This window comes from Dermacentor albipictus, chromosome 2, assembly GCF_038994185.2.
Source record: "Dermacentor albipictus isolate Rhodes 1998 colony chromosome 2, USDA_Dalb.pri_finalv2, whole genome shotgun sequence".
NCBI classification, from domain to species: domain Eukaryota; kingdom Metazoa; phylum Arthropoda; class Arachnida; order Ixodida; family Ixodidae; genus Dermacentor; species Dermacentor albipictus.
In genome coordinates this window covers 32,942,264-33,182,247 of record NC_091822.1, presented here as the reverse complement: position 1 = coordinate 33,182,247, position 239,984 = coordinate 32,942,264, and the positions used below count along the sequence as shown (strand labels likewise).

Sequence of the window (239,984 nt, the reverse complement as noted above, 5' to 3'; positions counted from 1 at the left end):
AGACATCGAACGCAAGTGACAACGGCGGACAGCGGGCATACCGTCACTGACGTCGTTCTCTCCGTCGCAGCACAACGTGTGTGTAACCTTATTGAGAAACGGAAACACGTCAATCGTGAAACTAATCCAAGCAATCATCAAAGCGATTGCAGCGCCTACATGTCCATTGGTAGGCCTTGCGCCTAGTATACGCAGTTTTGCATTAGTGGTTTCGCAAATTACATCCCAGCTACACCTATGGGAAGACCACGGGATGGAGCAACTTTCACGAAAAAGAAAGCATGCCAAAACGCAGACGCAAACCTCATGCGAAAAAAATAGAACACTGGGGATACCGCAAAAAATCACTCCTACAGCATGCTTACCGCGCGAAGCACGCAAAAGCGCAAATGAAGTGAACGAGTAGGGAAACGAAAGATGCGAAGTTTAATTTGCATGGTGTAACGCTCGGTGTAACTAACTTGTCTTCACTGTTCGACCATCTTCACGGATAGAAAGGGGCGGTTATCTTATTTCTCAAAATCTCGTACTGAATTTTTTGTTCACATCATAGCTATAGACAGCTTCAGTGTAAAAATTTATGGCTCTCCCGTCAGGCAGAGTAAATGTAAGCGTGAAATGGCTACCGGCAAAGCCGAGTGGTTGGAGATGATGCTAGCCACAATATTAAAATGGGCGTAGTGCATGTTCTCAAAGGCACACCCCGTCCCGACGCACAAAAATACTACACTACAGCACACGAACCTGTTTCGAACGAAACCTCATTGTAATTGTCGTCTCGGCCAAAGAGCCATCGGCAGCGCGCCTGACGTTGGCGGCTTGGTGACGCAGCGTGGTGCCATCTCTCGAGCCGCGGAACTGACGTACCGTTGCCCTTTAGCAGGCTACCCTGTCTCCGCGTCAAAAGAAAGAGAAAGAAATAATCCATAGAAAGGTAGAGAGGTTCGCTAGAGGCAGTTCCGGTTGGCGACCTTGCACGGGGGAATGGTTAGAGGGGATAATAGAGAAATAAAGTGGAAGGGGGAGATAGAAAAAAAAAGAGAGATGAGCACAAACTGCGTACACTATGGAACGGTAGAGGGCGGCATTTTTAACGTCTATCATGAAGCCCCAGCGCCTAAATATTACAATCAAGCTTATGGTGCCCGGAACCTGCCTTTTGAACGTCGCAAGACTAAATGAGAAATAAAACTTCAGCCTGCTTGAAAATTTAGCTTGAATGATATTGTGAAAAAACATTAGGAAAGAACCGGCAGCAACAGTTTTTTTGTAACTTCCTCGACAGTGCCTATCAAAAGTAATGCGGTCCTGTACAAAGGTTTAGGGACCAGGCACCACAGTTTCTCTAGTTTTCACTGGTTGCCCAGATGATCTCTTCTTGTTCTCGCAAGTAGCTTGGATGTTCTCTTTCGACTGCCTGGATAACAGCTTCGGGTTTTTGGTCACGGTCACTTGAAGGTCACCCACAACGGGAGCTAAAAGCATTTGATGCTTAAAAAAGCCTGAACTTTGATTTCTTTCCACTGAAGCTCTCCTGACTCGCCAATAAAGGAACGAACTAGGAATTTGAGCTGGTATATATATACAGTATATATACTCTGTGATCTGTCAGCTTTTCTGTCCACTTAATTTCCTTATTAGACAAGCAGCTTACTTTTTCTATGCCACAATTTTTTTCACAGACTACTCATCAACAGCTGTGGCAAAGATGATCTGATGAACGCCTCACTTCTCTTCATCGCTACCTGTGTTGGCGAATGGCTACTCTCTTCCTATGACATGGAAATCCTCTCGCTCTTCGGCTGCCGTGTAAGATCGCTGCTGCAAGGCATGGTTTTTCGGAAGGTAAGCGAAATTCGAGCTTCTGTTATTTAGGGGAAATGAAATTGTCATGACCTTTCGTATCACAACGACGAAGTTCAAAGTGCACACTATGCTATACGTATGACGCTGTAATAAAATAGACGAATATATTACAGTTACCAAAGACATTTCATTGCTTCTTATTTTGTGGTATCGAATGACTTGCGCCAAAATATTATTTCTGGTAACTTACCCGCCACAGCTGCACTTTGATTATGAGCCACAAGAGATTCTTGAGAACAAATTCTGCTGATCTTAATACGCGCGCTCGCACAGCTAATTCTCATCTGGAAGTTATCTGATTAGTTGATTTCTTTCAGTTGCAGACGAGGAAATATGACTGGTGAATACGATAAGTGTTGCCAATCGGCGCACTAATCCTTCATTTATCTCGTTGGGAAATGTCAGCAAACAGGAATGAATCTAGGATATAAGAATAGCTCAGACAAAGATACTGGAGCATGCCAGCGCTTTTCCTGTTACTTGCTATCTGTCTTCGTTATAACATTTTTTTAAAAATATGGTTAGCATTCGTTGCCTACTTTGGCCATATTGAGCTTATCTATCGGTCTGTTTGCCTGTGACGCAAACACAATTTGTCTGCTAGCTTGGACTGTTAGGTATATCGTAATCACTTTTTCTGCACATCAGGGTTTATTTAGACCGCGAGAGTCCCACCACATGGCGTAGTCACCTAAAACCTTTCAAACTTCCCGCGATGACGTAGTGGTGATTTCAGCAAAAAAAAAATAACAATAATTAAAACTAGCCCTGCGCAATGAGCTTCACCAGAAAGCTTGTCCCTTCGGTGTTATCAGTGTTTTTTACTAAAGAGTGGCGACTCGTCGGCTGGAAATTTCTTGTCAGGCTAAGAATGTTTAGTTGCGACGAGGCAGACCCAGTGGGTATTGACTCCGGGCTTTTCGGAAACTCCCCGAGAGGCAGCCACTATTCTCCCCCCCCCCCTTTCTTTAATGCTGCCCAGTGAAAGGGCTGGGATAATCGTCGGAAGCATTTTGCGGCAACTTTAGCTCGAGCCTAACTCTGAACCCGCCTATTGAAATACATGTGAAATGCAGAAACACTTTTCTGAGATAACGATAGGGCCGATTTTGTTGGAATGTGTTGCATTTCAAAGCGGATGCTAAATTATAGTGAATGTCGCAAGCATAATTTCGAATTAGTTTTGGATGTCTCAAAAGAAATTTTCAAAAATTGTTCGCCTTGAAAAGAAGTGTAAGAAGGATGCTGACAAATTCGCAGCTCTGCACCTAGAATATATGTCGCAGTTCCCTAAACTGCATCCATGAAATCATCCAATGCCGACGAAATTGACATGTCGATTTATATTTTACATGAAATTGTTACATTTGTTACATGAAATTGTTTACAGGAGTTTCGCAAATGTTCTACAAACAAATTATTGGTATTTTTGATTCATGTATAATATATACGTACTGGAGAAGAACGAGCAACAGGCACTGTTTCGAGAAAGACGACGACAACGAGTGGCTGGAATCCGTGTGCCCGCGTTGCCGAAGCTCTGTGTCCTCTCGCTGCGGTGCTCTGCTATCTGAGCGTTTTATCAATTGAACTATAACGCATCTTGACATTCGGTGGATGTGCTGGCCCCTTCCCAAACCTGGAACTCCAAATCCGGATGCTCCCTAACCATGTCTGCCATGCCTCAGGACGCCGCGTAGCCCGATCCTCCCCTGGCATCGCCTGTCGTCTGCTCCGGTGCTCTACGCCAACGAGATCCTCCGATCTTCAGCGGCAACGACGACCATGACGTGGAGGACTCGCTCGCGTCACATGACCGCGTGAATGCGCACAACAAAAGGGGTGGTAAAGCTAAATTGACTAACGTCATCTTCTATCTTTTTGGAGTCGCTAATCTCTGGTTCCGGAATCATAAATCCAATCTTTCCACCTGGACAGCATTTACCCAGTGTTTTAAAGAAGTCTTCGGTCGCCCTGCCATGCGCAAGCTTCGCGCCGAACAACGCTTGCGTGGTCGCGCTCAGCAAAAGTGTAAAAACTTCACCAGCTAAATTGTGGACGTAGTTGACCTTTGCCGGCGAATTAATCCCGCCATGCCCGACTCTGAAAAGCTAAAGAATGTCATGAAGGGCATAGAGGATGTCACCTTCCAAATAATCTTTGCGAAAACTCCTGAAGCAATTGACGAGGTAATTACACTTTGCCAGAGCTATGATGAGCTCCGCAAACGACGCCTTACTACGCGCCGAGCTGCCGCGCCCGACGACATGACTGCTGCTTTAACCGACAGTTCCAGTGCTGCTTCCGCCCACTCATCGTTCCTCGACCAACTCAAGCAGTTCGTTCGGGAAGAAGTCATGCACCGACTGTCATTGCCGCTTGCTACCCAGTCGTCCGAGTCCTCTTTGTCCCCGGAACTCCAACGCGTCATACATGAACAAGTCAGCGACGCACTACCTTTCGTTTATCAGCCACCTTCAGCGCTGCTTCCGCTCATGTACGCTGCCGTCGTCGACAGGCCAAGACCACTCCTTGAAGCCACGCACTACACCCCCACAAGTGGCTTCTACGCCTCGCCTTCTCCAGCTGCGAACTACTTGCCCAGAAGCGGCTTCTGCGCGCCTCCGCAGACCCTACGCCCAGCTCAGAAATGTGCACCCCTACCTAGGCCCCCTGTTGATAATCCGTGGCGTACCCAAGACAACCCGCCGATCTGCTTCGCGTGTGGCTTTGCTGGTCACGTGGCACGGTTCTGCTGCAGGCGAGGTTGGTATACTCCCTATACTGCGAGGTTTCAAGGGAATGCTCCCGACTCCCAGTCTCGCTATTCGCCACCAGTTCCGAACTTCGCTCCTTCATCTCCTGTTCCCTGAAGCTTCAACACTCGTCGGTCTCCATCTCCCCGTCGACATTGCCTCTTCCACATCTTCCGCCTCCCTCCAGCTGTGGAGGAAAACTAAAAGGCGCAATTCCGGAGGCAGGAACAACGATCTGTTCGAACTGCTCAAGCTCTCGTTTATCCCGTACGCACGTCATTCAGGGTGTCAACCAACCGGGAAAACCGGGAAAACCGGGAATTCTCAGGGAATTTGAACAGTCTGGAAAAACTCAGGGAAAACTCAGGGAATTTGTGCTTCTGTCAGGGAAAATTAGCTGTAACTTTATTGAAAGGGAACGAAAGTCGTGTTAATGCTCGCTCCAGTAACAGAGGAATCGCAATGAATCGTCATTGACGCCGTGTCATCGGCACGATATGTTGCCAGAGTAGTTAACGACCGATTTTCCAGACGCTTTTTCGGACATGCCCGATAATTTGCACGGCTTTGCGGCACCACCACGTACTCCATATAGTAAATGTATATTGCCCTGACTGCAGGTCTGAAATGGAATTAATCAAAGCCGCCACCGCCGCCATTTTGATTATCTCGCCGCCTCGAACTGGCACTATCGCACGCAGATCCGCAGGCAGCCGTAGCTACCACCACGGCAACGTTAGGCCTAGCTGCTTCTACGTTCGCTGTTAAGCTTCTTGCCGTGCGGTGCCGTGTTTTTCATTGAAAGAATTCGCCGCTGTCAGCAATGGCACCAACACCACGTTTGTAATCTTCGCCATTGGCTTCGAAGCTCTCGGAGCACACACAGCGCGTTTCGTAATGCCAGTCTCCGAAAGTTAGCTTCGCCTCATTACAGTAGTGTTAGGCGGTGAAGCTTAACAAGCGTTGGAAGGGGCAATTCTCACGGGACACAGTATGTATTCCTTAAATATACGTGCGTGCACCCCCATCTCCTGTCACAGCACGAGCACTGATATGCCTAATAAGTGTACTGGCAGGCCTTAAGAACTTTTGCGGACCTGCCTGTGCCAGTTTTAGCCCTTATAGGCAGTTAGAGACATTCATTCATTTTTTTTTTGCACTGCCCGATTTTTCGGATGTTTTTGCGGCCCCTAGGGAGTCCGAAAAATCGGACGTTGACTGTACAACTGACGAAGAGGATGCTTCAAATGATCCATGGGGTGAACGTGTGGCAGAAGGAGGATGAGAACAGGAAGGACCGACGTCCTGAGGAATTAATGGGAAATTAAGCGTGCCGCCACCTCTTTGAAGGAGCTTGAGCTCAAAAAACAAAGCGTTGGCTGATGCCGATATGCAGGTGTCCCTCATTCAAACCAAAATAAGCTATTTAAAGCAGTGAAACCCTGCACTGAGATGTTTTGTACGGGCTGAGAGTATGTCATTGTCAGGACAGTTGAGATTGACTTCCCAGCTGCTGAGAGAGAATCTTAGTTGTGACAAAGTTCAGGCCTCACATTGATGAGCTTGCTATCAGTTGATAGAAATAGCTCATATTAAAAAAATATTTACTTATGTATGCATCTCCTTACATTCGTATTTGTAAATGTTTGACCCAATTTGCAATGGGTTTTATCATTTTTTCACTGTGCATTTTACTAACACCTTCCTTCTGTTTTCTTTTTAAATAAAATAGATATTAATCCTTACTATTCAAACTAGATTAAGTCATTTTTTTTGTTTCAACATGCTTACTAGAGTGACAGTATCGGGCAACATGGTGTCATCCTGTCTTGACATAAAACAAAGTTCTGGCTCATTCAGGGAATTTAGCAAAAGTGCTCAGTGAAAACCTGGAAAACTCAGGGAATTTGGAAATGTCAGCTTGGTAGACACCCTGGTCATTGAAACTTTGGCCGAAGCTGCAACCGTTCACACGCTTCTCTACACAGGTGCCGCAGTGTGAGGGATTGCCGATCAGCTTCGTCGTATGCTCCGAAAAGTCGCGACACTGTTTTCTGTCATTTTGCTACGCACAGCAAGCGCTGAGCCAATACATCCCTTAGGATCATGTACTGTCCGTGTCGCCATACAACACTGTTTCCACCACATTGAGTTTGTTATTCATCCCCGCTGCTCTCATGCCACAATACTAGGATAGCACTTCCTCTCATCTCATCACGCTGTTATTGATTGCATCCGGGCAGAACTTGCGCTGACTCATTTTGCGGCAATCCTTCTGAATATTTGCCTCCACCTTCTTCTCGAGTGTTCGTCGCCACCCGCTGGGAGATAGTGGCGATAGACCATCTCACACCCTACGCTGAAGCTTCGCCTCTGCCCAACGCATCTGCGCGGGATGTTGCCTGGTTGCTTCTGCGTAACATCATACTTCACCATGGAGCTCCCAGAGAGTTGCTAAGCGACAGAGGCCGCAACTTTCTGTCTGATGTTATAGACGCCCAGCTCAAAGAATGCAACGTAATTCATCGTACGACTACTGCATACCACCCGCAAGCTAATGGCATGACTGAGCGCGTTAAGCGCACTATTGGCGATATGTCAGCCATGTACGTCGCATCTGACCAAACCGATGGGGACCGAATTCTACCATTCGGGACGTACGCTTATAATACCGCCACACAGACCTCTACAGGATTTTCCCCGTTCTTTCTTCTTTACGGACGTGAATCTTCCTGCACAATGGACACCATCTTTCCGTATGGCCCTGGTACAACGGAGGCTACTACCCTGTCCGAGGCTGCTGCACATGCGGACGAGTGCCGAAAGCTCGCCCGCACATTTACTTCGGGAGATCAGCAGCGACAGAAGCACCTTCTGGATAGTCCCTCTTCTCCGGCACCCTCTGCCCCTGACTCACTAGTCTGGCTATGGCTTCCCGCTACCAGCCCTGGACTTTCGCCCAAGCTTGTGTCCAAGTACCAGAGTCGCAACCGTGTCGTCAATCAAACGTCTCCTGGGAACTGTTTGGTAGAACCCCTTGAGCGCCCTTCCGATAAGTGCCGCCGAGGGCGCGAAATGATGTACGTTCAGCGGCTCTAGCCCTACTTTGATCCACCTGTGCTATCTGGCCAGTAGGTCGCCGAGATGGCGTCACTTTTCTGGGGAGGCAATTGTACTGGAGAAGACCGAGCAGCAGGCACTGGTATGAGAAAGACGACGACAACGAGTGGTTGGAAACCGTGTGCCCGTGCTGCCGAAGCTCTGTGTATTCTCGCTGAGTTTCTCTGCTATCTGAACATTTTATCAATTGAATTACAACGCCTCTTGACATATAACTTTTCTGCGATTTACAGGTACATTTAGGCGCAATTGACAAAATTGTGATATCCTTCTTGGTTTCTGAGTTAGAGATAGTTTCGTTTTATGAAAATATGCAAATGTTCCGATTTCTTATAAAAAATTGACGACCCAAATCACAAATTCGCAACCAACAGTAACTGTATCTTAATGTTTTCTTTTAAAGAAACAATCCTTATCGAATTGGGGGCTGTTGTTGCCGATAAAAAGTACTTCTCCATTTCCATGCATTTAGATCGGAGGCCTGAGCAAAAACTTTCATGATGTTGCACAGCATCTACGAGAGACGCCGTCCTGGACGGCTTTTCATTTTCTCCTATCAGTTTCTTTAAGGTACCCCCATTATTTCCCTAGCAGTTTTCCTTTCCGCACTGAAGGCTACCGTAGCATATGCAAAATGAGAAAAGATGTGCTTATGTGTTAAGGTGGACGCGTGAAGGAGTTGGTTTTGCACGTTGGGGCAAAATGCCTGACCCAATAATTGTCTGGAGTGTTTCTTGGTCATCGTCGATTAGCATGCTATGGCCGAAGCTGATCACAATATTGTTGCGTAGGAAGACACCGACGAAAAGCTATTTACAAGTATATTTACAATGCTGTGACCGCTGGCATCAGTACGGACTTCGGTAGGCGCAGAAGGATCGAAATGGCCCAGAACGGGAGGCGTTGTGAGAAGATCGATGAGAAGCGAGAATGCAGAGGCCTCGTTATCGCCCCACTGGAAAGAGGCGTCTTTTTTCAAAAGCTCGGTTAGTGGTCGTGCTATGGCCGCGAAATTTTTGACGAAACGGCGGAAGTACGAGCAAAGGCCGATGAAGCTGCGCACATCCTTGACACACTTCGGAACAGGGAAGTGCGTAACAGCATGGATCTTGCCTGGGTCCGGTTGCACTCCGTTCGCGTCAACGAGATGTCCAAGGATGGTAATCTGGCGACGGCCGAATTGGCACTTCGATGTGTTGAGTTGCAGACCGGCTCACCGAAAAACGTCCAGGACTGCTGAGAGGCGCTCGAGGTGCGTAGCGAATGTTGGGGAGAATACTATAACGTCGTCCAAGTAGCACAGGCACGTGGACCATTCGAAACCGTGAAGAAGGGAGTCCATCATGCGTTCAAAAGTGGCAGAAGCGTTACATAGGCTGAACGGCATCACCTTGAATTGATAAAGACCGTCGGGTGTTACAAAGGCAGTTTTCTCGCGGTCGAGATCGTCCACGGCAATCTGCCAATAGCCGGAGCGAAGGTCAATAGAGGAGAAATAGCGCGCACCGTGGAGGCAGTCAAGGGCGTCATCAATCCGAGGTAGGGGATACACGTCCTTTTTGGTAACCCTGTTAAGGTGCCGATAATCCACGCAAAAGCGCCATGAGCCATCCTTCTTTTTTACCAGCACAACCGGTGACGCCCATGGACTACATGACGGTGCAATAATGTTCTTGGCAAGCATTTTGCGAACTTCGGTGTGAATCACTTGACGTTCAGCCGGGGGTGATACTCGATACGGGCGGCGATGAATAGGAGGGGCATCTCCGGTATTAATGCGATGTTTAACAGCTGTTGTTTGGGCCAAAGGACGATCGTTAAAGTAAAAAACATCGTGGTAGGAAATCAGAACGCGGTAGAGCGCACGAGCGTGCTCGGACGGCATGTCGGGTGCAATCATTTCCTGTAAGTTGGCGATGGTACAAGTTGCCGACTGCGATAGTAGAGGAGGATCGGTTGAATTGTCGTCTACTGAAATCGATGCTACAGAGTGATCCTCGAATGAGCAAAGTTGGGCCAGGGACATCCCGCGTGGCAGCACTTGTGTCGTCAAGGCAAAATTGACCACTGGGACGCAGACGCACTTCGCCGTAATAGATAAAATAGTATGAGGTAGTGTGATCCCGTGTGTAAGGAGGACGTCTTGCATAGGAGCCGCGATGTAGTGACCGTCGGGCACTGGTGGGGATGACACGAAGTCAACGTAAGTCAGTGCCGAAGGTGGCAAGCGAACGAAGTCGACGGAACTGAGGCGAGGAAGGTGTTGTTCAGCGGGATCCAGAACAGGCAGGTCGAGGCGGAGAGTACTGGCGGAGCAATCGATGAGAGCAGAATGTGCGGAGAGGAAGTCGAGGCCGAGGATGATGTCGTGGGGACAGTGAGCGATGACTGTGAATAGCACGGTAGTGGAGCGATCGGCGAAGGAGACGCGGGCGGCACACATACCAATCACGGGGGCTGTTCCGCCATCGGCGACACGGACAACAGGCGTCGTGGCGGGCGTGATTATTTTCCTCAGCCGGTTACGAAGATCCGCGCTCATTACCGACAAATGCGCCCCAGTGTCTATGAGAGCTGATACAGGAACACCGTCGACTTGCACGTCAAGAAGGTTCAGATGAGTGGGAAACGTCAGGAGAGGATTTGGCGGCGTAGGGAGCAATGCAGCGTCACCTCGAGGCGCTGCATCATCTAGTTTTCCGGCTGAGAGCGGCGTGCGAAGGGAGTCGGCGAATAGGAACGACGGGGCTGGGGAGAGCGAGATTGTCGTCGTTGGGGCGAAGGCGAACGAGAATAGGGGCGGTTCGGCGCAGGAGAATCGGTGGCGGCATTATCTGAGCGGGCAGCATAGGGGCGAGAAAGGCCACCTGGGGGGCGAGAGTAGGCAGTATATGTAGACTGGTTCAGGGAACTCCAGCGACTGCGGCAGTGCCGAGAAATGTGCCCAATTTGATGGCAGTGAAAACAAATTGGCTTGTCGTCTGCAGTGCGCCATTCAGAGGGGTTGCGGAAACGTGGTGGGTAAGAAGGTGCGGGATGGGGTGGAATCGAAGATGCCGGGTGGGGATCAGGGCGATGGGCCGAACAGATGGTGTGAATACCCATGTTGGAGAACTCCTGGCGGACAACTGCCTGGATCAGGGAAACAGTGACTGCAGGTGCATTGGAGGGGCTGGAGTCGAACGCAGCCGGATAGGCGGCCTCGATCTCACGCCAGACAATCCTGGTAACATCGCCAGTGTTGTTGGGACGAGGAGCGTCGGCACAGGAAGATGTCGCTGGGGTGTTGGGCAGACAGGCAAACTGTTGGTCGATACGTCGGCTTTTAGCGAATTCCAGGCGGCGGCACTCTTTTATAACTGCATCCACCGTCGCGACGTTGTTAAATACGAGCAAGTTGAAGGCGTCATCGGCAATGCCTTTGAGGATGTGGGAGACTTTGTCGGACTCAGTCATGTGTGCGTCAACTTTGCGGCATAGAGCCAAGACGTCCTGAATGTACGTGACGTAGGGCTCCGTTGACGTCTGCACACGACAGGAAAGCGCCTTCTGCGCGGCAAGCTGGTGACCGTATGGGTTGCCGAACAAGTCTCGAAGCTTTTGCTTAAGCGAATCCGAACTGGTCAGCTCATCTTAGTGCGTCCGATACCGAACTCGAGGTGTGCCACCGAGGTAAAAGACGACATTGGCGAGCATGATAGTTGGGTCCCACCGGTTATTGCGGCTGACGTGTTCGTAAAGGCTGATCCAGTCCTCGACGTCTTCCCCATCTTTTGCCGAGAATACGCCAGGATCACGGGGAGCGGAGAGGGTGATGTAGGTCGTCGAAGTGGCTGCAGGTGTCAGAGCCGGTGGAGTCGGGTTGGCATCGCCGGGAGCCATGAAGGTAGGCTCGACGTACCGTCCACTGCGAAGCTCCGTGACGAGGTACAGGGAACGTCCACCTCCACCAAATATGTTACGTAGGAAGACACCGACGAAAAGCTATTTACAAGTATATTTACAAGGAAATACGCCGCAGTTGACCAAGAGGCAACAGCCCACGCTAGCTTCCAATCGTCGTCTTCGTCTTCTTCCTGCTCGGCTCTTCGTCATTGGGAATACTACCCCGTAGCAATATCACATCACATTTACTGGTCACCGGGCGAGGCACGCATTTTGGCATGACATATAGAGTACTTGAATTTAGTTGTTAAAGCACTGCCTTGTCGCAGTTATTCACGTGCGTGAAAGATACCCACTATTTAAAACATTTGTGCAGTAACACCTGCAGGATTTGTCTGCTTCACCACAATGCCTTACCATGTTGCCGTTCTGCCTTGATAATGTAGCCGTAATGCAGACTAGCAGGTATCGAACGCCAAAAAGGCTGTCAAACACCTTTGATAGCGCCCTGTCGATGTCCTACAGAAAAACGTTGCGAAGTACGGGAGCGACGCACGAGCCAATACAAATTCCTTTCTTTTGCACATAAAACTGGCCTAGGAAACACACAGCTGTTGAGCACAAAAAAAAAACTCCAGGAGTTCTATGAAGTTGTCCACAGAGCTCCATTGAGATGATGCGGTCCTGAGCTGCATTGAGATGAACGGACATGTATCCTTTCACAATACCGCAGGAATTTCTGTAGATAACTGCACATGCTTTTAAGTTCAAGAAGTTGATTCGTGCCAAGAAAACCTGTCCAAGCTTTCACAAACCTTTATAAGAAGCCAACTGCACCAACAATATGCCGGTTGCTTTTAACTGCACCAAATAATACTAATAAACCAATCCAAACATTGGTGACATCATTTTGTCATTCGATTGTTCAGATTCTTAGCCTGTATTTACGGAGTAAGTTGAGAAGTTTGCGTAATTAATGAAGCTACGTTAACAAACGTTTCCACAATTGAGCTTAGGGGCCTAAAGCAAATGAGTAGTTTGGAGCCCGTCCTCCAGATTTTCTAGCCGAGCAAATTAGTTTTATTAATGATACTTCTGCTAGAGCTATGCGAAAAATAAATTTTCCATTAAACATTCTTGGAAAGGTTAACAGACATAGAAACAAGACAACCACTCCACTCTGTGAAAAAGGAATGGCAGCGAAAGCTACCATTCCTTCATTTTTTTCATTGTTGCGTCATTGTCGTTTTTGTCATTTTTGACATTGTTGTCATTTTTGCGTTGTGACTCTATCTTCGTTGCTCGTTTCGGAGGGGCCCGGGCTCGCGATTGTCGTTTTCGTTCAGCATCGCGGGAACATTCTTCGTCGGTGGTGGTTTCAGGCTGGTGTCATTTACATTGTCGTTGTTTTTCCCTCCGGTTCTCCTTGTACGCATGTTGTTCTTCAGATGTACGAACCATACATACCCGCGCCATCGGTAACGCAGCTGTTTTTAGCGCTGATACATCGCTTGCTTATACATTGCGGTGACCTTGAGGTGATGCTATTGTTCACGACGGGCGTTCTAATCTGTTCCGCACTTTGACATCTGCGCCGCCGCACTGCACCCGTTTGGGTTTGTTAGAAATTGCCAAGTCTGTTTCTGTTGCCGGACGCCGAAATAAATTTGTATACAGAATTCCAAAATCAAGAAATGGGCTGGCAGATGGAATAGCACAATTTGGTATAAAGTTTGTAAACTGGGATAAGGCGCCTCGGAAAGGCTGGCCAGCGTCACGATAGGAGGACCTATCTTCATCGAAGGCGGCCTCGTCATCCTCGTCATGTTAGTTTTAAAGGGTTGGTAGTGACTACAGTGACGGGGCCCGGCACTTTAACATCTGCACTACGGTGACGGGTCCCGGTACATTAACATCCACACTACGGTGACGGGGCCCGTCGCTTTAACAACAGCACTGAAGCGACGGGGCCGTCACGATGTCGGTATTGGGGGCGAGGACGACTAGTGTTCCTGTATATGCTCCCGCGGGAGCATATACAGGAACACTAAGGATGGATGGAATGGATGGATGTTATGAGCGTCCCCTTTGGAACGGGGAGGTGGCTTGCGCCACCAAGCTCTTGCTACTATGCTGTCTAATATCCTACCTAGGTTAACCAAAGAAAAAAAAAACACTATGAACTACCACGTCCAAATTTTCTCATACCCTATTGCGAACTGTGCTTTTGTACGTCTCCGTCCTTTGTCGTTTCCCTACTTTTCTTCCACCAATCCTCCAATCGCCTCTTACTGATGTCTATTGCGGACCTGTTTGCTTTACCACTGCTCCCGCTGAACCCAAGGGCTTCAAGGAGGCCAGTGGTGCCTAAATCGACCACTGGATAGACGTCTTCACATTCTAATAAAATATGCTCCGTCGTTTCCCTAGCTTTACCGCAGCAAGCACATGCTTCTTCTTCGTTCTTATATCTCGCTTTATAGGTGCGTGTTCTAAGGCATCCCGATCTCGCTTCGAAAAGTAATGAGCTTCCCTTTGAGTTATCATAAATGGTTTCTTTCCTAATTTCGTTTTTTCCCCTTAAGTAGTTACTCATGGCAGGTTTCTTTTCCATTGCCGCCACCCATGAGATTAATTCAGCCTCTCTGACTTTCCGCTTGACCTTCTTTGTTGCTGTGTTGCCCACCCCACAGGCCGCATACTTGCTGGTAAGCTTCCTAGTTCTTTTCCTCCACTGTGAATCAATGTTTTGCCTGTACAGATACCTGAGCACTCTCCCAGCCCATTTACTTTCCTCCATATTCCTCAGCCGTTCTTCATACTCAATTTTACTGCGAGCTTCCCTCACTTCAAAACTAGTCCAGCCCATATACCCTTGCACAGCTTCATTTGTAGTCTTCCCATGAGCGCCCAATGCGAGGCGACCCACTGACCTTTGGTTCCCGTCGAGTCCTGATTGTACCCCTGATTTAAAGCAAACAACCGCATTTCCAAAAGTAAGTCCTGGAACCATTACCCCTTTCCACATACCTCGGAGGACCTCGTACCTATTGTATCCCCATAGCGCTCTGTGCTATGGGGATACATGGTGCTAAGGACGACTTACGGAGTCGCCACCTGTCGGAAGCGCCTCACATGCGTCGGCGCTAAATAAACATACTACGCGGCAGCCCTCCTGAACAATTGTGCAAGTACTCTCGAAATGGCAGTATTTAACCTTTAAAATAATAATGTTGGACAAACAGAAAGCACAGAATGGTTTACAGACGCTATCTGCCTACTACGTACAGTAAGCTGGGACACTGCGCGCGGTCGCCGCGATTGATTCCCCCGAACCGTTTTGCGTGAAACGTAAGCAATCGCCGAGAAAACTATGTGAAGTATGTTCTTATGGTGGGATGGCTGTTTGTGTTACTAAATGTAGCATAACAGTTAATGCAGCGATCGCGCGGGTTCGCGGTGACCGACTTCGCGTCTGCATGCATGTCCTCGCACGATGTTTCGCTTTCGCTCCGAGCACGTTTTCGCACCGTGCCTGAGCTTTATGCCGCAGCATATGAGCATTTGACAGTACGCAAGCAACCATTGTTGCATGGACACTATCGGAGCTGTTCAAAAATAATTTCGTTATAGCAAGGGTCTTCGACGCCTACGGCGACTTGTCATGTTCCGTCGCGATGATTCAGTCTTAGTTTTCTTTTTCTTTTCTTCTAAAGTCTTGGAAGCTTCAATATTATTATTTCTCAAATTTCATCAAACTGCATGTTTATCGGTTTTCTAAGCGAGCAATTACCCGCTGATTCTTTTTCTTAATTCAGTAGAATATTCGAATTGTCTGGCGTTACACATGCAGGAACATGTGCCGTGCCTTTTTTATGTGTTTTTTATCGTTCCCCTTCCATTACAGTGAACTTTCTTTCTTTATTATAATCATTATAGGTGTTACAGTGCATACGCAAAAGATTGTTGGACCCAATAACCGCAAGCTAGTGGTTGGGTCCGGATGCGAGTGTGGACAGTACTGCAATAAAATATCGCGGTCCGTGAAGTGCTCGGCATCTCCATAGACGCCAGCACCACGAAGCTCATGCACCTGGGGGTCCACAACACCTTCCATGAGGTTGAGTCACAGAAGTTAGTCCAGGTTGTCAGGCTCGCTTCCTCGCCTGCGGGGAGGCGGATCCTGGAGGCGCTGGACTTTAACCCGTCAGGGAAAGGCGGTGCGCGCTCGACGCGTGGTCGCGGGAGGCCGTCACGGTCTCGTCGTTCCCGCACAACGTGCACCCGCAACGCAATGTAGGCAGACGCCGGGCCCGGGCGGCCGCACTTCTCGGATCCGTCGCCGACGATCCACGATCGGTCGCGTTCGTCGACGTCTCCCAATACGGTTCGTCCGACCGGTTCGCAGCGGCCGTGGTGGATAACAGGGGCAACCTAACGCCGCGTCCGTGCGGGGCTCGTGTCCAGGTTGCGGAGGTCCATTCTGCACTTTAGAACAGATGCTCTGGCGGTGTCCCTCGTTACGGGACCACGATCATCTCACCACGGAAGAGTGGGAGGAGGCGGTCAGGCACGGCCTGCCCGTCCCAGCGTGGGAGCGGCTCGCGGCAGCCCCTCCCTCATAAGAGAGTTTCGGAGTCGCTCCTTAGGTCCTTAATAAGGTTCACTGCCTGACGTGAAGTGCTCGAAGTTGTTTGCATAGAATGCTGTTTGAAAAAAGTGCGGCCATTGACGTCGCTACGGTGTTGACGTTAAAGTGGAGACGGGCCCCGTCACTGCAGGGCAGATGTTAAAGCGCCGGGCCCCGTCACTGTAGTACAGATGTTAAAGTGCCGGGCCCCGTCACTGTAGTCACTACCTAAAGGGTTAGTGCAGCGACGTCACGTGCTGTTGCTGTCGGTGGGGGTTGGTTATAAAGGGAGAGACTTCAGAGGTAATGAGCGCTGTCGCCTGACGTCTGTGAGCGTCGTTTCGAAGACGAGGGGACAAAAGCGGGAGAGTTGTAAAGCAGGGAGAAAATAAAACAAAGAATAGGAAAAAGAACGGGGGGACACAAAGAGGAAAAAATAACAGGAGAAAGAACAATAAAAAAGACAGAAGGGGGCATGGGAGACCGTTGGGGAAGCGGGAAGTTAGGGAGCATTCACGGGTTTCATTGGCGGCGTGTTTTTGCGGCATTAGAAGAGCCGGTTAGGCGGCCAATTTCTTAAACCAAGCATCGAAAATGCCGGGCGTTTTTACATCCTTCCGAAAATTCATAAAATTTTATCCCCTGAACTATACACCGCTATTATCCCAGGTCACCCGATATTATCAAACAACACCCCGACAGAGAGCATCTCCACATTCCTTAACCAGTACCTTGGTGAACTGCCAAAAGCACTTCCGTCATTTGTACAAGATACGCCGCACCTGCTGACAATTATAGAGGACATTAATACTAACGGCACACTACCACACAACACAATTCTCGCAACACTTGACGTCACGGCCATGTACACCAACATTCCTATCCCTGATGGTTTATCTTCGATAAAACAAACCTTCTCTAAACACAATGCACAACACTCTACTGAAGTCTACTTGTCTCTCCTTGAATTAGTTCTAACACATAACTACTTCAAATTTGAGGAGAGTAACTGCCTACAGATACATGGTACAAGCATGAGTACGCCTTTTGCACCAACCTACGCGAAAATATTTATGGGGATTCTAGAAACAGATTTTCTATCGCACTGCACTGACAAGCCCCGCACATACCTACGAACCATAGACGACATACTAATAATATGGGGGCATGTCCTATACAGTCTAAATAAATATAAACATTTCTAAACACTTTTCATCCAACAATAAGATTCACATCAGAATCCTCAACTGAGTGCATAAACTGTCTGGACACAACAATATACATTGACAATAGGGCGCTAAAGACAACGCTGTATAGGAAACCTTTCGACAAACAACAGTACCTAGAATATAAGAGCCACCATCCCAGACATTGCAAACAAGGCCTCATTAAAGGCCAAGCCATACGACTACGTCGCATTTGCGTTGAAAGACAAGATTACGTAGATAGACTCGATCACCTTAAAGAAACCCTATCAAACAAGAACTACCCAAACAGTAACCTTCAAAAAGCCTATACCGCTGCAACCAAACTTGATCGAGCCGAAGTCCTCAAGCCCTGCCCGAGGATCACAAGAACAACAACGCCCCTTCTTACTACTAAATTCTCAAACGGACTACAAAACGTGAATAACATCCTCATTCAGTACTACCCAATTCTCAACAGCAACCAGAAACTTAATAAGATTTACCTCGACCCGCCCAGAGTAGCCTACAGACGAAACACTAATTTTAAAGATATTGTTGTGCATGTCATACTAACCACAATGAGGATGTTGGGAACTGGTCCCTGTGGCCACCCGAGGTGCTCTACATGCAAACATATGCAATCGACTACTACTGTAAAAAGTACAGCGTCGAATTACGCACGCAAGGTAACTTCGGTTTTCACCTGCACATCAAGCAACGTAGTCTACTGTCTAGAATGTGCCGCTTCTAGCAAACAATACATAGGTGAGACTGGGCAACAAATTCATACAAGACGCAACGGTCACCGCGCGGACACAAAACAGAAGTTACCTAAAGCACTAGCCAGCCACTTTATAAAAAATGGTCATATATTTCACAAAGCAAGGCTCTATATACTAAAAGCAAATTTCCGTTCACTTCGCGAAAGGAAATATGCGGAATCATCCCTCATACACCAGCTTAATTGCCTACACCCGACGCGAATTAATTTGGCACGTGGCAATTTAGTCTTTAAAAGTGGTAACTTAGATCTTAAATTCTCATATCATCAACAAAGACCCAAAGCATTATGCCACCATCTAATCTTAATTCTTAACCTCACCTTTTCCTCCATTTAAAAAAAAAATTCCTGCCTACTACTCAATTTAATATGCTCTGTCGTGTTTTTACGTTTATATCAACTGTAGGGTCCCCTTTTCCCATGTACACTTGCCCCCGGCCGCTTCTGCGTACGTCACCCTCCTATTTGTTATTCCGGCTTCGGTTCCCCCATTCTGCTTCCTTTTTTTGTCTGTTTTTTATGTTTTGGAAACACCATCACCAACACATTCCGAAGTCCCGGCGTCAGTATGTCTTTTTCGGCGCCTCTACCACACAGGGCATCACCATTTCTGTATGGGGCCGTAACGACACCTACTTTGAGCGACTGGGGCTAACGTCCCTTGAAAGACCATGCCCCTGCCTTTCAGTTACCCCACCGCAGACTCCTTGTCGCCATCTTAACTACTTCAAAATTGCTCCAAGCATTGCTGCTATGCTATGCAATTAACTTTTTCAAGTCAGTTTTTTGTTTGTCTTTTGCGTTACTCACGCACTGAGCACCTGACCGACTCTTTTAATGCCACAAAAACATGCTGCCAATGACACCTCTGAATGTTCCCTGGCCTGTCGCTTTCCATACGCCCTCCCATGCCCCCTTCTTTCTTTTTTTTCTGTTATTTCTCCTTTTGTTCTTTTTTTCCCCTCTCGAAGTTACCAAGTTTTTGTTTTTTCGTGTTCTTTCTTTTATTTTCTCCCCGCCTTCCCACTCAGCCGCTCTTGTCCCCTCGTTTTGGGAACGACACTCACAGACGCCAGGCAATAGTGCTCATTACCTCTGAAGTCTCTCCTTTTATCACCAACCGCCACCGACAACCACACGTGACGTCACTGCACTAACCCTTCATAACTGACATGCCGAGGATGACGAGGCCACCTTTGAATATATAGGTCCTCCTATCGAAACGTTGGCCAAGCTTGCTGAGGCACCTTATCTCTGTTTACAAACTTTATACCACAGTATGTACACCGAATGTTAGTAATAAACAGCTTTCGCTGTAAAAGAACATCTGCAAAGTCGCAGAAAAAACAGCGCTTCAACACGGGACACAGAGGAGGAACCACACACACTGCACTGACTTACAACTTGAAGCGCTGCTCTTTCTGTAATAATGAACCAACAAGCCCGTCAGTCAATCATTGCGAACCTGTGAAAAACCTGACCACATGTAGCCTTTTGTGATGCTGTCAATAGCATGGCTCCGAGAATATGTTCCTTGCAGCCTGTCCAGTTTGTATTTTTATTCATGCTGTTTTTTCGAAGGCAAGCAATTTGAAGTTTTAATGTAAGTATAGCAGTGAACCTGTGCCGTCAGATGTTTGCTTCGTTGAAGAAGCGATAAATAACGCACTAATGGTGCAGATTTAGGCGCGCCGCTGGCATCAAGAAAATGCGCTGCCACCGAGGCAAGGAAGACAGCGAAGTTGAACTGCTAGGTAGTTGCTGACGGAGCCTTGCTTATGGCGGTGGTGCCAGCGTGAAGAAATCCGGGGTGGCGATACTGACGGCGCAGGCAGTACATATTTCGTTCATTTATCTTCGAGAAGATTATGATGCTGTAAATGGAGTGTCATTCGTTCCTGTTTCCTAGATTTAAGTATCGGTTTAATTATATTCCATATCCCAGTCGTCGCGGAGAGTAGGTACAAGCAGGAAAATATGCTCGCTCACTTGCTCACACACACAAACACGCACTCAGAGATACGAAACATGTTCACCCGCATACACATATGAACGCGTCCACGCATGGACATGTGCACAAAAATGTGCGCACGCACGCATACGGAAGTGCACGCACCAACGGGCGTACGCTCGCAAGCGCATATACGCACTCATGCGCGCACAGATGGAAATACAAATACAGACGCCCGCACGCCCAAGGAGTGCGTACTATCTCTCCTTCCCGACGACCTCAAAAACATGCGCGTGCAAACAGACTGGATGACACTCGCTGTACAATTACCGTTCAAACTGCAGTTACGGTAAATCGCTTTAGAGTTTAAATATTCAACTTAATGTGCCCTCCACCGTGGGAGTACAAAATGATTTACTCTTGTCGTGTGACATAACCGCCCATGCCTGAGCAAAACACTGCTTTCACGCGCCACCAGTGTTCCGATTAAATGCCAGAAATGCATGTGCTCTTACAAGGGACTACCCCCTCGCCGCCGTCTATTGAAACTTGTCGATACTCAGCCGATATAATGAGAAAACATTTTCTATAGTTTTGCCCATTCAGTTACGCATGTGCACTGCCATGAAGTTCCACAGAATGGTGAACGTGCAATCTCACGAATTCCTGAGTATGTCTGTACTACAAGGCACGATGGTTTTTTTTCTTCTTTTTTTTTTAACCTAACACAAAGACATGCGTATGGTTCTTCTTTTGTTGTCCAAGGAACAAAATCTGATTAAGAAAGTGATGACTATACAAATGAGCCACACATTGCTACCTATTAGCAAGGAAAAACAGAAAATATAATATTTGAACAGCACGACTGAAAAATCAAAACGCAAACCAAATCTTGAGTTTTGTGTTGTTACCATGTAGTGGGACAATGTGGAACAAAGTCCTATGTGACCTAACAAAGATACCATGGAGTACAGTATTGAACCACTGTCAGCCTGACGTGGTACGACAAGTGCGTGCGATGAAGCCAGTCGACCAGGGCTTTCTGCTGTTTCTGCAATCATACGCTTGGGTTTATCAAGACACCGTGCGTATTCGTACCACAGTGTTTCAAAAATCGCTTTTTGGAACAATGTTACGCATTGTGTAGAGTGTCGAGATAAGCATCAATCAAAAGACGAATCTCCAGACTATAAGTTCTGTAGCGGCTATCACAATTGCCACCGTAGTTTTATCACAGTGACCGCTTTCGTCTCGAAAATGAAGTACCAACTTTTGGCCTTTCAATAGGCTTGCATAGATGAACATTGAACCACTCTGTGAACAATATGCTAGCTTTCCACAGCATCATGACTTCATTTGCCTCGCGTGGCTTGTTTTCTAGGACATCTCCGTTTACGTTGTCCGTTTACGACAAATTTCACGTTGGGTAGGCACAAAAATGCTTAAGCATTCTATAACAGAGGTGATACGAGAATGTATGTGTGTGCTTATCGTCACTATTTATCAAAGCTATCACAAAAAATAATGTAACAGTTGGCCGCTAAAACGACTCTACCATTACAGCGAGATTCAGTTAATTTTCATAACTACGTTGGCCTAAGTGATGTTGTAAATGTTGTAAAACTCCCGTCTGTTTCAACTACGTGGACTTCTTTGGGAGGAAAACGTACTGCCCGATGTTTGTCTGCTAGAAAAAAAACTCTATGGGTACAAAGTTTCATTAAGGTAATGAACTAAGTAGTAAGCGCAATCGCAAATTACAAACAAGTATCTTTTGTTTCGCGCAGGCCTTGGGACGGCAAGTAGTTCAGCCGTGTTTGTTATCAGGAACTCGTTTGGCTTTGCGGTCCGAGCACGTTGCCATCATTGATGGCGTGAATTTGTAACCACAACGGCGGCTTCCCTGGCATTCCACCTTCACAAAGTGCATTGGCCTCCAACTTTTACTGTTCCATTCAGCATCCAAAGAAAATTTTACGGTTGAGAGCATAAGAACATAGCCAAGTTCCTGTTTTTCCAAGGGTAAGATGTGAAGCAGATTCATGATGAAATGTTCCAGACATTGAACGACACGAACCCTTCGCACGCTGCCGTAGGACACTAGCTTGAACATTTTAGAACTGATCTTTTCGCACTTTGAAGTGAGATACCAAGCGGAATACATTTCTGTGCCTCCGTTCCAAAAAAATTGAATCCGTCTATAGGAGGACCACCGAATGTCAAATGCATTAGCCAAATGGATTGTTACACGTTTGGGAAGCTCATGTGAGAGTGTTGGTGTTTTATACACGACGACTTGGAAATGAAAATGCTTGCGGAAAAATGCGCCCCAGAACTTTTGCCGACTGAAGAACAGAAGAAATGTGCTCAAGTATTGGTGGCTGCTTTGGAAAGACTTACGATAATTCATTCAGATTTTTCGCAAAAACTGGTAACTGGTGATGAAACGTCGATCTACTATTAGGCTCTCAAGAAAAACGAAAAGTCAAGAAAATATAGACACTGTGGTTCTATCTGATCAACGATGTTCGGTGTGCACAGTTTGGTGCAGAAGAAAATGGCAACACTTTTCATGAACAAGTAAGGAGTTCTGCTGGTGGACTACCTACAACGGGGTTCCATCATTCTGCGGAATAATGTTATGTTTTATTGACGCAATTGAGGCACTACAATAGCGAAAATGTCGGGGAAAGCTATTTGAAAACGTAATCTTGCTGCATGACGATGTCTCCTCACGCACGTAAGATGAAGCAATCGCAAAGCCGAACTTTTTACCTTTCCACTGGTGCTCCATCTATCCTACTCGCAGAAACTTGCAAGTCTGACTTATTTTCCACAATAAAGAAAAACACCTAAAGGAAAAACGATTTGGTGGTATTCTGGAATCTACTAATGCTGCGAGGGGGGGGGGGGGGTTGTTACAGCTGCAGATAGAAAAATGAATTATTTACAAGGGCTGCAAAAGCTAAAAGACGGATGTCACAAGTGCATTGGCGTTGAGAGCGCAATATGGAGCATATTTTTACTGTTTCCGTTCCCTAGCTTGATTTTTTTGAGGATAAATTAAAACGCTTATTCTTGCCACTGTATTACGCAAACCCACAAGGAATTTGTTCGAATGACCACGTTTTACAGAAAATCGGTATATCGCTAGGGTTCCGTGTATTTTTGTTCGCCGTGAACGAAAACTGCCATCATCAATGGCGCATACCCCCATAAGCATTCATACTCGCGTGAACAAGTAAAAAATGCAATTGCTCATAGCCCCGTATGGGAGGCTACAAGCACTCAGCAAATTCAAGGGAACAGTGTTTAAATTCTTTTTAATCACGCAAAACAACATACAAAACAGCATGTCGTAATCAGTCATAATCAATGGCACATAACCGCGTAAGGAAGCAATGACTCACACCTCCGTAAGCAAGCCAAAAATGCAATGACTCAGAGTCCTGCAAGGTTCAGGCTACACACGTTGAGTGAATTAGATGCGATGACAGTACCCCTGTTGTCGTTGTCGGTGATTTCAGTGGGGATGTGTCAGTACCAAAAAGGGAGCGGTTTACGTGTTCTGTGTTGAAACAATATCTCTTGCGATGCTATACGGATCCGGCCCGACTGACCACCCATCGGCGTACATGCATTGATTTTACATTATCAAAGAATGTCATTGCAATTGCGAGTGAAATAATGACAACCAATCAAGATAATAAATGAGTGAGCGTGCATTTAGTCACCATGACCACCTTTGAAGAGAATAAATTAGTTCGTACTTTTGTTCAAAATTATGTGTCGCCTCCGTGTCGTGTGCCAAATAGCTTCGCTGGTCAACGACAATGAAAGAGTGAAATGGCTCATGATCTCTTGTTCTATTTAAAGCACTAACAATAATATTTACCACAGTAACGACAAAGTGCGAATTAGTGTTAACTGTTTGTAGTAAAACAAGAACCCCCAACTCAACGAAATGTTTTGGTAGAATAGCGATAAGTAATCATAATACGTCTCGACGAAGGCCATTTTTCGCACCTAAGCACTACGGCTGACATTTCCTGCGAAGATGTGGTCAAAATTTTGAAGGATCGTTCCTTCGCTTCGAGAAAATCCGGAAATATATATAAAGTCCAAGGTTATTTATCATTCAACTGCTGGGATAGTTACCTTCCCGTTATTTTTACTACGTATGTGTGCAACTATGTATACCGTGTTGTGGCGCGGTCTGGAGAGAGAGAGAGGGAAGGAGGGAGGGTACTGGAGCCTCGCATCAGGGGTCTTCAAGCCAATGGTGATCCAAGCTACCAGAATGGTCATCCCTGCAGTGATACCTTAATTAAGCAAAAAAGTCCAATGCCGAGGGATAGTCGCACATCGCTGTTTGAGACACAACCGCCGCAGAAGTGCCTGATGGTCCAGTTCTGATTTTCAGTGCCTAGTGCGCAATAAAAGGCCTCTATAGCTATCTCCAATAACTTGCGCGCCACATCGTTCCGAATTCCCTGCCCTTATATACTATCTTTTATTCTGCCGTTGTCGTCTGCGCGTACCTTCCATTGGCATTCATTCTGTTAATTTCAAAGGCAACCGGCTGTCATGTCTACTTAAAACATATGGTAAACTTCATAGCCGTTATTACTTTGGTCCTCTGGTGAACTTTATTTGTTATCAAGAGAACTTCAGGATTACCTTTCACGGGAAACATTGCAAGCGTGCTGTTTGTGTAAACCCCTTCAGCTGAAATATAAGTTATTCCGCGCCTTCTCTTGATAGGCAACGCTGGTCTCACCGGGAGCGGCCCAGCCGACAGGGTACGTGGCCTCCCTGGTAGGCGTGGACTGCATGGAATTGTGCAACAGCTGGTACGTGATGCCAACTACCATCTGCGGTGCTGCGACGTGTCCCTTGCTGTTCTGGATGTTGGCGCAGAGAGCTGGTGTGGGCCCCGCCGTCTGCTGCGCTGCCTGGGTAGCGCTAACCCTCGCCATGCCGATGCTTTCGGCGCCGCTGCAAAAGCACTTCTGGGTAAGCGAAAAGTTATCGGAAATTGTCCCATTTCGGCATGCCACGCTGAATTGACATAATGGATTTTAAGCCTGTTTACCATTACGAACACATTTTTAGAGGATAGGATGCCTTAGGCATGTTTGGAACAAATTTTTCCTTATTGTATTTCACCGCAGCACCGGAATGCTTAGCAGCCCGGTGGATTTCTAATATTGTTCTGGAATAGTGTGCGCTAAAATTCTAGATATAGTTTGCAGTGCTTTTTTATAATAGCATAGTTATGAAAATAAACCTTTATGGTACCGCTTATGCCGCGTTTTACGTCGAACTATACGGCAAGTAATTCCTTTGCAATATGCAATAGGCCTATGAGTGTAGCCGGGAATAGACAACTCGTAACAACATTATATGCTCTGTATGGAATGCCTACCCAATAAAATAATTGCAAAATGTTATAAATTCGTATTTATTTCTTACATAAAGCGGGAAAGAGCTCACCACCGTTTCTGCTAGTAATACTCATGACGAAAACGTCGAAAATAAAAAAAGGGGTTTTCAGCCACAAGTAGGTTCGAATTGATTATCTGTGGTACGATCAGGAATGTTACCTAAGCTAAGAGCTTCGACAAAGGTCAAATTCGACAAGTAAAATTGTTCAAAAAAGGTGAGTGTTCCGTAGATATAAAGAAATAACAGGCAGCAAAACTTGTGCTGGCTTAGAAGCAGGCGTGACAAAAACACAGATGGGTGCAAACCTGCAAGTAGACGCTTTTGTCATGGCAGGTTTAACATCAGTCCGAAAAACTCAAAATAAATCCTGTGATTTGAAGATGAAAACTGACAGAAGGAACTAAGTTTCATCACGACATATTTCGTTGATGTAAAAGGACGAATTCAAAGCTTTTTAAGATTTGAGAGAGAGAGAGAAGGTTCTGCATATTGTAAATAAATGCATGACTCGGGTTATGCCGGGTAAGACAGTATTTATTTATTTATTTATTTATTTATTTATTATACCTCAAAGGCCCCAGAGATGGGGTATTACATGAGGGATGGGCTTTAACAAACAGTGATTCTAGAGCAGCCTTGAAGTGATGAGTGTCGGAGTGGTGCGTGATGTCGGCAGACAGACCGTTCCAGTCCCTGGCGGTTTTCACAAAAAATGATCGTAGATGAGAAGTAGTCTGCGTCGGGGGAGGATACACGGCTTTGCTGTGGCTAATGCGGCTGGACTGACGATGAGCTGGTAGTATAGCTGAAATGTGGAGTGGTGAATGATAGAATTTGTGAAAAAGACACAGTCTAGAAATAAGACGTCGCGATTCTAGATTAGTAAGACCGGCACGGGATTTTAGTTCAGACACGCTTGCATGATAAGAATATTCAGAGTAGATAAACCGGGCTGCACGGTTTTGAATTGATTCTAGTGTATTAGATAGGTTATGTTGATGAGGATCCCAGACAGAGCATGCATATTCTAACTTAGGGCGGACATATGTAACATAAGCTAACAATTTTACTGATGGGGGAGCAAGTCTTAGATTCCGGCGCAGAAAACCGAGGGTTCGATTCGCGGCATTGGCTAAGTTAATTGGCTAATTAATTGGCATTGGCTCGAGTATATTAGTACACCGGGCTTCTCAGAAAAAACACTGTAGTCGCCTAATGATATGGTACGGGGTTAAGACCGGCTCGACTGTAGCCAGGTTCAACACTTGCTATCTTTTTCAAAATATAAAGTTAAGAACACTGCAAGTGATTATGTTCACGAACTACAATCCGTTTCTACATGCACAAGTTGTAGCGTCATTTATTTGCTAGATTGTTAGTTCTGCTGCAAATAATACATCCGCGAAACAGCACAGGCAATGAGTGGGAAGTTAAATAGACCGTAACGATACGCATAAAAAGCTCAAAATCACTCCCATGGTACTTTAACCTATTAGGTCACAGTTTCCACAAGCTTAAGCTTCATCGCCCACGATCGCACTTTCATTCTTCTGTCGGCAGAAACTATAGATAATTATATCTCATTTATAAGTACAATACACTGCAACCTTTGAGCATAAATGCTTTAAAGGATGTTCTTGAGTCCATTCGTTCTGAAGTGACATGAATGTAACCAGTATCCCTTACTTTTTAGGCGCTTACACTTCTGGTTACGCCTGATTTAGGAACGTCTTCTGTAAGTGTCCCCCTAGTGGACATGTCTCTTTCGTCTTCTGCTGAAGTGCTGATTGGCTGGGGCCGCCTGTCTCCGCCTGTCACGTATATCCCAGCGCAACCAATGAGAACTTCAGCAGTCGAAAAAGACAAGTCCAGCAGATGGACAGCAGATCGACGCCTAGGAAAACACACCTTCCTTTTTTTCTATCTTTTATTTCCTCGTCCTGATCTTCTTTTCCGGACATGTGCGGTGCCTTTCACTATAAAAACGTCGACATTTTTTCTGTTATATTTCTGCAGGACAAAGAAATCAGAGCACGAGACGAGAGGTTGAAGTATACTAGCGATCTCCTGCAAACCATTCGCGTCGTGAAAATGTATGCCTGGGAAGACGCTCTTCAACAAAATGTGCTTCGTTCGAGAAAAGAGGAACTGAGGTGGCTTCTGATTGCCAACTCGCTGGACGGTATTCTGGACTCTCTGTACAGCTCCTGCAGCTCTGTGGTATGGGCGACAGCGAATCACACACTTCCAATTGTAATAGTTGGTGGATGACATTGAAGGCTTAGAATTTTAGTGTAACCTTGCTCTTCGTCGTTGCTGCTGCGGGCGCGTGCGCTAAGATGGTGTTCTCAAAGTCGCGCGCGTTTTATTTGACTGAGTGGCACTCTGCTTAGTTTCGTTAGCGCTTTGCTTCCTTTAATGAGATCTAGGTGCCATGAGAAGTCGGTGTATATGCGGCAATTTCAGTTAAACGAACCTTTATTGCTTTCTTATTTGTGAACGACAGTCCGCTTGAGACGCTTTCTCGGCTATAGGAACGACAACGCAGCTCCACGCGTCATCGGAGCTGTATCTGCTTTTAATTACCCTCCTTCACAGTAATGGGTAGCATAAAAAGTCACCCTAAATATTATCCACTAGAGAGCATGCTAAATAAAGCCACTGGAAATGCCAACGAGCGTCATGCAAGCCCCTCGCCGACCTGAGCCTTGGCTGCCTTAAGTGGTCTCGAGTACACATTTCGGCTTCATGCCTGAATTATAGCCAATACAACGATTCTCTGAGCGTTCGCCTTCAGACTAAAAACACGTTAAACGCGCCCCTTACCGTGAATTGCGCCAATCGCAATTGCAGCTGTTCGCACGTTTTTTCTCTCTCGAGATGATGAACTTTGGACCTTTCTCCATCAGAGGGACCTAAGCAAGGACGTTCTGGTTTTTCTTGTGCTCCGGTTTGACTTCAATGTGCCCAAATTTTGTTTCTGTCGATTTGCAGCCTGAAAGTTGGGGGTGATGGCTGATGGGCCATTGATTCAAACTGATTAGGGGGGCGCCGCGCGGAGCAATAGACGACTCTGGCAACCCAAGAAGGTGTCGCTGGTTTCTCACGTGCAATATTTTTAGCTACAATCTAAAACAGATGAAGCCAATACACTGCCTGAATTGACTATGTTCTGCGTGTGTATGCAATCCACGATAATCTTGTCTCTCTCTCTCCCTTCACAGGGAGAGAGAGAAAAAGAGGTGGTAATGGACGTGCCCTGTTGCCACGCACATTGACTGCAATTTGATTTTCTCGTTGACACTTGCAGAACACAATGCTTCACGTCTCTCTTCGTGGTAACTACAAAAAAAAAATCGCAGTTCCACCGGGAAGGCGAAACAACAATTGCGAGAGCAAATTAGTAGATAGCTGTACGAAGTAAGCATAGTAGTTTTGTCGGCCATAAAAACTTGTAAACATTCGCTTACAAACTGAATTGACAATACTAGGATGTTTAAGCACGACTCAACGAGGGCGTAGAAAGAAACCAACACGGAGGCAGCGCTGTCTTTGTGTGTCTGCTTTCTACGTCCTTGATCAGTCACGCTCACACGTTCTATCATGGATTCATACCAACTATCCCGTCAGCGTGCTTCAACTAATTTAACGAGCACGGTGTCACGCACCTACAGCTAAACATGAACACACGTCGCTCATGCACAGCAGACACTGTCTGCTAAAACGCTGGAGTTAGGTATCACGGCAGCAGCCGCGAGCCAGTTGACCTCCATGCATGTCGCTTCAACGCGTACGAAACGTCCAAAGCACAGCGCATACGAAGCCACTGGCGCTACGCCTACGCTGCAAACATCGTACATCGCTTTGAAGATGAGGCTCGCGCGGGCGTGCACTTTAGCCACGTCGTAGACTGCTTTCAAGGCGCACGAGCACGGGGAAAGCGTCCCTACGGTGTCCGCCAAAGGCGTCTACAACGGCGTCCGTGGTTCGCGTGGTCAACGCCATAGTAGACGCGGCGGTTGTCTTCCCTCTGTACGGGACGGGACGGTGGGCGAGGAGAACATCGAGGATCCGTAGGAGCCACCGGAGAAGCACGCCCTTCCTCCCCCGACTCACCCTGTGCCTCGCGCGCCACAGGAGCTGACACGCATCCGGGCCGCGTTCCTCACTCGTGCACGCGATTGAACCGAGTTCGCCGGCTTACCCTCACAAGCGTTCACTCGTACGGAACGTCATGGCGACAGCAGAAATGCGCCTGGAGTGTCCATATAATAGCTATCGCAATAAAAATATTCTTGTACTGTTTGAGCGTGAACGCCAAACCAACAATGTCGTTGGATCTTAAACACGCACTATCGCCATGCGGCACAATACACAAGAATTATCAAGGTGCAAACCTTGACTGAGCGGCTCCCCGTGAATATCGCGAACGTGAGTATGAACATACCTGCAGCACAGTATTAACGCGACAGCGTTAAGGAGCTCGTGTTGCAGAAAAGCCGGTGTCATTTCTAAGGCTCACGCACGCCTGAGCCTTAGAAACGAGCTGTTTCTAAGGCTCAGGCGTACGTCGCTTGCTCAGGCGCACATTTCGTTGCCGCGCCGAACGCTGCGTTGCTCGACGCTCACCGCGTCCGATGCGGGGCGCGTAGTCGCTGCGCCGTAGCCCATCGTCTTACACCCCTTGGCGGGTCGACCATATGGGTCGACGGGAACGCTGTCGCGTTCGACTCTTGAAGGCTAAGCTTAAGCGTCCTCCAATTTTTTATGTTTAAACTAATCTGTAAGAATATGATGCTTTATTTAGCATGGCGCACGTGGTGATTCTTACCGCACCGTCACGAACCATCGCAATACTATGGCGTCCATTTCCGTGGAGGGGTATTAACTTTCGGAAGCAGTATGAAGGGTTCAATAATTATGGCGTGTGATTAGCTGGCCATGGTCGCTCAGCGAACGTTTCTTCTGTTCTGCGTACATCTACGCGTCTCTGCTGAGTTTTTCATAGCTAGAGCGGTCTTAATCGCCAGGAAATTTTATTCCGGGTAACCGGCCACGTTTTTACAGCTAAGGAGTTTATGGCTAGCTTATGGCGGATCTCGCCTCCGTGGACATGGTCCAACCAAGTGTACTCCTCTCCACCGCAAACGTCTCTCCCCCAATTGTGTATACTCTCGCCACGAGCACCATCTCTCTCCGGACATTGCGCAATATGGCGGTGCGCGTTCCTCGGCGGCCACCTGTGCCCGAGCCATGATTGGCGTAGCCACGCTTTAATAAAACGGCATTGTCTCTATCCACCAATCGTGTGTAACCAAGTTTTGTTGGCCGTATGCTTGGCCACAGTCGGTGGCTTGCGTGATGCGCAAAGGCGTGAAGTGGCCGCGGGCGCGTTGCGGCAGTGCGTCTCCTCTGAAGTTGTGGACCAAGTGAATGTATGTCGAACGTGTTGCGATCATTACGTTTATAGTGCATGTCTTCAGCAAGATTAGGCCGGCGGACCATGCATCCATCGTCATTTGTTCGAGATTTTAATGTCGAAGCCAGCAGACCCGAAAGGGCGTGGAAACTTACTTTCATGCTGGAGTGCTTTGGCTTCAAGTGTTTCACCGGTGCCATCGCACCCACCACTCGTCACCAACCGCGCATCAGCCTAACCTTCGTTGAGAAGATTAACACAGTCAAAGTTCAACCACTTGCCGTCTACCACAGTGATCACAAGGCGGTGATTACAATGATCACGAAATGAATGACCGCAACCGGGATAGCTGAGTAAATGTCTTTTTAATCGCCCAATCCTGAACTCATAATAGTCAAACTCAACATAACAAATCCCCAATAGAGGAAAACCCCCACAGAGCAAAACCAACCATTGCGCCAGCTTCCATGGACTTCCCTCTTCACAGGGTGAAGGGCTCTGAATTTTGTTTTATTATGCCGATGTCTGACCTCTACTTAGCAGCTGTAAAAGGGTGTGCGTACCGCATGCGTTTTGATGAAGGCTCATGAGCCTTGCGTCAATCGCGTTCATTGTTGCATACGTCAAAGTTTCCGCTGTCTAACCCATTCCAGATGATTGTACTGTGTGCACCGATAAAGTCACAAACACACTAATGTACACAAACACTTGCAATGTACGCACGTACAGTTACTACACATCTGCACACGTCTGATTAGTGTTTGCGTACATATTGTCCTTTTGGCCTGACCGTCTGGCGAATTGTTGGTAATGCTCACATTATTGCACCCAATGTGAAAGGGTTAGTCGAATACGTGCCTCGTCTCTTACGCTTATTTTTTCTTAGCATGTCCATCTCGTTAAACCCTTCCACGGCATACCGATTCTGTAATTATATTACGTCAGTAAGAGTAAGCATATAGTCACATTAAAACAACAAACAAAGCGGAGACAACCACGCTCTGCCGCAGAACGATGCTGCTGTTTCGCCAGTAGACCAGAAAAACGGGATCCAAATTCTCGGCAGAATTGCTGGAAACGTCGCAGAAGCGGCGACAATACACATACATTTGAAATCGTGGCACAATTCATCATAATAGCAGAGATGCAGTTATCACTATTGTTCTACAAATATTGAGCAACGTTGCGCCACCTGCTCGTTTATACAACGTCTTCTTTTTCTTCCTTCGAACATATGATCCTCCGAAAAGTGTCGCTAACGGCCTCTTCGTTGAACACCTGCTGGACCTACATATCCGTAAACAAATAGCCATAGGGCCGAAATGCGGCAGCTAACAAGGAAAATTCGAGGGAAGCTGAAGAGAAAACAACAACGTAATAATTTTGGGCTTAAAGTGACTTTAAAAAGGACGCATGGGTTTGGCGGTATTACTCTCCTGCAAAAAAAGGAAAAACCGCTTTTACGTGATGAAGGGAATCGCAAGTCAGATCCACAACGAAAACAAAAGGCATGTGGCGATGGCGTTTTGAAGTTGCCGCACGAGCTCGTCACGAAATCGGTTCGGTTCGGCCCTGGTTGACTTGTTATCTGTTAAAATGAAATGCACTCTGTTCTAAGGGATATGAGTATTCAACTTTGTGTTCCGAGAACATTTACTGTGCAATAAACGGAAGACTGGCCCTAAAGTTTTTGGCTAGCATTGGAACGTGTACCCTGATATTCTCGAAGAAAAATATTCAATATAATTTTCTGATTCTATATTGATGTCGCGTTTCTCTTTAGTGTCACTTTCTTTGCGGCAAATAGAAGTATGAGCCAACTATATATGTCAAATAGGACTTACACCACTTTAAAAATTTTAATTATGAGGTTTTACGTGCCAGAACTACTTCCTGATTATGAGGCACGCCGTAGTGGGGGACTCCGGAAACTGGGACCACCTGGGGTTCATTAACGTGCACCTAAATCTAAGAACACAAGTGTTTTCGCATATCGCCCACATCGAAATGTGGCCGCCATCGCCGCGATTCGATCCCGCGACCTCGTGCTCAGCAGCCCAACACCATAGCCACTGAGCAACCACGGCGGGTTTACACCAGTTTAGATGAAAAGTAAGGAGTACTGAAGCACAGCATATGAAATGCTGCGCGCAACAGCAAACATCTACGAATACGATTTTTTCGGGAACGACGACGCATCTTGGGCATTGGAGAATGAGATGGAGCGAAGCCGTTATGGGGGCTGCGATTATACTCTGGAGCCTCAGCTCAGACACGTAGATACGAGACCTCTAAGAAATGATTCTGCACTTCAGACGAGTGAAATATACCGTTGGTGTTGACAGCGACGTAAAGTTACCGTCAAGTTCACCCTGGCATTAGTGTGCAGGAAAGTCAGCGAAGGAATGAACGGAAAATAGAAGTAACAAAAATATATAGTTATCTAAATGATTTGCGCGCATGTGCCACTACTGACCTGCTTTTTAGTCGTCGTATGCTGCTGTGTTTTGTAAATTCACGAGAAACACCGCAAAAAGATTGTGAAACGAAGAAGAGTGTCTGCAACACCGAAATTTTAAGTGAGACCAGCATGAGACGACAAAGAACAGGTGAATAGTACCAATGTTCCCTCATGTTAATGATGGTGTACTTGGAGGATATCGATACTTCGTGGCAGACGAGCAGCGGCTGATGCGTGCTGTAGTAGGTGGCGTAATTGAGCTGTGGTAGATTTGGGTACGAAGACAAGGTCGATGATGCTGTCTTCTCTCAGTGCGAACCATTGTCAACCGCAATTAACCGTACTGCAGGTGCGGCTGCTATGAGAACAGTGCTTGAAGCGTGTGGGTAGTTTCGAGTGCCCTGTGTTCTCAACACTCAGTGCACTGGCTACTACAGACCCTATCTTGAACGGCCTCGTCTGAAGTGACGGAGAGGCGGGAGGGCTTCATCGCTGGGTAGACCTAGAAATAAAATGTTAGACCTAGAAAATGTGTTAAAGAGACTTCTACAAAATTTTTGAAAATTGTTTACTAATGCTAAGCATTCTTTGGCTCGACTGTTACTTAGCTTTTGCTCATTTGCTTTTCCTTTTTTATGCATTTCATCCCATTGCCGTCACGTGCCAAAAAGTTTTAGACAATTCTCAATTTCTGAACCATTTATGCTGCTTATGTCCATCCTTCTCATAACGTTTAAACACAGTTCCATTCCATTTAATAGCGGGATTACATTTTTGCTTTATAGCTGGATTCTGTACTTTTTTATTGTGAATCAGACAACCAGCATTTCTTCTGTGGAGGGTGCGAACATGCTTCTCCTTCGCTTTGAGTGTCGCGTAGTTCCTTTACAGCCTTAGCTGCTTGTTCACCGTCTCTGTCATTTTTCTTTCTCTTCTGTGCTGGTTCGAGTAGACAGTATTTCCTTTTTATGTGAGGACGTGGGCGAGATGATGTCACCGATTCCCTACCCCCCACCTCCTTTTTTTAGAGCCTGCGGATTGTCTACTATTGCACTATCATCACATCTACCAATCAGTTATTCTACGATTTTTATACTTCGCAGTCCCTCATCAGGCTTCTTTAGATGCACACGAGTAGTTCTGGGAAGTAAGTATTGCAACTGCATAAGGGGAACGTTTTCCTTATAAATTTTTTTGTCATTTTGAATTCTTTGTTTATCAATTTTAGAGCTACCAATGATCTATAATTGCACTATCATAACGATTATATTTCTTAACTTCGTCAGTTTTGCACTTGTGTTGAAGATAAAGGGTAAGACACTTTTCGCGTTGCGGACAGATATTCTTGGGTACTTGGCGAAAAATGCTCCCGCAATTAATGTGCCATATATTTCGGATATTGCATAATCGCGATCCAATTACCATCCAAGTTGTTACTTCCACAAACTGTCACAGTACTCTCCCTATAATTATTGTTTATGGGCTGCCGTGCTCCGTCCGGCATTATCGCTCCCGCAGGGTGCCTGTGGATCAAAGTACATATTTTCTAAGCCCAATCGTTACACTGTCATGCATAAGGCTGGAGCATACACCATTCTCTATTTAACGACTTCCAATATTGTTTCTGAGTTAGGAAATAAATTTGCAAAGCAATCATAAGCACCTAGAGGGACTCACCTACATATGTACGAACGCACCGCAGCCTTGAGTCATTGCGACCTCCTTTTAAAACTAAAAGTTTGAAACCTGTTTTTATACACTATAAGGCATTCTGTGGCATTCTTAGTGTTTGGCGGGTTTTAAATACCACCCTGATTCGTCAAGCAAACTCAAATGCACAAAAGGATATCTTTTTTTACACTTTCAGATTCTACCAGGCCTAACGTTTAAATATTAAACGGCATCCGTGCAGTATTTATTTTCCAATAGCGCTTCTCGTCTCCAGAAAAACTGATTTTATGCTCTTCGCTTAAATAAATTTGGTGTCTCGCGGGCACAACAATCTGCCTATCATGCTCGTTTAAGCTTCAGAATTGCGGGTTGCGATGTTTGTACCTATTAAAAATTCAAATTCAAATCTTTCGTGATTGCAATTTGCAATTTTCTTACGTTGAGAATTTTGTTCAGTTTAACCCTTCAACAAACGTTCTCGTAACTTCTGAAACCCACCTCCCAAAGGATTTACCCCATTTTGTACAAATTTCAGCTCCCATCTTTATCAGGCAATTGTATGCAGAATGCCTTGTTGCACTAGTTGGTTCATGCTTGAAGTTTGGTTCTTTTGCAATGAAAACTAAGCGGAAAAACGAAGGGGCAGAAAAAGCTCAAACTTGCAACTGAATTTATTATACAGAAACACGCAATTTCATACAAAAAATTGACATGGGGAAACTCGTCAAGTGCACTGCACGTTTGAAGAAACACGTCATCGCCATATGAACTGTGAAGACATGCCATCAAGACCAAAATACCAGCATGTAAAAAGTGGTATTCGGTATTGTACAATGACACCAAGGGGAAACTAGTACAAGCATCCCCATTTTTGTTTATGTGATACGTTTCCAGCTATTCATGACACCCCGGGAATCCCGGCTACAAATTAGCAGGCGCGTGTCGCCAAGCTGTTCACGCAGCCACACGGAACACAATGGCACAGCAACTGCGAACGTGTCCTGCGTTCGTGGAATCAAACCCCTGCCATCTGACACAGCAGCTTGGTGTTTCAAGCTTTAGGCCACACTCGCACACGCACCTATCTCGCCCTGAAGCCAGCCAGCCCTTTAAAAGATTTGGCGCGTGTGTCCCGTGCTCCTGTCTCGTACTCTTTCCTCGGGAGAGCCCGCGCTTTGCAATGCTGTTTTAACTGCGTTTTCTGCCACATCAGCCCACATTCACCATTGCTTTCCTCGTAGCTGTTAACGCACTAAAAATGGTGCCATGCACCAGTTTTATTACTGGCACAAGGTTAAGCTCCAATAACATTGCTTTCGCCGGTGTGGGAATTCCATCGCCGCTTCAACATAGACTGCATGACATAAACTCTGTCACGTACGATTGCATAACATATAGTCGCATTTCACATCTGAATCAGTGTTTGCTTCGCTAACGTTCGTGGAGTGTATATGTAGCCGAACAATTTCCATGTATAAATTCGCGCCAGACGGCTGCAGTAGACATCATGCTGATGCCGCCATGAGATAGATTCAACGTGTAGTCGTGTAGCTGTTGACAAACACGTTCACGTTCTCCTCTCACGCACAACTGCTAAATTTAATTTCATGTTGGTCTGTGTAATGAAATTTTATGTAACTCTAAACAGTCATCAATAGCCAGGTACTTGTAAAATCATCGGAACAACATTCATTTTCAGAGTGCGTGAGGTCTCCAATAATTTTAATATGTTCTTTCTATTGCAGCTGATGATAATACTATTTTCAACAATGTCCATCTTTGAGCCTGAACTTGTTCTTGTTGACCATAGACGCCGTGAAGTCAAGTATTTATTCGGACAGCAACATGAACATAACAGAGAACAACGATTCAGTGGCTTCGCCTTATAAAGGGAGCATGGGTGCAGCCGAGGCATGCGATTGGCTAGCGATACAATAGCACATGTGAACAATGACCGCGTGCATCAGATACGCGGCGCACAGTAACAAGAGAATACGCTTGATAAACGTTGCACAGATACAACACTTCCCCTCCAACAAGATCAGAATCTGTCATACGTCAGACGATCCGGCTTCCGCTTATCACGAGCGCTGCGTCTGGGTAGCACAGGTGAACCGGCATCGTCTTGTTCTGACGTTGATGCACTTTGGGCTCCATGTGAGAGTGGGCCACCATCACTACGATCCAACACTGGCCGGTTTGAGGCGGGTGCAAGGAATCTTTCACTTTCAAGCAGTTCACTTGCATGTGGCAAAGGTACATCCTTTTCTTTCACAACACTACCAAGCTTTACACAAGAATGTCGCAAATGATCCGCGTGCACAAACCGCGTCTGTCCATCCACAACCACAAGGTATGTCATTGCCGATTTCACATCCACAATCTTGCCTGGACGCCATTTCACCTGTTCCCCACGTAGTGAACGCACAAACACTCTATCCCCAACAGAAAATACTCTGGGTGAACTCCTCTTGTTTGCACTACGTACAGTACTCTCACATTTGGCATTTATTGCATCCTGCATATCTGGTTTCAATAACGACAACCTTGTGCGCAACTTCCTCCTCACAAAGAGTTCAGCTGGTGTTTGGCCGGTGAATGTATGCGGCGTTGTTCTATAAGCGAACAGAAAATTATCAATTCTGTGCTGCAGTGACCTGGAACTTTTATTCCTTTGGTCTTCCAGCAATTGCTTCAACAGCGACTGCTTTACTGTTTGAACCGCACGTTCAGCCGAACCGTTGGACTGAGGATGATATGGTGGTGTAAGCGTGTGCTTAACCCCGTTTCACAATAGGAAGTCCTCAAACTCTTTTGCACGAAACTGCGGCCCGTTATCAGTGACTACCTCTTTAGGTAGGCCGTGACTTGCGAACAACGAGCGCACTGTTTCGATCGTGCTTTGCGCGGTCGTTGACGTCATGACTCTTATTTCCAACCATTTGGAATAGGAATCTACAGCTAAAAGGAACATATTTTTTTCTTTTTCAGCAAAGTCTAGATGTATCCTCTCCCAACTGCTTGTGCACCACTTCCAAGATGAAAGCGGCGCTAGTGGCACGAAAGATTTTGTGCTTTGACAAATTTCACACTGCTTTACAGTTTGTTCCAAGCAGTTGTCTATCTTTGGCCACCAAACCATTGACCTTGCAAGAGCTTTCATCTTTGTAATGCCAATGTGTTGCTCATGCAACAAACACAACTTCACTTTGAAGCGAATGTGGTATCACGACTCTGTTGTTCCACACCAAACAGCCGCAATCCACTGAAAGTTCAAATCGCCTCACGAAGAAAGGCTGATAATGAGCGTCCACAGCCCGCGGCCATCCGTGCCATACCATTTCACGAACAGCACTGAGAACTGGATCTTTCACAGTTTCACGCTCGATATCTTTCGCAGTTATAGGGAGTTTATTGACAGGCGAAAAATAAAAGATTTCTTCTGCTTCGTCACCGGCTTCCGGCAGTGGAAGGCGTGATAAACCATCTGCATTGGCTATCTTTGTTCCTGGTCTGTGCAAAATACGAAAACTGTAGTTAGCAAGAAAAATTCCCCAGCGGTGCACACGAGCTGCAGCTACTGCATTTGTGTGGTGCTTTGCTTCAAATATGACTGTGAGCGACTGGTGATCAGTGATTACACTAAACGTACGCCCGTACAGATATTTATGAAATTTCTTCACTCCAACAACAACTGCAAGCGCTTCTTTTTCCACTTGCGCGTAGTTACGCTCAGCAGGCGTCATCGTCCGCGATGCAAACGCGATCGGTCGCTCTACGCCCTCAACCACGTGCGACAGCACTGCGCCTAAGCCGTAAGCAGAAGCGTCACATGTCAGCTGTATTTCTTTCGTTACATCATACAGTTCCAAGACCGTGTCTTCACTGTTTGAATCTTTACAGCGACTGAAACATGCGTCACACTGGCTCGACCATTTCCATGTGCTGCCCTTGCGCAACAGTTGGTGGAGAGGTTCTAGCACATTTGCTAGGTCAGGCAAAAATTTAGCGTAGTAGTTTACTAGGCCCAAAAATGCCTTTAGCTGAGTCACATTACTTGGTTTTGGCTCTTCTCGAATCGCCTTTACTTTTTCCGCTGCTGGGTGTACGCCATGCTTGTCTAGCTCGTGCCCCAAGTAACAAACATTTTCTTGGAAAAATTTGCATTTCCCTGCGTTTACACGAATGCCGTGCTTACTAAGCGCTTCTAGCACTTTCTGGGAACGATGATAGCACTCCGTCAGGTTTTTACCTGCTATTAGCACATCGTCCAGGTAACAGGCTGTCCCAGGTATGTTTTGTAAAACCTGGTCCATCACGGCCTGAAACATTGCGGGTGCGCTTGCCACTCCGTACGGCAATCGCCGGAACCTGAAAAGTCCCATGTGCGTATTCACCGTGAGCAGTTGCTGTGCCTGCTCATCCAGCTCAAGCTGTAGGTAAGCCTTCGACAAATCTAGTAAGGTGAACACGGTCCCGCCAACCAGTGACGCGAATATGTCTTCTGGCAGAGGCAGTGGATAGTGGTCAAGTTCAATATCTCGATTGACCGTGACTCTGTAATCCCCACATATCCTAATTTCTTTTCCTGTTTTCTTTGGCACGATAACTAGCGGTGTAGCCCAATCACTGTGCCTGACTCTGTACACCACACCAGCTTTCTCAAGGTCACGCAATTCATTCTCCACTTGTTCGCGCAAGGCATATGGTACTGGTCTCGCCTTACAAAAAGTTGGATGCACATCGGTTTTCATTCGTATACTACCAGTGAATCCTTTGATAGAACCATAGCCCGGCTCAAACACATCACCGTACAACTGTTTTAATTTCTTTTCAGCTTCCGCAGCTACCATCTGCCTGCCCTCCTGTACGTTATCCACGTCACATTTCAACTGCTGAACAGCATTTTGCAGGTCAACTTTTAGTGTAGTCATCCAATCTCGACCTAAAAGCGTCGGCATGCGGGCTTCATTTTCTTGCTTTGCGACTATCAGAGGCAGATCGTAGCTTCGGTTCTGATAAGACACATTGACCTTTGCTACGCCTTTCACTTTGAGTGCAGTGCCATTATACACTCCTAGACGCACGTCGTCTTTGGAACATGGGTAATTTGGAAAATTTTCATCAAAGTCTCTTTCAGACATTATGGTCACAGCTGCTCCCGTGTCTAGTTCCATCGGAATCTCCTTGCCGTTTACTTTTACTTTAAGCACAATAGGCGGAGAGCTATGAACTTGGTTAGTCGTACTAACAGTCAGCAAGTCTGTTGACGGCAAGGTCTCCTTAACTTTGTGCACGACCTTAGTTTTGCACATTTTCGCTACATGCCCTGACTTCGAGCATTTGAAGCAGGTACTTTTGAGAAAAGGACAACTCACTGGCGCGTGCAGTCCGCCGCATCTATGACAGGCGCGAACAATGCCTTTCCCACGTTGCTTCCTTGGACCGTTTTGGGGGGCACGCTGCTCGCTGCTAGCGGTCTTCGTCGCGTGTCGCCTGCCTTGCGTGGTGGGCTCCCGATGCCAGTAAACGTCGGCAGAACTGGCGGTTGACCCCTCCGGTAGCATTTCTCGGGTGTCTTTCTGGGCCGTTTCCAAGGCGGTGGCAATCTTGCATACTCGCTCCCAGGTGACTTCGTCGTCTGACAAGGCAAGAAGACGGCATCGAATCGAATCCGTCCTGAGTCCAGCAATCAGTCGATCCCGGAGCGCTTCTTCCAAAAAGCTTCCAAACGAGCACGTTGCAGCCAGTCTTTTCAGCTCGACGATGAACTGCTTTAGGCTTTCGTCCGGCTCTTGCTTTCGCTGGTAAAAGCGATACCGTTCGGTAACCACTGACCGTTTTGGAGCATAGTGCTTTCGGAGAGCTTCTGTAGCTTCTTCGTACTTGACTTCCGTTGGTTTCTTCGGCAGCAGCAGGCTACGCAGAGTCACGTAAGCCTTTTCACCCAGGATTGTTAAGAAGACTTGCAACTTCTTACTTGAGTCTATTCCATTGGCGGTTGCATACAGGTCGAACCTTTCCAGGTAGACTTCGATATTGCCAGAGTCTGGGCAGAACTCGGCCAAAGATCCCAGGGTGTTGGTCATCACTGATGTCCTCGCTTGCCGTGGCGTCGTTGCCGTTTCCTCAGGCTTGGTCATTGCTTCTGCCCGAACGATCCCATCTTCGTCGCCATGTTGACCATAGACGCCGTGAAGTCAAGTATTTATTCGGACAGCAACATGAACATAACAGAGAACAACGATTCAGTGGCTTCGCCTTATAAAGGGAGCATGGGTGCAGCCGAGGCATGCGATTGGCTAGCGATACAATAGCACATGTGAACAATGACCGCGTGCATCAGATACGCGGCGCACAGTAACAAGAGAATACGCTTGATAAACGTTGCACAGATACAACAGTTCTCAACCCAGCACTCTCGTTCTCCTGTGTTTCCCTGTTGTACATCACGGATTTGACAACGAATAATGTCGCTGAGTTCTTCAGAGGCATCAGTAGGGTAAGTTTGTGAATTGAAGTCATTTTTTCACAGGAATAAGAGATAGCTTTATGAAATTAACTGTGATAGCCACGGAAGTTGACTGTGCATAGGGAGGGGGCGCAGCGTCAGAAGAAGTATAAAACAATATCAACAGGACTGTTGGACAAACCATCGCTGACTACTAATGAAGCGTTCACTGCGGGGCAGCGGTACTTTAAGTGAAGATAAAACTGAAAGTCAAACCATTTGCAATCAAGCATCAACCCATGAAGTGTGCTACACGTGTGAAAACAAAAAATGTTATCTTCGCATGGACCGGAAAGACAGATTGCGAGCAAGCCTTCTGTAGCGGAGCCCAACATGTTAAAGAATTATTCATTTTTACCATTCCTTTTGGCCGGTGTCTGTCGTGTTATTGCTTCATGTTTCATCCCGACCATATGGGCCTTTGTCGAACCGTCGACTTCATGTATGCATGTTTACCTCACATTTGGCTTCACGGAGTGCATAAATTTCTATGAGCTGAAGGCCCCCCAATCAAATTGAATTGATGTATGCTAACATAATCTTTTCATTCTAGCTCCATGTTATCATGTGTAGCGCAATTCACTCGTTTTTAATATTATAAAGCATAGAATGAATAATCCACTTTATGGATATGACCCTGCTAAAGTTTGTGTTACATGTGCATAGGCAACTGTTTTCTGGGCACAACGCAATTCATACAGGCACTGAGGCGCGGCTGCCCAGTGGGTTTGTTATTTCATTTTGATAGCTTTAATCTTGCCTAAAGATCTCTATGGAACGAATTTATTCCTTAAAAAAACAAGCAGAACTTTAAATTTGTCTATGGAACAAATTTATTTATTAACTAAGAAGCAGAAGTTTAAATTCATCTACGGAAGAAATTTATTTCCTAAGTAACAACCAGAAGTTTAAATTTGCTCTTTCTTGTGTTGAAGTGCTGACAGGCATCAATGAATTGATTACTTTGGTACTGCAACTCAAAATATGTATTCTTGATACATGGACATTATTTTCTTTATACACACAGGTTGATACCTAGTTAAGAAACACACATGTGCACAGATATGCGAGTATCATGATAGCTTACACAAAAAAATAATATTTAGGTGAAAGTCAGACACGAATAAAACGACATTGGCATATTCCTTAGCAATATTTATGACGGATCACTCGCCCATTGGTGCTGAGGCAATGTCTTCCTCAGTTTGGTCTTCGCGAGATGCGAACAACTGTGCTCGTAGATTTTCTTGCGCTCACATTCTTCATGTTCCGACTAATATATAATGCCGCACGTAATTCTCATAAAATCCGGCGATAGCACTAGTCCTAAAATTACTGTCCAATATCACTGACATGTATTTGGAGCAAATCTTTAGAGTACGTTCATTTATCAAGCACTACGGCTCATTTAAAGAAGAATAATTCTCTTCACGCAGCCAGCTTCGCTTGACGCACTAAATAACTTGCCAAAATCACCACTCGAACTAATAACTGACCTCCGAGATCATATTCATAAACGAAGATATACAGGTGGAGTATTGACTGAATAAAAAAAAACATTTTGATCACGTTGCACATCACTGATTAGTTAGGAAATGTGACAGCCTAGAATATGATACTAAGACAAAGCATTGAACTGCTAAATTTTTAAATAATTGGTATCAGCCAGTTGTGAATAGAAGCATGAAGCTGGAAGCATCCATCTATTTTTAATAATACCGCAAGGGTCACTGCTTTGTCACGCTTACAAACTTAACATAGCGCACAACACTGGTTGTTTTTTGCAGATGACTGAGTTATTTACAGGTATGTATTGTTGCGGAGCGATTCATACATGCATGAACGCGAGGTTTGGCAGAGCGATGAAGACGACGATGAGGTCGCTTGCACTTGGGCTGGATGAGATGTCTGCTTTTGCGAATAGCCTTCTTTGTTAATGTTTTGTAAATATTGGTCTACGTCACGCCTTCATCAGACTTAGCTGGAGGTGCGGGGTTCGTCACGCCTCACAAAGTATCTCCGCAGCGGCGGTCGTGTTGGATATCTGTCTGTAATGGTGGAAGACGCGGCGCCTACATAAGCGCCCGCCACTTCAGCGGTCGTGCTATTGCAACCACGTGATCCTGGCACGTTCTGTGGTTCCGGTTAAGCAGACATTGAAGACTGGCTGGTGCTGTTCGAACTCATGAGTGCTAACAGCCAATGGGACCCCACCATGTGGTTGGCAAATATTATTTGCTGCCTGAAATGCACTGCAAAGTTATAGTTCGAGAACCGCGAAGCTGAGGTGGGGAGGTCGCACACTTGCAAAGAAAAACTATGAGACTTGTTTCGGGAGCTCGTTGGCCAGAAGATCGCCGCGAAAAAGTTACTCGCGTCCTGTGCGCAGACGTATACAGAATTTTACGTCTCGTACATTGAAGACATGTTATGGCTATGTCGAAAGGCCGATTCCGGTATTTCCAGAGGACAAGATTGGGCATATCTTTAAAGGGATCGCGGACGACACGTTCAACCTTTTAATGTGTAAAATTTATTTGCAGTCGACAATATTAGAAAGAAGTACCAGCGTTTTGAGCTGGCTAAAGCCGACGCATTGGCCACGCCTTTGCCTGTGTTCGCAACTCGGCAGCAAAGACTTCTTGCAAAGACTACACAGCAGCACAGCCCTCATTTCCACCAGATCAGGTGACACAGACTACACGCCGCGAGCTTGAGTTCGTCAGCACTGCCCCAGCTCACGCCGGTGACTCGAGCTCCATTACGACTCCATTCATCCAAGCCATTATCTGGCAGGATCCCGCCAACATGAGCACTATGTGCACCGTAGCCAGCTCAGCACAAACTTTATAGCATCCACCCTCATACTATTGAAAGCAGCATTTCGCTACGCGATCTCGCGACCTTGCTGCGTGGAGAAGCCCGGACGATTGACAGATATGCTTACTTGTCACAGTATTGGACACGTCGCCCCTTACTGTGCCACCGGCTGGTTCTCGCCGCCACGGACGCTGTCTACTATTTAACGCCGTTCTTACAGCAACCGCTTCTCACTTTCAACGCAGTTGTATTTGCCCAACGCCGATGCTCCCACAGGGATAAATGGTCGCTCCCATCGCCGCGACTTCCCCACCCACTCTCGCCTCCAAGCCGTTGCACGTTGTCTCGCTCACCGCACGCTCGCCACCTGTCGTCCCAATTTAGCCCTGCAGTGTCTATCTGGCAAAACTAAGCAGTGCAGTATCCGGAGCTGACGCTCCAATGACGACTCTCACGACAAATCCTCATCAGACGCTGCCAACTAGACGAAGTTTGATAGACGCTGATGTTGATGACATTAGTATTTCTGCGCTTATCGACACTGGGGCGCACATCATTTCGATGAGTGCAGATTTCCGTGTCCTCCGTGTCGCTCATGGAGGGACCATTCTTGGCGTGGGCTCCACCCACGTCTGCATTGTTGCTCAACTCACTTCAGGGATATTTGCCGTCATTGAAAAGTACCCCCATGTCCTGAACGTCGGCTCAGTTTTTTGTTTCAGTCATTCTACCTAATTGGCTGTGCAACCGTTGCTCTTCAGCTTGAGCTGCCCCATCTTCCCGATATCCCAGCCGACACACCACCTAGCTAATTGTCTCGCAATCACGCTCGCTAACCACCTCAAGCTGCTAGATACGTTGCTTTGGCGTCTTCGCATTATACTTCAGGGAGCATCAGCGCCATGTCTCCGATTATCAACGTTCTGTTAGCAGGCAATGTCGCCCTAGCTCACACCATTGTTTCCATTCCTGACAATAGAGTAGTTGTTCCCCTTCTCAACGTCAGCCTTTTTCCTAAGGCTATTCCGCAAGGCACGTCACTGGCCACCATTTCCGCGCTGGATCCCTGCTAGATTGCCGCTTTGGATGCAGATGATTCGCGGCCTTCTTGCTCCGCCAACTTCACTCCTTTGTCTCTCAACGACATTAGCAAGATGATCGCTTCCGATCTGACTCGGACCCAAGCTCATGGTCCCTGCCACGTTCTGGCGTCCTATCATGACACCTTTGATTTTCACGGTCGCCCTCTAGGCCAAACATTTGTCGTGACTCATCGAATCAACACTAGTGACGCCAACGCTATACGCCGCCATCCATATCACCTATCCCATCATGAACGTCAAGTCATTCGAAACGAGGTTAGCAAAATAATTACAAAAGGCGTGATTCAAGACTCGTTCAGCCCGTGGGCTTCCTCTGTCGTTCTCGTGAAAAAGAAGAATGGCAGCTCGCGTTTCTGCGTTGATTATCAGAGTTTCAACAAAATAACACATAAAGACGTCTAGCCTTTGCCTCCCATCGATGATGCCCTCGATTGCCTTCCTGAAGCTAAATATTTTTCGTCAATCGATCTTGGGCCTGGCTATTGGCAGATTTTAGACGGCCATGTGGAGCACGGAAAAATAACATTTCTTACGGCAGATTGCCTGCACCGATTGAAGGCATTGCCGTTCGGACTGTGTAATGCCCCAACAACTTTCGCACGTATGATGGACTCTCTACTTTCGGGATAAAAGTGGTCTACTTGTCTAGGCTATTTAGACATGTCATTGTGTACCCGCCTACGCTTAACATCCACTTCAGCAGTTTATCAGCCATTCTTGCCGTCTTTCGCCAGGTTAATCTTCAGCTGAACTCTACCGATTGCCGTTAAGGGCACCGCCAAGTAACTGTGCTCGGTCACCTTGTGATTACTGTGGTTATTCAACCAGACCCCGACAAGGTACGAGCAGTACAACGATTTCTCGTGCCGTGCTCAGCCAAAGACTTACGGAGTTTCGTAGGATTATGTGCTTACTTTCGTCGCTCTGTCGGAAACTTCGTGAAATCGGCCACCCTCTCACTTATCTCTGGAAGAAGAACGTTACTTCTGTGTGGCGACCCGAACAAACACCTTCGTTTCCTGTCCTCATCCGTTTCCTGACTACACCAACAATACTCGTCAATTTGGACCCTTCATCGCCAACATAACTTCGCAGCGATGCCACTAGTCATGGAATTGTGGCTGTCCTTGGCCAAAAACAGCACAGCGAGCAACGTGTCATCACCTACGCCATTCACTATTTTCGTCGTCAGAATGAAACTTTTCCATCACTGAACGCGAATGCCTGGTTTTAGTGGGGGCTGTCACCAAATTGAGACCTTACTTGTTTGGCTTAACTTTTTCTCTGATACCGCCCATCATGCCCTCTGCTGGTTCTCCTCGCTCAAGGTTCTGTGTGGACGTCTCGGCCACTGGGCACTATGGTTCCAAAAATGTGTGTTGATTGTGCACTACAAATCTGGATGATTGCGCCAAAGCACGGATTGCTTGTACCGCCAATCCTTCGATGCTTCCGACCTCATTGATTCTGACTCAGACACCTGCGTACTGTGCATCCTTGCTTCCGATGATATTCCCACCAGACAGTGACGGCTCATCATGAACCTTCTAACCACTTCATCTCCAGACCATTCTGCTAGCCTGATTGAGCTACACGAAAGCGTTTTGTATCGTCGTAATCTCAGTTCCAATGGTCCAGAGCTTCTGCTTGTCCTACCTCGCCATCTACACTCCGGCGTTCATCACCAGCTTCATGACCTACCAACCGACGGACACCTAGGTGTATCGCTTACATACTCCCTTAGCGGCCGTCGGTTTTTCTGGCCTGACATGTGCCGTTCTGTGCGCCACTACGTAGCAGCTTTTGAACGCTACCAACGCCGAAAGCACCCTTCAGCGCTGCCTACAGCCCAGCAACAACCGATTCATAACCCCTGCAGAGCCATTCTCCCGCGTCGGCAGCTATCCTTTAGGCCCTTTCACAGCATCCTTCTCAGAAATAAATGGGTTGCGGTCGCGACAGGTTACGCCACACGCTTCGCAATCACCCGTGCATTGCCGACAAACTGTTTCACAGACGTCACTGTCTTTCTCCTTCACAACGTAATTCCACATCATGGCGCCCTTCAGCAGCCCCTCACCAGTAGCGGGAGGTACTTCCTCTCACGAGTGGTAGCTAACCTTCGTGCCTGCTCCACTGAACGTAAGCTCACCAACGCTTATCAAACACATACGAATGAATTGACCAAGCGCCTGAACCGAACGCTAACTGAGATTCTGGTCATGTTTGTTTCTCGTGATCACCGTGACTGGGAGGGCAAGTTACCATTTGTTAACTTCGCGTACTATTCGTCACGGCATGACACCGCTGGATATTCCCCGTTTTATTTTACTGTTTGGTAGACATCTTGCACTGCCATTCGAGACTCTCCTTCGATCGGCTCCTCACTTGCCTACTGACTACGCCGGTGATGTTGTTGGTCAGGACCATGCAGCTCGTCAACTTGCCCGTGACCTACTCTGTGCTTCGCAATGCTCCCAAAAGACCCGTTACGACAGCCGACACAAAAGTGTTCACTTCATGCCTCGCTCTGTGGTCCTGCTGTTGTTACCATGCCACCGCGTTGGCCTATCAGGGGAGCTCCTCCTGCTTTACACCGGGTCATAGAAGGTGCGGTAAATCTCAAAACTCGTTATGACGAAAACTTCTGCGCCGTAGTCCTTACACCAGAAGCAAGTTACTTTGAGGGCATTGTTGCCATTTTGCTTCGACTATTACAAGGGACAACGCAACGCGTTGTTGGAAATTGTTTGCCTCCTCTAGGCGGGATAAAGTCGAGAAAGTGCCGTGCCGTCAAACAAATAAGGCGTGCTCCTGAAGAAAGTGCACGTCTGAGGCGGCAGCAATATGCGACTGACAGCTGCCATTTCTAGAATCTCTGCTGGACGAACGGAGTCTGTAGGCGCCAGTACGGCCAAAAAAGGAACTCTCCAGAGCAAAAAAATGCATTGGATGTGGCCGGCCAGCACGTGGACCAGAGAAATGCGTCCTTAGTACTTCTTACCAAAATACTGTACCCATGTAAAACTCGCGCATGACACTTAAAGATTAACTGCCGATCTAACTTGGCATGGACAAACTACATAACAAAAATACATTACGGAAATTGGGACTAGTCAAACACCGCTTGTATTCTCCCAACGATCACACACAGCTTCACACTCACAAATTACTCATCAGATCTTCGGTAGAGTGTGCGCAGATAATGGGCGTCCAAGTACTGGTAATTCGGTAATACTGGTACTGCATCAACAAAGTCAGCTCAGAATAAGACGGTTCATACTTTCTTCATATTAAACCTTTATTAGTGCATCTCTGTTAAAACACAGTATTAACATTTACCACCTGGACACTTTGCGGAAATGCTTTTAAAATGTTTAACGGGTTAGCATTCTTGTGGTACATAACGCACTTTGCGGGGGCTATCTATCTATCTATCTATCTATCTATCTATCTATCTATCTATCTATCTATCTATCTATCTATCTATCTATCTATCTATCTATCTATCTATCTATCTATCTATCTATCTATCTATCTATCTATCTATCTATCTATCTATCTATCTATCTATCTATCTATGTGAAATACGTGGTCGAATGGTTCGCACATCGGGCTGTTGCGTCAAGGTGACAGGACTCGAAACGAAGTAGCGAATCAACTTAGGTTACTGTGTGTGTGCCACTGTGCACATATGTGCCTCTAATTGACGAAGATCTTTCACATCGGCATGAGTCCCTGCAGATGTGGGAATGGGTATGCACCACCTATAGAATAAATTATTTGACATCGATTGGGAGCATTATGCATGTGCCGGTCAGTCTCTGCCTGTATTCAATTAGCTTAGTTCATGCCAACTTCGGTCACTGGTTAAGCAGGCGTGGGGTCATTGAGTGAGTGCCACTCTTAAATGAACGTCTTTGACGCAAACCTAATGTACCTAGGTATATGCCACTGGGAATGTGCTTACTCTACACTGACGAAAAAGATCCCGGAAATTATCCGATGAAGAACGCAATTGAACCTACGTTGCATGGTTTCCTTAATTACAGCAACCCGATGCATTATCAGTCTCCGCCACTAGCGCAATGGGTATGTGCCGCTTTTCATCAAACGCCTTCCACGCCAACGCTTCATCGAGCTGGCTTTTAATGCATTTACTATGTGCTGCTCTTCACTAATCGTCTCGCCAACTTCGGTCCCTAAGTTTGTGCCACTGAGTGTGCGGCAAGCGAGGGAGCAATTATCAGCGCTAGCAGCCACTGGTGCGTCACCTTCCACGTCTCGGAATACACGCGCGGCCTCCTCGGTAGCGGCAATAGACGGCGCAGCGTGCCGAGAAAAAAGCGCGGGAGGAGTCCCACTGCAGTACGGCCCCTCGCGACTCGTTTCGATGGCGGCAATATGTTTTGTGGATATATTTCAGATTCAGATTCAGGTTGTTTATTTTTCTTGAATTTGTTTCTTCAAGAAAGGCACAGAAGCTAAAGGTATGGCAATACCTGACAGTGGCCTCGGTACCGGTTACACATAAACATAATACATACATAGGAAAAAATTTTCGTAGTGTGTGTCAATTTTCTTTTATACAAAAACAAAAACAAAATTTTATGTTCGCAATTCCCTCTTGAAATGTGTACGCTTCCTAACAATACAACTACGAGAGCTTCGTATGCACAGTGTTGTAATCAACTGAACAATATGGGCTGTAGACAGTATAAAGAAGGATACCTAAAATACAGGGATTTTTTTGTTTATATGGATAAAGTAAAAGTGGATGCACTGAATAATTATACTTTCTTTCTCTGTTTCATAAAGAGGTTTCGACTAACTTCGAAGTCCAAATCTCTTTCCAGTTTGTTAAGGAGCGTTGTATCATGGATTGTTTTCCATTATTCGTCCATGTTATTGGCATGCGTTGCTTTTGTTCTCTAAAGTAGAAAGATGATTTGTCAATGTTGCTACTTATGTATAATTTTTCATGATGCACAAATTGTAATAGCTTATAATGAAATATTTGGTCAGCTCTTAACATATCATGTTTTAAAAATAAATGTAGTGTACTGAGATCCCGTGGGTTCCCTTTATAACGTTCGTAACAGCGTAATAGTCGTTTTTGTAATACCAGTAACTTATCGTAATTAACACATGTTGTTCCCCATACTAAGTTTTCATAACATAGTTTGGAGCAAAACAGTGCGTAATACATAGATTTCATTAGTCAAACAGGAACGAAAGCAGCCGCTTTGTATAAACACTCCACAAACTTTGCAAGCTCCGCTGCTAGACTATTAATATGAGCATTCCAGGATAGGTGTTCCTCAAATATTATACCAACACATTTTTGTGTTTGTACTCTAATAATAGGCTCTTCGTTAAAAGTAATTTTCTACTCCTTGTTTATAATTTTAGGAACTGCATGTAATATGATGTATGCCATCTTTTTGTATTTAATTGCATTCGATTGACCCTTAGCCATCATGAAAGAACTGACAGATAATGGTTTAAATTTGTTTCAAGTGTTTATAGCTTTTTAGATGCGAAGAACGCGTTTGTGCCGTCTGCATACATGATAATTTCAGGGGAATCCGGAATATTTACTAGATGATTTAGGTAAATCAAAAACAAAGGTGGCCCTAGAACTTATCCCTGTGGTACGCCTAGTGCTAACATTTGTTCGGAAGAAAATATATTATATACCTTGAGGACTTGAAAACGATCTATTAAATAATTCGCTACTAGGTTTCATAATGTCCCCCTTATAACATACCCTGACAACTTATTAAGCAATATTTCACGGTAAATTCAGCCGAAGCCTTTTTTAAAATCTAAGAACCAACCAAGCATATATTTTTGGTTTTCTATGGGTGTTATTATTTTGTCTTTAATGAACATCAAATCTTGTTCTGTTGACTTATTCTTCTGAATGGCATACTGACTCTTACTTAGTATGTTGTGCTTATTTATGAATGATATTACCCTACTGTGTATTATGCTTTCAAAAAGCTTCAATATAGTGGGTAGGACTGACACCGGTCGATAGTTTGTAAGCATATCCCTTCTACCGTTTTTATAGATGGGTGTCTCTCTTGCTATTTTTAAAGCCTGTGGAAAGATACCCGTACTCAGGGTAAGGTTAATAATGTGCACAAGAAGATTACATATTTTATTGCACTTATCATGCATTTTAAATTACATTTTATTCAATACAGACATATTGCCGGCGACAGTAACCATGAGGTGGGTTCTGCCAATTTTCCTTTCATCATTATAACAGCGTCATGTTTCCAACCACTCGCATTAGGCGAGCACATCAAATTTCGTGAGTGGGAGGCTACACCAGAAAATATTGCCCCTTACAGTACAAGCGGCTATTTTGAAAGGGAGCTTTTTAAACATATTCTTGAATAAAGGTTCTGCTTTTTTATTTGTGTTTCTTTGCTCTATAACATCGATTTCTCATTTAGTGCTTTACTCGTGTGCATTCCAACAAGTCGCTCAACTTTCTATTACCCTATTGTACATACCATTTCCCGGAATAAAATGAATGGTTTTTTTTATTTCATTTTATATTTTGTTATTCCCACTCTTTTAGAATCATATACCATTTGCTCTCGTTGCCGCTGCTTTATATAGGAGTGATATCTTAAATTGGTCGTTATGATTCCGTTACTTTACTGTAATACCTTTGACCGAATTCAAGTCTGTATTTTATTTTTCGTTGGTTTTATTTCGTTGAGGGTTTCCTTACACGACGTAATAACTTTGTACTACTCCCCCCTCCTCCCTATGCAATGCTCTCTAGGAACTTGGGGGCACATAAATAACCAAATAACTGTAAATATTTCAGCAGCCGGCGGCAATAGGATATGAAGGAGTCAAACAGGAAACTTCGGCGCTCCATCCCCACATCAATTACAAGCCGTCATCCAGCGTAATGGACAGCACAGACTCACAGTTCACGCTTTCAACAGTAATACAAAGAAAAAAATTGCACTTGACAAGCAATATTTGATTAAAACTTATTCTGGATATAAGAATATTCCACCAAACGTTACTACAGGTTATTTGTCATTCCCATTTTGCTTTTGCTACATAATATTGTTTATATAAGCATGACCATTCAAATAACAGGGTCCAGCGTAAATTTTCATCCCAGGTTGTGATCAAGTTGCTTGAAACATCTCATCTTTCATAGCGATAAATTGAATACAGTTCATTTTAAAGAAATATAGCACTTGTGTTCACAACCGGGCCACTGACATTCTTTTTTCGCCATTTGGCTTTCAGTCTTCTCTCGCTTTGAATCGGATTGCCACATTTTGCACAGCTGATGAACCTGCGGAGCAAAGGAATCTCTTCAGCGACAGCTTACAAAAAAAAGGTATTGCTGTTGCAGCGAATTTCTCCAAGGAAATCCTGTATTGCCTCCTCCCCCACCATTAGGGAGTAATATTAAAGAAATTCCGTAGGGACGCTCCTCCACGCCAAGGGCATGTTGAAATATTGTGGTACGAGAACTTGTAGAGGGGGTGAATGATGCGTGGCACTGGAAGAGATGGACAGCATTTCACATAAACCTCATAGGTGGAAACGCGTACGAAATGTCTCGACTGAAAGCAATCGATTAGAAGCTACCTATATGGCAGTTGCATTTCTGTCGGTGGATCAGTTAGAGAAGCGAATCTAGCCATGTCGACGAATTCAGATATATAATTGTTTAACACCTAGTTCGCCATACCCGCCACTGTTGCCTAGCGGTTGGGGCGCGGCGTTGTTGAGCTCCAGGTCGTGGATTCGATCCAGGCCGCGCTGAATGCAGTATGAGGGGGGAAGGGGGGTGAAATTAAGAAGCGCATGCGAATTTATACTCACATGCATGTTAAAGAACTTTAGGGGGTCAAAGTCAATCCACAGTATCCGACTATGGCACGGCTTGTAATTCGACCGTAACATTAGCAAAGAAAACTCTATAACGGAATTTTTTTTTCTCTTTTAGCCATTTATCACGACTATTCAACTTCTTTTGTTGAATTTGGCAGTAATGAAATCACCTTTGTTTCGGACAAACCTCCGGGCTAGCATCTCAGATATCCGAGAATAAACAAGATGTGATGCAAGTCTTGATCAGCTAGACCATTTTGAATTTTATAAATACTTACCCACACATGCACTTTTCAATGGATACGATGGTATATTTGCTACTTAATGCTTTTGCAGTCGATGTGACTCTTGCAGAATGGGTCGCGAATCGCTATGCCTATGCCCAGTAACGGGGCCGCGGTAGCTCAATTGGTGGAGCATTGCATGCGAAATGCGAAGGTTGTGCATTTGGTTCCCACCTGCGTCAATTTGTTTTTTTATGCACTTTTCTTGCCAGTAATTTAACATGTGTTTACTTCATTTATTACGCACAAGTAATTTCCCCTATGTTGTCATTGGTGTCAGTGTTTCTTGGCTTCTTTTGATATGACTAATAAAGATCGGGCCCCTCGGTTAACCCCCTTTCTTCTCGTTTATTAATAGCGTGTTGTATTTCATGGCATAAATTGCACGAATAGCGTGACATGCGATCTGATGTCACGAAACAATATAATGATCGTCATCGAAGTGCGAGATAGGATAGCTGCATAGATACCTTCTACATGACGCCTTTCGCCTTTAGCAAAACAATGTGTCGCTACATTGGTTCTCTCCACGGGAATTGTTGGGCTTGGGTTGGATAGGGTGAAATGACGTGTACACACTGATTATGCATGACTGGACCGAATGTCAGAAAAGTAGTTATTGCTGATTCGACGCATTTTCGCCATTAGACCTTGGCTATTGGTCAAAAGTTTTGGGGCTTCACCCACTTCACCTGCCTGGCACGCGACGTCAAAAAACCGCCAAAACTCCGCGCGTCAAAGTGACGTGTACGCTTTAAAGATGTATTAATATGCCGAACAAAACTGAATTTATTTCTGAATAGCCGCAGTGTGCCCCGTATAAAAGATGGCTGCCGCCGATCGCTCAGGCACTGGCTACTCGCACCTGCCGGAGAGCATGAGTTCCTTGGCGTACAATAAAACTTTTTCCGTTGCCGTGTAACGTTCTCGAACATTTTCGGCATGTTCACGACCTCGCTCCAACCTGCATCCCTTATGAAGTATAAACTTCAGAGTTAAATGTCTTTATATTTGAGTTTGAGTTTGAGTTTATTCAACCACATGGCAGGTACATGAAAGTGCACAGGAACGTGGTTAAGGGTGATGGGAAAAAAGCTGCATTTAACAGGTTGACTGGCCCCCTCACCCGGAAAACAACATTTAATTACAAAATCACAGGCAGCGGAGAGCGACATGACAAAAGGAACACACATGTGGCCCGTCACAGCAAAAGAGAAACAAAACTCTGAAATATATAAAAAAGCAATAAACAACAACGCAAGAGATAATTGCATGACATTAATTAAACATCACAAAAGTGACCTGATATTACATGAATTGGACATTCACGATATTCTGTGTAGTATATCAGTGTTGGACAAATTACGTAAACTTTCAATTGTTAGTTTCCATTTGTTCAGTAAACTCGGAAGGCAGAAATGTAATGTTTGCAGTCCATAATTAGTATGGGGACATGGCACTTACCAATTCTCTGCATGTCGGATGAGGCGACTGGCCGGATTTGGTAGCAAATCGGCCAACGTATGTAAGAGGGTACCTCCTCTTCGTATTTCTGATTTAAAAGTTGTCAAGAGCTTGTATTCGTATTAACTGTTCACTCTAAAAATTCTATACTTTATAAATAATGAAGCGGTGTGTGCGTTATACGATACACCACAGCACGACCAGATTATTTATAGATGCTTTAGAGCCTGTGGACCAAACCAGATCACAATAGAGTAAATGCGAAGAAAAAAGAGTGTTGTATAATAATAGTTTTTGTTTTACAGGTAATATATTGTGACGCCGACGCAACACTCCTAAAACTCTGCAAAGTCTATGGCTAATGTGTTCCGTATGGTGATTCCATGCCATATGTTCATGGAAGAGAACACCGAGAGTTTTAACAGTTTGGGAAAATTCAATTTCGTTATTATTAAGGGTTAGCTTGAGAGTCGTTTTGTATAATTTGGATTTCGCACGGAACAGTACAGCCTTGGTTTTAGAGCAGTTAATATGTAGTGAGTGTGCTATAGTCCATGCATATATTTTATTTAGCACTTCATTTGCAGACACGATGAGGTCATCAGCCATTTCACCAGAAAAAAATAGACTGGTATCATCCGCGTAGATTACATAATCTATAGAGCTGTCAATTTGTAGAATATCGTTAATAAAAGTACTAAATACCAGGGCCCCTAGTATGCATCCTTGAGGTACCCCATTTTTAAATTTCATGGGTGATGATAGCTCTCGGTTGACTGAGACGCACTGTTGCCGATTAGATAAATACCTTTTGATTAAAGTTAAAATGACACCATGGACTCCATACCATTGCAGTTTTTCTCACATCGTAGCATAATTTATCCTGTCAAATGCCTTCGAGAAATCTAGGAATATTCCTAGGGTAAGTTTCTATGCTTCCACATTCCTTAGAATCAATTCTTTTTGGTAAAGTAAGGCATTTTCGGTAAAGAGGCCTGACTGAAATCCGTACTGTGACGACGTAATAACCTTATGTCCATTAAAAAACTTAGACAGTCGAATCAAAATAAGTTTTTCGCAGCCCCTAGAAAAAAACCGGCAAAATTGATATGGGTCTATAATTACCTAAAATGCCCTTGTCTCCGCCTTTATATATAACCGTTACCTTAGCGGTTTTCATTTTTTGTGGAAACACTGCAGTGGTATGCAGGAGATTATAAATGTAAACTAGGCAGGCACATATAAGATCAAGGACAAATAATATAGGTTCCAATTTTAAGCGATATATGTCCTCACTTTTACTCATTTTGAAGTCGCGAAAAACACTGATGAATTCCTGCGCGTCTGTGGGATTCGCAAACAAAGAATCCGTAATTGGGGGAGGCAAATAATCTAATGAATCACTAGTTGGAGTGCTGTCAAACAATGAGGTGAAATACTCATTGAACTAGTTAGCTAGAATGGCTCCTTTATATAATGCATTGTTGATATAGAGGTCACGAATATCGTTAGTAACTTGTCTAGCAGATATGATAGCATTTAGTTTGTTCCACATTTGTTTGGAATTAATGACACCATCAAAGATCATGAAATAATAATTACGTTCAGCTTGTTTCTGTATGTTAGTGAGTTTGTTTCTGTATGCCTTGAAAGCTTTGAATTTATCCGGGTCTCACTTTATCAGAAACGCTCGATATAACCTATTTTTTTTTCTTTTATCATATTAAGTATTGCTGAAGAAATCCAAGGTTTGCGAGCCCACCTCGGTCTCTTAAAAGCTTTGTAAGTAGAATGTTTTTTTTATACACAGAACATAGGGCATCAATAAACCCATCATAAGCGAGATCAGAAGAGGAGCAAGATAGAACGTTACTCCAATTTATTGTGCTAATTTCGTCTCTGAAAGCCGATAAGGTTCGTGGATTTATTTGTTGAAAATAAGTGGCAGGAAAGGTTTCACTCCTCTTATTAGTTATGTTGTCAAGGACTAAATATATGGGCAAATGATCGCTTATTACGGTATCAAGGACGCCTGCCTGTATTGTACTATTTGTACTGTTCATAATGAACACGTCTAGCAGAGTAGAACTGTTATCGGTAATACGCGTTGGCATAGTGATTACGTTTCTTAAGAAAAAGGATGCAAGAAAGTCTGAAAACCTCATCTGTTTAGGTGTATTGCTCAGCATATATATGCTAATGTCTCCTCCCAGAACCAATGTATAATTAAGCTCATTGACAATGGAAAATAGATTTTCTAAATATTCTATAAATGAATTAATATTGCCATCAGGTGGCCTGTACATCAGTACAAACATATAGCTTTGATACTTTATGGTCAACGCCTCGATGTCCTCTTTACACACAGACAAATCTTCAACATATTCATACTCAAATCCAGCCTTTACATGTATGCATACACCACCGCCAATTTTTGCTTTTCTATATTTGTGTACAAAATTATATTCATCAATGCGAAACACGTCTGTATCACTACGGTACCGAGTTTCAGTCATCATAATAACGGGGAATAAGAAGTTGAACTCACCAAGAAATAAGAGAAAATTGTCTTCTTTTGAACGAGCTGATTGCAAATTAATATGAAGAAACGTCGGCAACTGCGTGTGGTGGTCACTTACATGCGAGTTCAATTCAGAGGCACTGGAATGCTTCGCCATTGTTCCCCACAAACATTATACTAATGATGGCACTAGGCTAGACTACTTTAGTCAGATCGGCCTTTAGTATTTCGCCTTCTTAGCAATTAAACTATAGTGCGCATGTGCTACGACCTAATAAACACAAGGCACGTGCGCATGAGTCAGTGCGTCAGTTGTCTCTCAAATATTACACTGGAAGCTGATTAAGAAGATACGTTTACTTTAATAAAGTGTTCCGTCCTGTTGTGCACGGCAGATACCAAGTCGCGACACTGCACAGCTCTGTTCGATTGCAGGAAGGCGTCCCTATTGAATAAATCCTCAAGCGGACAACGCATTCGTACCTTCTTGTTGGACTCGTATTTGAATGGTTCTTCTGTTTGCAGAAACTTCAGCTTGCTCAGATCTGTGAGATTGCGCAACACCAACCTCATTTACGTATATCTCAACGACTGACATCAGGAATGACGTCAAGAAAATACAAAAATGTCACTTTACCTTTGAAAGTGCAGTATTGGGGCCATATAACGTAAAATTATTCCAATATGTTTTCATTCCGATCTCCCTACGTCAAGTTTGCGTAACCACCGATGCGAGCACCGGGCGGTCACTCGCAGGGTTGTCTGAACTGACCAATCAAACGCTCTCCTCGTTCATAGGAGGTCACTTCTGCTTGCTTGTAAAACGAATATCATTGCCTACACTGAGCGGCTTGCTGTATCTAATTGGCTGACAAGAGGCGAGGAGAACGCTCAAGTGGAGAGGGATTTGATGGGGCAGAGCCAGGGCACTGAAAATCGATAACCGGGTGAAGAGGGTGGCGACGGCATCTGCAATTGGTCTGCTTTCTCTTATTTAGCTTGCGGCGGCTGGTCAGAAATCGCGGCTGCATGCAACGGAAGCTTAAGAATAACGGTAAAACGGATCCTCAGCAATGAAGAGTTGGAAGAATGAGGTCGTAAACGTGCCGAAAGTGCACGAAAATGTTACACGGTCACGCAAGAAGTATTATTATACGCAAATAAACACATGCTCTCCGGCAGGCGCGAGTAGCCAGCGCCTGACCGATCGACGACAGCCATCTTTTATTCCTTTCAAAACGGGGAAGCCTGCGGCTATTCAGAAGAAAATTCAGTTTTGTTCGGCATATTTATGCATCTCTAATGCGTACACGTCACCTTGACGTGGTGAGTTTTCGCGGTTTCATGACGTCGCGTGACAGGCAGGTGAAGGGGTGCAGCCCGAAAACTTTTGGCCGATAGCTGAGGACTAATGGCGAAAAGCCGTGGAATCAGAAATAACTATTTTTCTTTTCTTTGTTCAAATCATGCATAATCAGTGTGTACACATATATCAGTTGGGGAGGTGTCGCGGTTTCTGGGACTTGGCGTAACAGACAGGTGAAGTGGGGGTGGTCCAAAAAATGCTTTTCACCAATCGCGGAGGGCTGATAGCAGAATTGGAATAGAACAGTTTGAATAGTTTTGCGTTATAACACCCTTGATTGCTCCCAGACATATGTGCCAATAAAATAACACTGTCTGAGTGCACATCTGAACGTTACACACTCGCTTGTCCTATTCAGAGAACAGATTTGGCCATTGTACAGCGATTACCGCATACGGCTCTGACCTGCACAATACAGAAATGGCATGTTTCCAATCTTGGGTAGTGGTGGTGACAAAAACTTTCATTTTCCTATAATGTTGCTCAACTTTGTTCTTTTAGATAATCAGGCAATTTCCCGTGTTGTTCCCCAGATTTGATTGTTTTTTTCGGACACTACAGAAAATAAACTGTGAAAAGCATTCATGCTTAAATAAAGCATGTACTTTCCAGAACTTTGGTAGCACAATGGAGCATGCAGAATGGAGGCAGCCTTGAGGGTCTGGTTCGCTAGCCCTCACAGCCAGACTTCTCTTCATCTAGGCAGCACAGGTCGTTATTGGCGTAGTTTGCATAGGTTTCCTTCTGCAAAAAAAGCAGTATAGTACAGCAGTGCAGGGACATGTTCAGTGAATGTATAAGACCTAGTGGCAGTCGGCAAATGAACGGGTGTTTTGCTGTAGTCTGCTCCTGTGTGAGGACTATAAAAGCCTCTGTTGATACTCTTCTACAACACGATACCTCCGTGGAAGTTGCTGAAGTTCCATGAAGTGCATTACCTTGCAAACTCAACGAAGCATAATGCCTTGAGAAGCATTTCATCCTAGGGGACCGATGATATTTAGCATATAATCACGTCAAGCTCAGATTAAGCTGAGACCAAACGTACTTGAAGCCTTAATATTGATAAGCTGTCTCCCTTGCTGAATTCCTCGCTAAAACATTCACATATGTTTTTCTTCTTAATTATGTAAATAGCAATGCTGAATGAGCAACTGAGTGAAGAAAAGTAGCGGCTGTGTGAATAAAATGTTTTGTTTTCCTCGTGTTCTCGCGCGACCTGCAGGGACAGTAGAGCTCGAGAAATGCTCCTTTACGTGGGGTAACACTGAAAAAGCAACCGACCAGCTTCACCTGAGGGAGATCTCAATGGATGTGGAACCAGGCTCACTTATCGGCATTGTCGGCTTCGTGGGAAGTGGAAAGTCATCGCTACTGTCCGCCATTCTACGGAACATGAAAATGGTCGATGGCACTATGATTACCTCCGTACGTTTCCTTCATTAGAATATTAGTACGCATAACTCAGCGGAAATTTATTGCAGGTTTATCAACTCATCAAGACTCTCGTTGCCCAGCGGTACATTGGGCATTCTCCAACTTGTAAGAAACAGCCCCAGAACAAAAGGCTTTCGAATGTAACAAACGATGTGTGTATATTAACAAAAACATATGCTGGTAGTCATCCTAATCAAATCTAGAACAACCGTGTCAAGCTGGTCCATGACCGGAATTTTGTTCCTAGTTATTCTGCCTAAAGAGACTGTTTAAGTCCTCGTATTTTGGACTTCCATGCATTGGGTACAGCACAGTGCTAGTAATATACTTGCATGAGTGGACAGAAAGGATATACGTGTATAATAGTAAAATTGCTCGGAAAAGATGGTGTCAAGAAAACATGCAAATTGTAAAGCCTACTTGGTTTTCCAGCCCTACTTTTACGTGTGGTGAACTGAGACCGGCAAAATTGATATAAAAGGTTATAATGATACTCAGAGGTGCTCACATTAAAATGCTTGGAACTGTGGCAGAAGCTCGCTTCATAGAAGCAGGCCTAATGCCTACAAACAATACACAAGACAGAATTATTTGCCACAGTTTGGTGACAAAGCTGTGTCTTCGACAAGCTACTATTGCGGAATCTATTCTGCTGCTGAATTTCTGTTTCTTTTTTCAGGGTTGCATGGCCTACGTACCGCAATTGCCCAACGTGCACAACATGTCTATAATGGACAACATCCTTTATGGCAAGGAAATGCGCCAAGATATCTATGACCAGGTCTTGCGGGAATGTCAATTGCTAAGCGACTTGAGCATCTTGCCTGCGGGTGATATGACGGAAGTGGGAGAAAAGGTAAGTTCCCTGAGCTAGCCTCCTGGCATATTGTTTCAACATTTATTGTTTTGAAGTCCACTGTTTCAACTCACGAGCAAAATTTATGAGCTTCGTTGAAGTTGGCTCGTGCCTACCTAGACGCCGTGGGGGCTCGTCCTCTAGGAAACTTGGTTGCATCTTCAAGGAATATATACTATTCCATCATCTAGCATATCCGTTCTCTGAAGCTGCCACTGATCTAAAAACAGCAGACCCGCATCACTGCTCATTTTTACTAGATTTTTGATTGTGGATATGAATATCATCTCTTCTACACGGGTGTTTGTCTACTGCTTCGTTCCTTGTTTGGCAAATAAAATTCCGTTGAAGACGTCTGTCGATATCATGAGTAGAATTTGGGTTTTTCATGCCCTTTTCCCTGTATTCTGTAGAGCTCCACTCACAGTGCGGTCGCCGATATCAAACCTACTATAAGAGTAGCATATGCTCCCACAATACACGCATGCGCACGAAACACGGGCGGGGGCAAGCGGGCATCTTTCGTACGCGCATTCCAGCGTCCAGAGGCAGTGTTTGGCAGGAGCGGCCTCAGGACAATGGCCGTTGGGAGCCATGTGCGTGGAACCGGGTTATTCTTTCTTTTGTGGAGACACGTAAGTTCGCCGGTTCATCAATTATTTCATGTACCACTTCTCTTTCACTTCTTTCATGGTACTGTCGGCGCACTATTATTGGGGCCTTTTGCACATTTTCTTTTATATAACGCGTGTATCCCGTAGATATTTCGGTACGCCATTATAAGGCCTGTCTTGTTTATACAACTTCTTTTCTGATCTGTCGGACCTTTTTAAAGCATCTTCCTCGAGGCAGAGCCCTCAAGTCGCAACTTTTTGTTATTGCTTATTAAGGGTCATGGCTGTTATTTCTAACTCATCTACTTAGCTACTTGCAACGACACCAGCATTTTAGGGCAGAGTAGTGCAGTCTTTTTTTTCCCTTAACGTGAGCCCACTGTCCTGCGTGCAAGTATGGCGCAAAAATTATTGTAACTACATGTAAGCCACGGCACCATTAGAAGAAAAGTCAGCGCTAGGATATTAGGCGGGAAATTAAGTCCTCACGCTTATCAGCACTGCCAGTGTGGCATGAACTCGACAAAATATTGTTATGTGGAAGAATCGTAGGGAGGCTATTTAAATGGTATATTTACAAGGGTAGTAAGCACTGACCAATATGGAATTCAGCCAAGATCCAGCAAGGTATGTGGTCGTTATCAGATCAGGCAGTGGCCGCTTCTGGGTAGGTAGAAGTAAACATAAGGGTCGACATGATCTTCTTCGAGTAGCACGTAGCAATATTTCTTTCTTGCTGTTCGGGGGCCTGACCATGCTGTGTGCGTGCTGGCCATGACCAAAAATTATGTCCAATTACCAGTGCCCGTCGCCCCGGTGAGCAGCAAAGAGGCTCCAAAATGCTGCCGTTTTTTATGAACATATGGTATTATGCACAATGCCTGTCGTGGTGGCGCAGTGGGTACAGCGTTCTGCAGCTGGACACGAGGTTGTGTGATCGATCTCAAGACATAAAGCCTTATAATTCATTTTATTGTATTATACATATTATATTATTTATATATTATTATATATATATTATACATATTATATACTACATGTATGTACCTGTGCATCTTTTTTCTCTGTCAAGTTTTTTTAGATGCATGAGAACTTCTAACGAAGGGCGTCGGGTATGTAGTACTATTTTATCAGTGGATATCTGCAGCTTAAGGCTCGGCCTTCATTTCAAGAAGCAAGTCTCCGATCCAATCTACAAAATTATCCGCCGCGCTCGCACCTAGCGATGTATAGCCACAACTAGCGGTGCTGATAATATAGGTAAATACGTTCCTGAGGGAAGAAGTGTCGACGTGGGCTGTGGGTGATTTTTATACTTGCAAGTTTTCCAGTAAAATAAACAATGTATGTGAAGGTACTGTTCATGTACTACTTAGGTTTTTTAGACAAGAAAATAGACTGCTGGGCCAGTTGGCATTGCGCTACTTAGCTATATCGCAGCCATGGAACGCAAGATCACAGAAAATGCCGAAAAATTGCGACTACTGTTAAGCCTCGCCTTTAAGAGCGGAAAGCCGTAGCGTTCAAAGATCCCTGACTGCTAGTCATGCTTCCCGGTAACTGGAGCTTATGTAACCGTAATGTCTACCGGGAAACGCTGGTGGCGAATGCTGTGCACGAAGGCGAGCTTTCTGGTAGAAACGCGGTCGCTTACGTGGGCCGCGATGCGGTGGGAGTTAGCGCCATCTCGAGGTGTTGCAAGGAACTCGGCAGCTCTGTGTATTGTAGAAACGGTATAAGAGGGGTTCGTGTTTTGAGTTTGCGCGTAAGTGAATTATGTTTTCCCATATATTCAAATTACAATCCGACGCTATCATGTCTGTAGGTTGTGTGTAAGTCTTACCTTGCGATTTTTCTGCCGTATATTACCTTGAGAAATTAGTTGAGTAAAATGCCTGCGCTACATGTAGGGTTTCCGTGGTTGGGTATCCGTGGTTGGAAATGATTTTTAGTGAAACGGCGGTCGACGCAGCATGCGTGGTGGTGGCTCCGATTTTTCTGCGACAAGGCACCCTTAACCCTATCGCATTAAAAAGCAGTATTCCTTCGTCTCCATTGCCGCTTGCGCACCACATTTGTGCTAAGCCTTACGTAGTTCTTATAGCCGATTTCTAAATTAAGAGCACATAGTGGTTGTACTGTGTTATAAGTGACTGTTCATTTACAAGCTCTAATCCGCAATAATGGGGTCACAGCTGTGTAATTTTAAAGAGTGCGCTGCGACGCCCTTCTCTTCGGCCAGCGAACCGATGCAGATCTGATCTTTATGCCAGATGAATTGGTTTCTCTTCGTATAATCCAAAGTCATTTGCGCCGTGAGGTTGTGTGCAAAGGAAAAGAAATAGTGACAATGTTCCATGCGTGGTGTGACTAGATTTACCGGGGGCGTTATAACCTAAAGCTACTCCAAACTTTTCTATTTAAATTCTGCAATCAGCCCTTCACGGTAGGTACGAAAATGTTAGAGTCACTATACACTGCGCCTGTCTGTCATCAGACGTCACAAAAATTGCGAATACGTCCAATCTGATATAATATGTGCACACTAATCATGCGTGATTACACCGAATGGAAGAAAAATGATAATTTCTGATTCGACACCTTTTTCGCCACAAGCGAAAAAGGCATCGTTTAACCAATTGCTATTGGCGATAGGTTATCGGTCTACGCCCCACTCGGGTTGTCTGTCACGCGACGTCACAAAACCACAACTCACCGCGTCAAAGAGACGTGTACGCGTCATAGACGCATTATTATGCTGAACAAAAGTGAAATTTCTTTTCTTGATAGCTGGACACGCATTCCGAAAGGAACAGATGATGGCTACCCGCCAATCGCTGTGGCACTGGCTGCGCGGAGCTGCCGTGGACCATGCATTTATCTTCGTATAAGATAAGATTTTGTGTGTCCGTATAACGTTATGGAGAGATTGTGGCACGTTTACAACATAGCTCTATCCAATCTACCGTGCTGGCGATCCGTTTAACCGCCATTTTTAACCTTTCGTTGCACACCGCCACGATTTTCGACCAGCCACCGCAAGCTAAGTAAGGGGAAGTGGTCCAATCGCAGACGCCGGCACCACCCCCCTCATCTAGCTATCTACATTCACTGCCCCCCCCCCCCGCTACCTGCGTGTAGGGTAAAAGTTGGGCACCCGAGATCGGTGAAATAATAAAGTTTTCAATCAGTCTACTTCCACTGCGCTGGCTTGGCCCCCTCGAAACTCTCTCCCTTTGAGCGTGCCCATCGCCTCTTCTCAGCCAGTTCGACAAGAATAAGTGCTCAATGTAGGCAGGGCTATTCTCTTTGAAAGCAAAAGAAAGTGACATCCTATAAACGAGATGCCTGTTTTATTGGGTTTCTCAAACAACGCTGCGGGCTGTTGTCCGATGTTTGCCTCGGTGCTTGCGTAAAATTGACGTCAGGAGATTGGAATAAAAACAACTTGGAATAGTATTACGTTATAGGGCCCCTGAGCAGTGTAGCTGCTGATTCTACTGTATCGGATTTGCATCTTATCAACCGATGCGCAAATGTAGATTAGAGCTGCCTTCTATTGAGCTGTATGCGGCCAACCTCAAGACTAACCCTAATGCTCCGCTCTGTCTGACGAAGGTTCTTGACAGTGTCTTCAGAACATGCCACTCTTTTATAAACTGAACAATAAGCTAAACTGCTTCCTATCGGATTTCGCAAAACGGCGGTAGACGCAAACATTGCCCGGTCTCCTCAGCACGGGAAGTTTAGTTCAGATCTGCACTGGCGCAGGAACAAGTTCGTGAACAATCATCTCATCAAGCCACAAGCCGGAACAACGCAAACAAGCCATAGAAAAGCACCATGGTCTCTCTGCTTACAAGAAAAGAAGAGTGGAACGAGTCATTAAAAATCTGGGAATGCTTTTTAATTAGCGAGATTTTCTTTGCACTTCGCGTATTTAGCGATGTCATCTCTGAGAGGAGCTTGATCCCGCGAAATCAGAACTCGAGTTAATTATCGATACGTTGTTAGAGTGGAACAGTCATTGAAAAATGTGGGAATGCTTTTTAATTAGCGAAATGTGCTTTGCACTTTGTGCATTTAGCGATGTCATCTCTGAGAGCAGTTTGATCCCACGAAATCAGAACTCGCTATACGTTGAATCTTGCATATGTCTCGACATTCTGAACGCCCTGATACAAGCCGCGTGGCAAGACTGTTCTACCATAAAGTGGTTTCCTCTTCCCATTTAGGTGCCTGATGTATCGATAATTAACTCTTCCTATCGCAAAGTGTTTCAATGTACGTTTTTCAGGAAATTGACTACCCGTTTCTATAAGGAATATTTCATAATAGCATATAGTAAAAAAAAAAAGGTAAATGTGACGGTCCGGATCCGCTGTTCCTAATATCCCACGACAATCAGTGGACATAGCAAGAATGCATTAACTAATAAGCAATTGTCGCGTTCATTATGCTAGGGCTCAAAATGCCTTAAAGAGAAGCAGCTATGACTCATCGCGGGTCGATAACTCGGGTTAAAATGTTGAATATTTGTCAAGCACCTACTTCGTTAGTAGACATATCCGGAATGTGACGGCACAGACGAGGCCACATTCGAGAGCCATCGTGTTGCGGTTGTCGCTTAAGCTGCATCAGACGTTCTTCGCAGCAAAATTCCCATTTACAGTGATATTCGTTTTATAGTATGGAAGAGACACTTATTATGAGACAGAATGCTGGGAAGTCGGCCTGATTCAAAGTTCTGACCTGCTACTCACCATTGAGGCTGGCAGATGGCAGTAGCAAAAGAGCATGAGTGGGAAGATCGTGTTGAGTGAACATGAGCAGCGAAGACTTTTCGCTGCCTCATATTTAGGCCGCCCTCTTGTGGCAATTTGATGAAAGCCTTGAGAACATCACGCCGACAAGAAGCCGGCTAATGTCCCAATACAACGTTTTCAAAAAAAAACTTTACAAAGTTAGATTTCTGTACACATGGTTGTTATATGGTTATCTTCCCTGCACAAAATTTGGGGATGAAATTTTAAGCAAGATGCCCTGGAAATCCGAGGAACTGCCATTCATCCTTCTCCACGTTTTGTTGTTCTTGTCGGCTCTTTGGATGTTTTGAGAATTCATAGCACCGGAAGCATTAGGATCATTTAGGACATCTCTCAACCACAGTGCGTTCAATTTTTATAACCTTAGAAGTAGCGCACCTATTTTCCTAATATTTTTTTTCAGAACTGCCTCAGACTACTGTCCTTCGTTGTACCTTTATAGGGAACAAATCTGAGTGGTGGGCAAAAGCAGCGTATCTCGATTTCGCGTGCCGTGTACAGCGAGAGCGATATTTACCTGCTGGATGACCCGCTAAGCGCTCTTGACTCTACTGTGGCCAAAAGCGTATTCCATGACGTGTTCGGTCCATATGGGAGCCTGAAGAATAAGGTGAGAATTGTGGTGCTTGCAATAGCTGTGCTACAGCAAACTTAGCAGTAATTTATTTAACCACTTACATACACGTAGCTAATAATTGTGCGTGATCTGCTTTGATAAACCTACTTTCAATCTTTTGAAGGAAAAACTGCATCTGTACTATGCCGCTTGAAAAGTAGGCTGTGATTGTGCTCATCTTTGTTTATAAATGGGTAGTGTTAAACGTGATAGCACTGAGTACAGATATTAGGGTATAATTTTTCACTTTAAACAAATGGCTACTTGAAGATTTCCTAGAACCAGTCTTCAAAGTATTTGCGACTGCGTCTTCAGCGCTTAAACATTAGGGTATGGCACAGAAAATACTCGTTGACCATACCTTTGCAAGAACGTATGAAGCAAAGGCATACCCGCAAATTTATTAAAAAAGTTTCACACTTCACGAAAAAGTCGTCACCACCGGCGAAATATCCTCACTACCATTGCCGTTGCCTGGGGTCCCTCAAACTGACTAGCGAACCAGGAGGCTCGCAGATTTTGCGGCGCAATTTATTAAGCTGTGCTGTCCACGTTAAAGAACTCCAGAAGGTCCATATTTTCGACGTACTCCACTAAGGTGTGCCTCAATATTAGATCGTGTTTTTGGCATGTGAAAACCCAGAACATATCTTTTTTTATTTAATCTGCGCTCCTTTAAGCTACTCAATTGCTTAGGCAAAACGTTCTTACTCTAGAATAACGGTGGGGCCGAAATGACAGTGCATTTCGCTTACGGCGTCGTATCAGAGCGAGGAGGAGGCAAAGCTCGGATTGAACAACAAAAAAATGAAAGAAGTGCGGTCAACTAATAACGTGATCGCACATCATGCATAATTAGTTGAGCCTAAATTCTTACGGCAAATCACCACACGCACTCAATACACAGCCTACTTTGCCGGGTGTCTCCTACAGCGTCAAGTGCAACTGCCCTCGTTCATTCACCGCAACATCGTCATAAGAATGCCAGTGGAAGTTTCCCGCATTTTTCACACATTTCTGTGAGACACATTACTAACGGGCACACGGTGGCGCACTTGGCGCAGAAAGACTCTCAGGCGGAGCAATTTCCGCCCAGGTCTGCCACGCTAACACTGCCTGTAGCGACATCACCACCTCCACGATATAAATAAGCTACTAAACGTATTTATTTGAATAGTACTTACGGGAAAAAATAAAGAAAGCTGCATAGCCTATAGTTCATGTAGCTTCAAAGGAAGACAGCCAGCACCTGCATGTCATACGTGTGGTATGAGATAGCACTGCAAATGCTTGCACGTGCGGTTCTAATGCCGCACACAAGCTTAATATCATCTCCCTCGGCAATCGGTACCGTCTGAGGGGCTGCTTAACAATGGTGTCAAATTCCAACCGGCGACGAAATGCGCGCTTTTATCACACAGGATGTCTGTCGAGGACAAGAAGAGCTATGATAGCTGCCCTAAAAGGGAAATGCAGAAAAAAGTCATGGCAACCGACACTCCCCAATTATAAAATTAAATTGTGGGGTTTTACGTGCCAAAGCCACTTTCTGATTATGAGGCACGCCGTTGTGGAGGACTGTGGAAATTTCAACCACCTGGGGTTCTTTAACGTGTATCTAAATCTAGGTGCATGGGCGTTTTCGCATTTCACCCCCATCGAAATGCGGCCATCGTGGCTGGGATTCGATCCTTCGACCTCCGTGCTCAGCAGCCCAACACCATAGTCACTGAGCAACCACGGTGGGTACTCCCCAATTATGAAATAAATTTTCGCTGCGTGATATCCCCACACGCAAGTTTCTCTGCCTATCTAACTTTGACCCCGTATCAGCGTTAATCGCTTCTTATTGAGTTGTCCTCAGCTAGTAAAGCACGATGAGGCCTAGCATCAGGTCAAGAATTTGTTTTGCTGGCTCAGACGGCCATTTTCCGACAGGCAAAATGCACAAAGGCGCGTACTCTTTGATTTTGGAGACCGGTAATAAATTGTAACAGGTCTCTATCGCACGCTGCATGTCATAGCCCAAGTGGCACCTCATATAAGTCAAGGCTAATCAGTGAACATCACCACAATTTTCAGCGCCAATATTCACATAAATTTACCAGCGCATCAAGACAGACTTTCAAGTGCACATCCGAATACTGCACAGCACCCTACACGACGTAAATAACTATTTAACATGCTTGCTGGTTTCGGACCAAATGAGTTCAAATGTTCCGTCTTGCGACACTGGTGCACTTTGTTTATATGGAGCAGTCACTGCACTTATAGTACAAGGACAAAGTTGGAGGAGGGGCGGATTCACTCGGCGGCAGACACTGCTCCATAAACATGCGAATGCAGCCTCGTAGGACGAAGTGAACTGTGGCTCAAGACTAACAGTGCGTGGGAATTCAGGGCAAATTTGGATCTTGTAAAATCATAGGCCTATTTTTGTGTCCACTACAGGAAGAAACCCTCTCATAGCGATCTCTATTGCCCCGGAACTGAGCTAGCTGATTCCAAGTTAAGCCTGCCAATTCCCTTATTTCATGCCTCCGCCCAAATTTCCGCCGTCAAAGACAGCGCGTCCTTTGTTCTAGCACCCACTCTGTATTTCTTATGGACCACCGATTATATTCCGTACCAATTACGTGGCCTGCTTAGCTCCAATTTGTCATCTCAGCTTTCATTACGACTACCCCCGTTTGCTTTTTGATCCACACCACTCTCTTCTTGTCTCTTAAGGTTATGCCTAACCTTCCTCGTTCCATCGCTTGTATGAGCTGTCCTTGTTCTCAAGCTTCATAGCTAACCTCCAATCTTCTGCCCCATATCATAGTACTCGGATAACGTAATGATTCTACGCTTTCACCTTGAATGACAGCGATGAGCTGCCGTTCATGATCCGACCCATATTCATTATTCTGTAAGTTTCCTGTTCATGATCTGCGTTCTCTATGAGTAAGTGACCTAGGCAAGCTTACACCTGCACATAATTACTGCATTAGTGTCAGGCTTACTGCCACTGTTTCCAGTCAGGGTGGTGGGGCGCCGCCCCTTTCAATGTTTATGGAGAGGCTGACCCCCCCTCCTTCGGCAGGCTAAGTGTACCACTGTGGCACCCATTCAACAAGCATTGGAGGTGATTTTAAGATCAGTTGTGCTTTGTGTAGGAGAATTCTAACTGTCCAATTTTTAATAATGATATCATTATTAATCGGTTGATGTGGCATGAACAAAAGCAGGAAAGCACGTACTGTTGCACATCTGCATGCATTTCCCTGAGGTGCTGCAAACAGTGACTACGATTGTTCGAGTAATATTCTTCACACAACATGGACGAAAACAAAGGAAACCGAGGGCTCGGCGTTAATTAGTCATATCACATGAAGCTATCAAACAAAGGGCACCATAGTGGAAATTACTTCTGCCAGTGTAGAAATGTGTAAGTAGAGATGAAGATACAAATCTGATGCCGTAGTGTTCGCTACCACAGAGGTGCTCATCACTCACTTTTTTGCAAACAGAACGCTCCTGTGAAGTAGAATGTTCTATATAAAAAAATAAAACTTTAGCCATAGGCAACTAATTGCTTGAAAATTATTGTCGTGATTCAAGGTTGTTCTTCAGCAATTTTGAAATGCGTGCAAGAATGTTTTCACTATTCAAGTCTTTGCTATGCACTTTTCTTCCAGACGCGCATTATGGTGTGTAATCAAGCGGCATACCTGCAGTACATGGATAAGATTGTATTAGTGAATCAAGGCTCTGCAAAAGTGTACGATTCCATCGAAGAGCTATTAGAGGATCCCGCCTCACCCGAAAACTTTCAACTCGCTTTGACGAAGTCCCGTCATGCCGACGTCTCCAAGAGGTAAGGCTGACATTAAGAGGGCCCGCCTGTCTTGCTTTAGACATTTTTGTTGTGCTTGTGTCGAAGTAGCTCCACGCCGGTGCGAATACATCGTCCCTAATTTGGAAAAAAATTATGGTTGCAGATATTATTGATAATTTGGGGGGAATTTTATCCGAACGCAGGTCACAAACTATCAGGGATGGCCTAGCGGGCATCCAGAACAATTTTCGACCACACAGGAATGATCATTGTGCGCCGAAACATTGTACAGAAGTTTTTTGTATACCGCTGGCACTCGCATGTTAATGTTGTGAGGTTCAGCCGACACTCGTCGACATTCGTTTGCCTTATAGACAGCTATAATCCTATTTGAGGTTCCAGAGGTGATAGTCTTTATGATACAGGCTCCATTTTCTCCGTCTTCTGTAGAGAAATGTCAATGCTTGCAAAAATCAAAATACACGTACTAACTCCAGGCCTATCTTGTAATGTTGTGTGCGGAATAGTTATGCATTCCACGGAGGTAGTGAAGAGCGATTCCACGTTTCAATACACTCTCCAAATAATTTGTTAATCTGCAGTTGCTTAATTTACCCACGAATTCACTGACATAAACAAAGCTCAACTAATTTAAATTTGCGCCTTTCGTCATTTCTCGCTTTGTAAAGTTGCGGAACGAGATTTATTTTTCTTTGTTGTAATGACCTATGGCGCATTTCATTATTTTGTGCTTTAGTTTGATTTGTATACCACCAGCTGAGCCCACAGAAATATAATCCATGACTTCACAGTCAGTCAGTGTAGAGTCCAAGAATTTAGAGCGCAGAAACGAAGCTTGAAAAATGACCGGCAGATGGGACAGGTCGGCAGCCCAATATACTCGTGCGATAAGCAACAGCCACGGCACATCGTCGCTTTGCGCAAAAATGGGCAGAACGAGTTGAAACTACCCAAAGAAAAAGAAAGAAAATACGTGCAAGCCGTAGCAACAACCTCTCCTTCGATTCCCTCTTGAAGTGAGTCTGCTTACAGTGTTCACCAGATCGGCGGAACAACATAGGCGTCATTGCGCTGGGATAATTATAGAGCTGATATCCATTGAGGGTGTGTAAACTGGCTAAACTGGTCAGTTAACGAAACTAAACGAGGAGCTCTGATCTTTCTTTATTTCCTGGACTGAGACTCTTCTGAGATATCTAACTGTGCCAAAGACCGACTGACTGCTCCTTACGGCACCGTGATGTAGCGCAGGTAGAGCGGGGACTGGCACAGGCAGTCAAGCGACAAGGTCAGGTCCAATGATATGCGAGGTGAAACGACGGATTCCCTGATGGCACTCACTGGAGCAAGTGGGAAGGGCCGGTGAAGTGCAGCACTACACAGGCCTGTGTTGGAGTGTACGAACAGGCCAGTAAGAGTAAAGCAATTTTCGGCAGGCCCGGGCCGCGCCGGAACCGTTTACGGATGCGCCTATAACTCGGACCTTCGAACACACGTGGGCGCTCTGCATAGTGTAGAGGTAGTCTGAGCTAAGCTAAGCTGTGAAGTTCGAAAAAGAGGCCTGCTAATTGCATTAGCAAACACCCACGTAAAAGTTTTATTTCTTTTTCGTTTTATTTGCTTCTGCAAGAAGTGTTGTAATTATTTTTCTTTCTTTGTTGCTAAAAGCAAGCTTCGTTCTCGTGAAAGAAACAATCATAACAGAAAACGCTTTTTATAAATTCTGACTGTTGCCGCTCTTTGAGAACACAGTACTTCATTGTCCTAGAAAGAATTTATTTATTCGGTTGTGTTATTGTGCAGCGTTTGTATTTATTGAATCACAATGACGATTGCCTAAAGGTTCCAGCAATACGCATCGATAGCTTGCTCCTTAACAGTATTGGCAGTGTTCTTCAGGCGCGTTCAATTTATGCACTGTTGTTTCGACTTGGACTCAAATGGCTTGGTCACCATGATCATCAGTCTATTTTTATGTCCAATGCAGGAAGAAGACTTCTCCCTGCGATCTCCAATTACCCCTCTCTCTCACTAGCTGATTCGTACTTGCACCTGCAAATTTCCCAATTTCATCCCCCCGGTTAATTTCTTGCCGACGTCGGCTGCGCTTACCTTTCCTTGGCGCCAATGGTGTAACTCTAATGGTCCTCCGGTTATCTGCCCTACGCATTAAATAGCCTGCCAGCTCCCTTTTTTTCTCGTAATATCAATGAGAATATCAACTATTCCCATTTGCTTTCTGATCGAGACCACTCTCTTCCCGTCAGTGTCCGAGTCAGAATTGGCTTTATTTAGGCATAAATTGAATTACAAAAGTTTGTGTATACAGAAGCAGGTCCCACACTCAGAGTCTAAAGTTTCATTGTTAACCTCGAAGTTTGTGCTAGATGTTTTAGCACAGGTAGAATACAATTATTGAACACTTTGCTTTTCAAGGACAGGGGTAAGCTCCCAGTCAAGATTTGCTAATATCTGTCGAATGCACTGCAAGCTATTTTGATTCTTCTATACTTTTCTTTGTCTTGATCAGGGTCCACTGTGAGTAATTGACCTAGGTAAACACAGTCATGTGCAGACTATAGAGGCTGGCCTGCTTTCCTGCATTCTTGTTCCCTTGCCAGGCTTCAAAATTACATTTGTCTTCTGCATACTATCCTTCAACCACACTCTTGGCAGTGGATTTCCCACACTAATATGTATCGTGTAAAAGATTCAAGATGCACGTTTGAACATTTAGCTATCTCCGCATCTAATAATCTGGAAGATTTCCCTCTTTAAAAGAATTCTTTACAAGAGCCATTGTTTTGCGGTTGCAATCGGGGCACATATGCGAAACTCTCCAAGTGTGATTCTCCACACATACTGTCATATCTATCAAAAGGGCGGACATCTCGCTAAGCTAGGTGTTTCTATTGGCCGTATTCTGAGAATTGGTAGGACTGGCATTAAAAGACCGCTCATAATGTTTCTTGAGGATTATAATGAGAAAGTAGCAACATTTCAAATTGTTTCTAAACTAAAGGGAGCTAACATTTTCGTTCAAAACGACTATTTGCAGGTCACTTTGAAGAAGCGTAAGCTATATGGGAAAGTGTGAAGCATCATAAATCGCTCGGAAAGAAGGTTTCACTTCAGCATGATAAGCTAAGCATTAACAATGATATGTTCGTCTGGAATGACAAAATAAAACAACGCGAAATAGCCTCTAATTCGCGTACCGCTCAACAGTGTGATTGGCGAGTCAATGAGGGGCTTATCAGATTACTAAACACTAACGCACATTGCATCGCGAATAAGGCAGTTCAACTGGAATCAATTATATTGTCGCACTCGCCACAAGTTGCAGTTATAACGGAAACCTGGAGTCATAGCGAAATTAGCGAGAAGGACGTAATACCTCCTGCCTACAAAATAATTCGTAGAGTTAGGAATTCTATGGGCGGTGGGGTATCTGTTATTGGGAAGTCATCCTTGGAGGCCATTCTGTTATCTGAGTCAAGCAACACCGAAAGTATGTTCTTAAAACTGAATATTTATGTTCATGTTTTTGTTTAATGTGTGGTGTACAGACTACCTGACTCTGCACCCGATTATTTATTTAGGATAAGTGAACAGATGGCACAGTTCAATAGAAATAAGGTATTAGTTGTTGCCGATTTAAACTTGCCGGGCATTGACTGGGATCGTATTATGTCAGGTGCCGGTTCTGTCGTCGACGCAAATGTGTTTTAGACATGATGCTCGACCACAACCTTGTAAAAATTGTTCGTGAACCTACCCCATTTGGTAATGATCTTGTTTCGCTCCTTGACCTTGTCTTTCTTGAACGCTCCTTTCCCGATTATTCCGTATCTGGCGAACCTGGGCTGTCTGGTCGTGAACTTAATGTTATATCGTTCCCGTTGAATGTTACCCGCGCGCATGGCACACATGCGCCTACGATTGTCAAAAATGATGATGTGCGAAGAACAGATTATCTTGATTCTTGTATTTCTGAGTTTTGCTTGCGGCAGCTTCGGGAAAAGTTTAAAGCAGTGCGGTCATTCTGCATTGATCAATTTATACCTATCAAACTTGAAAAGCCAGCTAAACATACACTATGGATAAATAGACGCACTATTCAATTAAAACGTAAAGCAGAACACCTTAGAAAGGCTCAGCCACTGACAATTTAACCAATGTTCGTGTCGCCCTTCCAGAGGCCACTGCAGAAGCAAAATTTTTTTTATTTCTGTAACACTTCACAAAAGTTTTGTAAGCAAGATCCCCAGGAGGTCTGGAACATTATTAAGGAACGGAATAAATCCATAACGAACATTATCCACGATAGCATTCCAATAACTGATCCCAAGGCCTTTGTTAACCTTTTAAATGACCACTTCCACAGTGTCTTCGCCCCACCTACTGATCCCTCTTTCCAAACTTCACCGTTCTCCTTTTCTGACCTTAACATTTCTCATCAAGGTGTACTTAACATGCTCCACTGGTTGCAAGTAAAAGCATCTGTTGGTCCAGACTGCATTCCCAACACCTTTTTTAGGCGTTATGCGGAATATTTAAGTAAATTCTTTGCAGTAATCTTTCAGGCCTGTTTACATTCCGCGGTACTTCCGCCCGATTCGAAAGTAGCTCGTGTTGTCCCTATATTAAAAAAGAAGGTGATCCAACCTCAGTCTTGAATTACTGACCGATTTTCATATTATCCTCTTCTTGTAAAATATTTGAACACATTGTTGCTGTCTGCAATAATGATTTCTTAAGCAAGCATAACATTTCATCTCCTTTCAACGTGGTTTCAGGAAAGGGCTCCAGACAGACAATCAATTCAGCACAGTCATTCACTGGTTTGCTTTTGACATTGACAAGGCTGGCCAAGTAGATGTGATATCTTTGGATTTTCAAAAAGCATTTGATGTAGTTGCTCGTGACAAATAATTTGTAAATTAGAATTTCTTGATCCGCCTGGCTTTATCCAGTCCTGGGTTTCTGCTTACTTAACGCGTCGAAAACAGTACGTAGTGCTTGATGGGCAGCAGTCGGATTCTCTTTCAGTAATTTCTGGCGTGCCTCAGGGCAGCTGCTTGGCCCACAACTATTTCTTATCTATTGTAACGACATAGTTGATGTAATAGAGGCCCCGGCCAATATTCGTCTGTTCGCAGAGGACTGTATCAATTTTAACGATATTAATACAGTTATTGGTCAACTATTTCTTCATTTAGCCTTAAACAATATTCTTGAGTGGAGCAACAAGTGGGGAATCAAGCTTAACCCAGATAAATCTGTGCTTCTCCGAATAACAAACAAAAAACAACCCCTTAAGTTTTCTTATTATATTGTCCAAGACCACTTGGCCGAAGTGAGCGAGAAAAAGTGTCTTGGAATTAGAATTACTAACAACCTAGATTGGAATAACCACATTGCTGCTACCACCTCTTTTGCTTTTAGAAAGATATGTCTACTTCGCCATAAGCTTAAACATGCATCCCATGAAGTAAAATCATTAGCCTATGCCACTTTTATTTGACACAAATTGGAATACTCTTGCGTTAATTGAGACCCGTTTACCAAATCAACATTAACGCCCTTGAAAGGATACAGAAAAGAGCCATGCGTTTTATTTTTTTTTTCAAAATACGGCCGAGAAGAGTCTATAACTGAATTACTGCCGACAAAAGGATTTCACACCCTTCAAACGAGCGAAAAATAATACCCCTGCAGTTTCTTTGCTCCTACATAAACCGTAATTTCTCTTTAGATCCTAGTCCATACATAACTGTTTCTGCATCCAGGAAAACCTGTCATTTCCACCTCCTCGCTCTCTCCCCTTACGTGGCCAGGACAAATCTCTTTACTTTCTTTCCTCGAACTATAAAGAGTGGAACTTCATCCCTTTTCATCATCTGAACACCTCTGGATCAATTGAGATTCATATTATTAGTATTTCCTAGTAACATTGCTGTTTTGTATTATATTGTTTCATTTCTTAAGCTTATATTTTGTAATTCTGCCTTTTGTACGCATATTTTTTATTTGTTACGTTGCCCCTCCTGCTTGGGCCGCACAGCCTGCCGTATAATGTCAATAAATAAATAAAATCAATAAAATAAATAAGGTGTCGATTTTCTATCCGGTGACATCATTTCTGTCGTCCCGCACCATCCGAACTTTTCAAAATTCCGTCTCGCGCTTAACTGTGCTACTAATTGAAACGCAGCCATCACGGTAAAAATAAGCGGTATGCGTAGGCAAGCCGACCCAGTATTTCGCATATACCCTATCGGGACACCGGAGGAGTGCTCTCGCCGCCGCCATCGTGCTTTTACGGTATCGAAGCGCATGCGTAGCCAGCTCATGGGAGGTTGCATTTGGCTGCAAAAGCATCAATGCCATGTCACATGCTCTCAGAGCATGACACCGGCCTAGCTAGGACTCCATCGGGTTACACGTTGTGTAACGAAGTGAAACATCCTAGCGCTCCGCTTAGTCGGCTCTGTCGCAGTCAGGGCAGCGTTCAGGCTTCTACAGCTCCCATTAGCCTTATTCGCTCACACATATGCGCCCACACATTAGCGCTCATACTGAGAAGCTCTATGCTTACTACACCTTGGTGCGTATGCTAATCCGGGTGGAAAGAACTAAACCTCAATGTAAATCTAGCGCTACCAAACGCTGCAAAACTTACGTCTTTGGTCTGTCTTATCTCCTCCACCACCGAGGTGCGACGCCAGTTGCGCCGTCGCCAACGTTCCTTACGCTACGTCGTAGTGAGAAGGTTGGTACGTGACAGGCCACTGTTCCTTCTGCCCAGCGTTAGTAGTCTCGCGCTCTGCGTAGCTTCATGTCTACTTCGCGTATCTTCTGGTTATCCATATCGATTTTTCGTCTTCTGGTGAATGAGGAGGAGAAAAAAGCTTTTATTGAAACCAGCAGTTCAGTTGGCTGGGCCTAGGCCTTCCACGTGGGGTCGTAGAGGAATTGCCTCTTCGCAGCCTCGCAGGCTTGCTGGGGAGCCCAAGTTGGTCGTCGAGGTTCGGTGCGCGGCGAGGTTCGATCATCGAAGCAGGGCGCGCGGCTCCGCGGCACTACGATCGACGAGGGCGAGCGTAGTCCCGAATAATAAATATATTAATGCAATGCCTGGTATGAGTCTAGCCAAGGCATGCTTAACAATGCAAAACTTAGCAACACTTACTGTGAGCCTAGCCAAGGCATGCATAACCTTGCAAAACTTTACAAAACCTAGCAACACTTACTATGAACCTACCCGAGCCATGTATAACCCCTGAAAACTTTGCAAAACCAAAGCTGGACATCGCAAAAACCGAAAGTAGCTCCGCAGTGACTCAGCCTTGCGCCACAAGTGCAAACTGCCCCCCCCCCTCCCCCTATTTATGAAACACTGTTTTCTTTCTGCCAGCCTTTTCACTATAGCATTACACGTGCTTTGCAGGCAGATGTTGTGTGCAATGTTTTATTGATACTGCATGTAGTTTAAACTTATTCTAGTAGAATACGTCATCGATGCAACGGCAGTTTTAGGGCATATATAAAGTTCCTCCGGCGGGACCAAGGCCGAGCCAGTTTATATAGTCACTGACCTGGGTCGAGCCTGATCATGCAAGCCCGGTCCGAACTCGGGCAGAAAAAATTCGGCTCCTGCAGTGCTCTAACGTGACGCCAATCAAGCGAGAAAGGGGAGGCAGTTTTGTTTTTTCGAGCTCTTTCGGCAGGTTGCACGCACCACAAAGTCAGCGACGTGGTCTGTTAAGAAATTTGGTTTTAGAATGGGGCACGAACATTTTCTTATCATGATGAACGTCCGAGGCCAAGCAAAGGTGATCGCAGACGCTACAGCAACAGCCAAAGGGTTCATTGAGCGCATGCTTATCGAAGCATTAGAGGTGCCTTACGGACGAGCAACTGCTCCAGCCGCCTTCGCCGCCAACTGCTTCTGAATAGCAGCTGTCCGGCTGTGCTCCAAGATGGCTAGCCTGTGCTGCTTGGTTAGAGCGATACGTCGCTTGGAGGTGGCTCACCTTATCTATGAGGCGAGTCACTCTGCTCTTTGCGAGCGGCTAGAGCTTTGCGCTGTCTTAGCAGCATAGCGACGGCGTCTGGTTTGGGCCCCCTTGCGCTTGCGTTCCTCTAGCTCAGCAACATTGAGTACCTTCGTCAGTCGAGGCAATGATGTGACATGTAGGTGGAAGAGAATCGAAGCAATCCTATCGTAGACACACCGGCTAAGAAGAGCGGGTTCGCGCAAAAGTTGCAAGAAGGAGTACTTAGAACCTCTTCACAGAGGAAACTTTCCTCTCCGCGACATCTGCGACCAGAATATCTACGTTGCCGGGTTCGCTGAGAAACCGATTTCAGTAGCCTCAAAAAAAAAGAAGGCAATCAAAACGCGGCATTATGAGATAATGAATGGCAAAGGGACGGATGTGGTCATGGTCTCAGAAGGACAGGTGCTCCGACGAGCGTGGCCGGCGCGTCTAACCTATGTTCGTTTATGTCAAGGACTGCCGCAAGCAGCAGCACAGGTGTTCATGGCATGTCACTAAGCCGCTTTCGCTAGGGACCTCAACGATAACAACGAATTCCAGGCCACCAACACAGGTGCCACGCCCTAGCGCTGACAAACTTTTATTCAAAATTTTCTTTTATTTCTGCTGTGCGCCGTCGAAGCACTTCATTAGAGATTGTGAATATTGCATCGGTTTACCGATTTCGCCAAAGGCGCAGCCATGGTCATTAATTGGCAGTGTGGTGCAGACAGGTCACTGAAATGGCAGCTATGATGTCTTGAGTTAAAACTGCGTGGTTTCAAGGCGGATGACATGATAGTATAATTCACAGGCGCTGTTTGCAGCATATCTGTATCCCCCACTCCTACCTCACAGAAATATAATAATGTTATTTCCTACAATACCATGTATACCATGCAGATTAGTGCTGGCCTACCACCCTATACTGAATTCATTGTAGCCTTTTCTGCCGACGAATAAGGCTAATTTAACGCGATTTCCCAGTTCTTTGGATAGTGGTTTAAGCTAGCTGGGGAAGTGAAAAGAATGTCTTGACATATGTTTTTCATTGTGACCATTTTTAATTTGCAGCTATCCTGGAGTTAATAATAATCAGTGAATGGTGACCATATCAGTTTCATTACTTTTTCTCGCTCTCTCATTGTCGCATAACCACAGCACGGATCCAGATCTTGCCCAAGGCAACAGCTCCTGCGGACGCATTACGGAAGAAGAGTCAGCAGTATCGAGAAAGGTGGGGGCTTGTGCTGCGCTTTTACTTGTGCCATTTCTACGAGGGTGCAACAGCGAACGCCACTTGAGCGCTATTGCACATGAGTGCGTGAATTGAAGATTTTTAAAGACTGGAGCCAGACTCTGAAAAACGGAACGTAATTTGATAATTGTAATCATTCATAATTAGGCTTATTTATATTGTTGCGGTGGGAAAAGAGGATAAGGTCATCGATGGTGAAGACGACGAAGTGGCAACAGCCTCTTTGGATGCTCTTTCTTTTTTTTAGTATTCTTATCAACGGAAGGCTGACTGTAATATTGATCACTACTTTGTATCATGTATTCACAGTTTATTTTTCATCTTGGGTTATAGATTTATTTTCTTTTTTGTATTGTTTATTTATTAACTAATTTATTTATTTTGTAATCATTCGTGGCCTATCCTCCATAATGGGTTCGTGCCGTTAATTGAAACTTCATCATCATCATCGGCTGCTGTTTATGTACGCCTTGTAAATACATCGTGTAAATAGTTGTATACCCGTGAAATTTTGGTGGTCGTGCGGGGCAAGCGTCGCCGCCACGGAGGTCCACAGCGGTCGTCTCAACCATCAACCGTCTCAACCGTGTCAACTACGCGTACTCAGTACGCTGCTCTACATCAGCCTCAAGACCCCGGCAAATTCACCGGCCACGATGGTGTTGACGTAGAAGAATGGTTGAAGATGTGTGAGTGAGTCAGCAAGGTGAGCAGGCGGGATCCGACCATAATGCTCGCCAATCTCGTGTTATACCTCGACGGAACAGCGCGAACGTGGTTTTACACACACGAGGAAAAACTAACCAGCTTGGACATGTTCAAATAAAAGCTGTCCGACGTTTCTGGCAATCCGGCTGGTCGACAACTAGCCGCCAAGCAACAACTCGCCACGCATGCCAAAACCGCTACCGAGCCGTAAGTCTACATTCAGGACATCCTAGCCCCCGGTCATAAATTCGACACGTCCATGGCAGAGGTGCACAATGTCGGACAAATTATGAAAGGCATCGCGGACGACGCATTTAACGTTCTCGTCTTTAGAGACTTACCAAATGTCGACGCCATCATGAAGGAATGCCACCGTTTCGAGGAGGCGAAGAGTCGCCGTATATACGCTCAATTTACATGGCTTCCAAATACTCCAGTGACCTCTTCCAGTACCGATCCTACCGGCTAATGTAGCTCGCCAACACCAATCGAAAACGTTACCCAAATTGTACGCCACGAACTCGAAGCAGCATTTCCTGCCTCACCTCAACTGACGTCTTGGAACAACACTGCTGAGACGATATTGCTGATCTAGTCCGTGGTTCACCAGGAAATCGCTAATATGGGTTTTCCCAGCGCCTGCTCCTTGAGTCTCCATCACACCCGTCCTGCTCCTATGCCTCAGTCATATCGCAGTCCCCCTCACAGTGCCTGTTATCTTTACACTACCAGGAATACATCGGACTGGCGTGGACTTGACGACAGGCTGATCTGTTTCTGCTGTGGCAAAATCAGCCACGTTTCCCGTCACTGCCCGAGCCATTGGCGGTCGCCTCCTCGAAACACCTTCGAAATTCAAGTTCGCCCCAAAGTTCTTCGGCCCGTCGCTTCTACGACGTTTCCGACGGCACTACCTCGACTCGCCGCTATGCTCGCTCACCCTGGCCTCAACGATACCAGCCACGTCTGCCACAGCTTCAGCGCTCACCGTCGCCGACCTACCCAGGACCATCCCAACAGGAAAACTAGGCAATGCGGCACCTCGAGGTGGTGCTCCAATGTCGGGCAAAATCCTCCTTTGACGCTGTTTACGACACAAAACCTTCTTGACCTCCAAAATGATGTCACACCCGTCACAGCACTCATAGATAGCGGAGCACACATATCGAACATGACCAGCCACCTACGTCGCAATTTAAAGAAAATTGTTACTCCTGCCCTTACTCGATTCGCAAGAATCACCGATGGTAGCACGGTGACCATGGTGAGAATGTGCACCGCACGTGTGAGCATTTCCGGCTGCCATACTGTTGTCCTTTTCACTGTGCTTGACCATTGTTCCCATGACCTCATACTAGGCTTAGACTTCATCTCCGCCTAACCAGCGCTCATCGATTGTTCCTCAAGAACTGTGCGTCTTCACCTGCCTCTACTGGACGTTCCTCCGACACCACACTAAATTGGCCTAAGACCGACTGTTTTGTTCACAATCAACCACAGGTCTTGACATACATCGAAATGTCCGCTCTTACGCCAGTTCCCGATAGCGAATACATCTCCGCTCTCATAACTGCCATCGTTCTCACCCACAACGTTACTGTCCCGCATACAATACTGAGGGTCACAGACAATCGCACGCATCTCCCTGTGGTGAACTTTGGGCTCACTATGCAAATTCTGCCTTCAGATATCACCCTGGCTACGATCACTGCTTTAGATGTTAGCTGCGTCGAGACTTTTGCCGTCGATGCTTCCTGTGAGGGCTTCCGGCCTGCCAAATGTACTGACAACGACATTAGGAAAATGATCGCCCCGAATCTCACTCCTGCGGAGGCTGTAAAGCTCTGCAATCTACTGCTGGAATCAATCTGCAATCTACTGTATTGTAGTGCGCATGAAGCGAGCCAGGCGTTCACGCTGGTGTGACTTGGTCTTACTTTTGTTTAGGAGGTGCCGAAATGTATCCCAGGTGCAACCGCGATGCAGTTACCTGTCAGCTCGGTCGCAGATTTCGTTCCACTGCTGTCGGTGAAGGACCTTGCAGCGGTGTTCAAAGGCCCTGATTAAGTTGGGCACCTTCTTCCTCAGTTTGCGATTCAGCCGTTGCCGCTTCCAGTGCGCCTGTATCAAATGTTTGGCCTCGATGAGATGGGCCAGGTGGCTGTCCACGGCGACGATGTTCTCGTCTGTTTAGATGGTCTTCGTGGCCGAGCGCACTGATCACGAAACTCTGCCGTCCAGGTTTCGATGTTTGTGATGTTTAGTGCTGTGGTGGCGTGTCCCTTACGGAAACTTTCCCAGTTCGTCCACTTGTGTATAATGCTGTTGCCCTGGAATTGGTTGGGTATCGTTATTTCAAGAATGTAGTGGTCGCTGCACAGGTCGACGCCGTTGTTGTGCCATGTTACTTTGCCCGTGTGGTCATTTTTATTGAATATAAGGTCTGGTGTGGTGTTTCGCGCTACGGAATTGCCGGTGCGGGTGGAACGAGCGGGGTCCGTGATCAGGGCGCAGTTGTGGTCCAGGGTATCTACTAATAGGTCCCGTCCCTTTGCCCTGTCCTTCACGTAACCCCACGCTCGATGGGCGACACTGACGTCCCCTGCGATAAGCAGCGTGTTGTCTTCGGCTTGGGTGCTGGCTGTGTGCAATATAGTCCTGAATTTCTGTGTTTAGTGCTTGAGGTTACTGTAGGTGTTGGCAATGAACAGGCTGTCTTTCCGTTGTTTGCTTGGGGTGATTTCAGTGCAGGTGTATTCCATCCTGCTGCTGCCGTGTTTGAGTTGGTGCTCGATCAATATGAGCCCTTTGCGGAAGAACGTGCACGTTAGCCCTCCTCCGGGGTAACGAGAGCGCGATAACGAGGGAGGATTGGGGTCGTCGTCACTGTTTCTTGCAGCAGGTTTCTGCATGTCGGGTTTCTTGTTTACTGCGGTGGTGTGTTGTGGCAGCACTGCTCTCCTGTTGTAGGTGTGGCAGTTCCACTGCCAGACCCTAAGGCCCGGTAGCGATCCTATTGTTGATTGGGACTGGGGCATGGTTGTGGAAAAGCTGGTGCTTGCGTCTGTTTTTGGAGGTATGGGTGGTTGGCGAATTGCCCCGCAAAGGTGGCGTTGCGTACTGTAGGCTTGAGGGTTTGTTCTATGAAGTCGAAAGGCGTTTGTATTGTGCGGAAGGACGTGGTGATCAGTTCCTCCAGCCGTGCTAGTCGTTGGTCGGTGACGGCAGCCGTGCTGCCGTAGGTGCTGGCGAGCGCTTCAATTTTGGCTTCGAGCTGAGTTTCCGATTGGGCCAGGTCCTTGTAATGTCGTGAGGAGGTGCGTGCTTGTTTCTTCAGGTTTCGATCAGTGGTCTTCTCCTCCTAACGCTCGTCTTGTGTTGTGGCCATTGATTGTGTGCTTTGGGGTGATGGCGTGTCGGTGTTCTGCTCGGGGATAACGGCGAGTCCAGGTTCGGTGCGTGCTCGTTTCTTGGGGGTTGGGTCAGTGCTCTTCTCCTCCTGGGGCTCGTCTTGGGTTGTGTTCATTGATCCTGTGCCGTGCTGGGGTGGCGTGTCGATGTTCTGCTCGGGGATACCGGCGGGTGTAGGTGTCTCGGGTGTCTGAGCTGAGCCAGTTCTAGGCTGAGCTCGCTGTGCTTGGAGTTCTTTCTTGAACTCGGCTAGCGAGCGGCCTGAATAATTGCGGTCCTAACGTCCTTGTTGAATTTAGGTTTCTGCGGAGAGCCCGAAGTATCTGTACGAGTATTCGACTCACACTGCGCTGCTTGCAGACGTGTTCGGCTCGTGTGCCCACCGTTGTGCAGTCATCTGGGCGAGCGTTTAAATTACTCGGGCGTAATTTCTTCTCCTACTTGCACGCACATTTGGGAAACCTGGGAACCGTGCGTAGAAGCGGTGGCGGAACCCTCCATGTTGTGGTGGCAGAAGTACGGTTGGGTAGGCGTAGGGAACCCTCAGTTCGCTTAGGCCTAGCGACTTTTCTTGTCGATGAACCAGAAAAAGTCCAATAAATCGATGAAAAACGCACCTTTGATAGAATGTTGGGTATCAGATGACAGCAGATGACTTCACGAACACAGTGGTAAACAATCTTCGGGATCCAAACTAATGATCAATGCGAAAGCGGGCATTAACGATGGAGCCGATATGGGCACTTCGTCAGCAATGGCTCATCAGCTTTTACATGGCTTATGCATTGAAATATGCGATGAGATGTATTGGTAGGCGAAAACATTGGTAAAGTAATAAAAACAATAATGGTACGGTGAGAGCACTGCGACATTAGATGCTTATAAAAAACTACGCAAACCTGCTTCACCTATTAGGTTACTAAAGCTGGCAGTATAACTGTACTCGCAGTACATGAATGTCAAGGCACAGTTTTCTGAGCATTAAAAAAGAGAGGGTACAGCGAGAGTCATTTCATACACGGCTGACTTACGTTATAACTTGCGTGCCATTAGAAGTTAGTAAGCGAGCATCCTTTCTAAAGGGGAAGACTTTGTTACACTCCGTCTAAGGTAGCCTAAAGTACAGTTGGCGTCATTATTAAATTTGTTTTATCTTTGTAGCCCAAGTTAGGTATGGAACATTGCATTGCCTAGGTACATTTTGTAAGAACGTGAAGTAATGTTGCCACTAAGGGCATGTTTCTGAAAGAGAAAATTGTCATCTATATAATTTAAAACAAACCTACAATGAAAAAAAACGTACGGATCTTACACAAATATCGGTCCTGGGGTGCTATGCAGGATGCGCCGAGTTTCTCGTTCACCCGAGTTTTACCCGAGTTTGCTCGACGGCAGTCAGTGAACGGAGATAGCGCGGAACGCGCCGAAGGTGCAGGCAACAAAATATGTAGACAAAAAGCCGCGTATGACAACATGAGCGCACCCTGCGTGGTACGCTGCTTCCACGTTTCAAGCGCACAAGGCTGCACAACGAAACGCGCCAGCGCCGCTGATTGTTATCAACGGATTATCACAACTTAGCGACACCATGACTGTCCCGCTGTCTGTCTGCACACTTGCCGTGAGCCGCTTGCCACGCCTTTTCCGGGGGCGTCAAGGGCGTGCATCTTCTTTCGAGCACTATCTTTCTTTCCTACATCGAATGCGAACAGGGTACATGCGGCGCATTATTGCACCTACACTTTCACTCAAACGAATACGTTAAAATACAACAAATGAAATAACGAACATTTTTATTTCTTTAAGTATCTGTTTTTCGTTTTCAACGCTAGAAATTAGTGATAACAAACGGAGATCGAGCAAATTATTAAATTTTGCACTTCTTGCCACGAGTGGCGACAGGGAGGAGAAAGCTTAGAAGCGGTACATTGAAGCGGGTCGAACGCACGAGGGTGTTCATACGGTGATTAGTCGCCTAAGGGCGCTGCAGTGCTATTCTCAATAAAGTCGGTCATGATCCATGGAGGGTTATGGCCACTCTTTCTCTATTAGGGGAATAGAAACGCTGCGCCACGGTACGGCTGTTCATCACAGGCGCTTCACTAGGCTACTAAGGCCCCTGCTTTATCGACTAAAAACGACACAATGGCTGTCGCTGCAATATGGCGGTATGTTAATTTAGAGTGCGTAGTGACGCAGTTCAGTGAAAATGTGCCAGTTTATCTTTGTGCGCGAAGCCTCTGGGATACATTGCGAAAAGTGCGTGCTTCCCCAGCGATACAATTCATCGCTTGTGATCGCTTGCCCAGTGAAGGTGCCTCTGAGTGCATGTACGCAGTATACGAGTGTGTTGTGTAGTCGAAGGTGCTTGCGGATTGCGTCTGCTGGAGCCAGCAGCGATCGCAGATGCATATCGTAACGACACCGCAGCAATCGCATTTTGGCAGGTGAGGGCTCTTGTGTGCAGTTATGAATTCAGATTTCGAACGGAGAGAGGTGTTGGAACTGTTGAGTGCGCAGTGCTTGTGATGAAGAAATGACATTGTACTCGATCTAGAAGAGCGAACGATTCTCGCACGCTGATCGTGTTTACGACGCTGTGGCTCCGTTTCATCACCGATTACAGAGCAGCCATCTCAAACGACTGCTGCAATACGCACTCCTCAGCATCGTCGTCCCCCTCGGCGCATCGACGCCTTGCAAGCAGCTACAGTGACGTGCCGATAATTATTTGCTGTGAGCAACGCGCCACAATGCAGGCAATGAAACCGTGTTGTGCGGCCATCTCAGCCCGAGAAGATGTGTGCATAAGCCAGCGACAGTCAACGCTTTGCTTTTGATAGTGGTGCTCAGTACATCACCGATGACAGTCTGTTGTGCGTGTTTTATGTCGGCGGTCAAGATTGTTGATGCTTCAGCTCGACACCGCGTCGCTGTTGCCGGATGATAAGTTGGGCGTGTCTTTACTGTAGTGGGTGCGCGCTCAAAAGTTATATGCCTCGCGCGGGGCGTGCCCTCTGGTTTTAATTGACAGGCGAAGTCGTGCTAAACTCGTGCATCGCGAAACCCCCTCCGAGTCCAACTCGGGAACATGGCGGCGGCAGCAAAAGCCTGTTTCATTGCATCCAGCGGCAGCAAGCGTCAGTATGACCGTCCGGACCCGTTCACCTACATGACCGACGGGGAGTTTCAGCGTCATTTTCGCCTGTCGAAGACATCAGTACGCTGGCTGTGTGACGGGCTAGGCAAAGACTCTCGTCTGCGGAGACAGCGTGGCGGGCTTCATTCGCGTGACGTAAAGTCCCTTAGCGTGACGAGCTAGGCGAAGACTCTCGTCTGCGGAGACAGCGTGACGGGCTTCATTCGCTCATCGTGGTAGAGCAAGTCATCTGTGCCCTCCGTTTCTACAGGACTGGGAGTTTTCAGGGAAGCGTCGGCGCCGAGCGTAACATTGGACGCCATCAAACTACTCTTAGCCACTGTGTCAGAGATGTGTCTGACGCGCTTATCGATGTGGCAGTGCGTAAGCGGTGGCTAGCTTTCCAGAATACTGCGGCTAAGCGGGCATATATAAAATAATGCATCCTACTTCGTGGGAACATTACGAACGTAGTGGAGTGTGTCGACGGAGCGTACTTAGGAATTAAGGCACCTTGAATGTCAGCGTTACTGTGATTAACATTGAAGCAATGTTAACAACGAACAAGTATCATGATTCTTTTTTACCCCGCACAAGTGTCGACTGGAACCACCTTCCTGCTTCCATCGTTCAGATCACAGATGTAACTTCATTCAAAACAGCAGTCTACCACGCTATCGCTTAACGTTGCCTGCATACCATTGTCTGCATATTACATTGCTTTGTATGTACCACTCCTTTCTGTAGTGCCTTAGGGCCTTGAAAGTATGTATAATAAATAAATAAATAAATAAATAAATAAATAAATAAATAAATAATTGCCAAATTTGTGACTTCTGATTAGCCGACTTAAATTTTGTGTTAGTGACATCTCACATGCGGCTGCTTATGATACTGACTTTTTCGCTGGTTGATGACTTTTTGCCGATTGTTCTACTTGTCTGTCAGGGTGCTTTCCAAATGGCTCACTTGCCTGGGAAAGAAGTCAAGTATAAATAGATAAATGGATATCAGAAATTGTGTGAAATCACCTATGAATCCCAATACCATAAAAAACTTGGGGTTCTTCACTGGTGAAGTTACTTAGTATGCACAATGCTGAATTTTGGTCATGCGTAATCTATCGGCCGCACTATGAAACAGCGAGGCATTGCACAATTTGTTGCAGCACGAGATGTGGATGTTGCGACAAGCCGGTTGTGCCTATGCATTTGTGGCGAAATGAAAATGCTTTGAGAATCTTAGTGTGTTGGCTTGCATGAAGAAAATACTTAAGATTGTTTGTTGTTGTTGTTGTTGTAGCCTGTGGCACGTGTGGCTCCTATAAGATTATTTGCTCTGTTCACTGTCGATGCATGTGCCAGAGTTTCATGTATCTTATTTTTTTTGGGGGGGGGGGGGCGGCGTTATACTGGATGGATAAATTGTATATTTTCGTCTCATAATGGGGCTCTAATTCTTAAGCACTAGAACAATGCACATCCAATGCTCTGCAGAACTCTCTGTACGTGAAGATGTCATGAACCACAAAGGCAAAATCACCTACCGGAAGAAATGTGGTGCAGATGCCTATGAAAAGTGGGTCTTTAACCCACCAAGATAAAAATAAAAATTACAGAGCAAATAGACCATTTCTACAGCTTTGGAGCAATGATTACACAAAACGTGATATGCTCAAACGAGTAAACGCTTGCCGCAATGCCAGAGTAGGCTGAGCGACATGCAGCATATATTGGCATTGAACATGTCTCGTAACCGTTATTTTTATTGTAAGCCCTCGCTGTCACACCTTTCCCTCCGGCACTCCCTTTACCGAAACGTGGCACTGTCTTTCCACTGGTGTCATGATGATAATGGTAACGACAGCAGCAAGGCTGGTTAATGCTTGCCCCTTTGATTCCTGTGAGTTTATTGGTAAAGAATATGGCACGTGCATACATACTCCTGTGCTGCAAAATGTAACATTTGTGATTTTTTGTAGAGCTAATTTGTGTTGGGAAATTTCAAAGATGTTCACCATTGTGGCCTAATAACTAGAGCATTGGTGATGTTGAAGACGGCGTATTGGTACAGAAGCTTGAAGTTTAATTGCACAACAATTCGACGGGACACAAAGAAGAGAAATACACACAGCAGAATGCTTTGCTGTGTGTGTTACTCTACTTTGTGTGCCGTTGAATTGTTGTGCCATCCAACTTGAAATAGAGCATTGGGCTTCTTTGGTGCAGGACCGAGGAAGTGTGAGCTATTCGACAACATGCCAGTGCCTTGCCACAGAATTATGGAAGTCGGAAGGTTTGCAAACAAAGCTTTGCTTTCAAATCCACCTGCTCATGTTATAGAAGCACTGATTGAAAGAACCATCATAGAAAAATAATGGTGAAATCAATGGCCTGTGAAAAGTGTAATTTGTATATAGACACTGTTGACATAATAGGTGCCATACCGGCCTCAAAATTGTGCTGGACAGAGCAGTTTGTTTCTTATGTGAAGCACAACCTCCCATTACATGCTGTGCAGATAACCAAGCTTAGTTTGTTTTGATATGCTACACAACATTCACTGTAACCTGTTTTTGATTCTAAAGAAGTGCCAAACACCACCTCTTTTTCAAGGACGTCATGGGAATATTTGGCGAGACCTTTTTACAGCCCCTCATAATGGAAGTGTGGCCAGCCAGCTTTGCTTGGATGCCTTTATAGATTTCTGCTCCTGATCATTGTGTGCTATTAAGTTGCAGAAGTCTATGAAACTGGTGCAAGGCATTACGTGTTTCTATACTCGGATACAACTTTAGGAGGCTGCGGAATCTGCACTTTAAGGCAGGTGAACACAAGCCTGCACCAATGGGCACGCACTCTAGACTGACATCGTGCCACCGGACAGCTAGTCCCTCTCCTACCTGCCCGTTGGAGAGGAAATATTTCTTTATACGTGGAGGCAATCGGATGCTGCGCTTTGGTCATCTGGGTGGGGCTTCTCCTGTCTTCTGAAGTTTTAGCCGACTGTAAATGATGCTGCTTTTCATAAAACACAAAAGGACAAAGTGTACAATTATTTGGCCTATAAAATGGATAAATCAGAAGTGTGCTGTGCAAGCGCTTAAGATGTGTGAAATATAGTACATGCAATCATTAGACAATGTTGAAGAATATGTGGTATCGAACATGCATGTAATGGTACATTTGAATCGGGGAGTGTTGCAGTCATATGCACAGTCTAAAGGTGATAGCATTATTAGGCTCCTGTTGTTTCCTGTCTTCATAGTGAATTACACACACCATTCATCTTGTGGCCAATCAACACGCACTGTATTCTTGCACATAGAAAGAACAAACAGCACAATGACGTGTATGCTGCATTAGTGTATTCTTTATTTACATGGTCCAAGAGTGGCACAGGTTGGCTTACGTTTTTGCCTATTTTGAAGTGACACCAAGTGCATGTTACAAGTCTCCTAATATGCACAGCAATAATTTTATTCATGTTCTTGAATAATAAACAAAATATTAAACTGAAAGCTCCTTTATAAGGTGCCTTCTGTGGGCTCGACAGGAGAACAGTGAGGGCACCGTTACTACTGTTGCAGAGCAGCCCTCTGGACCTCTGCCACACTCTCAAGAGCACGTGCCTGGCGCTCGCCTACTGCCACTAAGCGGTTGAGTGCCTCCAGCAGCAGAATCTTTTGCTGCAAAAAAGTGTATTGGAATGAATCAGCCGCATACAAACCATTATTTACAAAGAAAAATGCTCGTAGCACTATTAGTACTAAGTGCCCTTAACTGTGGAAGCCTCTAGTGTAGTATGCCTAATAAAACAATGCGTTGGGACAACGTTGCTTTATTTTTCATAACTGGGGTTTTCCTTTTCAGAGCCAATTGTCATGTTGATTTGTGTGCCAGCAGCTGAGGTGGCCCCGCACCTTCACGAGTCTCTACTGTCAGCACCACACACCTATTTTTGTTCGCTGCAAAACAAATGCCTCACCCTACAATCCTGTCTTATACGGGCTGATTGCATCCTACGCCTACAAACATCATATTTTTGTCCCATTATGCAATTTTCTACCATACTCGGCTGTAGTTCTCTCTCCTTGACATCCATTCTGTCACGCTTATGTAATCACCTGTTATGAATGGGCAACAAGTGATCGAATACGTGCATGGCCTGCCTGCCGATTCCTTTTTTTTTTCTCAACCTCAACTAGCATATCAGTCGCCATGGTTTACTACGCCACTGTCTTCCTGCCTTAATGCTATCTCCAACCATTTTTGTTACTTCGCTTTCTTCACAGTCCTTGACATATCAAGTTTCTTTGTTAACCTCCAGGTTTATGTCCCATATTGCATAACCGGTAGAATGGAATGATTCTAGACTTTTTTTCAAGGATATTGGTAACGGGGCGATCACGATTCGGTAATGCCTTCCATGTGCTGTTCAACCTATGAAATTTTTGTATAAGTTTCCTGCTTTATATCAGTACGTGCTAATGATATTTCACCTGGATAAAGATACTCTTCCATAAATATTGCGGGCTTAATGTCACTCATGAATTTCTGTTATCTCACCAAGTTGGTGAAGGTCACCTTCATCTTTTCTATATTTTCGCGGGCCCACTTGCATGTAAGAGCACGAACACTGATTGGTTCTCACTGCCTTCTTTAAACTGCTGGGCATTCAGTTCGTTACTAAGGCAAAAGGCTACTACGAAAGTGACTTAATCCGTGCACTCTTATTATGCTAAAAATGAAACAGTAGAAACATGCTTATCTGCAGCTTGTCGATGTCTCCTTCACTGTGTTGGTAGCGAGATCCATCGTCGGTACCACCTCCTTGTCGCATCGTACCTATATAGGCCGTCTTCATTTTGCACACACTATGTAATATTCGTGACGCTCGCAGTCACGCAGAGTGGAGGAACTCAGCGCACTCGCAGAAGCAGCACCGGACAAGTTGTTTCTTCAGCACTGCGCCGTGAATAGTAGGTGCGCGTTGCGATCTGTAAAATCGCCGAAGCTATTGGCAGTCTTTTGGGGTGCACGGAAAGATTGCTCACGGAGGAACAGAAATATCCAAGAAATAGTGGTCATCGTCGAGCCTGATCACTACGTCGTGCACTGCAAGCTCGTTGTATGAGTTTGTTTACACTGGGCGCCTCCGATGCTTAGCCGCCATGCTCGCCCGGTGAATCGATGTGATAACGCCATCACAGCGTTCCCTCGTTGTATAATGCGAAGCGTACTAAAAAACAAATTAGTCTAATGCACATTTAGTGTACATGTTGTAAGCTTTAAAACGCTTCTAAACCACGTCAAACTAACTAATAATATCGTACTCGCTTGTGCATGTAATGCACTCGGTGGAACGACAAACAAGTGAAAGAAGGCACGACCATGCACCGATGGTATGATCATGTGAGGCCCAGTTTGTCGACCGCCCAAAAGGCAACGCCCAAGGAATGATAGCCAGCCAGAGTGACTCCAGATAAACCAATGAAACTGGAGTCTTGTCGAAAGATAAACTGTGTCTCAATACCATTCGTGCTTTCATCTTGGGGTGTCGCCAGAGCTCGTGAAGATCCCGAGTTTCGCCAAACTCGGCGCATCCTGCATAGCACCCCTGTTGCGGAACAATTATTTTAGAGGGCAGCACTTTGGCGCCAGCTCTTGCGGCGAGCGTCGGCGTCGGCGGTGGCGTAACCGAGTGAACAAACACAGCAAAAAATGAAAGCACGAACGCGGAGCTGGAAATGAAATACGCTAGTAATGATTGGCAGAAACCAGTCAGAACGGCCCTTTCGGTGACGTGCTCTCGAGAAACTAGTGTCACGAGGAACTGCCTGACCACGCGATGCGTGCTGGTATTCTGTCTTGGTCGGACCGCTAGTTTCGTACTATCGTCTGATCATGTCAGCATTCGCTCGCGCGTATTTGGTTTTCTTGGTTTGGTCTCGCTCGCGCTTGTTTCTATTATCATGGTATGTTGGCTATTATGTGGTGTGTATGGCGAGTCTAAACCTAGACATCCTGATGGAAAGGATTTTGGAGGCAGTGCGCCATATCTAATTCTGTACCACAACACGAACTATAAATAGGGCGCGGGGGCGGGAACCCAGTACCTTATTCTCTTGACTGTGGAACGCGGTTACGACACAAGAAAAGAGAGCACGCCAACATGATTAATATGAGTGGAAACGACGTTGTAATATCCGTAAGACGTGACTCGCGGTATACGCAGTGAACGAAGAACGTAAACACAGCCGTGGCCTCTCAGCAGACGAAAGAAAAAGCACACCCCCACCTCGCACCTGCAGAGAGGAGGCGAGTTGTTCATGCCGTCCCGTGACTGCCACAGCCGCTCGCCGCCAGGTGGTGTGGCTGTTCTGCCGCAGCTGCGTTTTAACACCGGCAGCACACGACTTGCGTTTTACCGCTATAGGGTGATCTTGTGGGTGAATAAATCAGCGATGACTACTGCAGCAGCTCTTAGAGCTTCTTTTTCGCTGTATCCTGATAATTATAGCTGGCCGCAATTAAGCTTTTGCCGGGCGAAAATGTAGCAATAATACTAGCGGTTATGCATTGGGTGTGTATTGGCATGCCCCTGGCCGTCATTCCGGACCAATACGAGCAGTGTTACGTCATTAGCAGTGATGACATGTGCGTACTGCTTCACTCTATACTGAAAACGAGGCCAGTGGTAGGCGCCCCGAATATTTTCTGTTGTATCCTCTCGATTTAATCTAGGTACTTCGATGGTGGCTGACCATGACAGAAACGTAAAATATCGCCGAGTGTGGCTGGCGTAAGGAAAAGGCTGGGGGATTTCTAAGGTTGTCTTTATCAAGGGCGTCGTTAACGAAAGAAAAATGCGAACAAGGAGCGTGAAAATTTGATATACTAGGTGTGAGTGGTGGGACCACGAAGGTTTCAATTTTCCGTTCTGTCGTTGCGCCATAATGAATAATGACCGTGCGAAATGGCCAGTCATTCAAGTCACTGGTGCCATTTCCAACATGTGCACTTGATAGACAGTAAGTGTCGGTATGGCTTCTGAGCAATATGGCATGGCTCTGAGCTCATCCAAGACATTCTGTTCTTCCTTGCTCCCCCCTCCCTACCCCCTGCTCTATCTACCTCTGCCTTTTCCAGCCAAACAAAAACTGTCATCTTTCATAAGTTCTCCTGTAAATCTCATGTTGTCCGTTTCTGCATTCACGAGTCCGAGAAGTCAGCGTATGTTTGGCTTCTTCTTCCGCGTGGAAAATGCCGAAATGGATTGTTCTTCTCTTCATTTCGCGGATGCTAGGATCACTCAGTTCACGATAAAAAAATCATTCTCCTGCTACTGTAAGTTGTATTACTTCGTTTTCCGGAAAAATATCTATTCGTGTGGCATGATTAGCTGCCCTCATGTCGCCGAATATGTTATCTAAATGTGGTGGCACGTCACATCATGCGAATACGCGCGACATGGTCGTCATTTCAAAGTCCACTTAGCATTGTCTTTCATTTCTGGAAAGCTACCTGACGGCGAAGACAAGCGGCTACCATAAAGTGTAATGAAGTGGGCTTTCAGTGTTCACTTTCGTTAGCAGCAGTTTTTCAGTAGTTTTCACGCCAACGCACGGATGACAAGCGGCATATACTATACATACACACGTACCTATATGTATATATATATATATTTATAGTCATATAATGAGAAGCCAACAAACACTGACACCAAGTACAACATAGGGGAAATTGCATGTGCTTTATAAAGGATATAAAGTAATGATTTATCATTACTTTATTTCCTTTATAAAGCACATGCAATTTCCCCTATGTTGTACTTGGTGTCAGTGTTTGTTGGCTTCTCATTATATGACTAATAATTATCGGGTCCCTCGGTTAACCCCCTTTCTTCTCGTTTATATATATATATATATATATATATATATATATATATATATATATATATATATATATATATATATATATGTATATATATGTGTGTGTGTGTGTGTGTGTGTAAAGTGGTCAGTTGAGGTCACCGATCGCATCTATGCGGCTTAGCGGATGCTCGCTTGTGCTGACGATCTTAGTGAATTCAAAGACCACCACCCCAAAACTTTTTCGCCACCTTCGCCTAGGCGCAGAAGTACTTCTGTGGGTTCTGTTATAATACAATGGTTCGCGAGTGGCCCACTACTGACAAACGTTTTTATAGCAAAAGAACTCTGTTGTATAATTGAATATAGTTGGAAAGCTCTCTTTTGTTCAGCTAACAAGACCAGTATTATTTTTATAGGCCCCGTAAATCGGCACTTCTCTCAAAGTGGGCGATGGCGCTCTCCCTTGTAGAATGGCAACATTGTCATTTGCAGTTTGTGACTGGTAGGTCGATTTGCGTGTTAGTTCTCCCGGTCAGTACAGACTTGTCGAGTGAGAAGGACAAACAAATTTGCTTCCGCTATTAGGATGTCGAGATCTCTTTCTCCGTCTAAACCTTTCAGATGAAGTTGCTTCAAGGTGAAAATGTGACGTTCCCGTTGAAAATGCTTAGCGCAGTATTAAAGATGTTCAAGTTATCAACCGTGGGAAAATTACGGTTCGTGAACCTTAAAAAGAACACTCAAAATTGATAATCTTGCAGCTTTTGCGAAAAAGGTCTATCGCCACGATGTTTGGGTAAGAGCACACAGATAGCAAAAGAAAAAATGGAACTGATGTCGACCAAGGGGTTTAAATTCTGGATGAACACGTTCCAGTTAACGCTAAACACTCCTGCAGTCTGAATTTCTAACAAGCCACAATTTCCAACGAGACAATGTCCAATGATCTTGAGTGTTCAATAAGGCGGAATATCCACTATTGGACATTCCGTCTCGGTTGGACATTGAGATTTGTTGGAAATAGCGTTACGGTTGGACATTCCAGCTTGTTGAACATTTCATCTTGTTTGGAGATTCCACCGAGTCGGACATACACTCTTGGTTGGTCAAACCACCTTGCACATTTCGCCTCGCCGTAGGCCCGCAGCATTGGCCGCCCATGCCTCCAGGCGAGGATTCAAATTTTTACAACTGCTTCAGGAGGGCGCATGTAACCGGTCAATGGAGGCCTCAGGGGAACACCTGAGATTGAAATATAGCTGAGCGTGTAGGATATCCCGGGCACTCAAGAGGCAGAGGGCGCTCAAAGCTGTAAGTAGGGTGGTACGTGCATTGGATGTGCCGAGTGCAGTGCGTGTGAATGTTATTGTAAAATCTGTAACACGGTATTGTGCCAAACATCCAACAAATGAACACGATTTGATTTGTTACTCCTGTAGTGTATGCCCTTTATTCTAGAGAACTTATAAATAAAGAGGGTGCAGCAAAAGTTCACGAACTCTCCAGGAATCAACCAAAAATCGACATCGCCCAACCGAAGAAATATCGGAACTTTCTACACGAAGAATTGTGAAAGAAGGAATATACAAACATAAGGTACAGAATATTCATGGACTCACTGAGTACGTTAAGAAGACAGTGGTCATAAAATACGAGGACCTGCTAAAATGATTAGGAACCACGGCACGCCATCAAAGTATTCTCTTCACAGACGAGGCAGTGTTCAGTCTCAAGGAGTTTCGAAAGAGCCAAGCAATGGGGTATTGGCAGGAAACCTCAAAAGAAGCCAGTGTCAGTGGGGTGAGTGCCTCAACATTTTGTCAACTTCAGTCAGTGATAGGTTTTGGTACTATCACTTCTCATGGAAAAGTTCCCCTAATGTATTTGGAAATTGAATACAGGACATGATCTGGTATATTTCCTGAAGAAATTCCAGCTTTGAGCACAATCACACTTCGGAAACCGTCAGTGGACATATTAGCACGATTTTGTTCCGGTTCCCAAGGCGAAGATGGTACAATAATGAAGCAACTAAAATTTTCCAGATTTTATTTCCACTTCAGAATGGCCTCCAAACAGCCTGGAGCTGAACCCGCTTGGCAATTTAGTCAGGAATTGGTCAAAAACACCGTCTGCTCTGCTACTCGCCTCAAGTTTGCAAGACCTTGACGCACATTAGCAAAAGCATGGAGTCAACCAGGTGAAGACATCTGTGCGGTCATCGATACATTTATGAAGTGATTGAAGTCTTGCATACGTTAAGAATGTGCTCTTTTCAAAAGATAGATTTGTATTTGTGCATGTCGAACATAACCCGCTAAGACAACGTAAAAGTAATTTTGTTACATTCCATCGCAACTATAGTTATAGGTTTTTAGGTGAGTACGAAAGCTTTTACCACACGCTGTATACTTGATGGGTTCAGATATTCGGAAAATGCTGACAGCGCACAAAGAGCACAGGCCAGCGTTATGTTTCTTACAAATGACTGCACAGATAATTGATGTCATTAGCATGTTAGAGTCGAAGCTCAGGGAAGAACCTCAATTTCACGATGGAAAACCTTTGTTCCGCTCTCCAGGGCTTCCAGCAATTGCACTGTAGGCAGCGCTTAGCGTGACAAATTGCACCGCCTCTCAGATGAACTGTGTGAAAAACGGCCACTTTTGAGCTCATGAGACACCAGTTTCCTTGGTGATAGCGCTGCCCATGTGGCCGTTCCTTCAGCTAAGCAGAATCAACGCATCATGGAGCCCATTCTATGCCAGTTGTTCAGTAGGAGCATGCCGACTTCCTGAAATGAGGAGAACATCATCTGGTACAGAGTATCAGCTCCTTATAAGATGATGCCAAACTGACAATAAGGTCATTGCTATGCCAAGGGCTCGCGCCATTGCTAGCTACGAAAGAGAAGACAAGCAGCGTGCTGCATGTCTGTTGCTGGGGCTAGCAATAAATTCAAATTTCTCCTGTAGTTTCTTCTAAAAAGGTTGAATCGGCAGGGCTGCCTGGTAATCCAAGTCCACGTAGCCCTTTGTCCTACCATAACCTTTAAGAAATTTTGCTGGCCTGATATATGTGCTGATTGGAGCCCACGTCCCCAAATGTAATTCCCTGACGAATAACCCATGCCGACGTGATCGCAATAACCGGGAACCACGTCCGATGCTCTATGCGGAAACATTAGAGCCTCCTCTTGTGTTAAACGAATATGATTGTACAAAGCAAAATAGTTAGCTGTCTGCTTCACGCATGGCACTACGAGACCTAAAAGCAAGCCCCTACTTCCGCTTATCTCCTGCTGAATCATCTGCATGTTCACATGATGGCAAGAAACGCAATTTTTCGCCGTTTTACAGCCACTCCGCCCCACCAAGAGTGAACCTTAAATATTTGACAAAATCTCTGTGCCATTTTGGCAAAATTCCATTACTTGCAGTCTGGCTGGGAGCTTCTCGGAGCCCTTATCCGCTATTCCGAATGGCCTGCTTTAGCGGCCGTGAGTGTTCTGGCAGCGGCGGCAGTAACGTCCAGTCTGGAGCAGCTCTGGATCAAGGCGTGGACAGATGCGTCAACTACGGACCCCGAAATGGTGGCCATATCGAGACACATGTGGATTGGGGGTCTCATCGGCCTTTGCGTCCTGGATGGTGAGCAGAGTGTACGTGATTCACTAGTGTGCTCTTTGAGGTTGTTGTGCTATTGACTTCAGATTTCTGGTGATCACGTCGGTAGCATGCCCTCTGTAGGGAGGCTTAATGACGAACTAGGCGGCTCGCCGTCGCCCTTTTAGCAGTTTTTAGTTTAGGAGCTTTTTGGCAAACCGAAGTAGAGCGGTTCGGTGCTCCAGCTCCCTGCTAAAGGGGTACACTGTGCTTCCCTTGCTTTGGCACCAATTCAGTAACCCTACTGCCATGGCATAGCCTCCCATCTGCCATAATATGCGACTCTAGACACGCTATCGGGACGTTGATAATGGCCGCATAACTAGGAAGGAAGACGATGTTGTGCATAGCAGTGTGTTTTATTAGTTAGCAGTGTTTCTTCCATGTCCTAGTGATTATCTGGATCGAGCATACAATATCGACACGTGTGCTTGTTTTTTCCGGGCGACCACTTTTCACTGTCTAACAAATGTTAACGCACAGCGCAGGACGCGCCTGCACGTATCGGAAGTTTCTCGAATGTTATCCATGATTCTTTTTGCTGTCTGGTGTCACCAAACCTTGTGTAATCTGATTTCATGTATGCGCGACGCGAATAGGGTAGAACTTTCTGGAAGATGCGAGAGCACCAGCGACTACTGTTGAACCTGCGAGGGCTCGTGTATAAACCTCGACGCGCTTGACCCGCAGATAAGAGTACCTGAAGAAAGGGAAGGAGTAGTACCTGCGTACCACGATAAAATTAATACACAAGTAGTCCTGGGGTAACACCACAGTCTAATACGCCGGTTTTAACGCAAACATTGGCAAAGCCTAAGTGGAGAGTGGTACTGTGTTACGCTGCTATTCATTGCCAGGTCGGCTTGTAGATAGCAGCACTGTCGCTGTATTAGTGCAGAAAGTCATCAGGCTGCAATAATGAGAAGGTGCACATTCGCAAGTCACTTTGAGCTTAATTTTAACAATAACATTCGTAAATTGTGGCAAATATGTACAAGGACTGCCAAGCTACATCTTCACATCAAATGCACCGAAACACACAAAAAGAAAAAGGGATCTCCACATGAAGACCCAATTTATCCAATAGTATTCGCTGCATGCGTCGAGATTCTCAACAACCTTCCGCGTGCAGATAGAATTCTTCTGTTGAGCAAAGTTGCTGACAAATTAGTACAATAGATTGATAACCTTAACCGAGAAATTCCAAGAAAAGGTTTGAATATTATTTTGCCGAACACGAAGTAATGCTCAATAGCCCAGCAAGATAACAATATTTCATGATCGGCAGCAAGCCTCTAAAATCTGTACACGAGCACTTTAATCCATGTCGGTTACTCATAGAGGACCCTGATCATGTGATCAAAATTTACAGCAAAATGAAAATAGGTTAGAGTGCATGCGACAAAGAATATGAATTCATAAATGGGAGCTTAAAACTAAATGTTCACAATCATTGCATTCTATTGGTGCTAACATATGGGCCTGGAACTTGGGGTGAAACAAAGAACCTCGGTAACAAGTTAAGAACTGCGCAAATAGCGATTGAAGGAAAAATGTTAGGGGCAACTTTAAGGGACAGGAAGAAAGGGTGTGTATCAGAGAGCAAACGTGGATCGCCGGTATCGTAGTTGAAATTAGGAGTGAAAAAAGGGCTTGTAACCGCCAATGTATAGTGTACGGCTGATATGATGACCGGCGCACTGCTAGAGTTACTAAATGGGGGTCAAGGCAAGAAAAGCGCACTAAAAAAAAGAAATTATGGGGATTGACGTGCCAAAACCACTTTCTGATTATGAGGCACGCGTTAGTGGAGGACTCCGGAAATTTCGACCACCCGGGGTTCTTTAACGTGCACCTAGATATAAGCACACGGGTGTTTTTGCCTCCATGGAAATGCGGCTGCCGAGGCCGTGACTCGATCCCGCGACCTCGTGCTCAGAAGCCCAACACCGTAGCCACTGAGCAACCACGGCGGGTAGAACACCGCACTCGGTGATGGCCAAAAGTTAGAGGGGACGATGGGACGCAGCGATGTGCAAGGTTCCGTCCTGCTCACGATGTATCCATGCCTGCATCGTTAAATAAAAACAACAAGCAAACTAGCCAAGTATTCGAATTTTCCCGTGTTTATTTGATAATAGATAGGTGCACCATTTTTAATGTTTAGAAGCGTTGAGACTTTACGACAGCTTCCAGATACAGTGAGTGAGGCGCTGCACAATGCCGCAAGAATGAGCGTGCGGCTTGTGCGGCGTCGGTGGGATGGTTTCGTTTAGTACACAGTAGTTTCATTCTTACTATGGAAGCCGCAACTTCTTTTCGTGGATGAGTATTGCTTTTGCAGAGGCGCCAAGTAGTGTAGAGTGTGGATGTATATAAGCAGCTGGTGCAATTTGTAGCGATCAAGAGGTTGACGACTGCGGCGATCAAGCGTGTATGTGCCTTATGTTAAAGCAGCGTCCTTCTACCGACCTGGATAGCGTGCAGCTTCTCCTTTCAAACGAATTGTGTAAGCGGAAGAAAAGAAAAATGTTTATGAAGCTCCTAAGCCACAAACGCTGGTGAGTCCGCCCTAAACAAAGCTAGAACTGACGCGCGACATTGCTCCACAGAGCTACCAACGCGCGATTAAACACACATTGCCCCTCCCACATCGCGCCGATTTGCCTCGACTGAGCGACGGCGCGGCCAACTTGTTGGAATGCAGTCGCAGAGTGCCCACGACGTCGCGGCGGTCGCTTAGCGACGAAATTAGCTCTGTCGCTGACTGAAAATCGCGCCATGTGAAACAGCCTTTTGGCGGACACCGTAGGGACGCGTTGCTGGCGCTCGTGTTTCTTGAAAACGGTCTGCGACGTGGCTAAAGTGCGAGCCCACGCGGGCCTCATCGTCAAAGCGATCTGCAATGTTTACAGAGTGCGCATAGTGCTGGTAGCTTCGTATGTAATGTGCTTTCGGCGTTTCGTTCACACTGAAGCGAGACATGCATGAAGGTCAATTCGTTTGCTGGTGCCGCAATTCCTCATTCAAGAGTTTTAACCGCGAGTTTCCACGCTCATCGAGGGAGGTGGGTTCATGGTTACCTGTGCGTGCGTGACACCCCACTGCCTCGCGTGCCACAGGAGAGTGCACGCATCCGGGCCGCGTTCCTAGCTCGCGCCCGCAAGATTGAACCGCGTTCGCCGGTTTACCCTCACACGCTTTTACTCATGCAGAGCCTCACGGCGACGTCGAATGCGGCGGCAGAAATGCACCTCGAGTGTCCATATAGTTGTTATTGCAATAAAAGAAATCCAATGCTTTGCACCCTCCCCGCGACCCCAACGGCAGCTGCGCTCTCTGATACAATAGACGTGTTTTTTACCTTTTTCTGCATTCCCAGCCTGCGCACCTTTCTCCCGTCACCCCTCCACCCCTCCGAACACGAATATGCCGCACCCGTAGCTCTGTGACGCGTCCCCTTCTGAAAAACGAATGGACCGCGCCAACTACACTTAGAGCGCAGCTCCAAGGGGCTCATTGGTCCGATAGTTTGCGCACTTCTGCGAACGGATTAAGTCCGTCGTTCTCGTCTGTGTAAATGCGGCAAAGTCGTTCCTGGCCCTGTGTTTATCTGCCTCGTTTGAATGGCCACCGTAGCGGAAGATGGCTGATCCGCCCGCTGATCATCGGCAATACGCGACGCTGCAGGTAATAAGAAAAGCTCGCTGCTATACATTTGGAAATGAACTGCAGTGTCGTGAAGCATGCAGTTTTATACAACATTTACAAGACTGAAGTCTCCCGCTGCAATCCTTCAACATCATTTGAATGATGCATGTAGCAAAGAAACTAAATAGGGGAGGCCTGGACGTGACCTTTTTCAAGCCAGAAGTGCAGCTATGTCCGTGTGCTACATCTCTTTGCGCCTCCCAAGAGCTCGTCAGAGCAAATTGGCGCGAGCTTTGAACTTGCATAGCTATCAAGCCACGGGAAGTGTGCGCTGCTGACGCGAGTCAAAACGAAGCCTACGCCACTTCTGTAACAGTTTTAGTGAAGCAGACCCGCTCTTGTGTTTTTCTGCAGCACGTTGAAAAAACATGCGCTGTGTTTGCTTGAGCTGGTCTTCGCAGTCACATACCCGAAACACAACTTTCAAGCTTACACGCCACTCTCCAAAATCAGCTTGTATCGCGAACATTGTGCGGCCACAAAGACGCCGGAGCTCAAAAACCTTATCTAACTTTTGAGAGGCCGAGAGCAGCAGCGAACATTATGCAAAATAGAAGTGAGGCGTGAAGACAGGACACAAGAGTAGAGAAGTGGACAACACGAACGCCGACTATCAACTGAAGGGAGCACTGAGGCGAAAAAAGAAAGAAGACACAAAACTCATCTGCGCATGCTCAGGATTGTTAACACCACGTGTAAATCGGGTACACGTGCCGGTCTACGTGAGAGATAACTGTTAAGGCACTTAATTTCTTCCTTATGTAAAGTAATCAAAGGCTGACTCACGCACCCACTTCCACCATTATAGATATGCCATGCCTCTACCATAAGACGCGTATCTTCGTTCTTATGCCTGTACAATATCGCGCATTCATCTAACTATGGCGTGCAGTTACAATCTCGGCAATGTAGCGAAAGATTAGGAGGCAATCCACTGGTTAACGACCTTTCATGTTCCATTAGCCTCTGATTGATACACCGTCCCGTTTGCCCTACGTAGAACTGGCCACAGCTAAGGGGAATTTAATAAACCACACCCATACGACAGTCAGTAAAACTGTTGTTCTTATTGTGCTTCACTGGACAAATATCGGTTCGTTTTTTGCCTTTTACCCGCTCCTTTCTATTCTGTACGGCAGCGCATATCTTACCTAGCTTATTGGGAGCAGTGAAAGGAACATTAACATCATATCTACTAGCAACTTTTTTAAGCCTGTGCGACACGGAATTAATATACGGAATAGCCACTACTCTTTTTTTTGCTATTACTGCTTTCTATAATCACGTCCGTCCCTTTTGAAAAGAACTTCTTTAGGCGCTCAGCCACAGTGGCCACCACTACACTAGGATAACCTGCTTCTAATAGGCGCCGGATCTGCGCATTAAAACTGGCGCTCATTTTGTGCATGCAGGATCTGGTGAGGGAAACCTTAAGGCACGACATTGCAATTCCGTTTTTTACTAATTTGGAATGCTTGGATTGAAAGTTTAGCAACGGCTTCGAAGTCCTTGGCGAGTACTGCCAACAAACATGATTTTGTTCGATGATCAAGGCAATATCAAGAAACTGAATTACGCGTCGCTGAGGAAATTCCTTGGTAAACCTTATTCCTCCCCCATAAAGTTTAAATTGCTCACTTACTGAGGTATCAGCGGAATGGAATTCTTCCCTATTGCAGAAAATCAGGTAATCATCAACGTAACGAAATATCTTATAACGCTATCGCCTCAGGCTTTCTCTAAGCAGTTGTCAACCTTACTCAGGTAAATATTGCTAAGAGTAGGAGCAACATTTGAGCCAATACAAATGCCTGATTTCTGCAGACCAAAAACAAGACAGGGGCTGACAGATGGAATAGCACACTGTGGTATAAAGTTTGTAAACAGGGATGAAGTGCCTCAGACAGGCTGGCCAACGTTTCGATAGGAGGACCTATCTTCGTCAAAGGTGGCCTCGTCATCATCGGCGTGTTAGTTTTAAAGGGTTAGTGCAGTGACGTCACGTGCGGGTGTTGTCGCTGGCGGCTGGTTTTAAAGAGAGAGATTACAAGAGGAAACAAGCGCTGTCGTCCGACGTCTGTGAGCTTCATTCTCAAGACGAGGGGACAAGAGCGTGAGAGTGGGCGCGCGGGGAGAAAAGAAAAGAAATAGAAGCAGAAAAAAAGGGGGAAAAAAGAAAAAAAGGGGGGGGGGGAGCCAGGGTGGCACCAAGACAGACAAAAAAGGGGGGAGTGAAAGAAAAAGAAAGGGAAAAGTGCAATCTTTAAGAATTACGGGGGCTTGGGAGCGTGTTGGGGATGCGAAAGGTTAGGAGGTATTCAGGGGGAGTCGTTGGCGGCATGTTTTTGAGGCATTAAAACGGCCGGTCAAGCGGTCAGCGCGCGAGTAACACAAAAGACAAAAAAAAGAGAAAGGAGAAAACCCAGACACACACACACAAAAAAAAACATGAGTTGAAAGTGACTTGAGTAGCATAGTAGTAATACGTCGAGTAATATTGAAATAGTTAAGGTGGCGACGAGGAGTCTACGGTGTAATGTATGGGGTGACTGAAAGGCAGCGGCATGGTCTTTCAAGGGGCACTGCCCCACGCGCTTAACGTAGGTGTCGTTACGGCGGCATCCAGAGATGGCGATATTCTGGGTTGAGGCGCCGAAAAAGGCATATTGACTTCGGAATGTGTTGTCGAGGGGATTTCAAGAAAAAAAAGATAAAAAAGGGGGGGAGGGAAGGGAGAGGGGGAGGGGAGCCGAAACCGGTATAACAAACAGGAGGGTGACGCGCGCAGAAGAGGTCAAGTGTACATGGAAGAAGGGGATCGTACAGTTGGTATAGACGTAAAAACCTGAAAGAGTACATTGAATTGAGTAGTAGGCAGGAAAAAAGTTTTTCGAAATGGAAGAGTAGGTGAGCTTAAGAATTAAAGTTGGCTGATGACCTAATGTGTTTTGTGTATTGGTTGATGATATGAGAGTTTCAGATTTAAGTTACAGCTTTTAAAGATTCTAATTTGCCGTGTGCCAAATTAATTCCTGTCGGGTGTAGGCAATTAAACTTGTGTATGAGGTATGATTCGGTATACTTCCTTTCGCGAGGGGAACGGAAATTTGTTTGTAGTATATAGAGCCTTGCTTTGTCAAACATATGTCCATGTTCATTAAAGTGGCTGGCTACTGCTTTGAGTAAATTGTGTTTTGTGTCCGCGCGGTGACCATTGAGTCTTGTATTAATTTGTTGTCCAGTCTCACGTATGTATTGTTTGCTAGAAGCGGCGCATTCTAGACAGTAGACTGCGTTGCTTGATGTGCAGGTGAAAGCCGAAGTTACCTTGTGTGTGTAATTCGACGCTGTACTTTTTACTGTAGTAGTAGATTGAATGTGTTTGCATGTAGAGCACCTGGGGCGGCCACGGGGATTGGTTCCCGACTTCTTTTTCTGTAGTTTGGCGTGCACAAGAACATCTTTAAAATTAGTGTTGCGTCTGTAGGCAACTCTGGGAAGGTCGGGAAAAATCTTCTTAAGTTTCTGGTTGCTGGTGAGAATCGGGTAGTATTTACTTAGGATGTTATTCACGTTTGGGAGTGCGCTTGAGAATTTAATAGTAAGAAGAGGCGTTGTTGCTCTTGTGATCCTCGGGCGGGGCTTGAGGACCTCGGCTCGATCAAGTTTGGTTGCAGCGATGTAAGCTGTTCGAAGGTCACTGTTTGGGTGGTTCCTGTTTGATAGCGTTTCTTTAAGGTGATCGAGTCTATCTATGTAGTCTTGGTTTTCAACGCAAATGCGACGTAGTCGTGTGGCTTGGCCTTTAAAGATGCCTTGTTTGCAATGTCTGGGATGGTGGCTGGTATATTCTAGGTACTGTTGTTTGTCGAAAGGTTTCCTATACAGCGTTGTCTTTAGTTCCCCATTGTCAATGTATATTGTTGTGTCCAGAAAGTTTATGCGCTCAGTTGAGGATTCTGATGTGAATTTTATTGTTGGGTGAACAGAATTTAGAAAGGCTACATATTTATCTAGACTGTGTTGACCATGTCGCCAGATTATGAGTATGTCGTCTATGTATCGTAGGTATGTGTGGGGCTTGGTAGTGCAGCGCGATCAGAAAAAAGCCATCTCTCCACTCAGTCAACGTCGACTTCAAGTACATTGAAAGAATTTCTAGAAAAGCTCCCGTTGAAACAATGCATCTGTCAATAAAAGCCGACTCTTGCACTTGTTCTTTAATGCACTCATTTACGGAATTTAGCAACCCGTCATGCGGCAAGGAATAATACAGGTCTTCGATATTTATACTAAAAGCTGTACAATCACCAGGATTTTCTTCTCTAAAATATTGAACTAGTGCCTGAGAATTACGAAGGCAAAAGGGGTCGGAAAAAACTAGCGAAGCTAGGCAGTTCCTGCCACGTCCCTTTCTCTGATACTATAGCATGAAAAGGAGTTTCTTGTTTGTGGGTATTGGCCGAGAAAAGCAGTTCTAAGGTGAGGGATTTAGCTTTCTTGACATTACGGACAACCCTATCAAGATTATGCCTTGACAAGAGGTCAACCGCACCTTGCTTAACTACCGAAGGCTTGAGTTTTACTGGCTGCAAATTCTTTTCCATGGCTGAAATCGCTTTTTCTGAAAACATGTCATCTGGCATAATTACGAAATGACCTTCCTTGTCAGATACTACTGGTCTAAGTTTATGCTCCACAAGGTAATCAACTAACGGTCGGACAGGGTCAGGCTTCTTAAAATAAGAATTTGTTTGTTTAATGCTAGCAATGCAATCCGAAATACAGAATAGAATTTATTGATAGGAAAGACAGAGAGGTCGACCTGAGCTAGTGCGCTCTAGTCTGCTACTCTGCCCTGGGGAAGAGGGAAGGGGAGTGAAAGTATTAGGATGGATGATGATGATAAGAGAAGTGGTGAGTGCTTATGTACATGAGACAGTTGCCTCGCTAGAGCCGCTCGTCGAGCTTGGTGTCCTGGAGGAACTTCAACAACACTTTTGTTGCACAAACTGAAATTGCAGTGTCAGGCCATGGGCCGAGGATAGCTTCCTCCGACAGTAGTTGTCTGCCAACGCTGGCTAGGAAACTGTCTAACGTCCTTCGCTCCAGCTTATATGCTGGGCAGTCGCACAGTACGTGTTGCAGTGTTTCGGGCATCTGGCAGTGTACACAACCAGGGTTGTTCGATTGGCCGATGAGGTGTGCGTAGCGACGGGTGAAAGCAACGCCGAGCCTAATCCTGTGTAGCAATGATGTTTTGCTCCGTGTAAGCTTCGGGGGCAAACAGAATTTACCGTCTGGGTCAATCGTATGTAGACGTCTGTGAATATTATCAGAGTGGGCTCTGTAAGCCTTGGTAAGGTCCTGCATGAGTGCCTTGATCATGGAGTTGGTGTCAGGTCGGGAGTAGGCAACCCGTACTTCATCAGAGGAAGAGGAGGCCGATCTTGTTTCACTGTCAGCGAGTTCGTTACCAAAAACACCACAATGGCTAGGCATCCATTGAAAGGTAATCACGTGGCCACTTAACTCGGCACTGCGATAAAGTTCGACGATTTCCAGCACGAGCAGATAGTATGGTCCTTTCTTTAAAAAGTATTTTAGCGTCTGCAGCGCTGATTTGGCATCGCACAATATCGTCCATTTATGGGGTGTCTGCGTTCTCATAAAACGGACAGCCTCTCGTATTCCCGCAAGTTCTGCAGCCGTAGATGTCGATTTGTGGTCTAATCGAAATCGTTCAGTAATTCCAAGTAGTGGGATGACAAATGCGCCCGTTGTGGCAGATGGCGTGACCGAACCATCGGTATATAGTCCCACTATTATGATGTAAATATATGGGACATTGTGAGCTGCTTCAAGCCAATGGAGGAAACGTGAGATTTCTTCCTAATTCCGGGTATCTGAAGCCTCACTAGTGGTCTTGACACCGAAATACAGCGTGAGCGTTCGTCCTCCGGGACAAAACTGGTTATGCAGCGTGGTATGCTTAAAACGTCAACGGGTTTTATGTTAGGCCTAAAACAGTGCTTAGGACCTCAAGAAAGGGTTCTGCTATGGTTATCACTTACGATGGCGTCTCCATGAACCAGTACGTTATTTGACGGTGAATTATTAGAAAGGTGTTTCCTCTTACTTTGTTGTAGCTCCGGAAGTTTCATCCTCGATGGGAAGTCCGCATGTTGCACGGCAAAATTATTCCAATCGGCGTAGGGGCGGTTCTAATGGCGACCGTCTTCCAGGGCCGCGCAAGGGACCCTTAGACACTCCTGGTAGAACCTAACTTGGCGCCATGATTCACCGGAAAGAATAGCTCCAATCCTCCTTGCATGCCCAGTTGATGGTTGAAGAAAGCCGCACATCATTTGAACTTCCAATGGGATGACACGATTACGACTAAACCGCGACATGGTTCTGGCGTGGAACATACATATCGCAATTAGGGAAGCTAAGGAAGCAGGATTGTGCAGATAAGTAGTCTTCTTTATTTTTTCGCTTGAGTGGTCCCTTCAGTTGATAGTCGGCGTTCGTGTTGTCCACTTCTCTACTCTTGTGTCCTGTCTGCACGCCTCATTTCTATTTTGCATAATGAATCCTTACCAACTAGCTCAACTTTCTGTCGTTCCAGCAGCGAACCATTCAGACGCGTTGTTTCTATGGCAACGTTGACGCTTGGGCTAACTTTCCCAGTTTTCCTTTGCAAAAGAGAGCACGTGACTTCCGCCACACACTCTCCAACACGTCCGTGGTGGCCAGGGCCTCTCCTACGATTTCCTTCCTCCGTGGAATGATGGGAAGTGCATGAATTTTTTTAATCTTCCGGCTTGTGTATTCACACGTTCTTGAGGCTTTGTTTAGAACACTTATATGCCTTCATTGCCGTAAATATCCGAGTAATCTGTACTTTTCGAAACGCGGAAGGCGCTACGAACACGCATAATCGCTACTAACTAGAACGATTCATCCTGTCGAGGTGGCCAAATCGGAACACACCAGGCGTTTCAAGGCACTGATTGGCCCGCGATAAATCCGCAAGGACGTTTTATGTCGCCTGTCAATGCACGCCTCCATGGCGTAATGACCTCAATGTCGGGCTTCAGTGCTACAGGGGCTGTGTTCGAATCCTGTGGTCGAACAATTTTAATAATAATATTTGGAGTTTTACGTGCGAAAACCACTTTCTGATTATGAGGCACGCCGTAGTGGAGGACTCCGGAAATTTTGACCACCTGGGGTTCTTTAACGTGCACCTAAATCTAAGCACACGGTTGTTTTCGCATTTCGCCCCCATCGAAATGCGGCCGCCGTGGCCGGGATTCGATCCCGCAACCTCGTGCTCAGCAGCCCAACACCATAGCTACTGAGCAACGACGGCGGGTCTCGAACAATTTTGACAATGTTATTTCATAAAATATTGCGCAATACTTTGTTGATAATGACTAGTTTACGAAGTCCCAAACCACTTGAAGCCAGAAGAATGAAGTTTAGGCAAATCCTTGTACTTCCCATAATTCCCATGCTTGCTGAACCACCCCTATTGCAGCTCTCGTACACACTACCGCCAGAGTTCCCATCTAGTAAATATTGTATGAAACTAGGCCACGAAGGACCACAAAGACGGTATAATAGCGTGTGCCTTGGTGAAGAAGTACCGGCAACCGTAACCGACAGTGTCGACAATCATCCCCTCGGCAGAGAAGTTCAACAAAGAAAACTGCTCGGACAACGGGAGAAAACACGTTCGACAAGGAGCCTCTAAGGAGGTGAAAGAGCCCCTTACGAGTGGTTTCTCAGTGCTTGTGCCATCAACATTTACATCACCCGGCCAATTCTCGCCACAAAGGTGAAGCAGCCTTGTCCCACTCATCACAAATGTGGACCTCCAGCCACCCACTGGGTTTACAGAGCGTCATGTTTTCAATGTGACACCATAGAGAAATTATTACTACCAAATAACATCATTATCGGTCCTAACGGACACCGCTGATCTCGCATAGCTCGGATTGCTAGCTACAATGCAACAGAAGGTGCTCCCCATGGCGGTCCACGCCCTCACTCCATACATTTACTGATACTTTGTCAGAGTCAGGAAGCGAGGCTAGTAGATGACAGATGATTAATTACTTGTGGCCAAGAGCGTCAAGGCAGCATATCATCGCGGCCTCGGTACTAGCATCTTCTGCACTATGGTGTGTTGGAAAACAATAAATTGTTCACTCTGTGTAATCTACTTAAAAAGAAAAAAAAACACTTGCTCCTGAAGATTTTACAATGGCAATGCGAAGCAGTGCATCCATGCGTTGTCTCGAAGAGCAGTAATCTTAAATATGCAGCGGAGAATCGAAACGGTACCGCAGACCCCACGTCGTGCATGAGGCATGCAAAAAATGTTATGTATGAAAGGATAAAAAACTATGAAATGCTATTTTACAATGTTTCAAGAATTTGCAGTAGTTCAGAATGCCTACATTTCAAATATCACTCGATTTATAGGCTGGAGATCAAGAAGCACAGAAAATCTCACTATTTTTATTCTATAAAGCTTCTGTCTTAGAGCAGTCACAGAAAGTATCTTTTCTTGTGAAGAACATTTGTGTACTTTCTTTAAATTTGCAGCTGTGTTTTAGAGCGCACCGTGGACCGCAGCTTGCACTGACCACCAAACTTCCTTGAATTCTCGACACCAACTTTTCGCAGTGGGCTTCCGCTTGGCTGGTGGTGCGCTCCTGGCGGCCACAGCGCGCAAACTGTCCCACTCGCTTCACCGCGCCATGCTAGCTGGCGTACTGCGGAGCCCCGTATCTTTCTTCGATGTTTGCCCCCGGGGACGCCTGCTCAACCGTTTCACGAGCGACCTGGACTACGTGGATGCCGAGTGCTTCGTTTGCGGCAAGCAGTCCGTGCAGGGAGCGCTCCTCACTGCCGCCAAGGTGGCTGTTGTGGCCACGCAGGCGCCACTCGTGGTGGCCGTCACGTTGGTTGTGGGCGTGCTCGCAGCTTATGGAATTGTGAGTTATGCCTTGTTATCTCACTGTGACTCTCTCTACCTGTGTAGGCAACTACTGCTCACGGCTTCGTCAAACAGGTGCCGCCTTATCCGACTGAAAATGCCAAATGTTTTCCTCTATTCCAAACAAATATAGCATACTAAGAGCACGTGAACAGTATGTCATATAGTGCGAGGTGGCCTCAAGTTTCGATAGAGTGGCGCCATCTAAAAGATGGCACTGAAAAAATTCTCACATGACTACAATTACTCCAAGGGTGGCACCTTTTCTTGATATGGGAGATTTAGTGATACGAATAAGCATGCCAGCTTTTATGGGCTTAGCGGTAGTTGTCTGACAGGAGCTGCGAGTTATGCTGTCCTTAAGGAGAAGCGAGTCGGGCAAGCCGCAGATCGATATGCCACCTTAGGAAGCACCTCTTGTAGAACCTCCGCCCAGAAACAGAACTAATTAGGCGCACAGCTTGTTGGATTAGGGACCGGACCCAGTCAGTTTTCCGCAGATTCTTTGAAACCCGAATACACTATGGATGTGGATGCAACCATACCTGAAACGTTTATTACATCGTGTATGCCGCGAGGTGATAGCTGCATATAGTGTCTCGTGCTTCGTGTCTCTCGAATTGTCGAGAGGGACACAACGCGCCGCGCTCGCTTTTTCCGGAATATTCCCTTACATTCCACGTCTTGATAAATGGGTTTACTGAGCGTCATGTTTTCTATATGACACTGTGGATCCATTATTACTGCGACATAACATCATCGCGAATCATAATGACCCCCGCTGACCTCGCATAGCTCGGGTTGCGAAGCACACTGCAAGAGAACGTGCTTCCCGTGGCGCTTCACGCCTGCACTGCGATCGCATTGTGAAATACCTAGCTGAGCAAATAAATGTTTCGAGATGGCATTCCACGGCGGCACCACCATGGTGAACCCAGACTAAGCTATCATAACCAGAAAACACTTCTACCAAACGTTACATGCAGCTAAATGCATCTGGAGCACATGTTCTCTCTAGGAGAGACAATGTGCTCCAGATTTGAGACCAATTAGAGGCGTGCGAGTGTCCAAGAAGTGAATACTAAGGACACTCCTTCCTTCATGATCCACAAAAATGATGATCCTTAAGACAATGTTTACTGCATCTGTGTCTTACTTCATCTCTATGATCTATCTCAGCAGTTCCTTGCAACAGTGTGGAAGCTACGTGAATTCTTAACTAATAGGAAGGCCGAATTCCCTTCGAGATGTATTCATCAGCGCAGCGTCCTCAATATAGTGTCAGCTTGCGATCCTGTTAGTACATGCTCGACATTTCGCAGTTGATGAAAAAAAAACGTTTTGATGTTATAACCATAAGCTTCGTTTGCATGAATGCGCCAGGGGGGCTTCATTTCAGCGGTACGCTTTTCCTGCAGCTTCCTTCCAGCCCCCTTATTAAGCCGTAAGGTTCACCGCCTTCATCCTTACAGCTTAACCTGTTACGGCTGTTCACCTGAGGAACAGCGTTTGCTCGCTACCGTCATGAAATGACATGCTAGAGCGCGGTAATAAATGAATAACGCAGTGAAGAATTAGGCCATTCTAGCGTTCCGCGTCGTCAACGCATCACCAGTGTTAAACGTATGGCGCGATTTGCTCATTAGAAATGAAACTAGTCTTACGCCTAAGCGCCTTTTCTTTAGTCCTAGAAGCGGCAACACAAACATCCGATCTCAATAAATACGGAAAAACATAACTAATGATTTTACCTCAGCTTGAGATGAGACTTAGCCGTGATGAAATTTGCCAATTGTTACTTTCTGACAGGGAGGAGAGCCAGTAACTAGCGCGAATTGAGATCGAAGCAGGCAGTCGGCGCTGTAAGAGCCACTGTCATGTTGCTATAGTCGTTCACCGTTAGGGTGGCTATATGGTTTTTGGCGATAGCCACAGTAACACTCGGTATACGACAGGCATGCACAAAGGCCATAACACGTCACTTATCGCTATACCGTATCATGTAGTGAGTCAAAATAAAACTCTGTAGTGCAACTAATAATCAGCCAGTTACGCCCGGATATATATAACGATGTGCAAGTATATTGCCTTTCTACGCCTCGTGCGTTCGGCAGTGCTGTAGCGTACTTCCGAGTTGTTAAATAGTTTTGTATAAGCTGAAATTCAGGGAATCTCAAGTGAGGTGGCTAGCTGCAAATGCTGCAGATGGTTCTATAATTTTTGCATACGCACAAATCACTTAACCAGACCCCATGTCCGTAACCCACTTGCCCTAGCAGTGTCCACCGTTGTTAGCACGATAGCATTAAGGGCACCGTGCCAAAGAAAATCCAGTGTTAGCGTCCCGCGTTGACCGTTGTTTCGGCAAAAATCATTCCGAAACATGCAAACCCAACCACACATACCGGACCACGTAGACCATCCCTGCAATGCAGTTTTCTTTCAAATAAAATGAGTTTATGATTATTACACATTGTGTCTTAATTACAGCATGTAAGATATACAGAAGAGAGTCCCAAAGTACGATATTGCAATGGGAAACTGTTTAAACTGGGACCCTACTGCAGCAAAAATAATTGAATTTCTTAATGAGAAATGCGTCAGAGAAATCGCAAACTACGACTTGCACACAACCGACCTACATGAGAGCGTCAGATTGTAATTTGAATGCATGAAAAAAACGTAATTCTATTACGCTGAAACTCAAGCACAAACCCCTTTTCCAGCATTTCTATCATGCCTAGACCAACCACGGCGTCCGAGATTGGAGCATGCCGGGGCGCCCAAATTTCTGAGGCTACAAAGCGGCGCGCCTGGTTCCTTGCAACACCTCCAGATGGCGCTCACTTCCACCGAATTGACATTGTGTCGCTAGCTAACATGTAAATTGATACGCAACGACTAATTATTATTTGGTGTCACGAAGGCGAGAATTTAGGTCTGAAATTTAGCTTTAAAAATCAGGTGTTATGGTATTCAATGTAAAAAAGCGATCAGACAGTGTCAATTGAGGGCCAGAAAGTGCCACAGGTAAAAGAATATAAATACGTCGGTATATGGATATCGGTATATGGTATATGGAAGGCGATATATATCTGGACACACAGGGAAAAACAATAAGAGTTAAGGGGAAGTGAAAGCAGCCGTAATGAAGCACATAGCGCTATGGGGATGCAAGAGGTACGAGGTGCTCCAGGGTACGCGGAAATGTGTAATGGTTCCACGACTTACCTTTGGAAGTGCGGTTGTTTCCTCGTAATCAGGAGTACAATCAGGACTCGATGACAACCAAAGGTCAGTTGGATGCCTCGCATTGGGCCCTCACGGGAATACTACACATCAAGCTGTGCAGAGTGATATGGCCTGGGCTAGCTTTGAATTGAGACAGTAAAATTGATTCTCAGGAGCAAAAAAGGAATACGGGTGAAAGTAAAGAGACTGGGAAAGTTTTCAGGTATTTGTACAGGAAAAAGATTCAGTCACTGTGGAGGACCACCAAGTATACCATACCAGCAAATATGCGACCTGTATGGCAACCAACATGGCAACAAAGAACATAAAGCGGAAAGTCAGAGAGGTTCAGATAATCTCATGGGTGGCGACAATGGGAAAGAAACCCGCTTTGAGTAACTATATATACTTCAGAGGAAAAAAACCAAATAAGGAAAGAAACACTTTATTATAACTCAAAGATAAGCTCGTTAATTTTGGAAGCGAGATCAGGATGCCTTGGAACACGCATCTATAAAACCAGATATAGGAAGGAAGAAGAAGCGTGTGCTTGTTACGGTAAAGCTAGCGAAACGATGGATCATGTTTTATTATAAGGGTAATATATCTGCCCAGCTGTCGATTTAGGCATCTATGGCCTACTTGAAGCCATTGGGTTTAGCAACAGCAGGGGAATAGTAAACATGTTCGCACTAGAGATTAGTAAGCGGTGATTAGAAAATTCGGGAAACGACAAAGAACCGAGGCGTGCAAAAGAAAGTTCACAATAGGGGCTCAGAAATTTTTGGTTTGGGAATTCATTGTGGTTCTTTTCCTTCCCTTCTTTTCTTCTTTACCATAGGTAGGACATTAAGCAATACAATAATAAGAGTTTGGTGGCGCAACCCACCACGCTGTTCCAAAGGATACACTTTTAGCATCCATCCAACAATTTACAGCACACGCAAAATGTTGCGTTTCAACCAGAAAGCTCGCTTTCGTGCTCGCTTTCGTTCTCCGCCACCGTTTTCTGGTTAGCATTACGGTTACATGAGCTGCAGTTGCAAAGAAGCGTGACAAGCAGTCATGGATGTTTTAATGCTCTGGTGTTTCACTCTTACAGCGTAGGTTAAGCGTTCTACAAATGTTTACTGGGATCAGCGCTGGTCCCCTTCAACTTGTTTAGCGCCTCCTTGTGACGAAGAACCAGTGTTTGTGGAACGATGAGGCTGCCATCTTCAAAGTTATTTCGTTGTCCTTATTCTCGCACACCATTACTGACAAATAACCCGCCGTGGTTGACCGGTGCCTTTGGTATTCCGCTGCTAGCATGAGGTCGTGGAATCAAATCCCGGCCATGGAGGCCGCATTTCGATGGGAGCGAAACGAAAAAAAGAAAAAAAATACCCGTGCACTTCACATTAAGTGGACGTTAAAGAATTCCAGGTGGTCAAAATTATACCGCAGTGCCCCATTACGGCCTGCCTCATGATCACATCGTGGTTTTAGCACATACAACCCCATAGTTTATTTTTTTTAATTCATGACAAATGCTCAAGTGAAGCGCGGCATCAGCTAGGCAATGCTTCTACAACTCTAACTTGACGGTGCGTCATTGGCTTCCTCGTCCTTCGCTCGTTGTGTGCACTTTCCTCATTATCAAAGGGAGTTGTTAATGCAAAAGCATCCCATGTCCCATTAAGGTAAAATCCAAAAATGAACGAAAAATAGCCGACGAGTAAAAACAAGCCATGGAATGCTTCTATTGACGTCAAATTTCTCAGCGGGGCTCCTGTGAACAATGTAATCCGATTGCACCAACAAGAAAATTCGATCATGGTGGGAATCGCACCCGGATCTCCGGGCTACGAGACGAACGCGCTTCCCCAACGCCATGGCAATGCCGCGGTTCTGATTGTCTAAAGGTGTGCCTAGTGCGGGCGTGAATGCACAAGTCACGCCACAGGCTCACTGAGCGTGTGGCCGAGTGCGCGCGCCATTGGTCACGTGACGACGCAGCCAATGCGGTGGAGGTGGCGCCGCGACATTAGTCAATAAAATGAGCCTATAAAATATGGCGTTATTGTTTAGTTGAACGGCTTGAATCGGAACTTTGAATTATGAACTCCTCACGGGCAAGCGAGCGCGTCAAAGCGCTTGGTGCGTTTTGATTTGGCCGTGCCGAGCCGCATTTAGACGCAGGCGAGAGCTTGCGTGGACAAGGAAAGCGCAAAAAAAACAAACATTTCGTCAAATTGCCTATAATGCTTTCGCATTTCTACATGTTAGCAGTCTTGTCTGCCGAATTTCCTTCAGCGAAATAATTATCTTTTTCTGACAGAACCTGGCCGTCCGAGCATCCCATACTTGTCGCTTTTTCGAAAGCGTGGCCACGTCCAGGCAATTCCAGCACATGACCGAGACGCTGGACGCCTTGAGCAGCGTGCGTGCTTACGGAGTTGTAGAGCGCTTCCGGTGTCACTTCTACCGGCTCACGGACGCCGTCGTCCGCGGTTACTCGGCCTACTGCGGCTGCTACAGCTTTACACGCACGCTTTCGTCTACCGGAGCGTTCGTGGTTCTCCTGGCCGCGTTGCTACTCAGCATCACAGGCTCGGCTCCGCCAGATCCGAGCAGCGTTGGTCTCACACTGAGCGCTGCATCTTCGGTGAGTTGCTCGGCTTGCAGTGAATTGTTGAGCTACGTGGTACAGTGATTACCATGTGTTACTTTGGATATCAGGTGGCAATAAGCGTGACGCAACTTTTCTTCAATCTGTGGGGAAGTTTTTTTTTTTGTTACTTACAACGCACAGCGCCAGCAGGCAATGAAGCCAGAAAAAGCGTAGGACATGTGGGAAATCTGGACATGGACATCTTTATAGTTGAACATAAGAAATGATAATGAAAAATCCCACCGACGATTACGATACTCCCTAATTCGAAATTTGAGCGCAGCTCTATAGACCCTTTTATCCGCTTTGCAGCAGCAGTGTTTTCATTAACTCAGAAAACATGCGGTCATTTTTTACAGCCACGTGAGCCGACGAAGAATAAGTATTTTCTCCCATATTTGACTATAGGAATCTGTCCTTGAGGTGTTCAAATATAATGCACGTGCCCAATGCGGTCAGTTCATGTATATGGCTTTCTTACTATGTTTAGCAGTAAAATTGATTTTTGGAAGATGGAAAATAAACTTTCATTTCATAATGACGCATTCAAGCCATCGCTACATTCCTTCGTCGACATTACATCGTCGTCTTGCCATTGGCGTCATCACCTTATTATCACAGGGTCACCGTCATGCTGTCTGATCATGCTATTGGCGTCATGTAGTTGCCGTAATGCCACCGTCATCATTGTGCCGCCTTCGTCATTAAAGGTGCGTCATTATCTTCCTCAAAACGTTGCCTTCATGACGTTGTCGTCATACCATCACCATCTTGCCAGCATCGGCCTCACATTGTCGTCACTCCAGCATCTTACCATTGTAGTCACTCCATTATCGTTGTCCCATAGTCCTCACGCCATCTTCATTCCATCGTCGTCACGGAGTTATCACACCATAGTCGTCATTCTACAATCATAACACCAGCATTGGTTACCCATTTATGGCACCCTGTCGTCGTCACAGCATGTCAACATACCGTCTTTGCACCTGAGTCATTCTATGCTGATAACGCTGTCATCAGCAGACCATCGTCGTCATTTCATCGCCACCATTCCAGCGCCGTCCTCCAGTGGTTGCCACACCATCGTCATCTAGCCGATAATGTTACTCCAGCGTTGTTACCCTATAAGTGTCATGCAGTCGTCATTTGTCGCTGTGGTGGTTACATCGTGGTAATATTCTCTTAATGATTCCAGTGCCGTCATGCTATTGTCGTTCTGCTTTATCACTTCATTGTTGTCGTCGATTAATCATCATGACGTCATCTTCGTGCCGTAGCAGTTGTTGCATGGACATCATATATTTTTCATCATGCGTGTTGTGTGCATGATAGAACGCAACATGTCCATGTTGATCTAGGTGGTTCGCAGTGAAAATTGCGTCGTGTGGTCTCTATTGGCGAGTTATCATAAGGCAGCCTTAGGGCCAGACAATGAAATCTTCCTTACCTCAGTCAGGAAGCCTTCATTGCAGTAAGGCTACCTTATGTCACTCTAAAAGCTTCCTTACTGAGGCGCCCTCGGTGAAAGCTTCCTTGGTACTTCCTCAGCATAAGGAGCCTAACAATGAAATCTTCCTTACCTCACTAAGGAAGCCTTCATTGCGGTGAGGCTACCTTATGTCACCCTGAAAGCTTCCTTACTGAGGGGGCCCTCGGTGAAGGCGTCCTTGGTGCTTCCTCAGCATAAGGTAGCTCCAAAGCTACCTTCATGCGTCCTTACGCCGCTCCTGGCCCCGAACCAGCGCTTCACCTCACTGCTTAACCACGTGGCATTCGCTTGCGCATGCGCACTGTCGCCCACCTGCGGAGAAGCGCGAGCACGGTACGTCTTGCCAGGCATGTTCGTTTCAGTCACGCGTGAGGCTTGAAAGCATTGCTAGGCGTTGCTAGGCGTTGCAAGACGCCGGCGTGCCAGCGTTGCTGGAGCACATCAAGTTTTGGACTGTAATGCGCAACTTTTTTTTAACTTTAGTAAACAAAACTAAAAGAAAGCGTCCACGCTTCTCTATATTAGCTATTCAATTTAAAGATTGTACGACGATACAACATTTTTTAATAGAATAATGGTGTTCGCGGAAAGATTTGAAGAGATAATCTCGAACCCAGGCACGCGGCAACCGCTCCTTAGGTGATGACGGGTGAAGGGAGCTTTCAGAGTACGCTTGCTTCCTCCATCAGTCCTTCGCTGTAAGGAGGCCTCACGTAAGGTTAGGAAGCGCTCGAAGGAAAGGAACGTTCTATTGTTTGGGCCAAGCTACCTTCATGCGTCCTTACGCCGCTCCTGGCCCTGAACGAGCGCTTCGCCTCACTGCTTAACCACGTGACGTTTGCTTGCGCATGCGCGCTGTCGCTCACCTTTGGAGAAGCGCCAGCACGGTACGTTTTGCCAGGCACTACGTTTCAGTCACGCGTGCGGCATGGAAGCGTTGCTAGGCGTTGCTAGGCGTTGCACGACGCCGGCGTGCCAGCGTTGCTGGAGCACATCAAGTTTTGCACCGTAATGCGCTGCTTCTTTAGGTTTAGTAAACAAAACTAGAAAAAAGCGTCCACGCCCTACTAGAAAATCCTATTTGTTTTCAAACGGGTTTCATCAAATAGGGTTATGGAACGGGACCCCGTTTGATCCTGTTCAGTCCTGACCCGTTTAAATCCCGTTTGTTCCTGTTTAAACCTGACCCGTTTAAATCCTGTTTAAACCTGACCCGTTTAAATCCTGTTTAATCCTGACCCGTTTAAATCCTGTTTAATCCTGACCCGTTTAATCCCGTTTAATCCTGACCCGTTTAATCCCGTCCTATCTAACCCAGACCTGTTTGCCCCTGTTCAGACCTATTTTTTGCTACATTCATACCAGGTCCTTTCAGAATGGATTGATGTTGCTTAATATAATTTACTCTTTACACCTATTTTGTACACTTGTGTATTCGCGATCAGCATTGAAGAAAAGTAGATCTGCATTAGGTTCGCAACAAGAACGCCACTTTCATATGTAGGTTTGCCTGGTACATTGCTTGATACGAAGATGAACACAATTTTCGGCATAAATTGATTAGCACTACCAACACCGATGTGATAAATCATGAACAAGTTTTGTATGACCCACGAGTACGTTCTCTATGTATGACCTACAAGAAAATGCACCCTGAAGAAGACTGTACCTCATTTTCATATTTACTACAAGTATGCAAATGTAATTCTTGCAAGTTTAGTATATGTTTGATTACTTGTACTCGTCTTAATGCAGTGCTTTTTGCTGTAATGGTTTGTTCACAAATCCACAGTATAGCGTAATTTTGGGGTGAAAATTGTCAGGCAAAGTATTGGCATGTACTTGTAAGTGGAAAAGACAAGTATACTTTACGTAGGTATTTCTGTACACCCACTTGAGCTTTCATTAAGCCTGAAGTCCTCCGGCTTAAATAAAAGCATGTCATAAATGTCCCAAGCACTGTTTATTGGACCTTCTAACGGTATTTCGATGCATCCAGTCTGCCGAGAGAAGACCGCTGGAGTGGGTTGCTTGGGTGAGAGCGAGCAGGCCACCTGAAAAAGTAAAGCCAATAATTTATCTTGACTCATGCAACAGGTTAGCACATAGGCAAATTCGCCTATGTTTTCACAGATAAGAAAGGTTCAGCATTCCGGTCATAGAAGATAATGAATAAATCTTATTGAAAAATATGTGGTTTCATGCACTGCCTATGTTTCAAGGGAACATGGATTACTGTGGGAGAATAAGCTGTCATAATTAGCAGGCAATTGAAGCAAGTCTTATAGGAAAAAGATGGACACATCGTTTGATTAACAATAATTACTAGTATTGAAGCAACAGAATACAAACATGAAATACCTTTAAAAACAACACCGACAGGTTGAGATAATAAATTATTCAGAAACTAAACCCTTCTGCCAGCAAAATACCGTAATGTACTGGCTTTGACATTGCGCTGCTCAGGCAGAGGGCACGGGATTGAATCCCGGCCACAATGGCGGCATTTAGATGGCAGGGAAATGCCAAAACCCCTATGTAAGGTCTATTGGGTACACGTTAAAGGAGACTAGGTATCCTGCCAACTTGAAGTTATAAAAACTGGGGTAAATTTCGAGATAAGCAAACTTACAAAAGTACAAGGCCCTGGCCATGCGAAGACCGTATAAAGCCTTTTAAGGTAGGTGCCAGCAGCCGCTAAATTTCTTGCAAAAGCCAAATATAGCAGAAGCGGTATTTTTCCGTAGATCACTTTTGCAAGGTATTTTACAATTTGACACCCTACATGTTGGGCATCTACGGGCAACAGCAATTCTGGCACAGATCATAGCAAACACTGTTGCACCTAGGTATACATAGACACATAGGTATAGGTACAGTCGCCGACTGATTTTCCGGACATGATTACTTGGTCTGCTTCACGGCACTGCCATTCTCCCCATGGACCATAATGTATAACAACTTCCGAATATTCGGACGCCTTGCAACCTCTCGTCTGATTTTTCAGACACTCCTTGAGCCAACTTGATCGAGAGCACCATGCACCGACTCTGACCGTTGCATGGTTCTACTTGCTGAACGCCATTTTTGTTTTGAACGGAGCCTCCTTGGTGCCCCACGAAGTGGCGCTACTGCGAATCCCTGCTCATCATCATCGTTTCTGCCTGGTTTGTAGCTACAGCAGTTCTGGTCTCAGCTTAGTATGCGATGTCAAGACAATCCAGCAACTGATTTGTTTGTTTCTTCGTGCGCGACGCTGCAAGTAGGCCAGGTTTTTTGTTTGTGCAACTGATGTCGGCGTGACGATGTTTGACGAAGCAAGATGGGCCAATTCATTTCACTAATATTTAGAATAGCTACCTGTAAGCACCACCTACCTTTCAACAACATTTGCAAAGCAAAAAACGTCATCCTGAAAATCTGCACATGAAGACATCGGTAGCATCATCAGCGTGGGGCCTCAAGATAATTCGGCAAGCCAAGAAATTACTGACAGCACGAGTGCAATCATGCCAACAGGAAATCAGTGGCTGAATAATGCACCTCCTACCACTTGGTAGACAGTGCATTTTCGCAAGGCCCTAACTACGGCAGATCATTGTTCAGGAGTTCCCGAATGCACAACTCTATGCCATTTTCACGCTGACTCTAGGGAAGCACCTCTGCACAGTTGCAAGAAAAAAAGCTAGATGCCCCAAGAGAAATGAGCCCACTCAAGCCATGGAAGTTATGTTTACCTTGTCTTCCTACAGCTACTCTAAACCTAGGACTGCTGTTTTGCACAAGGGAACAAACGTCAACATTGGTGCCTCGCCCAACACAAGTGGTCTGCGCCGTAGAAGGTGCCATCAGTCAGCCCACAGATTAGGCCCACACCAGTGCTGTCAGTGTGCTGTACAAATTGCAGAAGCACAGCCTACAAGCTTGTCTGCCTTAGTGTGATCGCAATAATGAACGAAAACCAACGAATCAAGTTTGTTTCGTGCTGAGAACAGTTGCCTCATGCTAGATTTTCCTACAATTCTTTCTAAGCACAGATAATGCGTGGTTTGTTGTGTAGGCATGTAAATAATGAAAAGGCCTGCATCACTATCTCTGAAAAAAATCATGTAAGAAAGCACGTACCAGTACACAGGTGCAGTGTTTATCACATACCATTTCATGCAGTAGAGGCTACATCGGATAAACCGGCCAATGTATAAATGACTGGCAGCGTGACCAAGCAAACTTGATGCGAGGGTCAGTTAGCAGTGGTAGTGCACTACTCTCGGTGCACATGCACCTATGTTTGAAAGCTGCTTGATCGTGACAAAATATAAAGACAAAAGCACTGGAGAGATATCTGAGGCTTTTCTTATATGTATAACGAGGAACCTAGCACTAGCTCCCCATACAGAGAATTACTAGACAGTGAGACTGCTTCTTATCATTGTAAAACAAGTGTCACACTCACCACGTGATGCGTCCTTTTCGTTTCTGTGCGAACAATATGTATTCAGATCTATTCTCCCCCTTTCACCTTTTGCACAATATTACTGTGCGAGCTTTAATACTGAACTGTTAGTAGCACTCTGTCCTGTTGCCTCCTTTCTTTCCTTGTGAACTGTGTGCTAAATACGGCTTTTTTTGGTGAAAGAGTGCTACTTTAACGCATAAACTAGCGCCATGGCACTTTGCAATAAAGGACTGTTATAATTCTCTAAAAATATGTCCATGCAGAACAGTGTCAAAAGAACACCTTAAAGAAAGAACATGAGTGTATCTATCATAAAGACCAATCCTTGCCTTTTTTCCTTAACATAATTTTCAATACTGATATTGAAGTACAAGCTCACCATATTATATCACCTTGTCAATGAAGCAAGGCACAATGGCGCCCAACGGTCGCGGGACCAACTTGGATGTGGAGATCAGCGCAGATCAGCAACATAGCATGGTCTGCTTACACTTCTTCTCCAGGTCCAGCCATACCTATAGCAGTTATAAAACAACTGAGCTTAGAATCACAAGCGAAACAATACAAAAAGTGACACTGAACAAAGCAACTTTCGTTAGGCATAAATAGGATCGAAATGCTGACATTATGCACATAAGTAACTTCACTTTGAGCAACAAAGCATGCAATTTAAGAAAGATTATATGTATGAGCTATCTATGTGAGAAAGATTAATTGAACGCCCTCTATTTGCTATACCCCTCCCCTTATGCATGGATGTCTCCCTGACTGAGTGAGCTGGGCTGATCCCAGGTATAGTGTAATTAAAGGGTGTCACTTGGTGGGCCAATCCCGATACCATTGCATGACTTGTACAATAATTTTAATGTGTATTGTAATGCTGGCCATCCTGCAGGCACTGCAACATTACAGCACCCATAAGGCTAATGGTATTACCTGATAAGGTTAACTAGTAAGTGTCCCCAGAAGCATAACTCGGCATGTATACTCGAAGGCCATTATTATAAGAGAAGCAATAGCAGAGGTGAAGCTTTATCCTGTGCCATATGCAAAATGGCCGAGCACGCCCAGCTTTTGGTTACATTCTCACTTGTGACCACTGCAACAGGCTGACTGACATGCGTAACCAGCAGTTTGTAGGACCACATTTTCATAACCTGCAATTTTTTTTTACATCTGAAGAGATCAGCCTCAAGCTCCATGCTGCGCTGCACTCAAGAAGCATTATAAACTGGCAACATTTAAATGCTATGCTGCATGGTTTGTTGCATGCTTTAGGAATTTAGTTATTTATTATACACATAGCTCATAGGCTCCAGTTGGAGTATTGCATGAGGTGGCAAGAAAACAAATTCTGAACTAACCAGGAGAACGTTCAACAAAACAAGTCAGACCAAAGAAAGAAAAATAACATACTCTCATAATGGGACTATGTATCTGGCAGCTAGCTTATAAAAAAGGCAATTAGGAATGTTTTACTACTGGTAGCGCTTTAGGGGATGGAATGTAGAATTCCAAGCATCATACACTTTGAAGCCACCTTTCGTGGCTTTTTGTTTTGAAGTCCTATTCTCTGTAATATTATAGAAAGGAGTACCCCCTCCCAAATAAAACAAAGAAAAGCATGTAATGCACAGTAATGTAACACAATAATGTAATGCACAACAGTGAATACTTAGAAAAATGTAATTAAGAACATGGAGTCTATGTGGGCACAGATGTTAGAAGTCTACATGAAAGCATAATAATAAAGGTGGGCAGAGCATTTATGCTTTTGTCGGGCAACCGGCAGCAAGACATACAGGTAAAAGGCATGCCTCACAACACAGTCCCTAAAAATATGTCACAATATAGTGAGTAGGTATATCATGCTTATCTACAATAGCCCCTAATTATATTTACCTCAGAGGGGGCTACCTATGTAACTTGATCAAACTGAAGGTGGGCCAAATTCTAAATATACGATTCAAGTAGACAGAAAATGAACGTTATGAATATGGCATCTACAGCAAAAGTGTTGTACAATATCGTTGTACATTATGTCATACCTGCCAACCTGTGAACATAATATTTTGTAAAAATGCTGCACACACTAAATTCTTTGTTGGGGACATAGCACACATTATTTTAAAGCTTGCTCTCAGCACCCCCATTGTTGCATACACACACACATTATTAATAAAGGGAAAATCGCACATCCACCCACTCGTAGCAATTGCTACAAAAGAAACCCGTACGGATTCCTCCAAAGGAAAGCCTCACAGCTGAAAAAAAGAAACCGTCCAGGTCCGGGACTCAAACCCGGGACCACCGTCTTTCCGGGACAGCCGCTTTGCAATCTAAGATAACCAGGCGGCTAGCAGATGGCCGGGCGAACTTGTCGACAACATGAAGCAAAGGCAAGGGTCTGACGTAATAGTTCTGCGGAAACGCGCAAGGTGTAGAGAGGTAATTAATAAAGGGGAAAAAAATATTACGTCAAACCCTTGCCTTTGCTTCGTGTTGTCAACTAATTCGACTTCGCCCTGCCATGTGCTAGCCACCTGGTTATCTCAGATGGTAGAGTGGCTGCCTCGGAAAGGTGGTAGTCCCGGGTTCGAGTCCCGGACCAGGACGAATTTTTCTTCAACTGTGCGGCTTTCCTTTTGAGGAACACATATGGGTTTCCTTTGTAGCAAATGCTACGAGCGGGCGGATGTCTGATTTTCCCTTGAATAATTACTTCTCTCCACCTCGTGTGTTTGCGCAGAACTATTACATCACGCACACATTATCAACCATTATTTAACTTGTCGTGCAGCACAAAAAGCAGCAGCGAACTTGAAACCAGTAACTGACAAATTTGTTTTTTTTTTTAGATTACAGAGCTTTCTCAGCGTGCTTGCTGCTGCCGCTTTACGCTGCTTCATGAATTTATCTGACCAAACTTCCCTAAAGCAAGTGCCCCTCTGATGCTCTTGTTAGAGATATTGCATCGCTAATAATAAACCAGTACAAGTACCATTACAATTAATTTTTTACATGCATTTTAACAATGTCATGCCCTTAATCTCTCAACAGCTTTAAAACATCTTAACCAACACAACTTCATTGTCTTTCTAAAGTGACATTGAAAAAATTGTAAAATGAGCCCACATTTGTAAACCCACGAAAAATTCAGGAGAGTTTCCAAACATGGATGATACGAACAAAATCTGTAGCTCGTGTAAGTGACAGCGACTGCTTTGCACACACCTTGTCACAGCATGCATATCAGGTACTTTGCCGTGCTGTTGAGGCTGCAGAAGTGCCGCAGGTGCATATGTGGAGGTGCCTCTGGTTCACAAAATCTTGCCATCCCTAAACAATAATAAATGCTTAATTTATTGTAATCCCTGCTGAAACTGCAAACTTGTGATATAAAAAGATCACGTCATATTTTGAAAAAAGTCTCATACAACCAGTTACATGAAGCTGCAACTGGTTGTGCAAATATCTGACCGTAACATCACAGGCGGTTAAATAACACGTAAATCGAACTGTAGCAAACATGAATCTACTATGAAAAGGTTCACACAAACGTACAGCTGTATAACGTGAAATGTGAATTGTACTATCGAAAAATTCCTTAGGACATGAAAAGCGTTCCAAAACCTAATTTGTTTATGCGGCGCAACAAAGCACTGCTCCCAAAGGACGATGCGCTCAAAATTACAACAGACCACCTCTGTTTCTGGAGAGACAATACAGAAAAGAGAAAGATTTTTCGATTAAAAAGAAACATTGCTTTTGTAATTTCGGCTTCTCTGCAAGATCGGAACCCTTTACAAGTACACGAAAACACACAGGACACTAATACACGTCATCTGACGACACTCTATAAACAGAAGAATTTCCATACAAGCTGAAAATCTGGCCATGCGTCGACGAAGAAATCGGGTGCTATCTCGCGCAGCTGTTAGCTGTGAAGACGACACATCGACGTACTACTTCTGGAAATGCCTATACCATTTCTTAATGAAAAATTATGTACGCAAACAGTAACTTTCTTTGCTTGAATTTTTGTGCCCATTCAGATCAAAGAACCACCCGCGCTAGCGTGCTTCATAGGTGAAAGTAAATAAACCACAGATAGAGCTGTTGGTAACATGAATACGTTTTAGGGCAATTTCCATGGAACTTTTTGCTAAATGTGCACTGCGACATGAACAACCATTTGAAAAGCACATTTATAATTCTTGCTGCTTTACTCATTCGGATTCGGTTGTTGTACGGATCTTGCGATACGTACAAGAACGCACACTTCACGAACCATAGACAGGAAGAATGCGCGCAAGCGCCGGACTTACCTTTCTAGGCGTACTCGGAAAACGCTCCTTTTAGCGTCACAGGTGCCGCGGCGTCGACTGCACCAACGGTCCTTCCGGCGCACACACTGTTGAATTGCGGATCAACTACAGGACGTAAGAGCACAATTTTCACCAAATTCTTCCGTACAGTGTGATACGATGCGAGAGTGCCAGAGGAGGAGATCCTTTTCGTGAGCCCGGAACAAAGAAAGTGGCGAAGGCTCATACCTTCGACATCGGCGCACCACACGAAGGATACTGCGGGCTACATTACGCGGTCCCAGTGGTTTTGTGATTCTCAATGAATACAAAATGCACCACAATTACTCTCGGCACAGCGTACACACAATTAAACAACTGCATCGGACGGCGTCAATGCAGCGCGCACTCACATGTAGCTAAGGCTGAAGACGGCAAAATAATATCACCTGTAACTTTACCGGCGCTACCTGTGCTGCCATCTGTAGGCAGCCACCGAAAGCGACCGTGCTTTCGGTGATCTCATGGATGGTGACGGCGTCGTATTTCGATGTTATGCGAGTCGTACAGCGTCTTGTACGACGTGTTTCAGCAACGTTGCTTTTAATAGTAAGGACGGCAATGTGCGTATACGCCGTATAGACGTCTCACCCACTTGAATAACACAACAGGAAATTTTCAGTCTGTCGTATTTTGGGACGTTGTGACTGTCGTTCTGTTCTCTGTAGTGTGACGTCTTGTAGTCGAAAATTCTGTAGCTTCTGATCAATATATTTGATTAAAAATTGACAGAGACCTCTTTAAGGATAAGAAAAATTATTAATACAAAAAAAAGAAAGTAGAAAAAAAAAAGCTTTCGCGCAGGATTCGAACTGCGGACCTCACGATTCCGAGACAAGCATCTTACCACCGCACCACGCCAAACACGCCCACGCCTCGACTAGGCTAGCAATATAAATCTCTTTCTGGGTTGCTGTTTACATTTACATTTTAAAAGCCAAGATGCGCTTTCACTTCACCGGTCGCGTCAACTACCGTATCTCTATATGCGCAAAAGTGTTGTTACCATCGACAGGTACATCGTGGCATGCTAGAACATCAATTTTGCTGTAACGATATCCATATTTAATAAGAAATTCAGAAATAGACAACGGTGACCGGGGACACTGAAGGTTTTTACTGCTAATTTCGACAGTTGTCTCTTGCTCTTTACACTTTTGAGCTCGCATATAATTCGTGCGTTCAATGCAAAATAGCTACATAAACACTCGTGGGTGAGTCTTGATCCGGACAGTATACTGGCTTCTCACGGCAGCGCTGTACCAGATTAACGAGACCCGAGCGAGAAAGCTTTTCACGCAACTTTGTGAAACAATCCAAAACTTCTTTTCCGCTTCGCATAAGCTTGTGCAGTATTTCTGGGAAATTAACTAATGTGTCAGTGTAACCGCACATGTAAGTCCACAGGACTGTGTGCCCCATCTTACCAAATAAAACAAAGCGGATACGCAGCCATTCCCGCAGATGGTATGATTTTGATCAGCGGCCGATTTTGAGGAGGCCGGTAGCGCGTTGCTGGTGCCGCGTCGTCACGGCACAATTATAACAATTGGCCACGTCGACTTTAATACCGGTGTCGGTGCTATCAGTATTGCCGGCTTCAGAGAAGCACGATTGAATACCGCGCAAGAGAAAAGTGCAGTGTACACCACCGATGCGAAGCTGACATTTTAAAGGGCCGCAACGGAAAGTGCTTCTGTTGCGACTTCAGAACTCTTGGCCGTCGCGACCGAATGTTTCTGTTGCGACGTCAGAATTGCTGTCGTAACGCCAGAAATGTCTGTCGCAACTACAGAAACGTTAGGAACTTCTGTCGTACAACAGAAATTTCTGTATTTGCAGCAGGAATTCCTGTTGTCTTTTTCAACTGGGCAGGACCGGGAATCGGTTTGAAATTTGCAGCTATCATATCGCAGTTTGGTCTGTGAATGTTCCGAGGTGTTCACGCAATTTCTGTAGAGCTTGATAATGGCCCAATTTAGCACTAGGGGTTAAATTGTCAGGATGTCGAACAATAAAAAAGCTCCTCCCCAGTTATATTCAAGCATTAAACTGGTATGCATGATGCCATCCAGTATAGTTGCCACAAAGCTCCAGATTAAACCAGCTTTTGTGACAAACAGGCGACCCTATATGGTGCCACTGCATCCAGTATAAGCCAGTTTAGTTGCAAACAGGGCTCCTGTTAAGACCCATTTCTGTGTGAACTGGTCATGCCTATACCTGCTTGCATGCCAAACGGGACCCCGTTCAGACCTGTTCGTGTGTGAACTGGTCCTGTTTATACCTCTTTGAATGCCAAACGGGACCCCATTCAGACCTGTTCGTGTGTAAACTGGTCCAGTTTATACCTGTTTGAATGCCAAACGGGACCCCGTTCAGACCTGTTCGTGTGTAAACTGGTCCAGTTTATACCTGTTTGCATGCCAAACGGGACCCCGTTCAAACCTGTTCATGTGTAAACTGGTCCTGTTTATACCTGTTTGTTGCTAAACAGGTCCCTGTTAGAACCAGTTTAAACCTGTATAACCCAGTTTGAATTTAAATAGGATTTTCCAATAGGGCGCTTCTCTATATTAGCTCATCAACTTAAAGATTGTGTGACGATACAACCTTTTTTATTGAATAGTGGTGTTCCGGTGTTCGCCTAAAGCTTTTAAGAGATAATATCGAACCCAGGCATGGTGGCAACCGCTCCTTACGTGAGGACGGGGGAAGGGAGCTTTCAGAGTATGCTTGCTTCCTCCATCGGTCCTTCGCTGTAAGGAGGCCTCACGTAAGGTTAGGAAGCGCTCGAAGGAAAGGAACGTTTCATTGTTTGGGCCTTAGCCTTCTTCAAAAACACCGATGAAAGTTTCGCCTAAACCTATTCTCACAGCGACTGCAGGTTTTTTCTACATCTAGATAACCCTCCGACTATTTAGGGATGAATATTGCAAACATTCTAACACGTATGCTTATTTGCAGTCATGTTCACATTAAAATCTGCACCTTTAGAAAAGCCTTCCCTGAAAATATTTTTGTAATCGTTTTGTTTCTACCAGTCTTTGGACTTTATATCAATGTAATTTGTCATGACAGAAATGTCACCTAACAGTAGAATATGTCGCAGGTGCCACTGGCGCTGATGTCATTGTGCATGATGATGTTCACGACGCTCCAAATGATGGTGTCATTCGAACGCTGCCTGGAGTATAAAGAACTAGATCCCGAGGTAACATGTTTTCTTATCAATATATATATATATATATATATATATATATATATATATATATATATATATATATATATATATATATATATATATATATATATATATGTGTATATGTATATGTGTGTGTGTGTGTGTGTGACTTCCAACATTCGTTATTATAGTGTGGTTCTGATCGCAGACGCTTTTTTGTAAGAGCCTCTGCATTCGCTATGGCAACGCGAGTTGGAAGCTGGGGCTTTTTATTTGATATCCCTCTTTGTATTCGTAGCCGCCTAGGTTTCGTTAAAACGAGGAGCATTTCTTTACTTATTCATTTCTATTCTTACTTCCAGGCCGAAAACGCCACAACGTCTGAAAACTCCGGTGATATGGCTGGCTCAAATATTTCTTATGTGTGGCCGTCACATGGGAAGCTTGAGTTCCAGGGCTACTCAGGATGCTACAGAGTCGGTGTATCTCCTAACGTGCTAAACAACATCACATTTACCGTGAATCCTATGGAAAAGGTAAGCTATGGCCAAGTGCCACTGTGCGGAAAGGACCAGTCAATTTAATTTCTAAATACGGTTAAACTAGCATACAGCTTCTCCTTCATTATTCATGCTTCTTGGCGGTAAAGGCCGAATATTTGGGTGAAACATAAATTGAAGCAAGACTTTCTTTTTTTTGCACTGCAACCACAGAAGAAACTTGGTCGATTTCAACTCGCGGCGTTAATGGTACTCTCGCATATTTCTTCAACCTATATGAACAAAAAGTCGAGAAACTGTGTCAACTTGCTCACGTTTAATCATTGCTCACCGATTCTTATTTATACGCGGTCAGCTAGCACCAGTAGGGCACTAACAAATTCTGCGAAGTCACTGACTAATTGACAGATTTTATTCTAAATTGTAAGCTCGTGGAGTAATCAGTGTAGGGTAGTCGCGACGTACACGTCACGTATCTTTTTTTATCAGTCTTCAGTTCACAGTGAGACATGTTGCTAAGCACTATGGGGTTCGGCCAGTACTTGGGAGGGAGGCCTATTGTTGTAATATCTTATTTAAGGTATGATGTTTTAGTTTACTCTCCCTTTGAAGAAATATATTGACATGTGTACTTGTTTATCTTTCTTGGGTGACCGCTTTTCACCGTTTAACAAATGTTCAGCCTTATGACTCAGCCCAGGATGCACCGGCGTGTATCGGACGTTTCTTGAATAGTATTGATGGTTCTATTCATTGTTTATTGTCTCAGAACCCTGCGTAATCTGATTGTGTGCATGACCCGAATTGTGTACTATTTTCTGGAAGGTACGCGTGCACCAGTGATTAATCTGGAACCTTCGACGGCTCATGCATACAAGCCGACACTCTTGACCCCGCTGATCAAATTTCGACAATCGGCGACTGTGCTCGCCGCTATTGTTGTGCTTGAAGGTTACTTGTTTTTCTGTGCAGAGGTTGCCCAATAAGGAGTCAGTTTCGTGATCCACAGTTGGTCTACTGTATTCTTCATCATCGCTACAACGTAAAATCAGGTGGACGTGCTTTTTCGTTCAATCCCGAACACCCCCGCAAAGCCGTGATCCAAGGACTAACCCAAAAGACAACACCAGGGTTGTCCCGGACAATGGAGGAAGCCGTGGGCTACAAAACCTGCTCCGAGTGCACCAGGCGGGAGGGGGGGGGCGGGATTCTGTGTGTGTACACCTAATGGACATGCCCATTTCCTCTTCTGCTGAAGTTCTTATTGACTGGGCTTGGGCACGCGCCAGAAGGAGACCGACACTCGAGCCAATCAGCAGTTCAGCAGCAGGCGAACTGAACATGTCTACTCTTTGAATATTTATAGAAGAGCGCCTGGGATTTCGTGCCTAAAAACCACAATAGCTCCAGCTTTCACCCATTGTGCTATAACTACCAAGGGAGCCGCCAAATTCCGCGGAGCATCAGCGGACGACCTGAAGACCTGGCTTTAGACATTCGAAAGAGAGTTTACCTACAAGGGGAATGATGAGGCAAAGGTGCGTCACGCGTACCTTTTACTGGACGAAGCCGTCAGTCCTCGCTAACAATCTGAGACCTATTCTGCAGAGAGTTCATAATGACACTCGCAACCATCGCCAGAAGTGAAAGGGCCAAACAACTACTGCAAGCACAAGTGCACTTGCCCAATGAGAACATCACCATTTCTATGGAAGAAACGATCCCACCTTTCCGCCACGCCGACCCGCATATGCCTGAAGAAAGGAAAATTCGGTTCCTCATGTGGGGCTTAAAGCAGTCACTTTTCGCCGGACTGATCCGCAACTTCGCGAAGACGGTAGCTGAGTTTTTGACACATGCGACAACGGTTCAGAACACGCTGGACATGCGCATTAGGCAACGTAGCCGCCAACGCTCACGTCGCAGTGCGAAATCAGAGTGCCGGGCTGCGACGACCTCCCAGATACCCTTGGGGCCAGTGTGCGCGCATAAATGCGCCAGATGCTCCCTTCGTCACAACGTCAGCTTGCCTCGGTCCCTGGCATGGTCAAGAAGGAAATTCGACGGTGACTTGCAGTTTCCTAAGTGCAGTTTGAATTGCCGCATCCCGTGCTGGAAGCGATGACCTACGCCGCGGTCGCCTGCCGTCAATATCAAGCTCCAACCCATCGCCTGGGCCCCGTAACGCCACAATTTCCACCGTGGTTGTGGTCTACAAGTGCGGTTTTCATCTGAACTCATAGACCATGGTGACGTGAAATTCTTATATTTTGAAGCTCCACCTTTCTAGGTGCCCTGAATCAAGTTTACCAGCCAGCACAATGCGTGATGATTGCTCACAACTTTGAAGGGCCTACCATATAGGCAAGGATAAAACTTTGCTTTAGTCCAAATGATGGCATCGCATTATTTTTCCGTCGTAGAATAATAGGCTTCCAATTGCGGTTACAAGTGGCCAGTGTATGCTATTACCCTTTCATGCACGTGTTTTCTTCAGTCTAGCACAGCACTGAGGCCTATGCTGCTTGCCTCAGTATGAATTTCCTTATCGGCGTTTTCGTCAAAGTGGCCGAGTAATGATGGTGACTGCAGGCGTAGTTCAAGCATGGCTCACGGAAGGAACCCGATGACGAGTCTGGATGCTATGCTACCAAGCGTAGCCGAGGAAGACTACCTCCATGTCGCGGCCTGTCTCCTGCGCGCGGAAAAAGCCCGGGAGCGCACCAGCCTGTGCATCAAGAGCCTGCAGGGGACAGACAGCCGGCACTATTACCTCCGACGACGCCACGTGGAATACCAGCCTGGTAACCATGTTTGGGTTTGGACACCTATGCACCGACGAGGACCTAATGAAAATACTTTATGCCACTATTTGAAACCCTGCCAGATCATCCAACGCACTGGGGCACTGGACTATGAGATCGTGCCAGACGGCAATTTGCTATCGCAGTGGCACTGCTCACGACCTGAAATAGTCCATGCTGTGCGCCTTAAGCTGTTCTACTAGAGCCAACAACCTTTAGGACTTGGTTTCTTTGTTGCTTTGTTACTTTTTCTTTACTGACTGTACTTTTATTTCTCGCTCTCATGTCATGTTTGAAGCACTGGGACTGTCCTTTTTAAGAGGAAGGCAATGACATGTGTACTTGTTTATCTTCCTCGGGTGACTGCTTTTCGCCGGTTAACAAATGTTAAACGTAATCGCTTAGCTGAGGACGTGCCTACATGTATCAAAAGTTTCTCGAATGTTACAGTCGGTTCTATCCATTGTGTGTTGTCACTCAACCTTGTGTAATCTGACTGCATGCGCAATGCGAATTGTGTACTATGTTATAGACGACACGCGGGCATCATCGATTAGCCTGAATCTTTCAGCGAATTGTACATAAAAGCCGACGTGCTCGACTGTTACTTGATTGTATTGGCGTACGTATGGCCAATGAAGTGTTCGTGCCATAATTCAGTTTTGTTATTGTATTCTTTAACGTCACTACAACGTCACAATATATATTGGCCCCACACTAGGCCAATACATAGATGCTCTGGCGATATTCTATCTTTATTATTGTGATAACGATTATATGGGCACTGCAGGTGCATTTCTGCTGTCGCCGTGATGTTCCGTATAAAGTCCAAGGACGATAAAATCGTTGCCGCCACCGTATGCTGTGTGTACGAGTGAACGCATGCCAGGGCGAGCCGGCCATCGTGTCTCCATCGGGTGTACGAGCGAAGAAGGTGCGCCGGAAGAGCCGTGTGTCCTGTCGCGCGCGTGGCACGGGGGTGAGGCGAGGGAGGGGAATCTTTTTCTCTGACGGCTGCTGCTTGCGGCACGGCTCTGCGGGGGCTGTATTTTGAAAGTAGAGTCTACTAGAATACGGTTGAGTGGGACAAGCGCCTAGGGCGGTGCAAGCTTTGCAGTGAGGTGCGCGGCGACGAAAGAGACTGTGGCGACGCTTCGATCGAAGGTGATTGGGCCGCATCAAGGCTGCACCTATGGAAACTGCTGGTGATACTTCTCGTAAAGGTCAATCGTACTACTTCGAACGCTGGTATATGTGTTCAGGCCACTGAAATGGTGTTGATAATTGGATGTGAGATGTATTTATGCCTTGGGATTGAATGCCTTTCTTTCTCTTCTTTATTTCGTTTCGTTAATGCCGCGCGGTGATTGCGTGTGCATTGCGGCCGCTGTGTCGCCTTTCACTATACCGCGTTAGTGTACGGTTCCCTTCGGGGAACAAGTATTTTTCTTGATCTTCAAGCATCCCGTATCATTCGTGTGTATTTCGCGCGTATAGTTTTCCATCAGTAGGTCTTGCGAAACGCAGACGGAAAAACAAGTGTACACTTCCTGCTTGCCACTTCAAAGAAATAAACCATATTTACCCCATCTGGCGCCCTGTACTCAGATTTACGGAAAGTATTCTTATGAAAAAAAATAAGCTGCACTGCAACATTCCATGCAATGTTTCGTCTTCCTCGTGTAACAGAATGCGTGGTAATTGGTACGGATTCTCTTATTGCGGTCGGACCTCGGATGCCGAAAAGAGTTTTAGGTAGCCATTATATACGCTAATCCTTGGCCCGTAAGCCGTGTGAAATTTTTTGTCCAGTCCATGCTTATAACAAAAAAACAAGGCGGGGCGGCATCCTAATTACTGGCTACATAGTGGATATGACGTGTCACTGCTAAACTCGATGTCATGGGTACAAACCATGTCGCTGAATTCGATGGCAATGAAATGGACAACACCCGTGTACTTCTCTTTAGGTGTACGTTAGATAACCGCAGTTGGGGGGAACTGAACAGGGTGCCTCATAATCACCATCGTCAGCTGTAAAACGCCAGAATTTGTTTAAATATAAAAACAGAAGGTAGCTGCGTCTTTCGGCTTTTTTCTAGGGGTGTAAACAAAATAAATTGAGATTCTCGAGTCTGATTTCTGAGAAAAGCTTGTTACACTGATCTTATATTTCATAGCTAAATGTAATGCCGTTCCCAATAGCACGTCCACTCAACTAAGGACCTTTTGTATTATAAACGGATGCTTTTAGTTATCCTGTGAACCATGATAAGGACAATCATGACGCTGTTAATGGAACGGCATGCCTGACGTACATGTAGAGGTAATTGTAGATCGGCTGTGTCGTTGAAGAAGATAAGTGTGGCACCACATTGCGCACCCAGTTTGAATGGGTTGCGGACATGGTGAGACTATCAAAACATGTTTTCCTTGCCTAGATCGAGTTTGCAGATTTACAAGCTGCCCAGAAACGGGACGTTTTATTGAGTGACAGCTGCGAACATGTTCAGCAAAACCTATTACCACCCGTGCGTTAATTCTCTCATGAACTGGTGCGTCTCTGTGCAACAGCCACGACTCTCCAGCAGCACAATCATTCGGAATAAGAGTGCTCACTTGCATCGGAGCCTCAGGTTCGAAACTTCGAAAGGGCTCTTATGAGTTGCATTCGAACTGAAGCGGCTATTCGATCATTTTACAGCGTAGCTGTTTTAGGCTAGTTCCCAGCGCTTCGTGATATGCGTAGGCAAAAACAATGGTGGCGTCTATATAGCTGAAATAGCTTAAGCATAACGCAAAATCGCATGAGCGTATGTGTCCCAGCCGCGTTCGAGGCCACATCGGTCCAAACCGGTGATGGATGAGGGTTCGTTGCATTGCCATCTACGCAAAGAATGACAGCGCAGTCATGGCACCATATATCTTTCCGACGACGAGCGGCAGCCTTGCCGTGGAATGTGCCGACGAGTGCGCCGCACAGACAGGGGATGTTATCGTTCTCCCCACCTTATATGTTCATCCCAGAACGTCGAAGAGGGGCCCTGAAGACTTTATGGCCGACACATTTTGGTGAATCCTCCCGGTGGGCCCCATTCCCATCGTCATTGTGGGTGACTTCAACGTTGATGTGCCTCGTCCCGACGAAAAATGGTTTGTGGCGTTCCTCTTGGAAAGATTGGGCCTTCAATGCTGCACCAAGACAAATGTCTCCTCGACGCACCGTCGTTCGTGCATCGACCTACATGCCATTCGCTAAGAACATCTCCAGTGTCGTCACAGACTCCATGGCCTTCTATCACAGCGACCATGAAGTCATAATTATTGGGGTCAAGAGATAAATGAAAATAGAAATAAGCACAACAAAGTGCATATTTCTGTTATATTGTTTTCTTGCGCTATTTTGTTTTCTTTATATTTATATACAGCTCTCATGGTCACCCACCTTCAAACGGTGGAATGGCTCTCAATTTTTGTTAGTAAACTTTGCTGTCGAATACGATCTGAATAGCGAATACCATTCGATTAGACTATGTGTTTCTACATTATTTAGCCTACTGGCGCGTTATAAGAGATTTGCTAGACAAGGCACGAAACTGCCATCGGTAAAGACTTCCCGGACCCCTCATTAGGTCTCAGCACATAGGTAATATATTTTCCCGAACGCTGTTGTTCATATAACCGTCCAATAACTGCCTTCATTCCTTTGCTCTGAAAATGGATTGCTTCACCTGGGGCTGGTGCACCTTTTAAACAAAACACTCTTATTCCGGTCGAAAATTTCACTTTTCCAATCAGTGCACTGTAGAATATTTGATAATTTTCCGCTTCCATACATGTCATGGATATATATGTCTCTGTATCCTTACGGTTACCTACATTGCATTAATCATCTCCGTCGCTTCGCGCCACGCAGTTAACAAGCCTAACTCATCTGACTATAACAATGTGCCCTTTCATCATTGACAATGATCAATATTCCACCAACAAGATGCACGCGTAAAATGACACCGATATGGTTTAAATTTTTTTACGTAGCTTCTTTTGCAGATAGGCGGCTTCTGTGGCAAAAAATACACCTTAATTTTAGAAAGCACTGTTAAAAATAGCAGTTCACCTGCTTAAAACTACATGTGGCACTGGCCGACTAGAGTCGCGGGCGTGCCGAAGCAAGTAAAATTTTAAAGAAATGCGCATGTGCTGTGCTTTCGACGTTTCCTTGACGTTGAAGCGAGAGGTACACAAAGGTGAGTTCAATCGCTGCTGCGTCCGCGAGAGGGAGACAGAGAGTAAAAACTTTATTGAATATAAATAAAATAAGGCACCGTGGTTGGTGCCCCTGTTCAAGGGCCCCACTGGCACGAGCGGCTCGCTGGGCTTGGTCCAGAAGAGCCAACTGGCTCTCCCGACCCTCGTACGCAAGCCGTGATTCGCACTGCCTATTCCTCATTAGTGGATGTTGGTGTAATATGGGGCTCTCTATGTACGGAGGCCTCCTGGGGCACTCCCGTGTGATGTGTTTTAGTGTGGGTGTGTCTGTGCACCACGGGCACTCGTCAATGAACCTCGTGGGGTGTATTCTGTGTAGGTGGTGGAGGTTGGGTTATGAATTCGTCTGAATACGACGCCAGTCCCTCTCCTGTTGGCTGTTTAAATCGGAGTGAGGATGTCCAAAACGTCTCCGCTCCTTCGTTTGCTCTAGGAGGATGTCACGAGAATTCGGTGGAAGGTCGTCGCTACGCCACGCCGTTGCTCGGACGTTTATCCTCGAGCAATACGGTCTGTCCTCGCGTTTCCTGCCAGTCGCTCGTGTGCCGGACACCGTATGATAGTGTCGTGCCCCTCTAGTTGAGTGCCTAAAATTTGGAGTATTGATTTGTGTGCCGTTTCATGTATAAACTAGCGGCAAGTCGCTTGTGAGTCGGATAATAAGACAGCCGAATTGGTTTGTCGCTCGGCGTCCTGAATGGCCAAGGCGATGGCTGCAGCCTCTGCCACGCATGCCGAGGCGGTTTTGAAGGAAGCAGTTATGTTGTTCTTGCATGTAGAGACTATGGTGAAAGTGTCTGAGCTGGCTCGACTGCCATCCGTATAGTACACCTCCGGTCCCATGCCAAAACGTTTGTGAAGAGTCTTTACCCATGCTCTGCGTCGTCCAGCATGGTACTTGGGGTACATGTTTTTGAGAATTGGGCCCACCGCGATGTGTGAGTGAACGTGGCGGTCTATCTGTGCCGTTTCCTCTCCGCAATACTGGGGTCTCAGGGGAAAGCCTAACCTCGCCAATACTTCCCTGTCCTGAGTTGAAGGACAAAGTCGTTTTTTCTGAGCATATAACGTCGCGACTGCGTACTCGTGGAAAGTATTGCGCAGACCCAGTCCCTCGAACCTCTCTGTGCTAGCGTATTCGAGAACAACAAGGGCGGCTTTGAAGGCTTTTCTTATTATTGTATTTGCTTGTATAATCTCTTGGTTTGTCAAACCTTATACGGAAGGGCATATGTGATTCGGCTAATTACGAATGCGTGAACCAGGCTGATGCTATCTCCCTCAGTTAGGCAATCTCTGCTTCTTGCCGCTCTCCCTATCATTCTGGCCACGTTTCTTGTGACCGCCTTTAGTTTTTGAAGGGTGTGGGATGTTCAAGCGTTCTGCTGTACCCACATTCCCTATATTCTGAGTGTCTCCACTTCACGAATTGGCGCCCCATCGAGTCAGAGTGAGTGGCACTCAGTCCTTCTTTCTTGAGTATTTCGCACGCACCCGAATGAATTCCGATTTTTTGGGTGCGCATGCTGTGTGCGTCGCCCTCGCGTATTCCACGACTGCGTCTATGGCCTTTTGAAGAGTTCCTAGCTTGTCCCCATAGGCCTCCTGGTGAGCCCAGAACGTGATGTCATCGGCATATATCGCATAGCCGAGATTCGGGTGTTTATCTAGCTCGAAGGCTAGCTTTCTCACCCCCACATTAAATAGCAGTGGAGAGAGTATAGCTGCCTGAGGGGTGCCTCTGTCGGGACAGTTGAAGGGGCCGGATCTCGTGGAGCCTAATCCGATTGTGGCCGTGCGGTCGCTGAGGAACGAGCGCATGGTCGCTGAGGAACGAGCGCGTTTCGCAGTTCACCGCTTCCAGTCCCTCCAGAATAGTGTGGGGGGAGATGTTGTCGAAGGCGTTTTTGATGTCCAATGGCAGTACAAATTTATCGTCCGACCCTCTGTTAGGGTGCTGGACCTCGTATTCCAGCGCTTGTTAGTTTAGCTAAAACACCTTGGCGGGCTACTTGGTTTGAATCCATAGAATGTGTGCGCGTCTGAACGAGTACGTAGAAAGAAACATACACACAGTGACCTACACACAGAGACAGCGATGTCTCTGTGCGTCTGTTTATTTCTACGTTCTCGTTCAGTCACGCTTAGACATTATATAATTGTTAGTTTATTTAGTAAGTGAATGCTTACAAGTTTATACGGCCGATAAAACTGCTTCCTTTACTTTGTATAGCTATTTACGAATTTGCTGTCTCAATCGGTGCTTCGCTTTTAGGGCGGGACTGCGACTTTTTCACTAATGCGATAGTTGCGCTTTTATATTATGCTCAGCGTTGCGTATGTGTGACTACAATAGGGTGACTGGCTTGTTTGGGACTCAGCTAGATTATGCTCATGTGTTATGGAATCGCCTGCAGTCACTGAACAGGAAAGGATGAAGACCGCATTTGGTGTGAGCTACCGTTGTGCATGACATGATACTTGGGGAAGGGTCTCTTAGAATTACCTCGAAATTTATGGCGAGACCGAAACCACTCCTTGTCTGTTAATGCCAACGCTGCACCAAATTTCTGAGGTTAACCCCATTATGGCTTCGGATATGCACAGAACACCCAAGTATTGGCACATGAAGAATTGTTGCGCTATTGTTCGCGGAAGCACTTTCCCCAACGAATGGCAATCAAAATTAACGACTGCTTCACAGTCAATGAAAACCCGTTGTAAGTACAAATCCTTCTGAAGATGGAATGGAGAACACATCGGAAATTTATACGTACACACCTACGCAATGCTGGTCTTGCTGCCATGCAATGCATTTGTCAGGTAGCTGGTTACAAAGGGTCGCTTGTTTTAATATACAGAATACTGCACGCCAACATGCGGCCCTGGCAGGAGTGGATTTGTTTAGACCGTATTGATATGAAATAAAAAACATTCTAAGGAGAAAAGAAATTTTAAACAAATAACTTTCATAAGAAAACGGCCGATGTACAGTGCAAGGGATTCTGCACAATAAAGTCAATTATAATTTTTGTGGAAAAAACAAAAGCGAAGAAAGATTTGCAAGAAGGATCTAAACATATCAAGCTGAACGCAGCGAGAATAGACATCTTTTTTTTATGCGCAGGCTAGCATGCATTAAAGCATGCGTAGACACGTACTTTTACTGCAAATTTGTATTTTATGGCGTATGGTACATTGTTGTACAAAAATCCATCGGCTAGCAGGTAGTTCCATTCATTGATTGCTCTTAGAAAAAAGAAAAACTTAAAGCAGCTAATGCTCGTGAAAATAGGAGTTCCATTGCCGGAGTGATGATTTCTAGTAGGTCTGGCTGACAGAGGTCGGAGATCAGATCTATGATAAACTTGTAACTCACACTTCCAAAGCCCGAAAACCAAATTTGTGCGTGCTACCTTTCTTTGTGATTCCAGTCTGCCAATGTTATTTTGATTCATTAAATAAATGGTAATCATAACGTGTCCAGCAATTAAATATGAAGCGGACGGCAAGTATCTTCATGTGTTGCAGTTTGCTAATGTTTATTTTCGTTTTCCGAAAGGTTACCGCGTAAACCAACAAGTTTGTGCATGGCAAAAAAATTATATGTTATCTTCGAGCGCATTTATAAAGCCTGGAGTGTAGAAGCAGCGAACCTCAACAGCGAACTTCGCCCATCAGAAAAGAAACTGTAGCACAGAGCACAACGTTCGCTGGTTTGTTGTACATATTCATCCCAGCTGCTGTTCGAATCGTACTAGGCAAACATCTCATTTGTGTATGAAGAATGCTATTGCTGCTTAGCCATACTTTGCTAGTAGAGAACAGAGCCCCCAGATGCGCATTTCTGCCGCGAGCCATTTCATTAGCACAAACTTCTTGCGCTCGATTACGCACGTGATATGCATGACGACGAGGGAATCACGACAATGGAACGATCACGACGTCATGAAGGTGGTAGTAGGATTATGCAAAGACGACAATAAAATGATCAAGGCATGACGCTAATGGAATGACGACACTAGAATCACTACGATAAAATGACTGCGATGGAGCCAGTATCACGGCATGAAGACGGCTGCTTGACAATGTTGAAGAACGACGCTGGAGCGTAAATGTCGGTGAGCTGACGAAGGCGAGACAAACATGGAATCACAACGCTGGAGTGGCGACGACCGCGGAAAGGTCATTATATGACGATAAAGTAGTGAAGACGTGAGTATGACAACGAATCTGTGATGATGACGGAGTGCCGACCATGGGATGACGATGCTGGTGTGGCGACGCTGATGTGACGGCAATGAAATGACGACGCTGCGGGGAGGACGATAGTATAACGAATACTACGGGTGATAGCATGAAGTCAACGTGATGCCCATGCTAAGGCGACGGCATCCTGACAACGATTGCACCCGCCGTGGTTGCTCAGTGGCTATGGTGTTGGGCTGCTGAGCACGAGGTCGCGGGATCGAATCCCGGCCACGGCGGCCGCATTTCGATGGGGGCGAAATGCGAAAACACCCGTGTGCTTAGATTTAGGTGCACGTTAAAGAACCCCAGGTGGTCAAAATTTCCGGAGTCCTCCACTACGGCGTGCCTCATAATCAGAAAGTGGTTTTGGCACGTAAAACCCCAAATATTATTATTATTATTGACAACGATTGCGTGATAAAAGCCGATCTAGAATGACAACGACGGCATTTACGACGACGACCGAACGGTAAAGATTTGATGAGGACAGGACTTTGACCTTGGAACTATAACAAGGAAATGGCCGCTATGAAATGACTACGAAAGCATGACGGTGACTTAGAGTCGACGACGCGGTGATGACAATGACGTGACAGCCTTAGAATGATGACGACCACCTGATTCTGACGAATTCATGACAACGGGACGAAGATGGTGGCGTGATGATGACGATCTAACTGCGCGGTGTCACAAACTGAGTGAGGAGGGCGAAGAGATGACAATGACACGGCAATGAATGAGTGATCACAACGCATGAAGACAATAAATTAACGATGGCATGAGAACCTACCCGTTTTAGTATTGGCACGCACGTCTGCGCTCCTGTGCATCACTTGCGGCTGTGGACTGCATTGACTCGCTCTATATTCAGTTTTTGTTTGCGCTGTTTACGATGCAGGTCAGTTATGTTGCCTTAGTTCCCATAATATCCCTTGGTTGTTTCCACTACGTCCGGCAGCGTGGGCCGCCTCAGGTCGCATGAGAGTGTTCGCTACCACCGAGAGTGGTATGACGATGCTGCTTTTACGAGAGAAGTAAGATGACGATGGTGTAAAGACAACTGGATGACGACCATGGGTTGACGATCCCAGAGTGACTACGATGGGGTGACGAAGAACAGCATGACGACAGTGGGATTCCGACGTAAGAATGACACGTATGGTATGATGATAGTAGAGCGAAAACGTTAGCTTGAGGACAACGTGATTCCGGCGCTGGAAATTAGTGAAACACCGATGTTACGACGACAATGATATGACAAAGGCAATGATGAATTTTGAATGACAATGGCACCGCGACAATAAGTGCGTGATGACAATTGCATGACGGCAATGAAATGACTTGATGAAATGTCAACAATACAGTGACCACGACAGTTATAATGGCTACTTTGGGATGACTTCGCGACAACAATGACACGTTCAGAATGGAGTGATGACGGTGGAGTGATAGCGACAACATGACTACGACAGCTCGAACATAGCGGTTTGATGACGACGATGCGACACGACAGCGACAGAGGGAAAACAGCGAAAAGATGCCGGTGACATGACAATGAAAAATGGTCACAATGGCATGAAGACGATGAAATGACGACTGAATGATGACTACAACATGACAGCGACGGCGCTTTGTTGTTGGAGCTCACATGTGTGCTCACGTGCACAACGTGCTGCCGCGGGCCGCCTTATTTCACACTATGTCTGGTGTTTGCACTACGTCTGGTACGAGATAATTGGTGCGCCTGAAATGTCACTATATCCGGTGTCGGTTCGCGATATGTCCCCTTCCGTGGGCCTCGTTACTTCATAATATATACGGTGTTGCCTTGCGCTATGTCCGTTACCGGCGAATCGGTTCACCTGAAGCTACTTTAATCGGGGCCCTTTACCTAGGTCTAGTGCCTGGGTCGCGCTAATTTACTTTACACTCTGTGTTTGTTTGGATTGCGTGTGATATTGTGGGCCGCCCTAATTCGCATTATCATCAGTAGTTATTTCCGCTATATATGGTACCGGCCTATTGCGAACAACTATAGACAGCGGCCAGCAGCGATGACCGTGGAACCACAACGATGCCCATGTCGACATTACTTTTCTTACAGTTACGTATTCGGCAAGACAGCAGCCAGCAGCAACACCGCGGGAAGGCCGATGGAAAAGGGGAAAAAGCTTTGCTTTAAAACAAAAACTGAACACCCTGAACATTTATCAACATATAAAGGAACTAAACGAAGTTACCGCCGCCAAGGCGATGCTCCTCCTTATCGCACCGAAAACAGGTATTGACACACAAGGATTCTCACAGCTGCGCGTGAAAAATGTTTTCTCCAACAGCACAGCTGTATTCCAGCCGCAAGAATAGCCACCTCTTGCACTGTGAATAAATGTGACGTATCGCGAATTCACTTGTCATGATTATTTTAACGTCAGAAAGATTGAGGCGGCACGTTTCAGTGGCTGCCAAGTCACTGCGGCGTCACTGGAAACGAAGACGCCGATAATGCCACTCGGGCAGCTCTTGAAGACGCACAAGAAGAGGCCATGCCGCTTTCACGATCCGACGCAGCTAGCAGACTTCGAAGGCTTGCACAGGAGATCACGCTATCTCTATGGTGCACACCAAAAAGCCAGACCAACCAGAGCAACCGTCAATACCATCTGCCCTCTTTGATGCACCTCTCTATGTCAACTGGACTCCGCCGAAGAGAGGCGACTCTGCTTTATCGCTTATGGCTAGGTGTGGCTTTCACGAAATCTTACTCCTTCCGCATTGGAATGGCCGACAACGCTCTCTGTAATGCCTGTCTTTGCGAGCAGACGCTGGAACATATTCTGTGCGACTGTCCTAAATTTAATGTTCAGCGACAGTCCCTGGCATCTGTTCTAGTGCACCTTGACAGTAGACCATTGTCCCTCGACACGATTTTCACATGCCGCCGGCAGAAGACATCGCTGGTGGAGGCGACAAAGGGACTTCTTCGGTTTTTGAAAGAGACGGGATTGGACAAGCGGCTGTGAGAGTGATGTCAGGTACCATGCCAGATTGATGGACTCCAACGGACGATGTGTGTGTGCTGTGCTATGTGCTCTCTCTCCCTTTCCCCCTTCCCCATCTTTAGTCTCCCCCATCCCTCTCCCATGTGTAGGGTAGCAAACCGGTTAAGCTAAACTGGTTAACCTCCCTACCTTTCCTTCTCCACTTTTTCCTTCCTTCCTTGAGGCGGCACTCAAAAATTGCGACAACATAAAATCAGTGAAAATGAATCTCTGCGAAAGAAAGATCAAGATGTATCAAGTGCAAGGTAGGCAGGGTAATTTCCTCAGCAATTTAGATGACATAGTAATGGCAGCATAGGACTTTTATGCATACGTATACAGCATCTCGAGCACCCATGCAACCTCCATTGGAAGTTATTATGAAAAGGATACAGAATTTTCCATATAGAAAGTGAGGAGGTTAGAATGGCATTGCAACTTATGTTGCAGGCAAAAGTGGCGAGTGAAGGTGATACAACCGATTATTATTTCAAAGACAAAGGGAGTATTAAACTTGGGAAGCTTAGAACACAATGCGCAATGGCTACAATTGGCGGTGCACCAAAGAGTTAGAGAGAGAGAGAGAGAATATTTATTATGATGAAGGTGAACCGCCTTTTGGAATCTGAACTTGGCAATGTTTAACGTTAGAACGTTATCTAGTGAGGCGAGTCCAGCAGTGTTATTGGAGGAATTAGAGGGTAGTAAATGGGATATAATAGGGCTCAGTGAGGTTAGGAGGACAAAAGAAGCATATACAGTGCTAAAAAGCGGGCACGTACTGTGCTACCGGGCTTAGCGGAGAGACGAGAACTAGGAGTCGGATTCCTGATTAATAAGGAAATAGCTGGTAACATACAGGAATTCTATAGCATTAACGATAGGGTGGCAGGTCTTGTTGTGAAACTTATTAAGAGGTACAAATTGAAGGTGGTACAAGTTTATGCCCCCACGTGCAGTCGTGATGACCAGGAAGTCGAAAGCTTTCATGAAGACGTGGAATCGGCGATGGGTAAAGTCAAAACAAAATACACTATACTGATGGGCGACTTCAATGCCAGGGTATGCAAGAAGCAGGCTGGAGACAAGTCAGTGGGGGAATATGGCATAGGCTCTAGGAATAGCAAAGGAGAGTTATTAGTAGAGTTTGCAGAACAGAATAATATGCGGATAATGAATACCTTTTTCGGCAAGCGGGTTAGTAGAAAGTGGACGCGGAGGAGCCCGAATGGTGAGACTAAAAATGAAATAGACTTCATACTCTGCGCGAACCCTGGCATCATACAAGATGTAGACATGCTCGGCAAGGTACGCTGCAGTGACCATAGGATGGTAAGAACTCGAATTAGCCTAGACTTGAGGAGGGAACGGAAGAAACTGGTACAAAAGAAGCCAATCAATCAGTTAGCGGTAAGAGGGAAACTAGAGGAATTCCGGATCAAGCTACAGAACAGGTATTCGGTTTTAACTCAGGAAGAGTACCTTAGTGTTGAAGCAATGAACAACAATCTCATGGGAATCATTAAGGAGTGCGCAATAGAAGTCGGTGGTAACACCGTTAGGCAGGAAACCAGTAAGCTATCGCAGGAGAGAAACGACCTGATCAAGAAACGCCAATGTATGAAAGCCTCTAACCCTACAGCTAGAATAGAACTGGCAGAACTTTCTAAGTTAATCAACAAGCGTAAGACAGCGGACATCAGGAACTATAATATTGTTACGTAGGAAGACACCGACGAAAAACTATTTACAAGTATATTTACAAGGCAATACGCCGCAGTTGACCAAGAGGCAACAGCCCGCGCTAGCTTCCAATCGTCGTCTTCGTCTTCTTCCTGCGCGGCTCTTCGTCAGTAGGAATACGACCCCGTAGCATTACCCCCGGCGGCAAAAGCGCCGTCCCGGAGCGACTAAAGGCTGGACTCGGAAGCAGTGTAGTAGCTCTTGAGCCTACTGACGTGCACGACATCACTGGACGCCAGAGGAGATGACGAGGTTGAGCTCACAGGAGCAATTTCATAAGTCACAGGCGTCACCTGGCGAAGCACGCGGTAGGGCCCTGTGTATCGCGAAAGGAGCTTTTCGGAAAGTCCAACGTGACTACAGGGCGACCACAGGAGCACGAGTGCACCAGGCGAAAACTGTACGTCACGGTGGCGGGCGTTGTACTGACGCTGCTGCGTGGTTTGCGAGTCCGTCAGTCGAGCACGGGCAAGCTGGCGTGCATGATCGGCGAGGGCGATGGCGTCGCGCGCATACTCGGTTGTTGAGGTCGCAGCAGGAGGAAGTACCGTGTCAAGGGGCAAGGTCGGTTCGCGACCGTAGAGTAGATAAAATGGAGAAAATCCGGCGGTGTCGTGCCGGGAATAATTGTAAGCAAAGGTGACGTAAGGAAGGGCAACGTCCCAGTCGTGGTGGTCCATCGAAACGTACTTGGACAGCATGTCGGTAAGGGTACAGTTTAAGCGCTCTGTCAGGCCATTTGTTTGAGGATGGTATGAGGTAGTCAGCTTGTGTTGAATAGAGCAGGAACGCACAATGTCGGCGATAACTTTCGAGAGGAAGTTACGACCGCGGTCAGTAAGCAGCTGTCGCGGGGCGCCATGCACTAAGATAATGTCACGCAAGAGAAAGTCCGCGACGTCAGTGGCGCAACTGGTAGGTAGAGCCCGCGTGTTAGCGTATCGGGTGGCGTAATCAGTTGCGACGGCTACCCATTTGTTCTCAGAGGATGACGTGGGAAAGGGACCGAGGAGGTCTAATCCAACACGAAAAAACGGTTCCACAGGGACGGCGATCGGCTGGAGATGACCGGAAGCTAGCACCTGAGGCGTTTTCCGACGCTGGCAGGGATCACAGGCAGCAACATAGCGTCGGACGCAGCGAGCAAGACCAGGCCAATAGAAGCGGCGGCGGACGCGGTCGTACGTGCGGGTTACGCCAAGATGTCCTGCAGTGGGTGCGTCATGCATCTGAAAGAGCACAGTCTGTCGTAGATGTTGTGGCACGACAAGAAGAAGATCGGGGCCGTCAGGGAGGAAGCTCCTTCGGTACAGAATGCCGCCCTGGAGGACATATCGGCGAACGGATGCGTCAGTAGGTGCAGAGCGCAGACGCTCGATGAGTACTCGCAGCGATAAGTCTCGGTACTGCTCATCGGCGATGTTAGCGAAGGCAGACACAGAGAAAATGCCGTCGGCGGTACTACTGTCGGCGTCGTCAGGCTCGTCTACCGGGTAGCGAGACAGGCAGTCAGCGTCCTTGTGTAGTCGGCCAGATTTGTAGGTGACAGAGAACGAATATTCTTGGAGGCGTAAGGCCCAGCGACCAAGTCTTCCTGAAGGGTCTTTCAATGAGCATAACCAACACAGCGCGTGATGGTCTGTGATAACGGAAAAGGGTCGGCCATATAAGTATGGGCGGAACTTCGCAACCGCCCAAACTAGGGCCAGACACTCACGCTCTGTGATGGAATAGTTGCGCTCCGCGGGCGAGAGGAGCCTGCTGGCGTAAGCGATAACACGGTCGTGGCCACGCTGGCGTTGTGCCAGTACTGCGCCAATTCCGTGACCGCTGGCATCAGTACGGACTTCGGTAGGCGCAGAAGGATCGAAGTGGGCCAGAACGGGGGGCGTTGTGAGAAGATCGATGAGAAGCGAGAATGCAGAGGCCTCGTTATCGCCCCACTGGAAAGGGGCGTCTTTTTTCAAAAGCTCGGTTAGTGGTCGTGCTATGGCCGCGAAATTTTGGACGAAACGGCGGAAGTACGAGCAAAGGCCGATGAAGCTGCGCACATCCTTGACACACTTCGGAACAGGGAAGTGCGTAACAGCATGGATCTTGCCTGGGTCCGGTTGCACTCCGTTCGCGTCAACGAGATGTCCAAGGACGGTAATCTGGCGACGGCCGAATTGGCACTTCGATGCGTTGAGTTGCAGACCGGGTCGCCGAAAAACGTCCAGGACTGCTGAGAGGCGCTCGAGGTGCGTAGCGAATGTTGGGGAGAATACTATAACGTCGTCTAAGTAGCACAGGCACGTGGACCATTTGAAACCGTGAAGAAGGGAGTCCATCATGCGTTCAAAAGTGGCAGGAGCGTTACATAGGCCGAACGGCATCACCTTGATTTGATAAAGACCGTCGGGTGTTACAAAGGCAGTCTTCTCGCGGTCAAGATCGTCCACGGCAATCTGCCAATAGCCGGAGCGAAGGTCAATAGAGGAGAAATAGCGAGCACCGTGGAGGCAGTCAAGGGCGTCATCAATCCGAGGTAGGGGATACACGTCCTTTTTGGTAACCCTGTTAAGGTGCTGATAATCCACGCAAAAGCGCCATGAGCCATCCTTCTTTTTTACCAGCACAACCGGTGACGCCCATGGACTACATGACGGTTCTATAATGTTCTTGGCAAGCATTTTGCGAACTTCGGTTTGAATCACTTGACGCTCAGCCGGTGATACTCGATACGGGCGGCGATGAATAGGAGGGGCATCTCCAGTATTAATGCGATGTTTAACAGCTGTTGTTTGGGCCAAAGGATGATCGTTGAAGTCAAAAATATCTTGGTAGGAAATGAGAACGCGGTAGAGCGCACGAGCGTGCTCGGACGGCATGTCGGGTGCAATCATTTTCTGTAAGTTGGCGATGGTACAAGTCGCCGACTGCGATGGTAGAGGAGGATCGGTTGAATTGTCGTCTATTGAAATCGATGCTACAGAGTGATCCTCGAATGAACAAAGTTGGGCCAGAGACATCCCGCGTGGCAGCACTTGTGTCGTCAAGGCAAAATTGACCACAGGCAGGCAGACGCTATTCGCCGTAATAGATAAAATAGTATGAGGTAGTGTGATCCCGTGGGTAAGGAGGACGTCTTGCATAGGAGCCGCGATGTAGTGACCGTCGCGCACTGGCGGGGATGACACGAAGTCAACGTAAGTCAGTGCCGAAGGTGGCAAGCGAACGAAGTCGACGGAACTGGGGCGCCGAAGGTGTTCTTCAGCGGGATCCAGAACAGGCAGGTCGAGGCGGAGAGTACTGGCGGAGCAATCGATGAGAGCAGAATGTGCGGAGAGGAAGTCGAGGCCGAGGATGATGTCGTGGGGACAGTGAGCGATGACTGTGAATAGCACGGTAGTGGAGCGATCGGCGAAGGAGACGCGGGCGGCACACACAGCAATTACGGGAGCTGTTCCGCCATCGGCGACACGGACAACAGGCGTCGTGGCGGGCGTGATTATTTTCCTCAGCCGGTTACGAAGATCCGCGCTCATTACCGACAAATGCGCCCCAGTGTCTATGAGAGCTGATACAGGAACACCGTCGACTTGCACGTCAAGAAGGTTCAGATGGGTGGGCAACGTCAGGAGAGGATTTGGCGGCGTAGGGAGCAATGCAGCGTCACCTCGAGGCGCTGCATCGTCTAGTTTTCCGGCTGGGAGCGGCGTCCGAAGGGAGTCGGCGAATAGGAACGACGGGGCTGGGGAGAGCGAGATTGTCGTCGTTGGGGCGAAGGCGAACGAGAATAGGGTCGGTTCGGCGCAGCAGAATCGGTGGCGGCATTATCTGAGCGGGCAGCATAGGGACGAGAAAGGCCACCTGAGGGGCGAGAGTAGGCAGTATATGTAGACTGGTTCAGGGAACTCCAGCGACTGCGGCAGTGCCGAGAAATGCGCCCAATTCGATGGCAGTGAAAACAAATTGGCTTGTCGTCTGCAGTGCGCCATTCAGAGGGGTTGCGGAAACGTGGAGGGTAAGAAGGTGCGGGACGGGGTGGAATCGAAGATGCCGGGTGGGGATCAGGGCGATGGGCCGAGCAGATGGTGTGAATACCCATGTTGGCGAACTCCTGGCGGACAACTGCCTGGATCAGGGAAACAGTGACTGCAGGTGCATCGGAGGGGCTGGAGTCGAACGCAGCCGGATAGGCGGCCTCGATCTCACGCCGGACAATCCTGGTAACATCGCCAGTGTTGTTGGGACGAGGAGCGTCGGCACTGGAAGATGTCGCTGGGGTGTTGGGCAGACGGGCAAACTGTTGGTCGATGCGGCGGCTTTTAGCGAATTCCAGGCGGCGGCACTCTTTTATAACTGCATCCACCGTCGCGACGTTGTTAAACACGAGCAAGTTGAAGGCGTCATCGGCAATGCCTTTGAGGATGTGGGAGACCTTGTCGGACTCAGTCATGTGTGCGTCAACTTTGCGGCATAGAGCCAAGACGTCCTGAATGTACGTGACGTAGGGCTCCGTTGACGTCTGCACACGACCGGAAAGCGCCTTCTGCGCGGCAAGTTGGTGACCGTAGGGGTTGCCGAACAAGTCTCGAAGCTTTTGCTTAAGCGAATCCCAACTGGTCAGCTCATCTTCGTGCGTCCGATACCAAACTCGAGGCGTGCCACCGAGGTAAAAGACGACGTTGGCGAGCATGATAGTTGGGTCTCACCGGTTATTGCGGCTCACGTGTTCGTAAAGGCTGATCCAGTCCTCGACGTCTTCCCCATCTTTTGCCGAGAATACTCCAGGATCACGGGGAGCGGAGAGGGTGATGTAGGTCGTCGAAGTGGCAGCAGGTGTCGGAGCCGGTGGAGTCGGGTTGGCGTCGCCGGGAGCCATGAAGGTAGGCTCGACGGACCGTCCACTGCGAAGCTCCGTGACGAGGTACAGGGAACGTCCACCTCCACCAAATATGTTACGTAGGAAGACACCGACGAAAAACTATTTACAAGTATATTTACAAGGCAATACGCCGCAGTTGACCAAGAGGCAACAGCCCGCGCTAGCTTCCAATCGTCGTCTTCGTCTTCTTCCTGCGCGGCTCTTCGTCAGTGGGAATACGACCCCGTAGCAATATGGATAGAATTGAACACGCTCTCAGGAACGGAGGAAGCCTAAAAAACAGTGAAGAAGAAACTAGGAATAGGCAAGAATCAGATGTGTGCGTTGAGAGACAAAGCCGGCAATATCGTTACTAATATGGATGAGATAGTTCAAGTGGCTGAGGAGTTCTACAGAGATTTATATAGTAATAGTGGCATCCACGACGATCGTGGAAGAGAGAATAGCCTAGAGGAATTCGAAATCCCGCAGGTAACGCCAGAAGAAGTAAAGAAAGCCTTAGGAGCTATGCAAAGGGGGAAGGCAGTTGGGGAGGATCAGGTAACAGCAGATTTGTTGAAGGATGGCGGTCAGATTGTTCTAGAGAAACTGGCCACCCTGTATACGCAATGCCTCATAACCTCGAGCGTACCGGAATCTTGGAAGAAGGCTAACATAATCCTAATCCATAAGAAAGGGGACGCCAAAGACTTGAAAAATTATAGACCGATCAGCTTACTGTCCGCTGCCTACAAAGTATTTACTAAGGTAATGGGAAATAGAATCAGGAACACCTTAGACTTTTGTCAACCAAAGGACCAGGCAGGATTCCGTAAAGGCTACTCGACAATAGACCATATTCACACTATCAATCAGGTGATAGAAAAATGTGCAGAATATAACCAACCCTTATATATAGCTTTCATTGATTACGAGAAAGCGTTTGATTCAGCCGAAACCTCAGCAGTCATGGAGGCATTACGGAATCAGGGTGTAGATGAGCCTTATGTAAAAATACTGGAAGATGTCTATAGCGGCTCGACAGCCGCCGTAGTCCTCCACAAAGAAAGTAACAAAATCCCAATAAAGAAAGACGTCAGGAAGGGAGATACGATCTCTCCAATGCTATTCACCGCATGATTACAGGAGGTATTCAGAGACCTGGAGTGGGAAGAATGGGGGATAAAAGTTGATGGAGAATACCTTAGCAACTTGCGATTCGCCGATGATATTGCCTTGCTTAATAACTCAGGAGACCAATTGCAATGCATGCTCACTGACCTGGAGAGGCAAAGCAGAAGGGTGGGTCTGAAAATTATTCTGCAGAAAACTAAAGTAATGTTTAACAGGCTCGGAAGAGAACAGCAGTTTACGATAGGTAGCGAGGCACTGGAAGTGGTAAGGGAATACATCTACTTAGGGCAGGTCGTGACCACGGATCCGGGTCATGAGTCTGAAATAACCAGAAGAATAAGAATGGGCTGGGGTGCGTTTGGCAGGCATTCTCAAATCATGAACAGCAGGTTGCCACCATCCCTCAAAAGGAAAGTGTAGAACAGCTGTGTGTTACCAGTACTCACATATGGGGCAGAAACCTGGAGGCTTACGAAAATGGTTCTGCTTAAATTGAGGACGACGCAACGAGCTATGGAAAGAAGAATGATCGGTGTAACGTTAAGGGATAAGAAAAGAGCAGATTGGGTGAGGCAACAAACGCGGGTAAATGACATCTTAGTTGAAATCAAGAAAAAGAAATGGGCATGGGCCGGACATGTAATGAGGAGGTAAGATAACCGATGGTCATTAAGGGTTACGGACTGGATTCCAAGGGAAGGGAAGCGTAGCAGGGGGCGGCATAAAGTTAGGTGGGCGGATGACATTAAGACGTTTGCAGGGACAACATGGTCACAATTAGTAGATGACCGGGGTAGTTGGAGAAGTATGGGAGAGGCCTTTGCCCTGCAGTGGGCGTAACAAGGCTGATGATGATGATGATGATGATGAGGATGATGATGATGAACCGCCTTCAACAGGCACTGGGCGTGGGTGGAGTCCTCAGTTGAACAACCTATCAGTCGCAGCTGCCCGCAGCGCTCTCACAACCAGATCGAGCTAGTGCCGGGAGTTGACGCTAGACAGCGCGGTTTCCAACTGTTGTATTGAAGAATTCGAACATTTCACTAGCTCATTAAAACGTATATCTATGAGAATTAAAGATTTCTAAGTCCTTTAGCGTGTTTCTAATATTGTGCTAAATAATCACCAAGGTAATTTTCAATCTACTCAGGGGGACAATTGACTTAGATCAACAAAGGCTGGCTTCAGAAATGGGTATCCTACAGTGGCTCACTTCCATGTCACGGTAGCTAGCCGGTATATTTACACTGGCTAAGCTCCTATGTTTCCTTCCCTTCTTTTTCACTATCTTTCTCTCCATGTCGTAAATCAGATAGTTGAGAAATCTGCCGATGAAAATTAACCTTTTTATATGGATTGCCTAGATGACGAAGAAACATTTGATTTAATAAGATAGCAGTAGTCGTGGAGGTATACTGCAATCAAAAAGTACAATCATGCTAGAAAAAAAACCCGCACACCAATTTTAAAAAAAATGTTCATAACGATTCCACAGCTACATTTCATCTCTACAGTAAATGTGGAAAACTACCCAAAAGCGTCACGCAAGCATGTTCAATAATGCTATTCACTGAATACCTAGAAGTATTCAAGCTATTGTATTGAGAAGAACTCGTAGTGAGGGTAAACAGCGATTAGCTAAGCCACCTACGTGTTCCTGATGACATTATCATATTCAGCAGCGCTGGGGACGAATTTACATAAATTATGGAGAACCTTAGCTGTGAAAGTGTAAATTTAGGGTTGAAGATTATTATGGAGAAGACAAATGCGATGTTCTATACCATGGCAAGACAATAAGAATTCATAATCAGCAGTCAACCTCTAGAATCTGTGGAAGCTTGAGTACGTAAATTGCTCACAGGTGGGTCTGATCCTCGGAGGAAAACTTACAAAAAATAATTTAATCCGTTGCATCGTATTCATGGATGGATACGTGACTATACAGGAGACGGTACATTAGCACAAGGCTGTTAGGGAAAGGCTTTTATAAAATAGAACAAATTAGTTGAATTCCGGGCAACAGTACAGCATGATATATTTGTACGCGATAAGCAGAGACCGAATTTATTACAAAAATATTAGCAAAATAAATAATAACAGCACAGTGCATTGGCGGGCTAGTTGGTGCGAATCCATTAATACTTGGTTTAGCGCAAAACAACGGACACAGTAAAGACGACAGGACAAGGCGCTACTATCAAATTACAGCATTTTATTGCGCCACTCCTTTATAGACCTTTATAGACAAGAGACACTAGGGGAACATGAGCAGTGCGCATCATGTGCAGGAACCACCAACACATGATTTCCCTGTTGTGTTAAACAGACTGACAACGAATGCTCCGTAACGCAGGTGACATTTGATGTCTGTTCAGTGACAATGGCAAAGGTTGAACTTTCGCACATGAGCTATCTAGGGACGGTAAACTCCAGTTTTTTAGACTTGCAACTATCCTTACAACAGGTCATGCCTGTTGGACGTACTTGCCACGTGCACTTAAGAAACTTTTACCACATGCGTCTGCGCACTCAAGGATTGTGAAACGCGCCATTGCTTTGATGTGGCTTGAATCTTCGTTAATGAAATCTTGTCACCACTCTGCGAACCAGAGTTTCATTGCACAGTTAAGCTGCAGGCTGCGGATTACCCAAGTGTCAGTCAGTCAGTGTTTTATTTTCACCAAACAAAAACATGTGTGAAAAAGGGGGTATGGCGAAAAAGCTGCGGATACTGCAGCTTGACTAAGCACTGTCCACCATGTAGGAGTAATGACAGGGTAAATATACGCGCATAAAGAGAAATATCACATCACATCACATCACTTTATTACCTTAAAGACCCCGGTTAGGGGGTATTACATAAGGGGTGGGTTTACAAATCAAGGTTACAGAGAGTGATCTTCATGAGAAACAAATGCAGTCAAGTTGTCCGCAAAAGTTGATGAACACGTGATGGCTGCAATGTTCCGCGGAAGGCCATTCCAGTCAACTGCTGTGCGAAGAAACAATGAGGCTGCAAAAGTAGTGGTGCGAGCACGTGCGCGTGCGATTGAGTAAGGATGGGACGTACGGGGGGATATGCGTGCCGGTGGGATGATATACGGTGCTTGATTGAGCGGACTGTGAAATAATTTGTGGAACAAACAAAGACTGGCGATGCGGCGACGCACAGCAAGATTAGCAAGATCAGTTTTACGTTTTAGGGATGATATGCTTATGTCGTATGAATATGAAGAATGGATGAACCTAGTGGCACGATTTCTCTTTTACAAGCAAATAGAGAATTAAAGTGACAGGGCAAATACACAAGCGAAAGCAAATAATTAATATACACCAGTACGAAAAATAGTACATATAGGATGAGTGTTACACATAATAAAACAAGAGAATACATAGTGCTGTGAAAGCTTCTATGCTTAGTGAAAACATAATGATATAAAGCAATACAATTTAAGGAATGCGCAGTTACAAAAACAAGCTAACTACATTGGTGGGGTTTAGTGTTTTGATTTCAATGTCTTACTGCTTATCTGAGTTAAAGGTGCTAGGTAATGTGTGGCTACGCCTTTACGTTCCGTAAATAGTGCGTGAGAAGGGAGTTTTCCAGAAGGGTTTATACCGACGGAAGTAAATACCTTGAGTAGGTTAAAGATTTGCAAGTGTGAGAAATTTGTTCAGCTTCCCGCGATTTGCACTAATGTAGGATTGTAGCAGCCTGCATTTGTATATCGTATTCGCCGTAACAACTTTATGCTTCACAAAAAAATGGCTGGTGTGCTCAATGTATGGTATGTTCTCTATTGCCTTAATAGCTATTTTCTGAAGTATGTTTAGCTTATTCAAATTGTTTAATGTAGTGTTTCCCCATATTAGAGCACAGTAGTTCAATTGAGCATGGGAGAGAGCTTGATAAATAAGTCGCTTTATGGTAGGAGGTAAAAGATATCGACAACGATTTAAAGCACCAAGCACGCGTCTAAGCTTTAAGCTAATGTGATCTATTTGCTCATTCCAGGATACATGTTCATTCAAACTTACTCCAAGCGTCTTAATTGATTTGGTTACTGAAATTTTGTATGGGGCTAGGGTAATATGGTGAGGCAACTGTAGGGATGTACCAATGGCTCGAAAAAGGACACATTTTGGTTTTGTTTCATTTAGCGTTGAATTGTTTTAGTACGCCAATCGTGAAGCTTATAACAGGTGTTTGCTGCTAGTGCCTCGAGAGCACCTAACCTTTCTTCAGTAAAAAATAGTGTGCAATCATCAGCATAGGTTATAAATTTGCAATCTTCGTTGATGTTGATTATGTTATTGATGTAATATAAAAATAATACAGGCCCTACAATGCTGCCTTGCTGCACTCCAGCTTTAATTGTTTGTGTGCGTGATCTAAAGCCATTTATTTCAACGTACTGAGATCGCGCACTCATATACGACTGAATAAGTTTGAGCGAGATTCCTCTAAATCCATGGCATTTTAATTTATTTAATAATAATTTATGACTTACGCGACCAAATGCCTGACTGAAGTAAAAGTACAATGAAAGTGTCAAAAGCCTGTTTTCGATATTGCATAATATGACTTCTTTTTGTGCTAATACCGCGCTCTCAGTTGAACATTTCTTTCTGAAGCCATATTGAAATTTGGTAATAAGATCGTACTTACTAGAGAAGATATCAATTCTATCGTTTATTATTTTTTCTAGGCATTTCGAAAAAATGGGGAGTATGGATATTGGGCGATAATTGCTTAAATGGTTTTGGTCTCCTTTTGTGTATATTGCGGTAACTTTTGCTAGTTGCATGAGCGTTGAAAAAATACCTGTTGTTAACACCAAGTTGTAGATATGTGTTAGTAGTTCCGCTACGATATCTAATACATACTTTATTGGTCGCATTTCTGTGCCATCAGGTTCACAGCGGCGACTATTTTTTTTATTCTACTGAATAGTGCAATTACGTCAGGGCTGGAAGTTGGTTTAAGAAAAATCGAGTTTGGTATCGGATTTATGCCGGTTGCTGTTTGTGCGCTGTGGCTGGCATTTCGTATTTTCACGAAGAAATCATTGACTTGTTCGGCAAGCTCAGTTCCGGTTAACGTTTTTCCGTCTATTTCCAGATTTTCAATTTTAGTGGGAGTGGCTCCTTTATTCAGTACTTCATTAAGTTTGCTCCACATGGTATTACGTCGCTCTTGACGTTGTGGATCCAATATGTGGTAGTAGTAGTCGCTTTTTGCCCTTTCCGTTTCTTTGTGTGGGGGTGACGTCAGTTTCAGAGGTATTCCTTCAAAAACGGAAAGGAAAGAGGCACAGAAGTAACTGTATTACACAAAAGAAGAGGCCTGAAGTTGTGCCGTTATGCCATAGAGTAGCTCACAATCTAAGGAAGGTCGCCACTAGATACCAAATTCCAGTTGTGTTTTCTTCTCTTCAGAAACTGTTAATGTTGCGCAGCCATATTCCTAAAACAAGTAAAAAACCAGATTGTGAAAAGATCCACGCGAAGTATGTAGATTGCAGCGTCGGTGTGGTATATAAGATTCCGTTGTCATGTGGCAATGTGTATGTAGGGCAGTTAGGCCGCTGTGTTAACGACCACCTTAGAGAACATGAGCGATCCATACCAACAGGCACAAGTTCCCATTTGGCTCAACATTATAAAATATGCAAGTGGAAAGCCACGTTTCGTGATACCACGATTTCGAAAAAAAGCCGTGATAACACCGTCCGAGAGCTAACCAAAGCATTCTTCATATAGGCACTGGGTTCGCAGTGCATTAGTTTGCCTTCTTTAACCTTCTACAGTGCTGAATATGGTTTTTTTTTATTCTGTCGCATGAGTGCGCTCTGGTGATCGGATGTTGGTGGTTCCTGCACATGAAATATGCAATGCGCATGTTCCTATAGTTTCTGCTGTCTATAAAGGAGTGACGCAATAAACTGTTGCTGGTTGAGAGTAGCGCCTTGTCCTGTCGTCTTCCTTGTGTCCGTTGTTTTGCGCTAAACAAAAGTAACAATCAATAATATCAAAGTAATTAATTACCTTTAAATACGTCTGAACTTGAGGTTGTTCTTATTGCTGCATTACGTGGAAACAGCACGAAAGGGAACGACACAAGAAAGAGAGAAAGGAGGTGTGCTATTACAAACAATAGCGTTTATTTTTGCTAGCACAAATATTGCGCATACCAGGAGAGAGAGGGGTATGAAACTTGCGCATGTGTCCTAGCCCATCTAGGACAGGCATATTTGCGGGGATAGTTATTTTCTGTGTCGGATAATGCAACTGATGGTGAAGCAACACATTCAGGCGCTTTGGAATGCATGACGAACGCCTCATATATTTCCCGAGCGCGGGTATCGCGGTAATTGAGGGAAGTACGCGTGTGGTGGAAGTGAGGTATGCATACACAGTAGGCACCGTGGATCGTCAAATTGCCGCGAGTCTTGGCTGCAAGTTTGCAGGCATGTTCACGCAAGCGGTTGTTTATGCGGCGGCTGGACTACAGGATGTACACGCCACCATTCGACGTAGTCACCTCGTACGCCATTTCTGCCTTCCAGGGTACGAAGCAAGTGGCATATTCTTTTTCCGCAGGTGGGCTTCTTTAAGCTAGACGCATTCACTCGCCAGCAGAGGGAACCCAGTTTAACGGGGGCCGAGTATGCAACTCTCACTCGCTCCTCCGAAACAGGCTTCTTCACCCTGTGGGAGGCGCCGTGCAGCTAGAGCATAACGGTCACTTCTGTGCGGTTGAACTCTGGCAGGGCGTTCTTAATTTTTTTTTTGACAATGAGTACTGCCGTAAAATTACTTTTACTAGTGCTGAATGGATTGCTCTGCACTTCTTCTGGACGTTTACAACATTGCTTTCATCAAGAGCGGCAGGTTGAGTAAAAATCCACAGAGTTTCTGTGGCAGCACCTTCTCACCACACTACACAATACACCAGCACCCTGCCTAAGACCAACCGTTCAAAAGATTGATGGCGCTGTCATCTCAGCATACTTCGAACAGGCATTGGGAATTCGACCTAAGTTTTCTGTTGCCCCCATACTAAACATTTCTTCTCCTGTCAATGTCACGGCCAGTAATGCAGTGCCAGCTGAAAGCGATCGTGTCGTCCATAGATGTGTTGATGCACTCACGGCTAGATTAGCAGGCATTGGCTGCCAGTGCATGTCCAAATGTGTCATCTTGCTTCGCGAGGAAGCTACTTGAGATAGAAAACGCAGGAGGGTTCCTTGTCTTTGTATCTAGTGTTTACCGCAGAAATACCGGCGGTATTCTTCTTAGCGATTGCGCCAGGCAGAGGGCTTCCAGTCATTCCAGACGAAGAAGGCCCTAGAGATGTGCGAAAAGGCTAGCCTCTCGACGCAGCCAGTTATGGTCAAGAGCTCCAACGAGCTTTGCCTGTGCGTGTTCTTCCCTGTCAAAACGCACAGAGGGTTATTCTTTCCAGGTTATTTTTTTGGAAGTTGGCACTTGGTTGTTTGGGAGCGTGCTTTGCAGAAAGGATTGTCTTTTTTCAATGTCAATGACCCATTCCTTTTACGAACACTGTAAGCGGCGTCGCAGTTTTTAGACGAGCCTTGCACCCCGGGAGTGCACGCATTTTCGACGGACATCAAACCCCTTTATTTCTTCTCGGCCTCAGGCCACCCCGATTGCTACCGTGCAAGAAAGGATTGATGGGTACAGAGCGGTACCTTTCCAAAACGCCGTCTTCACCAGTGTTATCAGGTGTTTGGACCTTTCGTTCTTCTATCTCAGCTCCACGGTCCTCACTACCCGCCATGAGGAATGTCTTAGGTCATTCCTGTCCTCATCAACTTGCTCTCAGTTTCCCTCATCAAGTTGATAGACTAACGGAGGGAACTTTTAGAGAGCAGTACCTGTCGGGCTGGCAGGAGTAATTTTACGAGAATCCAATTCGCCATAAAAGAAAGCTGAGCCAGGGGTCGACAGGGCAGAAGTGGCCGGGATCCTCTCTCTCTACCTTCACGGCGTCTCCCTCAGCAGGAAGGGGGCTGCTGCACGCGATGGAGTGAAAGTGGTATATTCGGCCCCCGTTAAACTGGGTTGCATCTGCAGGCGAGTGAGTGCCTCTCGCTTAGAGAAAAACTCCTTGCTGAAAAAAATCATTCAACTCGCTTCGTCCCCTGCAAGGTAGTGGTGGTGTATGACGTTCCTATCTCCTGTAGTGACCTGTACAACTGGCAGACGAGCCGTTGTTAAACGACCGCTTGTGTGAACATGCGAACAACCGTGTAGCAAAGAGCGGTAGCAGTCTGGCGATGCATTAATTGTGTCCAGTGCGTGTGCAGGCCTCACTTCCACGAGACGCGTAGCGCCCGCAGCTATTGCAATCTATGACAATCTTTCAGGCATTTCTGGTGTATGCCATATGGCCTGCATGTGTTAGTTAACCAACACTTCGATCAATCGGCGAAGTGATTACCTATATTTGCAAAATCAGGTAATGCACTGTCTTAGTTAGGGTAGGACGCATCCACGTGTTTCGCTCCCCCGCTGTTTTTCCTGGTATGCAAATATACTTATGCTCGCGAAAATAAACGCTATGGTTGCTAGTAGTCTGCACTGGTCCTGTCCGTCTTTCTTGTCTGATTTTTCTCGCGCTGTTTCCGCGTAATCATAAGTAACGTAGGGTACAAGGATAAGGGTAAGCGAACAATTACCGCCCACGCCCTCCTTACAGATGTAACGAACGAAGCTGAAATGTAGGGCCCCGGTGTTTATCACATGACTAATCCCAACGGTTGGTTAGACGACGGCGTGTTAGGCTGCCGGATCTCGGTACGCAGTTGCTTCTTGCGCTCGGCTGCACAAGCCTGCTTTATTGCCCGGGCTGCAGCAGCAGCACGGCGTAGACCAGCTCATTCCCGGTTCTGCTCGCGGCGTTGCTGATCGAAAGCTGCCTGCTCCTCAGGAGTACGTATGACGCATGGCGTACCCATTTGAGAGCCGGAGAGAAACTGCTGCGCGCTCGCTCAGCTGCGACGGAGAGCAACGACGTCACCACTGACGCCACCAATTGCGCGCCTCACTTTTTCTCTTCTTATTTCGCGCATGCGCATGGGGTTGCGCCGGAGGAGTTTTAGGCTTTCAGGCGACAAACGGACGGATGCGTGAATTAGCTAGCCATATGCATATTCACTGTAAAACTAAAGATATTGTTACAGAAGGATGCGAGAAGAGAGGGGAAGAAGGAGTACGGAGACACAGGCTGCTGCGTGTTGTTGGTGGTCAGTCATCTTAGCTTTTCTGACTCATCCTGTATATATATTGTAAATATAGCTTTTACATTCTCGCAACATCCCTGTAACAATACAATAACTAGTACCAGTGAAAAAGATTAGATTACATGCGAGCTTGGTTGGGTCCGAATTCCATTGATTAGCTGATTGAACGGATCGAGAAAGCATAGGGAAGGTAGTACCAAATCATGCGCGAGAGCTTAAGGTTATCGTTCTAAACAAAGTGTACAATCACGCATTCTACCGGTACTAACATACGGGGCAGAAAATAGGAGCATATTAAGAAAGCTTGAGAAGATGTTAAGGATCGTGGAAAGAGCCATGTAACGACAACTGTTAGGTATATTGTTAAAAAAAGACAGCGGCTGGGATTGGAGAGGAAACGGGAGTACCCGGTAACCTATTTGACTATAGCAAGTAAAAAAAAAGCTGGGCAGGCTATGTGATGCTTAGGGAGATAACGAGGGCTCTATTGGTGCTGCGGAATCCGTGCCGAGGCCAGGGAAGCTCAGCCGATGACGGCGGATGGTTAGGTGGTGGCATGAAATTAACTTGCAGGTACAATTTGGAATCGGCTAGCGCGAGGCAGCGGCAATAGTCCGTTTTTCTTGGCACGCGAACGCCAGAAACGACAGCCCGATTGCTTGTGGGAAATGTCCGTACGCGGCCGCAGAGAAGGGCGTCGCACTTTCGCTATCCGCCTGTACGGTACGAGCACACTTAAGCAGCAATGTTTGAAGATAATTTGGCAAGATGGCCATATTACTATTCAATTCAAACAAAGAACGTCTTGTTTGTTGTTTAGCTGCGACTGTCTCTTGCTCTTCGCGATGCCAGCCGTCTAGGGTTCCTGCACACTGCCTTTATTTATTTTTTTTTGACAGCTGAACTGGGAATTACGTTACATTACCATTCATTTATTTAGTGCACACACCCTTCGCCTATTGAAAGCCTCGTGATGGCCAGTATTGAAAATTAGTCATAAGGAAGAGTTCGCAGTTTGAATAGTAGACTGAGCAGCATGTTCCACAGTTGTAATGGTAAGTGTGAGGTAGACGTCATTTAAGGTCGAAATTCTTGATTATTTCGCTTTCACAAGTTATTGTTATTAGACTTTTTGATGAAACGTGGTAGGAGCGGAATTCTCTGCACAGTTTCTCGCCCAACTTTTTTAAAGGTTAATAAGAAGTATTGATTTAGATTCGTGTTTGTTGTGCGATAATGTCAAGCACGCCATTTCGTAAATGTCTAGCGTCACGTATGCAAGCGAAAATGTAACTTTTTTTTTGCTCCGCGATGTTGCGGAAGTTTTCTGACGAAGCATATCGCTTAGCTGCGATCGGTGGTTTAATGTCTGAACCATGCCACGAATAGCACGTATGCCGAAACGTAAGGAAAACTGGCTAATAAGTTTTTTATGTATGGTGCCGGTAAATATATTGACTTACGAAGAGATTGCCAACATGAAACGGCCACCTAATTCACTTGTCGCTTAAATGCTCAAATTAACGCAATATAGCTAGCTACTACCCAGTTTCGGTAGACCCTGGCACAGGAACACAATATTAGGAGTAGCCTGGGCGATAAATTCAATTCTAGTACAATGCTTTTTCGTGAAAACGACTGGGAGTATACGCGAAATTTCTTTTTTCTCCCCTTAGCCTTTTTATTTATTGATTTATTTATTTATATTTTTTTTTACTACGAAGAAAGCGTGAGCGCCATACCTAGGAGCAACCAACCGGCGATCACCCTAGCTACTTGTAAAAACTTACACGTATATGCGCTTGTTTGGTCAGACCACTATGGAAGCAGAGGAGGCACCTCTTTTTCTTTTAGGAGGCCACAGCCTCTGTTTACGCGCCGTCAGACAACATGGTATTCTGGACGAAGCTTCAAACGATGGACGCGATATGCTTACGGCGAGGCTTATCTCCCCGCAAAACGCCGGCAGCTCGGTACAACTGCATAGAGCGCATCACTTCTTATTCCTTGCATAGACATGTAAATGCAGTAGTTGCTGGCAGGCGTGCTTATGTCGTGAACAACGCCAAGAAATAAGCGGTGCCTACTTCTCTCTCCATTTTCTATATTTTTTCTTACTCTCAAAGCGCCAACGTGGCAAACGGGCGGCGGGCGCCCGGTGGAGCCTGCTCGCTCCAAGTAGACTTTTTCCCAATAATGCACCGCTCACCCGCAGGGCACTGTGGTATTGCTCGAAAAAGTTATATTGGAGATCGCTTGGAGAGCCTTTCGTCCTGGCAGTGGACTTAAAGAAGAAGAAGAAGAAGAAGAAGAAGATGATGATGATGATGATGATGATGATGATCATGACCGCCGTTTTGAACGCTAAATATTCGTATGGGAATGTCTGTTGCCTAAAAAAATAGCAAATTTTCCAACCTCCATAATCCAGACGAGACTCTCTCGCGAGAAGCGAGGCAGTGGCTTGAGTTTCAAAATAGGGAAAATTTGAATACTTTAAAGTTAAATTGCAGTGTAGTCGTGAAGAAAGATTAAGCATCACGAGCTTTTCTTTTTTTCTTTGTAACTTTGTGCAATAAATTATTATTATTATTATTATTATTATTATTATTATTATTATTATTATTATTATTATTATTATTATTATTATTATTATTATTATTATTATTATTATTATTATTAGCAGCAGCAGCAGCAGCAGCAATTGTTGCCCTTGTGCGCCTCACCCGGAGTAGAACTGGTCGCAGCTTAGGGATATAGTTGAGTTATAAATTTCTGGGGCTCAAGAATACGTGTCTTAATTTTTTTCGGATCAAGGAAGCTCAAACAATTCTGCTAGCTTCGGACGTTTGTTTTGGTCTTTATCAGATACATTGCACTTCGAAAGAAAAGCGAACGCATGTAATTAACTTCGGTGCTCTTACGGTGACTGGCAGAGTCTCTTTCGCAGGTTCGGTGGCCCGCGCTGTTTTAGCGCCCGCTACTGGCGCCAGTTTTCCCACTGTCTTTAGCCTTCCGAAGGTGGCCGCAACCATCGTCCGCACGGAGAAAGCCCGCCAGCTGCGTCTACAAAGGCAAAGCGCAGTCAGGCTCGACAGTGCTCGCAAGGGCGCAACTGTCGAAAGCAACTTGACCGTGTTCTCCGTGAACATTGTTGAACAAGGTGATGTGTCGTCTCACTATGGGCAGAGAGCTTGAAATTACGTTCACGCAGTCGGTACAGAGCCACATTCGAGGCGCCGTGCTTACAAGGCGAATATCATCCAATATAATTCGAATATCGAACGGGCCCGATCATCGGCTCACTGAGCCTTAATTTGCTACAGGTACTGTTTTTTTGTTGCAGGTGGGTATTGTCGGAAGAACTGGAGCGGGCAAGTCTTCCCTCGTGATCGCTCTACTGCGGATGCTCACACCTTCTCAAGGACGAATTCTCATCGATGACGTCGATATCTCCGATGTGCCACTGAAGAGGCTCCGCAACGCAATAACAGTAATACCGCAGGTATTGCCATATGACTGTAATAACATAAGGTGGTAATATGATGTTCTTGATGTCCTTCGCTCTTCATATTCATCTTCGATCGTGAGACATCGAAGTTATAAGAATTGAGCAAGCGTCTTTATTGAATATATAATATTAAAATAAAGCCACCTTTTTGCGTATTTGACAACACTTCCGGCTTACAGGTTCAAACGCCAGTAGAATGGTACGTGCATGTTTGTTACATGGTACGTGCATTAGAAGGCATGTCTCTTGTACATTCGCTTCGGACTTTGTTAACTGCCATCGTGCACTACTATTCACATTCAGACCAGGATACGGTTGCTATCGTAACATTTCTGACATGGCGTATTCTGATTTGTGCAGTTTCAAAACATTCGGTTGTTTGAAAATACTTGGAGGACTACTAAGCTTCGCGTTTAAGAGTCGAACCTGATAGCGCTGACCGATCCCTGACTGCTCCTCACGCTTCTCGGCAACAGCAGCTTCCGCAACCTTAATGTGAGCGAGAGGTGCTGGAGGCGAACGCTGTGGGCGAAGGCGAGTTGCCTGGTAGAAACACGGCCTCTTGCGTGCGCCGATCACGGAGGTTGCGCGGAGCCGCAGCAAAAACCAAATGTAATCGTCTTCGTGTTTCTCTTATTGCTTCGCACTTGTAATATTTATGTTTGAGAAGACTTAGCGCAAAAGGCACGTGCTTTCGTTGTTCTGTTTCGTGATATTTGTTTGTCCGCTATCATTCTCAAAATTCTGAGGAATACCTGAATACCTTGGTCAAGAATGTAAAACAAGGTATGCACAATTTTGGTGTTATAATGGTGCGGCAATATAACCCGCATGTACCACATGTCATATAGGAAGGCGTCGCATATACCTTAGTATGTACGGCATTTTTCGCCCACGGACAACTCTTCCAACAACGACACCGGATTTGCTGCGACACGGATCCCTTGAAACTATCGTGTTTCCCTTAACAGTATCGTGTAAACAGAAAACTGCCAATGCTCCGAATATAGCTCAAGGCGATTTCCGTGTTTCATGCTGCTGCCAGGGAGATTAGGATGCTCTTATTTATAGAACTTCACCCATGCTGAGGATTTCCGCAGAACTGATTTGCGAAGTGCATAGTGTGCTTCCTTATTTAAAAAAGAAAGGCTTACTTAAGATTGCCTTAGCATTCTTAGCGTACTTAACGCCCTTTCCGGGGGCTATCTATCTATCTATCTATCTATCTATCTATCTATCTATCTATCTATCTATCTATCTGTCTGTCTGTCTGTCTGTCTGTCTGTCTGTCTGTCTGTCTGTCTGTCTGTCTGTCTGTCTGTCTGTCTGTGTCTGTCTGTCTGTCTGTCTGTCTGTCCGTCCGTCCGTCCGCCCGCCCGTCCGCCCGTCCGCCCGTCCGTCCGTCCGTCCGTCCGTCCGTCCGTCTGTCCGTCTGTCTGTCTGTCTGTCTGTCTGTCTGTCTGTCTGTCTGTCTGTCTGTCTGTCTGGTCTGTCTGTCTGTCTGTCTGTCTGTCTGTCTGTCTGTCTGTCTGTCTGTCTGTCTGTCTGTCTGTCTGTCTGTCTGTCTGTCTGTCTGTCTGTCTGTCTGTCTGTCTGTCTGTCTGTCTGTCTGTCTGTCTGTCTGTCTGTCTGTCTGTCTGTCTGTCTGTCTGTCTGTCTGTCTGTCTGTCTGTCTGTCTGTCTGTCTGTCTGTCTGTCTGTCTGTCTGTCTGTCTGTCTGTCTGTCTGTCTGTCTGTCTGTCTGTCTGTCTGTCTGTCTGTCTGTCTGTCTGTCTGTCTGTCTGTCTGTCTGTCTGTCTGTCTGTCTGTCTGTCTGTCTGTCTGTCTGTCTGTCTGTCTGTCTGTCTGTCTGTCTGTCTGTCTGTCTGTCTGTCTGTCTGTCTGTCTGTCTGTCTGTCTGTCTGTCTGTCTGTCTGTCTGTCTGTCTGTCTGTCTGTCTGTCTGTCTGTCTGTCTGTCTGTCTGTCTGTCTGTCTGTCTGTCTGTCTGTCTGTCTGTCTGTCTGTCTGTCTGTCTGTCTGTCTGTCTGTCTGTCTGTCTGTCTGTCTGTCTGTCTGTCTGTCTGTCTGTCTGTCTGTCTGTCTGTCTGTCTGTCTGTCTGTCTGTCTGTCTGTCTGTCTGTCTGTCTGTCTGTCTGTCTGTCTGTCTGTCTGTCTGTCTGTCTGTCTGTCTGTCTGTCTGTCTGTCTGTCTGTCTGTCTGTCTGTCTGTCTGTCTGTCTGTCTGTCTGTCTGTCTGTCTGTCTGTCTGTCTGTCTGTCTGTCTGTCTGTCTGTCTGTCTGTCTGTCTGTCTGTCTGTCTGTCTGTCTGTCTGTCTGTCTGTCTGTCTGTCTGTCTGTCTGTCTGTCTGTCTGTCTGTCTGTCTGTCTGTCTGTCTGTGTCTGTCTAGCTTGTTTGTCTCGATCTATGTTTTTATCTAGCCGCTTTCCCACCTACCCTGGTAACTGGGTGGTCATTGGTCGAATGAGTAGCGCATCGGGCTGCTGTTCTCAGGTAACAGGATTCAAACCAGACAAAGCATCAACACGCACCGCTGAGTACGTCAATCTTACATGCGTGCCGCTTTTCAACAAAGCACTTTCACACCGACCTAGGTAATCTTAAAGTGCCGGACTGGGTAGGTACCGCTGTTTGAAGAAACTCTTTACGCCCACTTGGAGCCCATAGTTTCGGTCACTCAGTCTGTGCTGGTGTTCAATGAACCTCCTTGATGCAAGCTTGGGTCACTGGGCATGTGGAAGTAGGTCTGTGACACTCTTCAGTTAGCGCCTCCGACGACTATCTTAGTAATTAGGCATATGCCACTGGGAATCTGCCCCTCTGCAATGACGAAATTGATGCCCTCAAATATATCTGGTGCTGAAGAGAATCAAACCCAGGCTACAAGGGTTCCTCAAGGACAGCAACCCGACTCCTTAGCAGGCTGCGCCCCAAATGCCCTAGATTTGTGCCGCTTTCGAATGAGACGTTATTCAAGGAGCGTTTTAGAGAGCTGCGCCATGAATGCACTGGGTATCTGCCGCTCTTCAATGAACTTCTCCGCAACTTGAGTCGCGCAGTATGCGTCAGTGAGCACGCGGCAAGCGAGGGAACGGTTCTAAACTTTCGCAGGCACCAGCTCACCACGCTCGCCGCGAAATGATGCCACGCGCATCGGATGCCACGCGCACACTTCTTGGTAGTGCCATCCCACGCCGCAGCGTGTCTAGCAAGAAGCGCGAAAGAGGAGCCGGGTTGCCGGATGACGCCTTTAACCGCGTTCGCGCGCACCGGCGTCCTGTGCATTTGCAAGCGCGAGCGCAGGCTTCAAGGTGGCGGCGCTAGATGACACTAGATCTTCTTAGCGAAGCGCGAAAGAGAAGTCCCGCTGCAATACACGCGCCGTGGATAACTAGTTTGGACGGCAGTAATAGGTTATGTCGACGTATTGATTCAGTAATAACGCTTTACCGTCGACAGTCATCGTGAGATGGGTTCTGCCGCAATTTGACGTCTGTTACAAGTACCATAGCCTTGCCTCTGCGGCATAATATAATAGTTCGCTCACCACATCTTGAGGTGTTAGTGCCTATGAGTTCAAAGTAAGGATTTCTATCTTGGGTAGATTGGCAGATTAAGGCTTTTCAAAAATTTTGGTAGGCACAGCAGCAGTACTACAGTTTTTTACAAAACGTCTCCTGAAGTGACCGATCTCAAATTGACTTCAGCTCTAGATTAAACGCGTAAAAATATAAAAAGACTGAAGACAGACGCTGCGCTCACATTATTTCCCTAGTTGAAGCTGCAGAATGGAATCCCTGTTGCAGAGCCTGTAGACCTTGTTAATTTTCTTTAAGGGAAGCGCTTCGGTGACGACATTATGTACCGATAACATTGCCGCTTTCAGTTCGTAAGAGCCGTTGCACGATTGCAACGGTGGTAACAGCCGTTGGAAACAAATTAGTATGCATGAAATCGCACTACAGATGCGTTAGGTGTTTACGGCCATGTTCTGTTGATGTCCTTGGGGACAAATTGACATATTGTGTATGCACTAGTGTAAGGTATTGATGTGCCCTCAGAGGAAACATTATCATTTATAGCTGTGATATTTAAGTAAGCTGCTGGGCCATCAATCGCATGCAATTCAAACACGTTGATACAAACTGGCAACAATAGCTCTAATAGAACGTAAACAAACAAACCAGTAAGGCTATATATTCATGTGGGCGCCACTTCAGCGCCACCAGGGGCACTCGTGCATCGAGTTGTCTTACCCTGATTAATGGTGACAGGTCAGGGTGCGAACTCTGCAGAAAGTGTTTGTGATGCCGATTACTTACAATTGTTCTCGGTCGGTATCTCTCGACAACCAATTTGCTGCCTTTTATGAAGCTGTCCATAGATTACTCTTGGTGTTTCTATTTGTAATACCATTTGCTATGTCGCGGTTTTCATGCGTATGAATAAAATTGCTGGAACTACTCGCCGTAGCCAGACTAATGGCGCTCAAACTATTCACTTATTTGAAATACCCGCGGCTTCAGGTAGGCAGCATCACACCGGCGATATTTAATGATGCGAATGTATGAGTTTGTTGGTAAATTCTAAAGAGCAAACCACTCTAAATATCAATACCAACAAAGCACAGCGCCGTATACGTCATTTATTGTTAGTAGTGTAGGATGAATGATGCATAACCAAAAAAGGGAAAGAACGTGCGATTTGAGAACTATTTGAGCTAGGAGATATCATACCAACAGAAACTTGCGAGCTGGCGAAAAGCTTTATTTTTTATCGCAGATTACAATCCAGGTATTAAAGGGGCCTTGAACGACTTTTCATCGAAGTCTAAAAATGTGCTTCAAGTCAAAATAGTCTGCTTCAGAAGTACTTCGTAGCAAAAAGTGTTTCAGTGCATTCAATAGAAGCGTAGTGATTGACATTCAAGGAACGCCTTCCACCCTATTCGCGGTGCGAACGTTCTTTCTTAGACGGCGTGCAGTGCGAAGACTACGGCGGATCGGGCCGGTGCCCATAACACTCCGCCTACTCTAAGTCACCGTGGCGCACAGTTCAAATATGAATGTTACGTGGTCGCCTCTACTTTTGATTTTGGTGCCTTGGATGCAACAAACTCGGAGGCGATCACTCAACTATAGTGAACTAAGAATACTGGTATTCTAGTTGATTTTATGGTTTAGTACACACTGTCTCTACAGATGTCTCCTATATATCCCTTTCCGTACCTTTGCGGTGCTACAGTGCAAGAGACAGCTACGAGCGGATACGTTTTCTCGCACCAAGAGGCATCGGTAGCACACTTCCCTTCGCATTTATCTCGACAGCCATCGCTGAATTCCGACCGTCGAATCAAACGCCATATTTATATACCCTCCTGCATCGGCAGTGAGTATATCGAGCTGAACAAATAGCGTATATAAGATATAAAAGTTTCGGGCAGAAAGTATCGTTGACTCGACTGTCATTTTTAGCAAACTTAACACCTCTTTCCCATCCGTGTTCACTCGGACAGTTTCGCATGCACTCTCACCGTCATGTGTCTATGATAGCTCTGTGCCTCAAGTGCAGATAACTGAGGACGGTAATACCTCTTGGAGTAGATACGCCCTGTGGGTGGCAAAAAATGTACATCAGATTTTTGTTATGGTTTTACGCACTGCAGTAATTAGTAATGATTAGAGCTTGGCAAAAATCATTCCGGTGCATAAATCTGTCTCTCCTCTTGAACTTCACAACCACAGGTCTGTTTCTTTAACGAGTTCCGGCTGTAATTTATTCGAACACATTATATTTGAGGCTGTTACTGAGGCCGGTTTGTATACCGCAACCAAACGGGTTGAAAGAAATGATGAAGTAATTAGTACGCTCAATATTGTTGCGGGAAGAAAGCACGCCCACGAGTGTAAAATTACGTATATTTACAAATGGTGTATATGGCGCTCAGGCAACTGCCAGACTTCGTCTTCCTCTAGTCTAATTCATCTTCTTCCTTCACTTCACCGTACCATCACCCTTCCGGCGGGGTAGCTCCGTCACGGTGCAAGTTATACAACCTCACCTAATGGGGGGGGGGTGGGGTCATAGGGCTTGAGCCTGGTGACGTGAACAACATCGCTGGTTACGTTGGGAGGCACTGAAGGCTGACCGACTGGGGCGATATCGTATGTCACGTCGTCAGTGGGCGTAAGATCCGGTATGGACCAGAATAACGGGGAAGTAGTTTTTCCGACAAGCCGACGCGACGTGAAGGCGTCCAGAGGAGGACAAGGGAACCAGGTGAAAAAATTGTGGTCGCGGTGCCGGAGGTCGTAGCGTCGCTATTGAAAAGCTTGCGAGACTTTGAGGAGATAACGGGCGACATCTCGGGCCTTGGTGGTTAAGTCAGTAGCATCGCGAGTGTAACCAGTGCTGGGTGATTCTACTGCGGAAGGTGGCAACGTGTGAAAGGGCAAGGTGGGGTCGCGGCCATACAAAAGAAAAAAATGGTGAAAATCCGGCAGTATCGTGATGGGACGAGTTGTATGCGAAAGTTATGTATGGTAAAGCGACGTCCCAGTCGCGGTCATCGTCGGAAACGTACATGGCCGGCATTTCAGTGAGTGTGCGGTTGAGTCGCTCGGTGAGGCCGTTCGTTTGAGGGTGGTACGCGGTAGCAATCTGGTGTTCTGTAGAACAGGAGCGGAGCAGATCATCGACGACCTTCGATAGAAAGCAGCGACCGCGATCCATCAGCAGATGGCGAGGGGCGCCGTGGTGCAGGATGACGTCTTTTAGTAAGAAGTTGGCGACATCTGTAGCGCAACTGGTTGGCAGCGCTCGTGCGATGGCATATCTCGTTGCATAGTTGGTTGCTACAGCAATCCATTTGTTTCCTTTGATGGAAATTGGAAAGGGGCCAAGGAGGTCGAGGCTCACACGGAAGAATGGCTCTGTAGGTATGTCAATTGGTTGAAGGAAAGCAGCGGGAGGCATAGCAGGCGTCTTCCGGCGCTGACACAGTCCGCAAGGAGCGATTATAACGGCGCACAGAGCGATAAATGCCGGGGGAGAAGAAGCAGCGCCGCAAGAGGTCGTAAGAACGAGTGATTCCCACATGTCCAGCAGTAGGAGCGTCGTGAAGTTGCTGGAACACGGCGAGTCAAAGGTGCTTGGGGACGACTAGGAGGAGCTCCCAGCCGTCAGGAGGAACGCTGAGATGGTATAATGTTCCATCGCGCAAGGTGAACATCTGAAGGGACGGGTCATTGGGCGAAGAGCTTAGGCGTTCCATAAGTGTTTGAAGAACAGGATCCTTGCAATGCTCGTCGCTAATATGGAGGAAGCCGGAGAGGGATAGAACACTGATTTCCAAGTCTGCATCGGTATCGTTCCGTCGATCCACGGGATTGCGGGACAGGCAGTCAGTGCCTTTATGCAGGCGCCCTGACTTATACATAATAGAAAATGTATATTCTTGTAGACGCAATGCTCAACGTGCAAGCCGTCCAGTTGTGTCCTTCAAAGAGGAGAGCCAGCAGAGGGCGTGATGATCGGTTACGACGCGAAGCTCCGACCGAAATGGTACGGTCGAAATTTCGCTACCGCCCATACGAGCGCGATACATTCTCTCTCAGTAATGGAGCAAGTTCGCTCAGGCGTGGAAAGAAGGCGGCTAGCGTAAGCGATGATATCGTCTTGGCCCTGTTGACGCTGAGCGAGTACAGCGCCGATGCCATGACCACTCGCATCAGTTTGCACTTCAGTGGGCGCAGAAGGATCAAAGTGTGAGAGAATCGGGGAAGTTGTAAGCCGCTCAATCAGAGTAGAGAAGGCTTTCTCCTGTAGTGGTCCCCAAGAGAAACAGGCGTCTCTCTTAAGTAGGTCACTGAGAGGGTGAGCGATGTCGGCATAGTTTTTCACAAATAGGAAATAAGAGCATAAGCCCAGAAATCTACGGACATTATTTGTTGAACAAGGTACAGGAAGATTTCGCACGGCGTGAACTTTCTGTGGATCAGGTTGGATTCCGGCGGCGTTTACGAGATGGCCAAGCATGTTAATTTCACGGCGACCGAAATGTCGCTTGGAGGAGTTTAGCTGAAGGCCAGCCCTATGAAACAGGGAGAGTATGGTTGTGAAGCGCCGCAGGTGGCTGTCAAAGTTCGGCTAAAACACAATCACATCGTCGAGGCAACACAGGCATGTAGACCACTTCAAGCCGCGCAAGAGAGACTCCATCATGCACTCGAATGTAGCTGGAGCACTGCATAATCCAAAAGGCATGACTTTAAATTGGTACAGACCGTCCGGTGTGACGAAAGCGGGTTTCTCGCGGTCCATCTCATCGACGCTAATCTGCCGATAGCCGGAGCGGAGGTCAATTGATCCAAAGTATTGTGATCCGCGAAGGCAGTCAAGAGCGTCATCAATGCGAGGCAGGGAATAAACATCCTCTGTTAGAGCTTTGTTAGCTTTGTTATCCGGTTGAGGTGACGGCAGTCAACGCAGAAGCGCCATGAGTTGTCTTTTTTCTTTACTAAGACAACCGGTGATGACCACGGGCTACTGGAAGGTTCAATGATGTGCTCGTCCATCATCCTGTCTGTCTCTTTCTGTATGATGGCCCTTTCTGTTGCGGAGGCACTATATGGCCGCCTATGAATGGGGCTGGCGTAACCGGTGTTGATGCGATGCGTGACAACAGATGTCTGGCCAAGTGGACGGTCGTCCAAATCAAAGCTGTCTCGATGAGATGACAGGAGGTGACGAAGAGCTGTTGTTTGCTCGGACGGAAGGTCAGGGGCGATCATCTTAGAAACATCGTCCGCAGGCGTCGAGTACGAAGGAGTGGGTGACAAAGGTCCGTTTACTGAGGAAGCATTCAGAGGTCAAAAAAGAAATCTGAAATTCTTCTAAAGGAGTGATATGCACTATGACGACACCGCGTGGCAGTACATGTGACGAAAATAAAAAAAGTGAGGATGGGCACGCGAGCGCAGTTCTCGCGGATCCGGATTAAGGTGCTCGGTAGGGAAATATTACGCGACAAAACGACGTCAGTAAGCGGCGGCACGACGTACTCGCCATCAGGTATGGAAGGACAGGACGTCAGGAGGACATTTGTAGCAGCCTGTGGAGACATCCTTAAAATTCAGCAGAACGTAAGCGGTCTGAAGCACAAGTGGCTGCGTCGGCAGGAAGCTGTACAACACCTGCGGAGCAGTCAATTTTGGCAGAGTGTTTCGAAAGGAAGTCGAGGCCGACAATTAAGTCGTGTGGACAGTGTTCAAGGACGATAAATAGAACAACGGTATAATGGCCCCCAATGGTCACACGAGCTATGCACATTCCAAGGACCGGTGAAGCACTCCCATCGGCGACTCGCACAGTGCACGGTACGGCGGGTGTCAGAACCTTTTTGAGCCTTCGGCGGAGAGCAGCGCTCATAACTGAAAACTGCGCTCCTGTATCAACGAGTGATCTAACAGGAATGCCATCAACTTCAATGTCCAGTAGGTTTCCACATGTAGGCAGGGTCAACAGAGGATTCGTAGGTCGGGTCGGAGTTGCAGCTTCACCTCCGGGAGTTGCACCGCCTAGTTTTCCGAAGCGAAGCGACCGGTTGCAAAAGGCGATGAAGAGCGGTGAACGAGAGGTGAACGTGACCTACGACCTTGCGGAGACGGGGAGCGCCTAGATCTTGGTGGAGCTCTGTCGGCGTTGATGTTCCTAGTCAGCGTATAGGGCCAGAAAGTACGATTGTTTGATACTTGGCGTTAATAACTCCGAGACGACCACCGAGGAAGCGACGACCAGTGGTTGCGGCAATGACGAGTGGTGTGCCCAATACCGGAACAATTAAAACAGATGGGTTTATCATCCGCTGTGCGCCAGTCAGCTGGGTTGCGACGGAGTGGCGGCAAGCTTTGCGTCTGGGAGGGAGTGGTCGGAGAAATTTGGTAGGTGTTTGTATGGCTGACCGAGCAAAGAGACGGAATGCCCAAACTTGCTATTTCCTCCCGAACGACCGGTTGTAAAAGGGAGATAGCGGGTACGCTTTCCCGACAGTCTGAACGAACTGGAGCCGGGGCCATGGCCTCAAGCTCACGGCGAACGATGCGCGTTATTTCTTCCGGTCCTGCGGGCTGAACGAACCACGGCGGGTCTTCGCAAGAAGATGTCGCGGCGGCATCGGGCAATCGGTCGAGAGTTTGAGCGACACGGCGGCCCTTCGCTTGTTCGAAGCGCCGGCACTCCTTAATAATTGCATCCACCGTGGCGCAATCCTTACACATCAGGAGATGGAAGGCATCGTCTGAAATACCTTTCAATATATGACCAATCACGTCTGCCTCAGTCATGTTGTCAGCAGCCTTACGACAGAGGGCTAGCACATCCTGTATGTACACCACATAGGATTCTGTGGACGTCTGAGCGCGGCACGCAAGTTATTTTTTTGCTGCCAGCTCACGACCGACAGGTCTGCCAAACAGGTCTCGCGTTTTTTCTTTACAGACATCCCAGCTCGTTAGGTAAGCTTCATGTGTGTCGTACCATTGCTTCACTGTTCCCCTCAGATAAAATATGACGTTTGTTAGCATCATTCTTGGATCCCAGCTGTTGTTGTCACACACTCGCTCGTGCATCGTAAGCCAGTCCTCGACATCGGCGTTGTCCGTGCCAGAAAATGTCCCCGGGTCCCGCGGATGAGTGAGGATGACCGTTGGCACGGGCTGCAGTGGCGTTGTCGCTTGTGTCGGCTGATTTGCCATTGTGGCGACAGGTAGATAACGTCCGCTGCGAAGTTCCGTGGTTGTACCCGCACTTTCCACCAAAATGCTGCGGGAAGAAAGCAGGCTCACTAGTGTAAAATAACGTATATTTACGAATGGTGTATATGGCGTTCAGGCAACTGCCAGACTTCGTCTTCCTTTAGTCTAATTCACCTTCTGCCTTCACTTCACCGTAACAATATGAAAGGCCAAACAGACTGTATTTTTTTTAGATTTTGCGAAAGGATTTGATGTTGCTTATCATCAGGACTTACTAAAAACTACTAGCAATTGGCATTGAGCGAAAAGTATTGGCATGGTTTGAATAATACTTATGATATAGAAAAGAGATTGTTGCCATAAATGGCAGTGTCTCCAACAATTCGCATGTTCACTCGGGTGTTCCACAAGGCTCGGACCTCGGGCCTCCCCTTTTTTGCTACATATTTAGTGATATTCATGTTAGCGTTGTACCACCAACCCGGATTAAACTATTTGCGGACGACTGTGTTGTATACATAGCCGTAAATAATTGAGATGATGGAATAAATTGAACATTGCTTTTCATTCTATCGATGCCCTGTGTACAGTGTGGGGCTTCAGAAGAAAGAGCTTGCTTTACGTTTAGCAACAAAAGAATATCCCTTGGCTTTAATGACTCTATAGGCAACGATACCATCACGAGAAATGATAACATTAGATATTTAAGAATCGCCCTTACGAGTAACCATAATTGAGAACCGCATATAAAAAATATGTGTTGGCGCGCACTACAGACATTGTTCTTGAAAAGAAAACTGCGCAATATTCCCTTTGTAGTAAAACTAAATGCATACAAAACAGTAGTACGACCGAAATTGAGGACGCATCTGTTACTTTAACCCCTTGGCATGAACACCCCATTAATAAAATCGAAAGATTACAGAATTTCGCTTTGAGTTTTATTTATTCTGTTTACTCACATTAATCCAGTCTCAGTCACTTACATAATAGGGTCAACCTACCAAAGTGTAAGCAGCACAGAATCTTATCTAGATTACCATTTATTTACCAACTTTATCACATAGAACTTTAAACTGTGACCGCAACGATATCATCAGGATCCTTTTCAAATGATCATTTAGAACGCATCGCAGTAAAATTATTTGGCAACCAGTCAACCACAATAATGCTCACTAGTTCTGTCTACTTTATAATTTATTATTGGAATACGTTATCTGAGGAGGCTGTGAACTCCGTCCCGTTAAAATCATTTGTTCAATGCATTATTAATATCAATTTTCGTTGAAAATTGAGTCTAATGGTGGAGCATACTCCGAGTTGAATTATGTTCTTTTGTACTAGCATTCATTTATGTCCAGCGTATTGACATGTTTTTCACTTTTGTGCGTATTATTGCTTGGCAACTGTGCCATGTAATTGGCTTAAATTTATTTCTCCTGATAGTATTCTATATATCCACTCCTGCGTGGGCCCGAGAAGGGCCTTCGGTATCTGTAAATGAATGAATGAAAACAAAGCGCGGATACAGCCAGCGTGACGTGGAGGCGCGTCAAGCGCGGCGTATTTACGCTGCGGCGTCTAGCGTTCGGCGCAGTCAGCGTGACACGCTGGTGCGGCAGTGCCACGCGTCCTATCTCACACCAAGGACCAGCGCGCATGGTGTGCTAGCTCGGCTCGCTGGCAGCATGCTTGTGTTTTACCGTCAACAACACCAATTCCTTTAGCGTTAATTATATAGGTTTATTTCTTTAGCTGCACCAACATTTTCAGAGTTGCTTTTGGCAGACAGTGCAATTCTAACCCCTGATATATCTCGATGACACCGCCATCACATTTACCAGAAATCAAAATCTCCAATTAAAGGATGAACAAACCTAGGCTAAGAAAAATTTTAATTATTTTACCCCAAATATATTATTCTACGAATGATAGCCTCTCGTGTATCAAGGCGTACTCACATGTAAGGAATTCTCATGACTGCATCAGTGTCGAAGTATTAATTTTTGAAGTGTCTGACGAAATGCACTGACGTTCCGGATTTACGCACTGAAACGCAAAACTAACTGGAACACCTGTGTATATTGTCTTCTCCACAACATGGATCCGAATCCATGGCTACGCCTTCCGTCAGGACTTCCTTCCGTCAGGACTCCCTTGAGTTCATTTTGTATTGGAATGGCCAACAACCCTGCATGGGATAGTTGTAGATGCGAGAAACAATCGTCCACCTTCTCTATGAGTGTCCCCACTTCAGTGCGCCCAGGAAACAGCTTTCAAGAGTGCTTGGTAGTCTTGACAATCACTCTTTGTCGGAGGAAAAGGTCCTGTGACACTGGCCGACAGCGTCTTCAGCACACAAGGTTTTAAAAGCGTTCTTGCGCTTCTTGTGGAGAACTGGTATTAGAGACAATCTTTAAGCAGTGCTGCATTCTGCTTTCCTTTTTCACTTTTATTTTGCTCTTCCTTCCTTATTTCCGTTTCCTAACATCTCTTTTCCATTATGTTTTATTCCCCTTAACCCTTTCCCTCAGCGCAAGGTAGCCAGCCGGTCTGAGAACTGTCTGACCTCCCCGTCTTTCCGTCTATTTGTCCTCCACCACCTCCTCACATACATAAATACATACATACATACATACATACATACATACATACATACATACATACATACATACATACATACATACATACATACATACATACATACATACATACATACATACATACATACACACACACATACATACATACATACATACATAGAAAACAAACAAACCAAGTCCCCGCAAAAACATTGACTCGATTACTAATATTATACCAGCCCTGAACGAGCTTGTGTGAAACGGTCTGTGTGACTTCACACAAGAACATGGGACAGAATACAAAGGAGAGAAAAGAATGGGTTTGCAGCCATTTACCAAATGTTTCCAGCTTTGTGTGTCACGCGTGACAACGTAATAATTTAAGTACTCTGTGCTTTATGGCATCAGTTCATGTCTCCACAGAACTGCAACTTGCACCTCTACACTCTAAGGGCCGTCTTTCGTTTTTCTGAAGCAACTGCAATATTAACGATGAGCGCCGTCATCTCCACAATAGGGAGAGGAACGCATAACTGCAGTCTTCGGTTTAGAACTTCAACGTGCTAGTATTCCCCTGTCCACCGGGACGCTAATATTCACTGTTATGTAAAATTGGTATAAAACACCACATTTACATTCATTTGAATGGCTTTTGTGCCAATGGCGTGATGGCTCCGCCTCTGTTTTGAGCATCGGAGCGTATTTGTGTCACTGCACTAGCTATCGTTGAACGTATACTGAGCCTCGGAGAACCACTGGCCTGCGAAACTCTTGTAGGATCCGAGCTTGGTGCGGGGCACTCTGAGAGTCAACCTCGACCCGACGGGGTCGCACGCAGACGAGCAACTGTGGGAGGCGCTGCAGCAGGCCCACCTGACATCCATGGTTGCGCGTCACACAGCTGGCTTGCAGATGGAGACTGCAGATGGAGGCACTAATTTAAGGTAGGCGGGATTTTAATTACGCTCGTAGAGACGAGCGCGAAACTTACTCGAAAGCTCGCATTCAGTGTACCAAGCCTTCCAGAGCTGAGATATTTAATGCTAAGCGGCGTGGAGCTCAAGCCTGAAGTTTTGACAGTTCTTACGTATGGGGCCGCGCTGGCTCAATAGCAATGTAGCTTTGCTAGTCAGCACGAGGTCGTCAGTTTTATTGCCGACCGTGGCGGCCATTGGACCGCGAGGGCAGAATACAAAAGCGCTAGTACGCTTAGATTTTTGTTCCCGTTAAAAAGTGCCATGTCGTGAAAATTATTTCGGAGGGCAGTTAGCTGTTGGTTTAGTATACTAAATAGAGTATCTTTACGATACGAATACAAATATTGTGGAATATTTGATTGGGATTCGGAAAGTTTCTACTCGGTATCTTCAAATGCTTTAAACATAAACAAATACTTCGCAACAGACTGGGTAGGTATGATTACTGTCCGCCGTCTACTAAACGAAGTATCGACAATTATGGGAAGCGTGATAATGATACACGTTTTGAAGCAATGCTGAAGTGAAATGGGTAGTACGAGCTCTGGTTTTGCTTTCGAGGAGGAAACCAGCATGACAACGTGCGATTTTGCTTGTAGTCTTTTTTTCGTGTTTTTGACAACGTAGCTCTGCAGTAGTTTTATCTCTTTAGCTGCAACCAGTGATAATACGTTTTGAAAAACAATCTTGTGCTCTGGACACAGGAGTCATTCAAAAACATTTATTTTGCAGAATTAGTTATCTTTGTCCCACATCCATTTGCTTCCTTAGTCATACAGCACCATTGTGTCTTTAAGAGCTTGTTTGCAATAAGTCTCTAATTTTGTTGAAATGCTATCCATGCGATTATTAAGATTCCAAATTGTAATATAGCCTTTAATCTCAGAATTTCTTCCTGATAGCTACAATTTTTTCTTCACTTGTCACTACGGGCTGCGTGCCTAAATATACCGCATCAATTAGTTCTGGTGTATGCGCGTTCATGTTTGTCTATTCGAAATTCTATTCGTATTTGAAAGAATCGATATTCGCCCATCTCTAATGCTAATTTTAATCGTTGAATCAATCAGCACTCAATCTGGGAAAACTAAAATTACTTGTAAGTTAGCGTTTGTCTTTTATTTGTTGTCTTTTTCGCCGTGCTTTGTCTAAATTCGCACTCTCAAACATTGCTCAACACCAACAAGCCCGGTCGCGTATTTCGCACCAAACTAGCTAGCATTTGCATCAAAGAAACAGTGTCAGTTACGGCCTTAGGTGGTAGCACCATCGCCATGTATGTCGTTCGGCTGTGCACTGACAATCCTCACACTGCAGACAATTGGATTATGAGCGCGAGTTGTGTTCAACCTCCACAATATTGGAACTTATGAACTACCACAGGAACTCCCTAAACAGCTCGTAGTAACAATGGCAGCAACAAGCAGTGTAGTTCGTATATATTTCACAAAGTTTGGACATGTTATATCGTCTGGTGTCGAGAGGACTTTTAGAGAAAACCAGAAATTGCCCTCGCATGTACTTGCTCACCGCATTATTACCCCGTTCACCACGTTCACGTGCGACCTGTGCATCCGACACGCGTACCAGCGGAAAACTGCCAGTACGTGCATCCTGATCAAGGAAAACGTCTTGTGATATTCTTCCAATCATCGCGAGAGAATCAGGAGACATCGAAAACAAAGCTTCTTGGCAGCTTACAATAAGTTTAGCTTGAAGCAAACCACCACACATGAAAACACACACACAGTACTTGTGAATTCGCACTCGCGCCTTCTATCTTCTAGTTCATTTCCTTAGCGATCAACCTTCTTTAAGAACAAATGAATTAGCTAGCACAAATACACGTTGTACTTAACCGTACTTCCAGACCTTCCAATAAGGTATATATTCTGTATGTGCTAGTTAGTGGCCTAATGATATGTTGTAAATATTCTAGGTGTCGTTATCAGGTGCCATGTTTTGAGTGGTCGTACGCAGGCGGGAGGTTGGTGCGGCGGCAGGCGACGATTTTTTCAATATTTCAAACAGCCCATAAGTAGATTTCTGCACGCTTCAGTGACCACTGTAATAGCTGCCGCCTCTGCTAAATGTTGCACTTGGTAATATTTGCTGGATTTAAATGGTTCGCTGTCAGTTGACGATGTTCTTCATTCATACTCAGTATGAAATTATATAGATCTGCTAATACCTACTGATTTTATTTATGCATTTTGCACACATGTATTATATACTCCCCTATAACTGTTGTTGATAGGGATATTGGGATAAATAAAATCTAGAGATTAAGAAGTTACGTCACTAATTCTTTAATGAAATTGGCATTGAAGCAAAGAAACCTTGTTCAGCAGTTGGTGTGCTGTGTGGGGTGTCGGGCTTATATACATGCTGGATTGTTAAAAAAAAAGTTACCGCATGACATTCTCAATGAGAGTCTACGTGGTCGACTCTGCTGAAAGCAATTCTAGGACAAGCTATTCTGCCCTTGTGTGTATAGAGCGTAGGCAGTAGTGCGCACACGCGGGCCCAACCTTCGGGCACGCTCACGTCAAGAGTCGTGTAAAAATGTGGCTCACCTTTTCACTGCACGGCCGCAGCGTGGGTCAGCGGCAGCTCGTGTGCCTCGCACGCGCCCTTCTGCGGGGATCCAGGATCATTCTGCTCGACGAGGCCACGTCACAGATGGATGGCGACACAGACAAGCTCATACAGAGGACGCTGAGGGAGGCCTTCAGAGAGTGCAGCGTGCTGGCTATCGCTCATCGCATACACACCGTGCTAGACTATGACAGGTAAGCTGGTGCCCAACCAAGCTTTACGTTAGACGGTTCTTATGTTTGCTGCTCGATCACTCAGTGACGTAGCACCACCATCGCTATAATTTATAAAATTATCTTAACCTGCCTATGTATTGTATAGGCGTCGCATGAGCCTCGTGGGAAGAAACATATCAACACCACCATGTACTATGCCCACCCATCTATTAAACAAACACATACGCTAAATTGGCAAATAACGCTTTTTTCGTCGTTCAATTACTCGATGAATTGAATCTGAAGCAGCGCATGTTTCTGCCAAATAATTAGAAGGACAACAAGAGAGCAGATGCGTGTGTCATAGCAGTGACCACAGTTACACCTGCTTGTCTTCTGATTATTCAAATGTTTAAGTGACAAGTTTGCGGTTATACAATGAAAAGCTCAACACTACACGAGATGTCGACCAGGTTTGCTTTAAAATTGATCGAAATCCGACTGATATTTAATGTATTAGATGTCCAAGAATACCAAAACACTGTACATGCACCGCTGTCACCGTACCGTAGAAACCATAGCGATCGCACGGCGTAAAGCAGATAAGTGAACTAAGAGCAGAAAAGCAAACCCTACAGGGTCATTCCGCGCGAAATATCCCAGATCCTCGAAAATGAGCGTCGCCGATTCGCTTAGGAAAATTCAGCTAATTGGTGATTGTGTCCATGAGCTTTCACCAAAGTGTTTCTTTGGGAAAAAAAATTGCTGACGTAAGCGCTGTTTGAATTTTTCGCGACGATGCAAAAGTTGGCTGAAGGTAAATAATTTTTATGAACTGTGAAACTAACTACTATAACAAATATTATCTATTCGATATTCTATTGACGTAATTCTTTCATGTGACGTCATAGGTGAACACATTTATGAATTTCCAGCGCCTAATTTACTCAGTAATAAAAGCATAAAATAATGCATTTTCAGAATGTTTTATAAATATTGTTCACGTTTCAGCCCCAACAATTTTTAATGTTTTTGACAGGTGTTACAATTTATGCTAAATATATTGTTCGGCTTTAAAAGCAAGCATATCTCCAGAAAATTACTTCCGAATTTGCCAAAAGTCACTTCGTAACGATGCTGGGAACTGAAACAGGCATTAAGGCCTTTCATATAAAAATAAGTGAGATTAGCCATTGTACGGGCAAATCGTTTATCTTATAATCTAGAAATATAAATATAAGTAAGTATTGTATGAGGCGAGAAAAAAATTTGTAGAGTTTTTGTAATGTGATAATTGCTGTTAATAGGAAATTCAGTGCGCATCTTGTTGACACTTTGCTCGGTATATAAATATCGCGGATGGCACTCCATTTATCGCCGTCTGTAACTAGCATTATGGGGTTTGCTATCAACCACCCATTTTTTCCGTTACTGTTGTTGTATGTTTTCACGACTCTTTTAGTATTATTCAAAGCATGTACCCATTATTGGAATTAATATTGCAAGCGATTTGAACTATCCTGCAATCGACTGGCCGACATGCAAACCCATCAATGGCGCAAGAAGGCATAATTGTGGGCAGTTTCTCGATTTTCTTTCTTTGCCTGGTTTGAGCCAAATGGTATGATGTCCCACGCGTGGTGTTTCACTGCTAGATCTTGTACTGACTATATACCCGTAAAGTATGTTTGTGCGCGTCCTTGACTGCATGATTGACCACAATGTCATCCACAGCGAGTGTACCACAAAATGTGAAAAACCTTGTAATGCAATGAAAACAATACACGATTACAAGAGACGCAATGTACGCGCACTAAATGATGACTTACTAACATTTTCTACGCAGAACAAAATGACGGTTTCCGATCGTGATACAAACAAAAATTGGCAGATCTTTCAAAGGACGCGCACTGAGCAAAAAGGAAAGCTATTCTCGAAAAATTACCATCACACCTTCAAATGAAACGCGTGGTGTACAACAAATGTTTGACGGTGCAATAATAAGAAAAAAAGGATATACTCGAAGACAAAGCATTCGACCTCTGCCGACGACTGGGAGTGCTACTGCATACAGTCAAGATGGTTAAAAGCAGAAATTGAAGCAGCCAAGGAAATTTTTTACAACCACGACTTCTCACAAATGTTAAAAACAAATGTAAAAATTTTCGGGAAGTAGTAAATCCGAAACCATCGTCATCATCCCCTGTGTCGATAACAAATGTCGGTAAGCTTCTTCTGCACTCCTATCTTGCGGACGAAATAAACACTTCTTTTATCGCGATAGCAATTATTGGCGCCGAGGAGTTACGAAGTCACCATTTGTCGGAAGCGCCTCCCTTGGGTAGTATGAGGGATCACGCGGCGCGCTGCTCACAGGTTTCGCCTACGGCGCTCAATAAAAAAACCACGCGGCAGCCCTCCATGACATTTCTGTACGTACTCGCAAAAGGAGAGAAGTTTCTTAATGTCAGTCTTAGGCGAACGGAAAGCACAGAATCGTTGACAGACGCAATCTCTTTATCGAATACGTACAGTGACCGCCACTGCGCGCGGTCGTTGCGATCGAGTCACCCGAACCGGCTTCCTGCGTGAAAGGTCCGCAATAGCTGAATGAAAACTATGTGAAATATGTTTTTATATTGAGCTGTCTGCATAACCAAAGGGAGCATAACAGAATGAATCCTCAATGCAACGATTGCTCGGGTTCGCAGCGAACGAATGCGCGTCTACATGTTCGCGCACAAAGTTTCGCTTTCGCTGCATACGTGTTTTGGCACCGTGCCGCGAGCTATAGGCGGCAGAATATGACCATTTGACAGCACACAAGCAATGATTGTTGCGTGGACGCTATCAGAACCGTTCAAAAATAATTTCGTTATAGAGACTTAGACGCCTACGCAGACTGTGGTGTGCCTCGCGACGATTCAATCTTTCATTTTCTTCTAAATTCTAGGACGTTTCAATATTATTTCTCAAGTTGCGTCACACTGTATGTTTGTTGGTCTTCTCAGTGTGCGATATTCCGCTGCTTATTTTTCCTAATCCAATGCGTTATTCGTGACACAGACATGACGAAATGCCATGCTTTTTTTTTATTGCGCTTCTTACTGCTCCCTCTCCATTCCAGTGAACTTGCCAGTATATAGCACCAATAGGTACATAGACCAAACCATCATGACATTAGCCGGGTAGTGGGCGCAGGCGAGCGTCTCAGTGCGCGATTTCTGCTACTCACCGAACATCACAGTCCCGGCGCCGTAGCAGAAATCCTCCTCGCGTCTGTGCTTGCTGCATACCCGAGTATCGGCCGATCGCTGTCTGCCGGTTCTAGGTTTCGTGAGCCAAGCTTCACACAGCTTCTTGTCCTGCGGCTACGTGTGAACAAGGCTGTCACCGGACTCCGTTGTGCACGTCCGGCACTGCGGCACAGAGCAGGAGCCTATTAGGCTGCGCGTCTCCAAAGGCAGCCTCGACCTATTATAGTGCTTTCAAATGTTGTCAAGCAGACACCAAATGCGGCAAAGCCTGAGCACTTAATCAGAACCGCAGCGCAGGTGGGGCTTTAAACTTTCGTTTTCTGCTCGCTTCGGACACTTCCCCGAAGTGTCCACGTGCTCCCTCATGCCATGTCATGCCGACGGTGGCGCCACGTTTCCCAGTGGTGGAGCTCGCCCTCAATATGGACACTCCGGGCGCATTTCCGCTGTTTCCGTATGTGTGAAAGCGTACGAGGGTGAGCCGGCGAATGCGATTCAATCTCGCCTGCGCGGGCGAGTAACGCAGCCAGGGTGCGTGCCCTCTCCTGTGGTGCGCGAGGCAACTGGGGTAACCGCGATTTCTAACTGCAGTCATTTCACAGGCAGTTTCCACGTTCATTGAGCGAGATGTGTTGATGGCTACCTGTGCGCGTGTGACACCTTGCTGCTTAATTTTGTTAAAACACGTTGACGGGCTAGTTAGTTAGAATCCATGATAGACTTGGTAAACGCGTCGTAACAAGGTCGTAAAAAGAAGCATACACGCAAAGACAGGGCTGTCTCTGTGTCTGTGTTTCTTTCTACTTCCTCGCTGAATCCCGCTTACACATTCTATCATCGTTAATTCAGTTAGCAAGCGAATGCTTACAAGTTTATATGGCTGGTAAAACTATTATCCTTATTTCGTACAGCTATGTACTAATTTGCTATCGCCATCGCTGCCTCGCCTTTCGGGCGGAACTGCCATTTTTTTTTGTTCGGCTTTCACATCAAAGGAATCAATACCACCAGACCGGAACTTTTCCCAGCTTCAGCAGTTCAATGAAAGACCTCATAATCAATCGCGAGCATGTAGAAACTGCTGTAGATCGTGTTATAGCTAAATGGGCTCCCTGACCAGATGACATCTCGGCAAGATATCTAAAGCTAACAAAACCAGCTATAAGAAGTGTCTTGGTTGCTATTTTACAACCGTCTATTGATGCATGATGTATGCCTGACGCCAGAGGACTGCGCGCGTGATGAAAGACAGGAAGCGCCTTATCCTGCATTTTTTCCTTCATAGTCTGCTGTCACTGTTAGCGCTTCGTCTTTTGAAAGCGTGATTCCTATTTCCAAATTGGGTGATCCCTCCCTAGTCTCAAACTACAGGCCCATTTCACTATCAGGTATATGATGTAAATTATTAGGGCACAAAACATCACCCTTTCTCATGAAATTTCTAACCGAACACGACTTCTTCAGGCACGCAATACTGTAAAACTATTCCAGACTTTTCCATTCCATTTCTGCAATCAGCCCTCCGCTATTGGTCAAGAACTTTTTTTAGACCACCCCCACTTCACCTGTCCGTCACGCGACGTAACGAAAACCACGATAGCTCCGCATCTCAGATGATGTGTACACACTTATTATGCATGATTTGGCGGAACAAAACAAAATAGTAATTTCTGATTCGACGCCTTTGCGCCGTTAGCCCTCTGTAGTTGGTCAAACGTTTACGGGCTGCACCCACTTCACCTGCTTGTTGCGCGACGTCACAAAACCGCAAAAAACTCACCGCGTCAAAGTGATGTGTACGCGTGAAAGATGCATTACTATGCCGAACAAAACAGAGTCTTCTTCTGAATAGCCGCAGATGGCCCCGTTCCGAAAAAAATAAAGAATGGCTGCGGCCGATCGCTTAGGCGCTGGCAATCTCGCACCTGCCGGAGAGCATGGGTTTATTTGGGTACAATAAAATTTATTGCGTGGCCCTGTAACGTTTTCGAGCACTTTCGGCAGGTTTACGAACTCGCTCTGCCAACTATTCTTTGACGAGGATCCGTCTTAGCTGAAATCTCAACCTTCCATAGCAGGCCGCCTTGATTTTCGACGAGCCACCACAAGCTAGTAAGGGAAAGTGAACCAACCCCAGACGCCGGTACCACCCTCTTCATCGGGTTATCAATTTTCAGTGCACTGGTTCGGCCCCATTGAATTCCTCTCCGCTTGAGCGTGCTTTTCGCCTCTTCTCAGTCAATTAGATAAGACAAGCCACTCGGTGTAGGCAATGTTATTCGTTTTTAAAGCAAACAAAAGTGACCTCCTATGAAAGAGGAGAGCATTTGATTGGTCTGTTCCGACAATCCTGCGGGTAACCGCCCGGTGCTTGCGTCGGCGCTTACTTGCGCAAATTTGACGTCAGGAAGTTGGCATAAAAACATAATGGCATAGTTTTATGTTATACAGCCCCAGCAATCAGCATGGTTGCGTTCGTGGTATATCCTGTGAAACTCAACTGCTTGAATTGGTAGCTGGTCTCCACAAAGCCGTTTATGGTGCACTAAAAATATATGCTATATTCATTTATTCTGCAAAAGGATTCCACAGGGTTCCGCCCATCCGCCTAATGATGAAGCTAGCGAATCTTAACAAAAACAGTGGGAATATAAAACAGATAGCTAATTCGTTGACTACCCGAAACCAATCAGTCTAGTTGAACGGGCACTCCACTTCACTTTCGCTTGTAAAATACACCGTATCTCAGGGTTTGCTTTGGGTCCAAGTGTGTTTTTTCATGCATATTAAGTACATAGGAAACACTTTATCTTCTACTATCAGGTAATTCGCAAACGACCGTATCACCTACATACGAATGATTAACATCGAAGAAAAAACTCATTACAGTTAGACCTCGATAAACTACCATTTTGGTGCCGCCAGTAGGAAATAGAAATTGACATTTTTTAAACTAAGGCCGTGACGTTCACGAGAGCACATAACTTGGAACTGAACAACTACACAATAAAGGGAATCCTTGTTCAAGAAGTATCCACATTTAAATATCTCGGAGTTCATTTATGCTGTGACGTATCTTGAAACGACCACATTAATTCCGTACCCGGTAAGTCATCTCAAAGAGTTGGCTTCACTAAACGGAACTCATACTTGGCGAACTGTGCTATTTGCACATGATACGCTTGTTCGTTCAAAGGAAAAATAAGCATGCATTATTTAAAATCCGCACCAAACGTAGTTGATCAATAAACTCGAAAGAAAAACAGAATAAAGCAGCAGGATTTAGCTCAAAAAAGTACTGGCGCAACTACAGCGTTACAGACATAAAAAAATTGCTTTCATTGCCCTCTCTTCAAAATCGCAGAATTGTAGCACTTTTATCACACCTTCACGCGCTTTATCATAGTAAAACCGTGTTTACGTGAGCCTTGATAATGTACAGTTAACCAGAAAAGTTTACGGACCACAGGATTTAAAAAAAGCGTTCACTTTTCGAGCAGCCTGTGATATAGCCTTTAATCACAGAATTTCACTTGAAAAATCAAATCTCAAAATGAACGTGATCTTTTTGGGTGAAGGCAACTGGTCAATAAACCCACACATGCTACCTGAAGGCATCAGCATTCATTAGTAATTAAAACAGGGCATCACAATGTTCACATATACTGGTCGAGCCTTTAAATGCGAATGCTCAGCTGCGTTATGAGGCTGCACAGATATTCAGATTTTTCTCAGATTTCTTGTTCATCTTGTGGTTAAGAGGAAGCTTTAGCTCGGGTGCTCCTATCTAAATACATGTAAAAGGATAATTCGTTTTTCTCGGCAAGCGCTTCACCAAATTTGACAGGATGTGCTGCATTTAAAAGAAAAACTTAAACTCTAGTGACTGTTGCTTTCTAGTTTTCGATTCAGGTTGTCAATATTTTATTAAAAATTGGCAAAATCGCAAATTTTCAGAAAACGATACTATCAAGAATACAACTCCGCAACTCAGCAACAAAATATGATATCGCGATTCGGTGAATTGTACCCAACAGCACATCTAAAGCGGACAAATTTGGCATCTTACATATGTATCTAAATATATTGAATAATATGTGATTACAACTTTTGGAGATCCCTTGTAAACAACGTAAGAACTTAACGTAAAAATGTAAAATGGCATAATAATTTTGTCCGCTTTGAATGATCTAATGGATGCTGTTTACAGAACCGCGATATCCATTCTGGATGCAGAGCTATTAGTTTGTAAACTTCGTGCTTCTATTCTTTTCAAATTCCTGAATTTTTGAAAATCTTTTTAACAAAATTCAAGCCCTACATAAAAATTTCACTTCCAGCAGTCACTAGAATTTAACTTTCTCTCTCAAATGCAACCAATTTCATTAAAGTCGATGCAGGGGTATCTAAGAAAAACGTTTCTGCATGTATTTCAATAGGCCGCGTCGGAGTTGGGCTAGAGCTAAAGCTTCCTCTTAACTGCCTATCATAAGAAGCCAAAATACAGTCATAGCAAGGACAATATAAGGGGAATTACTCGTAGTTATTAAATGAAATAAAGAAACGATAAATAAATGGAAATTAAAGAGGATGAAAAAGCAACTCACCGCAGGTGGGAACCGAACCCACAACCTTCGCATTTCGCGTGCGATGCTCTACCAATTTAGCTACCGCGGCACCGTTTCCCCACCCACTTTCTTGGGTATTTATGTGTCCTACACTCTTAGGGGAAGTTACACCCTTTGGCTTGCCCCTTCTGCCACACAAGAATATTCGTTATCTGCCTTGATGCGTTTCCTTTCTTTAACGCTGCGAGCCCGGTACTTTCCAGTAACGAACGGCATGCGCGTTATCAGCATAGAACAGTTTACACCCTTTGGAGTGCCCCTTCTGATAACGCGCGTGCCATTCGTTACTGGAAAGTTCCGGGCTCGCAGCGTTAAAGAAAGGAAATGCATCAAGGCTGATAACGATTATTGTTGTGTGGCAGAAGGGGCTAGCAAAGGGTGTAACTTTGCCTAAGAGTGTAGTAGAGCCCTGGGAGTGTTAGCCAGCGCCACCACTCATAGACCTTGGCGGCGGATGTGGAACGCCATTTTCCCGCAGGCGTCACGAGAACGTGATCTTTTTGGGTGAAGGCAACTGGTCAATAAACCCACACATGCTACCTGAAGGCATCAATGTTGCCGGATTCGAGACTCTCGTTATGTATTAAAAGCGAACGAAAGGGGTTAACCGAGGGGCCCGATTTTTATTACTCATATCATAAGAAGCCAACTATGACACGAATGACAACATAGGAGAAATTATTTGTGCTTATTAAATGAAATAAAGAAACGATAAATAATGGAAATTAAAGGGTATGAAAAAACAACTTCCCACAGATGCGAACCAAACCCACAACTTTAACCTTTCGCGTGCAATGCTCTACCAAATGAGCTACCGTGGCACCGTTTCCCCATCCACTTTCTTGGCATTTATGTGTCCCAGTAGAACCCTCGGAGTGTTAGAGCCAGCGCCACCACTCATAGACCTTGGCTGCGGACGTGTTACGTCCTTTCTGTCACAGGCGTCCCGAGAACGTCATCTTCTTGGGTGAAGGCAACAGGTCAATAAACCCACACATGCTGCCTGAAGGCATCAATGTTGCTGGATTCGAGACGCTCGTTAGGTAATAAACCAGAAGGAAGTGGGTTAACCGAGGGGCCCGATTATTATTATTCATATCATACGAAGCCAACAAACACTGACACTAAGGACAACGTAGGGGAAACTACTTGTGCTTATTAAATGAGATAAACAATAAATTATGGAAATTAAAGTGGATGAAGAAACAACTTGCCGCAGGTGGGAACCGAACCAAAAACCTTCGCATTTGGCGTGCGATGCTCTACCAATTTAGCTACAGCGGCACCATTTCCCCATCCACTTTATTGGGTATTTATGTGATATATGCTGTGTTCATTCAACGTAAGTCGTACCCTTTTTCTTCATTATATATATATATATATATATATATATATATATATATATATATATATATATATATATATATATATATATATATATATATATATATATATATATGCTCTTCAACCACTCGCTCCATAGTACTTATGAATAAGATTATTAACAAATGTCGTGCACTACACGAACCATTGCTCACGTTGTGTAGATGTCAGCTGGAGTTGAGTTAGCACAGGTTTTTGTCGTAGTGGACTATACAGACGAGAGAACCCGTCTTCTCGCTCTAGCAGTAGCGTATATGCACTAGAAAAAATCGTGCGCCTCCGACAACAACATTCTTGGGTATCAAAGTGACGTTATCAATGCTAATTTGTGTAATATAAGGCTAGGAAATATGAAGTTACCCAAAAATCAAGTGCTGGCGTTAGGAACGGGATGAAGCTTACGATTTTGGCTTTAGGACCCAAGCATAAAGATGTTTACAGCCAACGCTAAGGTTTCCATACTTTGGTGAATGACACTAAGTGGTCTCGTCTTACAATACTTGGCGATTCTTGCGATTTCTGCGCATAACGCACTATAGAGTGTTTTTTTTTACAATACAGATTTTTTATAAAAACGCTACAGACACAACAAACGTGGCGTTTATGCAGACGAGTTCCTAGGTGAGGCGGACATGCATTTAGTGAATATCATGAGCTTCGACAGAGTGACAAAAGGGTTTCGTACTTAACATGTTTGAGAGTGTCTTGGAGGCGGTTGTATAAAAGGCGAATTTCACTGCGGTCGCATTTTAAAGCATGCTAATGTACTAAATGTCTCGAAGGTAGCAGCTAATTCGAGATACTTTCGTGGAGTGTCAGCGCCGAGTCCAGACAACATGGAAACCGAGCGCCGGAATGGCACTCGGCTTCCAGCTGGCGCCGCTTTCAGTTGGCGCCGCTTTCATATCATGCTAAGATGTTCCGTGACGACGAGCTCGATGAAGTCAGAAGCCGAACGTCTCGCACTAGTAGCGCAGCTTCTGATTTGTGACGGGTTTCCTGGCAGGCTAGTGTGGCTGTGTGGTGGGTTATGATTTGCCGCGGCATGCCACCATTGAAACTTCACTCCGCACTCCTCTAGTGGGTGTTGCCCTCTGACGCGCAGCAGGGCGTGCTCAGCCCCGATATTTCCTCGATTGGGCTAAAGAATTCAATCAATTAGTATCTCGAATTAGATGCGAATTTCGGGACATTAAAGAAGGAGACTGGGCATGAAAATTCCACTGCCTCCAAATTTGCCATTTAGACAACTACCCCGAAAACACTACTTAAAAAGGAAATTATTAATTTAGTGTTAATTAGCCTTCTAAAGCTCGCAACATTACCAGCAAAAGTATGTCCGCCTCGCCTTGGTATTCGTCTGCATAACCGCCACTTGCACTTTGTTCACTACATTTTTTTATAAAAACAACAACAAACACCCTGTATGCCAGCAAGTGGGCCTACGGAATTGCATGATTTGGTATAATCTTCTTTTTTTACCTTTATATTGCGGGGAAAATAACTGGAAAGATATTTCGAAATAAAATAACGAATATGAAAGAAGTTTCACTCCTCTCAAAGCAGTGTCTTGATGTATACCCATTTTGACGGCCTGCAATCTTACAAAAGGACCAACCTTTCTTTTCAGAATACTCGTTTTAGAAGATGGAAGAGTGAAGGAGTATGGTACTCCAGCCACATTGTTGTCCGATTACAACTCTGGTTTTTACAAGATGGCCGTGGATGCAGGAATCACCGCCTCCCTACCGCTCCTGCCGAGTGCTTCTACCAAGCTGTAATCGATAGTGAAAAATATATGAAGTTTTCTCATAAAATGGGTGGAGGGAAGTCAGAACAGATTTCTAGGACAAACTATTCCTGATAGGGTCGCTCAGTGACTATTTTTTATTTGCTGCCTTGCTTAGAAGCTTGCTGGTTCAGTTTCGCTCCCTGTTTTATTTGTCACGCTCACCTTAGAATCATGTTTTTCCGTTAATGCGACAATAATAATCAGCATAATTGATAACTTTTCGTGTGCACGATGTAAAAATCAAGAGTTTTATGAACGTAGCCTAGGAGGCACGAATAAAATCAGACTGATTGTAATACAGACGTCGAAAATGGTATAGTCTGGTTGTTATACATGTTATGACACATACGCTAGCTGCAAAAAAAAACTCTGTGTTGTGTGTCGTCAAGCAGAATTTGATCAAAAACAGGAGATAACGGATTATATATTTGGCGCTGACGATATCAGTAAGGCGCAGGTGTATTAGATCATCAAATAATTATCCACGTACCTGCTGTCAGGTTAGTTTGTTATTTCCGTAATGGTGGTTTATTGAGCAATGGCTATTGAGTAATGGCTAGTATAATTCATTAATGGCTCTTTATCATACCTGAGGGAGTAACTGTAACAGAGTAGGATAAGGCGTCGAAATTCATTGGCGAAGCTGTTGCGTCTTCAGACATCGCGTGACAGTCGCTACCGAGAACCATCGGCCGTCTTACGTGGCCCAGAGCAGCGGCACAGATTCCTTGGTGAGCGTCGTACGTGAAAGAAAACATGAACACCTGAAACAGGAAACATGAGATAGCAGAAAGAACGACCATTTCGCCCTCAAATGTGGTGTCACAAAAAATAAATGCTTTGAACTACGAAGCGTAAAGCGTTATCCTTTGAAGCCTGGCAACAGCAAAGCTGTCCAACATGTTGTAGGAGCAAGTGAAGAAACCCTAACCCTGCCTTTGATGCCCACAAAAGTTCATTCAGCTTGTAGACTTATGATACAAGGGCGCTATAACGTAAAATTATTCCAAACATTTTTATTCCGATTCTGCAATCAGCCCACCGCGATAGGCCAAAAACATTTTTGGACCACCCCCACCTCACCTGTCTGTCAGGCGACGTCACTGAAACTGCGATAGCGCCGCATCTCATATGACGTGTACACACTGATTATGCATAATTTGACCGAACGAAACAAAAATAGTCCTTTCTGATTCGACGCCTTTTTGCCGTTAACCATCGGCTATTGGTCAAACGTTTTCGGGCTGCACCGACTTAACCTGCCTCAAAACCGCAAAAACAAACTTCAACCGCAAAAACTTACCGCGTCAAAGTGACACGTACGCGTTAAAGATGCGTTAATATGCCGAAAAAAGCTGAATTCTCTTCTGCATAGCCGCAGGCTGCCCCGTTCCCAAAGGAATGAAAGATGGCTGCCGCCGATCGCTCCGGCACTAGCTACTCGCACCTGTCGCCAAGCATGGGTTTATTTGCGTGTAATAAAACCTTTTGCGTGGCCGTGTAATGTTTTCGAGAACATTCGGCACGTTTTCGACCTCATTCTGCCAACTCTTCTTTGCTTAGGATCCGTTTTAGCATCATTCTTAAGCTTTCCTTGCATGCCGCTGCGATTGTTGACGAGTCACCGCAAGCTAAATAAGAGAAAGCGGACCAATCCCGGACGCCGGCACCACCCTCTTCATGCGGTTGTCGATATTCAGCGCAGTGGCTCAGCCCCATCGAATTCCTCTCCACTTGAGCATGCTCCTCGCCTCTTGTGAGCCAATTAGATAAAACAAGCCGCTGAGTGCAGGCAATGTTATTCCTTTTTCAAGCAAACAAAAGCAACCTCTTATGAACGAGGGAAGCATTTCATTGGTTTCTTCAGAACCCCGTGGTTGACCACCCGATGCTTGCATTTGCGATTACTGAAATTTGACGTCAGAAGATTGGAATAAAAAATATTGGAATTGTTTTGCGTTATACGGCCTCGATTCTTTGGTTTTGCCGTGGATGACACTTCATTACCAGCACCCATGAGTTGCCCCAGGTAAAGAGAGACGAGATGTCATTGCAGGTAAACCAGACGTCTTGATTGCTTACCAGATTTTTTTAGAAGTGTTATGTAATATGAGGCGCCATGTCACTCAATAAGAAGCTACAGCGGCTGTTGAAGCCTCTGTGCGACACCATGTCTTATCGGTTGCACTCGAATATTTACCACATGACGCAGAAAGCGTGAACTTACCCATTTCAGGAAGCACAGCTTGTGTTTTAAGGGTGCTATGCAGCGAAAAAGCTATACATTTATTCATTTATACTGCAACCTCAATGAGGCTAAGGCAGGAGTCGGATGAAGAACAAACATAAACATTTATAAACAAGCTTGCGTGGATTGCTTCGTTAGTAGTGAGCGAATGTTGCCCGGTAATGAATTCCAGACTTCAATTGTTGATGGAAAAAAAGAGTATTTAAAGGAATCAGTGCGGGCAAAAAAGGTTGAGATATTTAGAGCATGGTGACTCCTCGTACATGAGAGTTTGGAAAAAGTCAAATAGTTATCTAGGAAGGAGAGGCGAGGAGAATTGATTAACGAGTGTAGGAATTTTAGGCATTCAAGTTTGCGACGCTCTGCAAGAGGAGTTACCCAAGTAGGGTAAGAGAGTTACACGGTGAAAATTCCTTCTCATATCCCCTACAAAGAAAACGCAGTGCCTTTTTTTGCACTGATTCTAGTTTTTTGACGTGACAGCATTTGTATGGATTCAATACAACGCAGCCATATTCCAGTAGAGGGGGAAGGAGGGTTTTATGTGTAAGAAGTATAGTTTCTTGAGGAGCAAGACGCAGCGTATGATGTAAGTAACATAGTGTTTTAGGGGCCTTGTTACAAGTAGCATCAACCTATTTTGACCATGACAAATAGTGTGTTAGTTGGTTACCTAATATTTCAACTTGAAAACCCTATTCAAAGCAAAATTTTAAAGTCACAGGCAAACAAGGAATGGCATGTGCGTCGTGTGAAGAACATGGAGAAAGTTTTGGAAAAGTTGATATTCATTTGCCATGTTTTGTACCAGTTACAGCAGTCAGCTAAATAACAGTTAAGGACAGCGTGATCAAAAGGAGATTCGATTGTATGGCATAAAACGCAATCATCTGCAAAAAGACTGAGGGTGTGTACGGGGAGATCATTATTATAAAGCAGGAATAAAGCAGGGCCCAGTAGTGAGCCTTGGGGAACCCCTGATGAAACGGGCATCAAGGGTGCGTTAGCAGTGTTGAAACTTACATATTTCTAACGATGGGAAAAAAAGTCCGATATCCAGCCAGCCAAAGATGCATATTTAGTATAGTGAACAGCTTGTGCATAAGTTTAGGGTGTGCGACAGTGTCGAAGGCATTTACAAAGTATATAAGAACAGCATCAATCTGGTCACGTATGTCTAAAGAGCTGGTGATGTCATAAACGAATTCCGTCACTTGTGTTATAATGCTAACGCCACGTCTAAAACTATGCTGCAAAGTGCATAAACTTTTCTTAGTTTCAAAAAATTACGTAAAAATGAAACGGGCCGAGATATAAGGGTAAATTGGACCGTGCTTACTCTTCAGAAAATATGGCCCCTACTACCAGTACAGCCAAACGTTAGTTTAGCCGCAATACGTTGTCTCTTTCGCCCTGTTGGTGATCGTCGTCTGTGTCCCGCTAGTGGCGCAGTGACACAACCCCCAGCGGCGAAAGCGCCAGCCCGGCGCGGTCTAGATGGCGGCCGCTTGATAGGGACTGAGACGACCGACGTGGACGATATCAGTTGACGTGGGCGAAGGCGAAGCATTGGCTGGAGCTACTTCATAAGAGACATTACTGAGCTGTCGGACGACGCGGTAAGGGCCATAGTACCGGGAGAGCAGTTTTTCTGATAAGCTCACACGCCAGGAAGGAGTCCAAAGAAGGACGAGGTCGCTCGCAGAGAACTGGAAATCACGATCGCAGTAGTCATACAGAGACTTCTGTCTTGCCTGGATCTCAGAAAGGCGACGGTGGGCAATCTGGCGTGCCTGGGCGGCTGTAACTATAGCTTTGCGAATGCACTCAAACGGGGACTCGAGAGCAGTTGGCAGGAGCTTGTCGGTAGGCAGTGTCGGGTCACGACCAAAGACAAGTTAGAAGGGGGAGTAGAGACGGTGTCGTGACGTGATGAATTGTACGCGAACTTCGCAAATGGAAGCGTGGCGTCCCAGTCAGGATGATCTGAGGCGACATACATCGATAGCACATCTGTAAGTGTTCCGTTCATGCGTTCAATGAGGCCGTTCACTTGAGAGTGGTATGCAGTTATGCACTTGTGCTTCGTGGCACAAAAGCTCAGTAGATCTGCAATTACCCGAGGTAAATGTAGCGGCCCCTGTCTGAGAAGTTGGTGAGGAGCTCCGTGGTGCAAGATGACGTCTTGGAGCAGAGAGTCTATGACGTCGGTAGCACAGCTGGTCGGGATGGCTCGTGTGACGGCATAGATGGTTGAATAGTCCGTTGCAACAGTGATGTACTAATTGCCAGCTCTGGAGGTAGGGAAAGGGCACAAGAGGTAACGGCCAACCCGATCATATGGTTCGGTGGGTATATCAAGTATCAAGTGGCTGGAGGGTGCCAGCTGTAAGCAAAGCAGACTTCTTTTGACGCTGCTATTGATCGCAAGCAGCGGTATGGTAGAGTCCAGGCTAGAAAAACCGTCGCCGGACATGATCGCAGGTCCTGGAAGCACCCAGGTGGCTATCTTTGGGGACATCATGGAGTTGCGCGAGTACAGTTCTGCGGAGATGAGAAGGAACGACTGTCATAAGTTCATGTCCCTCTGTGCGTATATTTCGATGGCATATGATGCCGTCCAAAACGAGGAACAAGCTAAGTGAGGGGTCTGACGGGTAAGAGCAAACGTGGCTGATAAGGTCGCGCGAGGATGTATCACGTGCTTGCACCTTGGCGATGTGGTGGAAGCGGAGAGCGTCAATATTCCAGCGGTTGCATCACTGGATTCAGCAGCGTCGACGGCGTGCCGGGGCAAACAATCAGCGTCCTGGTGTAGCCTACCGGACTCGTGCACCGCGTGTAGGTGAATTCTTGAAGGCGCAATGCCCACGACCTAGATGACCCATTGGATCCTTCAGTGTCGAGAGCCCACACAGAGTGTGATGGTCCATGGTAACAATGAAAGGTCGACCGTATAAGTACGGCTGGAATTCGCTCACTACCCATACGAGTGCGAGGCATTGGTGCTCTGTAATAGAGTAATTGAGTTCAGCGCGTGAAAGCAGGCGACTTGCGTACGCAATAACTTTGTCGCGCCCACGTTGATAATGCGCTAAAGCCGCGCCAATTCCACAGCCACTAGCATATATAAGGACGTCTGCTAGGGCAGATGGGTCGAAGTGAGCAAGAATTGGTGGAGTACTGAGAAGGATGATAAAGCTTTGGAAGGCAGCAGCTTGGTCAGGACCCTGGAAACGGGGGCGCCTTTCTTCGGAAGTTCAGTCAGAGCAACGTACGCAAAATTTCTGACAAATCGACGGAAATGAGTTCAGAAGCCTACAAAGCTGCGGACCTCTTTGGCGCAGGTCGGCACAGGAAAGTGGAGAGCCGCACGAACTTTTGCGGGATAAGGATGGATGCCAGATGAGTTGACGAGATGACCAAGGATAGTAATTTGGCGGCGACCAAAGTGGCAGTTCGAAGAATTTATTCTAGCCCAGCAGCACGAAAGAAGCAAAGAATAGACGAAAAGCGTTCCGGGTGTGTCGCGAAGGTCGGCGAGAACACGACGACATCATCGAGGTAACAAAGGCATATAAACATCTTAAAGCTGTGCAAGAGCATTTCCATCATATGTTAGAAGGTGGCTAGTGCGTTGCACAAGCCGAATGACATGACTCGACACTGACAAAGGCCATCTGGCGTAACAAATGCGGTCTTCTCAGGGCCTATGTCATCGACGGCAATCGACGAGTAACCGGAGCACATGCCTACCAATGAAAAATACGTCGCACCGTTGATAGACATCATTCCTTGTTTTCTTGTTTAGATGGTGGTAACATATGCAGAATCGCTATATGTTGTCCTTTTTTACCAAGACAACACGAGAAGCACACGGGCTCGATGATGGTGCAATAATGCCCTTGGTAAACATCTTATCAACCTCCTGTTGTACTGCTCGGCGCGCGGTGTGTGACACACGATAGGGCTGTCTGTGAATAGTCTGTGCATCACCGGTATGTATGCGATACTGAACTAGGGAGGTTTGTCCCAATGGCCAACTGTCAAGGTAAAAAATGTCACAATAAGATGAAAGCAGATCACGAATATCGGTTTGTGTGAAGGTAAGGTCCAGGGCTATCGTGTTTGTAATCTTGTCGTTCGCTGAAGGCGACGTGGCGGAATGCGAATTGCAGGTGGCGGAAGAGCTGGAGAAGACGGAAGAGGCGATATGGAAGAAAAGTCATACTCGTGCGACAGCGAGAGTGTGGCGAGAAAGATGCCTTTGGAAAGCACCTGAAGGCAGAAGCCGAAAATCAGGAGGGAAAGGTAAGTTTTGTCAGCCGATACGGTCGCTACGGTGTGAGGAAAAGAAACGCCATGCGAAAGTAGGGCACTGACACAGGGAGTGACGGCATAGTCACCATCCGGCACACAGGGGTTGGGCAAAGCTGTGATACAAGTCAGTGTCTGCGGAGATAGAAAAGAAAGTCGGCACAACAGAGCAAGATCTGTACGGTGTCGGTTAGGTCGGTAACATCAGGGAAATCAGGTTTGACTACACCATCCGAGCACTCGATTTTAGCTGAGTGGGCAGATAAAAATCAAGGCCAAGCATCACGTCGTGTGGGCAGTGGTCAAGTACAAGGAACAATACAGAAGTGTGGCTAGCGGTGACGCTGACACGAGCAGCACACATTCCCAGCACAACGGGAGTTCCCTCACCAGTGACTCGTACGACGCGGGACTCGGTAGGAGCGAGCATTTTCTAGAGCCGCTTCCCGAAATTAACGCTCATGACCGAGACTTGTGCGCAGGTGTCGATCAGGGCAGTGAAAGGTAGGGCGGAAACTTCCACGGCGAGTAGATTCTTATCTGTCGGCAAGGTAAGGAAAGAATATGCAGGTTGAGAGTCCAATGCAGCGTGACCTCCGGGAGCTGCATCGGTCAGTTTTTCGGGGACGAGCGTACAGAAAGTTGAGGCGATGAAAAACGACCAGGCAGGTGTGAGTGGTACCGACCATCGTGTGGCGATGGTGAACAGCTCGAGCGCCTGAGGGATGTACAAGGGCCGCGGTCGTGATATGTCGGGTCATTTGGAGCACGAAATGGCTAGCGCTGGTTGCCATTGTGGCGGTAGGAGAACGTGGGGCGGGAAAACGAGGGCAGACGATAATGGCAATAGCGAAAAATGGGCTCCACGCAGCTACATTGTAAGCATGTGGGCTTGTCATCTGGTGTTCGCGATTGAGCCAGATCTCCAAAGCGTCGAAACATCGGTGGAGGTCAATGAAGAGCGGCAGGGCTAATCGGAGGGCGTGTGATGCAGCACACGGTTTGAATTCCTGCGTTGGCCAATTCTTCTCAGACAACTACGTATATAAGGGAGATGATCACTTGCGTATCCTCGGAAGGGCGTGCGAAAGAAGATGGCGACGCAGCCTCGATTTTCGCAGCCTCGAGTGGACGCAGCCTCGAGTGGACGATTGAAGAGCCGAATGAACGTCTTCGAATAACGACGTAGCGGCGGTGTTGGGAAGCCGCACGAACTGTCCGGCAGTGCGATGGCTGTTTGCCTCTTCGAAACGTCTGCGCTCACGGATAATTTCGTTTACTGCCGAGCAGTTTTAAAAGTGAGCAAGTGAAACACATCATCTGCGATGCCTTTCAGAATGTGCCTCCCTTTGTCAGCCTCGCGCATACTGGCATCGACGAGGCGGCAAATAGCTACGACATGAAGGATGTCCGCAAGGTACGTATCGGCAGCTGCTGTGCCCGACAGAATAGGTATTGCGAAGCGGCGTACTTGCGACCAGCCAGCTTACCGAAGAGGTGGCGAAGTTTTTGATTGCATACGTCCCAGCTGGCCAACTCTTCTTCGTGTTTGCCATACCAGGTGCGTGCTGGTCCCTGGAGGTAGAAGAGAAGATTTGCGAGCATCACTGCCGGGTCTCATCGGTTGTGGGCAGCGACGCATTCATATTGAGAAGCCATTCTTCGATGTCGACTTTGCCGGTGCCATTACCAGAGAATGTGCCGGGGTCGCGCGGATCAGTCAAGACGACTGACGGTTGCGGTTTCACAGATGCTGATGGCCCGGGTGCACCGGGTGCTGAAGTCGTGCTTACCCAGTGGCCTGGTCGTCTGTCAGCACGGTAGGATGGCCGAAGACAAGCCCGCTGCGGAGTTCCGTGTTATACAATACCCCGCGCCTCCACCAAAAATGAAACGGGCAGAGATGTAAGGGTAAATGGGACCGTGTTTACTCTGTAGAAGATATGGCTGGTACAACCAGTATGGCCGAAAACTAGGTTAGCTCCAATATGCCGTCTTTTTCTTCTTGTTGGTGATCGTCGTCTTTATCCCTCTAGTGGCACCCCTACAATATGTTTGAAGATAATATGTTCGAGTAATTTACATGAGTGCGCAGTTAAGGAGATTGGCCTATTTTTAGATAACAGTTGAACTTTACCTGACTTAATTAAGAGCAGAGTCGAAGCAAGTTTCCACGAGGGAGGAACGGCGGCGGTTGACAGAGATTTCCTTAAATTATTGCTAGGTATCTGCTACATCAAAGAGAGTATCGAGCGATGAAGCTCGATAAGAGGAAGCCTAAGGAGGAATATTTTAGGAGGAAGCCTAAAAACAGTGAAGAAGAAACTAGGAATTGGCAAGAATCAGATGTATGCGTTAAGAGACAAAGCCGGCAATATCATTACTAATATGAATGAGATAGTTCAAGCGGCTGAGGAGTTCTATAGAGATTTTTACAGTACCAGTGGCAGGCACAACGATAATGGAAGACAAAATAATCTAGAGGAATTCGAAATCCCAAAGGTAACGCCGGAAGAAGTAAACAAAGAGTTGGGAGATATGCAAAGGGGGAAGGCAGCTGGGAAAGATCAGGTAACAGCAGATTTGTTGAATGATGGTGGACAGATTGTTCTAGAGAAACCGGCCACCCTGTATACGCAATGCCTCATGACCTCGAGCGTACCGGAATCTTGAAGAACGCTAACATAATCCTAATCCATAAGAAAGGCGACGCAAAAGACTTGAAAAATTATAGACCGAACAGCTTGCTGTCAGTTGCCTACAAACTATTTACTAAGGTAATCGCAAATAGAATCAGGAAAACCTCAGATTTCTGTAGGGCAAAGGACCAGGCAGGATTCCGAAAAGGCTACTCAACAATAGATCATATTCACACTATCAACAAGGTGATAGAGAAATGTGCGCAATATAACCAACCCTTATATATCGCTTTCATTGATTACGAGAAAGCGTTTGATTCTGTCGAAACCTCAGCAGTCATGGAGGCATTACGGAATCAGGGTGTAGACGAGCCGTATGTAAAAATACTGAAAGATATCTATAGCGGCTCCACAGCCACCGTAGTCCTTCATAAAGCAAGCAACAAAATCCCAATAAAGAAAGGCGTCAGGCAGGGAGATACGATCTCTCCAATGCTATTGACAGCGTGTTTACAGGAGGTATTCAGAGACCTGGATTGGGAAGCATCGGGGATAAAAGTTAATGGAGAATACCTTAGTAACTTGCGATTCGCTGATGATATTGCCTTGCTTAGTAACTCACGGGACCAATTGCAATGCATGCTCACTGACCTGGAGAGGCAAAGTAGAAGAGTGGGTCTAAAAATTAATCTGCAGAAAACTAAAGTAATGTTTAACAGTCCCGGAAGAGAACAGCAATTTACAATAGGCAGTGAGGCACTGGAAGTCGTAAGGCGGATCCGGCGGATCCGGATCATGAGACGGAAATAATCAGAAGAATAAGAGTGGGCTGGGGTGCGTTTGGCAGGCATTCTGAGATAATGAACAGCGGGTTGCCATAATCCCTCAAGAGAAAAGTATATAATAGCTGTGTCTTACCAGTACTCACCTACGGGGCAGAAACCTGGAGGCTTACGAAAAGGGTTCTACTCAAATTGAGGACGACGCAACGAGCTATGGAAAGAAGAATGATAGGTGTAACGTTAAGGGATAAGAAAAGAGCAGATTGGGTGAGGGAACAACCATGAGTTAATGACATCTTAGTTGAAATCAAGAAAAAGAAATGGGCATGGGCAGGACATGTAAGGAGGAGGGAAGATAACCGATGTTCATTAAGGGTTACGGACTGGCTCCCAAGGGAAGGGAAGCGTAGCAGGGGGTGGCAGAAAGTTAGGTGGGCGGATGAGATTAAGAAGTTTGCAGGGACGGCATGGCCTCAATTAGTACATGACCGGGGTGGTTGGAGAAGTATGGGAGAGGCCTTTGCCCTGCAGTGGGCGTAACCATATTGATGATGATGATGATGATGATCGAGCGACAAAAACAGTCGGGATACCCTCAGGACCACACATCTTCTTGGTGTCTAAGTTTAGAATTAAGTTATGTGCACTCTCAGAAGACAGTGATATATCGTCGATTGGAGGGTATGGTTCGGAATCAAAAACAGGGCTTACAGGGCTATCAGTCGTAAAGACAGAGTGGAAGTAGGTGTTAGGAAAAGAAGCTATTGTCTGCGAATCAGAAACTGCGAAACTGTTAATCCTTAACCTGTTCGAGGATGATCCAGGTAGTAGGATAGCTTTCTAATAGTTACGGGGATTAGCCATCAATAATTTCGGCAAAGTTACGTTGAAGTAAATCTCTTTTGCAGCTACCATATTAGAACAGAGTTCCTTTTTAGCGCTATGCGATTCCATGAGTTTTGTTAAGTCACCAGAGCGTTTCGATCGACGTAATGTGGTCACACGACGTGATATATGCAAAAGTTTCCTAGTCATCCAAGGAATTTCAGTGTTTGTTTTCTTTGTTTTCAAAGGAATTAACTGGTTGATACACTTACTGACAAGATTTTCGAAGTTACTTGTCATGGTATTAGTATCACTACGGGTACTTATTAGTTAAAGCTCATGAAAAGAATCGCATAGTTCGTCTGTTATTGCCGAATCATCAGCCCGGTTCAAGTCGGGAAGTGTGTGGCAGATATAGCGGGATTTAGGGACGATGTCTAGAACTGAAATTAACACAGCATTGTGGTCAGATATTCCGTCAATAACATCGCATTCGTAAACAGCATTATCGGTCAGATCGAGGACTGATGTTTGCCGAGGGATATACTGAACGACCTGCTGCAGGCCACAGGACAATGATATGTGGACCAACTAACACCCGATAGCTACTTCGTGTCCGCTTACTTTTGTAGAAGACCACTCAACACCAGGAGCATTGAAATAGCCCATGCAGAAAACGTTGGATGAAGTATTATAAGCATCCAGAAATTGACATAGCTTGTCTAAATGCGTTCTATTAGAACCAAGTGGACCGTAAACGACCCCTATAATCAAAGACATATTTTTAAGTTGAACTATACACCACAAAAGGCTCAGATCAGATGGGGCAAGGAGTACAAAAAAGTGAAGGTGAGATTGAAGAAACAGAGCAACACCCTGCCGATTTTTTTTTTTCTCGCCGAAGCACTTTTAAACGACGGGGAGGTTACCTCAGAATCAAGCACACTACGATGTAACCAGGTCTCAGTAACACCAATAAGATGTGGCGAGTAAGGCGAGTCCAAGGAAAGAAATTTAGAGAAAATGCTGACAAGGCTTCTTGTATTAACGTTTAAAATGGAAAGTTTATTACCAGTACCATGAAGTCAAGGGGATTTGGTCCTAGCAAGTGTTTCCATGGGTTTAGCTGAGCCAGCAGATGATCTGACGAAAGTATTGGATGCACTGTCCCAATCGTGTCGTACCCTGTCAATAAATACTTGATAAAATTGAAGTTGCAGAGATGAGCCATTATCATTATGAGAGCAGGACGCGTCCCATAGCTTCTTGCGAATATGGTGGACCTGGGGTGAGGAGGCTTCTGAAACACTAAAGCTGGTGTTTTTAAGTTCATAGTAATTCTTCGGCACCAGCATCTGATACTGAAAATCAAGGAGCTTCATAATAAAGGTACGTGACCGGCCTCTGAAATGATTGTGGAGTCAATGACACCTTTCGCTACGCGGACATGCGATCTTAAGAGTGTTCTGGAACCACTTAGCAATGTAGGAAAAAAGTTTCTTATAATTATTGTTAGGGCTCTCGCTCAGACCATTTACAACAATTTTGTTTCTAGGCAACCTGTTTTCTAAATTGTCGTTTCTGCAAGGGAGAGTTGACATATAGTTTTTTTCATTGCTGGATGTGAGTAAGTCGTAATTAGAATGCTGCATACCACTAGATGTTCAGGATGACTATGAAGAGGATACGCGAGCTTCCAAAGTCTCAAACGTCGTGTTGAACAATGATTGAAGCATTTTGATTTCAGCAATATCCAGAGCCAGTTTCCTTTGTCCGTTTAGGAGTACGGAGAGCATTTCCGCTACTTCAGCTTATTTATCCACATCTGTCAACCGGGTTATGGAGGCAGTATCACGCTAAGAACGGGCGTTGGGACCAGGGTGAACTTCCATATCACCGCTCAATAAAAAATTACGGGCAGCATTTAAAAGCGCAGAATACAAAGAAATATAGATAAAACCACGGTTGTAGTCATGTGAAATCTTATAACACCTGACCTGGATGCGCAGGAGTGGGCGAAGAAGAAAAGCATCATGTTGGAGCCAACCTTTTACAAGGTCACTTATCTGGATTCTGTGACTGACTGCGCATATTGTACTCGTGCCTCAATAGTGCTGGATAGTGGATACAAGCAGCAGAGTATGCGTCTGGGTCACCTAATGTTCTATTTTCTTACAGAGCGTTAACTAGACAAATGACGCGGAAATCCGCTTTCTTTCCGTGCTTTGTCTGATTTTACGTTCTTTAACAAGGTTGAAAGCAGACTGTTGTCGTCATTACTCGAACGGCGTGTTCTTTTTTGGTTGCCGAAAAGCATAATTTAGAACCTGTAAATGGATACGGCTGCTCTGGCATGACAATTGTGCACAATACGATGCATCTATTTTGTACGTAGCGCACATTACAATCAAACTATGACAAAAGAAAGCGGTAACCACAATATCGCTGCCGCCACATTTTATCAGTCAAAGCAGACAGAAACAAAACAACACGCCTCTTTGCTACGTAAAGTGAGAGACGCTCGAGAAAAGCAGCTGGCGGAACCTACCAACTGCAAATTAAAACACGCGTGCGGTGCGCTGGGCCCATTAGGGACACCGTGAGGAGAAACTGATCCCGTTGTAAACCTCCGCGCGCCACGAGACCACTCAGACCAGCCTGCGGGGAAACACCAGCATTTGATGTAGTTCGCGTCCCCTCCGGAGACGCATTCGGATCGAGTGAAGTATTCGGCTCCCCAATTCTCGTGTTACTCGTTCCTACCGCTTCACACACATTTTGTAGAGGTAACGTGAAATAATTCAAAACAGGCAACTCTCCTTTTTTTACCTGTGATTGGGCATTTATTATAATTCGGAATTTATTGTGGTGATAGCAACCGTATAGCTACTACAAGCGAATTTTCGCTTGCAGTAGCTATGCTTGGGATATCACCGAGAGGTTGAGACTATCGGCCATATCGCAGGCTGTCTGGACAGCCCTGAGCTGCTCTTCCTTGGCGGACCTGCTGACGAGCCGCAGCCAGTCTTCCTCCGAAGAGGAAGACCCTGAGCCCCCGCGCAAGTCGAGGCACTGCCAGAGCATGCGCTTAAGAGTGCATCTGGGATGTCCACAGCGCTGACAGTCCGGGTTGATGCCGCCTAGGAATTTTGAGCAAATAAATGGAAACCGATACGTCTCCGTCTGCAGCATTGGTAGGGTGGTTGCCTGGGGTCTGTTTAGGTGTGGGTGTGAAAGTGGAAACTTCCGGCGCCCTAGTTGATAGTGCTTGCAGACCTCGTTAAAGGTAAGGAGATGGTCCCTGTGCCATTGCCATCCACCGGCCTGCGAATGCGCACTTCCGGCGCGGCGTGTGAGATCTCGCGCCTGGGAGTAAGCAAGTTCGTTGGCGTTTGGGGCGGCTTCATGAGAATCGCTGTCCATGTGACCGGGGAACCAGATTAAGTGCTTTCTGGCTGTCTAAGATGCTGCAGAGAGCACGCAAGCGGCTTCCCTGCATACCGAGCCTTTCATGAATGCTCTAACGGCAGCTCGCGAGTCTGTGAAGATAGTGGAACGGTTCGTGGTGGCCATGGCGATGGCTACAGCCACCTGTTCGGTTTTGCCAGCGTTCACATTTTGATGCATAAGCGACGTCAGGAGCTTCCCCCGCAGCGAGGTAGCTAATGAAAAAAAATGATTGGAAGCAGTGTACTGCGCCGCGTCGACGAAAGCGACGTTGTCTTCAATCTTAGCCGCCAGGCTAAGAAGGGCCCTGGCCATCACTTTACGTTTGCCGTAATTGTGCTCAGGGTGCATAGTTCTAAGTATCTGGGATACTGAATACATTTCTCTGACTTTCTCGGATGGGAAGCGCGTACTCCCTCTGTTTAGTGATACTCGAACCTTGACCGATATGTGCTAGTAGCTGTTTGTTGGCTTCCGTGGAAGCCAGTCTTACCACTTGTGCCATCTGTTGTGCCTAAACTATCTCTTCAAATGTGTTGTGGACGCCTAGCTTCAACAGCCTTTCGGTACTGGTGCTCTGTGGGAGACGCAGTGCCTTATTTATGCTCTAGCAAATGATTGTTTCCACTCTAGCCGCGTCCCTTCTGCTCCACTTGTGGGTCAGGGCTATGTAGTTAATCTGGCTGATTAGCAAGGCGTGGAAGAGTCGCCTAAGATTATCCATCGGTAGCCCCCCCTTTTTTGTAGGCCACCTTCGTGATTAACTTTGTCATCGAATCGGCTTTGGTTTCGATGCGCTCTAAGCTGTAGTCATTACTGCCGTCCTCCTCCAGGAACATGCCCAGGATTCTGATGCTGTGTACTACTTGGATGACGGATCCGGTATCGGGGGTGATAGAGATATCGGGAGGTGTCCCTTTCCTTGCACCCATTGCGAGTCGGTATAGTATCAGTTCCGATTTCTTAGCCGACAGGCAGAGTCCTTCGCAAGAAAATCCTAAATGACTGGAATCGCTGTTTGTAATTTCTCTTCGATGGGCCCGTCGCTACCTCCCTCGCACCAGGCTGTGATGTCATCGGCGTAGAACGCGTGACCGACACCCTCAATGTCGGCCAGTTTTTTGGGAAAGAGCTCTCATGGATAATTTGAATAAAAACGGGGAGAGGACTGCCCCTTGCGGGGTGATTCTGGGTCCGATATCGAATGTTCTCAAGCCCAGAGCTCCTAGGCGAATAGTGGCTTTTCTATCCTTTAGGAAAGAGCTGACGTACTTATAGAATTTTTTCCCCAGACCCACTTCTTTAAACTGACTCGAGCATGTGAGAGTGCGTTACCTTGTAGAAGGCCGTTCCTGGGTCCAGTGCCAGAACGGCTCTGGTGTCTCTGGAGGCCTTGTCAATAATATTGTGTTTTAGAAGCAGCATTAACGTCCTGTGCTGACATGAATGGTCTGAATTCAATTTGATTAAACGGAAAGAGATTTATTACCTCTGTGAATTTAGTGGCCCTATTGAGAATGACGTGCTCGGCGAACTTCCCCACACAGAAAATGAGTGAAATCGGCCGGAGTGAGCCAAGCTCTAAGGATTTCCCTGGCTTCCTGATGAGGGTTATGGTCGCGTTACGCCACTCCAGTGGTACCTCGCCTGTCTCCCAAACTTCGTTGATTTTATTCGTGAGGAGCTCGATGGCCCCATCGTCCAAATTCTTTAAGAGTTTATTTGTGATCCAATCGAGACCCGGTGCTGATCTGCAATTGAGTTCGTATAATACCTCTCTCACTTCCGCGTACGTGAAGGCGGAGCCCAGAGGGTCCGTTCCGTTCTCGTATGCCGCAGAGGGGTAGTCATTGTGTGAGGCGGGTTCGATAGAAAGATATCTCGAGGCCAGCTTGTCTGTAATTTGTTTCTCGGTCAAGCCAGACTTTTTTAAGTTGTGGATGAGTATATCAATAGTGAGCCTCTGATTGGCTTTGGATTGTTTGTACCCAAGCAGATGCTTAAGGATGTTCAATTTTGCTCCGCTCCTCATTAGCCCGTCGATGGCATTGCATACTTCGTCCCATTCTTGCCAAGCCAGGGTTTGGCTATATTCATCTATTTGCTTATTAAGTTATGCAATCTGTTTGCGTAGGCGCATATTTAACTTTAGTGTTTTCCATTGTGCCTGTAGCGCGTTTTCGCCTTCTACCAAGTGTGCTAATCCGCTGTCCATGTGCTCTACCTCTTTGTCCGTCTCTTTTTCCTTTGTGGAGGAGGAGGAGGAGTAGATTTTAATGAAGAGAAAGGAGGAGAGGTCGGCCTGGAGAGCGTGTCTCTAGCCTGCTACTCCTCACTGGGAAATGGGGAAGTGGGAAGTACAGGGAAAGGTAGCTGGCGGATGATTATGATATGGTACAATGAGATACTATATACACGTTGTCCAATATGCGGATGCGCACTGGAGACGCAATAAACTAAGAGTAATCTTGTCTATACAAAAAGTAATCTTGCCACAAAACGTTTTTGCGCAAACACATTTCGCACTGGAAGCAGCAACGTCGCCTCTGAGGCGAGCGATTAATTCGTCTAACGAACTGTATTTAGCCTCGTACTTCTTTCTGATAGCTCTAAAGAGGTCCTAATATGTTACTCTGAAATTTCTGAGGGGCGGTGATGAGACTCTTATCGCGAGGCTGCTTATGTAGCGCTCACTGCTGAGGTTCTCTTGCAAACTCACCAAGGTGAGGCCGCAGGCTGCTATCTGTGCCGCGAGGGCCTTGCCCTTGGCCGTATCTTTGATGTAACCCTAATCTTAGTGTTGTGCGTTAAAGTCCCCTGCTATGATAGGCGGATGATCGCCTGCAATTTGACATGCCTTCTGGAAGAGAGCGTCAAACGTCTCCCTTCTGTCGGCTGGCGAGCTGTACACCTTCAGACAAACGAACTAGTCGAGTTTAGCGTTTTGGATGGATTCGATCATGTGTTCGCCTTTTAAGTTCGGCCTAACTTAGGGACGTAAATAGGCGAGATTGGGACGAGTGTCGCTATTCCTCTTTTGCCTTCCGAAAAGTGCGCTTCTGCATGGTAGTCGTGAAAAGCGATTACATCGGTGAGTGTTTCCTGGAGGAGGATTACTGACGGCCTTTCGTTAGCAGAGCTAAGTAGTTGTTGCAAGACTGCCTTCCTTTTGTGGAAGCTGGCGCAATTCCATTGCCAGGTAACTAGATTGCTTGAGTTAGCCATTTTACTTACGTAGTGGGGGCGTACCGAGCAGCGCAAGCTGTCTGTCGGATTGTTAAATATGGAGCCTCGCTGTGTGCTCGTTCATTTGGAGCTTGCTGGGGCTAATTGTGGCAACTATGTCCGATCTTAGCTGGTCAAGCAGTTGCTTGATGCCCGAGACGTTAAGCGTCTCCACGTCCATGGGCTCGGGGCTCGCCCTGCGTTTAGCGTCTCTGTTGAGAGAGGCGGCTGCTGCGGCAACTTGTCCGCCGATCGCACGTTCTCTCTGCTGCATTTCCAGCAATTATGACTGCATTTCGCTCGAGTGATTGAATTTTGCCTAGCGTTTGCTTTTGGAGGAGGAAGAGGAGGAGGGGAGCCATTTATTTAAAAAAAGAAAGGGCAAGCAGTTGCCCTTGTTGTGCGGGGGCATGGGTCTCACCTGTTTTGGCTGCCTTGTCCGCCCAGGTAGGTTGTGAGTTGAACCGGACCTGGATCTACTCCTGGATCTCGATCTAGAGCGTGCCGCGGTGGCGTTCCTGGGAGCGTCCATAGTCGGCGTGGTGGCTGGAGCTGGGGTTCCTCGACTCCCAGCGTTGCTCGTTGGGTTCTTCATCTTGTTGCCGCGTTTCCTCCCTCTTCTGCGTCGTCTCCTCACGGCGTAAGGAACTTACCTGTTTTTGCAGGTTCGGTCGCCGGTGAGGTGAGCGTCTCCGCAGAGCGCGCACTTGGGTCGCACACATTCGTGTCCGTTTGTGGTTTGCAAAGTTCCGAACTTTTCACATACTTGTTCGGTCGGTCTGGGGCAAACGTCGCGCCTGTGAACGACTCGTCCGCAGTTGCGGCAAGTGTTTATTTTGCTGTTGTACAGCGTGCAACGTAAAATGATCACGGTGCCATGATCACGGTATGACCACGGTAGTCGACTTTTTTATGCGCCTGACTCCGAGCACCATTGGGTTTCTGGGTGTGACAAAATCCCTTTGCACTGCAGCTTCGGGCAGATTGGAATCGACGCCTCTGACCACGCCTCTACTGGTATTACCCGGAGGCGTAATGCAAGCCGCGATAAGGTGCCGTTTATCTGCCAAGATAATCTGCCGGACTTTAGATATACATTGGCGTTCGATTCGGAGGGTGTACTTATAACAAAGATATTCTGCATTGCATTCGCACACACCAAATCCTCCTCGGCTACCGCCGGGGGCAGCTCGGCCACCATTAAAATGGCGTTCGTGACTTTGATCTGACTGCACTTTCGCACGTCCAGCCCTCCCACCGGGTGGACGACAACTCTAAAGTGGGATTTAGGCAGGCGCGGTAGCCTGCAGGCTGCGGCAACCTTTCTTATCTGGCTGGCTTGTTTGGCGCCAACGCGGGCGCCTTTTTGCTTTGCCTTGCGCGTCTCGTTCTCGATGCAGGTTTTGTCCGCGTTCCGCTTTCTGTGAGCGGTAATCCAGCCGTTGGACTCGACGTCTTCTTTGGAGATTTGCTTGCCCTCTACCATTCCCTCGTAAGGCATGGCGGAATGTTCTAGAACGTTCTTGGGGGTTGGCTAATCGAGTGGCCGCGCGTTCCCGCCTTCCCACGCTAGGGCGGAGCCGATGTCATACTAAGCCAAACTAGGCTTTACCCTTGGTGTCAGAAAAAGGACCCACAAAAAAGGTTTCAGTGGAGCTACCGTGATAGATGTGCCATCCACTTGCTCCTTGTAACTTCCTGGAGTCGTTCCAGTAGAAATTGTGAGGAAGAAGTACATTGGAACAAGTAGGTCAACTTCGGTTAGCGGAGCTGATGCATATACGTCCACATGTCACGCCGCCACCTAGCGTCCACCTCGTCAGAACCATTCTCTTCATCGGCCCATTCAACTGAACCGGGCGCAGAAGTTTGCCGCATTCTGCTACAGCCCACGCATAATAAATATACTCTAGTAGCGACTGCAGCAGAGGCGCTGCTAAGCGGGTTGCCCACGTGGTGGTCTGGCAGCCCTCCCCCCTCCCCCTGCTTCCGCTGCTAGCATATAAGCAATTTTCGCATCTAATAAAACATCAACACGTATCTGCGAATGAGGAACTGTACAGGGCTGTTGTTGCAATATCAGCAGCGATATAATGTATTAATTTATTAATATGCACGTCTTATGCTATGACCGAAAGAGACTATTTACGGATTGACAGACTTCTTCCCTTGGCTAGCAAGTTCGCCAGGCTGGCCTTGACCTTCGCGTCATTTGTTCCAAAGGTGCTGCAAGCGTATGCTGCAAATAAGTAGATACAACCATGTGAGGCAAAAATAACAATTATGTATTATTTGTATGTTCATTAAGCAGCTTAATATATTTGCTCAAACCACTTATGTCGATGCTCGATGGGGTTTAACTATGGCTAATGACTGCTTGTCAATGCAAATCACTACTATTTTACAACGTTTTATTTTATGGTACGATGAACTAATAAACAGTTACAATTCCTGTTGATGCTCCAGCAACAGTATGTTCGTTTAATGACACGTTCATATATGCCATATAATTGTACCTATGCCAAATAGTCTCTATATCAACTGCTAAAACAACGTTACCCTGTAGCACTGCCTGGACATTTTTGGCTGGTAACTAAATATGCCCGCGCAGAATGACATGGTCAGAAGAGTGACCAGAGTATTGACAGTCTCATGCCAAATATTGTAATTTATCCCCCGGAACATACATTTCAATGTCTTTCTCATTCTCCTAAATGAATGCGTCATTGGCCATAACATCAATACAAGGCAAATGGATTCATTGAATTGATACGGTCACTTTCTTTATTATAGAAAATGAGGCTTCTGGACATGCTGACACGGTTGCTAGAAAGGTATACCATATGAGCACAATAAATACCGCGCGAGCACTTTCTATGTCTAGGCACGAAAGATGTGCACCTCCTGGCAAACAAAACTGAAACTATAGTTAGAATGAATGCTATCACAGTAAATTCTTCAAGGTGGTCGCGTTTATGAGTACTTTTTCTAGGGTTTCGAGGTTCAGCACTTTTAGTTATTGCACAAATAAGTAAGACGCGTCAAGTCAGTAGTGTTCACTTTTATTTTTTTTTCAATAAATGACACTAATTTGTCTCAGTCTTTTGTGAAGTGAAACGTTTTAAGAATATGCTTAATAGAGAGATTCTATGGATACTTTACATTGCGTATAACTATACTGCCTATCTGTGTTGACATCTTCAGATTCCCTAATCTTTTTCCAAGTCTTCTTTAGTTTTTTTTCCTGAAAATTCCCTGGCCGTCTAGAAACCGCTAACTTAAGTGCAATAAAAAAATATTGTGGTTTAATGCTTGCCAAGTATTGCCAGTCCATAATATTTAGATAAAACGAACAACACGTAAGTCACTTGACATGCAGTATTACATTCAACCGAATTGAATCCATTGTTTAATAAAGCTGACAAGGGCTTGGGCAAGTTCGTAACTGATGGCCACACGAGCACCTCCTGGAAGACTAGGACAGAGACGCAGACGTAAAGCAAATGCAACAATGTGAGGGAAAACTATTCAATAAGTTATTTTTACAGTATAATTGTAGTTTACAGTATAATTTGGCTTTCCTCTGACTGAAGACTACATGCCAATACGAATCAGTACCTTTATTATGTTTTAGCGTGTTAAAGTATGATGAGTATTTAGACAACCGTAATGGTCGCTGGTGCCAGCAACCGTACGTTTCCTTTCAGGACACTTTCATATGACGCAACAGTGTACTTATCAATATAAGAAACAAATGCGAGAATCCCAAGCGATTCATATATTATTAATTCCGGAAACAAAAGTACCCTACTGGACTGCTGCCATTTTTCGGCTGTTACTGCAATATGCCCGTGCCGAACGAACATGCTCAGACTATGAACTGCAGTTTTGAACAGCGTTAAAAATTGCAAATTATTTCCGCTTATAGCAGTCCGCAATGTCCTTTTATTATTACTCCAACATGAATATATTATTAACCGCACTTTCAGCAGAATTCACATGAATGGGGCATGTTGATAGGGATATTTATAAACTTATCAGTGTTGATAAGAGTTGAACAAGTGTAATGTCTGCAGAATTGTTTTGATAATGTCTGAGTTTAGGAAAAGTCCACGAAATGGATATTATAGCATTTTAGTCTGTCCAAGACCAGGGCACTAAATGCAGCACTAATGAAAACCGGAGCACTTATTACGCATGACAAGGGCTTCATACCGAGCACCATTGTCAAAATGAGAATTAGCGCCAGCAGTTTCCGTTACAGCAAGCTGATAAAAACTAAATAACAGCACGTAAATTGCATAACGCCGTAGCATCGAAAGGTACTTTGCTCTTTTCAAATAGCCCGGAAAATAACTACTGCTGCTAAACTGTTCATAAAAGAGTCCTGAATAAAAAACCTTCCAACTATCGTCGAACCCAATGCCTTGAATTTGAAACGTGTAAAGGTGCTTCCACAAGCGACCAATTTACTGTGTGTAATGTTTTCTGCTAAGTTGAGAAGCTGCGAGTGACTGAGCTTATGGCCGGTTTCGTGTTGCGAAAGCTTTTGCGGTTGCATATATTGAGATTGGCTGCCAGGAGCCTCATAAACATCGCTACTTTTTTCCTTACGAAAACGGCAGCGCACTCACTGCTGATACATGCCCCGCCAACACGGCCATTCATCCCAGTACGCTAGAATTCATTCAACTATACGTATGTTTGAAAATTCCTTAGGCCAACACAATTTCGAGCTACATACGTGAAGTACGTCACAAGAATTTCAATAAACATGCGGTGCAGCGTTGATGGCGGCCTTATCTAGCGCTAGGAAGCGAGATCTAACACTATGGCTGCTCAACACATACAATCCGCTTAGTAGTTGCTCAGTATCAAGGTGAAACCTGGTGTATATATTTATTTACGCACAGAAACTATGACGTTACAATCAACAAGCGTTAGCGATCGCTTGCCGTAAAACATTCCAACATTCTATATAGGAGAAGTGAGAACAAGAGAGCGTTTTTAAATCATGTAAGCGGCAAAGCCACACTATGCTCGAGTCACCTACACTACATGCAGCCGGTTCGCGCTACCAAATGCTCTCATTGAAGCATGAGCTAATGCTAAATTAAAACGCCTTTGCTAAAACTTACCGTTCACTGTAGTTGAAGTGTCATGCTACAAAGAAAACACGGATAGACAGATCCCAATATACAGGCAGACACTGGACACCGCTGCGACAAGCCTTGAGGTATCTGGCGCATTTGTTGAGAATTAAAATTGATGCGTTCAGACGGCGTGCCACTGGCGCTGCTATTGCGCATGCGCAGACGCTCAGGGCGATGAGGGCGTGAGCACTCTGAGAAGTACGAGCGTCTTTTCGCTTTTAATTTGTTTGCCTCGCTCTCTCTCTCTCTTCGTGCCATGCGTGCGAAACGGTTTGATTTTGCATTTCTCAGTTTTTTTTTCATGAATGAAGAAAAAGCGTTAGCGCCCTTATTACAAACACTGGGGGCTATTGTATAAAGCTGGAACGAGCACTTAAATGAATGCACTGTTTGTAAAAGCCGTTACAAGGACCATCAGGTGCCTGCATTATCGCCAATGACGATAAGTGGTACACTGCGTTTCCAGCATGGGATGCCTGCACACATGTTAGTGCACAGTTGTCTGTACCGATAGTAGGTAAAAGAAATCAATACAGTAATGATATACGCACATGCTCGGCTGCACAGGCACACCTACTGGGAAGGACATGGTGGGCTCAGAAGATTTGGCACAAATATAAGTAAACGAGAAGCTTTGATGAGTTTATAGTGCAGGATATCACTACGAATAGGCCGCCGACGTTAGTGATGTCGCCAAGATATGAGGACTACGTGAAAAATTTCTGAGAATCGGACAACACAAAACGCGCAAACCACATGCGCGACATCGGTTCATCGTTCACTCACAAAGTCTAATTGTCACTTAGAAACATTACGAGTCTCTGAGCTGTTAGCTTGATGCCTGTTTGCAATCCGCTTGTAACTGAAGTTGCCATCCATAACATCTATTCTCACGATTGCATCGGTGTTTTGCTTCCTTTATGGTACTGCCACAACGGTAAAGCTATACAAACTGCGAGTAATGTCATGGGATTGCCGAGAGCGACTACGTAGGTCATATTATGTAGTCGACAAAAGCAGAGGTGTGCACGATGTGTATACGAAAGTCTACAAATAGGCTCTAAAGCCATCTCAATAGTATACAACCCCAGTGGTTTATATCTAACGTAGCTCCGTTTTATGCACTGTTGCCTGCGCTTGGTTACATCATACAAAGGTTGGTTTGAAATTATTTGCTCTTTTCTGTAGTCAATCTGCATAAGGCAAGTAAGCGCGAAACAATAAGACTCCTCTAGTATCTGCCACTTTTTAGTCCACATCACGCCTTAACACAATCGACATACGAGCAGTTCGCTCAAGTTAGGGTGGCCTTTGGTGAAGTCAAACCCTATGGCCTTCATCGCTGGTGATATAGGAAACTGTGGAGAATAAATCAAATTGCAAAGAAGTCTACGGAGGGTTTCGTTTCATTTGATCGAAACAATAAATATATGCTAATGCTATGCATATAGACAGAACCAAGGTAATGTTGTTTGCTGGCGCTTGGAGATACTCCGATCATTTTTGCATTCCACTGATTAGATAATTAGTCTAAATGAACTACGAAACTACTCAATTATTATGTATAAATGAGGTGGACGAGGAAAATCTTATTGAATAATCAAAGGAGGGGAAGAGAATACTGAGGAAATGGGATGGGTGGGAGGCAAGTGTCCCTATTCTAGGACACCAGTGATCCGGCTACCCTCTTCGCCTGGTCCAAGAGGCCAATTTATGCCCCAGAAAGTGTGAGTGAGAAAATTGTGGAGCAGTTTGAGAAACTCGCGATACAGCTTTTTCTAGCTGAAAACGTGCCACATAATATGGTTTTTTCGAGCGTGAAAGAAGCCCGCGAATACACGCAAATGTGCCTATAGCGGCCAGTCGCGTGGCAATCTAGGTGCGTGCGTGCGTGCGTGTGCGTGCGTGTGTGTGCGTTGTGTGTGTGCTGCCGCCACCCGCCGCCGTCGCTGCCGCAGCTGCTGCCGTCGCTTCCGCTTCCGCTGCTGTTGCCATCGCTGCCTCCACCACTGCTGCTGCGGCTGCTGCCAACGCCGCCCGCCGCTGCTGCTGGCGCCGCCACCGCAGCTGCTGCTGCAGCAGCAGCGGCGACGGCGGCGGCGGCGGCGCGCGCGTTTTCGCCGAACAGCTCTCACTCGCAGAGGCACGGCTGTGCCACCTAAAGCGACGGCTACTTCGCCCGCATGTTCTGCTGTAGAATAAAGTGTACAGTTAATAAGATAAAAGAGCAGTATTGCTCGGCGTAATACTGCATCGTAATTGCGTACATGTGGCTTTGACTTACGGCGTTTTTGCTGTTTTGTGACGTTGCTGGACAGAAAGGCCAAGTGGCGCAGTCCGAAAACTTTTCAACAACAGCGGAGCGGTAATGGCAAAACAGGTTTGCAAGCATAAATAATTTTTTTTCTTTCTTTAGTCTACTCATGCACAATCAGTGCGCCCAAGTCATATCAGATAGTGAGCTTTCACGGGGTACATGCCGTCACGTGAAACACAGTAGATATATGGGTAGCCCGAAAAATATGTCCAATCGCAGAGGGTGGATTTCAGATGTACAACAGAAACAGTTTAAAATAGTTTTACGCTACACTGAAGAATGAATGATGCATGCGAGAACCTATACGCGATTTGCTGAAAACATAAATTATTATACATAACTGCTGCCAAAAATCAATGGATAAGAACATAGAAAAGTGTCGAAAGAAAAAGGCACTAGAGACCTAGACGGTTGAGACGTGAGCATGTGCGAGGCAGAGCTGAAACATTTCCTTGGATGTAACCTGTGAAAATCTTCCGGAACATGTGGAAAGAGAAGCCATGTGAAATTTCAGATTTCATACGGTCTGCCTTCTACAGCAACATCCGCGTGTGCCGGATGGATGCGTGGGTAGATGGACCGATGGATGCTCTGAGCGTCCCTGTGCAACAGGTTGCGCCACCAATTTCTCGATCTCGTTTTACCTGATGTCCTGCCTAGCCCTTCGGAAAAAAGAAAAGCAAAAAACGTTCCCCCAAACATTTCGCAGCATCAAATTTCCTGCCCCACTACTGGGAACATTGCTTTTGTACGCCTCTGCTGTTTGTGTCCTCGTTGGGTTTCTGCAATCACACCACCATTCGCATGTTACTAACCTTTATTGGAGACATGTTGACTTTCCCCCTGCTATCCCTAAAGCGAAAGGTTTCAAAGAGGCCAGAGAGCCTAAACCGACAGCTGCGCAGATATTTTTGCATTCTAGTTAAATATCTTCCATCGTTTCCTTAGCTTTACCGCAGAAAGTACATGCTTCTTCTTTGATGTACCTCTCTACAGTTAAGCGTTCTAATTAGGCATCCTCATCTCCCTTCCAAACGTAAAGGGCTTCCCTTTGAGCTATCATAAATTGTTTCGCCCCTGATTTCGTTTTTTCCTCTCCCATAGTTGCTCATAGGAAGTTTTATTTTCATTGTCGCCACCCATGAGATTGTGTCATCCTCTCTGATTTTGACTTTCCTTGTTGGCATGTTACTTACCATACAGGTCGCATACTTGCTGCCAAGGTTTCTAGTTCTTTTCCTCCACTGTGAGTCTATGTTTATTCTGTTCAAATATCTCAACACTCTCCCAGCCCATTTACTGTCTTCCAAATTCCTCTGCCATTCTTCATAATCAATTTTACTGTGAGCTTCCCTCACTTCAAAATTGTCCAGCCCATATCACCTCGCACCGCTTCATGTGAAGTTTTCCCCAGAGCGCTAAATACGAGGCAACCCACTTACCTTTACTTGCCATAGATACTTCAATGTACTTCTGACTTGAAGCAAATAACCGCATTTTCAACTGTTAGACTTGGAACCATTACCCCTTTCCACATAGACCGGAGCACCTCGTACTTGTTGTATTCCGATAGCGCTCTGTGTGCCTTTGTGCCGCAGGCTAACAGCGCATCCAGGGGCGGCGGGGTGTGCGTGCGGTAATGCATTCTTTGTTTTTTGTTGCTTTTTTTTGCTGGAGAGCGCGTCGAATGAGATCGCCGGAGCAAAACCTGCCTGTGCACAATCTCGGAAGCCATACCACGAGTTGTCTACACTCCTTTATAGGTGTCAGCTTGTGCGTCTACACATTTACACGTGTGCCTGCATTTAAGTTTAAGCCATCGAACCTGTGTGTTTCCAACGCGGCTGTTTTGCCTTTATTGGCGGCGGGGAGTTACGGAGTCGCCATCTATCGGAAGGGCCTCACTGGCGAAGTATGAGGGATCGCGCGGCGCGCTCCTCATAGGTTTTGCTGTCAGCGCTCACTGAAAACCCCACGCCCGAGCTCACCCGGACATGTCTGTAAGTACTTTAGAAACGAGAGAATTTTCTTACTGTCTAAATAATAATCTTGGACAAACTGAAAGCACACAATCGTTTACAGACGCTATCTCTTTACCGAATAGGTACAGTGAACGCCACTGCGTGCGGTCGCAGTGATGGAGTCTCTCGAACCGGCTTTTTGCGTCCAAGGTAGGCAAGCGCTGAGAGCAAACTATGTGAAATATCTTCTTATAGTGTTTGTATAACTTAATTGAGCGTAATGGAACGAAGCCTCAATGCAGCGATCGCGCAGATTCGGAGCGACCGACTGCGCGTCTGCATGCTTGTCTCAGCACTGTTTCGCTTTCTCCGCACGCGCGTTTTCGCACCGTGCCATGAGCTTTAAGCCACAGAATATGAGCATTTGACAGTAAACAAGCAACCACTATTGCGTGGGCACTATCAGAGCTGTTCAAAAATAATTTCATTGTAGAGACTTCGACACCTACGGGGACTGTGTTATGCCATCACGACGATTCAGTCTTTTTTTTTTCTTCTAAATTCTTTGACCTTTCAATATTATTTCTCGAGTTGCGTCGCACTGTATGTTTATAGGTGTTCTCAGCGTGCAATTTTCCGCTGCTCCTTTTTTGTAATCCAGTGCAATAATTCATAACACAAACATGACCATATGCCATGTTTTTTTTTAAATGCGCTTCTTACCGCTGCCTTTCCACTCCACTGAACTTGATAGTATCTATAGCATCGACAAGATCATAGACCAAACCGTCATAACATTACTCGGGCAGCGGACTCGGGCGAGCGTCTCAGTGCGCGTTTTCAGAACATCGCAAAGTGGGCGCCGTAGCAGAAATCTTCCTCGCGTCTGTGCTTGCTGCATACCCGAGTTGAAGCCGATGACTGTTTGCCGGTTTTATGTTTCGCGAGCCAAGCTTCACGCAGCTTCTTGTCATGCGGCTACGTGTGAATAAGGCTGACACCGGCCTCCGTTACGTGCGTCCGGCTCTGCGGCACCGAGCAGTAGCCTACCATGTTGCGCGCCTTCAAAGGCGGCCACTACCTGTTGTACTGCTTTCAAGCGTTGTAAAGTAGACACTCGAAGCGGGAAAATCTCGTCACTAAATGAGGACCGCAGCGTACGAGGGAATTTAAGCTCGTTTTCAGCTCGCTTCGGTGCGCCCGATGTAGCCGACGCGGCCGCTATGTCCACGTGATCCCTCCTAGCACGTCACGCCGACGGTGGCGCCAGCTTTTCCAGTGGTGGAGCTCGAGGCCAATAGCCCACAGTAAACTATTCGCGATGTTTTTTTTTTTTCTTACAGCGAAGCTGCATATGGCAAGGTTTTAGAAAACATACTTGCGTGTGTCTATCGAGCCCTGTAGATTGAGAATTTATCCCCATACATGGACCGATCCCGAAGGTAGTGCAGTAAATGGCCGACCCGCAGCCAAGGTAAAGCATGCTACCTCCGCCAAGAATAAGTTCAGTATCTCAGTTTCGAATACAACGAATATCATTTATTAAGCTAATAAGAACAGATACTGCCCTTTGACCCGCGTAGGCCATGTTAACGTTCGCACCACCCTCTCTTTGTCAGCGTTCCAAGCGCTTGCGTATCTCGTTTGCTTTCCTTTTGTTTTCACTGGTGGCGGTACTGTAAGAGCGCTGAACGCCAAGACCGCGAAGTGGAAAGAAACTCGAACCGTTAGTATGGCCCAAATACCGCATACTTAGAGCGTTTCACAGGAGCACCAACCAGGGAAATTGTGGTGAATGAATTTTTTGTGGCTTGTGTTTTGTGTGATCGCTTATGGTTTTCGAGTGATCTCAGAACCATTACTGCACTAAGCGACGTTAATCAACGCACGATCTCCTTGGCTACGGGGAAGCAGTGTGTGCCCTCGGGATGTAACCTTGTCCCTGATTTTCTCTTTGTCTTTTTGTTACGCTGACGCATCCTGATTTGTCTAGCGGTGAGAACCAAATCGTCTTTGCTTTTTCTGCCGACTGTGCAATTCGGATCCTGTCTTCTAACTTTTTTTGTTCCTTTAATAAACCGATGCGGTCAATTTTATACCTCTGCATTCTTTTCCAAACGTTTCTGGCACAGACAGGCTCCACGATTACCCAGGAGGCCTCAGAATTCACGCCCCGTCGCACCACGCACCTGTGCGCCCAATAACTGCTTAACATGAAGCGGCTCCACAACATTTTGCCTCCGAACAGATCCTCTGAACAGCCAGGAGCTGGACGTCTTGTTTCGGGTCTGTGATGACCTTCGCCCAGTTTTCTTCTCGGTTAAAATTGTGTAACACAGGGCACTGCCAGCGCATGGGACCTAATGAGCCAAATTCAGTGTCACAATCTAGGCACTGTGGATCAATGTCCGGGTCGAGCTTGTTTAGAAAACCTCTAGAGGGTCAAGACTCCTTCTGGAGCATGCGGAGCGTGCTAGCTTGGGGCCTGTTAAGCTTACGATGGGGCAAAGAAACACTCTGCCTATTCCCTCTGCAATGAATTGTGATTTTATAAAAAGTAACTAAAGGAACACTGTGGACGAGCTCTCCCGACCTCACCCGAGACACCATCCCGTTGTGGTTTATCTCATTAGGGCTCAAGTGACCCGGTAATACATCTGGTACCATGGGATCTGGGAACCAGACTATGTGGTGAACAATGTGAGAGGGGTGTTTGCCGTTTAGAATCCTGGCTGCTTCTTTGGCTAACCATCCCGATGCGAACGCTTTCATGGCTGCTCGGGAGTCCGTGTACACCGTAGTGGGTTTTATGCCAAGTAATACGAAAGCTACAGCAGCTTGTTCCGCCACATAGACCGAGGAGATCTTCAGCGAGGCTGCCGAGAGAAGTTCTCCCCTGTCATCGACTATCGCTACGGAAAACTTGGCACTGGCGTATCGCACCGTCTCATGAAAGGTCTGCGTTCGGGATTTGTTCTTTAAGAAAGTTCCAGCCTTCGCTAACCTCCGACCTTTATTGTGTTGGCGGTGGACATTTCTTGGAAAATGGTCTGCAATAAAGGAGTTCCTTGTGGGAATATCAAGTTGCATGGTATCTCGCTGATTGAAGCTAGGACGGAGACCTGCCGCATCCAGCAGCCTTTTGATAGCTTTGGAGTTCGATTATCTAATAATTTGTGCTGATCTTTATGCTTCTATTAACTCCGAAGTTGTGTTGTGTACTGCCAATGTCATGAGTTTCTCTGTTCTAGCCGTTATTGGCACGTCGATCACCCTTTCGACACTTTCGTGCGTAACCGCGTCTTATTTATCTATTTCCGTTTTGGTCCAATTGAGGGCAGCGACTAAGTAAATGACATGGCTCATGACAAAAGCATGACGAGCCCTAAGGAGTATATCCTCGCCTATACCACCGTTCTTTTTGGACACTCTCATAATTATTCTAATGATTTTCTCAGCTTTCGTGGTGAAATGGGCTATAGTCTTAGCGTTGCAGCCCTTTGAGTTTATTGAAAGCCCTAGGTTTTGGTAGAGTCTGCTCTCGGGATGGTGTGCCCATCTATGGGACGAACGCTAATGGGCACCTCATTGAGTAGAGTGAGTCCCCTAGCACCTCGTCTAGCCTGTCTGTACAGCAGGAGTTCCGACTTTCCGATCGAGAGTGCCAGTCCCGTACATTCCAAGAAAGACTGTAACATCCAGAGTCTCCTATAGAGCTTGCTCGACCGTTGCCTCCGATGCTCGTGGACACCAGATTGTTATATGTTTAGCATATAATACATGACCTACGTAAAGAATTGCTGCAAGGCTTCCCGGCAACTTGCGCATTGCTATATTAAACACAAGGGGTGAGATAACTGCCCCTTGGGGAGTACCCCTTCTTCCGAGTGTGAAAGATTTCGAGACTGATTGCCTCAACCTTATGGCCACCGTCCTGCTCTGGAGTAAGGATGCAACGAAGGACAAGAATATAATTCCTCAGTTCAAAGCCGATATCTCCTGAAGGATATATTCATGCGCAATTGAATCGAATGCCTTCAATAGATCCAGTGCGAGGATGTATTCATCTTTTGCATCTTTATTTTGAGAGTCGATTATTATCAGGAGAATTACATCCTGCGTTGAAAGCGAGGGCCTGAAACCAACCATATTATACGGGAAGTGTTCATTCCGCTCGATATGTCTTGATATCCTGTTATGTACTGCATGTTCCGCTACATCGCTAATGCAAGACGTAAGGGAGATAGGACGGAGGTTCTCCAAGCTGGGTGATTTACCTAGCTTGGGGATTAGGACCACTGTGGCCTTCTTCCTACTCTCCGGTACAACGCCCTCCTCCCATACCTCATTTATCTCCTTCACTAAAGCTTGAGTTATTTTGGCGTCCAAATTTCTTAAGAGCCGGTTTGTAACTCAGTCGGGACCAGAGGCATACCTTCCGTTTAAATTTTGCAGCACTTCCCTGATCTCAGCTTCCGAGAAGGGCACGTCCAACTCTGGAGCAGGCGCCCCCTCATACTGAGAGGAGGAGAACCTAAGCTTTGGCCAATTGGAAGTTATTTGTTGGCTAGTTTCCAAAATATGGAGGCTTCTGAGGTGCCTTTCATTTTTTCGCTTAATAATTGATTGGTCTATGACTAGTCTATGATTAAATTTCGATTGTCCATCCTCTAAGAGATGTTTCAAGAGGGTTCGTTTGCCTCATTTCCGTATTTTTCCATCCGCTGCCGAGCAGGCCCCATTGCTGCTCATTAAGTTCGAAGCAGACAGATAAAACTTTATTGTGTACTTGATGGGTTAAGGGGTGGCGGGGGTCGGGAGACTCCCCTTCCTCAGACGGCGGCCAGTCCTTGCTTTCTAGCGGCGTCTTCGACCATCCGGACGGCCCAGAGCTGCTCCTCTGTGTCCAAGCTGAGCAGCAATGTCTCTCACTGCTTGTCCGTACTAATGATGCGTGTGTTAGTGCGGGAGGTGTTGGTGGGTGAGGCTTTGCGGCATTGCCAGATAATATGATTGAGGTCGGCGCGGGCTTTGCACGCTTTGCAGAGTGGTGAGTATGCATCGAGGTACATACGGTTGTAAAGCACGGGGTTCGGAAAAGTTCGTGTCTGAAGGAGTCGCCAAGTGGTGGATTGAGACTTAGTCAGTGTATTGTGTGCTGGGGGGTAGCGTAACCGCTCTCTGCGGTAGTGCAGGAGAATTTCTCTGAACGTGACCATTCGGTCCCGCGCATGACCGCGATGCAGAACAGAGGGCTGGTCGGGATCGCAAGACGCAGGAGAAGGATGATGCGCCCGGTGCGCGAGAGCTCGGGCGGCATCGTGGGCGGCTTCGTTTCCAGCCAGACCCGATTGACCAGGGGCCCAGATGATCTGCACGCGGCGCAATAGGAATGATAGCACCTCAAGCGCAAAAGATTCTCTCTGGCACTCCTCCCTCAAGTTCGGAGCAATGCTCCTCAATGTGTTTATTGAGCTCCGCGATGATTTTCCGTAGCCTGCAATTGAGTTTTTGCGTTTTCCATCTCCCGAGGAGAGAGCGTTTGGCTTCCAGGAGGTGCGCTAATCTTGCGTCCATCCCTGGGGTATGAGAATCTGTAACTATTTCCTTGGTGGCCTTCTCGACACCCATCTGGAACTGTATAACCAGTTCACGGATGGTGTCGTATACTGCCTTATCCTCACATCTTATTTTCCTAAAGAGGTCCCAATCTGTGTATTTATAGGTTTCAAGAGAAGCTGCTGTTCTATCAGTTCTATCAGTTGTGTTCTATCATGGAGTGGTCGCTCCCTAAGTTCTCCTGTAAGTTGGACCACTTCCATGGCCACCGCATTTCTAGTGAAACTGAGATCAGGCGTCGTGTCCCTGGAGCCTCGTGGGGAAACGGGGGTCCGCGACCAGCGTTAGGTTCAGACCTGTACTCGCTGGAACTAGGTTGGCGCTTTTCTTTGTTCATGTTACATAACCGCAAGCCGGATGGGGAGCGTTGAAATTTCTTGCGACTATCAAGGGCTGCGATTTCGCAGTGGTTGCGACCCCATTTAGTAGTGAGCGGAGATTATCCTCATAAGCCGAAGGAGAGTTGTACAAGTTGACAATGAAAATCTTACGTCAGATTTTTCCATGGCGGATAATTTCAATTACCCGTGCCTCGAGACCCGATTTCTTATCCGGTTTACAAATTTTGACTTCGTGCTCCTGAAAAGAGGTGTCTTTCCTGATGAATGTGGCGATACCTCTGCCATTTTCTCCTTTTTGGCTAACCGAACTGTAGCCTGACAAAATTACCTGGTCACTAAAGTGTTCCTTGCAAGAGCAGCAGTGCGGCATTGACGCTTGTACTTTGATGAGCTGCAATAGAGCAGCCTTGCGCTTTGAGAAGGTGGCGAAATTCCACTGCCAGATAATTATGTTTCCGGTTTGTCCCGCCATTTCGATTTCTGTTGAACTAATGTAGCCTGCAGGGAACTCGTGTTATCGGGATCCTGCTGTACTTTCTTGGCGTTTGCAATGGTGCCAGTGGTGATAGTCATTATTTTGCTGGAATTTACCATTTTTCATTTTAGACTCGAGGATGCCAACTCTATGTGTTAGGTGGAAGATGTTACCCTGCATATGCTCGACAGTGTTAGATTGAATGGCAAAGGCCTCTCTCATCTGCGTGAGCGATTCCTCAATTAGCGTGTATGTTTCGCTCTGGCTTAGGGTACTTAGCGGCATACTAGTCATTTGCATGGGCTCTCTTTCCGTGGTCGCGGGGAGAGGGGGAATAGCTTTGCGCTTATTCGACGCTTCTGCTTGAACCACGAGGGGTAAGGCTACTTGGCGGGGTTCACGTGAGTTACGGAAGAGTTCAAACTCAGACCTGAGCGTTTGTAGTGCCTCTTTAAGATCTGCATTTTATTTCTGAAGCATGAACATCTCAGATTGCTCTCTTTTATGCTCGGGCGAGATTCCCTGCTTAGCTCTCCGCCGATTCATCGTGGCCTTGTCCGCCCAGGACATTGGTTCCAGTATGCGGACCCTGGAGCCCCATCGTCATCTCGATCGGGAGCGTCTGCTGCTATTGTCGCGCCCTCTGGAACGGGAGCGCCCTCTCGAGGCCGATATGTTGCGGTGGGGGGAGGAGAAGGGTTTCTCTTCCACCATTGCTTCTCCGCCGCTAGCGGCGCCGAAGCCACGTGGTCGTCCCGCCAGCTGCGCATGTTGTGCGCGCCTGCGGCAGTGCCGTCTTTGGCGAACAATGTATAGCACACGGAAGCGCTGTTTGCACTTGCTGTCTGCCGTTTGGTGTGCCCCACAACAGGTGGCGCACGTGGGATAACATTGATGATCCTCTGATGGTGTGAACAGGCCACATACGCGTCATTTTTTCTGACTTTGACCCTTCGGGCAAATGTCGGCCCTGCGGCCCTATCTCCACACACATAAGCAACGTCTACTAGCCCGCGATAAAAGGAACAAGGGTAGCGAACTTAAAGAAGGGAATTGCGCTAAAAAAGACACGGATGAGTAAGGACATGGACGGGCGCAAACTCGCGACTGATTTTATTTAGAAAGAACATACATATATATATACCTAAATTTTTTATTCAATCATTGCCTAAGCGCACATGCCAAGTACGTTTTCTCTTTCTTATACAAATTGATACTAGAATACCTTACGCATTTATCAGCTGACTTATCAATGTAAAAAGCCTCTGCGAGTTCACGTGCTACCTGGTTACGACTGCGCCTTAAGATTTTGGTTCTAGCCAGCAAAGGCTGGCATGCTTTATCAGGCGTAGCCAAATGGCATGCGCCGCAATGTAAGGGCAAATTTGATCATATTTCGTTAACCATAAAAAGCTTATGTTCCATTAGTCGTTCATTTATACAACGGCCCGTCTGGCCAATGTAAACTTTTCCACATGTCAGGGGAATTTCATACACAGCCCCGACCGAACACCTGACAAACTGGGTGGCGTGACGTTTTGTGCAATCTCGCACGCATTCCTCGCCGGAGACAATCCGGGGGTGCAAAGAGGCCAACTTGCGCGGGGCAGAAAATACCACCGGCACACCGTAGCGATTGGCTACATTCTTTAGGTTGTGGGAGACCCTATGAATATACGGGAGAACCGCCGGTCTGGCCTTCGGTTGACCGCCACCTTCTTGAGGTGTTCTAGGTTTCAAGCTTTGCAGAAGCTTCTCTGCCGCAGCAGCCACGACGGAAACGGGAAAACGAGCCTTCTGTAACCTGCCAATCTGATTGTTCAGGCTGTCCTTTACCAGGTGAACACATGATTTCTGCAGGGCTGCCTTCAGGCACAGCATAACAATGGCGCGTTTTACCGTCTTAGAATGAGCGGACTCAAAAGGCAACAGGTCTTCCCGGGCTCGTGGTGAGTACATCCAACACGTGTGATCTGGTGTTAAAGTGATGTTAATATCTAAAAACTGCAATCTATCTTGTTCAGGTAATTAATGGGTGAAGGTTAGACCTCGCCCATGTCGTTTAAATACAGATAAGGTTTCTTGCACGGTAACCGTGTGCGTCAAACCGGGTTGCTTCTTAAAAATCACCAAATAATCGTCCACGTATCTAAAAGCTCTCAGAACTATCTTGTCCAAATAACACATCAGATCACGATCAATGCTGGCCAGGAAAATGTTAGCCAGTACCGGTGCCACACAAGACCCGATGCAAATGCCCTGACGTTGAACATGAAAATAGTTGTCAAAAGTTGCAAAAGTGGACTCAAGATAAAATTCTAGGAGCTTCATGAAATTGTCCACTGTTAGGCCGCTAGTATTCTGAATATCTACTACACCATTTTCGTCGATGCAAGACCTAACTGCACAAAATAGGTCATCATGCGGTATCGAAAAAAAAAACAGGTTTTCTATGTCAAAAAAGACAGCGTAACCTAAAGATGAGGAACCCTGTAGGAAAGAAACCACATCACCTGAATTCTTCGCAAAAAAAGGGTCTTGTATAACTAAATTCCTTAAACACTTTTGGAGAAAAGGGCTAATCTCTCGTTGCTACGTATCCCTTTCACTCACAATACACCGGAACGGCTTGTCATCTTTGTGCGTCTTCACGGTAAAAAACAGTTCTAGGCTATTGCGCTTGCAGTTGTTAACAGCTCTTGGAGGAGGAAAGAGAAAAGAAGAAGGCAGGGAGGTTAACCTGAATAACGTCCGGTTGGCTACCCTAAAAACAGCTCTTGAAAGTCTATCTAAAGCCAAGTCCTTGCATATTTCTATGGCTTGAGCCTTTACCTTGGAAGTCTTCACGTTTCTGGTGACAAAGTTCCTTCCGATGGCTTCCGTGAAACGTCCCTTTTGGTAGCACGGCAAATCCTCCCTCCTTGTCCGCCTGTAGAAGCATCAGCTGATGTTCTTTGAAGAAAGAGACGACTTCTTCGGTGTCCCTTTCCACAGTTGACTGTCTTAGGCACGCAGACACTTGATGCTTGGTGGCCGTACGCAGAAGGCACTCGACCCCATCAAGAAGTCACCTTTCACGGTCCTCTTCACCAGTTTTGCGCGCACTTGTCGATTCAACGACAGCAACTCGTGCGCTAGCACATTAGGCTCCATGCTGAACTTAGGTCCTTTCTTTAGCACATCGGCTATCTTGGGTGGAAGTACCGTGTCGGCCAGCAGAGAAATCGCACAGCCAAGATGTTTTTTTTTCTCTAGGCCTGCCTTTAGGAAGCCTCAGCAAAAGGCACCCCCACCAAAATTCGACCGCTTGGGAAGTCTGTCGCCGATAGGACCGTAACCTGGCTTCACCTATCCACTCGGAGTCTGTGCTAAAGGCGAGCAAACGCAGCCAGTGATTTAAAAGTCTGATTTGGTGCCATAGCTCCGATCTCAAAATTTTGCAGAGGCGCTTTAAATAACCAACAGATGGTAACACGTGGCCAAAAAGACCTGTGAATTCTATCGGCACTAAATTCTTTTTGAGGCAATAGCCGAAAAAACGGGCATGGCAGGTCGCAGACACAATGGAGCTTATCAAAGTAGGTATATTACAGTTTGACGGGGAAACACAAAAAAGGGCCCACTGCAGAAGAAACGTAATTCAGGAGAGCACGTTGTTGGGCGAGTCGGTCGTACATACTTAAAGAAGGGAATTGCGCTAAAACAGACACGGACAAGTAAGGACATGGACGGGCGCAAACTGGCGACTGATTTGATTCAGAAAGAACATACATGTAGTAAAGCAATGAAGGGGGCTAGTTGGTGAACGTTCATGGTTATATTGCGCTCAGTTTTACAAAGACGATATTAAGAAAGGACAGGACGTGGACGGACGTAGCGCAAACGACCAACTGTTTAATAATGTTAAATAACGCGCTTATATACAAGGAGATATGGCGCGAGGGGGGGGGGGGGGTATAAAAGATATGACAAGTTCACGGAATGTGATCATAGTTCGGGTCAGGCATACATGGTTCACTGGCACCCGTTCGCCCTGGCAAACTCAACCTCAGCTTTGATAAGCGCGATGGACGGAGTGCTTACACACATTTCTTTTTCTTTTGCTATCGCAAGCGCATCCCATATTTCTCGCTCCGTTTTTGTTTTTGATTTGCCAATGACTGTGGCGCTTTCTAGAAGCGGAGAGCATTTGCATTGTTTGCAATGTGCAGCCAGGTTGCTGGGTGCTGTCAGAAGCTGGCACGTGTATTTGTGCTCCCGTAACCTATCATTTAGACAGCGTCCAGTTTGTCCGATATATACTTTCCCGCAATCTAGTGGGATTTGGTAAACAACTGAAGTTGCACATTCCACGTACTTTGTCACGTGCTTAGTTTGACAGATCGTAGCACCAGTGTTTGCCTCTATGGATCCTGCATTCACGCTCTTGCACATGCCTTTTAGTTTTTGTGGAGCGGAGAACAGAACTTGAACGTCATGGCGTTGGGCTGTCTTTTTTATCCTATGTGACAAGCCATGAATGTAAGGCAACACCACGCGTTTTTTCAATTTTTCTTTTTCCTGTGTTTTCTGCCTTTTCCTGCTGGTTCTGATTTCGGGCAACAAGTTTTCACAGATTTGCACCATCATGCTGTTTGGGTACCCGCTGTTTCGTAAGCGGCTTACTTGCAAATCGATGCTCTCCCTCACCGCATGGTGGCATGAAAGAAGACCAAACCGATCCTTTTAGCGTTGAAACTGTCGTCAGCATGTTCAAAAAAGCGCATGAAGGTTTAGAGTTCACGTACGAGACTCCTACCGAAGGTCGTTTGCAGTACCTTGACATAAATATTAGGCTCAGAGGCTCCCACATCTGCTGGTGCTACAAAACTAGAGGAGAAAAAGAAATCCTGAGGTATGACTCATGCCATTCTAAAATTATTAAAAGAGGCATCGCCAAGGCTTGCATCAGTCAAGCAATTGAAAAATCATGCCACCATGCGGTGAGGGAGAGCATCGATTTGCAAGTAAGCCGCTTACGAAACAGCGGGTACCCAAACAGCATGGTGGTGCAAATCTGTGAAAACTTGTTGCCCGAAATCAGAACCAGCAGGAAAAGGCAGAAAACACAGGAAAAAGAAAAATTGAAAAAACGCGTGGTGTTGCCTTACATTCATGGCTTGTCACATAGGATAAAAAAGACAGCCCAACGCCATGACGTTCAAGTTCTGTTCTCCGCTCCACAAAAACTAAAATGCATGTGCAAGAGGGTGAATGCAGGATCCATAGAGGCAAACACTGGTGCTACGATCTGTCAAACTAAGCACGTGACAAAGTACGTGGAATGTGCAACTTCAGTTGTTTACCAAATCCCACTAGATTGCGGGAAAGTATATATCGGACAAACTGGACGCTGTCTAAATGATAGGTTACGGGAGCACAAATACACGTGCCAGCTTCTGACAGCACCCAGCAACCTGGCTGCACATTGCAAACAATGCAAATGCTCTCCGCTTCTAGAAAGCGCCACAGTCATTGGCAAATCAAAAACAAAAACGGAGCGAGAAATATGGGAGGCGCTTGCGATAGCAAAAGAAAAAGAAATGTGTGTAAGCACTCCGTCCATCGCGCTTATCAAAGCTGAGGTTGAGTTTGCCAGGGCGAACGGGTGCCAGTGAACCATGTATGCCTGACCCGAACTATGATCACATTCCGTGAACTTGTCATATCTTTTATACCCCCCCCCCCCTCGCGCCATATCTCCTTGTATATAAGCGCGTTATTTAACATTATTAAACAGTTGGTAGTTTGCGCTACGTCCGTCCACGTCCTGTCCTTTCTTAATATCGTCTTTGTAAAACTGAGCGCAATATAACCATGAACATACATGTATATATACCTATCTTTAGTCAATCATTGCCTAAGCGCACATGCTAAGAACGTTTTCACTTTTTTATACAAATTGATACTAGAATCGCTTACGCATTTATTACCTGACTTATCAATGTAAAAAGCCTCTGCGAGTTCACGTGCTACCTGGTTACGACTGCGCCTTAAGATTTTGGTTCTACCCCATCAAACACGATGTTTGAGGGGACCCTGTGCCCGTCGAACGACACGATCACTGTTGGTGCCTTCTTGATTCTTCGACCGCCCAGAGCGCCGAGGTTTCTCCAGTTGACGATTATCTCCATCAGTGCTGCGTCAGGGATATCAACGGTTGATTCCACGAATCACTCCTTTAGATTTGTCGGTCGACGCAGCCACGTACGCCACCACTTCTATGACAGTATCTGCCATACAAATCTGTTGAACCTTGGCGTAGGCGTGCGCGTTCGCCTCGTATGGTGTGGCAACCAAGAGATTGTTCTGGAAGGGGTTCGTGCACAACAAGTCGTCGAACATGTGCTCCGCTGTTAGGGAAGCCGCCTTGGCAAGCGCATGCTTGAGGACAACAAGATCCGTCTTCTGAACATCCAATGCTCTACGAGGCCGTATAATGGTCTTAAAGGATCGCTAGGAAGGTTCGCGATTCTGGAAGCTTCCACGACTCATCTCAATACATTCAGTGTGCGGCAGTGCAGGCGCTGCCATTACTGCTTCCTTTCGCTGACGTGGTCGCATTAGAATCACACCGCTCGACAAGTTGCTTCTTCTAGCTGAAGTCTTCGATCGAGCCTGAGCACTCCGCTTCCTCCGAATTGATTTCCATGCCTTCTACAACCGAGGTATTGGGGTTGGAGGCCATTTTCTAACTGGACGATGCATTGGGCCTAGGCTTGCCGCCTGCCCGACCGGCCCGTATGGTTTGGCACGTTAGGTGTAGGTGCGCGCCAACGTGGCGGGCGGTGGGAAAGTCTCGCGAAAGTCCGAAAAATCCACCCGCCGGTAAGATTTTGGTAGCCGCTTGTTCCTTGGAGCAGAGTAAATTGATGCCCAGTTCCTGTGGGTTGAGGCAAAAAATCTCATCCAAAACGTTTGCACAAACGGGAGCCGGCGTGCTCGCACATGTGCGTTCATAATCGTCGTCTTCTTCTAGGTCTTGCATATGGTCGGTATAGTTTTACTCGCAATAACACTCGTCAAAATTGGTGCAGCGGGTGTCCCCGCCCTGATAGCCGCGTTAGGTTTCGAGCCACCTTGTACAACTGCAATATGAGGTGCCGTTTCTCGGGAGGACGAGTTGGAAGGCAGCAAGTGTAAACTTCCTCATTTTTCTCTCCTCTGCCCTGATGAGTCCAGATTCTTGATTGTTACTGTGAAATATACGTTACATCAGCAGCACACATAAACAAATAAGAAATCTGGTAGTGAGTTGTGTGATTACAGTAATTTTGATCTTAAAGACGTGGGTTCCCCATTAGCCCACATTAACCCACAACCGATGAAATTCAGAATGGTAGGCTATTCGAGATGTCCCGATTATGTACCAATTGCCTTCAGGGGCTTTAATGAATTTGAAGGTATGAAGTGTTGTGCTTAAGATGAAGCTTTAGATCGGGTGCTCCTGTCTAAATGTATGTAAAAGAAGGATTCGTTTTTCTCGGCAAACACTGCACCAAATTTCAGGAGGTTTGCTGCGTTTAAAAAAAAAAACTTAACCTATAGTGAATGTTGGTGTCAAACTTTTGACTTAGGTCGGCAATTTTTTATAAGGAATTGGTAAAAATCGAAAATTTTCAGAAAACGTAACCATCAAATTTACAACTCTGCAACAAAACAACGAGAAATCGTAATACAATTCTGTGAATTGCTTCTAATAGCACATTTAAAGCGGACAAAATTGATATGTTACACATGAATATAAAAAAATTTATTAATATCTAACTGCAGCTTTTGCAGAACCCTTGTAAACAACGTAAGAAATCCACGTAAGATGTAAAATAACATATTGATTTTTTTCGCTTTGAACGATCTAATGGATGCTTTTTACAGAACCACGATATCTGTTCTTGATACAGAGCTATGAATGTGTAAATACCGTGCTGCTATTTTTTCACAAACTGTCAAATATCTGAAAATCTTTAAAACAATATACGAACCCTAAATCGAAATTCTGCGGCGAAAAGTCACTAGAATTTAACTTTCTCTTTCAAATGCAAGAAATTTCATTAAAATTGGTCGAGGGCCTATCTCAGAAAAACGTTTTTGCGTTTTACATGTATTTGAATATGCCGCATCGGAGATGGCCTGAGCTAAACCTTCCTCTTAAGAGGTATCATACGCAAGCTTTAGGTGTCTCTCCGTAGTTTGCATGTCCTTCGAGAATTGTCGCCTATAGCTTTATTGGAATTTGTAATTGTAGTTGGGGTACGATGGAAGCTCGAAGACATGCCCTGGCTCTCGAGAAAGTTAGTAAGCTGGAAATGTACGTTCCGAAGTTTGCGGTTCATCACACAAAGGCGTTTTTGTGCCTTAGGAGTAGGAGCATCAAAACGTAAAAAAGTGCAAGTGTGTCAAGCGTGGGAAGCCACTCATGTGGTAAAGCTATGTGTATGTGTGTTGTTGTATGGGTATGTGTTAACTCTTTCGTTACTGCGAGAAAATAGTAGTTTCTTATAGGTTAATAGCAAAAAATTATTTACTATTACAAATATTATACCAGCACGCATTACAGCATAGCATATTGTGCACAATGAAATGGTCTTTCCAAAAACAAACGTTGCGAAAAAAATAGAATAATAGGTAAAATATAAAAATTCTAGAAAGTGCCATTTATGCTGCCAGTTTAAAAAAACAAGAATAAAACATAGCTATAAAACAATATAAAATAAAGAAAAATCATATTATAAATTTCAAAGATAAGTAACCCAAGAATAGGGTGTAAAACCTAAATGCTCACTACACCGCCATTCCTCGGATACAAAAAGGAAACTAAGACTAGTTCATCGCTCATGTAATGCGGTGAATCAGTTCCTGTATTTTGTGAAGCATAGGTGCAATTCACAATCTTCCCACAAAACGTATGGTTTTGGTTGAACTTTGTGGTGCTCATAGCATATTTTGCAGTTTCACCTTTTTGTCATCTTTTGGTGACGATCCGATGAGACGTCCACGGAAAGTATTTCACCAGTTCGTATAGAGTAATGCGCCTCTTCCAGGACCGATCGCTTTCCCCGTAACTGCTCAACTACAAGACTATGCATCCACGCATATCTGTTTGCACTTTTGGCACATTGTCTTTATCACCTCTGCAGAGAAGAACAGTGGAAAGAAATCCCCCGCCGTTGTACACTATCTTGCACTGATCCGTAGTGCTGGGCCGAGATGTGCTACCGGCGGCTTTCTTGGTGTGACCATAAGTTTCTTTGCTGCCGATGGAAGCACATCATAATGAAGCAAAGTATGCGATAACCAGCAGAGCTTTCAGGTCGTGAAAAAAGATCGGTGGATAAGTGTGCACAAGGAAGGAGACGGCTCAAGGCCGCCAAGTAAACTTGCCGGTCAACAGCTGCGGATGTCCCATGCTGACTCAAAACATCGTCGCCATCAGAACTTGCATCTACTTTACTGCCATCTTCGGAATTACAGCTCGAGTCATCATCACTAATTTCAAGTGCGGGTGTAGCATTGGTTCGAGCAGGACGCGTTTCTCGCGACGCAGCCTCGCGTGAAGATGTCATGGGAGCGACTTCCAATAACTGCCTAACGACACTAGCAGGGCTCCTTGCTGGGATTTTGCGAGAGAAGCGTTATCGAAACTCATGGAAACTGGTTGCAAAAGCTGGGTCCACAAGTTGGACATGCGGCGGACCTTCAGCAATAGACTTTAGTGGAATAAAACGATTCGTACTCCAAACAAAAGCTCACTAGTGAACAGGTGCACGTCAATGTCGGTTAATTATCAGCGCTCAACGCCATTGGACGACAAGGCCGGTGATATAACTTAATTCGTGAACTTGCTGGGAGTCATTTGATTACAAAATAGTGATGCTTGTGCGACGTAGCCATGCGCGGCATTCCTTTTTTCGAACTTTGCAGAAGGGGACAGCCACGCCTCTTTTCGCTATAACATACGCACATTACTTCGCAAAAAGATCCGTCGAAAATCACGAAATCGACGGAGTGCGAAAAGTTAAACTGATTCAGAATGTGCAGTGCTGTACTAACTATGGTCATGGGTAAGTTGTCAAAGTTTGTTGGTATCGTGTCCCGACTGCGATATTTCCTACCGAAGCATGTTAAGCAAATGCTGTACAAAGCACTGTTTTCTTCAGTCATTAATTACTGTATCTTGGTCCGGGGCACTACGTCATTAACCAATATCAGACGGCTGCACGTGCTTCAGAAGAGAATCGTTCGAAATATTGTTAATGCTTCGAGATTTGAACATACCGCACCAATCTTTGCGTCACTTGGGGTCACCCCCCTTCCCCAACTGCATGAAAATTTACTATTAAGGCGGTATAAAACAAGTATAAAACAGAATAATACATTTGTGTTAGACCTGGCAATTTTGAAATCCAAGTAACTCAAGTATGCTACCCGCACTGGCTTCACGTGGTTTGTGCTTAAAACCCGAACGAATTATGGTCGCCAAATGCTTAGTTACATTCTTCCACAGACGTCGAATAACATGCTCTGAATTGATGTAAATTTATGTACTGCTGAAACTTTTGTCATAGTGCTTTTTGGTTGCTTTTGTTTTGCCTGTAGTGTTCAAATACCGTTTCATTTGTGTCAATGTTACTATTGCGAATGCTTTACACATGCTATATGATACACTCTGATAGTATTGTCAAGTCATTGTAGGGTGCGTCAACCTCTGTCAAGATTTCTTCTGGCTTTTTGTCGACGCACCCAACATCCTCATGATGATGATGCTGAATAAAGAATTGAGTTGAATTGAAAAAAATTGAATTGAAAACACCCGTGTGCTTAGATTTAGGTGCACGTTGAAGCCCAGGTGGTTGAAATTTCCGTTCTCCACAACGGCGTGCCTCATAATCCGAAAGTGCTTCTAGCAAGTAAAACCCCATAATTGAATTTTTGATTAATAGTGGTGTGTTATATATGGCCCCATAGATAAAGACCTTTACAGCCAAATAGTATAAAATGTGGAATATTTAAGTCTCTTGCTTTATTATAAGACAAGAATCAATTTTCGGAAGACATGTACAAAAGATCAGTGTCTTCAGTTACAAAACAAGAATTTAAAAATAAACGGAATAGTAATAAGACAATCTGCTACACAGCAATTTTAGCCCAGTGAAGAAAGCGAAATGTTCAAATGTTCAACACACAACAGAACTTCTTCAAAAGAACAGAAATGTTCAAAAGCGAAAATGTGCAATAGCGCCCCAGTCTTACGGCTTCTTTAAAGCAAATTTATGCCTCCAAATTATTGTTTGAGTCTATCAAACATGTTGGCCAGTAAGCCTACATCGACTTCCAAATAAACTGTTCATAATGTTTTGCCATGATATTGATGTACAAAATAACAGGTGTGTTTCTTGTCGCGTGCTTGCTCTGCCTTTCATGTACTTCCTAATTGAGCTCTGCAATATGCCTTATTTTTTTCAAGGCATATTGTAGTTTAATACTGATAATATATTTATTTAAGTGGCACAAAGCACTTCCAGGCCAACAGAGGCTCTTTCAGTGTTGCTTTAAAGTTTTTCTTCGAATCGGGAC

The 239,984-nt window shown here is 45.8% G+C and overlaps 1 protein-coding gene and 1 long non-coding RNA gene across 2 annotated transcripts; one reads left to right on the top strand and one right to left on the bottom strand.

The window, feature by feature from the left end:
* Window positions 1-41,450: 41,450 nt before the first annotated feature.
* On the top strand, window positions 41,451-195,446 carry LOC135916587 (ATP-binding cassette sub-family C member 3-like). Its single transcript, XM_070533207.1, has 18 exons — window positions 41,451-41,454; window positions 41,544-41,677; window positions 52,900-52,993; window positions 60,354-60,556; window positions 61,245-61,421; window positions 67,304-67,471; window positions 71,158-71,336; window positions 76,118-76,193; window positions 99,195-99,405; window positions 111,832-112,115; window positions 112,740-112,766; window positions 117,696-118,022; window positions 131,453-131,554; window positions 131,887-132,060; window positions 166,734-166,892; window positions 181,010-181,176; window positions 183,807-184,001; window positions 194,861-195,446. Exons 1-18 carry the CDS (start codon window positions 41,451-41,453, stop codon window positions 195,009-195,011), a joined length of 2,832 nt encoding a protein of 943 aa, XP_070389308.1. The 3' UTR covers window positions 195,012-195,446.
* On the bottom strand, window positions 121,462-128,715 carry LOC135916597 (uncharacterized). The gene is made up of 4 exons (XR_010568980.2): window positions 128,302-128,715; window positions 127,208-127,312; window positions 124,353-124,488; window positions 121,462-121,571 (listed from the first exon to the last, which is right to left on the bottom strand). It is a non-coding gene; the product is annotated as an uncharacterized lncRNA (long non-coding RNA).
* Window positions 195,447-239,984: the final 44,538 nt, after the last annotated feature.

Bases quoted from the DNA above. Each gene is read 5' to 3' on its own strand.
- LOC135916587 (XM_070533207.1), top strand. The intron at 76,194-99,194 runs GTAGATGTGATA...CATTACTTGCAG, and splicing joins ACATTGACAAGGCTGGCCAA to TCTGGCTGGGAGCTTCTCGG. The intron at 184,002-194,860 runs GTAAGCTGGTGC...CTTTCTTTTCAG, and splicing joins ACCGTGCTAGACTATGACAG to AATACTCGTTTTAGAAGATG.